General features: G+C 32.6%; 9 protein-coding genes and 2 long non-coding RNA genes across 12 annotated transcripts; 6 read left to right on the plus strand and 5 right to left on the minus strand.

The window, feature by feature from the left end:
• Nucleotides 1-19108: 19108 nt before the first annotated feature.
• On the minus strand, nt 19109-21411 carry LOC139492285 (uncharacterized). Its single transcript, XM_071280502.1, has one exon. The coding sequence runs from the start codon at nt 21409-21411 to the stop codon at nt 19951-19953; it is 1461 nt and encodes a 486-aa protein (XP_071136603.1). The 3' UTR covers nt 19109-19950.
• A 9000-nt stretch (nt 21412-30411) lies between these two features.
• On the plus strand, nt 30412-72093 carry LOC139492286 (coadhesin-like). The gene is made up of 7 exons (XM_071280503.1): nt 30412-30491; nt 31462-31632; nt 32055-32231; nt 69464-69634; nt 69871-70041; nt 71482-71589; nt 71963-72093. Exons 1-7 carry the CDS (start codon nt 30437-30439, stop codon nt 72091-72093), a joined length of 984 nt encoding a protein of 327 aa, XP_071136604.1. The 5' UTR covers nt 30412-30436.
• Nucleotides 72094-78508: 6415 nt separating this feature from the next.
• Nucleotides 78509-110465, plus strand: LOC139493204 (fibropellin-1-like). Its single transcript, XM_071281407.1, has 45 exons — nt 78509-78592; nt 79124-79281; nt 80190-80298; nt 80553-80723; nt 82068-82238; nt 82590-82760; nt 83416-83523; nt 83827-83940; nt 89029-89142; nt 89581-89694; nt 90124-90237; nt 90472-90585; nt 90964-91077; nt 91515-91628; nt 92053-92166; nt 92404-92517; nt 92896-93009; nt 93446-93559; nt 93989-94102; nt 94338-94451; nt 94837-94950; nt 95388-95501; nt 95932-96045; nt 96281-96394; nt 96780-96893; nt 97094-97207; nt 97637-97750; nt 97986-98099; nt 98485-98598; nt 99035-99148; nt 99574-99687; nt 99923-100036; nt 100422-100535; nt 101656-101769; nt 102200-102313; nt 103276-103389; nt 103775-103888; nt 105009-105122; nt 105549-105662; nt 105897-106010; nt 106383-106496; nt 106933-107046; nt 107473-107586; nt 109837-109989; nt 110419-110465. Coding segments are annotated over exons 1-45 (5205 nt in total). The 5' UTR covers nt 78509-78534; the 3' UTR covers nt 110421-110465.
• On the plus strand, nt 110456-121007 carry LOC139493208 (SCO-spondin-like). The gene is made up of 12 exons (XM_071281411.1): nt 110456-110465; nt 110638-110751; nt 111225-111398; nt 114551-114571; nt 115319-115525; nt 116260-116436; nt 116778-116945; nt 117376-117603; nt 118277-118390; nt 119234-119407; nt 119875-120066; nt 120391-121007. The coding sequence occupies exons 5-12, from the start codon at nt 115408-115410 to the stop codon at nt 120483-120485; spliced, it is 1266 nt and encodes a 421-aa protein (XP_071137512.1). The 5' UTR covers nt 110456-110465; nt 110638-110751; nt 111225-111398; nt 114551-114571; nt 115319-115407; the 3' UTR covers nt 120486-121007.
• A 2205-nt stretch (nt 121008-123212) lies between these two features.
• On the minus strand, nt 123213-160298 carry LOC139493205 (sushi, von Willebrand factor type A, EGF and pentraxin domain-containing protein 1-like). Its single transcript, XM_071281408.1, has 27 exons — nt 160212-160298; nt 156157-156361; nt 155590-155700; nt 153826-153958; nt 150112-150233; nt 145165-145350; nt 141907-142092; nt 140517-140774; nt 139830-140027; nt 138910-139110; nt 137547-137728; nt 136684-136963; nt 136234-136395; nt 135871-136032; nt 135319-135520; nt 134662-134819; nt 133308-133478; nt 132510-132740; nt 132065-132235; nt 131098-131307; nt 128906-129175; nt 128068-128250; nt 126527-126682; nt 125547-125570; nt 124708-124795; nt 124172-124245; nt 123213-123360 (listed from the first exon to the last, which is right to left on the minus strand). Exons 1-27 carry the CDS (start codon nt 160281-160283, stop codon nt 123329-123331), a joined length of 4428 nt encoding a protein of 1475 aa, XP_071137509.1. The 5' UTR covers nt 160284-160298; the 3' UTR covers nt 123213-123328.
• Nucleotides 157476-167706, plus strand: LOC139493209 (uncharacterized). The gene is made up of 2 exons (XR_011656945.1): nt 157476-157684; nt 167347-167706. It is a non-coding gene; the product is annotated as an uncharacterized lncRNA (long non-coding RNA).
• Nucleotides 166466-181412, minus strand: LOC139493207 (sushi, von Willebrand factor type A, EGF and pentraxin domain-containing protein 1-like). The gene is made up of 7 exons (XM_071281410.1): nt 181346-181412; nt 180098-180446; nt 169030-169206; nt 168564-168677; nt 167861-168106; nt 167339-167536; nt 166466-166937 (listed from the first exon to the last, which is right to left on the minus strand). Exons 1-7 carry the CDS (start codon nt 181346-181348, stop codon nt 166753-166755), a joined length of 1272 nt encoding a protein of 423 aa, XP_071137511.1. The 5' UTR covers nt 181349-181412; the 3' UTR covers nt 166466-166752.
• Nucleotides 170124-173867, plus strand: LOC139493210 (uncharacterized). The gene is made up of 3 exons (XR_011656946.1): nt 170124-170343; nt 170761-170836; nt 172999-173867. It is a non-coding gene; the product is annotated as an uncharacterized lncRNA (long non-coding RNA).
• A 405-nt stretch (nt 181413-181817) lies between the features above and the next one.
• Nucleotides 181818-202852, plus strand: LOC139492287 (sushi, von Willebrand factor type A, EGF and pentraxin domain-containing protein 1-like). Its single transcript, XM_071280504.1, has 26 exons — nt 181818-181996; nt 182623-182794; nt 183119-183289; nt 184039-184180; nt 185349-185467; nt 186071-186250; nt 186534-186719; nt 187094-187345; nt 187886-188092; nt 188813-189019; nt 190136-190615; nt 190977-191138; nt 191893-192054; nt 192699-192888; nt 193266-193438; nt 195337-195507; nt 196113-196343; nt 196892-197062; nt 197321-197506; nt 198033-198194; nt 199273-199386; nt 199773-199958; nt 200641-200799; nt 201420-201455; nt 201734-201839; nt 202621-202852. Exons 1-26 carry the CDS (start codon nt 181913-181915, stop codon nt 202730-202732), a joined length of 4521 nt encoding a protein of 1506 aa, XP_071136605.1. The 5' UTR covers nt 181818-181912; the 3' UTR covers nt 202733-202852.
• Nucleotides 202853-204501: 1649 nt separating this feature from the next.
• LOC139493206 (protein O-mannosyl-transferase TMTC1-like) lies at nt 204502-229750 on the minus strand. Its single transcript, XM_071281409.1, has 18 exons — nt 229324-229750; nt 226536-226713; nt 222888-222961; nt 220940-221113; nt 220022-220094; nt 219188-219291; nt 215138-215327; nt 214144-214277; nt 211705-211869; nt 210785-210898; nt 210121-210264; nt 209470-209681; nt 208598-208733; nt 208197-208341; nt 207526-207663; nt 207075-207203; nt 205562-205639; nt 204502-204880 (listed from the first exon to the last, which is right to left on the minus strand). The coding sequence occupies exons 1-18, from the start codon at nt 229614-229616 to the stop codon at nt 204758-204760; spliced, it is 2604 nt and encodes an 867-aa protein (XP_071137510.1). The 5' UTR covers nt 229617-229750; the 3' UTR covers nt 204502-204757.
• A 24839-nt stretch (nt 229751-254589) lies between these two features.
• Nucleotides 254590-264116, minus strand: LOC139493211 (calcineurin subunit B-like). 2 transcript variants are annotated; one of them, XM_071281414.1, is made up of 5 exons: nt 264003-264116; nt 261238-261298; nt 259397-259639; nt 255809-255993; nt 254590-254904 (listed from the first exon to the last, which is right to left on the minus strand). In XM_071281414.1, the coding sequence occupies exons 1-5, from the start codon at nt 264003-264005 to the stop codon at nt 254851-254853; spliced, it is 546 nt and encodes a 181-aa protein (XP_071137515.1). In that variant the 5' UTR covers nt 264006-264116; the 3' UTR covers nt 254590-254850. The 2 variants fall into 2 exon arrangements, with proteins under 2 accessions (XP_071137515.1, XP_071137514.1); XM_071281413.1 differs by lacking the exon at nt 264003-264116 and adding an exon at nt 263711-263839 and having other exon boundaries at nt 254724-254904.
• Between the last annotated feature and the right edge of the window lie 24242 nt (nt 264117-288358).

A 288358-nucleotide genomic window follows, 5' to 3' on the forward strand; every position in this document is an offset into this window, starting at 1 on the left:
TCTATAATACAAGTCCTATAGAAAATTTGTAATTCTTTGAACATTTGAATTCGTGGATCACCTGTACCCAAAATTAACGTAATTTGGTGTTCAACGAATAACAATGAATCCATAGTATGTACTTCAGTGTTAGATATACTACAAAAACAAAAATCAATTGCTAAATAATAGAAACGAAAGGAAGAACAAAAAATATGTAACGAAACATAACAAACAAATTTTATTGTAGATATGATATATACCATGTATACCGTAGTGTGCAAGTTGGAAATAGCAAAAGAAAGGAAGTAGAATGTCAAAATTTCATCAGTTGAAAGCATATGTCATGATAATATTAGTACTAGGTGCCATTATGTCTTTACTGGTATTTTCCAGAAGCCATAGGCACATATAACATATAAGACCACTTTCGACCTATGGTTTCACCGAAAAAAGTTCGTCAAATATACGCACCTTTATGACGTTAATTACTAGATGGAGGGGACTGCATGAATTCCTGCGTGACTTATAAAGTTCATCAACCGTCTTCGTGGTTGTCATTAAGCAGGAGAAACTAGAAATAATGCTTGTTCCTTAGGTACTGAATCGCAATTCCATAATGACAGCAGTGTTGATTATTAACCGTAGGAATTTTACTTGCTAAACAATTCGTGCAAGATAGCATCGGATCTTTTTGAACGCTGGTGCAATATGAGAAGGAAGTGATCATGCCACTAAACGCACAAATGATGTTCTCTTAAATCAAATTATTGGACAGAACTGCAACGAACTCGAAGGTTAAAATTGAGAATGGAAATGGGGAATGTGTCAAAGAGACAACAACCCGACCAAATAAAAAACAACAGCAGAGGGTCACCAACAGGTCTTCAATGTAGCGAGAAATTCACGCACCCGAAGGCGTCCTTCAGCTGGCCCCTAAACAAATATATACTAGTCCAGTGCTATACTCGATATTCATATTGTTATGCCCCACCTACGATAGTAGAGGGGCATTATGTTTTTTGGTCTGTGCCTCCGTTCGTCCATCCGTTCGTCCGTCCATCTGTGTGTCCGTTCGTTCGTCTGCTTCAGGTTAAAGTTTTTGGTCAAGGTAGTTTTTGAAGAAAATGCAGTCCAATCAACTTGAAACTTAGTACACATGTTCCCAATGATATTATCTTTCTAATTTTACTGCCAAATTATAGTTTTGACCCCAATTTCATGGTCCACTGAATATAGAAAATGATAGTGCGAAGTTCAAGTTAAAATTTTTGGTCAAGGTAGTTTTTGATGAAGTTAAAGTTACATCAACTTGAAACTTAGTACACATGTTCCCTATGATATAATCTTTCTAATTTTAATTCCAAATTAAAGTTTTGACCCCAATTTCACGGTCCACTGAACATAGAAAATGATAGTGCAAACGGGGCATTCGTGTACTATGGACACATTCTTGTTTTTTATAGACATGATAGTTGTTTTTAATAGCTATTTTTTTTTTAATTACATTGCAAATTTGACCTCAGGGTTTTAATTTTCATATAAATCAAATGAATCATTTATTTCTAAACTATATATAAACAAACGTTTGAAAATGAATTATTCACAATTTTCAGTACATGGTTCGTGGAGCTCATACGGTACATGGAATGACTGTCCAGTATCATGTGGTGGTACTTCCAATAACCAGTACAGATCCAGATACTGTAACAAACCAAAACCAACCTGTGGAGGATCTAGTTGTTCTGGTACCTCAAAACAGTATCAGACATGTAATTCTTCTCCTTGTCCAGGTAATGTATTCTAGAATGAATTTTTAACTGGATTTTTGTGACAAAAATGTCGGTTATTGATTTGGGGATGTACGGCGGTCTGGCGGCCGTGCGATAGGGCGGCCGGGCGATCGAGCGGTCGGGCGAGCGGCAACCAAATGTTGTCCGTGCATTTACTCATGAACCGTTCAACCAAATCTTTTACAATTTTAATATGTTGTTATTGACAACAAAATGAAGGTCAAGTTCAAGAATGATGATTTTGACTTTTACCGTTCAGGAGTTATGGTTCTTGAAAGATAGAAAAATGACGTTTCCAGTCGTGTCCGTGTATTTACTAATGAATCGTTCAACCAAAACGTTTAAAAATTTAATATGTTGTTACTGACAACAAAATAAAGGTAAAGTTCAACAATATAGATTTTGACTTTTACCGTTCAGGAGTTATGGTACTTGAAAGATTGAAAAATGGCGTTGCCAGTCGTGTACGTGCATTTACTCATGAACTGTTCAACCAAAGCTTTTCAAATTTTAATATGCTGTTACTGATGACAAAATGGAGGTCAAGTTCAATAATGTCGATTTTGACTTTTACCGTTCAGGAGTTATGGTTCTTGAAAGATTAAAAAAATGGCGTTTTCATTGATTTTGTTGCATTTACTCATGAACCATTTAACCTAAGCTCTGTCAAACTTTAATATGTTGATACTGATGACAAAATGGAGGTCAAATTTGATATTGACGATTTTCACTTTCACCGTTCATCAGTTATGGTTCTTGTGATATTGCCAGGACACAAATAAATGTTAATAAATACGGTTTGCTGTCGTTGTGACAGCCTCTTGTTAGTAAGTGCCATGAAGTATATTTGATTATATGTAAGTTTAGTTTCCTAAAATGCAATCTGTACAGTTTTGTTTATAGAATTAACCTCCAGTTGTCCTTTGCAATGAATTTGATGAGAGATATCTAACAAATGCATTCACTTTTAAGAGTATGCTGTCACTTATATCGTATCAAAATAGATTTTAAATTAATTTATTTTATCTATATTTAATATTTGTGTTTGGTTTCAAATCCATTTGAATAATTTTAAAAGTCTACATTTGATTATAGAATTGCATTGTTAAAACAAATAGTTATTTTGGGTATTTTCTATTTAACTAATTCAAAATAGAATTTTTGATGCTTTTTAATCAGTTGACTTTACATCGAGAGTACAAATGAAGAACTCATCCACATTAAGTTTGGCTACTTATGCAAATGTCCTTCAAAACAAAATTTGAATATATGTATTTTTTTAATAAAATGAAGGGTAATATAATATATTTCAATATTGATAGTTAACGGCGGATGGAGTGAATGGTCTAAGTTTAGTGCATGTCCAGTGACTTGCGGAGGAAGTACGAGCTCACGGACAAGAGCATGTGACAATCCCACTCCTGATCACGGTGGAAACAATTGCGTGGGCGACAGCAGTGAAAGTGCAGTGTGTAATACTCTAGACTGTCCAGGTATATATTTAAATGAATTTTCTAGAGGTTATAATAATATATTATTGAAATTGGATAGTCACATAGTTTAACACGTGAAAAAAAATTTGAATGCAGTTAAAACATAATAAAGACAAACACACTTATAATTTAGTACGTCAAACGGCTGATACATTGCCTGCGTCTCCAACTAATAAAAATGTCAAATCAATGAAGAAGTTTGCAAAAGCGCAGAAGTTTAGACCAGAAGTGCACCATCTACCGAGGACCATGTATGATTGGCGTATTTAAACCTTGGTTTTAAAACATTTATGAACAAAAGGATAGCAAAAAAAAACATTAATGATCTATTATGGCAGAACAGGATTGCTGACTACTAGGTTGAAAATACCCTGGGTATGAAAGGACCAACAATGACAACGATGCTGTGTTGATATAGCTCGTCAAAGATATCACACTTTTGATTATACGACAGACGCGCATTTCCACATCGTAATATTCTTAAGTGGCAACTCGAATCAAAACAGCCCGAAGTCGAAATCACATTGAACTTGAAGAGCATTTACATATGGATATAACCTTTCCACTTCATGGACTTTGATATCTCATACACATCATAAATCCCTAAAAGACATACAAAATTAACAGCTTTATTGAGTGTTACAGTTTCTTACGTTTACAGAGAAGTTAACCTTTTCACATAATGTAATGCCGTTGTTATCCATAAACATTATAACTGTTATTTTTTTTAAGTTTTGTGAGAGATATTAATATGGAAAAATACATTTGCAATACTTGAGTTCTCCAAAATTCCAAAGTTATCTAAAGAAAAAAAGATAACATAGAGCAACCTCTATAAGTAGAAAAGAAGTCGTATGTATCCTTCTTAAAAATATCTCAATCCCCAACACCATTATTTATACATGTTTTGAATATATATGATCATCCTTTTTTGGTATCATTCTAAAAGGATAAAACTACCGATAAAAGATTTATTTAGCTAAGTGATTTTCAACACCTTTCTTTTCTTCTGTTGTCATATTTTAAATGTACATATCACATATAACCATGTATCAAGTTTAAAACATAAGAAACTGAACTTAAAATTACAGTTTCACAGTTAAAAAGAAGGAGTTTATAATTTTTGGACGTTAACTGAGTTGCATTGTTCAAATTTTACTTACAAAGTTTACGGAATTTCATACTTTTAATTAATAAATTGCAATGTCAGAACGTTTCTCCTTTGGCTTTCATTATACCTTTATATTTCAGATTATTGCGGTTCCAAACCTTGTGAAAACGGGGCGTCATGTGCAAATATTCACTACGGCTACAAATGCACTTGTGTTGAAGGGTTCCAAGGCACCAACTGTGAAATAGGTCAGTTTGATTAATATGTGTATAAAAATGTTTGAAGTATTAAAGTATAAATGAAGGCCTTTCTTTATAGTACTATCCCCTTAAATTCAATTAAGTTGTCATACTGAAATATCATGATGTCTAAGTTTTATCATAAGGAGACGACCATTTGATATTATGTCGTCGTGGGTAGGGGTCGGTGCAAGCAGGCATATATGTTATGGATTTATTAATGTTATGCGTTCGCAATGTAATCACATGCCATTTTAAGATTGATAATCCTTAGAAATACTTTGAAGTCTTTTATACATGAAAGTTACAATTCACTTTTATTTTAGATATCGATGATTGTGTCTCTGTGGATTGCCGACACGGCGGGAGGTGTATAGATAAGGTTAATGATTATAGTTGTGAATGTGTTCCAGGCTACGCTGGTCGTCATTGTGAACAAGGTATAAATTAGGCTAAATTATCTTTTATTTTGATAGTTAAATGAAAAATATATTTAAGCCAATATCAAATATTTCTTTTATAAATCAATGAAAGGCTAAGACCCTCGATAAAACAATTAATATCTGTATATTTATATGATAGACAATCAGACAATCAAGTTCGTTTGTGTACTTTCTAATTTTGTAAATTATTTGTTTCCTCGTTCTATCATTGTAACTTATTTATCAATACAAATACTTCATGTGTGAATAACTCGATCGTTCTGAGAGTAGGTGTGTACATTATAAATGTTTTGAGTACAGTATTCGTATACACATATAGTTTTGAATATAAATATTGTACTCAAATCTGACCGTCTGAGGGCACTGTATACACTTATCATCCAGCGTAAAGGCATGGTTTGGGTATAGATATTGTATACACAAATTATCCAGATTATAGTTATTCTACACGAAAATTGTCTTGTATATGTTACAGTGAATTTGTATAATCAGGGATTATGTAGAATCCCTGATTTTTCAGGGAAAATGTAGAATCACTAAAATCATTAGTAATTATATATAATCCCTGAATATGACCAGTGATTTTACATTATCACTGAAAATTTTAATAATTATTCTACAAATTCCCTAATATAATTTCAGGGATTATGAATAATAAGATGATCCTTTGTTTGATAAAAAGAAATTAATATAGACAAATTATAATTTTTTTCTTTCATATTCCTTGCCAGATGAATTAATTTTGCTTTTAAACACAGAGGATGCTCTAAAAGATATAACCAACACAGGGTTTCGAGATAAAGTTGAAGACTTCAAAATTATCAATATTTTCTTTGATAGCGATAGCTTTACATGTATTGTTAGTTTATAAAAAGACCGTTATTAAAAGCCAGCGTCAAATGGATATTCATGCTCTATTTGTAAATCCACAAAGCATGTTATTTGTGATTACATGGTAAGCAAATGGTGAAGAAGATTATGGAACATCTGTGTTGTGTTTTTTTTAATGTTCAAATGAACAAGAAATTCAAACTGTGAGAACATAGGCATCTTAATGTATAGAAAAACATGCAGTACTTAGGATTGACAAATAGAACAAAATTTTAGAGGAAGCTTGCAATTGATGTAATATTCTCATAGCAATTACACAGGGTAAAAAAGGAAAGGAAAACCCTAATGGCAATTGGTCAAAAAAGGTATGAAAAAGGATATCGCCTCGCCACAAAACATGGAATCTTTCTTGCTGGAACCAGTTCAAGGTTGCAAATTCCCAGTTTTTTTTTAAATATTTGTTTTGGGGGAGGGGGATACCTTCAAATGTTTTTACTGAATTTACTGAATATTTAATTTCTCTTAGGCGTGTCATAAAATTTGATTCGATATGTGCAGAAAAAGTTTTTTTAAAATGTGGATATTGTGGTAAAAACAGATGTGAAGCATATTATTTTAATATATTGTGCTTAATATTTTACAATTTATGTTAATTTATAATGATGTTTTTATGTGTTTTTATAAAATAAATTATTTTACTTTTATTCATTTTCTTTATATATAAAACTATTTCTTCCTTTCAGTTATTATGTAGAAACTCTAACGTTTTTTCTAGTGATTATACATAATCCCTGATAATATTAGTGATTATATATAATTCCTAAACTAGTTAGTGTTTCTACACAATCCCTGGAAATTGCAGGGATTCTACAGAATCACTGATTATACAAATTCACTGAAACATATATAAGGATTGTATACGTTAATCGTCCTGAGTATAAGTGTATGCAAATATCTTTACAGATGTACATGGTAGGTATTGTTTACACAAATCATTCTCAGTAATCATGGTGATGTAATGTTTATATAAAATTAAATTGGGGACATGACTGGTTTATACAAATCGATGTGAGAATATGTTTTGTAAATATCTACCATTTCATGTATTAGTTTTGTTAGCATACACAGTTCTGATTAAACGTATTGTTTAAACAATTTCTTTTGAGTAAAAGCATTGTTTATTGTCATCATATTTTTATTGTCATCATATGTATGAAATTTTATATACAACTTTTCCTCCGTATTTATATTGTATGAACACATAGTTTCGAATTAGATATTGTTTACGCAAGTTATGCTCAGTTTATGCATTGTGTATACAAATCGAACTTTGTAAAGGCATTGTTTACACTCAATTTCTTGAGTATAGTCATTGTTTACTTTTTTGAATGGACTACACCAATGATTTTGAGTCTCTACATTTTATTAACTTCAGGTTTATATACATAAATAGTACTGCGCTTTACTATGCGTCGACAAATCGTTCTGTCTATAGATATAGATTCCACAAATTGCACTTTGTATATGCAGGAATGGAAAAAAAAGTAAACAAATGATTTTTGAGATAGATATTGTATACTAGTACTCTAACCCTTCTAAGTACATTTATTGCATAATTAAGCAGCCTGGATATATTCAATATCTTTACACATATTTTTGAGTATTGGGTTTGTATACACACATCGTGTATCCAGGTTGAGGTTAGGGCTGATAGAATGTGACATATTTGGTAACTGGTTTACTGTACAACAGTACGAAAGGCGGTAGATATTTTTGCAGATGGTCGTTCATGTCTTTGTTCTCATTATAACATACTTTTCCGGTTACAATAAAAACAACTTTATCGGTTATAAGCTTATTAAATATCGGGATTTGTAAGTGATTAAGTGAACATTTTGTATACACTAATTGGTGTTGATGTACATAGTGTTCACAAATAAGTTTGCATGTACACAAATCGTTCTGATATATGCATTGCATAATAAACCTGACTGAGTATAGGTAATATATACACCATCGTTCTGGATATCGGATTTGAATATACACAACATATCGGTGTTGATGGCATACACTGTTTTTAGTAGTGCATTTGCCATTAATCATAATCAATTTAGTAACTGTATGCACAGAACGTCTTACGATTATGTATATTTTTTGTATAATTATTGTCTGCCAGAGTCGTTCTGTGTAGAATAGTTTACAAGAAATCAATTTATGAAAATTTATTGTATTTACAAACTGTTTTGAGCAAATATTTTATATACATACATCGTCCTGAATATATGGATTGTAAATAATATTTGTTTTAATGTAGGTTCTCTTTTTACACAAATCGTTCTGAGTATAGTTGGTCGAGTTGTTATCTCTATGACACATTCCCCATTTGTTAATTTTTAGTGAGTGTGTATTGTTTGCACAAAGTCCAAAAAGGGATGGCATAAAAAGTCGCCCTGAAAATACCTATATACAGATAAATGGTACTGAATTTCGGATTGTGTACACACACGTCCTGAGTATAGGTATATAATGTAGATATCGTTCTGAGTATAGTGTTGAGTGTTTCTGCACCATTTGTACAAATCGGCCTTTGGACAGGCGTTGATCTGACTATAGCCCTATGCACATTTGTAGTTTAGGTATTGAATTCACATATTGTTTTGTTAGAAGGTAGTGTGTTCACTAACCGTATTGAGTATAGGTATGGTTTACACATTTGTTTTGTAGTATAGTTATTGTTATCAGAAATTGTAATGTCAATATGCATCGTTTACAAAATATAAATGAGCTATCGTCATAGTATAGACATAGTACACATACATCTTTTCAATTATGCATTTTGTGTTCACAATTTGAGTAAAGACATCGCCTTCACATATCATCGCCCAAGTATAGGTATTGTATTGTATTGTAACATACATCGGGTAAAGGTATAACATTCAGGTATCATCGCCTCGAGTATGTGTATTGTATTGTAACACAAATTGAACACGAATATTTTATGTATTGTAAGACAAATTGTCCCGCGTTTACGTATTGTATTGTATTATTTCAGAAATTGACCCGCGTATATGTATTGTTTACACTTATATTTGAGTGTATGATCATATATTGTATACACAAATCGTCCTGAGTAAATATATTGAATACCAAAGTAAAAACGAGTATTTGTATTGTATCCACTAATCGTTATGAGTAAAGGTATGTATATATTTATGGTTATAGTTTGCAGTATGTATTATATACACAAATATATGTGAGTATAGGTATTGTATGCAGTTATCTTTGTACACAGCTACTTTTTGCATAGGTACTATTTCTGTACTAAAAATTTGTATAACTGGAAATCTACTTTTAATAATCAGTACTATTTTGTTACTCTAAAATTATTGTAACATTTAGGTACCACATTACAGTACTTTATTTGTACTTGAAATTTAGGTACTACAGATTTTTGGTTACTACCGTAACATTTTCAACATCTTGAAAGTTTTTCTATTTCAAATCTCTTAAAGTTATGATTTTCAAACATGGAATATTGTATTATTTCTGTACCAAAATATTTAGTACAATCAAGTACTGTAAAATGCAAGTACCTAAATATTACAATAGTTTTAAAGTAAAGACATATAACTAAATATTAAAAGTAAATTTCCAGTACTGCATTTTTTAGTACAGAAATAGTACCTATGCAAAAGAAGCTGTGTAGTTTGTGGTATGTATTATATACACAAATATATGTGAGTATAGGTATTGTATGCAGTTTTCTTTGTAGTTTGTAGTATGTATTATATACACAAATATATTTGAGTATAGGTATTGTATGCAGTTATCTTTGTAGCTTGTGGTATGAGTTATATACAAATATATATGTGAGTATAGGTATTGTATGCAGTTATCTTTGAACTTTGTGGTATGTATTATATACAGAAATATATGTGAGTATAGGTATTGTATGCAGTTATCTTTGTACTTTGTGGTATGTATTATATACACAAATATACGTGAGTATAGGTATTGTATGCAGTTTTCTTTGTAGTTTGTAATATGTATTATATACACAAATATATTTGAGTATAGGTATTGTATGCAGTTATCTTTGTACTTTGTGGTATGTATTATATACACAAATATATTTGAGTATAGTTATTGTATACAGTTGTGTGTAACTTGTAGTATGTATTATATACACAAATATATGTTAGTATAGGTATTGTATGCAGTTATCTTTGTAGTTTGTGGTATGTATTATTTACACAAATATATGTGAGTATAGGTATTGTATACAGTTGTTTGTAACTTGCAGTATGTATAATATACACAAATATATGTTAGTATAGGTATTGTATGCAGTTATATTTGTAGTTTGTGGTATGTATTATAAACACAAATATATATGAGTATAGGTATTGTATGCAATTATCTTTGTACTTTGTGGTATGTATTATATACACAAATATATTTGAGTATAGTTATTGTATACAATTGTTCGTTACTTGTTGTATGTATTATATATGCACATTATATGTTAGTATAGGTATTGTATGCAGTTATCTTTGTAGTTTGTGGTATGTATTATAAACACAAATGTATATGAGTATAGTTATTGTATACAGTTGTTTGTAACTTGTAGTATGCATTATATACACAAATAGATGTTAGTGTAGGTATTGTATGCTGTTATCTTTGTAGTTTGTGGTATGTATTATATACACAGATATATTTGCGTATAGCTAGTGTATACAGTTGTTTGTAACTTGTAGTATGTATTATATACACAAATATATGTGAGTGTAGTTATTGTATGCAGTTATCGTTGTAGTTTGTGGTATGTATTATATACACAAATATATTTGAGTATAGTTATTGTATACAGTTGTTTGTAACTTGTAGTATATATTATATACACAAATATATGTGAGTATAGGTATTGTATGCGGTTATCTTTGTACTTTGTGGTATTTATATATACACACATATATGTGAGTATAGGTATTGTATACAGTTGTTTGTAACTTGCAGTATGTATAATATACACAAATATGTTAGTATAGGTATTGTATGCAGTTATCTTTGTAGTTTGTGGTATGTATTATAAACACAAATATATATGAGTATAGGTATTGTATGCAATTATCTTTGTACTTTGTGGTATGTATTATATACACAAATATATTTGAGTATAGTTATTGTATACAGTTGTTTGTAACTTGCAGTATGTATAATATACACAAATATATGTTAGTATAGGTATTGTATGCAGTTATCTTTGTAGTTTGTGGTATGTATTATAAACACAAATAAATATGAGTATAGGTATTGTATGCAATTATCTTTGTACTTTGTGGTATGTATTATATACGCAAATGTATGTTAGTATAGGTATTGTATGCAATTATCTTTGTAGTTTGTTTTATGTACTTTATACACAAATGTATGTGAGGATAGGTATTGTATGCAGTTATCTTTGTACTTTGTGGTATGTATTATATACACAAATATATTTGAATATAGTTATTGTATACAGTTGTTTGTAACTTGTAGTATGCATTATATACACAAATAGATGTTAGTATAGGTATTATATGCAGTTATCTTTGTAGTTTTTGGTATGTATTATATACACAAACATATTTGCGTATAACTAGTGTATACAGTTGTTTGTAACTCGTAGTATGTATTATATACACAAATATATGTAAGTATAGGTATTGTATGCAGTTATCTTTGTACTTTGTGGTATGTATTATATACACAAATATATTTGAGTATAGTTATTGTATACAATTGTTCGTAACTTGTAGTATGTATTATATACAAAAATAGATGTTAGTGTAGGTATTGTATGCAGTTAACTTTGTACTTTGTGGTATTTTTATATACACACATATATTTGAGTATAGTTATTGTATACTGCTCATTGTAACTTGTAGTATGTATTTTATACACAAATATGTGTGAGTACAGATATTGTATGCAGTTATCTTTGTAGTTTGTTGTATCATTAAATACACAAATAGATGTCTACTCTTTGGTGGGGTTAATGTCCTTATGACACATTCCCCATTTCCATTCTCAATTTTATGTGAGTATAGTTGTCTACATTTTGTAGCATGTATTATTTACACACATAAATGCCAGGATAGGTATTGTATACAGTTATCGTTTGTAGTGTGTATATATATACGTAGTATGTATTACACACGCCTCCGGGTGCGGGACATTGCAACATTGAAGACCTGTTGGTGACCTTCTGCTGTTGTTTTTTCTATGGTCGGGTTGTTTTCTCTTTGACACATTCCCCATTTCCATTCTCAATTTTATTTACAAATATATTTGAGTATAGTTATTGTATACAGTTGTTTGTAACTTGTAGTATGTATTATATACACAAATAGATGTAAGTATAGTTATTAATTACATAACTTGTTCTGAATATCAGAACTGGATACACATTCATCCTGATGGTAGGTCTTCTGAATAAATCTACTGTTGTGTATACGTATTATATGAATAAAACGATCTAGGTATAGAAATTGCTGAGACCAATCATTAGTATTTGCATTGTATAAACAATTCCTGAGTATAAACTATATAGTACATGATTCGTTTTCAGGATAGACACTGTTTAACATCTTGAATATTGATGTTGTTTACAAAAATCGTCATGAGTTATATTTGATACATAAATCATACTGAGTATGGGTGTTGTGATGAAAATAATTCTAAGTAAAGGTGTTGTAGAGAAATTAAATCTGAGTTTAGACGTATTGTATACACATATCTTTGTGTATATGTTTTTATACAAACATGGTCACGAGTATATATATTGTAGACATGACTAGTGCAGAGTATTTGCATTGTACCCTTTTATCGGTATAAGAAAATATATTGTATACTTTAATAGTTCTAAGTAGATATATCATATGCAATTATTCTTTTTTTTTAAAATTTTTATACATATATAATTTCACAGATCGTTACGAGTATGACATTATATCCACAAATGTCCTTACGGTAGGTGTTATCAACAAAGATCGTCCTTACAATAGGCAATTTATACACAAATCGTATTGAGTATAGGTTATTGAATACAGTTATCTTTTGTTGTATTTATAATTCACACTTATAGAGTGATGTTAGGTATTGCATGCACAAATTATTAAAGTTATATATATATATATATATGTTTAAATATACTTTTTCACATTTTGGGTCTTTAGGAAAATGTTGTTTGTGCTGTATTTAGACCCTTCTACAACGAAATTTGTTTTACATGCACACGTATAAAAATCGCGGTTTTTATCCAACGCAATCATAGGTTTGAACGTAGTTTTCAATTTAGACTTGTTTATATTTTTTCGTTTGGGCTGGTATCATATTTTCCATCCGGTTTATATGATCCGTTCATCCTACATGTGTCCTATTGACTCAAGAGTCTATCTAAAACGAGGGTAAATTTTATATGGCCTTCCAAATACCGTTTCGATCCCTAACATCACTGAAGAGACATTTATTGTCGAAATCCGGATCTGGTGTACACAATAAATATAAACACCTTATGTTTGTGTCATAACATCTTGGCCACTAGTTAATAATTGTTTTCTGTTTAGTATTAAAGTTATATTAAGATCCATTTTGTTACATCTTGTGATCAATTTTATTTGGCAATCGCCAATGACAGTCAGCAGGGTTAAAGAACATCAGTTGTTCGACCTGTTAGTCAAATGCGTTTTATTTAAATATACTTTTTCACTTTTTTGGTCTTTAGGAAAATGTTGTTTGTGCTGTATTTAGACCCTTCTACAACGAAATTTGTTTTACATGCACACATATAAAAATTGCGGTTTTTATCCAAAGCAATCATAGGTTTGAACGTAGTTTTCAATTTAGACTTGTTTATATATATATACAACTCGTCTAAACATCAACCCAACAATGTTAGATCTGTAAATTTGCTTTCGCAAATTTTTGGTTCTTCCCTCGCCGGGATTCGAACCCATGCTACTGTGATATCGTGACACCAAATCGCCTGCACTGCTGCCGTCCCGCTAGACCACACGACCACCTGGGCTCTAACAAAAAAAAGCTTTCGCTGGCCGTGTGTTACCTTTCCTCGTCAGTTTTAATCTAGCGGCGTACTACAGTACATGATATATAAGGCACGAAGATGTTATTGTTACAGATCAGCTAAATTATCTATAGTAAAGTATACTACAAATTAATGTAATATACAGTCACAGAAAATAATTATATTTATAAGTACGTCTGAGTCAGTGACAACTCTACAACAGATGTATCCATCGGATCGCCACCAATGATGGTGATACATGGTTGTGTACATAATGTATACACAACTCGTCTAAACATCAACCCAACAATGTTAGATCTGTAAATTTGGTTTCGCAAATTTTTGGTTCTTCCCTCGCCGGGATTCGAACCCATGCTACTGTGATATCGTGACACCAAATCGCCTGCACTGCAGCCGTCCCGCTAGACAACACGACCACCTGGGCTCTCAAAAAAAAAAGAGCTTTCGCTGGCCGTGTGTTACATATATATATATATATGTAACTGTATCTTACATTAATTTGTAGGATCCTTTACTATAGATAATTTAGATGATCTGTAACAATAACATCTTCATGCCTTATATATCATGTACTGTAGTACGCCGCTAGATTAAAACTGACGAGGAAAGGTAACACACGGCCAGCGAAAGCTCTTTTTTGAGAGCCCAGGTGGTCGTGTGGTCTAGCGGGACGGCTGCAGTGCAGGCGATTTGGTGTCACGATATCACAGGAGCATGGGTTCGAATCCCGGCGAGGGAAGAACCAAAAATTTGCGAAAGCAAATTTAGAGATCTAACATTGTTGGGTTGATGTTTAGACGAGTTGTATATACATTATGTACACAGCCATGTATCACCATCATTGATGGCGATCCGATGGATACATCTGTTGTAGGGTTGTCACTGACTCAGACGTTCTTATGAATATAATTATTTTCTGTGACTGTATCTTACATTAATTTGTAGGATCCTTTACTATAGATAATTTAGCTGATCTGTAACAATAACATCTTCATGCCTTATATATCATGTACTGTAGTACGCCGCTAGATTAAAACTGACGAGGAAAGGTAACACACGGCCAGCGAAAGCTCTTTTTTGAGAGCCCAGGTGGTCGTGTGGTCTAGCGGGACGGCTGCAGTGCAGGCGATTTGGTGTCACGATATCACAGTAGCATGGATTCGAATCCCGGCGAGGGAAGAACCAAAAATTTGCGACAGCAAATTTACAGATCTAACATTGTTGGGTTGATGTTTAGACGAGTTGTATATACATTATGTACACAGCCATGTATCACCATCATTGATGGCGATCCGATGGATACATCTGTTGTAGGGTTGTCACTGACTCAGACGTACTTATGAATATAATTATTTTCTGTGACTGTATCTTACATTAATTTGTAGGATCCTTTACTATAGATAATTTAGCTGATCTGTAACAATAACATCTTCATGCCTTATATATCATGTTCTGTAGTACGCCGCTAGATTAAAACTGACGAGGAAAGGTAACACACGGCCAGCGAAAGCTCTTTTTTGAGAGCCCAGGTGGTCGTGTGGTCTAGCGGGACGGCTGCAGTGCAGGCGATTTGGTGTCACGATATCACAGTAGCATGGGTTCGAATCCCGGCGAGGGAAGAACCAAAAATTTGCGAAAGCAAATTTACAGATCTAACATTGTTGGGTTGATGTTTAGACGAGTTGTATATATATATATATATATATACAACTCGTCTAAACATATATATATACAACTCGTCTAAACATCAACCCAACAATGTTAGATTGATGTTTAGACGAGTTGTATATATATATATATATATATACAACTCGTCTAAACATCAACCCAACAATGTTAGATCTGTAAATTTTATACAACTCGTCTAAACATCAACCCAACAATGTTAGATCTGTAAATTTGCTTTCGCAAATTTTCGCAAATATATTGTAAACACAAATCATTCTGTGTATAGGGATGGTATCCTGTGATCGCACTAAGTATAGGCATTGTTTACATATATCGTTCTGAATATCAGAACTAAATACACATTTATCTTGATGGTAGGCCTTTTAACAATACAGGTATACTTTTGAGTATATTTTTATACAAGCCATCTAGGTAAAGGAAATACATAGACCAATCAATCTTAGTATTTGCAGTCTTTAAACAATATCTTAGTATAAATTGTGATTCTTTTTCAGGATAGACAATGTTTACACAAATCATCATGAGTTTATTTATTTTATACATAAATCATAATGAAAAAAGATGTTGCGGAGAAAAGTATTTTGAGTTAAGGTTTTGTAGTGAAAATAATTCCAAATTAACTTATTGTAGAGAAAATAATTCTGACTTTAGTTACTGTATATAAATGTCTTCTGTATAATATGTATTGTATACATATTGAATCTTGCATTGTATTCTTTAATAATTTTAAGAAAAAGCATTGTTTATATCAATAGTTCTATGAGAATTTATCACATGAAATCATCGTTCTGAGAATAGGTATATTCGACCCAAATTTATTTGCATATAGGTTTTGTTATAAAAAATGCACCCATGCAACCACGCAACCCATATTGCAAGAAAGGACCCGACACTTCAATTGCGTGTTTCGGCAGTTAAGCTTGGGATGGTCATTTTAAGATGCATTATTTGAATATAATCAAATATGAAAATTATTCATGTTTATATTGATATATTTATATTTTATTTTCTTCTTCAATATATCTAGTTATTATGACAGATCTGCCATCATCAGGGGTCCAACTGTCAATTTTATGTTAAAGTCTTTAACTTTGATCTACTAAGCATATCTCCAATACTTTTATGTTTGCTATATGCAACTATTGGTGCTGTATTGAATATTTGTACACAGTCTTCGTCGAACTGTAATAAATGCCAGTGTTTCATTATGAGTTTCTTTATTTTACGTATATATGGATTATATTTAGTTATTAAAACTAACGGAATACTTTGCTTCTCTTTAAATTTGTTTTGTTGTAATAGGTCAGTACGGTCAATTGATTAAGCATCATTAAGACTATCATCTATTTCCACGTTATCATAACCCCTATCTAATAATTTCACTTCGAAATTAGTTAGATTGTTTATTAATTTGTTATGGTCACTTGTATTTCTAATTTGCCGTATTGCTTCACCTTTGATAAATCCTCTGAATACATGCTGTAAGTGACAGCTATTTCTGTGCAAAAACAGATAAGAATTTGTTTCTTTAAAATGTATTTCGAGGTCAAGGATGCCATATGTTGTAAATCGTTGACCTTTAATTACACCAACATCCAAGAACGACATTTTATCGTTTTTGATTTCATAGGTGAAATCTATAATTTCATCTGATGTTCCATCATATATTATGAATCCATCGTCTCTATATCTGCCATGATAGAATATTTTATCAATAACATAATTTAATCGTCCTAACGATAAGTATGTTTTACACTAAGCGTTTTGAATGTAAATATTGTATACAAATTTCGTTTGTAGTATATATATATTTACACAAATAGAAGTAGTAGATGTAAACCCGTTATGGATGTATACATATATGTATTATTTTTAACTTTAGTTTCTTGTGTATAATTTGGAGTTAGTATGGCTTTGATTATCACTGAACTTGTCTATATAATTATTTAGGGCTAGCTGAATGACGCCTCCGTGTTCGGGAATTTCTTGCTGCATTGAAGACCTTTTGGTGACCCTTTGCTGTTGTCTGTTATCTGGTTGGGTTGTTGTCTCTTGGACACATTCCCCTTTTCCATTCTCAATTTTATATATTGTATACAATAATAGTACTTTGTATTGGTACTGATCTCCCGATCGCCCCAAGTGTAACGCGCGTCTGGCGTATCACATTATAATTCTGGTACCTTTGATAACTATATATAAGCATTGTTTACATAAATCGTCCTAAATATCGAAACTTGATATTCAGTCATCTTTATGGTAGGTCTTCTATACTGTTGAAAATTGATGTAGCTATAGGAATTGTATAGACAGACCATCCTGAGTATTTGAAATAGTAGAAACAGTCTTTTTTAGCATAAATTGTGTACACGATTCGTTTACACAAATAGTCATGGATATAACTATTGTTTACAAAGGACAAGGTACAATAAGGGCCATTTTTGGCCCCCTCTCCAAATGAATTGAATTTTATAATTTTAATAGACGAAATATAGAAGCTTAAAAAAATGACAATTTTTTTTTGTAATTATCATTTGTTGGTTGCCTAGCAACAGATTTAAAATCTGCTATTTATGCGCTTTTTTAACCATATTCATTAAAAATGTGTCTTTTTTTATATGAATAAAAATGTATCATTGTACAATACATATATAGAAATCTCTAACTATAATGTCTCATTTATCTGAATTATTAAATACGAGTATTAATCATATCTTAGCCACCAGAATGACCCTTAGCAACAGCACTGTATACTAACCAACCACAGCCTTTAATTTCTCTTCAAGGTTTATGCAACCCCTCATGTGTTGACCAAAGCTAGGTATCTATTGTTAGGTGGTTACATGATAGTTGTAAATAACTTACATTTTGTTAGCTTTTTAATGCTAAGAAACTACCTAGCAACCGTATCCTTTGCGTAGCAACGACCTTTCTCTATATGATTTACGCTGATATTGTACATTTCTCATGTTAATTTGTCATCTATACGGTTTTGATATTTTGTACATTTATCACTATCCAACTATGGATGGAAGAAGCTTGGTGTTTACTAAACGAAAAAAAAAAATCCAACCCCCCACCCCCCCCCCCCCAAAAAAAAAAAAAAAAAAAAACAACCAACAAATAATAAAGTCTTACGAAAAAGTTAAAAAAAAATTTAAAAAAAATCAAAGTTATTATGACCCTCAAGGCCTTCTCATCATTATATCATAAGTATTATGTTAAGTCCTTGTACAATAGCAGTTAAGTTAAAAAAAAAACAGAATGCATCACTAGAACTATTGATTTATTCAATTATGATCAAACAATTATATAAATAATGAAATAACAGGCAGTTTTCTTTGACAAAATTACACAATGTTCTGTAAATGTTCGTGGAACCAATGAAAATCATCCTTTGTAAAAAATTCCACTGCATATAGATGAAATTGAAATCGGGAATGTGCATGTCAAAGAGACAACAATCTGAATATAGAGTATAAACCGCCAAATAGGTATAACTTACTAGGTTAAGTATATATTACGCAGAAACGTGTAAAAAGCATCTTAAGATATAGTGTTATATGGACAACAAAATGTACGCCATTGGTCTGAATCAAAACTGTCGGATGTCTGTATTAAAAGTGATGGTAATTAGATAAACTTATCATAGTGCATAATCATATATCAACACATTTCTTTTTGTATATATGTACGTAATACCACATAAACAGGTTAATCTCCAAAGTGACCAAAGTCTTGTTTATTAAAGACACATAGCATCACACGTGATTATCACACGTCAATCAGCTCCAAGGAGGAAAAACTTTAACCAGATTTGCTGACAAGGTGTACCAAACTATCTTCTATTTCAGTATAATTGTAGTTCATTATTTAGATTTAAATATTGTTTAATGTAGAGTATGTTCAGTAAGAGCAAAAAGACTGATACCTAAGCTATGACTAAAACTCACGTGGATCTAACCTCATTGGCAATCATAACACATCTTCTTTTTTTATATATCTGACATGTGACTAAAAATGTGTACAAACACATTCTTATTCTTAATTAGTGAGCAGATAATTAACAGTAGAGTATGTACGATCAGCGAGAAAAAAACGTATTCAACATTAAAATCTAAAAGAATTCCGCAAGACAAGAACAATTTTAATCGGATGCTGATCTCCAAAAAAAAAATCCTTTGTTAATACAACAATGAAAAAACCCCACCCCTGTTAAATAAATTCACTTTTTCTATGCATTTACATCTTAACGTCTGTCAATAAATATGAGTGTCAGAGATTCACTCCTCAATGAAACCGTCACTATCAGAATCGGAATCTGTTTCAAGTGGCACATCTTTTGCATTCAAAATTGAGTCTGCATATTTACACGTGCTTGGTGTCTCTAGTTCCCACCTGCTATAACCAAGGTACCACATTGTAGATGCAATATGCGCACAACAACCAACCACCCGGGCGCCAACTTTACAGGTGCAATACCAACCAGTGACTTCATCTCCACTAAATTCAATCCATAGGCTGTACACTCTTGAGGACGAATGTCTGGATGTTAGTTTTACTCGTAATAGATTAGGACGGTCACGGCAAGTCTGGAGCATGTAATTGTCATCAGAGAGATGGCTTTCTGTATATCTTGGGGCTTGCTTCAGTTGATATACTCCCATAGTAATATCTCTGATTTGTTGGAGAGTAAGTTTAGGAAAATCTAAAACGTTTTCCGTGCCATTTACTTCAGAATAAATAGCCTTTTTGCGAATTAAATTATTGTCCTCGACATACTTCTGTACCTGGTTACCAAGCTGTGCTTTATCCAGCATAGTTTGGCCAATCTCTTCATTGCAAAAATCATTAATCAGTGGAGCCCGGAAGCAATTAATAAATGCAGAAACAATTCTGACAAAATCTCCAATATAGGGAACGAAGTGGTTTGAAACGACTTTGTCGAGAAAGCGCCACTGTTTAATGCGTCCATTGGCGCTTTCAACTACCCACCGAACTTTTGTTATAAGTCGTGAAGAATTTGCCTCCTCGGTAGTGTGTTGTTTTTGTCCCTTTTTGATGAAACAAGGCATCTCTACTTTCAAGTTCAAACTCTCAAGGAAAGCTTGAGCATCTCTGAAACCTCTGTCGACTACTAATACGTCATCGTCCTTTATCCATTTCTTTATATCTTCAGCATTGGTTTTAAATAAATGCTTGGTAATTGAGGCATCGTTGTTGTGGCCATTGGCATAATATGGCCCCAAGACACTCAAAATATAGCCATCAGATCCAACTATAATCATGGGCTTGACTAAAGGTCGATTTTTGTGCATACTGTAGGTTTTCTTCTGGAACTTGTGGTATGAACTTTTCTGTATGTATATGTATGTCCCATCTAGGATCAGAACAGCTGTGTCTTCATTGTTTCCTGTAAACAATGTTTTGGCAGTTGGAGTTGTATGACTCTGAGCAAAAACGGAATGACTCATATGGTTGAATCCTAAAAATGATGGAACAAAATTTTTAATTAGAGATTCTCGAGCTGAGTGTACGGCTCGCCGTATATTGTACGACTTAAGGCTGAAAAGAGTTCCCAAGATTGTGTTCGATAATCCAGTGCGTAATTTTACAAGGAGAATAGCAAGACATGTTCTTATTGAGCGTACTTCAGAGTTTCTTAAGTCTGTAACATGTGTGGCGACAACGTCAAACTGTTGTTTGGTGAGTCCAGTGAGATTAACAAAATCGTCATCTGACATAGCTATCTGGACATCAAAATTAAGTTTTCAAACATCTTTTAGCATTGACCTGGTTCTATCCAACAAGTTGTTTACATCCGTACGGTTGAAGAATGTCGACGAAGAAGTATGCTTTAATGCTTTCAGAGCCTCTTGCTTGAAGTATTTACCAACAAGGTGATCAGAACAACACCTACTGTTCGTGGAAATAAAGATACCCTTGTCTATAAATGTTTGTGTCTTGGCTTCATTGGGAACAACAATAAGTTTATGCCTATTTGAATTCTGCTTCTTACAAACAATACACATACGGTGTGATTTTGTGGTAGAACATATTGGAAGTTGTATGGTTTTTGGACTAAGGACGCCTCCAGAGCTTGCTTGTTTTTTTTCATTGCTTTTATTTTTTTCTGCAACAGTCACATTGTTAACTAATTTGTTAGCCTGAATTTCTCGTTGAATTCTTGTTCTACATTTTAAGCAAATTGCGTCATGTTCGTACACATGTCTTTTTAAAATTGACTCTACATAGTTCCGTAATCCAGAATTAAATATTGCTCGTCGGTTTGTCTCTTTTAAATGCGTTTTCATACATATAATGCAACTGAAATTTCGTGGGGTAGGCATCCTCACAGCATTACCTAAAAATGAAAATGAAGGAGAAATTATTTTAATTATCTAATCAAAAATCGTTTACTCTAATTTAACCTTTATTTTTAGTTGTATTATTTATCTTCCTGTGAACCATAATGCAAAAAACAGGAGCAGATTAAGCCAGTTTCAAAAAAGAGGGTGGAAGTTGTTCATACCTCTTTTGACCCGGCTCGGAACAATATTTTCCGTAATATACCCATATCAACAGAAATCAAATGTATCTATACACAAGTACTTAGTATAATGACGAGAACGTTATGCTATTATACAGTCGCGGTAGTTTGAATATTTAACAGATGGACTTAATACTTATGCAATATAGTTCCTCTTTTAGACCGGGTGTGATATGCTGTATAAGACTAATTGTATAGTGTCTAGTATGCCATACGAGATGCATATTCATGCAGCATATATTTAAACATGCAGTAACAGTCTTAGAACATTGGGATGTTTGAATGGTGGCTCTTATTGACATTAACCCAACATTAAGTTTCCCTTATATCATTATTTTTGTTCATCTTTTCAATAGCAGATCACCTTCAATGCCGAATCATTTCAATCCAGCGGACACTTGTGCTTATTGTTTGGTCTTGTGCCGAGAAGACCCTTGCAACCAGTTTTGTTAAATATGTATAAAAAAATAAAAAAAATAGTGTTGTATATATTTACCATTCCTTAATATGTTTCTTCATTCTTATCAATGTAAATACTGTAACCCCTTATGGATGTACCTGAAATAGATATCGAAATATATGTCTAATATATAATGAGCGGCTGCAAAATTATTTATCTTTATTAAACAGCCTTAAAAGGCTACATTATCTTATTTTGTAAAATATATAGTAAGGAGGCATCGGCTACAGACATGTATTTCACATTCTGAATTATAATACAATTGATAAAAAAGTGACCGAAGACTACAACAGTCATGCTGCTGATATCGAATTTATAAGAGCCAAATTGAAATATGAGAGAAATTTTTTTCAAACAAAAGTGATTAAGTATTAAGTCTAATTGTAATTTTTGGGGTCCTTTATAGCTTGCTGTTTGCTGTGAGCCAAGGATCCGTGTCGCAGTCCGTACCTTGATCTATAATGGTTCACTTTTATAAATTGTTACTTGGATGGAGAGTTGTCTCATTCGCACTCATACCTCATCTTCCTATATCTATATATTATACATGTTTAACAAAATAACTATACCATTTTCGAAAACAGGCATACGAACGTCAATGAATTTCATTATGTGGTGTCCATGGTTTACATAATCAGGATGTCAATTCTATATCTGTAATAAGACAGAAAAATATATATTATATGAAACCTTGTGCATCAGGTCGTCAGAGCATTTGTGTAACGTTTAATTATGTTATGATATATGTATATATATTTATTTTTTCATTTTTACTTTAAAAACCAAGGGCCGGAAAATCTATCTTTAAAAACATGTTACTGTTATCTGTTGATAGAAGTTAAACCTTAAAATATTTCGTGTATGTCTGAAACAACTATGTTATATCCACAATTTATATATGAACTCCCTTTATAGCCGATTTCGTTGAGTGTGTAGGCAAAGGTAATATCTTTGGTAAGCTTGCTTGTTAGCTGAACCATTCAGTCATTATTAGGTCAGGTGTACTATCCTCTTTTCAAATGCATTGATCGTCCAAAAACGGGGATTTAAACCCCCAGACCCCCCGCCCTAGCCCCTGGATCCGCCACTGTTACCTTTGGCTACACACTCAATGAAATCGGCTGTAATATTATTTCTTCAAATTACTTCTATTCAACTTCTCTCAGGGACGAAATCAAAAGTTCAATGTAGGATAAAAATTCACATAGTTTTTCCACTGATTCCCCCCCCCCCCCTCCCCAACTCCCTTAACTTAATTTGGGAAAAATGATTGACCAATAGGGATACATGTTAAATCGAAGTCAAAGAAACAAAAATAGCAGCCATTTTATCATTCCCCAAGTTATTTGATATAAGTTTGCTATACTTCATTGATCTTTAGATGTCGTCCCATATTGAAAAAATGATTCCAAGGGCAAAAAAAATTGAATGAGGCTCAAACTTAGAATAAAAATCTGTTGCATACCATTTGAAGTGACTAAAACTTTATGTTTAGAAATCAGACTAAAATGCTGGCTATTATATCATGAACTCGAGCATTTTTCTGCTTTTCTTTCTTTTTTGAAAGAAAATAAAATGATAAAATGATACAAGTAAAAAAAAAAATGAAAAAAAAATAATAATGGTAGTTATGAGATTCGAACGTAGGACGCCCTGACAAAAGGCAACGGTGTTCCCATTAGACTAGGTTGTCATCATAACAAATTCAGTGTAAAACGACATACTTATCACTATTGTTTTTTTTTTATTTGTTATGTTCTCGGTTAATTCTATTTGTAGTCGAATTCATACGGAAATTGGAAATTATTTTACTTGCAAAAATTGTTAAATTTTCATGTTAACTCATTAGAAAAATCTCCGGTTAAGGATAAGCAAAAAATGTTGTTTTCGGCGGTAGTCAATTTCTCAAAGTCGTCTGCAAGCGGACCGATATTTTGTTCCCAATTTTCACATATTTTTTACTTGAAACGAAAAATTATTTAATCATTCAAACTCTTTGTAGCTTTAATTTATATCATGACTCAACCGGTCTCAGATACACATGAAAATGGCTGTTTATTGTGTGTGCCAAATGCCGATGATACGTTTTCACCATTTGTTTGTTGATCCAAATTGGATAAACAAAATCTAGATTGATAAAAAGAAAAAAAATACAATTTGAAGAATGATTGCCAAATCTCAAAACTAAAAACCTCACCTTTGGAAATATTCTTGATGTAGTTGGTGGTGTCTGGTAATCACAGCTGAATGCGGAGTTTTTCAGCCCTTTCTCCGATTTCGCTCCGATTTTACTATTACGGCGAAGTTGTTGTTTTTTTAGGGGATAGTTTTATTCATATTTGAAGGCCTCCGCCAACGTGAGCCAAAAGTTTCTCTTCATTATCTGAAAATTCTGTTTGAATGCTATCCTTATCACCATTCTTTTCTGTGGCTCACGTTGGCGGAGGCCTTTAAAAACGAAGAATTTCAGTCCAAAAATCAACATTTTGCTACCTTTTGGTGTAATTAGGTAACTTTAAGCAACCCAAAATCAGATTTCTGCTTTACCAAAAATTAAAATCCGCATGAGCTTCTAAAGAACAGATATATGCAAATTATTTTCGATTATAATTTCGTTTATTTCATGATGAAAAAAAATTGACAAAAAAGGGGGCCAAATACGGCCCTTAGTGTACCTTGTCCTTTGTTTTGGGTATGAGAGACTGCATACAGATATCAGCCTTAGTATAGAAATTACAAACAATTCGTACTGCGTGTAGGTATTGCATATCGTCATATTCCTGAGTATAGGTATTGTATTCATAATTAGTCAGAATATGGTTATTGTATACATACATCGTCCTGATGAAAAGTGTAGTAAACAGAAATCGCTCTAAATTTTAGTTTTCTTTAGTATAGCTATAATAGACTCAACCAATTCTGCGATTAAGAGTTTGATATACATATCTTTGGTTATTTGTGTTGTATACACAAATTGTCCTGAGTATATAGCAGACAAAAATAGATCTGATAATTTGCATTGTATACTTTAATAAAAAAAAAATGAATTTATTGTATTCATGAATAGGTATCACATGCTATTATCTATATGTGGATATGTATCATATGCGATCATCGTTCAAGAGAATATTCCACCCTAATTTATTTGAGTATAGGTATTGTATATAATAATCGTTCAATGTTTATGTATTTTATACACAAAAAGATGTGAGAATAGGTATTACATGTACAAATGGTTACGGTTATTTATCTTGATATACACTAATCGGTCTGTGTATTTGGATTGTATATATTAATCGACCTGAGTATAGACATTGTTTCATAAAATGATCTGAATATCAGAACTGGATAAACATACATCTTTTTCGTAGGTCTTCTATACAAACATAGTTTATAGTATAGGCACTGTAACACAAATTGTTCTAAATATAGTTATTGCATAATCGCAGGGTGGTGAGTATGTGCATCGTTTAAGAATTCATGACTTAAAATTGTGCACATAATTCGTTTCCATGATAAACCAGGTTAAAACAATTCGTCATGAATACTATTATTGAGTACAAAAGACATTCTGAGTATAAAGAACTGCATACAAAAATTAACCTCTGTATAGGAAATATAGAAAAAAAAATCACCCCGAGTATAGGTTTTGTAATAATAAATCGTTCTAAAATTCGAGTATGCATGTTCAGTCAGGATATAGATATTTTATACAAGGATCGTTCGGTGAATAAGTATTGGATAAAGAAAAGGTTGTTCATCACAGTGTAACCATTGTAACTATAAATTATTGTAATGAGTATATTCATTGTTAAAAACTAAGTTCGCCATGATCATCAGATCATATATTGTGTGCATAGATCTGGGTAAACATATTGCATACACATGTTATCTTGAGTATATGTTGATCAATGAACATAAAACAGTCTTGTAATAAATGCATTATTTTCACTTATCGTACTGAGTGTAAATGATGTGAATATAAATTGCTCTGAATATAGACATTGTATAAAAGGTCGTCACGAGAAAAACTTTATAAAGACATGAACATAGGTTTTGTGTACAAATGCGTTCTGTTTAAAGGTAATGTGAACAAATCTTGCTTTGAGCAAAGGGTTTATGTAATAATTTCTTCCTGTTACCACTTTTGTACAAAATATGTAAGTATATTCGTCATGTGCCTGTCCAAAGTCAGTAGCTTGTTATTTAGTCGTCGTCGCTGGTTGTCTGTCATATTTGCTTCTGGTATATTGATTGTAGCATAAACCATGCAGTGATTTTTCTTTTTTGAATTGTATGACATATAACCATGCTTGTGCTTCTAATAGATTACTGTACGCAATGTTTTTGTTTGCATATTGCTGAAGATCGTACGAATACCTATAGTTGTGAACATCTTAGTTAACAACTGTCGGATATTTGTCATATATGCAAAAGTACCACACCTTTTTAACTGATATCCCCAAGTATATACATCTATAATATATACATAACTTTATCGGCAAAATGTAAACTATTTCGGCCGAATCGCTTCGATTAAACATAAAAGTTTGAATCAGAGGTTGAATTGAAAACAGTTTTAATGTCCATTGACGAGTTCTTCAGACAACCGCGAATCAATAACAGCTTTGTCACCTGCATTTTATTTGTCTTAATTGGTATGTATTTGTAATTTAGTGAAGGCAATACAAATGTAACAGTATCATATATATTGGCTAAATTTTCTTAATTTTTCTATTGAAACATTAAGTACGTAAATTTTAAATGAAGATTTTCCCTTATTAACATATTCAACATAACACATACAATATGTGTTATGCGTCGTTAGGAAATTTATGTTTATCTATGGATTTGCCTTAATTATCTGTGTCAAATTTCAAAATACGGTTCAATGAAATGAACTATACGGAAACATGTGTAATAACCAGGATGGTTTCTAACAATATTTTCAATAGGCAACACATTCTTCTTTTTTTTTTTTTTTTTTTTTTATATTTGTGAGTTATTTATGTATATATCAACATATACAACTTTGTGTTTATTCCAACATTCAGAACCTTGCATCCCATTATTCAGTAAATGAAAGCTATTATATACGTATTAATGTGTGATGAACCCTCTATTCCCATCAACAGGTTGTATATATTCACAACAGATATATGCAAACATTCCTTGACCATTTTCCCCATTGATTTAGAATGACTTGCAGACACTTCAGAAGGCTTTAAAGCTTATGACTTTTTGTCGTCTTTTCATTTGATCATTGACCAAATTACATACTGGTTTCCAGAAAAAAATGGCACATAAATCATAAAAATTTATGATTTATGAATATTGCAAGCATTTCGTTTTATAATATAGGGTTATTGCATGAATATTGGGGAATATTGTTCCGAGTAGAATTTTATATTGCACGAGCTTGCGAGTGCAATATATGTTCTACGAGGGACAATATTGCCCAATATTCATGCAATAACCCTTTTATTGAATAGCAATATAATATTTAAAAGTAAAAATTGGTTTAAACTAAGATTTTGTCGTTAATAACGTCATGAATTTTGAAGATTTATTGCACTAGTGCAATATTGGAATTTATTGCACGCTAACTTTTGGTTACGTTCTGGGGGAAATATTATATTGCTATACAATAATAAAAGATATTTTATAACATTTTTAATCTACATAAGAATAATTGAATGTTAAAACATAGTAAGGACATAGATTACCTTAGCTGTATTTGGCAACACTTTTAGGAATTTTGGATCTCGATGCTCTTCAACTTTGTACTTTATTTGGCTTTTTTCAACTTGTTTGGATTCTAGCGTCACTGATGAGTCTTTTGTAGACGAAACGCGCGTCTAGCGTATATATAGAATTTGGTCCAGGAATCTATGATGAGTTTATTCACAAGCGAGAATTTTGACAGTCTATGCAAGTCATAATTTGATATAATATCTTTTTAACGTTGATAATTTTATATTATTATACTCATGTCAATCGTCTATTACCCTATCATTGACGTTGTACTCCCAAAACTTCAAACTGTTTTACGTACGGGTTGTATCACACAGTATCAGTCAACTTGGGAATTATTTTGGAAAGCAGTCAGAGAACAAATTAAAAACAAATATATAAAATCTAAAAACTATGGACTAACTTATATAAAGAAGCAGCAATTCAACATCTTTCAGGTAATTAATATATTATTGAACTGTGTATTGATAGAAATTTTGGAATGACTGTCCGTGTTTTTTTTTATTGAATATTACCAGTTGATTACCTTCTTTCTTGTGTTGTCTCTTTCGACGTACATGTTCACTTAGTGTTGATAATTTTCCGAAATCTTGCATTTTACTTGCGTAAACAAATATCCAAATTATCTTTGTTCAATAGTGCAAATCTGAGTTAAACGTAAACAAGTCCTTGTAACTTTTGCATGTTAAGAATTAATAAAAGAAAGAACACATGATTATAATGTTATCATCAATAATCTGTTTTGTACCTGCTGTGTTATTGGAATAATACTAATAGAATTTAAATTAACAGAAAGGCTAATACATTAATTAAAAAAAAAACCGTCTGCGTGGCAAAGTCAAAATGAAGTGTTTTCCTGAAGCCACTGATTCAAACTGAAATCTATATTAATATTTATGTTTAAGTTAAGAAATATAATTCAGTCTTTGCATATGAGGAATAGTTTGATCTTGGTTTAACATTCAATATGTACTGTTGAAGGCAGGAAATATTGCCATAATTGCTGGTAAAAAATAAATTTATTTCACCTCACCTGACCTATCCTCTTCATGCCAGTCGGCATTTAAGACGTTAACACTTTTATTCTGCTTAATATAATTTTGAATGATTTTATGTGATGACTGTTTGGAAGTAAACCAGAGAAAGGAAAATTTGTTTTGAGACTTAGATCAATAGAAGGGATACTAAAACATAACTTCAAGAAGTAAACCCTACAAGTATTTACCCATATTTTCATGTGCAACCAATGCGTGCAAATATAACCAATTAGTGCGCAAATACATAATGATTTTTTTTTCGCATAGATAGATTTTGATAATCGCGCAAATGTAATACATCATTAAAATCCAATTTATACTTATTTTAATCTAAAGGCAAAGAATGCGTCATAAATGAATGTTTTTTGCAAGTACGTACACGCTAAAGATGTATTGCGCTATACAAAATGTTAGAATACATGTAATGCAGAGAGAAAATGAAATTATGTACATAATATAAAGTAGTTTACGCTTATGAAAATCAACCAAAAGATCTAGATAAAATGATAAAACATTTCACTTTTTTTTCTAAAATTACAACTGAAAATTTAAGGTTATTTGAAATTTGAGATGGCATGTTAACATAACGAACGTTTCAGAATACAACTGTTATTTATTCAGAACTAATCAATGTTCTAAATTTGGTAAGCATAAAGTAGAATAGTGATTATATAAATATAACGAGTGCAAGGTTCTTTTCAAATATTAGTCCTACAGATACGATCTAAACAGATTTAATTAACTCTCTAAGGGTGATTAGAAAAGAAATATTAAAAAAAAATACATTTGTTTACTCTTGTGAGCTATTCCTGGAACTCTTTATTACCTTAAACTAACAAACAACAGCTAAACTACTTGTATTTTTTTTTCGATCACCTGATAATTGCCAATAGATACACTTGTGCATGTGATTTTATAACATATCTTAAACGAGATTTTTAACTTTAGCACAACCACACGTTTTCAAAATGAAGACACATTTATTTCGCACTACCATTTTACTTGTCTTCTTAGCCGTTGAAGGTGAGTATAAGTAATTCTTATAAGAATTGGTATACTCATTTATCGATATGCACTTAAAGGTATATCTATTACACATTCTGATTACTAATTTTTCTTTTGATACAAGTATAAAACTTACAAAAACAAGTGCTGTTCTATTCTGATATACATAAATCATTTGATATATGCACAAAATTACTAAATAATATGCAAATCATATTCAGCTTTCTAAAAAAAAGTTATTATTCCTGTTACCAAACAAGTTGCAAAGTTCACATTTAGCAAAGTTAACATAAGCGTAAGTGGAGATGATAGAAGACTAAGAAATAGATTTTGAACAATTCTTGGTAAATTCGTACTGTTTTATTCTATAAGTCAACAGTTGTTCTATTTCAATTTCAAATATTAAAATCAAGTTAAAAGAAGAGACACATTTTATTGATACGTTTAGAATGAATTCTTTTATGAAAAAAGATCATTACAAAGAAGTTTCTTTGTAGAACATAATCATATTAATAGGAGATGCTTATGTCCTACTGTAAACGTGTTCTTAACTAATTTTTTAAACCTTCGAGTTTTTGTTATATATCATACTATTAATAGGAACATTGTTTTTATTAAACTACTTTTAAATGCATATACATTGAAATGCGTTTTTTTTCAAAGACTATTACATTTGTATTAACTGTAATCACATATCCTACTGAATGCGTGATCATATTAAAGATACAGACGTCGCCAGTTATTTTAAACGTTTATGTTGTATAGTAAAGTTGTATTTAAATATGCATTTCCAATTCACAATAATGAAATTGTCCAAGTTACATCCTAATAACTAGAAAATAAATTAAAATAGTAATCAATTGCACTTGTTTTAATTACATCAAATAAATTTTTAAACAAAATTTTTGAATTAAACGATTTATATGGAAAAAAATATAAGATCACTTATCACGGTTCGTGTTATGTTTCTTTACATATCTGGTAATAGCTGAAGGATGCACTGAACTATCAGGTTGGACAGTCTGGAGTTCCTGCACGAGATCGTGTGCCACAGGAACAAGGACACGGAGTAGGAAATGCTGCACCGGTTTATGGAGTTGGTGTAGCTCGATAACAATAGAATACAGTTCATCATCTTGTAATACGCAATGTTGTGCAGGTACTTATAATTTGTATCTATTTCAAATATTTCTTTTATTGACTTTCTTAACTTTTGATCTCGAGCGTCATTGATTGAATTTGTTATAATACAAGAAGATAGTGTTGTGAGCATATACATGCTGGATTTTTCTAGCACTGAATCGGTGCCTCTACAGTTCTTGATGGTACCATCAATGTGGTTGTGAGCGCTGTAGTATTGGCATGTTTTAATGGTAAATTCTTGTTTTTTTTATGAAATTGTCAGATGATACTCATTGTAAAATGACATTTGCTGTTTTATTTATGGTCTTTCATGTTTTTGTGTTCTAATACGGTTTCTTCTTTCCAAATATTGATTCGTAGTATACCTAATGAGAGTTATTCCAGCAACACATCAAATGTTTTCTCGTATTATTATTATACTATTTTCACAATTTTCAGTACATGGTTCATGGAGCTCATATGATCCATGGAATAACTGTCCAGTTACCTGTGGTGGTACTTCTAATAACCAGCACAGATCCAGATACTGTAACAAACCACAACCATCGTGTGGAGGTTCTACATGTTCTGGTACCTCAAAGCAGTATCAGATATGTAATTCATCTCCTTGTCCAGGTAATGTGTTTTTAATATTATACATATTTATATTGATCAAGTTTTAATTTCAGTATATAACTTATGAGCATGCTATAAGTGCATGCAGTTATCTTGAATGCTCATTAAAAATAACAGGATTTGAGACAGGAAATGGCCACACCATTTATTAACAGATATGATATATGTACTTTTATATGAAAAGCAATTTATGATATGAGCTAAACATTTGCTGATAAAAACATGAAAAATGCATATGTATCTTTGAAAATGTTATATAATAATCACCAAATATGTTCGAGATGGCAGACGATATATATAAAAAGGGAAAGTTCAAGGTAAGCTATTTACCCTGGAAATTAGAGGCTAATGATATCATACAGTTTAGATAAGTCTGTAAAATGCATATATGTTATCTAAGCGCAGTAAAATCTGCCATAATTCAAGCGACTAACCCTGGATATCAGAAGTTAGTGTTACCAACGATAAATAAAACAAACCGCAACTAGTTACACATTTTTGAATGTAATCAAATTCCTTCCAAGTTTTCCATTAAATATCTATCTACATGTAAGTCCACTTCTTGTCAAAGATTCATCTATGTTTCTTGAATGACAGTCCCGACATTAAAACTTTGGTACCGCTTTTAACATTGAGTGATGATTTAAATTATGTAGACAATACAAAACTGAAATAAACAAACCAAACCAAACAGCAGTTTTTTCTGTGGTAATTATATTCTACTAATTTAAGAGAGGGTGGGCGGGTTTGATGAAGATAAATCTTTGGCTTAAGCGTCTGCTTTTACAAAATTTCGATGTCAAAAGGAGGATTATAGGTAAATGTATCACTTACATAGAACTGTAATGTCAAAGATAAGCTGAAACCTGGGTTTCTATCTTTAATTGCAGACCTCCAGAGAGGGTAAAAAACTGAAAATATACAAAAATGAAATCTAATAAGCACAATGTTCACAATCGACAATGTTCACAAAATAATAGTACAAATAGTATTAACAATATTCTCCATACCTTGAAAAATATGTCAATTTTATGAAACATAAAAAAATGATCAAAAATTACATTAAAGTACGCTGAAATATATGGATCTAATGGCGTTCCATACAAAAAATATCTTGAAAAACTGACGGAGTAAAATCAAAAATCGCGAATCAAGAAGCTTAAATTGACTGAGACTTGTGTATGATAAATGCAGGAATAAAAATAATCATCATATAAACATCGGAATGCTTAATTTAACATGTAAAATACAAAATAAGTGTGACGTAAGATATGACTCCTGAGAATCGTTTGAAATCATAATTAAATTCAAAGGACTGACCTTAGACTTTAAATACGTATATCGGACATACAAATGAAAGTTATAAACTACAGTTTAACAGAAAACGCACCCTGTGGAGGGTTGAAAACCATATAGAAAAGTTTGTTTGGCTTTGCCGCCGTTGCCGTTTGGCAGAAATCAAAATAAAACTCGACCTAATGACGGACAGATACGTTATTTCCGGAGTGTGACGTTACACTTCCCCTCTGATTGCAAACTGAAATAATCTATTCATAAATAAATTTGAAAAAAAACATGAACAAATTATCAATGCAAAATGTAAAAACTGTTATAAAATCTTCTGACAATCATTAGTCTATTTCACTTTCTTTAAGATCCACATGCTCTACCAACATTACTACTTCGTTGATTGGTCTAACATAACTAACTGTTTTTCCATCACGCACAACACGAATTTGAACTTTTCTGACTTTCTGATCACCACTAGGGAATGTTATTTCAACAATTGCAACTAGCCAATAGTTGCGAGCACATTCATGATCTCTTAAGAGTACTAAATCGCCTTCCTTCATATTACTGTTTTCACGAGTCCATTTTTGTCGAGTTTATAGACGGTTTAAATATTCGTTACGCCAGCGGTTCCAAAGCTGTCCTGCTAGAAACTGAGTGTCTTTCCATTGGATTTCAACATGTCTTTATTTCCGAATGTCAGAAAAGAAACATTGTCCTGATTTGTTTTATGCGTGAGAAGCATTGCTGGACAAAGAACGCATAGTGATTCTGGGTCAGTTGACACTGGGACCAAGGGTCTCGCATTTACTATATGAATTGGTCTACTGACGAGGCATCTAAACATAAATGCCCATCTTTTCTGATTAGCTTGAATTCCACGAGTGCGTCTATAAGCTAAGGGCCATGGGCCAAAAGTGTCATTTGCTGCCAACCGAAACAACCACGAAGCTTACGACATATCACACTTGTATGCAGCTCTGAAGAAACTAAACGACGACTGCCTAAAATCCATAAACCAACTGTAAGGATAGCACCATCTGTGAGGCTTCTGCCTTGATGAGCCACTTTTTCATGGAAGTGTCGAACAATAAATAATGATATATGTGGTGTTTTGTTAAGATAATAGGATGTTTTGAGTGATCTGAACAATCTTTGTAGTTTCGTAAGCGACCACCAACTCTTAAGGTATCATCAACATCAAGTATGGTCTAGGTAACAACGGAAATAATATGATAAAAAACTTAATAATACTCCTGACAAAATTCTATATTTACAGAACAAAACTATGTGAAAAAAAGGTAAATTTTACAGGACTTAAAAACTACCTCAAAGAATCTCTGGCACTAGAAAAGAATTTATTTTTTAAAAGAAAACCTTTTCATATGGCCAATATTTACTGGGACCCCTGGCTTCCAATTTTAGAAGACTAGGTTAATTATAAAAAAATTGGCACATCATGTACCGGAATTATTTTTATGTACATTCCTTTCCTTATCCACATCACCACCTATGTTATGATTTGATACTGTTATATGTTGGTTTATATATATGCTTGATGTTTTAGTCTATGTTTATAACTACATGTATGTTCCTCTAAGTTATTGCCTGTACGCAAATATTTGAATAAATAAATCCTGCAAGCTACATTATGAATGCTGTAAGTAAAATATATTTATTATTAGGTCTTTCCACTTTTCCGTGGAAAGACCTATAGGTTTTGTTCTGATTATTAGGTCTTTCCACTTTTCCGTGGAAAGACCTATTGGATTTCTTCTGATTATTAGGTCTTTCCACTTTTCTGTGGAAAGACCTATTGTTTTTCTTCTGATTATTTTTTTTTTCTTCCGCCTAATTTTGTTCTTGCGATAAACATTTGTTTCGCAATATGTCGCTTAGATATTTGGTATATGATATCGAACAGTTTATGCGCTTTTGAAATTTACCCTGCGTAAACGAATACTTTTCTTTGTAGGAGTTATCTCCCCAAACACTGTTTTCCTTGTTATCGCAACTCCTTCGCAACCGTAAAATATTATGACAAATTTATTTTACAAAATTGCTCGTTATATCCTTCGCATGATTTGTCCTATTTTGACCGAAGTGATATGAACGCTCTATATGAGAGTTATTTCCCCTTATGCATTTGATATAAGTGATATGCATTTCTATCTCGTAAACCATAAGTGCTAGAGACCAAGGATCTTTTGATTTGAGGTCCTTGGTCCCAAAAAATAAAAATTAGGTCAAGGTCAAAGGTCAAGGTCATATTCTAATTTTTGAATTTGGCTTATTTCCACTAATTTCCAGAAACCATATAAGATATCGACAAATTATTTTTTCTAAATTGTTAGTTGCGACATGTCGTAACACGTAAATTTTGATTGTAAGGGTACGTCGAACATAAAAGTGAGTTTTCTCCCCTCTTGTATTTAAAAATACCCGTATAGTGATATAACTGATTAACCAAATATAATTAAGACCTATGGTCTTTTGATTTGAGTTCCTTGGTTTATGACCTTGAAATTGATCTCAAGGTCATAGATTAATTTGACGTTCTAGTTTTTGACATTTGCTTTCAGCTCATATGTATACATGATATAGACATGAGACTTTTGGCGAAAGTTATCAAACCATTTAACCTTGAAAAAAAACCCGGAAGTGACCTCGTGTAAACCGGAAGTAGCTTTTTTTTGTTCTAAATAAATGTAAAAGTATATAGAACCATATATTTTGGGAATCAGTGTCAATTAAACTATCAAACTATACCGGAAATTACATCGTTTGAACCGGAAGTAAACAATTATCTCCCTTATCTATATCTTTTTCTATAGAAACCATACATTTTAGGAATCAACGTTCAATAAGCTGTCATTTGATGGTTCAATTGACATTTAAAACCAAATTTTTAATATTTTCATATAAAAAAAGATCCTTACTGGTGGAAAGACCATCAATGGTTCTCTGAACAATTGGTTTTTAATTATTAGGTCTTTCAACCTTTCAGTTGAAAGACCTATAGGTTTTGTTCTGATTATTAGGTCTTTCAACCTTTCGTTGAAAGACCTATAGGTTTTGTTCTGATTATTAGGTCTTTCAACCTTTCAGTTGAAAGACCTATAGGTTTTGTTCTGATTATTATTATTATTATTATTATTTTTTTTTTTCTTCCGCCAACTTTTTTTACCTTCGCTGTTTTTTTGTTTCGCAAGATGTCGTTTAGATATTTGAAATATGATATCGAACAGTTTATACGCTTTTGAAACCAACTCTGCTTAACCGAATACTTTCCCATATAAGAGTTATCTCTCCGAACACTGTTTTTATTGTTATCTCTAAGGCTTCGCAACCGTATAAGAAACCGACAAATTTATTTTTCCAAATTGCTCGTTATATCCTCAGGATGTTCTGTTTCATTTGGACCGAAGCTATCCGGAGACTCCATATGAGAGTTATCCCCCCTTTTATATATGATATAAGTGATTTGCATTTCTAACTGGTAAACCATAAGTGATAGAGACCTAGGGTCTTTTGATTTAAGATCCTTGGTCCAAAAAAATGAAAATTAGGTCAAGGTCAAAGGTCAAGGTCAAATTTTAAATTTTGATTTTGGCTTATTTTCACTTACTTTCATTAACTTTATAAGATTTCGACAAATTATTTTTACTAAATTGTTAGTTGCGACATGTCGTAACTCATAAATTTTCATTGGAAGGGTACGTAGACAATAAATGGGAGTTTTTGCCTCTCTTATATTTAGAATTATGCGTAAAGTGATATTACTCATGAACCATACATATTAAGGAACTAGTGTCTTTTGATTCGAGATGTTAAGTCTATGACCTTGAAATTGAGGTCAAGGTCAAAGGTTAATTGGACGTTCTAGATTTTGACCTTTGCTTTAAATTCCTATATATACATCATAAAGCCATAGGAACTGACATTTTTAACTGAATTTTAATATTTTCATGTCAAAATAGATCTTTATTAGTTGAAAGACCTTCAATTGTTCTTTGAACAATTGGTTTTTAATTATTAGGTCTTTCCACTTTTCCGTGGAAAGACCTATTGCTTTTCTTCTGATTATTATTTTTTTTTTTTTTTTTCTTCCGCCTAATTTTTTTCCTTCGCTGTTTTTTTGTTTTGCAAGATGTCGCTTAGAAATTTGGAATATGATATCGAACAGTTTATACGCTTTTGAAACCAACTCTGTTAAACCGAATACTTTACCATATAAGAGTTATCTCCCCGAACACTGTTTTTCTTGTTATCTCTAAGGCTTCGCAACCGTATAAGAAACCGACAAATTTATTTTTCCAAATTGCTCGTTACATCCTCAGGATGTTCTGTTTTATTTTGACCGAAGCCGTATATAGATTCCATATGAGAGTTTCCCCCCCTTTTATGTTTGATATTAGAATATGCATTTCTAACTGGTAAACCATAAGTGATAGAGGCCTAGGGTCTTTTGATTTGAGGTCCTTGATTCAAAAAAATGAAAATTAGGTCAAGGTCAAAGGTCAAGGTCATGTTCAAAATTTTGAATTTGGCTTGTTATCTCTCATTTTTAGAAATCTTATAAGATATCGACAAAATATTTTCACACAATTGTTAGTCGCGACATGTAGTTACACATAAATTTTAGTCGAAAGGATAAGTAGATGTTTGATGCGAGTTTTCCCCCCTTTTATATCTAATATCAGTTGTATGGTAATATAACTCATAAACAATATAAAGTAAATACCTAGAGTCTTTTGATTTGAGGTCCTTGGTTTATGACCTTGAAATTGAGCTCAAGGTCATATGTTAATTTAACGTTCTAGATTTTGACCTTTGCTTTTACCTCATATGTATTCATGTTAAAGCTATCAGACTTTTTGCATTAGGTTGCAAGCAATATGACGTTGAAAAAGCTAACCGGAAGTGACCTTTTGTAAACCGGAAGTAGCTAATTTTTGTAATAAATTGTTGTAAAAGTATGTAAAACCATATATTTTTGGAATCAGCGTCAAGTAAACTATCAGACAATACCGGAAGTAACATATTTTGAACCGGAAGTAGAAAATTATCTCCCTTATTTATATCTTCTTGTGTAGAAACCTTATATTTTTTGAATCAGCGTACAATAAGTTGTCATTTGACGTTGAAATTGACATTTAAAACCAAATTTAAATATTTTCATATAAAAAAAATCATTACTGGTGGAAAGACCATCAATGGTTCTCTGAACAATTGGTTTTTAATTAAGGTCTTTCCTTTTACAAAAGGGAAAGACCTTACTGTATTTCTTCTGTTTATTATTATTATTATTATTATTATTATTATTATTATTATTATTATTCTTCCGCCAAACTTTGACGAAGTTAGCAGCCTAAACCGTAAGACGTGTCGCTTTCATGTTCACACTTTGTATCGGTGTCATGAATACCTATCTGGAACTCACCCTGTTAGTCGAAATATTTTGTCGGTTCGGAGTAATTCCTCCGAAACCAAAAAACCTTGTTATCGTTCCAACACCGTAACCATAATAGGTAGAAAAAAAACAAAGGGTGAAATTTGTTCAGGACCAGACCCCGGTTCTTCGTTACATTTGGATCGAAAAGATTCAACGACTCATTGGTAGGGTTATGCCCCTATGAAAATTAACCGGTGTCGGTGGACCACCAAAACTCAGAAACCGTAAGTCGTAGAGACCTAGGATCTTCACCATTCATCATCAATTCTTGTATCTTCCAAAAATATCTCAAGGTCAAATTTGTATGTTGACCTTGACCTTTGACCTTACACCTTGTTATGGATTAATCTCAGCAACCATTATACTTACAGAAGTTTTAAATAGTGGAAAATGTTTGGGTCATTACCGCGCAACTTTGTTACATTTTGACCGAAGAGATTTGACCTTTTTTTAAGGGGCATAAAGCCTGTTTTAGGTTTCTGAAAACACAAAATCAGCTTTTTCTATATAACAAAAGGTCCTAGACCCTTGGGGTCTTCAGTAATGGCATTGGGGACTAATGACCTTGCCAAAGGTCAAAAGGTCAAAGGTCAAGGTCATGTCCCAGAATGCGAATTTAGTGTTTTTAACCTTATATAAAGGATTTTTAGTGTGTTTTCGAGCTTTTTATGGTTGACCTTGACCTTTTCAATACATTCTACGTCTGTTGGAACATGTATTTTACATTACAAAAGGAAAGACCTCTCAATTGTTCAAGAACAATTGACAGTTTAATTATTATTATTCTTTTTCCGCCAAACTTTGACAAATTTAGCCGCGTTAACCGTAAGACGTGTCGCTTTCATGTTCACACTTTGTATCGGTGTCATGAATACCTATCTGGAACTCACCCTGTTAGTCGAAATATTTTGTCGGTTCGGAGTTATCCCTCCGAAACCCAAAAACCTTGTTATCGTTCCAACACCGTAACCGTAATAGGTAGAAAAAAAACAAAGGGTGAAATTTGTTCAGGACCAGACCCCGGTTCTTCGTTACATTTGGATCGAAAAGATTCAACGACTCATTGGTAGGGTTATGCCCCTCTGAAAATTAACCGGTGTCGGTTGGCCACCAAAACTCAGAAACCGTAAGTCGTAGACACCTAGGATCTTCACCATTCATCATCAATTCATGTATCTTTGAAAAATACCTCAAGGTCAAATTTGTATGTTGACCTTGACCTTTGACCTAACACCTTGTTATGGGATAATCTCAGAAACCATTATACTTACAGAAGTTTTAAATAGTGGAAAATGTTTGGGTCATTATGGCGCAACTTTGTTACATTTTGACCGAAGAGATTTGACCTTTCTGTAAGGGGCATAACCCCTGATTTAGGTTTCTGAAAAGACAAAATCAGCTTTTACTATATAACCAAAGGTCCTAGACCCGTGGGGTCTTCACCAATGACATTGGGGACTAATGACCTTGACAAAGGTCACAAGGTCAAAGGTCAAGGTCATGTCCCAGATAGCGAATTATGTGTTTTTGACCTTATTTTAAGCATTTTGAGTGTGTTTTAAGTGTTTTTAAGGTTGACCTTGACCTTTGACCTTTCAACTTTTTAGTCGATATCTCAAAAACGGTTAATCTTACAGAAATAGTAAACAGTGAAAAATGTTAAGGTGACTGAGGCACAACTTTTTTACATTTTGACCGAAAGGATTTGACATATTCTTAAGGGGCATAACCGCCGTTAACGGTTTCTGAAAAGGTAAAATTAGCTTTAACTCTTGAACGAAAAGTCCTAGACCCATGGGGTCTTTTACAATGACATTGTGGACCAATGACCTTCACAAAGGTCACAAGGTCAAAAGTCAAGGTCATGTCCAAATTATCGAATTTATTGTTTTTGTCATTTTTTAGCGGTTTTATGTGTGTTTGAGAGCTTTTCAATGCATTCTACGCCTATTGCAACATGTACTTTACATTTCGAAAAGGAAAGACCTCTCAATTGTTCAAGAACAATTGACATTTTAATTATTATTATTATTATTATTTTTTTTTTTCTTCCGCCAACTTTTTTTACCTTCGCTGTTTTTTTGTTTCGCAAGATGTCGCTTAGATTTTTGGAAAAGGATATCGAACAGTTTATACGCTTTTGAAACCAACTCTGCTTAACCGAATACTTTCCCAAATAAGAGTTATCTCCCCAAACACTGTTTTCCTTGTTATCTCTAAGGCTTCGCAACCGTATAAGAAACCGACAAATTTATTTTTCCAAATTGCTCGTTATATCCTCAGGATGTTCTGTTTTATTTTGACCGAAGCTATCCGGAGACTCCATATGAGAGTTATCCCCCCTTTTGTATATGATATAAGTGATATGCATTTCTAACTGGTAAACCATAAGTGATAGAGACCATGGGTCTTTTGATTTAAGATCCTTGGTCCAAAAAAATGAAAATTAGGTCAAGGTCAAAGGTCAAGGTCAAATTCTAAATTTTGATTTTGGCTTATTTTCACTTATTTTCATTAACCTTATAAGATATCGACAAATTATTTTTACTAAATTGTTAGTTGCGACATGTCGTAACTTATAAATTTTGGTTACAAGGGTGCGTCGACAATAAATGGGAGTTTTCGCCCCTCTTATATTTAGAATTATGCGTAAAGTGATATTACTCATGAACCATACATATTAAGGAACTAGTGTCTTTTGATTCGAGATGTTTAGTCTATGACCTTGAATTTGAGGTCAAGGTCATAGGTTAATTGGACGTTCCAGATTTTGACCTTTGCTTTAAATTCATATTTATACATCATAAAGCCATAGGAACTGACATTTTAAACTGAATTTTAATATTTTCATATCAAAATAGATCTTTATTAGTTGAAAGACCTTCAATTGTTCTTTGAACAATTGGTTTTTAATTATTATTAGGTCTTTCAACCTTTCAGTTGAAAGACCTATAGGTTTTGTTCTGATTATTAGGTCTTTCCACTTTTCCGTGGAAAGACCTATTGGATTTCTTCTGATTATTATTATTATTATTATTATTATTATTTTTTTTTTTCTTCCGCCTAATTTGTTTCCTTCGCTGTTTTTTTGTTTCGCAAGATGTCGCTTAGATTTTTGGAATATGATATCGAACAGTTTATACGCTTTTGAAACCAACTCGTTTTAACCGAATACTTTCCCAAATAAGAGTTATCTCCCCGAACACTGTTTTTCTTGTTATCTCTAAGGCTTCGCAACCGTATAAGAAACCGACAAATTTATTTTTCCAAATTGCTCGTTATATCCTCAGGATGTTCTGTTTTATTTTGACCGAAGCCGTATATAGATTCCATATGACAGTTATCCCCCCTTTTATGTTTGATATAAGAATTTGCATTTCTAACTGGTAAACCATAAGTGATAGAGACCTAGGGTCTTTTGATTTAAGATCCTTGGTCCAAAAAAATGACAATAAGGCCAAGGTCAAAGGTCAAGGTCATATTATAAATTTTTATTTTGGCTCATTTTCACTTATTTTCAAAAGCCGTATAACTTATCGACAAATTATTTTTACTAAATTGTTAGTTGCGACATGTCGTAACTTATAAATTTTGGTTGAAAGGGTGCGTAGACAATAAATGGGAGTTTTCGCCCCTCTTATGTTTAGAATTATGCGTAAAGTGATATTACTCATGAACCATACATATTAAGGAACTAGTGTCTTTAGGTTTGAGATCCTTAGTCTATGACCTTGCAATTGAGGTCAAGGTCATAGGTTAATTGGACGTTCTAGATTTTGACCTTTGCTCCAAATTCATATTTAGACATCATAAAGTCATTGGAACTGACATATCAACTGAATTTTTAATATTTTCACATCAAAATATGTTGTAAGTGGTGGAAAGACCATCAATGGTTCTCTGAACAATTGGTTTTTAATTATTATTATTATTATTATTTTTTTTTTTCTTCCGCCACATTTTTTTTCCTTCGCTGTTTTTTTGTTTCGCAAGATGTCGCTTAGATATATGGTATATGATATCGAACAGTTTATACGCTTTTGAAACCAACTCTGCTTAACTGCATACTTTCCCAAATAAGAGTTATCTCCCCGAACACTGTTTTTCTTGTTATCTCTAAGGCTTCGCAACCGTATAACAAACCGACAAATTTATTTTTCCAAATTGCTCGTTATATCCTCAGGATGTTCAGTTTTATTTTGACCGAAGCTATCCGGAGACTCCATATGAGCGTTATCCCCCCTTTTGTATATGATATAAGTGATATGCATTTCTAACTGGTAAACCATAAGTGATAGAGACCTAGGGTCTTTTGATTTAAGATCCTTGGTCTAAAAAAATGAAAATTAGGTCAAGGTCAAAGGTCAAGGTCAAATTTTAAATTTTGATTTTGGCCTATTTTCACTTATTTTCATTAACCTTATAAGATATCGACAAATTATTTGTACTAAATTGTTAGTTGCGACATGTCGTAACTTATAAATTTTGGTTGCAAGGGTGCGTAGACAATAAATGGGAGTGTTCGCCCCTCTTATATTTAGAATTATGTTTAAAGTGATATTACTCATGAACCATACATAATACAGACCAAGGGTCTTTTGATTTGGGATCCTTGGTTTATGACCTTGAAATTGAAGTCAAGGTCATAGGTTAATTGGACGTTCTAGATTTTGACCTTTGCTTGAAATTCATATTTATACATCATTAAGCCATAGGAACTGACATTTTCAACTGAATTTTAATATTTTCATATCAAAATAGATCTTTATTAGTTGAAAGACCTTCAATTGTTCTTTGAACAATTGGTTTTTAATTATTATTATTATTATTATTATTTTTTTTTTTCTTCCGCCAACTTTTTTTACCTTCGCTGTTTTTTTGTTTCGCAAGATGTCGCTTAGATATATGGTATATCATATCGAACAGTTTATACGCTTTTGAAACCAACTCTGCTTAACCAAACACTTTCCCAAATAAGAGTTATCTCCCCGAACACTGTTTTTTTTGTTATCTCTAAGGCTTCGCAACCGTATAAGAAACCGACAAATTTATTTTTCCAAATTGCTCATTATATCCTCAGGATGTTCTGTTTTATTTTGACCGAAGCTATCCGGAGACTCCATATGAGAGGTATCCCCCCTTTTGCATATGATATAAGGGATATGCATTTCTAACTGGTGAACCATAAGTGATAGAGACCTAGGGTCTTTTGATTTAAGATCCTTGGTCCAAAAAAATGAAAATTAGGTCAAGGTCAAAGGTCAAGGTCAAATTCTAAATTTTGATTTTGGCTTATTTTCACTTATTTTCATTAACCTTATAAGATATCGACAAATTATTTTTACTCAATTGTTAGTTGCGACATGTCGTAACTTATAAATTTTGGTTGCAAGGGTGCGTAGACAATAGATGGGAAGTTTCGCCCCTCTTATATTTAGAATTATGCGTAAAGTGATATTACTCATGAACCATACATATTAAGGAACTAGTGTCTTTTGATTCGAGATGTTTAGTCTATGACCTTGAAATTCAGGTCAAGGTCAAAGGTTAATTGGACGTTCTAGATTTTGACCTTTGCTTTAAATTCATATTTATACATCATAAAGCCATAGGAACTGACATTTTCAACTGAATTTTAATATTTTTATATCAAAATAGATCTTTATTAGTTGAAAGACCTTCAATTGTTCTTTGAACAATTGGTTTTTAATTATTATTTTTTTTTTTTTTTTTTCTTCCGCCTAATTTTTTTCCTTCGCTGTTTTTTGTTTCGCAAGATGTCGCTTAGATTTTTGGAATATGAAATCGAACAGTTTATACGCTTTTGAAACCAACTCTGCTTAACCGAATACTTTCCCAAATAAGAGTTATCTCCCCGAACACTGTTTTCCTTGTTATCTCTAAGGCTTCGCAACCGTATAAGAAACCGACAAATTTATTTTTCCAAATTGCTCGTTATATCCTCAGGATGTGCTGTTTTATTTTGACCGAAGCCGTATAGAGATTCCATATGAGAGTTATCCCCCTTTTTATGTTTGATATAAGAATATGCATTTCTAACTGGTAAACCATAAGTGATAGAGACCTAGGGTCTTTTGATTTGAGATCCTTGGTCCAAAAAAATGAAAATAAGGTCAAGGTCAAAGGTCAAGGTCATATTATAAATTTTGATTTTGGCTTATTTTCACTTATTTTCAAAAACCGTATAACGTATCGACAAATTATTTTTACTAAATTATTAGTTGCGACATGTCGTCACTTATAAATTTTGGTTGAAAGGGTGCGAAGACAATAAATGGGAGTTTTCGCCCCTCTTATGTTTAGAATTATGCGTAAAGTAATATTACTCATGAACCATACATATTAAGGAACTAGTGTCTTTAGATTTGAGATCCTTAGTCTATGACCTTAAAATTGAGGTCAAGGTCATAGGTTAATTGGACGTTCTAGATTTTGACCTTTGCTCCAAATTCATATTTAGACATCATAAAGTCATAGGAACTGACATTTCAACTGAATTTTTAATATTTTAACATCAAAATAGGTTGTTAGTGGTGGAAAGACCATCAATGGTTCTCTGAACAATTGGTTTTTAATTAGGTCTTTCCACTTTTCCGTGGAAAGACCTATTGGTTTTCTTCTGATTATTAAGGTCTTTCCTTTTACAAAAGGGAAAGACCTTACTGTATTTCTTCTGTTTATTATTATTCTTTTTCCGCCAAACTTTGACGAAGTTAGCAGCCTAAACCGTAAGACGTGTCGCTTTTATGTTCACACTTTGTATCGGTGTCATGAATACCTATCTGGAACTCACCCTGTTAGTCGAAATATTTTGTCGGTTCGGAGTAATTCCTCCGAAACCAAAAAACCTTGTTATCGTTCCAACACCGTAACCGTAATAGGTAGAAAATAAACGAAGGGTGAAATTTGTTCAGGACCAGACCCCGGTTCTTCGTTACATTTGGATCGAAAAGATTCAACGACTCATTGGTAGGGTTATGCCCCTATGAAAAATAACCGGTGTCGGTGGACAACCAAAACTCAGAAACAGTAAGTCGTAGAGACCTAGGATTTTCACCATTCATCATCAATTCATGTGACTTTGAAAAATACCTTAAGGTCAAATGTGTATGTTGACCTTGACCTTTGACCTAACACCTAGTTATCAGAACAACTCAGAAACCATTATACTTACAGAAGTTTTAAATAGTGGAAAATGTTTGGGTTATTACGGGGCAACTTTGTTACATTTTGACCGAAGAGATTTGACCTTTTTGTAAGGGGCATAACCCCTGTTTTAGGTTTCTGAAAAGACAAAATCAGCTTTTACTATATAACCAAAGGTCCTAGACCCTTGGGTCTTCAGCAATGACATTTGGGACCAATGACCTTGACAAAGGTCAAAAGGTCAAAGGTCAAGGTCATGTACCAGATAGCGAATTTAGTGATTTTAACCTTATTTAAGAGATTTTCAATGTGTTTTAAAGATTTTCAGTGTGTTTTAAAGCTTTTTAAGGTTGACCTTGACCTTTGACCTTAAAACTTTTAAGTCGATATCTGAAAAACGATTGTACTTACAGAAATAGTAAATAGTGAAAAACGCGTTGAGGTGGATGAGGCGCAACTTTTTGACATTTGACCGAAGAGATTTGACCTTTCTATAAGGGGCATAACCCTTGTTTTAGATTTCTGAAAAGGCAAAATCAGCTTTTACTGTATAACCAAAGGTCCTAGACCCATGGGGTCTTCAGCAATGACATTGGGGACTAATGACCTTGACAAAGGTCAAAAGGTGAAAGGTCAAGGTCATGTCCCATATAGCGAATTATGTTTTTTTTACCTTATTTAAAAGATATTCAGTGTGTTTAAAAGCTTTTCAATACATTCTACGTCTATTGGAACATGTATTTTACATTACAAAAGGAAAGACCTCTCAATTGTTCAAGAACAATTGACATTTTAATTATTATTTTTTTTCTTCCGCCTAATTTTCTTTCCTTCGCAGTTTTTTTGTTTCGCAAGATGTCGCTTAGATATATGGTGTATGATATCGAACAATTAATACGCTTTTGAAACTGACAGCTCGTAACCAAAATCTTATCCATGTAAGAGTTATCTCCCCGAACACTGTTTTTCTTGTTATCGCTTAATCTTCGCAACCGTATAAGAAACCGACAAATTTATTTTACCAAATTGCTCGTTATATCCTCAGGATGATTTGATTCATTTTGACCGAAGCTATCCGGAGACTCCATATGAGAGTTATTTCCCCTTTTATATTTGATATAAGTGATATGCATTTTTAACTGGAAAACCATAAGTGGTAGAGGCCTAGGGTCTTTTGATTTGAGGTCCTTGGTCCAAAAAAATTAAAATGAGGTCAAGGTCAAAGGTCAAGGTCATGATTAAAATTTTGATTTTGGCTTGTTATCTCTTATTTTCAGTAATCATACAAGATATCGACAAAATATTTTCACACAATTGTTAGTTACGACATGTCGTAACACATAAATTTTAGTCGAAAGGGTACGTAGACATTTGACGAGAGTTTTCCCCATTTTTATATCTAATATCATACGTATGGTAATATAACTCATTAACAATATAAAGTAGAGGACTAGAGTCTTTTGATTTGAGGTCCTTGGTTTATAACCTTGAAATTAAGCTCAAGGTCATATGCTAATTAAACGTTCTAGATTTTGACCTTTGCTTTTACCTCATATGTACACATGATAAAGCCATGGGACTTTTTGCATTAAGTTGTAAGCAATGTGACCTTAAAAAACACAACCGGAAGTGACCTTTTGTAAACCGGAAGTAGCTTTTTTTTGTACTAAATCAAAGTAAAAGTATATAGAACCATATATTTTTGGAATCAGTGTCAAGTAAACTATCAAACAATACCGGAAGTAAACTTTTTAAACCGGAAGTAAAAGATTATCTCCCTTTTCGATATATTTTTTTTTATAGAAACCATATATTTTTTGAATAAGCGTTCAATAAGCTGTCATTTGGCGCTAAAATTGACATTTTAAACCAAATTTTAATATTTTAAGATAAAAAAGGTCTTAACTGGTGGAAAGACCATCAATGGTTCTTTGAACAATTGGTTTTTAATTATTATTATTATTATTAGGTCTTTCAACCTTTCAGGTGAAAGACCTATTGTATTTGTTCTGATTATTATTATTAGGTCTTTCCACCTTTCCGTGGAAAGACCTATAGGGTTTGTTCTGATTATTATTAGGTCTTTCCACCTTTCCGTGGAAAGACCTATTGAATTTGTTCTGATTATTAGGTCTTTCCACCTTTCCGTGGAAAGACCTATAGGTTTTGTTCTGATTAGGTCTTTCCACTTTTCTGTGGAAAGACCTATTGTTTTTCTTCTGATTATTTTTTTTTTTCTTCCGCCTAATTTTGTTCCTGCGATAAACATTTGTTTCGCAATATGTCGCTTAGATATTTTGTATATGATATCGAACAGTTTATGCGCTTTTGAAATTTACCCTGCGTAAACGAATACTTTTCTTTGTAGGAGTTATCTCCCCAAACACTGTTTTCCTTGTTATGGCATCTCCTTCGCAACCGTTAAAGATTATGACAAATTTATTTTACAAAATTGTTCGTTACATCCTCAGTAATTTTTGGCGTATTTGGATCGAAGCGATTCGAAGAAATTTTATAGGAGTTATCTATCTTTTCGGAATAAATTTGTCGGTATGTTTTTTTAACTCATAAACCGTTAACCGTATAACCCTGGAATGTTTTTATTTGAGTCCCCTGATTCCTAACTTAGAAAATTAGGTCAAGGTCAAAGGTCAAGGTCATATTTTAGATTTTCATATGTCTTTGATTTCCCTATAACTCTTGAACGGTTATAGATACAAAAAAATTAAGCAGTGAAAAATGCTTGGTACTTCAAGGGGCAACTTTTTTTACATTATGACTATATCGATTTTACCATCAAGTAAGGGACATAACTCCCATCGATGGTTTTTAAAAGGCCATTTTTAGGCAAAACTCTGAAACAAAAGGTCCTTGACCCACAGGGTCTTTTGCAATGACCTTGTGGAGCAATGACCTTGACGAAGGTTACAAGGTCAAAGGTCAAGGTCATCAAATTATGTGGTTTTGGCACTATTTAAACAGTTTTATGTGTGTTTGAATTTCAACCAACCAACCAACCAACTAATCAATCAATCAATCAATCAATCAATCAATCAATCAATCATGATCATGATCAATCAACCAATAATGATCATGATCAATCATGTTTCCGTCTCATGTGTTTCTTATAGGGTTCAACCAACCAACCAACCAATCAACCCATCAATCAATCAATCAATCATGATCATGATCAACCAATCATGTTTCCGTCTCATGTGTTTAATATAGGGTCCAAGATCTTCTTTGTGTCTTTTTCCGTGTTTCAATTGACCCTATCCAATGTGTTTAACCAACCAACCAACCAACCAACCAACCAACCAACCAACCAACCAACTAATCAATCAGTCAATCAATCAATCAATCAATCAATCAATCAATCATGATCATAATCAATCAATCATGTTTCCGTCTCATGTGTTTAATATAGGGTCCAAGATCTTCTTTGTGTCTTTTTCCGTGTTTCAATTGACCCTATCCAATGTGTTTAACCAACCAACCAACCAACCAACCAACCAACTAATCAATCAATCAATCAATCAATCAATCAATCAATCAATCAATCAATCAATCAATCAATCAATCAATCAATCAATCAATCAATCATGATCAATCAATCATGTTTCCGTCTCATGTGTTTAATATAGGGTCCAAGATCTTCTTTGTTTCTTTTTCCGTGTTTCAATTGACCCTATCCAACGTGTTTAACCAACCAACCAACCAACCAACTAATCAATTAATCAATCAATCAACCAATCAATCAATCATGATCATGATCAATCAATCATGTTTCCGTCTCATGTGTTTAATATAGGGTCCAAGATCTTCTTTGTTTCTTTTTCCGTGTTTCTATTGACCCTATCCAACGTGTTTAACCAACCAACCAACCAACCAACCAACTAATCAATTAATCAATCAATCAACTAATCAATCAATCATGATCATGATCAATCAATCATGTTTCCGTCTCATGTGTTTAATATAGGGTCCAAGATCTTCTTTGTTTCTTTTTCCGTGTTTCAATTGACCCTATCCAACGTGTTTAACCAACCAACCAACCAACCAACCAACAAACCAACTAATCAATTAATCAATCAATCAATCAATCAATCAATCAATCTGTATGACTGTTTAATCATGACAGTTTATTGAAGGAACAAACTCTCAATTATTCAAGAAAAATTGAAATTTAATATTGTTCTTACGTCACTTCTGAAAAAAAATCCACATGTTCTCTGAAACTACAAGTACAATCGACCTCAAAATTTGCAGTCAGCAGGGCATACATGTACTAAACGTTTATAAAAAAACTTGGTGCAGATATCTCTCAAAGCTTTTCCTAGAGAAAAGAAATGGCAATGCCGTAAAAATAGCTTGCTAGGTCCGTAAATCTCAGTAAAAACCTACAATAAAATGTCCGCTCCGAGTTTGAAATACTAATCTGTGTTACAAACAGGTGCTGAAAAATGTACATTATCAGAAAATAATCAATAAATGTGTTTTAAAGTTACACCGGATCAATTAAATCCAAAACATGCACTACTTGTGAACTGTCATCAAAATGTCAATTTCCTACAATGACAAAAGAAATTACATTGTGTACATTCCATCTCTATAGATGTTGTCTGTTTAACGTCCCCACCTAAAAAGAAATAAAAAGACTATCTTTTCGTTATTATAAACCCGTGTCACGTGATGTGGCGCGCGCGCTGTACCTAAAATAAAAGAAAAACTTTCCAAACTAAACATGAAACTTCTCCGGTAACAATAATATAGACCCCATACAGAAACAAACAAACAAACAAACAAACAAACACCCCCCAATTCAATTAATTTTACAGGGGGAAAGACCCCCTACAATTGCTTTTTTAAAGCAATTGATTTATATTTATTATTAGGTCTTTCCACCTTTCCGTGGAAAGACCTATTGAATTTGTTCTGATTATTATTATTTTTTTTTTTTTTTTTCTTCCGCCTAAATTGTTTTCTTGCGTAGTATTGATGTTTCAAAAGATGTCGCTTAGATATTTGGAATATGATGTCGTATAGTTTATACGCTTTAAAAATTTACAACTGCGTAACAAAATACTTTACGTTGTAAGAGTTATCTTTCCAAACACTGTTTTTCTTGTGGCCACTACTCCTTCGCAACCGTAAAAGATTACGACAAATTTATTTTACCAAATTGCTCGTTACTTCTTCAGGATTAGGATATTCATTTGGACTGAAGCTTTACGGAAACTCCATATGAGAGTTATTCCCCCTTTTCCATTAAATTAAGTGATATGCATTTCTAAATGGTAAACCATAAGTGATAGAGACCTAGGATTTTTGGAATTAAGTTCCTTGGTCCAAAAAAATGAAAATGAGGTCAAGGTCAAAGGTCAAGGTCATATTCTAAATTTTGATTTTGGCTTATTTTCACTTATTTTCAAATACCGTTTGACATTTCGACAAATAATTTTTCATAAATTGCTAGTTGCGACATGTCCTTACTTGTATATTTTGATTGAAAAGGTGCGACGACAATAAATGGGAGTTCTTGCCCATCTTACATTTAGAATTACGCGTAAAGTGATATAACTCATTAACCAAACATATTAAAGACCTTGGGTCTTTTGATTTAAGGTCCTTGGTTTGTGACCTTGAAATAGAGATCAAGGTCATAGGCTAATAGGACGTTCTAGATTTTGACCTTTGCTTTAAATTCATATTAATACATCACAAAGCCATAGGAACTAACATTTTAAACTGATTTTTCATATTTCAATATCAAAATAGATCTTTACTAGTGGAAAGACCTTCAATTGTTCTCTGAACAATTGGTTTTTAATTATTATTATTTTTTTTTTTCTTCCGCCTAATTTTTTTTCTTGCGTAGTATTGTTGTTTAATAACTTGTCGCTTAGAAGTTTGGAATATGATATCGTATAGTTTATACGCTTCAAAAATTTACAACCGCGTAACAAAATACTTTACGTTGTATGAGTTATCTCCCCGAACACTGTTTTTCTTGTGGCCACTACTCCTTCGCAACTGTAAAAGATTACGACAAATTTATTTTACCAAATTGCTCGTTACATCTTTAGGATAAGAATATTCATTTGGACCGAAGCTATACGGAGACTCCATATGAGAGTTATTCCCCCTTTTTTTATTTGATTCAAGTGATATGCATTTTCAACTGGTAAACCATAAGTGATAGAGACCTAGGGTCTTCAGATTTGAGGTCCTTGGTCCAAAAAAAAGAAAATGAGGTCAAGGTCAAAGGTCAAGGTCATATTCTAAATTTTGATTTTGGCTAATTTTCCCTTATTTTCAAAAACCTTAAAAGATATCGACAAATTATTTTTACTAAATTGTTAGTTGCGACATGTTGTAACTTATAAATTTTGGTTGGAAGGGTGCGTAAACAATAAATGAGAGTTTTCGCCCATCTTATATTTAAAATCATGCCTAAAGTGATATAACTCATAACCATACATATTACAGACCTAGGGTCTATTTATTTGAGGTCCTTGGTTGGTGACTTTGAAATTGAGGTCAAGGTCAAAGGTTAATAGGACGTTCTAGATTTTGACCTTTGCTTTAAATTCATATTTATACATTATAAAGTCGTAGGAACTGACATTTTTGATTGATTTTTAATATTTTGATAATAAAATAGATCTTTACTTGTGGAAAGACCTTCAATTGTTCTTTGAACAATTGGTTTTTAATTATTATTATTATTTTTTTTTTTTTTCTTCCGCCTAATTTTTTTCTTGCATAGTATTGATGTTTCAAAAGATGTCGCTTAGATATTTGGAATATGATATCGTAAAGTGTATGCGCTTTTAAAACTGACAACTGCGTAACCAAATACTTTGCGTTGTAAGAGTTATCTCCCCAAACACTATTTTTCTTGTGGCCACTACTCCTTCGCAACCGTAAAAGATTAAGACAAATTGATTTTACCAAATTGCTCGTTACATCTTCAGGATTAGGCAATTCATTTGGACCAAAGCTTTCCAGAGACTCCATATGAGAGTTATTTCCCCTTATGTAAATGATATAAGTAATATGCATTTCTAACTGGTAAACCATAAGTGATAGAGACCTAGGGTCTTCAGATTTGAGGTCCTTGGTCCAAAAAAATGAAAATGAGGTCAAGGTCAAAGGTCAAGGTCATGTTCTAAATTTTGATTTTTGCTTATTTTCACTGATTTTCAAATACCGTATGAAATATCGACAAATAATTTTTCATAAATTGTTATTTGCGACATGTCCTTACTTGTATATTTTGGTTGAAAGGGTGCGCAAATAATAAATGGGAGTTTTTGCACATCTTGTATTTAGGTTTACGCGTAAAGTGATATTACTCTTTAACCAAACATATTAAAGACATTAGGTCTTTTGATTTAAGATCCTTGGTTTGTGACCTTGAAATTGAGGTCAAGGTCATTGGTTAATAGGACGTTCTAGATTTTGACCTTTGCTTTAAATTGATATTAATACATCATAAAGCCATAGGAACTAACATTTTAAACTGATTTTTCATATTTCCATATCAAAATAGATCTTTACTAGTGGAAAGACCTTCAATTGTTCTCTGAACAATTGGTTTTTAATTATTTTTTTTTTTCTTCCGCCTAATTTTTTTCTTGCGTAGTATTGATGTTTCAAAAGATGTCGCTTAGATATTTGGAATATGATATCGTATAGTTTATACGCTTTAAAAATTTACAACCGCGTAACAAAATACTTTACGTTGTAAGAGTTGTCTCCCCAAACACTGTTTTTCTTGTGGCCACTACTCCTTCGCAACCATAAAACATTATGACAAATTTATTTTACCAAATTGCTCGTTACATCTTCAGGATTAGGTTGGCTGTTTATACCGAAGCTATATGGAGACTCCATATGAGAGTTATTCCCCCTTATGTATTTGGTATAAGTGATTTGCATTTCTAACTGGTAAACCATAAGTGATAGAGGCCTAGGGTTTTCGGATTTGAGGTCCTTGGTGCAAAAAAATGAAAATAAGGTCAAGGTCAAAGGTCAAGGTCATATTTTAAATTTTGATTTTGGCTTATTTTCACTAATTTTCAACTACCGTATGACATATCGACAAATAATTTTTCATAAATTGTTAGTTGCGACATGTCCTTACTTGTATATTTTGGTTGAAAGGGTGCGCATACAATAAATGGGAGTTTTTGTCCATCTTACATTTACAATTACGCGTAAAGTGGTATTACTCATTAACCAAACATATTAAAGGCCTAGGGTCTTTTGATTAAAGGTCTTTGGTTTGTGACCTTGAAATTGAGGTCAAGGTCATAGGTTAATAGGACGTTCTATATTTTGACCTTTGCTTTAAATTCATATTAATACATCACAAAGCCATAGGAACTAACATTTTAAACTGATTTTTCATATTTCAATATCAAAATAGATCTTTACTAGTGGAAAGACCTTCAATTGTTCTCTGAACAATTGGTTTTTAATTATTATTATTATTAGGTCTTTCCACCTTTCCGTGGAAAGACCTATAGGTTTTGTTCTGATTATTAGGTCTTTCCACCTTTCCGTGGAAAGACCTATTGAATTTGTTCTGATTATTATTTTTTTTTTTTTTTTTTTCTTCCGCCTAAATTTTTTTCTTGCGTAGTATTGATGTTTCAAAAGATGTCACCTAGATATTTGGAATATGATGTCGTATAGTTCATACGCTTTAAAAATTTACAACTGCGTAACAAAATACTTTACGTTGTAAGAGTTATCTCCCCAAACACTGTTTTTCTTGTGGCCACTACTCCTTCACAACTATAAAAGATTACGACAAATTTATTTTACCAAATTGCTCGTTACTTCTTCAGGATTAGGATATTCATTTGGACTGAAGTTATACGGAGACTCCATATGAGAGTTATTTCCCCTTATGCATTTGATATAAGTGATATGCGTTTCTAACTGGTAAACCATCAGTGATATAGGCCTAGGGTCTTTCGATTTAAGTTCCTTGGTCCAAAAAAATGAAAATAAGGTCAAGGTCAAAGGTCAAGGTCATATTCTAAATTTTGATTTTGGCTTATTTTCTCTTATTTTCAACAACCGTGAAAGATATTGACAAATTATTTTTACTAAATTGTGAGTTGCGACATGTTGTAACTTATAAATTTTGGTTGGAAGGGTGCGTAAATAATAAATGAGAGTTTTCACCCATCTTATATTTAAAATCATGCCTAAAGTGATATAACTCATTAACCATACATATTACAAACCTAGGGTCTTTTTATTTGAGTTCCTTGGTTGGTGACCTTGAAATTGAGGTCAAGGTCAAAGGTTAATAGGACGTTCTAGATTTTGACCTTTGCTTTAAATTCATATTTATACATTATAAAGACATTTTAGATTGATTTTTAATATTTTGATAATAAAATAGATCTTTACTAGTGGAAAGACCTTCAATTGTTCTTTGAACAATTGGTTTTCAATTATTTTTTTTTTCTTCCGCCTAATTTTTTTCTTGCGTAGTATTGATGTTTCAAAAGATGTCGCTTAGATATTTGGAATATCATATCGTATAGTTTATACGCTTTAAAATTTACAACCGCGTAACAAAATACTTTACGTTGTAAGAGTTATCTCCCCAAATACTGTTTTTCTTGTGGCCACTACTCCTTGGCAACCGTTAAAGATTACGACAAATTTATTTTACCAAATTGCTCGTTACATCTTCAGGATTAGGATATTCATTTGGACCGAAGCTTTACGGAGACTCCATATGAGAGTTATTCCCCCTTTTCCATTTAATTAAGTGATATGGATTTCTAAATGGTAAACCATAAGTGATAGAGACATAGGGTCTTTAGATTTGAAGTCCTTGGTCCAAAAAAATAAAAAGTAGGTCAAGGTCAAAGGTCATATTCTAAATTTTGATTTTGACTTATTTTCAAATACCGTATGACATTTCGACAAATATTTTTTCACAAATTGTCAGTTGCGACATGTCCATTACTTGTATATTTTGACTAAAGGGTGCGCAGCCCATAAATTGGAGTTTTTGTCCATCTAACATTTAGAATTACGTGTAAAGTGATATTACTCATTAACCAAACATATTAAAGACCTAGGGTCTTCTGATTTAAGGTCCTTGCTTTGTGACCTTGAAATTGAGGTCAAGGTCATAGGTTAAAACGACGTTCTACATTTTGACCTTTGCTTTAAATTCATATAAATACATCATAAAGCCATAAGAACTAACATTTTAAACTGATTTTTCATATTTCAATATCAAAATAGATCTTTACTAGTGGAAAGACCTACAATTGTTCTCTGAACAATTGGTTTTTAATTAGGTCTTTCCACTTTTCCGTGGAAAGACCTATTGTATTTGTTCTGATTATTATTATTTTTTTTTTTTTTTTCTTCCGCCTAAATTTTTTACTTGCGTAGTATTGATGTTTCAAAAGATGTCGCTTAGATATTTGGAATATGATGTTGTATAGTTTATACGCTTTTAAAATTTACAACTGCGTAACAAAATACTTTACGTTGTAAGAGTTATCTCCCCAAACACTGTTTTTCTTGTGGCCACTACTCCTTCGCAACCGTAAAAGATTACGACAAATTTATTTTACCAAATTGCTCGTTACTTCTTCAGGATTAGGCAATTCATTTGGACCGAAGCTATCTTGAGACTCCATATGAGAGTTATTTCCCCTTATGCATTTGATATAAGTGATATGCGTTTCTAACTGGTAAACCATAAGTGATAGAGACCTAGGGTCTCTTGATTTGAGATCCTTGGTCCAAAAAAATGAAAATAAGGTCAAGGTCAAAGGTCAAGGTCATATTCTAAAATTTGATTTTGGCTTATTTTCACTTATTTTCAAATACTGTATGACATATTGACAAATATTTTTTCCTAAATTGTTAGTTGCGACATGTCCTTACTTGTATATTTTGGTTGAAAGGGTGCGCATACAATAAATTGGAGTTTTTGTCCATCTTACATTTAGAATTACGCGTAAAGTGGTATTACTCATTAACCAAACATATTAAAGACCTAGGGTCTTATGATTTAAGGTCCTTGATTTGTGACCTTGAAATTTAGGTCAAGGTCATAGGTTAAAAGGACGTTCTAGATTTTGACCTTTGCTTTAAATTCATATAAATACATCATAAAGCCATAGGAACTAACATTTTAAACTGATTTTTCATATTTCAATATCAAAATAGACCTTTACTTGTGGAAAGACCTTCAATTGTTCTCTGAACAATTGGTTTTTAATTATTATTATTATTTTTTTTTTTCTTCCGCCTAATTTTTTTTCTTGCGTAGGGTCTTTAGATTTGAAGTCCTTGGTCCAAAAAAATAAAAAGTAGGTCAAGGTCAAAGGTCATATTCTAAATTTTGATTTTGACTTATTTTCAAATACCGTATGACATTTCGACAAATATTTTTTCACAAATTGTTAGTTGCGACATGTCCATTACTTGTATATTTTGACTAAAGGGTGCGCAGCCCATAAATTGGAGTTTTTGTCCATCTAACATTTAGAATTACGTGTAAAGTGATATTACTCATTAACCAAACATATTAAAGACCTAGGGTCTTCTGATTTAAGGTCCTTGCTTTGTGAGCTTGAAATTGAGGTCAAGGTCATAGGTTAAAACGACGTTCTACATTTTGACCTTTGCTTTAAATTCATATAAATACATCATAAAGCCATAAGAACTAACATTTTAAACTGATTTTTCATATTTCAATATCAAAATAGATCTTTACTAGTGGAAAGACCTACAATTGTTCTCTGAACAATTGGTTTTTAATTATTATTATTATTTTTTTTTTTCTTCCGCCTAATTTTTTTTCTTGCGTAGTATTGTTGTTTATTAACTTGTCGCTTAGATGTTTGGAATATGATATTGTATAGTTTATACGCTTCAAAAGTTTACAACCGCGTAACAAAATACTTTACGTTGTATGAGTTATCTCCCTGAACACTGTTTTTCTTGTGGCCACTACTCCTTCGCAACCGTAAAAGATTACGACAAATTTATTTTACCAAATTGCTCGTTACATCTTTAGGATAAGAATATTCATTTGGATCGAAGCTATACAGAGACTCCATATGAGAGTTATTCCCCCTTTTTTATTTGATTCAAGTGATATGCATTTTCAACTGGTAAACCATAAGTTATAGAGACCTAGGGTCTTCAGATTTGAGGTCCTTGGTCCAAAAAAATGAAAATGAGGTCAAGGTCAAAGGTCAAGGTCATATTCTAAATTTTATTTGGCTTATTTTCACTTCTTTTCAAATACCGTATGACATATTGACAAATAATTTTTCATAAATTGTTAGTTGCGACATGTCCTTACTTGTATATTTTGGTTGAAAGGGTGCGCATACAATAAATGGGAGTTTTTGTCCATCTTACATTTACAATTACACGTAAAGTGGTATTACTCATTAACCAAACATATTAAAGACCTAGGGTCTTTTGATTTAAGGTCCTTGGTTTGTGACCTTGAAATTGAGGTCAAGGTCATATGTTAATACGAAGTTCTAGATTTTGACCTTTGCTTTAAATTCATATAATTACATCATAAAGCCATAAGAACTAACATTTTAAACTGATTTTTCATATTTCAATATCAAAATAGATCTTTACTAGTGGAAAGACCTACAATTGTTCTCTGAACAATTGGTTTTTAATTATTATTTTTTTTTTTTTTTTTCTTCCGCCTAAATTTTTTTCTTGCGTAGTATTGATGTTTCAAAAGATGTCGCTTAGATATTTAGAATATGATGTTGTATAGTTTATACGCTTTAAAAATTTACAACTGCGTAACAAAATACTTTACGTTGTAAGAGTTATCTCCCCAAACACTGTTTTTCTTGTGGCCACTACTCCTTCGCAACCGTAAAAGATTACGACAAATTTATTTTACCAAATTGCTCGTTACATCTTAAGGATTAGGATATTCATTTGGACCGAAGCTTTACGGAGACTCCATATGAGAGTTATTCCCCTTTTTCATTTGAATTAAGTGATATGCATGTCTAACTGGTAAACCATAAGTGATAGAGACCAAGGGTCTTTAGATTTGAGGTCCTTAGTAAAAAAAAATGAAAATTAGGTCAAGGTCAAAGGTCAAAGTCATATTCGAAATTTTGATTTTGGCTTATTTTCACTCATTTTCATTCATCTTATTAAATATTGACAAATTATTTTTACAAAATTTATAGTTGGGAAATGTAGTAACTTATAAATTTTGATTGAAAGGGTGCGTAGACAATAAATGGGAGTTGTCACACCTCTTATATTTAGAATTATGTGTAAAGTGATATTACTCATGAACAATACATATTAAGGAACTAGTGTCTTTTGATTTGAGATGTTTAGTCTATGACCTTGAAATTGAGGTCAAGGTCATAGGTTAATTGGACGTTCTAGATTTTGACCTTTGCTTTAAATTCATATTTATACATCATAAAGCTATAGGAACTGACATTTTCAACTGAATTTTATCATTTTCATATCAAAATAGATCCTTATTGGTTGAAAGACCTTCAATTGTTCTCTGAACAATTGGTTTTTAATTATTATTATTATTTTTTTTTTTTCTTCCGCCTAATTTTTTTTCTTGCGTAGTATTGTTGTTTAATAAGTTGTCGCTTAGATATTTAGAATATGATATCGTATAGTTTATACGCTTTAAAAATTTACAACCGCGTAACAAAATACTTTACATTGTATGAGTTAACTCCCCGAACACTGTTTTTCTTGTGGCCACTACTCCTTCGCAACCGTAAAAGATTACGACAAATTTATTTTACCAAATTGCTCGTTACTTCTTCAGGATTAGGATATTCATTTGGACGGAAGCTTTACGGAAACTCCATATGAGAGTTATTCCCCCTTTTCCATTAAATTAAGTGATATGCATTTCTAAATGGTAAACCATAAGTGATAGAGACCTAGGGTTTTTGGAATTAAGTCCCTTGGTCCAAAAAAATGAAAATAAGGTCAAGGTCATATTCTAAATTTTGATTTTGGCTTATTTTCACTTATTTTCAAATACCGTATGACATTTTGACAAATAATTTTTCATAAATTGCTAGTTGCGACATGTCTTTACTTGTATATTTTGATTGAAAGTGTGCGACGACAACAAATGGGAGTTTTTGCCCATATTACATTTAGAATTACGCGTAAAGTGATATTACTCGTTAACCAAACATATTAAAGACCTAGGGTCTTTTGATTTAAGGTCCTTGGTTTGTGAACTTGAAATTGAGGTCAAGGTCATAGGCTAATAGGACGTTCTAGATTTTGACCTTTGCTTTAAATTCATATTAATACATCACAAAGTCATAGGAACTAACATTTTAAACTGATTTTTCATATTTCAATATCAAAATAGATCTTTACTAGTGGAAAGACCTTCAATTGTTCTCTGAACAATTGGTTTTTAATTTTTTAAATTTTTTTTAAATTTTTTTATTTTTGCTTTTTCCAAAATTCCAAATTTCTGTGATTTTTATTTATTTATTCTTTATATATTTTTTTTATCTATTCAGATTTATTGATCATTCTGTATTGATAATGTTTTAGTTGGATATATTATAATTTACAATGATTTATAAATGTATATATTACAGTTAAAAAAACTAACAAATACTAACCAAACTGACTATATGTTACTTACGGTTAACGAGGCCGGGATAAGGTACCGGTATTTGATGTATCCACTAATAAATGTCAAACTATCAATAAAGTATGATGAAATTAAAAAAAAAAATATGGTCGATAGTTGCGAGAGAAAACTGTTGTTATGTAACGATGTTCCATGTATGATACTGTCTATTTCGTCTCTATAATTTTCCATTTGAACCTCACGAATTACGAATTTTTTGGATTGTTTCACAGCATCTGGTTGTTTGTATGTATCTAAATGTTCAGGTTTATCGTTATGTTGTGCTAGATTTCTAACAATTTGTTTCAATAAGGAAATTGCTCTGACTTAAGTTCTCCATTCTGCAAACTTTGAGAATCTATGTGTTCCTAATCTATGTACATTATTTTGATCTACAGTTTGTGTTTTAGCTACTTGCACATCTGGGCGAATCTCTTTGTCACTATCAGCATCAACCAACTGATGTGGACCTTTACCTAAATTTCCAAGGGACATGTTCTAAAGAAAATGCTGGTCCCTTCATCCATATACTATTCGATAACTCAGCAGGGTTAATTTCTCATGTTGCGATATCTGCCGGATCTTAAGAGACTCGAATTCGTCGCACTCGGTTTCCAACGTATACATGAAACCTATTTGACTCATTTGTCAAGTAACCTAACACTATTTTGCTGTCTGAATGAAAGTATATTTCACTTTGATCTATACCTAAATGCTCTTTGACAAGACCAGACAATTCTGCGGCAAGAACAGAGGCGCACAGTTCTAATCGAGGAATAGTATTCCCATGTGAAGGCACAACCTTCGCCTTTCCCAATAAAAAACTTACCGTTACATGGTGTGAGACAATTAATCTCAAATAAGCCACTGCACCTCCTCTTTTGAAGCATCACAAAAGATATGAACTCATTTGTTCGAAGCTTCTGTATAGGAGATTTCACTATACATACGCGGAATACAGCATTGTTTAAGATTAGGTAACGTATTAATCCACTGTTTCCATGGATGTAGGTAAATATCAGGTATTATTATACTTGAAGAGTTTTTTTCCTATATAAAATACATGAAATAGTTGTGCTATTTCCTTCTAAAGACAATTTGCCAGTTAATAGTTTCAAAGACTATTTACCCGGTGAATAGTTTCGTAAGTAGATTTCCCGAACTTTTCTTACTTTCTTTTCATTGGTCAAAAATGACGTCATTTATCATTCGCGATTCTCTGAGTTTTTCCCATAGTCATGTAAAACACTGAAATATCGAAAACAGGAAGACGACATCAGACGATCAAAACATGGCAGAAACAAGCAGATTTGCATCTTTAGAACCTGATGATCTTAGTAAAATATTGAATGACAGAGATTCGAAAAATACTAAAAACGTAATAGGAGTATCAAAAAGGATAATAGGAGATTATTTGCTAGAAAAAGACGGTTTATATCAAACTATACAAGACTTAGACCAGGCCAACACAGAAGACGTCGTCAAAACACTCCGACAATTTTATGTTGAGGTCAGAAAAACAGATGGTACATTATATGCTAAAAAATCTTTGATTACATTAAGATTTGGCTTACAAAAACATTTCGCTGAAACAAGAAAACAAGACATAATCAACAATGAAGAGTATAAAGCTGCAAATGATATGTTCAAAGCTATGATGGTGGCGATGAAAAAAGAAGGGAAGGCCAATGTCAATCACAAAGAGCCTATTTGTCCTGAAGACTTACAGAAATTATATAAACATGAACAATTTTCCCTTAAGACTCCCGAGGCATTACAGAAGAGAGTGTTTTTTGAGTATTTGTATTACTTCTGTAATAGAGGCAGAGAGAATATAAGAGATGTACAAAGGGACGATTTCGAGTTACAAAGAGATGCAAAAGGGCTGCGGTATGTCAGAGTTAAAGTTGTACGGCAAACCAAAAATCATAGAGGGGATGACTTTACAGATGTTGATGATAAAGACGGCAGGATGTATGAAATTCCAGGTAAATTATTTGTTGTTATAAATGTAATAGATAAATAGATTAAATACATGATGCTGAAACCATGTTTAAGAAGTTTACGTTGAATACATTCTATAATGAGTCTTGCACATATGAAGTTCACATACGCGTCGCCAGTAAAACTGCATTTGCGAGCGTTAAATTGGCAATTGACAGTGACACAACTACAGTACTGTTATTCCTTAATTTTACCATTGTTCACTTGACTCACTGATGAGACACATTATTTACAAGCACATATACATGTATCTTTTTCAATGAGTTACACCAGTTGACCAGAGGTCAATCAACTTAACTAACATCCTCAAACATTGGTTTTTACTGTGATTAATAATGTAACATCAGCATTGTGAGAGAGGAAATTATGGGAAATTGTAAGTTGTTTATTTCTTAAAACTGTAATTAAAAAAAATCAAAACTCTTTCAAAAATTGCAGGAACAATGTATAAAAAATCTTATAAACACACCAAAAAAAGAATTTTTCTGGTAAACTTCAATTATGTATTAAAAGTGTCTATCCTTTGTTTTCAGGAAGTGCTAATTGCCCTGTTATATCTTTCACTAAATATTTTAGTAAGCTGCATCCAGACAGGACAGAGTTTTGGCAGCGTCCAAAGCGTGCATCCAAAACTACAGAATCCGCCGATATATGGTATGACAATAGTCCAGTAGGAAAAAATACTCTTGGAAATCTAATGGCTAAAATAAGTGAAGAGTGTGATTTGTCTCATAGGTACACAAATCATTGCATACGCAGTACATGCATAACTGTCTTGGACGAAGGGGGTATTGAAACTCGACACATTATGGGACTTAGCGGCCACAAATCGGAATCAGCAGTAAAGTCCTACTGCAAGCGTCTGAGCAGTACTAAAAAACATGAAATGTCAAACATTCTAAGTGAAACTATTCAAAGTGCAACAAGTTTAAATGGTGAATTATCAGAAAAGAGAGTTAAAACTCAGGATACAACAACATCAATATGTGATAATAGCGTTGACTTACTTTCTAATGATATTGAATTTGATCAAATACTACAGGACATTTCAAGCTATGAGTCAAATCAGACAAACATTCAAAATATTATTCCTCCTTCATGTAGTTCAACAGTAGGTGTCAATAATAACTTCCGTTTCCCATTGTCTGGGTTTTCAATTCAAAACATTAACAATTCCAATATACATTTTCATTTTGAGAAGTGAGTAAATTCAGTTAGTCAGTAATTTTAGTGAGTCAATTAATGTTATTATTCGATATGTTTCTTGTTATATTTTGTTGAAAATACAGTCATTATTAAATCATACAATGCTGTTTACTATTTTATTTAAGATACCATATGAATCAGGAGACTAAATTGGTAAATATTGTCATGAATGGTCCTGGAATACTACTGTGGTTGTACTTGTACAATGTGCAAATAGTATGGTATAGATCTTCTAATTTACATTTGACAGAAGGTGTTTGAAGATTTCTTTGAAAGTTGTGTTGTTCAGTATAATAAAACACCTAATGACTGGGTGTGCGGGTAATAGCAAGTTTGTTGTCCCTTCGCATACCAACTATTGCCCTCGGCTTCGCCTCGAGCAATAGTTGGTATCTCAGGGACAACAAACTTGCTATTACCCTCACACCCAGTCAATAGGTGTATAATGGGTCATCCCATTCAGTGTGTCCTAGTGAAGTCATCATATCACGTAAGAGAGGTTTACCACGAACTGAAACAAGTGCTGTAAAGCCAATCGGATCGAACAGTGAGTTGATCGTTGATAAAACGCCACGCTTGATAAATGGCTTGATGTCATGTGCTACCTGACAGGTAAAACAGTCAGTGTTAATATCCCAAGCCATACCTAGGCTTCTTTGCAAAGGTAAACAGTCATTTTCAAATTTCAGATCTTTTTAGCCAAATCATCAATGGAAAACTTGCTTAACAAATATTTGCTATTTAAGGCTATTTTATGTAACCTAAGATTACCATCACTTGACAATGCGCTTGGTGTTCTCTTAACTAAATCAACAACTGTCTTAACATTTTGACACGACAATAGACCATCGTCCACGTAAAACTTGCGATTTACAAATTCCATCACATCTTGATCAGCAGTCTCAGCAGATTTTTGAAGTCCATAAGTTGCAACTGACGGCAGTCTTCACGATAAACGTTTGAATCCACAAGCCCGAAGCCCAATTTTACAACATTTTTAGGTGAATTCTGTTTGCTTTTAGAGACGAATTTCACAAGCCTGAAGGCAATTTTACAAGCATTGGCCGTAGGACTTGTGGTGAAGCGCGAAGACTGTGACGATGAGGGACTGTTGCCAAATACGTGAACAGTCATACGATATTCAATCAATTGTTTTTCAATGTCATTTTCAGTATGCCAAATAAAACGAAGGTTATTACGATGCTCTTCGCTGACTTTGAAATTATAAAACATCTGTTCGATGTCAGCAGTTACTGCTATAGCCTCTTTTCGAAAACAAAGCAATATCCCTAACAGGCTGTTCGTGAGGTCTGGACCCTTCAACAGAATGTTCTTTAATGAATGACCATTGCTCACTGCGGATGCATGAAATACAACTCTGATACTGCGGGGTTTTCTGGGTGATTTATCCCAAACATACAACATTCAGACAATATAGCCAATGGTGGCGCTATTTCAGCATAACCATTTTCGATGATTTTCTGCATGAATTGTATGACATGTTCTCGTTTTGTAGAATTAATTTTCAAGCTGTAATCGAAAGATTTTGCTATCTTTAAAGGTAAATGTTTGTTGTTTTCATATATTGGATGATGTTCACGGAAGGGCAATAGAGCAACCCAACAACCATCTGAATCTTTAACAAAACCTGAATCCATGATCATGAGGAATGTATCGTCTTCGATTGATGATCTAATTTTTTCATCTTTGTCAGTTGTATGGAAAATGTCGTTTCTATTAGTAATTCATTTTGACAAGGTTTAAGAAAAGTAGCACGGCCATTACTCAAAATAGATGATAGTCCGTCGGAAGGAGACGATAAATGGATGACCTGTGTTAAGAGAGAGCCATATCTCTTGCACGTTAAAGACACCCTTGTAGATTTCGAAAAAGAGTAGGCTAATGGCGCTACAAGGCAGCACTCGCACCCATAAAGTGGAAAGGGATTTATATAAGTTGCAAAACTTGTTTCCCAATCCACTATAAATAAAATATGTTTAAACTAAACTCAAAATAGTAGTTTTGTTCACATTTACTCCATCTAGAATGCCAGGCGGATGAGTTTTCCCGAGACACACTTCACCAATTATTGCCCACCCTAAAGGCAGCTTCTGTGCATATGGGAGGTTACCTTTGCCAAGACGCTGATCGAGTACATGGTGTACTGATATCAAATCTCTTCCTATCAAAAGATCAATATGTGCATGCTCACCGATTTCAGAAATGTAAGGAGCAATGTTTTCAAGATGAGGATACTAATTAGCCACATTAGGGGACGCTATTTCCTGTCTATTGGTCGGAATGTCAATACACTCTATGATAGTTTGTAAGTCAAACGCACATGACCCATCTAAAGCTTCTACCACGTAGTCCCTAGCTAAACATCCAGATGTTTGGAATTTTCCTGCACAAGACGACAATACATATCCAGTTTCAGGTTTATTATCAGAAAACAAATAAAAGAAATTGGAAGTGGCCAATGACCTGTTACTTTGGTCATCTATTAAAAAATACGTCATGCGTGATTGTTCGGGTTTTCCTTTTGGATACACTTTTACTAGCATAAGTTTTGAACATGACTTACTGGTGCCGGATGCTTGACCACATATTTGTGTGCATGCTGTGTTTACTTTTCTTGTTTCATTCTCCCCCTCGTGAGATACTAGGGGTTTGTTCTTTTTAATACTTTCTATCGGTATGTAAAGCAGAAGGGTGTTCCCGACACTGACAGACTGAACATTTAAAGACCTCTTTGCAGTCTCTTCCTACATGGCGCTTAGGCCCACAACAGCGAAAACAATTTCCTTTGCTTTTTAAGAACTCTCTTCGTTCTGAAATCGGTTTCATGCGAACTCCTCTACATTCATTCAGTAAATGACTAGTTCCATGCACAGGACATACCGAGTCTGAACTTTTAACTTTATCATTGAACGGTTTTAACAATGATGTTTGAGTACGTGCACAAGATAACTGATTTCTTGTGTTTCCATAACGATTGTTTGTTGCATTAGTAGTATGTTGTACTTTGACTTCTCGAAAATCCTCGAAGAAAAAACTGGGGTCATTTTTCATTTTTGCCATTCTTTTCAAAAACTTATATTTGGTGGCCTCTGTTGTCCATTTTTCTTGGATATTTTATGGAAGTTTTGCTATAATAATGTTTACACCAGCCGATGAGTCAAAAACACTAAAAATACTTCTATACATGTCATTCTCTTTAACTGCTTCTATTTCTGAAACTATATTAAAAAGCTCAGATAAACGTTTGTTGTCTTTATTGCCTATTTTGGCAAAGTTATTAAGTTTCCTACGCAAAGCACTTTCAACAATTTCAGGACTTCCAAATCTGTCTTGAAGTCTAGCCAAAATCCTGGCTACACCTTGAGATGGGTTTCCTGCATTAGCTGCTCGAATGCTTGTTTGTAACTTTCGGGTCCCAACCATTTAACCAAAAGGTCTATTTCTTCAGTCGGAGTAACGTTTAATTCACGCATTACATTTGTAAAACTCGCTTTCCAAGCTAAGAAATATCCAGGCGTGTAATCATATTTACAGAGCCTTGATAACAACAAGTCCTTTTTAACAATGAATTGTGTAAACTCCCTACAGGCGTCTGTCTGAGTAAACATGGCAGTAGGGATTTGATTTACTACTGCTGGTATAAACGTAGGTGCATCAACATTTAAACTTTGAGTTAGAGGCGTATTGTCATTTTGATCAGTTTGTTTTAGTATTAATTCTGCAGCACGTCTTGGGATGTCTTCTTTATTTGGCTCTGAAATAGCACAATCGTCATCAAATTCTCATTCGAGACTCTGAGTTCATATTCAGCTTTCTCTATATGGCGTTTCACACTGAGAAGTTTCATGTCTGCTTGTATGACTGTTTGTTAACGCATAAGCTCAACTTCTTCTTGTGCAAATTTTGCTCTGGTGTTTTCGGCTTCAACTTTGGCTCTTTGCCGAGAAATATGAGAACTGTTGAACATTTAGATTTTCTATCGGTTCTCTAAATGCGTCTGGTGGTTGAATGATTTCTGTTAATTGTTCAGTTTAAACTGTATTTAGTTCATCCATATCAAAGGTTTGCAAGAGACTTGCTGTTGTATCGAACTGGCAATGATACTATGTGAAGCTCTTTCACGAGAACTTTCATCACACCGTTGAGAAACCAAATAGTCGTCATATTTGCGAAAAATTTCCTCATATTCCTTTACATGTGTCATTAGTTTCTGCTTGTAAGTACAAGCTAATGTTTAAGTCATCTGGGTGTGCTCATGTATAGCTCCCAAAATCATGTCTATATATCTGTGTTGTATTCGTAGTTTTGAAGTAAACTGTCTTACATTCTCCTCGAACACTAATTGTCCTGAAGTAAGTCTCCTTGCCTCACGCAATGTTCTTTCTGAATCCATGTTTATTCTTCCCGATACCGATGTTTTTTTTTACTGTAATGTCAAAGATAAGCTGAAACCTGGGTTTCTATCTTTTATTGCAGACCTCCAGAGAGGGTAAAAAACTAAAAATTATACAAAAATGAAATATAATAAGCACAATGTTCACAATCGACTATGTTCACAAAATAATAGTACAATGATAAAAAGTGTCATAAAATTACATTCTGAATAACAAAATTATAACACGAAAAGAGTTCCATACACATACTGTTTTAAGAAAAAAACGTACGCTGAAATATATGGCTGTAATGGCGTTCCATACAAAAAATATTTTGACAAATTGACGGAGTAAAGAAGCTTAAATTGACTGAGACTTGCGTATAATAAATGCAGGAATAAAAAGAATCATCATATAAACATCGGTATGCTTAATTTAACATGTAAAATACAAAATAAGTGTGACGTGAGATATCACTCCTGAGAATCGTTCGAAATCACAATTAAATTCAAAAGGACTGACCTTAGACTTTAAATACGTATATCTGACATACAAATGAAGGTTATAAACTACAATTTAACAGAAAACTTAACCTGTTGAGGGTTGAATACCATAGAAAAGTGTGTTTGGCTTTGTCGCCGTTGCCGTTTGGCAAACATCAAAATAAAATTCGACCTAATGACGGACAGATCCGTAATTTCCGGAGTGTGACGTAACAAAAAAAACCCAAATACTATTTGACGAAGATCAATCTTTGGATAAAAAAGCAATGATTTTCCCAAATGTCGACGTCAAGAGGAGGATTATGGCTAAATTATCACTGGCGAAGATCGTTAATCCAACTTAAAACCAAATACTATTAACTGACGGAGTAGTACAACGACGAACACGGTGGTATGAGCACAACCGATAACTGATTTAAGATTTAGATTATTAAATCCTAACAATTGAAAATTATTCAAAGGGGCATATTTTTTGCCATTCACATATGGTAAACACACGTTATTTCGTATCTTAATTTTCACAGTTGACGGTCAATGGAGTGAATGGTCCAGTTATGGGTCGTGCCCAGTGACCTGTGGGAGTGGAGCTCATTCCAGATATAGAATATGCAACAATCCCTCTCCTGCCAATGGCGGTGCGTCGTGTAAAGGATTAGACACGGAGTATACTATGTGCTGGAGCGGAGAATGTCCTGGTTAGTTTTAAAAGCATGGATCATTGTTTAGTTTAGTTTCTTTTTTAACAATAATAACAAAATATCTTGAAATTTGTTTAGCGTCTTTTCTGTTGTTTCAGCCTATGGCACTTAAACCAAAATAACAAATAAGAACAAATTTTATTCCTTAAATTAGAAATTCAAATCCTCATTAAAATTTGAAATGTAAAAATAAATAGTTTATAGGGTAATATGTCATCTTTTAATATTGATAGTAAACGGCGGATTGAGTGAATGGTCAAAGTTTACTGCATGTCCAGTGACTTGCGGAGGTGGTACAAACACCCGGACAAGAGCATGTGATAATCCCACTCCTGCACATGGAGGAAATGATTGCGTGGGTGCGAGCAGTGAAAATAGAGATTGCAATACTCAGGCCTGTCCAGGTATTTTCGAAATGAAAGCATGTATTATAAAACAAAATATATACATTTATTAATATAGTATTATTATTAAATATACGAGGTAATAACATATTATTACTAGGACATGACATAAATCTCATACGAGTATTTGGGACTCGTTATTGCTAACATTCTATCACCCTGCACGTCTTTATTGATTATTACACGTTCTAACTGACTTATCTGTCTGAGAGACATTAACTCGGTCAATTTAACGGCCGTTGTTTTACATCTTTAGGTAACGTATTATTTTCATTTTGTGACCAGCTACTTAATTGATGTGAATATTGCGTAAAAGGCGATTGATGTGCACATAGAACACGCTGACGTTCCCAAACATCCCAGTTTCTTTCAGTATGATCTTACCTATCATAATAGCGATGACCTTTAGTCGTTATTTTGTGTTATTTGGTCTGTTGTGGAGGATTGTCTCATTGTCAATCATACTTCATTTTTTGAAATCTTTATTAACCTTGCCTCGTTCTGTGTATGCATGTCCTAAGTCGGGAGCAATTAAGACGTTGCCTGTGGTTGCTGTCGGTTTCTGTTTGTTTTCACTAAATGTTTTAGCATTATTTAGATCTTTTTTTTTCTTTCTCTTAAATGTTTTATAAATGTCATGATGGAACCTTCTATAAATAACTATACGGTAATTACGTTAAATACTCACCTTATTTCGACTCTGTTAGTTAGCTATGTTTGTTTCATTTGCAATAAAAAATTCCGATCTAAAGTATTATCAAGCTAAACATGACCAACGACCGGATTTGGGTGTGCATTGTTTGCGATCCTGTTTCGCATGTATCATTCTGCAAAATATATATGTACTCTTCATCATATATTTATATCATCATCTTATAATTTAGTTTTGTGATATTACAACATACTAAAAATGTTAGATATCAACTTTAAGATAGCAAAATATACTTCTTTAAATAATGTCTGTTATGTTGTATAATGAGGAAAAAAATGCTTAAACATAATAAATCTTTAATTTTTTTTTACTAAAACTGAAAGTGGAAAATAGATTGAAAAAAATTACCATTGCAGCTGTAATGTATTTTGACATATTTACCTGTAAATCAGTCCATCAGTGCCGCTGTAAAATCAACGTTTAATTTCGATAGTTAGAAAAGATTAAACTTTTTGCGCATATACCTATGTGTTCGGTATTTTCGTTAATCCTGTTTCTGTGTGTGTTTTTTTTTCATAATGTCTGATGTTATAGATACAAATATCCTAATCCAAAATTAATAATTTGCAAGTAAGAAACACATAGAAAAGAATTTAGAATTACAGGAATGCAGGCTTCCAAATTAAAAACTGAAAAGTTTGAATTAAAATTAGCTACATACTAATCATTTAAAAATCACGTTGTTCGACAATAGGAACTTTGTCTTTTGGTATATTGCTTTATTTCAGATTATTGCGGATCCATACCTTGTGAAAACGGGGCGTCATGTGAAAATATTCACTACGGCTATAAGTGCACTTGTATTGAAGGATTCCAAGGAAACAACTGTGAAATAGGTGAGTTTTATTTATCTAATTTTAAAGAAATCTGTAGAACAATAATATGAATGGAGACCGTCCTTTATGTTAGCTATTCCACAAATTATTTTAACTTGGAATGAGTTTTGATTTTGAAATGAAGCATTGATCATAATTGTTTTCTTTGTGGATCTAAAAAAAAGTATTTGTGATTTACAGAATTTTAACACGTTTATATTTAAAAGATATGTTTTATGATACGTGAGTTTTGTCATGAGATTTACAAGAGAACTAAACAAAGTATTACTGTCATCTGTTCACCGACATGTAAATGAAATGTCGCCTTAAGATGGCCGCTTAATAATCTTTAAAGTATGTTAATCAAGCAATGCACGATCCACTTTTATTACAGATATTGATGATTGTATCTCTGTTGACTGTCTTCATGGTGGAAACTGTATAGATAAAGTTAATGCTTACAGGTGTGAATGTAATCCAGGATACGCTGGTCACCATTGTGAACTAGGTAAAAAAAATGATTAACCATGATTCTATTTGCTAAATGAAACAATTATTATAAGACTTTTTTTTTCAAATATGTCTGTGGTAAATCAAAGATAAATCAATGAGATATGAACTTCAATAAGATATGTATAAGCTAAATAGTTATAGTGTATCTAGTCAGACAATCAAGTTCACGTTTGCATTTTTTACGAAACCTTCATTTTCCCTCTTTATATTACCAAATTTTCAATTCGTTTTGAGTAGAGTAATTGTATTCATATCTCGTTCTGAGAATAAATGTTCTGTACATACACCTGTTTAAAGACATTATATACACTTATTGTCTTTCGCATAGCCATGTTCCATAAAGTCAAATACTCCCTGAAAGTCCTGAATATGTACATTGCATACTTAGTGTGTGGTCGTTGTCAATGTGGTTTATAAAAGAGGGACGAAAGATACCAAAGGGACAGTCAAACTCATAAATCTAAAATAAACTGACAATACCATGGCTAAAAATGAAAAAGACAAACAGACAAACAATAGTACACATGACACAGAAAACTAAAGAATAAACAACACGAACCCCACCAAAAACTAGGGGTAATCTCAGGTGCTCCGGAAGGGTAAGCAGACCCTGCTCCACATGTGGCACCCGTCGTGTTGCTTATGTGATAACAAATCCGGTAAAAAGTCTAATTCGGTAGGTCACATTTATGAAAGGGAAGGGGATTGTAGTTACGACGTAAGGAACATCTCTGATATCATTTGTGTAACGGTTATTCCATAACGGTCAACCAACTCGTGATGTCGTCCGTAACATTTACGAAGGGATGATTTCAACTTCACCATTTGGAACTCTTGGTTTAATAGCTTCCTCGTTTTCGTAAGTGTTTCTCGTTTTTCGGGTTATTTTTTAAAGATAAAAAGTAAGTTTTTCTGCAAAATTTGTTTTACACCAATAGCTTGATAATACTTTAGATATAAATGATTTATTGCAAATGAAACAAAAATAGCTAACTAACAGAGTCGAAATAAGGTGAATTGTTAACAACATTGGTCAAATCCTATACCGTATAGTAATTTATAGAAGGTTCCAACATGACATTTATAAAACATTTGAGAGAAAAAAAAACTATTAGTGTAAAACAAATTTAACTATAATTTAAACTTTGTACTTTTGTTTTCTTGGCTTTCGAACTTTTTTCATCATAGCGTCACTGTTTAGTCTTGTATGGACGAAACGCGCGCCTGGCTTATTAAATTTAAACTTGGCAACATTTGTTAGCTATTATGCGTGTGTTTCTCTGTCCTTAATGTTCCCCCATATATTTGTATTGTAGTCCTATCATGTAATGTTGTCATTTTAATGTTACATTTAACATTGCCATAATAGCGGGAGGTTTGGCATGCCACACAACCAGATTCAAATTGTCCTGTACCAATCACTGTTAAATTATAGTTCGTCTCTGTGTGTGTTACATTTCAATGTTGTTTTCTGTTGTGTCGTAGTTCTATCATATTTGATGTGTTGCCCTCAGTTTAAGTTTGTAACCCGGATTTTTGTTCTCAATCAATTTATGAATTTCGAACAGCGGTATACTACTGTTTAAATACTACCTTAATTTGGGAAATTTTATCGCTCGCTATTTAGTGTGTGCTAAGGCTGTGTTTTCTTATTGGCACTCATGCCACGACTTTTTATTTATATACAAAAAAATTGTATAATAGGCATTGCATACATATATCGTCATTTGTAGAGTAAATTAAAAATCACATCAAGAATTGGTACTGAATACATTTACTCTCATTCAAATATTGTTTGAATCGAGCTTTTGTGTACACAAGTTGTCATGTATTGTATGCACAAATCGTTCTTAGTATCGGCTTTGTATACACAAATAATGATAACAATACTGCTTGTTTTTAAAATGATTCTACATATATGTTTTACATGGATAAATAAAATCGTCTTGTGTTCTATGCATTGCATACACGATTCATGTAAGTAAATAATGTACATCAAACTTTTTCCGTTTGCCAATTATCATTTTTGCCATTCCTTTCTCCAAAATAATGTCTTTTTCGCCTATAACAATATTTTAACGCCACTGTCAATTTTTGAACCGCCACTGTTTCCTCTCAGGTATTGATATAATCGTCAATAAGATTTTGTGTGTGTATATACGAATTAAAGATCATATTGTTCAGGTCAGTTGATTGTTGTCTACTAAAATTGATACTCGTTTATTGTTATCATGTTCGTTATAATCTTTCAGTTGGTTCGTGTTTTCATGCCGTTGTCTGTCATATATTACTATTCGATATTAGTTTTCCACATTTGAGAAGACTTTTGGTAATTAAATAGAAAAGAAAGAATATGTATTTATATAAATTTACGACACAAATCCGTTGATGAACAGCAAAATCCACAAAACGAAAAAGAATAATGTTTTTTTTTCTCTCTCTCTTAAAGTCTGTGAGGCCTTCAACACGGACCGAAAGACTTTCACCATGCTGACCTCATTGCAAATTTAAGATAACCCCTAGTACCGGTCTTTGGAAACTGACGATATGTGAATTGAAGAATTAAGCAATGCAGAAGTATCTATAAAATAAATCTGGCAAAGAAAACAAACATGTTCTGTCGTGACTATCATAATGAACCGATAAAAATATACAAACATTTAGACAACCACGGGGCGAATCGAGATTAATGTTATATAACTTCGCAGGTTACAAAGCATATAGTGCAATAATGTAGTTTTTTTTAATATTATTGTTTGATGCCCTTATAAATGATAGTCTCATTGACAATCGTATCATATATACTTATATGTATACATTATGTGTATTGTTTACACAAACGCGTTCTGATAATTCGCGTTTTGTTCACTGCTAGTGCCTGAATGCCTTGGACGAACATGGAGGTTGAATCGGTTTTTTCAAGTTTTCATTGTTTATCAACCAGCTCTGAAATATATACGCCAGTCCATTAGAACTTTTGGGGCTTTAATGTAAAAAAGGTATGTATTTATCTATAGAATTCAGAAACTGTCACGGTATCATTAATAGATTTAAAAATTGTATCGGAGAAATTTTCAGTTAAAACATCAAGTATGTAAATTACGCATGAACTCTTGTCCTGTTCATATCCCCCAACAAATGTTCATATAAATAAATATTAATGATATGCAATAGCGAAGTTGTGATTTGTGGTCAGTTAATTTTATACCTATGAGTTAGAATGTTCCTCTGGTATATTTCGCCTCTCTTCCTCAATAAATATCCCGTTCGTTGATTGTTTTTTTTTCAATTTACAAATATTGATTAATGAATTTGCAACAAAACCAAAACATGTTATAATATAAATACACTTGCCTTGATAATTTACATTCGTTTTGTCTTCTGATAAAGTCATGAAAGAAGAACATTTTCTCTGCGTTCAAAATCGTTTTGTTTGAACAAGTCTTTGTTTTCTTACTATAATAAACTTACAGTAAACTCAATTTATCATTTTAAGAAAATTAACCCAAAATATTAGGGGTATTTCAGGTGAAAATAAGCAGACTTGTTCAATAATATACTGTAGTGTAACATAAATATAAACAACTACTGGAGGAATTCCTGGTTCCTCTGTTCTCTTTATAGAGGGGAGATTTACGGGAGGTAACAGGAACCTACAATCGCAAAGCACAGTTGACATATGCTATATACTATAGCGGTATTAGATTCGGCAAGAACTTGTTAGATATTGGTTATATTATTTATATGGTAAATCAAAGAGCCTGGAATATTGTAAATCTAGACATAGAAAATAGCCTACATTATATAAATTATAAATAAAGTTGAGGCTTTATGTCATACAGGCTAACTGTTTTGACTTCGTTATTTTAATAGTATAAATTTGTATCTGTACGACTTAGAAGGTAGTTGTTCAATATTAATGAAATGAATGAATAGATGAGTTATAATTCTGAATGTAAACTTTCCTGTTACTTCCGATTTGGTGTAATGTATTCTCACCATGAATAATTCATTTTGGCTGCTGGAACCCAGTTATGATCAAATAGAATAATATGGTTGTTTAAGGTGGTTACGTGTTAACATGATGGGTCTATAAACAACTGTCAAACAAGCTTTAAAACAAAGTTTAGGCCAGCATTTGTTTAGGGAAATACATGTTCCAGGTCAAGAAAAAAGCATTTGGTTTCGATTCGTTCTGTGGTAGTTACTGTTTGATTTTGTCAATTATTATGGACTTCCTTTTTTTGGAAATAGGTTTGGAGTTTGGTTTTTTATAGTTTTTCTTTACTTTTTATAATTTCTAGTTTTTTATCGTCTTTTGACTTTGTTATAATTAAATACCTCAAATATGTCTTGCTTTAGGTTTGTTTCTCAAAGTAAAGTTGAACTTGAACATCAACAAGGAAACCAGTGAAAGAATACATTTCAATGGCATATTCAACATATCTGACGGTCAACATTTGTTCCCTTTAAGATAAGTAGGCTACTTTAAGTTGCTTAAATCAATACCAACATGTGCTACCTTTTTAGATATTTGCTCAAATTCCTATTAGTGGTCGTATTTTTCCTCCCGACAGAAATGCATATTTTGTTTTGTTTTAAAAGATAAACACAAGCTGTTTTTGTTAAATATTTATAAGTTCTCTTTTATATACGTATCCTATGAATTTATAAAATATTTTGTTTAGAAATAACTAAAATTTATCAAATGTTTATGAATGTAGTTACGTTTTTTGCTACTGTATACATGGCATTTATCAAATTAAAAAAAAATTGCATCATTGACTTTTTCATGAAATTTAGTACAAATGATCTTCTAACGTAATCAAAGCGAATGCCATAGGAGGGGCTCATGAGCTTGCGTTAAAAGTTAAATCAGTTTGAATGATTGAAATCAGTCGAAAGATGCATCTTTTCCCGAAATGTCACATCTTGACGTCTCAAAAATAACATTTTACGTTAGCAACATCATAACCTACCCTGTACCTGTATCATATGCCCTTAAATAAAAAAGATGATTTCAATTCAAATGGTATACACTTTCGAATTTTACAAAAACCCATGATCAACATATGAGGTTTATATCTTATAAGTAACTAATGTATCTCGGACTTGTATACTGATAGTAATGTAAAGATTAAAAGACTGTCTTATGTTTTTTTTGTAAAATTGCCTATTACTTTCCCTTTATCTAACCTTCATATAATAGTGCAAATAGTTGAGCGTACACAAGAACTTGTAAAAATATTGCATGCTTAAAACTAATAAATAAGGGAACACATAATTGCAATCTTTCAATCATTAAGCCCTTTTGTACCTGCTGGAATATTTGATTCATAATGGGTCTTCAAGTAATAGAAAGGGTTATATATATGCATTAATTAAAAAAAAAGAAATTGCCATTTCTTATTAGAAAAAAAGAACAAAAACAACAACAAATTTAAAAAATGCGTCTAATTGTACAAAACAAAACAAAACAAAATAAATAAGTTGACTTGACACTTTAATTTGAGTTATGCTTTTTGCATTAGAATTAGGTCAGTTTACAAAAGGTCTTTTTTTTTGGCTATTCACAAAGTATTTCGAACAATACACATAAGTACAAATGAAAACACCATTTTCGTAAAAAAAAAAACTTCCGATCAATCCACTTGATTTCGTTGACGTAAGTAGTTTGCTTTTACACACTTCTTCCATATTTGATTTTACTTTTTTCATATTCATATTTTATCTGTTAAACATTTCAGAAGATAAAAATATTTCTAAAGTATGTTTTAATATAATGATATTTTTTTTATCAACTATGAAAATTATAGTGTTTGCAAGTTTACTATTCAGAACTGGTACTAACCGTTTACAGTGTGCGAGTCAAACGTTTCATTGTAAGACCTGCTAAACGTTAAACATGAAGAAGAAATGCATGTTTCCATTAGCTGATGTTGTCGCTGCATATATTCTGCTATAAAAATATCGATACATCAATGAAATATACAAACTTTAAAAAAACGTTCTTGATTTTAATATACTGAAAGTGTCAGACAAAATCATCCCAATTCGCGTTGATAAATTGCTAACATATACAATTTTAGTAATAGTTTTAGAAATGAATATTATCACCAGTATCGTTCTGCTTCCTGAATTCAGAACTAACGCAACCATGCTACAATTTTGATGGTTCAAAGCATTTGCATTATTTTAGCACGAGTTGATGGCTACACGGAGGAATGCAAATTGCTGTCTGAACAAAAAAAAAAGAAACAGTTGTTCATTATTAAATAGTGCAAAAAATAAAAACATCATCTTATCGTTGTATCTTTTATGTTTCCTCTGGCAAAATAAAATTGTTTAACAAAAATATATGCAATTTGATTTCATTAGATATGGGACGTTTTTTTTTTTATTGAATAACAAATAATTTTTATAATACCTTAGATGAAAACAGACTGAATTTTGATGGAGTGTCTTACTTATATTCTGGGATTTTCACTTCTGGTGCAAGTTATTGCAAAAGGTAAGCTTATCGGAGTCATAACAAATTAATAAAACGTGTAGGATATGAGCTGCAACGGGTATAAATCGAACTTGTGCAAATAGAAGTCAATACATCTGTTAACCTGTTTCGGATTTTAAAATGTGTAAGGAAAGTGTGTAACTGTTTGTAAATCGAGTTTTTATAATACCACTACCAAACAAACCAAAATTCCTCTTTTATTTGGTAATTAAATGTTCCAAAATAAATCAATGTTGTATACATTTACATGTTTACTAGCGGTTGCATAAGGTCGATTTCTGTGACGAAGCTCATACGATATAAACACTTTATGATATTTTTGCTCTCATATTGATCATTCAATATCAATTTAGATTGTTATCCGTGTATACATCTTGTTACGATAAATTTTGATTTATAAATTAATGATTTAATTGTATACGATAATGGCCTATTTTAACAATTTCAACACTATTGAAATATAAGATAAACTTGTGTTATTTTTTAATACATTTTCTTATTTTGATACGCCAAAACACTCTAATTTTACAGATATTTTTCTTAACGAAGACATTTCCCTTAGTAAAAAGGCAGCCACAAAATTTTTAGTTCGTCGTAAGAGAGGCTGGTGGACGAACGCGGCTGAAGAATGTAGAGAAGGTTGTTCCTGGGAGGAATGTGAGGAGAATTCGTCATCGAGAGAAGGAGGCGTTAGTATATTAAGATGAATAGGATAAATAAAATCCTTAGTATTAAACTTCTGTAAAATGTAAAAGCTTAAAAATGTTTGTAATCTTTGGTCTAGTTTTCAGAGAAAACACATCATAAGATATATCCTACTATAAGACTTTTAATTGGAATAACAAAAGAATGTTAACCAAAAGAATAATAAGTTAGTGCTTCTGCGAGTGGTTTCAGCGCATTTGTATCCAATAAAGTCCTAACTTTAATTTACTGTTATAAAATAATAAATCAAAATCAAAACAAATACCGGTAATGTAAGTTAGTATGTGTTAATTCATTTGCGTTGCTATAAGATTTCACAGTCACAGTCAATTCAAATTTTTAAATCTGTGTGTCTAGTTAACTTTTACAACTGTTTTGTTTCTTGGTTCTTTGCATATATTAACAATTTGCGTATATGTGTGCAAAAAATGTAAAAAATAAGTTGTAAAATGTTATAAGTATTTTGGATCAACAAAACCGCTGAACATTATTTTTTTTGTCATACACAAGTTCGTTCATTGAAATCAAAAACATAAAAAAGATACTTAGGACATTAAAGACACGGGCAATGATATAGGCAATGCACTGTTATATTTTCAGTATTAATATTTTGAATGCAACTGAAAATACTACGATTTAAATAAAAAATGCACTTTAAATTTACCATTTGTTAACGGACGTTCTGAACTTTTCCTTAGAGTTCTGTATATTTTCTTTCTGTTTGCACACATATACGCAAATTGTTAATATGTTCAAAGAACCAAGAAACAAAACAGAAAAAGCGATTATAAAAAGGTATTGTTTGAATTTCATTTTCGTAATTTAACTTGGATGAACAAATATTATACAAAATTCTGTACAATTTATGATCAATACTTTATATTTATTTTAGAGAGAAATCATGAAACAATACAAATGCAGATCGTATACTTGTTCCTCAGGATGTACAAATACCAATTCTAACTACGGACATATCAATTATCTCACTGTTGGATGTATCGGTAAGACACATGGACATATTGTGTGTAGTTGAATTGTTGAGTAGGCATTGCAATTATCTGGATAGAAAATGTCGTAAAAATCATATTTGATTTTTTTTTGACGAAATTGTAAAACATCCTTTAAAATGTCAATGAGTATTTTTTTTTTTAAAACATTTTCAATTTATATTTGGTAATGAATAAATGACAAACTGTTTAATTGAACTAAACATCTATGTGAGAGAAAAAAAATCATGTTAAAATTTTTTTTTCAGTTCACGGAGGATGGTCTTCATGGGGAAGTTGGTCTTCTTGTACAAAATCATGTGGAAGTGGAACTAGGTATCATACACGATCGTGTAGTAATCCTAGTCCGAAAAATGGTGGAAATTACTGCTCTGGTAGCACATCGGCCTACGCCTCCTGCAATACACATGCCTGTCCAAGTAAGTATTTGAGTTACTAGACAGATTTAACTGATTATTTACTGTTAAAGTTGATCATATCAACAGTTGATCGTAATAACATACGTAATCATTCTGACATATATTTATATATAAAGAATAATACATGACAAAATCCGTATCATATGCCGTATCATCCCGAGATACCAATATCAGCCAGAGGGCCTTTAGGCCCGAGGGAAGATATTGGTCGAGGGTGATACGTCACGTGATACGGATTTTGCTATGTTTTATACGCTTTATCATATATTTCAACAGGAGAAAACTGCTTTCTGATCCCTAGCACCTGGTTTACCTTTAGTTCTACTTTTGTCTTGTTTAAAAAGCGTTAAAAGAATTGCCCAATTACCTTTTCTGAAGCACCTGGGTTACCTTACAATTTGCGTATTGTTTTTAAAAAAATGTTTTGTTAATTATATTTTTTTGTGTGTTTTGTATGGTATTTCATTGAGTCCTTTTTTTAGTTGCATTTCTTGTGTCAGAAATATGAAAATTGACTTTTGTGACGTCACATTCCAAACAATGACGGCATTCAATAAATTGCGCCACACCCGAATGACCGTTCATTAAGAACCCATTTTGAGGGGGAAAAATTCTGAAGAAGCTTGGATAAACTAAAACAGAGTTAATGTAAACCCCAAAAAACAACAAAATTAGTAGGGGTGTGATAAAGGGTGCGATAAAGGTGAGGGGTGTGATAAGGGTATGATAAAGGGTGCGCATCAAAGATTTGCGGTATGGATTAAACAGCAGGCCATTTATCAAATATTCAAAACTACTGTATATACTACTAAATGTATGATAAAAAACAATTAAGATCTTTATGAGAGAAAGAGAGTCTTATTAATTATTTTTATTTTTTCTCTTGTTTTTTTATTTATTCTGTTACCATGTTGCATCATAATGTTTTACATAAAGTATCACTCTTTAAGAAATGATTTTGACATAGTATAATAAAGCGTTATTGGTACTTCAATTTTGCTATTTTACCTTTTTCTTCAAAACCAAGTCTTAAAATGAAACATAAACATAAATTGATATTGAGGAGACATACAGAAGGATATAATTTGAAAAGTTGGAATATGTGAATATATAGATTGTATGCAATTTCCAATAACCTTAGACATGGCGGAATTGGAAAATTTGAATAATTATGCAAAATGTTTTGAAAAAAATAAAAAGTCCCTTGGCGACAAAAATAACACGCTAAATATCACTTACTAGTACTCTGTTCTGGTATATGTTTATTAATTGTAGAGTAAAGACGTTTCATTAACAATTATATCATTTGAAAAAAAAATGCATTTTAACTTTTCTATTATGTAGTTAATGGAGGTTGGTCATCATATGGAAGTTATGGATCTTGCTCTAAAAGTTGTGGAACTGGCTATAAATATAGCTACAGATACTGCAATAATCCATCACCAGCTCATGGCGGGAAGTCTTGTTCTGGTAGTTCTGTCACAAGTAGTACCTGTAACACTCAGGCATGTCCAGGTATAATGCTTTGTGTCACATAATAAGAAACAATATGTGATATTATTTTGTAAAGTTTTTTAACAAATTGAAAATTACATAAGTTCTTTAAGTAAAAAGTATTTCAGTTTGTGTAAATTCTTTCTATGAACTACGATAAATTTATTTATATAATATATAAAAATACCTATACGTAACTACATTAAGCAATATAAATGCAAAACACGAAAAAAGCTTTGATAATATTTTCGGTGAAAAACGTGTTGTAAAAGTATATATACATGTTTATCTTATTGTTTGTTGTCATGTTTTTTCGTTGATTTGGATATCTTCATCAATAAGTATCCTTAATGGCTGACATTTTTTTGACAGTCAATGGAATATGGAGCGAATGGTCTAAGTATAGTGCATGTCCAGTGACTTGTGGAGGTGGTACAAATACCCGGACAAGAGCATGCGACAATCCAGCTCCTGCTCACGGAGGAAAAGATTGTGATGGTACCACAAGTGAAAAAGGAGCATGTAATACTCTAGCCTGTCCAAGTATGTATTTCAAATGCCTCCATAAATGTTTCCGATAGTATATCTAAATAGGAACATTATTTTCTTCATTAAAGAAAGTTCGCTGCTCAGTTTCAAAATAAATAGTATACCATAACACAATTATATATTGATAGGGGATTAATTGAGGAACCAAAATAGCAAAACAAAAATGTAGGGGTAAATGTGTTTGTTTTTAAGATATTCGCCATTAGTATAATGTTCTCTCTTGAGTTTACATAGCTTTATAATTGACCAGTTAAAATTCTCAAAATCTATTAAAAAAATTAATTAGATTTAAAATATACATGTGAAAGATTTATAAAAAGAAAAATGGGGCTCCTTTGGAGGGTCCCTGGGCAAATGTTTTAAGGCATTCAAATGGATAAAACGAGATGATTTCGAAAATATGACTTAATTCCGAAACATGACGAGCTAACATCCTTAAGCAATTTACTGTGAGATAATGTAGGAGTCATTTTGATATTAATTTTTGTTTAAACTAGTTTTATTATTAAAAAAAACCCTTTTACAATTAAAAATCATTGATAAAATTCAATCCTGGTATCTATATATAATGATTTTATTTAAACTTTATAAATGATGTTTACAATACATTTTGATCTTGATCGTTTTCAACATAGATATCTGATTGCAGATTACTGCGGGACTGGTCCTTGTCGAAATGGAGCAGCCTGTGCGAATATTCACTATGGTTACCAGTGCACATGTTTGATAGGATTCGAAGGCACTAATTGTGAAACAAGTAAGCTTAAGTTGTCTAGATTAAATTTTGTCATACATAAAATGAGTGGCAGTCAAACGATGTTAAGAATAAAGTAACATACAACTTTGTCTGAAATAGTTGAATCATATAATTTTTTCATAAGAAAAGTATTTTGTAAAACTATATCATTTAAGTAATTTCACCATATGAACTAACAGAGAAACTGCTCTTATCCATTCGTTAAATGTGTTTGAGGTTTTGATTATGCAATTCGATTAGTACTTTCCGTTAAGGAATTTACTATTTTTGTGATTTTACTTTTTTTGTTGATTATCGTTTCAGATATCGATGATTGTGTCTCTGTTGATTGTCAACACGGCGGGAGGTGTATAGATAAAGTGAATGCTTACAGTTGTGAATGTGTTCCAGGATACGCTGGTCGTCATTGTGAACTAGGTATATATATAAACTATATCTTAAACACTTTCAACTAACTATAATTCCATGTGCAACTTATAATTATATAAAAATCAGACAATCAAGTTCTCGGTTTTTCAATTTCGTGTTATTGAAAAGTCAATTTGAAAAGCAGCAATATGACATTGTATTACGATAATATAATGTTTCTGAAGTAAATGTAGACATGCGTATATTATACGCTAAATATTTTAGACCGAATTGTTCTGCGTGATCGATTTTGTTATTACGACTATCGGCATTGTTTTGTTGACGTTGTATTTCATGACGACCAAAGTCTCTAGAAATGTAAGGAGGTACGTATACTTTAGAAATCATTAGTCAAGCTTTCTCATACATCTCTTTCTACTAACTATATTGGAAGTTTGGATGTGTACTTATTGTTATTTTAGTCTTTGACATATGATTTGTTATAGTCGTTATTTACTTTGAAATAACTTTCAGTGACTACTTTGACTATAAGATCAGTTCTCGTTGTTGAAGGCCCTATGATGACTTAAAGTTGTTAACGACTGGTTTAATAAATTATAATCTTGGTACATTTCATAACTGTTAACCTCTATACCACATCTTCCTTTTTCATACTCATGGTTGTTTTAACAACTTTTTAATGTAATGATGCTTTCGTTTTTACAGCATTTTAAATGTGAAGTTATACATATTTAATTCTAATGCAATTATTTTGTTTCAATGGTTCTGATTGGATGACAGTTAGCGTAAAATTCTCTATCTCCTTGCTGTAACTAAGTAAGCCGACAGTTTGAATTGCTGAATATATTGACATGTAATGATAATGATAAGCAAAAAAACTAAAAAAAAAGTTTGCGACAGTAAAACTACCGATGGACGTCCTTAAAGCTTCAAATACAATACATTATATCTTAAATACCACTATCCTTACGTTTCTGCAATAAGCCTATAATGCTACTTCAAGCGAGACATTTATGCAAAAATTGCTTTTACGCGAGAGTTATGAAACTTTTCTTTCATTAATAAATAGACCAACTAAGAGACAAGTTTCACGTACACAAGGACTTATGCACATTGTGCGTGTTAGAATTTAATAAGTATGTAAGATTGTATCTTTTTTTACAATTTTGCGTTCAATTGTGCCATTTTTACCATTTAAATACATTGTACTTGTCAATAGAATGCCTTGGCGAATATCAACAACTAATTTATGAAAAAGGATTGAGTACAGATATGTCAAGAAGATTATATTTTGTATTTTTTTAATGAAAAACAAAGTCAATACTAAATATTCGTCTGTCATAAGTTATAAGTGTTAAATACCAGTAAGTTGGATATTGTAATTATCATTTTAGATTAGAAAGAAGTCAAAATATAATCTTCATGACACATCTGTAAATACCTTGTTTTTAAAACAGGTAATTACTATGTATTGTATCACTATTATATTGATAAGATCCTGTACTTTCGAGTCATAGATTTGAAAGAAGACAAAAAGTAATAAGAAGATTGTACAACGTGTGTAAAAACCTATGTTTCAAAAACATCAACGAAACAAGAGAAAAGTTATAATTTAAAGAATATCAAATATAAATATGTATAGAATGATTATGGTTTATAAACTATACTACATATGGAAATTATTGAATGTTGTCAGTTTACTTTCGATTTATGAGGTTGAATGACCCTCTTGTAATGCATGAGCAACATAAGCAACTCGACGGGTACCTCATGCAAGCAGGATATGTTTACCCTTCCAGACCACCCGCGATCAGTCCAAGTTTTTGGTCGGGTTTGTGTTGCTTAGTTTTTAGTTTTTTGTTTTCTATGTTTTGTCTTCTGTACTACTATTTATCTCTTTGTCTTTTTTTTTAGCCCTGTCGTTGTCAGTTTGTTTTGGATCTATGAGTTTGAATGTCCCTCTGGTATCTTTCCCCTCTCTTTTTTTCTTGTTTTTTCTCTATCGATTTATAGATTTTGAACAGCGGTATATATGAGACTGTCATAAAAGTGAGGGGTTAGCGCTATAAAACCAGGTTTAATCCACCATTTTCTACATTTGAAAATGCCTGTACCAATCAGGAATATGACAGTTCTTGTACATTCGTTTTTGATGTGTTTTGTTATTTGATTTTGCCATGTGATTATGGACTTTCCGAATTGAGTTTCCTCTGAGTGCAGTATTTTATGTGATTTTACTTTCTACTATTTAATGATAAATATATGAACACATGTTTTCAATTTAAAAACTGAATTTCATAATTTAAGTTTTAAAACAGATATATATTGTAAGACTCATTATCGAATTTGAACTAAATAGATAATTGACAAGACAACATAGTAGAGAAACTCTTTAAAATCAGTTTTCAATGTATGATATATTTCACCTAATATATTCAAGAAGTAATCTACAAACATATACAATGTGTAATTATTTTGGTAAATCATTTTCCCTATCAAACGATTATTACCTTAAACTTACTTTAAATTTCACTAGATTTAAACAAATATCAGGTTAAAAAAAGGTTCATGAGGCATACTAATAAAATCGAATACATAGAAACTCTTCATCTATAAATAGAACAAACACATGCATCGACGTTATTGCATATATATATAAGATATTGAATACATGGATCTTGAATCGAATCGTTTTTTTTTTAATTAATATTACCGAAATACAAAGTAATAACATCAATAGATCTACGAAATTGCTGATATTAATGAATGTGACTTATCTGTACGCCAGCTTCATGGTACCTGTCGTGATGGATTCAACTCATACACCTGCAAAATTGCCGCTAGATAACAAACAATAAGTTTTTTTTTACAAAAACTCGAACATCTAAGGTTTCCAGTAGGGTTCTGCATCCCCTTTAGAAAAAAATAAGGAATACTTGAAAATGGTTGAGATGGTATTTGAAAATGTTGACATTGGAAATTGATTGATATAGAGTTCCTATAACAAAAGACTGACTTTTCTGTCAATAATTATGAGTACTTTATATATACGAAGCATGTAATCTCAAGGGGAAGCTTTTCGTGTCAAGTTGTCCCTCATAAATATATACTCATGATTTCATTTGAAAAATAACGCATATTGAACATGATTGTCTGACTAGGTATACATTAATTACATATTTATAAAGGGCACTAATTGTAACAAACAATTTTCAATGTTCTAAATAACATCTTATTGTTTACAGATATTGATGAATGTGCGTCTGCACCCTGTGATAATGGAGGTAGATGTACTGATGAAGTGAATGGATACACCTGTGCATGTGCTCCAGGTTATAATGGAGTTCACTGTGAAATAGGTAAGTCTTTGTCATTCAGCGAGATTTATCAAAATCTATTTTAGTGCTTATTTTTATATTTCAATCAGTGTCACGTAAGAAAGTTAACGAATGGTGATAGTACGGTCTTCAACACGGAGCATTGGCTTATACCGACCATGTACAGCATGCTATAAAGGGCATTAAAAATGCCTAGTTTTAATAACAGTCAAGGTCGTTAAAAACTTCCATTTGTTATTATTTTAATAATTCGAACGAAATATTCAACAGTATAAGCTATAAACACTCAAAAAACGAGAAACACTTATTAACCACATCAACAAAGAACAACTACTGAACATCAGGTTCCAGACTTCGGACAGATACAGACAAAAAGCATTAGGTTATAATGTTTTTATAGTTCCCAAACACTGACTTTATCTGAAACTAAAGTGAAAATCACAACATAAAAAGACACACTATAAAGTATGAATTGAAATGGCCAACAAGTGAACATACACTAAACGAACAAATTTGATCTATGATAATGTCAATTCAAAATCAACAAAATAAGTAGTGAATAATAAGGACAACAGTCTGCTGCAGTGATATGTTACATGATTTCAGAAAGTCAATGATGTACATAGGTAAATTAAAATAATTTTGTTGTGAGGTAAACAGTATTAACTGAGGCACGAAATAATTTTTTTACAAAATTAATAATTTTGTGAATAAATTAGGACAAATGTCTACCGCTGTGATAGGTTAAATGATTACAGAAAGTTAACAATAAACTTGAACAAATAACCGCTAATTAAAATAATGTACAAAGGTAAATAAAAATATTTTTGTTGTTAGGTATACAGTATAAATTGAGGCAGGAATTATTTGTTTTACAAAATTAATAATTATGTGAATAAATTAGGACAACAGTCTACCGCTGTGATAGGTTAAATGATTACAGAAAGTTAACAATAAACTTGAACAAATAACCGCTAATTAAAATAATGTACAAAGGTAAATGAAAATATTTTTGTTGTTAGGTATACAGTATAAATTGAGATTGGCAATATTTTTTACAAAATAAATAATTGTGTTGTTCATAGTTTCAGAAATAGATCTTTTTGGGGATTGCATTTTTCCAATAAACATCTTAGATATTCTGCTATATGTTGTGAGAACACAGCCTTTAGTTCATAGAATTTCGGTTAAGGTTACAAAATATGAAATATGTTGATTCATTGATTTCAGATGTAGAAGGGCAGAACCTTTTGATGCAAAGCATTGCTTATAAAACAACTAACTTTTCTTTTTCAATACAATTCAGATATAGACGAATGTGCTCCAAAGCCATGTCAGAATGGAGGTACCTGTACTGATGGAATAATCGAATACACCTGCACATGTGCCGCTGGATATACAGACAATAACTGTCAAACAAGTAAGACAAATTGGAAACATTTTAGAATTCAACAGTGGTTTTCACCCCTTTGTAAAACAAAAGTAATTAATATTTGAAAATATGTGTGGTACATAACACATTGAAATATAGTGAGTTTGTAGGACAAAAACTCAATATTTCTTCTAATGATAATGTGTATTGTATATGTCGAAAGCACATGAACTCAACGTGAGGCTTCCTCTGTCGAGACGTCAGTCATAAAATATGATTTACTTGCTATAAAAATTTGATGTCATTTTGAATATGTACACATAAGGAACTTGATTGTCTGACTAAGTATAAGTTTTTGTAGGGTACCAATTGGACCACCTTTACTATTTTCTGGTCTGTTTATTCAGATCATCTTTTTGTTGACAGATATTGATGAATGTGCATCTGGACCTTGTGATAATGGAGGTAGCTGTACAGATGAAGTGAATCGATACACCTGCACATGTGCTCCAGGTTATAATGGAGTACACTGTGAAATAGGTAAGATTTTGTCAATCCATGGTATTTGTCAGCTTAAGTCAGAAAAGAAATATCAAAAGACTGATTTTCAAAATCGAATTAAGACCTTGTTGTTATACTGCTTTTGATAGTAATTTTCATTTAAGAAAGTTAAAGAATGAAGGCAGACAGTGTGATGTTCGTAAGGATTAATGAACAAATTCTACGGATTTTTTTATTCCGACAATAGATTACCTCAGCTAAATTCGACAAACCGTTTAGAATTTGGTGTCATCAATGCCCTTCAATTCTGTAACATTTTTTGGCCTTATCAACTTTTTGATTCGAGCGTCACTAATTGGTCTTTTGTAGACGAAACATGCATCTGGCGTACAAAATTTCTATGCTAGCATCTATGATGAGCGTTTGTGGTGATTGCAAGTTCCCATTAAACATCTTTTGTTTTGTATAATTTAACAGATATCAATGAATGTGCATCTGGACCATGTGAATACGGAGGTAGCTGTACTGATGAAGTGAATGGATACACCTGCACATGTGCTCCAGGTTATAATGGAGTTCACTGTGAAAGAGGTAAGTCTTTGTCATTCAGCGGGTTTTGTCAGATCAAGTCAAACTTAAAGTAATGAAAGACTGATTTTCGAAATCTAAATTCAGTCCTTTATTATATTTATCGTTCAGTTTGTTTAACTTAAAAAGTTATAGAATGGTGAGTTATGCGGTGTGACAGGATTTAGTGACTAAATTATCAGGATTTTCTTTCCCAAATTGGATTACATTAGCTGCTTTTGACAAATGTTTCTGATTTTTTGGTCCGCAATGCTCTTCAACTTTGTACTTATTTGGCCATTTTTTTACTTTTTGATTAGCGCGTCACCGATCAGTCTTTTTTAGCCGAAACGCACGTCTGGCGTACACAATTTCTATGCTAGTATAAATGATGAGCTTGTTTGTTGATTGCGTCTTCTCATTAAACATCTTTTGTCTTGTATAATTTAACAGATATCAATGAATGTGCATCTGGACCATGTGAACACGGAGGTAGCTGTACAGATAATGTGAATGGATACACATGTTCGTGTGTTCCCGGATATGACGGAGTTCATTGTGAAATAAGTAAGAAGACAGTTTTCTATTAGTGTCATCTTATTCTATCAATTGTAGTTAAATGAGATATTCTGCTATATGTTGTGAGAACAACACAGATTTGCCTTTAGTTCATAGAATTTCGGTTAAGGTTACAAAATATTAAATATGTTGATTCATTGATTGCAGATGTAAAGGGCAGAACCTTTTGATGCAAAGCATTGCTTATAAAACAACTAACTTTTCTTTTTCAATACAATTCAGATATAGACGAATGTGCTCCAAAGCCATGTCAGAATGGAGGTACCTGTTCTGATGGAATAAACGAATACACCTGCACATGTGCCGCTGGATATACAGACAAAAACTGTCAAACAAGTAAGACAAAATGGAAACATTTTAGAATTCAACAGTGGTTTTTACCCCTTTGTAACACAATAGTAAGTAATATTTGAAAATATGTGTGGTACATAACACATTGAAATATAGTGAGTTTGTAGTACAAAAACTCAATATTTCTTCTAATGATAATGTGTATTGTATATATCGAAAGCATATGAACTCAACGTGAGGCTTCCTCTGTCGAGTTGTCAGTCAGAAAATATGATTTACTTGCTATAAAAATTTGATGTCATTTTGAATATGTACACATAAGGAACTTGATTGTCTGACTAAGTATAAGTTTTTGTAGGGTACCAATTGGACCACCTTTACTATTTTCTGGTCTGTTTATTCGGATCATCTTTTTGTTGACAGATATTGATGAATGTGCATCTGGACCTTGTGATAATGGAGGTAGCTGTACAGATGAAGTGAATGGATACACCTGCACATGTGCTCCAGGGTATAATGGAGTACACTGTGAAATAGGTTAGATTTTGTCAATTCATGGGATTTGTCAGCTCAAGTCAGAAAAGATATATCAAAAGACTGATTTTCAAAATCAAATTAAGACCTTGTTTTCATACTGCTTTTAACATTGCGTTTCATTTTAGGAAATTTAAGAATGAAGACAGACAATGTAATGTTCATAAGGATTAATGAACAAATACTACGAATTGTTTTATTCCAACAATAGAATACCTCAGCTAAATTCGACAAAACGTTTAGAATTTTTGTGTCCTCAATGCCCTTCAATTTTGTATCATTTATTGGCCTTATCAACTTTTGATTCGAGCGCCACTGATTGGTCTTTTGTAGACGAAACATGCATCAGGCGTACAAATTTCTATACTAGTATCTATGATGAGCGTGTGTGTTGATTGCAAGTTCCCATTAAACATCTTTTGTTTTGTATAATTTAACAGATATCAATGAATGTGCATCTGGACCATGTGAACACGGAGGTAGCTGTACTGATGAAGTGAATGGATACACCTGCACATGTGCTCCAGGTTATAATGGAGTTTACTGTGAAAGAGGTAAGTCTGTCATTCAGCGGGTTTTGTCAGCTCAAGTCAAACATCAAATAATAAAAGACTGAATTTCGAAATGTAAATTTGGTCCATTTTTTTTATTTATCGTTGTTTCACTTTAGAAAGTTATAGAATGATGAGTTATGAGGCGTGAAAGGATTTGGTGACCAAATAATCAGGATTTTCTTTCCCAGGAATAGATTACATTTGCTGCTTTTGACAAATGTTTCTGATTTTTTGGTCCGCAATGCTCTTCAACTTTGTACTTATTTGGCCATTTTTTTACTTTTTTATTAGAGCGTCACCGATTAGTCTTTTGTAGCCGAAACGCACGTCTGGCGTACACAATTTCTATGCTAGTATATATGATGAGCTTTTTTGTTGATTGTGTCGTCCCATTAAACATCTTTTGTTTTTTATAATTTAACAGATATCAATGAATGTGCATCTGGACCATGTGAACACGGAGGTAGCTGTACAGATAATGTGAATGGATACACATGTTCGTGTGTCCCCGGATATGACGGAGTTCATTGTGAAATAAGTAAGAAGACAGTTTTTTTTTATTAGTGTCATCTAAATCTATCATTTGTAATTAAATGAGATATTCTGCTATTTGTTGTGAGAACAACACAGATTTGGCTTTAGTTCATAGCATTTCGGTTAAGGTTACAAAATATGAAATATGTTGATTCATTGATTGCAGATGTAAAAGGCAGAACCTTTTGATGCAAAGCATTACTTATAAAACAACTAACTTTTCTTTTTCAATACCATTCAGATATAGACGAATGTGCTCCAAAGCCATGTCAGAATGGAGGTACCTGTACTGATGGAATAAACGAATACACCTGCACATGTGCCGCTGGATATACAGACAATAACTGTCAAACAAGTAAGACAAAATGGAAACATTTTTGAATCCAACAGTGGTTTTCACCCCTTTGTAAAACAATAGTAAGTAATATTTGAAAATATGTGTGGTATATAACACATTGGAATATAGTGAGTTTGTAGGACAAAAACTCAATATTTCTTCTAATGATAATGTGTATTGTATATGTCGAAAGCATATGAACTCAACGTGAGGCTTCCTCTGTCGAAACGTCAGTCAGAAAATATGATTTACTTGCTATAAATATTTGATGTCATTTTGAACATGTACACATAAGGAACTTGATTGTCTGACTAAGTATAAGTTTTTGTAGGGTACGAATAGGACCACCTTTACTAGTTTCTGGTCTGTTTACACAGATCATGTTTTTGTTTACAGATATTAATGAATGTGCGTCTGGACCTTGTGATAATGGAGGTAGCTGTACAGATGAAGTGAATGGATACACCTGCACATGTGCGCCTGGTTATAATGGAGTTCACTGTGAAATAGGTAAGATTTTGTCAATCTATGGGATTTGTCAGTTCAAGTCAGAAAAGACATATCAAAAGACTGATTTTCAAAATCAAATTAAGACCTTGTTTTCATACTGCTTTTAATAGTGCCTTTCATTTTAGGAATTTAAAGAATGAAGACAGACAATGTGATGTTCATAAGGATTAATGAACAAATACTACGGATTTTTTATTCCAACAATAGAATACCTCAGCTAAATTCGACAAAACGTTTAGAATTTTTGTGTCTTCAATGCCCTTCAATTTTGTATCTTTTATTGGCCTTATCAACTTTTGATTCGAGCGCCACTGATGAGTCCTTTGTAGACGAAACATGCATCTTGCGTACAAATTTCTATGCTAGCATCTATGATGAGCGTGTGTGTTGATTGCAACTTCCCATTAAACATCTTTTGTTTTGTATAATTTAACAGATATAAATGAATGTGCATCTGGACCATGTGAACACGGAGGTAGCTGTACTGATGAAGTGAATGGATACACCTGCACATGTGCTCCAGGTTATAATGGAGTTCACTGTGAAAGAGGTAAGTATGTCATTCAGCGGGTTTTGTCAGCTCAAGTCAAACATCAAATAATGAAAGACTGAATTTCGAAATGTAAATTTGGTCCTTTTTTATATTTATCGTTCAGTTTGTTTCACTTTAGAAAGTTATAGAATGGTGAGTTATGAGGTGTGAAAGGATTTGGTGACCAAATAATCAGGATTTTCTTTCCCAGGAATAGATTACATTAGCTGCTTTTGACAAATGGTTATGATTTTTTGGTCCGCAATGCTCTTCAACTTTGTACTTATTTGGCCATTTTTTTACTTTTTTATTAGAGCGTCACCGATTAGTCTTTTGTAGCCGAAACGCACGTCTGGCGTACACAATTTCTATGCTAGTATATATGATGAGCTTTTTTGTTGATTGCGTCGTCCCATTAAACATCTTTTGTTTTATATAATTTAACAGATATCAATGAATGTGCATCTGGACCATGTGAACACGGAGGTAGCTGTACAGATAATGTGAATGGATACACATGTTCATGTGTCCCCGGATATGACGGAGTTCATTGTGAAATAAGTAAGAAGACAGTTTTTTTATTAGTGTTATCTCATTTTATCATTTGTAATTAAATGAGATATTCTGCTATATGTTGTGAGTTCCACACAGATTTGGCTTTAGTTCATAGAATTTCGGTTAAGGTTACAAAATATGAAATATGTTGATTCATTGATTGCAGATGTAAAAGGCAGAACCTTTTGATGCAAAGCATTGCTTATAAAACAACTAATTTTTCTTTTTCAATATCATTCAGATATAGACGAATGTGCTCCAAAGCCATGTCAGAATGGAGGTACCTGTACTGATGGAATAAACGAATACACCTGCACATGTGCCGCTGGATATACAGACAATAACTGTCAAACAAGTAAGACAAAATGGAAACATTTTTGAATCCAACAGTGGTTTTCACCCCTTTGTAAAACAATAGTAAGTAATATTTGAAAATATGTGGGGTATATAACACATTGGAATATAGTGAGTTTGTAGGACGAAAACTCAATATTTCTTCTATCTTCTAATGATAATGTGTATTGTATATGTCGAAAGCATATGAACTCAACGTGAGGCTTCCTCTGTCGAAACGTCAGTCAGAAAATATGATTTACTTGCTATAAAAATTTGATGTCATTTTGAATATGTACACATAAGGAACTTGATTGTCTGACTAAGTATAAGTTTTTGTAGGATACCAATTGGAGCACCTTTACTAGTTTCTGGTCTATTTACACAGATCATCTTTTTGTTTACAGATATTGATGAATGTGCGTCTGGACCTTGTGATAATGGAGGTAGCTGTACAGATGAAGTGAATCGATACACCTGCACATGTGCGCCAGGTTATAATGGAGTTCACTGTAAAATAGGTAAGATTTTGTCAATCCATGGGATTTGTCAGCTCAAGTTAGAAAAGACATATCAAAAGACTGATTTTCAAAATCAAATTAAGACCTTGTTTTCATACTGCTTTTAATAGTAAGTTTCATTTTATGAATCTAAAGAATGAAGACAGACAATGTGATGTTCATAAGAATTAATGAACAAATACTACGGATGTTTTATTCCAACAATAGAATACCTCAGCTAAATTCGACAAAACGTTTAGAATTGTTGTGTCCAAAATGCCCTTCAATTTCGTATCTTTTATTGGCCTTATCAACTTTTTGATTCGAGCGCCACTGATGGGTCCTTCGTAGACAAAACATGCATCTTGCGTACAAATGTCTATGCTAGCATCTATGATGAGCGTGTGTGTTGATTGCAAGTTCCCATTAAACATCTTTTGTTTTGTATAATTTAACAGATATAAATGAATGTGCATCTGGACCATGTGAACACGGGGGTAGCTGTACTGATGAAGTGAATGGATACACCTGCACATGTGCTCCAGGTTATAATGGAGTTCACTGTGAAAGAGGTAAGTATGTCATTCATCGGGTTTTGTCAGCTCAAGTCAAACATCAAATAATGAAAGACTGAATTTCGAAATGTAAATTTGGTCCTTTTTTATATTTATCGTTCAGTTTGTTTCACTTTAGAAAGTTATAGAATGGTGAGTTATGAGGTGTGAAAGGATTTGGTGACCAAATAATCAAGATTTTCTTTCCCAGGAATAGATTACATTAGCTGCTTTTGACAAATGTTTATGATTTTTTGGTCCGCAATACTCTTCAACTTTTGTACTTATTTGGTCATTTTTTTACTTTTTTATTAGAGCGTCACCGATTAGTCTTTTGTAGCCGAAACGCACGTCTGGCGTACACAATTTCTATGCTAGTATATATGATGAGCTTTTTTGTTGATTGCGTCGTCCCATTAAACATCTTTTGTTTTATATAATTTAACAGATATCAATGAATGTGCATCTGGACCATGTGAACACGGAGGTAGCTGTACAGATAATGTGAATGGATACACATGTTCATGTGTCCCCGGATATGACGGAGTTCATTGTGAAATAAGTAAGAAGACAGTTTTTTTATTAGTGTTATCTCATTTTATCATTTGTAATTAAATGAGATATTCTGCTATATGTTGTGAGTTCCACACAGATTTGGCTTTAGTTCATAGAATTTCGGTTAAGGATACAAAATATGAAATATGTTGATTCATTGATTGCAGATGTAAAAGGCAGAACCTTTTGATTCAAAGCATTGCTTATAAAACAACTAATTTTTCTTTTTCAATATCATTCAGATATAGACGAATGTGCTCCAAAGCCATGTCAGAATGGAGGTACCTGTACTGATGGAATAAACGAATACACCTGCACATGTGCCGCTGGATATACAGACAATAACTGTCAAACAAGTAAGACAAAATGGAAACATTTTTGAATCCAACAGTGGTTTTCACCCCTTTGTAAAACAATAGTAAGTAATATTTGAAAATATGTGGGGTATATAACACATTGGAATATAGTGAGTTTGTAGGACGAAAACTCAATATTTCTTCTATCTTCTAATGATAATGTGTATTGCATATGTAGAAAGCATATGAACTCAACGTGAGGCTTCCTCTGTCGAAACGTCAGTCAGAAAATATGATTTACTTGCTATAAAAATTTGATGTCATTTTGAATATGTACACATAAGGAACTTGATTGTCTGACTAAGTATAAGTTTTTGTAGGATACCTATTGGACCACCTTTACTAGTTTCTGGTCTATTTACACAGATCATCTTTTTGTTTACAGATATTGATGAATGTGCGTCTGGACCTTGTGATAATGGAGGTAGCTGTACAGATGAAGTGAATGGATACACCTGCACATGTGCGCCAGGTTATAATGGAGTTCACTGTGAAATAGGTAAGATTTTGTCAATCCATGGGATTTGTCAGCTCAAGTTAGAAAAGACATATCAAAAGACTGATTTTCAAAATCAAATTAAGACCTTTGTAGACGAAACATGCATCTTGCGTACAAATTTCTATGCTAGCATCTATGATGAGCGTGTGTGTTGATTGCAACTTCCCATTAAACATCTTTTGTTTTGTATAATTTAACAGATATAAATGAATGTGCATCTGGACCATGTGAACACGGAGGTAGCTGTACTGATGAAGTGAATGGATACACCTGCACATGTGCTCCAGGTTATAATGGAGTTCACTGTGAAAGAGGTAAGTATGTCATTCAGCGGGTTTTGTCAGCTCAAGTCAAACATCAAATAATGAAAGACTGAATTTCGAAATGTAAATTTGGTCCTTTTTTATATTTATCGTTCAGTTTGTTTCACTTTAGAAAGTTATAGAATGGTGAGTTATGAGGTGTGAAAGGATTTGGTGACCAAATAATCAGGATTCTCTTTCCCAGGAATAGATTACATTAGCTGCTTTTGACAAATGGTTATGATTTTTTGGTCCGCAATGCTCTTCAACTTTGTACTTATTTGGCCATTTTTTTACTTTTTTATTAGAGCGTCACCGATTAGTCTTTTGTAGCCGAAACGCACGTCTAGCGTACACAATTTATATGCTAGTATATATGATGAGCTTTTTTGTTGATTGCGTCGTCCCATTAAACATCTTTTGTTTTATATAATTTAACAGATATCAATGAATGTGCATCTGGACCATGTGAACACGGAGGTAGCTGTACAGATAATGTGAATGGATACACATGTTCATGTGTCCCCGGATATGACGGAGTTCATTGTGAAATAAGTAAGAAGACAGTTTTTTTATTAGTGTTATCTCATTTTATCATTTGTAATTAAATGAGATATTCTGCTATATGTTGTGAGTTCCACACAGATTTGGCTTTAGTTCATAGAATTTCGGTTAAGGTTACAAATTATGAAATATGTTGATTCATTGATTGCAGATGTAAAAGGCAGAACCTTTTGATGCAAAGCATTGCTTATAAAACAACTAATTTTTCTTTTTCAATATCATTCAGATATAGACGAATGTGCTCCAAAGCCATGTCAGAATGGAGGTACCTGTACTGATGGAATAAACGAATACACCTGCACATGTGCCGCTGGATATACAGACAATAACTGTCAAACAAGTAAGACAAAATGGAAACATTTTTGAATCCAACAGTGGTTTTCACCCCTTTGTAAAACAATAGTAAGTAACATTTGAAAATATGTGGGGTATATAACACATTGGAATATAGTGAGTTTGTAGGACGAAAACTCAATATTTCTTCTATCTTCTAATGATAATGTGTATTGCATATGTAGAAAGCATATGAACTCAACGTGAGGCTTCCTCTGTCGAAACGTCAGTCAGAAAATATGATTTACTTGCTATAAAAATTTGATGTCATTTTGAATATGTACACATAAGGAACTTGATTGTCTGACTAAGTATAAGTTTTTGTAGGATACCAATTGGACCACCTTTACTAGTTTCTGGTCTATTTACACAGATCATCTTTTTGTTTACAGATATTGATGAATGTGCGTCTGGACCTTGTGATAATGGAGGTAGCTGTACAGATGAAGTGAATGGATACACCTGCACATGTGCGCCAGGTTATAATGGAGTTCACTGTGAAATAGGTAAGATTTTGTCAATCCATGGGATTTGTCAGCTCAAGTTAGAAAAGACATATCAAAAGACTGATTTTCAAAATCAAATTAAGACCTTGTTTTCATACTGCTTTTAATAGTGCGTTTCATTTTATGAATTTAAAGAATGAAGACAGACAATGTGATGTTCATAAGGATTAATGAACAAATACTACGGATTTTTTATTCCAACAATAGAATACCTCAGCTAAATTCGACAAAACGTTTAGAATTTTTGTGTCTTCAATGCCCTTCAATTTTGTATCTTTTATTGGCCTTATCAACTTTTGATTCGAGCGCCACTGATGGGTCCTTTGTAGACGAAACATGCATCTTGCGTACAAATTTCTATGCGAGCATCTATGATGAGCGTGTGTGTTGATTGCAACTTCCCATTAAACATCTTTTGTTTTGTATAATTTAACAGATATAAATGAATGTGCATCTGGACCATGTGAACACGGAGGTAGCTGTACTGATGAAGTGAATGGATACACCTGCACATGTGCTCCAGGTTATAATGGAGTTCACTGTGAAAGAGGTAAGTATGTCATTCAGCGGGTTTTGTCAGCTCAAGTCAAACATCAAATAATGAAAGACTGAATTTCGAAATGTAAATTTGGTCCTTTTTTATATTTATCGTTCAGTTTGTTTTAGAAAGTTATAGAATGGTGAGTTATGAGGTGTGAAAGCATTTGGTGACCAAATAATCAGGATTTCCTTTCCCAGGAATAGATTACATTAGCTGCTTTTGACAAATGGTTATGATTTTTTGGTCCGCAATGCTCTTCAACTTTTGTACTTATTTGGTCATTTTTTTACTTTTTTATTAGAGCGTCACCGATTAGTCTTTTGTAGCCGAAACGCACGTCTGGCGTACACAATTTCTATGCTAGTATATATGATGAGCTTTTTTGTTGATTGCGTCGTCCCATTAAACATCTTTTGTTTTATATAATTTAACAGATATCAATGAATGTGCATCTGGACCATGTGAACACGGAGGTAGCTGTACAGATAATGTGAATGGATACACATGTTCATGTGTCCCCGGATATGACGGAGTTCATTGTGAAATAAGTAAGAAGACAGTTTTTTTATTAGTGTTATCTCATTTTATCATTTGTACTTAAATGAGATATTCTGCTATATGTTGTGAGTTCCACACAGATTTGGCTTTAGTTCATAGAATTTCGGTTAAGGTTACAAAATATGAAATATGTTGATTCATTGATTGCAGATGTAAAAGGCAGAACCTTTTGATTCAAAGCACTGCTTATAAAACAACTAATTTTTCTTTTTCAATATCATTCAGATATAGACGAATGTGCTCCAAAGCCATGTCAGAATGGAGGTACCTGTACTGATGGAATAAACGAATACACCTGCACATGTGCCGCTGGATATACAGACAATAACTGTCAAACAAGTAAGACAAAATGGAAACATTTTTGAATCCAACAGTGGTTTTCACCCCTTTGTAAAACAATAGTAAGTAATATTTGAAAATATGTGGGGTATATAACACATTGGAATATAGTGAGTTTGTAGGACGAAAACTCAATATTTCTTCTATCTTCTAATGATAATGTGTATTGCATATGTAGAAAGCATATGAACTCAACGTGAGGCTTCCTCTGTCGAAACGTCAGTCAGAAAATATGATTTACTTGCTATAAAAATTTGATGTCATTTTGAATATGTACACATAAGGAACTTGATTGTCTGACTAAGTATAAGTTTTTGTAGGATACCAATTGGACCACCTTTACTAGTTTCTGGTCTATTTACACGGATCATCTTTTTGTTTACAGATATTGATGAATGTGCGTCGGGACCTTGTGATAATGGAGGTCGCTGTACAGATGAAGTGAATGGATACACCTGCACATGTGCGCCAGGTTATAATGGAGTTCACTGTGAAATAGGTAAGATTTTGTCAATCCATGGGATTTGTCAGCTCAAGTTAGAAAAGACATATCAATAGACTGATTTTTAAAATCAAATTAAGACCTTGTTTTCATACTGCTTTTAATAGTAAGTTTCATTTTATGAATTTAAAGAATGAAGACAGACAATGTGATGTTCATAAGGATTAATGAACAAATACTACGGATGTTTTATTCCAACAATAGAATACCTCAGCTAAATTCAACAAAACGTTTAGAATTGTTGTGTCCAAAATGCCCTTCAATTTCGTATCTTTTATTGGCCTTATCAACTTTTTGATTCGAGCGCCACTGATGGGTCCTTCGTAGACAAAACATGCATCTTGCGTACAAATGTCTATGCTAGCATCTATGATGAGCGTGTGTGTTGATTGCAACTTCCCATTAAACATCTTTTGTTTTGTATAATTTACTGTGCTTATCCAGTGACCTTTGGGGTATCACAATAGCAATGGCCAAAACAGTTTACCAAATTGCAGTTAGATTTATTCTCCAACTAACTGATCAACTGGTAAAATGTTTTAGCAGATTGTTCAAGTGAAATGTTGTTAGTATGAAGTGAGTGCTGTGAAATCAAAAGTAATACTTACCATCCAGATCCAGTTAGTTGATATCTTTGTCAATTGTTTCAAACACAAAAATGACTTACTATAGTATGAGTCACTGAATAAGAAGGTCTAATTTTGACATGGAAACTTCTATCATAAATAGATTTTATAAATAAATAGTTCAAACCATTGTTTTGTAGATGTATATTTTATAGCTTTGTCTTCTAAGACAAAGCTATTGTGTAATTATGACTCGTATAATATTTTCTATACAAATTACTGATCTGCTGGCATTAAAGGGAAATAATTTTTATTGAGTTATTGTAGACTAAAAAATTCGACAAAACGTTTAGAATTGTTGTGTCCAAAATGCCCTTCAATTTCGTATCTTTTATTGGCCTTATCAACTTTTTGATTCGAGCGCCACTGATGGGTCCTTCGTAGACAAAACATGCATCTTGCGTACAAATGTCTATGCTATCATCTATGATGAGCGTGTGTGTTGATTGCAACTTCCCATTAAACATCTTTTGTTTTGTATAATTTAACAGATATAAATGAATGTGCATCTGGACCATGTGAACACGGAGGTAGCTGTACTGATGAAGTGAATGGATACACCTGCACATGTGCTCCAGGTTATAATGGAGTTCACTGTGAAAGAGGTAAGTATGTCATTCAGCGGGTTTTGTCAGCTCAAGTCAAACATCAAATAATGAAAGACTGAATTTCGAAATGTAAATTTGGTCCTTTTTTATATTTATCGTTCAGTTTGTTTCACTTTAGAAAGTTATAGAATGGTGAGTTATGAGGTGTGAAAGGATTTGGTGACCAAATAATCAGGATTTTCTTTCCCAGGAATAGATTACATTAGCTGCTTTTGACAAATGTTTATGATTTTTTGGTCCGCAATACTCTTCAACTTTTGTACTTATTTGGTCATTTTTTTACTTTTTTATTAGAGCGTCACCGATTAGTCTTTTGTAGCCGAAACGCACGTCTGGCGTACACAATTTCTATGCTAGTATATATGATGAGCTTTTTTGTTGATTGCGTCGTCCCATTAAACATCTTTTGTTTTATATAATTTAACAGATATCAATGAATGTGCATCTGGACCATGTGAACACGGAGGTAGCTGTACAGATAATGTGAATGGATACACATGTTCATGTGTCCCCGGATATGACGGAGTTCATTGTGAAATAAGTAAGAAGACAGTTTTTTTATTAGTGTTATCTCATTTTATCATTTGTACTTAAGGTAGCACAATACAAAGATTTTATAACTCCAACTCCCAAGTTTTAAAATGCTGTAACTTTCTTAATAAAGCTTGAAAATTTATAAAAGTGGTAGTTTTGGATAGCTAACAGATTACTCTTTCAAATAAATGCAATGTTAGTATTATGCTTTAATTATGTAACCAATTATAATGTTAACTGTGTCTAAAATATTTTTCACCAAATTTTCACTTTCAAATGAAATTAGCTTCTGCATAGGTATCCCTAGAGGGTTGATTTTATTATATGTTGTTCCTATGGCCATTATCTACAAAAGGGTGTCTCAGATTTTAGATAGAATGTATAGAACAAATTTTACACCTAATTAATCATTATCTTCTTTTATGTGGTTAGGATGTTTACACTAATTAGAGATTTGTGAGAGAATGGAATACCATAGAGACAATCTGAGACACCCTTTTGAAGCCCAAAATGTGTTGATTAAGATTTCGTTAAAATTTTTAGTATAGTTAAAGAGATGATAGAGCTAAATTCATTCAAGTGAACGTACCCAGATTTTGCCACTAATTACATAATAATTGATTACATAATGATTGCATAATAAAAATATTGCATTCATTTAAAAGATAAATCTTTTATCTATCTATATATACCTCTTTTATTATTTTCTATGCATTCATAAGAAAGTTACATCATTTCAAAGGTTAGTGATTGGAAGTAAAAAAATCTTTGTATTGTGCTACCTTAAATGAGATATTCTGCTATATGTTGTGAGTTCCACACAGATTTGGCTTTAGTTCATAGAATTTCGGATAAGGTTACAAAATATGAAATATGTTGATTCATTGATTGCAGATGTAAAAGGCAGAACCTTTTGATTCAAAGCATTGCTTATAAAACAACTAATTTTTCTTTTTCAATATCATTCAGATATAGACGAATGTGCTCCAAAGCCATGTCAGAATGGAGGTACCTGTACTGATGGAATAAACGAATACACCTGCACATGTGCCGCTGGATATACAGACAATAACTGTCAAACAAGTAAGACAAAATGGAAACATTTTTGAATCCAACAGTGGTTTTCACCCCTTTGTAAAACAATAGTAAGTAATATTTGAAAATATGTGGGGTATATAACACATTGGAATATAGTGAGTTTGTAGGACGAAAACTCAATATTTCTTCTATCTTCTAATGATAATGTGTATTGCATATGTAGAAAGCATATGAACTTAACGTGAGGCTTCCTCTGTCGAAACGTCAGTCAGAAAATATGATTTACTTGCTATAAAAATTTGATGTCATTTTGAATATGTACACATAAGGAACTTGATTGTCTGACTAAGTATAAGTTTTTGTAGGATACCAATTGGACCACCTTTACTAGTTTCTGGTCTATTTACACGGATCATCTTTTTGTTTACAGATATTGATGAATGTGCGTCTGGACCTTGTGATAATGGAGGTAGCTGTACAGATGAAGTGAATGGATACACCTGCACATGTGCGCCAGGTTATAATGGAGTTCACTGTGAAATAGGTAAGATTTTGTCAATCCATGGGATTTGTCAGCTCAAGTTAGAAAAGACATATCAATAGACTGATTTTTAAAATCAAATTAAGACCTTGTTTTCATACTGCTTTTAATAGTAAGTTTCATTTTATGAATTTAAAGAATGAAGACAGACAATGTGATGTTCATAAGGATTAATGAACAAATACTACGGATGTTTTATTCCAACAATAGAATACCTCAGCTAAATTCGACAAAACGTGTAGAATTGTTGTGTCCAAAATGCCCTTCAATTTCGTATCTTTTATTGGCCTTATCAACTTTTTGATTCGAGCGCCACTGATGGGTCCTTCGTAGACAAAACATGCATCTTGCGTACAAATGTCTATGCTAGCATCTATGATGAGCGTGTGTGTTGATTGCAACTTCCCATTAAACATCTTTTGTTTTGTATAATTTACTGTGCTTATCCAGTGACCTTTGGGGTATCACAATAGCAATGGCCAAAACAGTTTACCAAATTGCAGTTAGATTTATTCTCCAACTAACTGATCAACTGGTAAAATGTTTTAGCAGATTGTTCAAGTGAAATGTTGTTAGTATGAAGTGAGTGCTGTGAAATCAAAAGTAATACTTACCATCCAGATCCAGTTAGTTGATATCTTTGTCAATTGTTTCAAACATAAAAATGACTTACTATAGTATGAGTCACTGAATAAGAAGGTCTAATTTTGACATGGAAACTTCTATCATAAATAGATTTTATAAATAAATAGTTCAAACCATTGTTTTGTAGATGTATATTTTATAGCTTTGTCTTCTAAGACAAAGTTATTGTGTAATTATGACTCGTATAATATTTTCTATACAAATTACTGATCTGCTGGCATTAAAGGGAAATAATTTTTATTGAGTTATTGTAGACTAAAAAATTCGACAAAACGTTTAGAATTGTTGTGTCCAAAATGCCCTTCAATTTCGTATCTTTTATTGGCCTTATCAACTTTTTGATTCGAGCGCCACTGATGGGTCCTTCGTAGACAAAACATGCATCTTGCGTACAAATGTCTATGCTAGCATCTATGATGAGCGTGTGTGTTGATTGCAACTTCCCATTAAACATCTTTTGTTTTGTATAATTTAACAGATATAAATGAATGTGCATCTGGACCATGTGAACACGGAGGTAGCTGTACTGATGAAGTGAATGGATACACCTGCACATGTGCTCCAGGTTATAATGGAGTTCACTGTGAAAGAGGTAAGTATGTCATTCAGCGGGTTTTGTCAGCTCAAGTCAAACATCAAATAATGAAAGACTGAATTTCGAAATGTAAATTTGGTCCTTTTTTATATTTATCGTTCAGTTTGTTTCACTTTAGAAAGTTATAGAATGATGAGTTATGAGGTGTGAAAGGATTTGGTGACCAAATAATCAGGATTTTCTTTCCCAGGAATAGATTACATTAGCTGCTTTTGACAAATGTTTATGATTTTTTGGTCCGCAATGCTCTTCAACTTTTGTACTTATTTGGTCATGTTTTTACTTTTTTATTAGAGCGTCACCGATTAGTCTTTTGTAGCCGAAACGCACGTCTGTCGTACACAATTTCTTTGCTAGTATATATTATGAGCTTTTTTGTTAATTGATTCTTCCCATAAAAGATATTTTTTTAAAATTTAACAGATATCAATGAATGTGCATCTGGACCATGTGAACACGGAGGTAGCTGTACAGATAATGTGAATGGATACACATGTTCATGTGTCCCCGGATATGACGGAGTTCATTGTGAAATAAGTAAGAAGACAGTTTTTTATTAGTGTTATATCATTTTATCATTTGTAATTAAATGAGATATTCTGCTATATGTTGTGAGTTCCACACAGATTTGGCTTTAGTTCATAGAATTTCGGTTAAGGTTACAAAATATGAAATATGTTGATTCATTGATTGCAGATGTAAAAGGCAGAACCTTTTGATGCAAAGCATTGCTTATAAAACAACTAACTTTTCTTTTTCAATATCATTCAGATATAGACGAATGTGCTCCAAAGCCATGTCAGAATGGAGGTACCTGTACTGATGGAATAAACGAATACACCTGCACATGTGCCGCTGGATATACAGACAATAACTGTCAAACAAGTAAGACAAAATGGAAACATTTTTGAATCCAACAGTGGTTTGCACCCCTTTGTAAAACAATAGTAAGTAATATTTGAAAAAATGTGTGGTATATAACACATTGGGATATAGTGAGTTTGTAGGACAAAAACTCAATATTTCTTCTATCTTCTAATGATAATGTGTATTGTATATGTCGAAAGCATATAAACTCAACGTGAGGCTTCCTCTGTCGAAACGTCAGTCAGAAAATATGATTTACTTGCTATAAAAATTTGATGTCATTTTGAATATGTACACATGTCTGACTAAGTATAAGTTTTTGTAGGGTACCAATTGGACCACCTTTACTAGTTTCTGGTCTATTTACACAGATCATTTTTTTGTTTACAGATATTGATGAATGTGCGTCTGGACCTTGTGATAATGGAGGTAGCTGTACAGATGAAGTGAATGGATACACCTGCACATGTGCGCCAGGTTATAATGGAGTTCACTGTGAAATAGGTAAGATTTTGTCAATCCATGGGATTTGTCAGCTCAAGTCAGAAAAGACATATCAAAAGACTGATTTTCAAAATCAAATTAAGACCTTGTTTTCATACTGCTTTTAATAGTAAGTTTTATTTTATTAATTTAAAGAATGAAGACAGACAATGTGATGTTCATAAGGATTAATGAACAAAACTACAGATGTTTTATTCCAACAATAGAATACCTCAGCTAAATTCGACAAAACGTGTAGAATTGTTGTGTCCAAAATGCCCTTCAATTTCGTATCTTTTATTGGCCTTATCAACTTTTTGATTCGAGCGCCACTGATAGGTCCTTCGTAGACAAAACATGCATCTTGCGTACAAATGTCTATGCTAGCATCTATGATGAGCGTGTGTGTTGATTGCAACTTCCCTTTAAACATCTTTTGTTTTGTATAATTTAACAGATATAAATGAATGTGCATCTGGACCATGTGAACACGGAGGTAGCTGTACTGATGAAGTGAATGGATACACCTGCACGTGTGCTCCAGGTTATAATGGAGTTCACTGTGAAAGAGGTAAGTCTGTCATTCAGCGGGTTTCGTCAGCTCAAGTCAAACATTAAATAATGAAAGACTGAATTTCGAAATGTAAATTCGGTCCTTTTTTATATTTATCGTTCAGTTTGTTTCACTTTAGAAAGTTATAGAATGGTGAGTTATGAGGTGTGAAAGGATTTGGTGACCAAATAATCAGGATTTTCTTTCCCAGGAATAGATTACAATAGCTGCTTTTGACAAATGTTTATGATTTTTTGGTCCGCAATGCTCTTCAACTTTGTACTTATTTGGCCTTTTTTTTACTTTTTTATTAGAGCGTCACCGATTAGTCTTTTGTAGCCGAAACGCACGTCTGTCGTACACAATTTTTTTGCTAGTATATATTTTGAGCTTTTTTGTTGATTGAATCTTCCCATTAAAGATATTTTTTTTTTAATTTAACAGATATCAATGAATGTGCATCTGGACCATGTGAACACGGAGGTAGCTGTACAGATAATGTGAATGGATACACATGTTCATGTGTCCACGGATATGACGGAGTTCATTGTGAAATAAGTAAGAAGACAGTTTTTTTATTAGTGTCATCTCATTTTATCATTTGTAATGAAATGAGATATTCTGCTATATATTGTGAAAACAACACAGATTTGCCTTTAGTTCATAGAATTTCGGTTAAGGTTACAAAATATGAAATATGTTGATACATTGATTGCAGATGTAAAAGGCAGAACCGTTTGATGCAAAGCATTGCTTATAAAACAACTAACTTTTCTTTTTCAATACCATTCAGATATAGACGAATGTGCTCCAAAGCCATGTCAGAATGGAGGTACCTGTACTGATGGAATAAACGAATACACCTGCACATGTGCCGCTGGATATACAGACAATAACTGTCAAACAAGTAAGACAAAGCGGGAACATTTAAGATTCCAACAGGGTTCCTCCCCTCCCAATGTAAAACGAAATTAAGTAGTATTTGAAAATATTTGTGTAAAATAACACATTGTGAGTTTCTTTAACAAAAGACTCAATATTGCTGCTAATTATGTGTATATGATATAACGAAAGCATACAAACTAAACGTGAGGCTTCTACGTCGAACTGTCAGTTAAACATTATGATTTATTGATGTGGAAACTTATTGTCATGTTGAATATGTACACATAATGAACTTGGTTGTCTGACTGAGTTCAAGTTTTCAAAGGTACATATCGAAACACCTTTAATAATTTCAATGGTCTGTTAACATACATTATATTGTTGTTTACAGATATTGATGAATGTGCGTCTGGACCCTGTAATAATGGAGGTAGCTGTACTGATGAAGTGAATGGATACACCTGCACATGTGCTCCAGGTTATAATGGAGTTCACTGTGAAATAGGTTAGATTTTGCTAATCCATGGGATTTGTCAGCTCAAGTCAAAAATGACAATTTTTAAAGACTGATTTTCCAAATCTAGTTCAGTCCTCATTCAATAAGTTTCACTTCATGATGTTAAATAATGGTAATAACCAACGTTCAAGAGGATTTAGTGACCAACTACTAATGATTTGCTATTCCATGAATATAGATTTCTTTTGTTCTAGATGGCAAATCTTTTTTTTAAATATTGGATCATCAATGCTCCTCAACTGTGAGCTTTTTTCCTCCTTGTCCCCTTTTTGATTTGAGTGTGATTGATAAGTGTTTGCTATCAATAACGCGCGTCTGGTGTTCAACATGTCAATTCTTTTATATATGATGAGCCTATTTTTGATTGCTTCTTCCCATTAAACATTTTTCGTTGTGTATAATCTAACAGATATAAATGAATGTGCATCTGGACCATGTGAACACGGAGGTAGCTGTACAGATAATGTGAATGGATACACATGTTCATGTGTCCCTGGATATGACGGAGTTCGTTGTGAAATAAGTAAGAAGACAGATGTCTATTAGTGTCATCTTATCTTATCACTTGTAATGAAAGAAGATATTCTGCTATATGTTCTGAGTTCATCACAGATTTGCCATTAGGTCATAGAAGTTCAGTTAAAGTTAAAAAATCTGACATATACTGATTCATTGATTGCGGTAGAAAAGGGCAAAACGGTCACATTTAAATTTCAACAGGTTTTTTTTACTCAGTTTGAAACAAAATGGTGTAATATTTAGGAATTAGTTCACTGTGAGATATGTAAGACAGTGTCCCTAATTTTGATTTTTAACCTTACATTAAATCTGAAAATGTGTTTGGAAAATTATGTTTTAGTGCTCATATTTGCATTGTGTTTTTTGCCGTTTCAACACATTTTTGCAAACGTCGGTGATTGAATGACTATATTATGTAAACTAATAGATAACAAATTTTGAAATATCTTGTTTGGTGATTATGAGTTTTAACATGAAAACGTCACACTAGTTTTGAGGATATTAAATGTCACACTTTTGGGTTTAAAATACAATAAGTGCTATTTGTTTTTCTTTCAATTATGATAAAATAAACCACATCAAACCTTGGACGATTTAGTGTAGTCGAAATTTTCAATATTCGGATGACCCTATTTTTACCCAGATGTTTTTTTTATTATACACGTTTGTATGTTTTATATGTCCTCTGTTAATAGGTGGTAATGCTAATATACGTGTTTTATGTATCTTTCAATTTTGTATATTACATTGTTACATTGGAAGACATTCAAATGATAATTAGTAAACATTTAAAAAAAAAAAAAAAAAGACGGTACTTTGTTACTCGCCACAACCTTAAACAACGTAACTTGCCACTTGTAAATGAACGTTTTTCAATCAATGTTCAGACATTGACGAGTGTGCACTCATTCCCTGTAAAAATGGAGGGAGTTGTACAGATGGAATAAATGAATATAGTTGCGCATGTGTTCCCGGGTATACTGGGAGTGACTGTGAAATAAGGGAAAAACACTTTAAGATAATTCAAGAAAGTCAAATTTGTGTAGTCCATATTTATCAGCAAATAGTTTTTATTTGTGTATTAATGACAAACATGCTTTAGAATATAGATAGAACGTGCATATTGACAATAAGAAGAAAAAACCTAAAATAATTAAGTAAGAGATAGAGATCAATATATATTTCGGGAAGAAGGTCAGAAAACGGTCTTTGTGAAATGCTTAAGTTCATATGCCAATCAATAGGCTACTTTCTACACATTTTTTACAATGCTAAGAACGTTCCACAGAAGTTAACATTGTTTGCAATAGAGTTTTAATGACGGTTTTAAAATCTTGTTTATCAATTTTCACCTTTAACATCAATCATGTTGCTTAAAATTAATGATCAATGGTAAGCGGTGTCTGGCATAGTGTCTAGCTACAACTATCGAAACTAAGTGTTTGACTGGGGAAAAGACCAACAATCAGAGTATAATACTGTGCTCCAGGATATACGGACGACACCTGCCAAACAGGTAACACTACATTTAAATGTTACACCGTTATCCGATCATTTGTCACATATATTTGATGTTGTCTCATTGTTAAAAAAATAACGTGAACGGTCTATTTTGAATTTCCATTTTGCATTTGAAATATTCCCAAAGATCTACCAAATAAATATTAAAACAAACTTGATATTTATAGATATTGACGAATGTGCACCGTTACCATGTGAGAATGATGGAAGCTGTGAAGACAGAGTAAATGGATACCATTGTTCATGTGTTGGTCAATTTTATGGAGAAAACTGTCAAAACCGTAAATAAACTTTAGAATTAAAGTAACTCTGCAAAATCAGGCAGCTAGCCAATAACAATTCAAGACAAACACAGTTGTGTCACATTATCAGTTTAACAGTACTTGAAGATATTCCTGTTAGATATTTATAAACATTGTTTTAAATAAAACGACACGCTGAATTCCAAATGTTTCATGTTATTAACAGGCTAAAATATTAATTCAGCATCACGATATGGTACCCTTTATTTACCCTAACACGTCATTGCCACTTGGAATCGACCTGTCTTTAATCTTAATCCTCAATACTGTATGCCTTGGGCAAATCAGCAGCAACTCTTTAAAAATAATTTGTTTGATATACTCAAGTGAAACGTGCTACCTCGAGAACGTAAGTCCAGTAGTCTATATAAAAAATTGCGCGTAAACGTTATGAGTAACCTATCAAAAAGGTGAATCAAGAATACAGAGTTTTGATTTAATGTTTACTGTAGATGATGGTGGATGGTCTATATGGAGTGAGTTTTCGGTATGTTCGACAACATGTGGTAGTGGTGTACAGATTGCAACGAAAGATTGTTCCAGTCCAGAACCAATTGGTGGTGGTAAAAACTGTGAAGGAGAACAATACAAGACTCAAACATGTTCAAATGAAGCAGAGTGTGCAGGTTTGAAAATACTCTATTTTTCAAGTTTAATCGTTTATCAAATGAAGGAAATTGTAAATACACAATTTCATTGGGCCAGTTAATTTCTGACAGGTGGGGACAGATGGGGAGATTTTTTTATACGTATCAGAAAAAGCATCATGAAAAATGCCTTTCAGATTAAAGATTTAGACCTATCAGATGCATTGTTTATTTTCATATTGGGTGGTTGGGCTTTCATCGGAAAAATTGACCTATCAGATATTTTTACTGCGAGGGGTGTATACATCAGAATTTCGTTGATACTTAAACACAATAAAAGATAATGTATGATACAAAACTGTCTAGATACCAAAGCACCCCAAGTCTGAAATAGGCATTTGTTATGCCCGCGTCACACTGTCCCGATTTTTACGCCGATGACAACACGATTATGGAAATTTTCAAAATCGGGACTGATCGTATCCAGATCGGGCTATTCGTAGTGCCATCTTTAACCATCGTAGAACCATCGGCCACTTTTTCTAGCCTTCGGGGACAACTTCGGGAAGGGTTCTAAATTTTTTAACATGTTAAAAAATCCCCGAAGGTGCATCCGATGTTGAGGGTTCGTATTGAGTTCGTATCACCATCCTCACCATCGTAATGTCACCGGGAATGCATCTTTGAACATCGTATTGCATTCGTGTTTCCATCGTTTCCATCGGGCAGTTTTGACATTACGATGTCTACACGAATGAATCACGAAGCTACCCGAAGGTCTTACGATGGCAACACGACTTCGTGAAGACCTCGTAATCCCGTCGTGTTGCCATCGAATAAAAGTACGAAGGCGACAAGATGGAACTACGACGGCAATAAATCCAGCTAAATGTAAGTTAATTTTTGCGCTAAAATACATTTAAATTGCCATGCGCGATATGCACTGGTCAGTCTAATACGACAGTTAAGGAAGACGTTAACAAAACATGGAGCTCATATCATATGATACTATGAGAACAAGAAAGTCGACAGCGGCGTTGTTTCTATTAATTCAAACGGAACAAGAAGAGCAACTGTTTATACAGGCTCAGGATTTACAAGTAAAATATTATTTTTTGTCAATTTTTCATATCAAGTAACATAATGAAATTCATAAATGCGCCTCGTACACCAACACTGCAAGTACACGTATATAGGGAAACCAACTTTTTCTTCATTATTCTGATTTTTTATGTATCGACTAAGTTGTTGTCACACGAATGTTTACTCCATAACCATTATGTTTCTATATGTCATATTTTGCCGCATTTGTTGCTTTCCCCACATCCTCCCTTTTGTCTATATTATTATGATATTCTCCTGCAAAGAGCTATTTTTGAATAAAAGGGATCAACGAACCCATTACCTTACCTTTAAGATAGATCAGTAAACATGGGCATAATTATGGGTGATTATTCAGACTAGTGCACACATTTTGCAGTTCAAACAAGGCAATGCCGAGCGTGGCATCCCCTCGTATGTAACATATTGGGGACAAATATGGACACTATATTTGTATATTACACATACAGAAAATGGTAAATTGAATATGTATATTTATATATTCAATATTGATCAAACAATTTAAAACGCGTGATGCCGTAAACGCATTGTAAGCTGTACACGACGTCTTTTAGACATCGTATGGCCATCGCGCCATCATCGTAATCCATCGTGTAGCCTTCGTAATCCATCGTGTAGCCTTCGTGATCCATCGTGTAGGCTTCGGCTGAGATATGAAGCTTAAATACCCGTCTTCGGTTAACCTTCGTATGTCCATCTTTTGCTATCGTATATAATTTCGGCACCATCGTACAGACTTCGTTATTCATCGTACTTGCTTCGGTCACTTTTTGGTATTTTAACGAGATCGGGACCAACTTCGTACGAACTTACAATTTTCGCATTCGGGTGTCCATCGTATATAAAAATCGGGACAGTGTGACGCGGGCATTAACCCCTAAGATGTTATTATTTTGACCCTTGGAAACTATTAGGACCATCAATACTCCTTTAGCAGACATTAACTGGAATGGCCCATTGTAAATCAACTCATCGTAGATACCAGGATTAACATTTTATATTAACGCCAGACGTGCGTTTCGTCTACAAAAGACTACCAAGTGACGTTCGAATCGAAATATGTTTAAAAGACCAAATAAAGTACGAAATTGAAGAGCATTGATAACTAAAAATTCGGAAAGGTAGAAAAAGCTTTAGAATTTCAAAAATTAAAGTTAATTTATAGTTATCAACATATCAATAATATGTCGATAACAACAAAACTTAATTATGCTCTTCAACTTCGTACTAGTACTTGTTTAGGCTTTCGAAGTTTTTTCATCTGAGCGTCACTGGTTAGTCTTGTGTGGACGAAACGCGCGTCTGGCGTATTACATTCTAAACCTGGTACCTGTTGTAAGCTATTACTCGTGTGTTTCTTTGTTCAATATGTTCTCCCATTTATTTATATTGTAGTCCTGTCATGTAATGTCATTTAAATGTTATATTTAACATTGCCATAAAAGCGGGAGGTTTGGCATGCCACAAAACGATGTTCAACCCACCATATTTTGTTCTTAAAATGTCCTGTACCAAGTCAGGGAAATGGCCATTGTTATATTATAGTTTGTTTTTCTGTGTGTTACAATTTAATGTTGTGTTTCTGTTGTGTCGTAGTTCTTCTCTTATGTTTGGTGTTTTTCCCTCAGTCTTAGTTTGTAACCCGATTTTTTTTTCTCAATCGATTTATGAATTTTGAACAGCGGTATACTACTATTGCCTTTATTTTTAACTCTCAACAAATTCATTAAAATCACATTAACGTAATATTAGCTACATATTAAATATACCAACAATATTGTACAGAAGAAAAAAACATGTTCAAATAAAAGAAACAATTTCGACTTATGCTGTAAACTTTCTTTTTTAAAATGACCATTCCTTTCCAATCGGAACTCAATTTCAATGAAGGTTATATATAGGACTGGTGCAAACAAATGCAGAGGGTTAAAATGTTTTAACAAACGCTAATATGAACTAATACTTAATAGTCATTATTATTTGACTACACTATCGAATGATATATATTTTTAAAGGACGTTTTGGTATGTCAACATTTTGAATAACTTTAAAACAAAATTATGTTTCAGAGTCTCCATTCGTCAACTCAGGTAAAGTACTCTTTCTCAATCATTTCTGTGTTTTTAAAAATGATATTCCTGATAGGAGGTGAAAGTCAGACACAAATGTCTTCATTGAAAGTTGTACCACTTCTGATCTCAAAGAATTAATAAAACATTCACTAGGAAAACTATAATTCATCCTACAATATAATCATAGCAAACAGTTTACACTGATAGATAAGGGCGGTATACGTAGAGAGAATCAACGACCTTCCGCCGAAATTATTACGAAGTATTAAAGAGGAAGATAATGGAATTACATGGCTTTTGCAACAAAAACACTTGAAGTTAGACATCTGATACATGTTGGGTATTGGCTGCTTTTCCTTATTAGTGTATAATATTTGGTTTTGTTTCGTCAAGTCTAATAGCAATAATACATGCTCGCAATAATTTCTTGATTTATAGTATTCGTGTGGTATATATGTAAGAAGCGTCGATGAAACAGCAACCTATTATAATAAGTTAGCGGAAATAAAGATTGATTAACGGCGAAATTTTTAACAAAGTTATACTTTTTACATTTTAATCTGTAATTAATTGTAGGACATCTGCATTTATTCGATCATACTATATATATATAGCTAGTTTATATAACAAAATTCACCATTGTTTAGAGATAGTGAATACTATTGCTAACAGCTTTATCACGTGATTCACAAATAGATTGTTATTGGAAGTGTTCCTGAATAATCTCATTTGTAGTAGACAATTTGTTTTGTTCTTTACATGTAGACTTCTGCAGTGGTAAAGCTGACGGCTTCTATTCCAACCAATTGACATGTGATGCGTATTATGTTTGCCACAATGGTATTACATCTCCAATGTTCTGTGATCATGGTTTACACTGGGACCAGACAAACAAAGTATGCAACCACCCAGATAACGCTGGTTGTACTGTAAATGAACAAAGTGATGACACAAGATCTGGATATACATCTGGTCAGTTCACAATAATAGTTTATAATGTAATATCATCCCAGTGTATTTTCTAGATTTGATCAAGCATATATTTTTAATATTTGTTTAATTATTCTATAGTTTTATATAGCGTTTGAAAGAATTCAATTTTAATTTACAAACTGTCCATGAAAAGTGTTATATTGCGGATATACCCAATAGGAACAATTTTGTACTCGAAACACAAGAACATTAACTTTATCAATGTTATTGCACCAGTTGCGCATTTCATAATAAAGGTCTATTCAGAGTACTCGATGTCAAATCGTTTGAATATTAAAAACCTTATACTAAAGGGTAAAAAGCTGTTAAAACCAGACACGAAAAAAGTCGAACCCTGGCGAGGATTCAGAGATTTACATATGAGATATGTATGACGTTACGTTATCTTTAGCAGTCACGGTTACAAAAGTTTTATCAAGCCCCAATGTGTAATTCGTCATGTGTCATAAAAAATAAGTTCGTTAACATGTATAAAATATAGTGTAAATGATATGTTTTTTCAATTTCTCACACCAAATTAAGCAATTAACCAATTGTATATTTCCCGTGATGATAATTGTGTCTCGAGGTATGATTTTGAAAACGCCATACGATGTTCTCCTTTAATCATTAATTAAATCTGTAACTGAACATAATTAGTTTTCCCCCAGATCACTGCAATAAACATTATATAATGTTATGTCAATAGAACGTTGCATTATTTGTTCTTACAGACATGTGCATTTCAAAGAACGAAGGTGATTTTGTTGCGGATCCATACGACTGCTCAATATATTATCGCTGTGTTCATGGAGCCGCCGTGCAGATGAATTGTGTTGAAGGACTTCATTGGTCTGTTACTCTTTCAACATGTACTTACCCAGCAGACGCTAATTGTACTCCGATGTCAGGTATGTTTACAGAGAGATAAAATCCTTGGTATGGGCTTTCATTATACTAGTCCATTGCAAATATTGGAATATCCTTGATTTTCATTTTTCTGAAGCACCATTGGCAACTAAAACTAGTGTCAGCATGGTCAGGTAGCTAACTACCTATCCGAGTATTTGTATAAAAAGACCAAGTCGGAAAGCCAGACTTGTAACTTTATTATCGAATACAATACAGATGATTTTTATAATGAGTAGCTTGCAAATATTTGGCGACTAGTACTAAATAAACAAAATTGCCATAGTCTGTGAGTCACTTTTGTTTTTATAAGTGTAATTTATAATCTGAATATATTTGACAGTTAATGGTGGATGGACTGATTGGAGTTGGAGTAAATGTTCAGTGTCATGTGGAAGTGGGACACAAACAGGGAGCAGATCTTGTACAAACCCAGCACCACTGCATGGGGGAAATGCATGTGTTGGGGAAACGACAAAAGTTCAGGAGTGTAATTCTTACCTCTGCCAAGGTTGGTAAAGGCTTTAATTAATTAAATAATAAAATGTCAGATAGCCTCTGTATTCATGCTAATTCATTTCCGCAATAATATGTAGGTGTTCTCATTTTTATGGAACCACACACATACTGTACGTTATGAAAATTACGCAATACACACCGGTACCAACATGGCAAAGGTTTTAAGAAGCAATGTCAAATCTTGAATCATGTTTATTTTGGTTCGATCATGGTAAAATCAAAAACATGAATTGTACTATGCTGTCTGTCTACACTTTATGTTAAAAAAAAGAGCAAAACTGAGTAGATCAGTTCAAAGGTAAACAGTTTTTCAATACTAAAAAGCCCTACAATTTGCCTTTCTGATTTAGGTCAAATGTGGATTTCCTCCTTTAACCGCCATGCAGACAATTCCAATCAAGTTTTGCTTTTTTGTTTTACAGATGGCCAATGTTTGACTGTGAGATGTGATAGCTGGCAGTATGCTAGACATGAATGCGAAGTTACAGGCCTGACATCTAATAGCTTGTTGTACAGTATGACACTCTTAAAACAATACTCTCCTATTTCGGACGGTGAATGCACAGATGGTTATTCGTTTGGATATAATACAACAGGAGTGTGGGTAGATGACGGATGTCGGGCAGATTTCAGTGTTTGTTTTATACCAGGTAATTGTGAATTTCTGCGTCGCCAATAGCACTAGTAGAGTAAGTAACGTAAATATATGCCCGTCCGATTGTCAGAAATACCAATCGTCGAAATTGTCGTTGCATAGTTATGTCTGCTTCATTATCCATGTAACATGAATTGCTTGCATGAATGCAGTTCCAGATACGGTATTGATATTGTTCAGTAACAATTTTCCCTAACATTTTTGAGTCGAATACACATTTCTAGAAAGTGAGGGCCTCAGGGAAGATTAGTTTATTGTAACTAACTGAGTTTACCCTCTTTAAATAAAGAATTTATTATTATTATTATTATTATTATTATTATTATTATTATTATTATTATTATTATTATTATTATTATTATGATTATGATTATTATTATTATAACAAAACTAAGATTGTAGTTGAAAATCAGTTTCAAAATTAAACAGACAAAACAATTTTAAACAAATGTACAATGTAGTATACCAGAAATGTATGTAGTTTCATTTGCAACTTTGACATCCCGTTGTGTTACCTATGTCATGCAAAATTGTGGTGAAATTAAAGATACAGTAAAAAGGGCACGATAAGTAGCGACATACATATCACATGAGTTCCTTCCATTTAGGAGATATTTTCTATAGCAACTTTAAAATAAAGATTAACTAGACCCTGATTTATATTGTAGAGTATAATGACTGTGGTTCCGATCCATGCCAGAATGGTGCCTCTTGTGAGGATGGACCTGGAACATATACATGTACATGTGAGGGATACTTTAGTGGAATCAATTGTGAACATCGTAAGTAATAGGTCTGTTGAAATTGTAATGGTCAGCATCGCTATAGGTTTGACCGCCTTTGTGTATTTGATTCATTGATTAAAAAACAAGAAAGGGAAGTAGACAATACAAATTTCGGCAAAATGCGGAGGAGTTGTTCAAAACAATTCTACGAACAGAAAAAAAGTACATGACATGAAGATAACAGATCTACAAATATAACAATGAAAACTACGTATGCGTTTTATGGTTACAGAAAGGGGCTTCATATATCTAAAGGTTTGTTAAGCTTACCTTTGGATTACGTGTGTAGTCCTTACATATTATATTTCGCTTAAACGCTTTTTATTTGAGCGTCACTGACGAGTCTTATGTAGACGAAACACTCGTCTGGCGTATTAAATTATAATCCTGGTACCTTTGGTAAATATTAAAGATCATTTTGTTTATTCGTACATTGCATATAGGGCATTACAGTTGAATTAAAAGATAATTGTTGATATTCACAGTTTTAAACATATCAAACGTAAACATAAGAGACCGGAGATTCTTTGGGGTAACACAAACTCATTATTAAGTCGAATCAAGCTAACAATACGATGGTAAAAAATCCCAAAAAGTTACAATAAAAAAGACAAAAGAGACAATATACTAGTATACAGATAAATATGAAAAATGATGGCTGATTTAAACGAGGCACAACAAAACAAGGCTGTGATTGGGTGGTAAAATGAGGTTATCCGATAGGATACGAAGATCATGTTAAATGTGTGACAACTTAGTAAGGATTTTTGTATAAATCGAAGATTTTGTGGTATGATTCTATGATTTTTGTATAATTCTAAGATTTTGGTATAATTCTAGGAATTGAATGTCCTGAACCAGAAGATGTCGGAAATGCTACAATGAACATGACTGGAATTTCTCCAACTGATACCGTTAGTTATGCCTGTGATGAGTATTACAAACGTAAAGACGGTGATATGTACAGGGTTTGTCAAATTAATGGAGGATGGAATGGAACACTTCCATCATGTGGTACGTTAGGGCGTTTTTGATTATATTTTGACCATAATAATATCAATACCTTTAACTAATTTGTTCGTATGACATCTACATTAATTTTTTCTTTTGTGGCCTTTTATTACAAAATGCATTTTGACGCTATATACCAAGACAATAACAATCAAAACCAAGGAGTAAACAAAAACTAGACAAACTAAAAGACTTTTAGATCAATAGTTATAAATGATATTTCTTTGGTCAGTTTGGTAATGATGAAAGGTTATTATAACTGAAGAAGAATATCAGATAAGATTTCTGACAAACTTTTGTCATAATGGCCAAGTATGAACTAAGAAGCGTAGCGCAGATGCCTGAAGTATTTGTTTATTCAAAGGACAAATATACGAGTTTTACTCATCTATAGGCAGAATTTTTACCACTCTTCACGTAAAAAAGAAAGATATTTATATATTGTCTTTTTTTTTTTGTAATTATAACAGAACTGATTGATTGCGGCAGACCCGAAGAACATTCCACCACGCAATTGCAATTGTTTGAAACAGGTCCAGGACAGATCGCCACCTACGTCTGCAAAGAAGAGTCACCGGTCCTCGCTGCAGGCAATCTGACAAGAACATGTCTAATGATTGGTGAATGGGACGGCCAGACACCTGAATGTATGATGCATCCAGGTATATATCAAAATAATAGAATGCTTATTGATTTAGAAAATAATATTGGAACAGTAAACGGAACCATTGCAATGCACAACAAACAAAGTTTCCTTAAACACTTTTATCTCAGTTTAATAGATATCGATACCATAAAATGCTCTTTTTGTTCGAAAGTCTTCATGGATATCATCAAGTTAAGCATGCCAGCTAAGTATTGTTATAATGTAAATTACACACTTACAAGCAGCAAATACTGCAAAATAAGACTTATCACGACGTTTTGCATATGATATAAAACAAAGATTGATTATTTGGTGTTAAAAAATTGATTTTTCTCCACAGGTGCACTTCAGTCAAAGGCTTCCAGTTTTAATTTCTCCTGGATAATGCTGAACACTATCATATTAATAGGAGTGGCTATGCAAATTGCAAATTAACAGGACGGTGATATTATATACAGTATTAACTATGACAAAATGATACAACAATTGAGTGTTTGTACATTGTATTTTATACTATTATTTTCTATTAACAAATTTAAAATTTATCATTCATGTACGTCCTACTAACTATTAAAATATTATCTCATTCCTTTTAATCACATGTTTTACAGTTTTATTTGTTTTATTGTTTTTACATTGATTTGACGTTTTAAATTTAAATCATTGTTAACTGTATGTTCATATATATATATTGATTAACTTATATGGTAAATGGTTGTATTGTGTTTAGCACATCATATTTTTAACATAGGATTCTTGTTCTTGTATATATATGAATATTTGCATATTAGTACGATTATGATTCCCTTTATTTTTAGAGGGATAATTAACCAGGTTTGTTTCTCTTGCTGAAAATCATGGAAGATCCACTTATTCTGTTATCCTGTATTTTTGTCTGTGATAAATACATCTTAGATTTTGTTATATTTATAGACTAATAAAATATGTGTACTCACAGTTTTACTGGTCTGATTAAAAATTCAATCAATTGTCCTAGACTTTTGTCAGGAAGGGAGATTGACACACCAATCATAAACTTGTCAAAATCTGGACATGATCTACTACACCACACTTTCGTTATAAAACGACGTTCGAACCATCTATTGAAATGAAAAATGATTTGTTCCCAGAATAAACGCGGGACAGGATAAATCTTTACTCCTGCCAAGTATTTCTTTATTTGAAACATAAATTCTGCACTATGTTTGGAAAGTGCAAATTCAACAAAGACTAATAGGGGAAAATTCATTGTGATAGTACAACTAATATAGGAAGCTGTACAGGCACCTCTCACCGTGTGCGTACTCTCATGTGTTAACATTTCTTGCTATTCAGGTGAAAAAATACATAAAAAATTAAAAAAATTATTCTGAGTGGATTGAGTCTCCAAAACACATTTTATGAGAACATTTCCTTTGCAATAGGACTCAACCATGAATATTCAGTTGACAGAACAAGCCATACTTAGTCTTTTCTGAGCTTTTTCTCCTTATTTCTTATACTCTGCTATGATTGAACATTTTCCTAGGAAAGACTTTGATAAATATATACCAACTCGTGATGGCGTCCGTAAAATTCCTGGAAGGATGATTTCAACTTCACAGTTTTGAACTCTTGGTTCAATAGCTTCCTCGTGAGCAGCAACCCTCTAGCAAGAAAATCATAATAGGAAATGCAAGCACGGGAATATCGTTTCAATTAAGAGATATATACCCCGTATTGAGGTGCTGCTGGATTGTTGCTACTTAGAAATGGAAAGTTAACGATAAGAAAGCTAAAATCATATTTTTCAGTAAACTTTTGTTTTTAACCGACTTCACTGTCAATCTTTATGAAGTCAGCTTCTGAATAATAAAGAAACAAATCGGTAAGAAGAAGGACATAATTTGTTCCCATGGGAATGCCGACAGTCTGTAGACAAACACGTCCTCCGAACGTAAAAAATAGATTGTCAATAAAGAAATCAAGCATCTTGACAATGCCAGTTTCAGATAATTTTTTGTCTGAATCAGTGATCCTTTACAAAGTAGAATTTATCACTCCCTAAGACAAGATACTTGTGTCTACGTTGGCCATTCTTTTTATGAAACAAAGCAATACCAAGTCTTTCAATTTGTCTTTTAGTTTGGTTTGCTATAGTATATTTTATGTTTGCGAAAAATACAATTCCATGTTAGCGATATAGTATTCCTATCAATACATAGCTTCAATTATTTTAAATTTATCAATAAAATTATCAGAATGATAGCAATCTTGAAACAAACAAAGAACTTTAATTAAGTACAACCAATAAACATCTAAATGTTTTTATAGTTCATTTTCTGATATATGTAAAAGAAACTCGACGACTGGATACATGATTATTAGAAACTGGAAAATCTTTTGTTAGAGTTGATGTATATATATACTACTTGACGGCTAGTGGGGTGTTTTATAAAAATAAATTATTACAGATTAATAGGTATTAATCCCTAACGGAAGGGATCTGAAGCTGGTATGACAGTTTACTGCTAGTAGTCTGTTGTTATTTATGTATTATTGTCATTTTATTTATTTTCTTTTGTTACATCTTCTGACATCGGACTCGGACTTCTCTTGAACTGAATTTTAATGTGCGTATCGTTATGCATTTAATTTTCTACATTGGCTAGAGGCATAGGGGGAGGGTTGAGATCTCATAAACATGTTTAGCCCCGCCGTAATTTTGCGCCTGTCCCAAGTCAGGAGACTCTGGCCTTTGTTAGTCTTGTATGATTTTAAATTTTATTTGTTTGTGTATAATTCGGAGTTCAGTATGACTTCCATTATCACTGTATACATATTTTTAAGGGATCAGCTGGAGGACACCTACGGTTGCGTTTTTTTCCCGCTACATTCCCGCTGCCTGTTCTATGGTCGGCTTGTTGTTGCTTTGACACATTCCCCTTTTCCTTTCTCAATTTTATTACCTGTTTGTTATTTGGATTATAAATGTATTGAAACTACTTTCACACGATGGATGCACTTCAAGTTGAACTGCTAGTTACCGAGTGAATTAAATGCGCAGTGGAGTCAACGAAAGGCGACAGAGAACAATAACAAAATGGAATTAGTCATTGCATATGTGTAATTTAGTGAACTATGATCTGTGAGACTGGTTTTTATATTTAAGAGAAGTCTATGCGATTTTGGTTCAATTTATTTTAAAACCAATTTACTAACAAACACGTTTTACTCCTAACATATTGTTTATAATTATCTCATTAATATAATGCTATATATCAACAATGGATATTTCTTTAAAAGTTCCTTGTTCTGAAGGATGTCAACTCTGAAATAAACAAAAATATATCACTCAATTGAATGTTGATACTGCTCTTTCATCTCTGTAGATGTTTGAAAAAAATAATGAATCTTAAATGTATTGCTTACAATTGTCAACAGTTCATATTACACATAAATTATCTAAGAGGAAATCTATATTGGTTTCTATTTCTGAAACTAATATGAACATACTTTTGATTTGTTATCCCTGTGAGCCAACATGCCCCATGTGAAATTGTAAAATTGTTGTGTGTTAAATTGAAAGACAAAATTTCTTTCAAAAATTCGAAAATTTATACGTCAGACAAGCAAAGCAATGAATGTGTTTTTGCAATAATATTTGCTTTTGAGCTTTTTTGTTAATGTTTTTGTTTGAAGATTGTAGAACAATGATGACTGTTGTACCCATATTTTAACTATTTTGTTTATTATATCTATTTTGTTCACGCATCGTAGTAAATGCAACGGAATTTGATGACACTGTCGTAAATGTGAGAGGTTTAGCACTATAAAACCATGTTCCAACCACCATTTTCTACATTTGAAAATGCCTGTACCTATTCAGGAATATGACAGTTGTTGTCCATTCGTTTGATGTGTTTTTTGTCATTTGATTTTGCCATGAAATAACGGATTTTTCGATTGAATTTTCCTCGGAGTGCAGTTTTTTTGTGATTTTACTTTTTTCTATACATGAGTATTAACCCCAACATGAATTGTTATATACATTCAAATGAAACACATATCATTGACACATCGCTCTTCCGCATTCTAAATCATATATAAAACATTGATGTGATATAACGTGTCGTGCTCACCTGTATTTTGATACGTTGTTTTCGCATTAAAGTCTTTTCTGACGTTATAATCAACGATTTTTGGATTTTTTCTCCTAAAATAAAAATGCACTGCTTTCGAAATATCAATAACCAAATACAAATGTTAAGTCATAGACGCGTGTACATGTCGTATTTTGTAACAAAATGCTCCTTTCTGTAGCTTCATCTGCTGTATAAAATTACCCATGAAATATAAAGTTTCACGTAATATTTGAATCTAGCTATGTATATTTGTAACTTACCTTGCACTCTAAAAATTCTACATTTTATAATGAACTTGCCAACCACACGTTTACATAATACAAGCTTAATGTAATGTATAACAGAGTTCTCTAGATTGACCAATACAAAATTCGCAAAACAATTTATAAATCTAGAATAAGTGTTAAATTTTACGTTCATTCATAACAGACAGCCTATAGTAATTGTTTACAAATGAAGATCAAATTTTAAATAATGATAAATATGACAATTACCAACAAAAAAAAAACATGAAAAGAAATATTAATACTTACAGATTTCTCCTCAGTAACAAAATCAGAACAATTAGTGACGCTACACTAAGTGCACCGACCACGCCGATAACCGTACCATTAACAATATCTAAAACAACAAACATGGACATGTTATTAGAGAACAAACAGAATAAAAAGCAAAAGAGAATGAAAATATGAAGCTAGGTTTTTGATTTAAGATTTTGTTGTAACACCATGAAATGTGTGACATAAGTGAGAACCGCTAGATTTAAGATCACATCCAGGTTGGTCTTGCTCAGCCATGGTGTCGTCAGTTAAGTATAGACTCATTAGTTTAAATGTCCCTCTGGTATCGGTCTCCTCTTTTTTAAGGAAGTTTTTTCTTGACGTTTCATTCTCGTTAAAATCTCGTTGAAAACTCGTTATGAAATTACTTCTAAAAGAGGTGATACAAATGATTAATATCAAGGAAAGGTCGGGCACCCTAAAACACGTTTAACGCCACCATATTCTTAATGTGTATCTCCCAAGTTCGGGGACTGTAATTCAAAGGTTTTTCTTTGTTGATCTGTTACATATTTGTATTTGGTTCTGTGTTTGTACATTATTTAGGCCGTTAGTTTTCTCTTTTCAAGCGCTGTCTCAATAGCAATTATAGCACATCTTCTTTTATATATAATCATAGGATGTGTCACACAACTTAATTAATGAAAAACTTCAGATTAAAAAAAACCAACATTCATCTTAAAATTTTGAAGCCAGGAAGAATGGAATCAATTCCTTGAAGGGCGATTCATAGAATTAGATTAATAAACTATGTCGAAAAACATAAGTACAGTCGACAAGATGCAGCGATAATATGAAAAATAAACAGTTACCTTCCATGTGATTGTTCACTTTAACTGAAATAAAAAATACTTTGTAAGTTAATCAAATTATTGAAAAAATAAATATTAACTGCAGATTTTTGTCACACGCAAATCATATATAGTTAAAGTATGACGCAACCGACAAGAAACACATCTCCCTCACAAATATATCCAACAAGGTATTGCACGTAGTAGCGATTGAAATAATAATAAGTAAAAAGGTTATTTAACGGTATTTAACTCACATATGATTAATACGATACATAAATTATTCTTAGAGTTATGAAATTAAACTTACAAATATGTCAGAAACCGACCAAAAAACAAAAGTCTTTATGTGACCTGGAACCTTTGATAGCTATTAACTTGTCAAAATGTCCTATTCTAAAGTTTATTTGTGTATTTCTCTGTCCTGAACGTGTTTGCATTTATTTGTCATGTCATGTGATGTGGTAATTTTAGTGTTATATTTGACATTGCCATAAACGAGCGAGGTTTACTATGCACATAACCAGGTTCAACTCACTACTTTTCTTCAAAGGTCCTGTACAAAGTCAGAAAATGGCAGTTGTTAACTGTGTGTGTTGTATTGTCGTGTTGGTGATTTGTTGCACTTCGGTGTTTTTATTGTTTCGTTGCTGTCCATATCATGATGTGTTCACCTCAGTTTTAGTTTGTGAACCCAGATTTGATTTCTCTCAATCGATTTATGAATTTCGCAAAGAAGTATACTACTGTTGCCTTCATTTCCATCAGTTAACATTCAACTCCATTTATTGAAAAGAATTAGCCTTTAAAGCACATAAAGCCAGGTTTTGGGTCAGTTATTTTTATAAGAACGAGAAAGAACTATTATAGACACAAAGTTTGAAATTTGTATTCCGATGCATTCGATCAAACATTAAATAGACATTTTGCAACGTGATATAGAATCAATAAGAACGTTAAAAAAAGTAATTATATGATAGCAACTCTAAAATTACAAATACCTGAGCAATCGTTAATGTTGGTAGAACCTTTTCCTAAAGTTGTTTTGCCATCTGGACACGTTTTACAATATGTTCTACCAATTTCGTACTGATAATAGCCAACACTACAAAGCTCACAATTCCCTTTACTTTCAAATCTACCCTTGCTGCAGGACACTGCGGAAGAAAATACATATTTAAAAAAAAGTATCCAAGTACAATATGTACCAAAATAAAAAAAAAACTACTAAGTTATTGATGTTGCATATTGATAAATTTCCTATATATTTTGATTTGGGTTTTGAAAATTGTACAATGCTAGCTGATATTGCTCTTCGAAATAAAAGAGGCAGCCTCTAAATAAGCAAAACATGTTATATAATTTGTAATCATATGTTAATTTGTTTTTATTGTAACATTATGTGCAAGTTTGAAGTGTTTTGAACGAAGGCGCTCGGGTGAACAACGAGTAAATCTGTTATGTAGTTCTTTTATACTCTATTTCAATCTGCCTTGATTCTTGTATAACTATCCGCATATACTCCAATATAAAAAGAAAACCCGGTTGAACGGGATCTCAATTTTTCCAAAAAACTTCGATGTTTCAGTTTTGCACTTTAAGCATTTTTCATATTTAATTGATCGAAGACATTGGATTTTGACGAACTGTATGTCACCGGATATATTTATCCATTTTGGTTCATTATTATGCATTTCATATTAATTGTGTTTTCCGTGTTATATGTTTTCCATTCATATCATATTCATATTTCATATCATCATGTTTCTTGACGATTGACGACAATAGTTTTGCGCTGCATATTTTGAAATAGACTATAGCTTTATACGCTATGCTTTGCTTTACGTACTCAATATTTAAATTAGTACAATAGAAAGTTAAAGCGATTCTTATTATTTAAATGATATATATTTATATTTAAATAGCATGAGTTTTGCATGAGCTCAAAGCGCGGCAATACTAACCATATATATATTAATACAATTTCACTTTTAAAGTTAGTCACTGGTCATTATTACAATCGGGGAGGCGGCAGACTAATGTCTACGCTGCAGGTACTTGTAAATTTATTTATTCTTTTAGCAATGTTTAAAATGTTTCAATTAAAGTAAAGTTATTTTAGTATTTCATATATAGAATTCAGTATGGCTTGAAAGCCGCATTTTGGTATATAAGTTAAGGTCAGAATAAAGCTCCGTTGCATGCAAATATTTCAGTATAGATATTGTTCATATTTATTGGAACATAATTGTAAACTTGGGTTACAATTTGTATACTTGCAGATTATATAATAAAGTATTTATATATTGGACGACTCATTAAATGCAGAAATGGCCCACACGCATTACAACGACAAGTTTATGGGTTTATGGTGATTTATCCCTCATCCCAAGTCGATTTTATATGGTGTTTCATTCTTCCTGCGACATGTATATTTGAATAAATTCATAAACAATCAGGGTATCTTATCAAGTGTTAGTGTTATCTACATAAGATGGTCGATGTTGTTGTAACAATATTACCAAACAAATCTAGGAATTACCACATCTAAAATCTATAGACACCATTCCACTTTCACAAATAACCTTGCTATCTACGTTCAAAGATTGTGGGTCTATAGGATAAATAGTATTGTCAACTTCACTATCAAGTCGTCTTTCTCGTGTCTGATTCACCATGGAATTAAATGCATCTAATAGCATAGTGTAGCATTCGTCTGAACCATCTGAAAATATTCAAATTAAATATTGTCTTCATTCTGAATTAAATGATGCTTATAGTTAAGTATGTTTGCATGCATTTTTGATTCGTATTTCAAATAATAATATATATATAATATATAGTATTTGAGTAAGTAACATTATGAAATCTGTTTGAATGATTTTTGCGATTACCAAAATGTGATATATGACTTTTGTAATTGGGAGATGCTACGGGTTGCCTACTCATAGTCAATCTGAAGCATCGGTTGGTATTCGTAAATAACTCTACCAACTCGTTAGCACTCAAAATAATATGTGAAACATACCATAATATACTCGGTAAAATGCCATTGCGTATCCATTTCACCTCGTAACAAACTGTTGCATTTAACAAAACCAAATAGTATTTATTTGCAATTATCCGTAAAAAATTTAAAATAGATCGTTATAACTTGATTCAACTCTTTAATTAGCCGTTAAACTGGCCACTGCGTAAGGATTTAAGAAATTGTGCGATCTGTTAGAAAGTCGGTGTATGTGATTCGAACATAAACTACTCTTGAGTGACGAGTTTGCCAAATACAGATTAAACAACAGATAATATAAGGAATAATAAAAACGAATTTTAATAAACAATGTGTACATCTTGTTTTGTGTTAAAAACAATTAGTATCTTACATGAATGAGAATCGCACCAAAATGAGATATTAAATGCAGCTTTGTCGGACAACGTATCTTTCTTTCCAAGACGATAATCAGTACAGTTGATAACCTCCAGTCGAACAATTTTACAAAGTCCATTGCCTATGCAATCTATTTTATCGGATGCTACACGGAGAACTTCTTTTATTTTTTTTTCTGCAGCGTCAGCTTTTACATAAAGATCACATATAAGATCTGCATATCTAGCTGTATAGTCAATAATAAGTTGTGATGCGTTGTTAATTTCTGAAAAGGACAAATCTTGTGATAAGCTAAATATTGTCTTTTGATATAAATGATATCAAATATACAACATGTATATTTGCGTCACATTGTTATTTTTTGTTTATGATGGCGTGTATAAAAAGTTGCTCAAAATTCCAAAAAGGAATAAATACAAAAGAAAAAGATTAGTTACATAAGAAGTAATTTGTCATTTTGAAATGAAACATGACAATTATTTGTATTTTCTTCGAACGCTGGTTTTTCGAACATTATCTTGAAAGTTAGAAAAGAGGGACGAAAGACAGTCAAATTCATAAATCGAAAATAAACTGACAACGCCATAGTTAAAAATGAAAAGGACAAACAGACAAAAAATAGTACACATAACACAACATAGAAAACTAAAGAGTAAACAACACGAACTCCACCAAAAACCAGGGGTGATCTCAGGTGCTCCGGAAGGGTAAGCAGATCCTGCTCCACATGTGTCACCCGTCGTGTTGGTTATGAGATTTCAAATCCGGTAAACAGTCTAATTTGGTAGGTCACATTTATGATAGGGAAGGGGATTGTAGTTACGACGTAAGGAATACATTCGATTTCATTTGTGAAACGGTTATACCATAACGGCCAACCAACTCGTGATGGCGTCCGTAAACTTTACGAAGAGATTTCAACTGCACCATTTGAAACTCTTGAATTATTGGCTTCCTTGTGAGCAATAACTCGCTATTAAGATAATCGTGATGGAAAATGCAAGCACAGGAATATCGTATCAATTGGGAGATATATACACCGTATGCAGGTGCTACTGAAATGTTGCTTCTTATAAATGGCAAGTTCACACTTGGATAGCTGACATCATCTCTTTTTTCGTAAAGTTTTGTTTTCAATCGAACCTCATTGATAATTTCTAGATGTAAGTCAATATATGAGGCCAAATTAACTGTATCTGTTGTATACTTTATCTCTAGTTAAGTGGGATAGTTGCATTCGACATTGTTACCAATTTTTGAATTATTTAGTGAAAGAACATCATTTATATAGCGGAAAGTAGAGTTAAAGGATATTGCTAATTTCTAATCTTTCTTCCTAAGAATTTCCTTTAAAAGGTCAGCCTCATAATAATAAAGAAACAAGTCCGCAAAAAGAGGTTCACAATTCGTTCCCATTGAAATGCAAATAGTTTGTTGAAAACACGTCCCCCGATCGATACAAATATGTTGCTAATCAAAAAATCAAGGATCTTGATAATGTCATTTTCAGAGAATTTTTTGTTTTAATCAGAGTGATCCTTTACAAAGAAAGATTTATCCCTTCCCAGGACAAGCTACTTGTATCTTCGTTGGTCATTCTTTTTTATGAAACAAAGCAATACCAACTCTTTCAATTTGTCGTTTAGTATGGAATACGGAATACTGGTATAAAGTGAAAAAAGTAAAGTGTTTTAATACTATTACAGTGTGTTTCTTACAACACAAAATCGATAATTAGAACCTTACTTTAAGATACAACTTTCTTTAGTTGCTATTAATTAAGCATAGTAACACGTCATGTTTATGATTTGATTAAAACACCAGAATGAAATCATGAGTTATATAAAACTATTTCAAAGATGCACTTAAACATTACATAATGCTTTACATAAGTTAAATAATTCAACACTTTCTATCTGAAAAGAAAATGTGATATTATTCAGTTATTCGCAAACCCGTGCTAATCCTCCTGTGTTTTTTTTATATAACCAATTTAGCTTCTTTATCGGTAAGAATATCAATTTAAAAAAAATGTTGTTAGCAAATTTAAACAAAATAAAAATATAACCAAAAAATATATCGTCTTCCTTTAAGTTCAATTACCTATAGTTAAAATATGTAAAGTTAAATGCAAAATGATACGATTACCACATGGAAAAGTACTTACAAAAGTTATATAACTCATACCTGTACAGGATGGTAGTCGGGCTAGTGGGTTTTCATTTGTTTGAAAATCCCATTCATGAAGCGTATCTGGTCCACAAAAATAATAATCCTTTGGATCGTGATCAAACGCGAATCCTGGTTGACAGTTAAGAGTACAATTTATGGTATCTGTTGCTGTGTTATCATGACAGGAAAGTACTGTGTTGTCTTGTTCAACAAGTTGCTTGCAGACTGCAATATAACAGAAACAGAATCTAAGCACGTATCTTTATATTGCGGATTGCCGTTAGGTATTAAGATGTTGATATGTCATGTTTGTTTTAATCAATTTCCATGTTTCAGATCTCTGATTATTTGGAATTTGGTATAAAATAAAATACTTGTCTTTGTTTAGAATGAAATCTTATGTTTGTATGGTCGAGATGTTTCTCAAGCAGTTAATACCCAACGTATAATAATGATGCTTCGTGCTAATGTTCATGCTTGTATCATCATTTGCACAATTCCCTTGATTTTGCTTGCTTATATCTTCCACTTACACATTCTGTCTTGTACATGTATTGTGTTACTTTGATGTCATCGATGTGAAAATGTGAATAACTGCACCATGAATTGTAACAGCAAATACAGGAACACAAACGGAATTTCATAACTTATCATAAACGTTAACACAATCATATATTGATATATCTAATATTGAGTGTTGCATGTGATATCATCAGACTAACTTAATATAATACGTAAATAAAATGTAAATCATTATAGTCTAGCAAAAAATATTATTTGAAATATCAGACGTCGAATCAGTTTAAAAAAGGAAACTAAAATTATAGAAGTGTATATGATCAAAATATGTATAAATAAAACAGTGACATTAACGATTGAGATTTGTTTGATTTTTTTGTTGTTGTAATTGTTGATTATTCCATTAATTAACCTTTTTTAATAAATATGAAACAATTATCTTGAGAATCATCGATTAACGTACCTCGACATTTTTCTTCTTCGCATATATCATATTCGGTACTGTTACCCAAACATGTTTTTCCACCATGATCAGGAGTTGGACTATTGCAGAGTCTAGTCCTCGTCATAGTTCCATTATCACATGATACCGAACAGGTCGACCAATTTCCCCACTCACTCCATTCACCGTCAACTTGATATAAATAAAACAACACAAATGTTTTAACCGAGGTTTAGAAGCAAATGTGAAAGACATACATAGCACAATCAATATAAAAAACAGAAAATATAAAAAAATTCAGAGGCTGAGGTGAGAACTCTTAACCAGCAACCGAATCATGTATGATTTTGTAGATAGTTTTAAATCTGAAATTCTCAAGTTAATCACGTTCCCATATGGCAAAATAAATTAAATGAGGTAAAACATTTTTATTTTGAACCACAATTTCCTTTTAAACCTTTCATACCTATCATTACTTCACATAAACGTCCAGTATAACCGACTGGACATTGACAGGTATATGATGCTGAACCATCTAAACATGTTCCATTGTTGTCACAGGCATTATATCCACAATCGTCGATGTTATGTTCACAGTTGTCTCCATAAAACCCATAGAAACATTGACAGGAATATCCATTCAGTTCATCAGTGCAGTCGCCATTTAAACATGGATTGCTATCACACTCGTTAGTATCTGAAACATATATTACAGACTTTTGTAATATATCTGTACATAATTTAGGCTAAATATGACATCAGTTTTATCTTAAACCCAAGTGGTCATGCATTGTTCAAATCCAATTATCCATTAAAACTACAGAAGTTAGAATAGCATACACTGCGCGAATACCCAATCGTATCCTAAATTTGATGGTCTTTTGTTGTGCAAAGTAAAAGTTTTCTAGTATTATTTCATGGATGATTTGTTTTTGTGTGTTCAGTTTTTAGTTTTTCGCTCGAAGTATAAACTTTATAAACATTCTAAAACGTAACTATAAACATTATATAGCAAAACAATTATCATTATAGAACGGAACTATAAACAGTATTTAACCGAACTATAGACAACTGTCATTCAAGCTATAAAACAAGGTATTTTAAAAAACCTGTACCAATTCTGAAATATAACAGAAATTTTGTAATTTGATGTTTGATTTTTGTCAATATTTTCAAACTTCCCTCTCTTTAAAGTTTCTCTGGAGTTCGGTAATAAAGTGAATACTTTTCCCCATCATAAAAATTATTACGACATAAACCTTACCATCACAGTCACTAGGGATATGAACATAAATGTCGTCTTGTAAAACGTCTTCAAACTCTTTCCAACTTAAGATATCACCAGTCATACTTCCAAAACACTTGTGTGCCTTAACAGATTTAACGGGCTTGCTATATATATTCAATTGAGATATTCTTCCTTCAATCCCTCCGCCTGAAAAGAGCAATTATAACCAAATAACTACTAGTAACATAACAATACTCTAGTCATGTTATTCAAACTGTTGTCAAAATATCAAGTATCTCTTCATATCTATGATGAGTTTATTTACAACCACTGGGTCGATGCCACTGCTGGTGGAGATTTATTTCCCCGAGGGTATCACAAGCTCAGTAGTCAGCACTTTTTGTGCTGACATGAATTATCATTGATATTGTTAAATTTATAAATTAACTGTTTACAAAATTTTGATTTTTTAAAATACGAAGGCGTTTCTACATCAGGCATAGATTACCATAGCTTTATTTGACTACACTTTTAGGAAAAAATATCTCAATGCTCTTCAACTTCGTACTTTATTTTGCTTTTTTAACCTTTTTGGATTCGAGCGTCACTGATGAGTCTTTTGTAGACGAAACGCGCGTCTGGCGTATATATAAAATTTAGTCCTGGTATCTGTGATGAGTTTATTCATACGTATGAAGCAGAAAATTTGACAAAATTCTATATGAATTCTTAAGGTATTGTATATTCATAGCAAAATTTTCATTTTAATTTAGGATCAACATTTTCACGATAGTCTTGTTTGTTGCAACGACGATTTTTTTTATATACGCGATCAGTTCTTGTCTTTAATTTCCACATTTATATGGTGTATCGTGATAAAACATCAATGTTCAACTATTTGTCTATACAGTAGAATATCCTTTCAATAACGAGGACTTTTCCCTAGCTTATTGCAGAAACGGTTAACTCCATTTTGAAAGATACATACAAGGGAAAAGACCTACCGTAAGGGAAATTCGAATTTATAAGTCGAAAATAAAACTGACAGCGGCATGGCTAAAAAAGTAAAGACGAACAACCGTACACAAAACACCATATTGAGGACTGAGTTTATGAACTGTTAATTGACTACAAATTGGCGATAATATATTCAGTTTTTACAATGCCGATAAAGCCTTGAACATGTTGAACCTTTAATTAAATTAATAAAATAATTTTATTTATAAAGTCATAATTTTTAAGCATTGATTCTGCAGTTATAAATTCTAAAATCAAATAAAACATGCTATAAATAAACATCATTGATACCAGGATTGAAATGTTATATTAGCACCAAACTCGTGTATTTCACTTTATTTGTTAACATAGATATACCAGAGTTAACACTTACCAAGTTGAATATTTCCTGTTTGTTGGTTTAACAGAGATGAGTGGTTCAGCTCAAGACTTTCTTCATCAAATGTAAGTACTGTATGTTTATCAGACATCATAATCGTAAGGAAATACCACTTGGATGGGGAGAGTTTATGTGAAGCTGACAGTTCAAATCTTAATCAAAACAACATTAAATATATTTAAAATATGCTTGTACAGAACTGATATTTATCTTAAGAGGAAGATGTAGTATGCTTGCCATTGAGACAACTTTCAAATGAGACCAAATCAAACAAAAATGAACATCTATAGGTCACCGTACAACCTTTAACAATGATCAAAGTTCAAACCAAATAGTCAGGTATAAATGTCCACAAAAAGACAAATGACGAGAAAAAATAGTCTTCATAACTGCTGTCAAATTCATTTGAAGATAAATAGTAGAGAATTCATTATCGTCGGCCAAGTCTCACTTTAGCTATCTAACAACAGTTACAAATAGACGTGACATCGGGGACAACTTTTATAGTTTAAAGATGTTTGAATCTCGTTAATTGATTAATAATTACGTCAAAGGTCAACTTTAACTATATCATTGGCCAAGTAGCCTGTGTTAAAAATTTTGTTTGGTTAATTTCTTTTCTTAAAATGCTACAGATTTAATAGTATTTACCCATTATGGCTTATTTGAACAGTATCACCCCTCACAAATATATTTGTTTGATTGTATCCATCGACATGAATCGCCAAGATGCAGTTTTCATGTTGGTATTTCTCAATTCTCATCCAGGTACTAACAAACACAGGGGAACTAGATACTGCTTGAAACATTCTCTCAACAGATACGTTGGGGGAGTTGAAATGGATATCGAATTCTATTCAAAATAAATCACCAAAGTATATTTCATTATTTTCTCTATGTACTATTGCAAAGACATGATAAATAGAAAATTGAAAAACAAACATTGCTTTCAGGTGAAAATAAGTATTAAGTACATTATTGAAAGGTTTGTCTTGAATAACTACATTCCCAACATATCTTCTTCTTTCTTTCCTTTTCCTTATATTATTTTAACATTAAGATATGAAATTAAAGATTGTAAATGCAAACAATATCTTTTGTCATTTGGAGAGTGATAAAATCTGAAAAGTGTTAATATTGAATGATGAAATTTCTTCAATCAAGTTTGTAGTGCATAATATTGCTTTTTGTTAATTGTTGTACCTTGACAATGCTGGAAACTTTCAGCGCCGTCTAAATCAGTGGTCAAAGATCGTGGACAGATTTTACAGTCGATTCCTCCATCGGAGTTCTGGTATGTTCCTTTGGGACAGTAGGAGCATGGTGGGATACCATCCATTGACCAGGAACCAGGCAGACAGGCGTCTGAAGCATAAAAAAGCAAACTATTATGACGATCACTTGGTAGAATGTGTTTATCTATAACAGGTACATAAGGAAAAAATGTATCATTACAGATCTTGTTGATACTTATCTCTATTAGAAACGCAACTGTCTTTGTTTATAAAAGTTAGGGAATAATAAATCAAATAACAATAAGAACATTGTATATTTCTAAACGATTACCTTCGCATGTAGCTCTGCTAGTTGAACCTTCTGTCGGTGTAGTTTTTCCAGTAGGACACTTTATACACGATGGCTGGCCTTCCATTGGTTGAAAAGTTCCACGTGGGCATTTATCACATGATTTGGTATTCCTCTTGAAATATGTACCAGGAGGACATTTAGCTAAAAAATATATATAACAAAATCATATAAGCCTGTTTACAAAACCAATTTTATATTAACTGAGTAAAACAGCATATTTGATTGTTGGCAATACAGTTATTTGTTAGGAGAACATTAATGTTAAAAGAAAAAGTGTACCATACACTCGTTAGGTAAATCAAACTTTTTTTCTTTTTTATATTGTTCAGTGGGAATTGTAAATGCAACCCAACGAAAAGGAAAGTATTCAAACTTCATAACAATTAATTAGCACGTTCGGAATTATGGTATATAAAATTGACAACTCACCACAATTATTATGATTATTTGTTTGGACCGTATTGTCAGGACAGTCTACTTCTAGAAGTGTGTAGGTAAAGTCAGTGGCGTTCACCGTACTGTTGTTGTCTAATGCAAAATTGAATTCTGCATTATGAATAGCCTTCTTTATCTTCTGAATTACTGAATATTGGTGGTAGGATATGTTTGTAAACTGTTGACTGTCAATATCAGATAAAGATTCCATTTGTACATCAAAACTAATCGTTAGTCGTGTTGATCTCTTCCCAGTCAAACTACCACACAAAACCTGTGTAAAACAAAAACCTTTAGATTATTATTGAAGTCAAGCGATGAGTTGGAAGTTCATTCTTTAAGTTCATTTTATAATGGTGATGTAAATGATATTATAATTCGAGCCATTTTTACATCGTTTTGAATATAACGGCATTTGATGAGACTGTCGTTAAAGTGTGAGGTCTAGCGCTATAAACCAGGTTCAATCCACCATTTTCTACATTTAAAGTTCCTGTACCAATTCAGGAATGTGACAGTCGTTGCCCTTCGTTTGATGCATTCTGTCGCTTGATTTTGTCATGTGATTAGGACATTCCGTTTTTATTTTCCTCGGAGTTCAGTAATTTTGTGATTTTACTTTTTACAGATACGGCCGCTAACAACCTAAATTAGTATTTATTTGTGTTTAGGTAACGTATAATGTACTGTTTGTTTCATCAACTACCTTGTCTAATGAATTGATTAGAGCAATAATTCTGTGATATAAATGACGATATGTACACTATTATTTTCCATTTTAATTTTTATTGTCATAAGGTATTAAAGAACGAAACAAAAGAACATTGAGAAAATCCAACCAATAACAAACTAATTACCTGAATATTTGAAGGTATGCATTTATCAATGTCATTGAGGCATCCCTCCTTGTGGACATCTGTTTTCCAGTGTTCTATGAACGTCTGCTGTATCTTCAACACTACATCTTGATCATGACAGTTCCCAGTATAATGAAAATCAATGTTTAGTCTATATTTGGAACTTCTGGATCCAATTACCCCTAGAAATCATTAATATAATTAACTAAAGATACAAAGACCGCTTTTTCTAAATATGTATACAAAAGTACTAGACATTAAGTAATGATGATATTATACTTTGAGTCATTTTACTGAATTTAATTTCTCAGTGTTATCTTCCAAGTGTTTTCTTCTATTTTTCATTCTAGTGACAAAAAAGCTAAGTTATCACTGCATTACTATAGAGCATAATCGTAAATATGTTGAATATAAAAAAGAAGATGTGGTATGATGACTAATGAGATAGTTGTCCACAAGAGACCAACATGACACAGACATTAACAAATATAGGTCACCGTACGGCCTTCAACCATGAGCAAAGCCTATACCACATAGTAAGCTATTAAAGGCCCCGATATGACAATGTAAAACAATTCAAACAAGAAATTAACAGCGAATGGCCATTTAATCTCCTAATTTGTTAAAAATGTAGCCATATAAGGGAGGATAATACAAATAGTCGAGCTGATATAAAGGACTGTGTACTCTGACTTTATTTTGTAGCAAGAGAACGAAGTTCCGTCACTATAATTTTTCTTTGCATTGTCTAAAAGCTCATTAGGAGACATATCTTCGAAAAGATTATGTCTGTCACAAACAATTATTATGTAACTAAATTTTGGCAAATTGTTTTGAAAATATGTCGATTATCTAGATCTTCATCAGTTATTAATTAATCACAGTCTTTTATGTTTTTTTAACTTGAATTATAAAAAAAAATAACGTTTTGTTTGAACAACAACAGCTTTTTTGTTTAACGATGTACAACATCTGACTCTGTAAAGATTTATCAGTATACAGGATTTTTTTTAAATTATTCATTAGAACAAATGCATATATCAGCAGATTTTTTTTTTCAACTTCCGCATTTCTTAATCTGAAAATTCTAGCAAAAAGTAAAATCACAAAAATACTGAACTTAGAGGAAAATCAATTCGGAAAGTCCATAATCACATGGCAAAATCTAATAACAAAACGCATCAAAAACGAATGGACAAGAACTGTCATATTCCTGACTTGGAACAGGCATTTTTGAATGTAGAAAATGGTGGATTAAACCTGGTTCTATAGCGCTAACCCTCTCACTTTAATGACAGCAAGTAAACTTTTAGTTATTTTAGAAAAGCATGATTATTAGAAAGACTAATATAAAAATGCATACTTGCACAGTTTGGTACGGACGATGATGGCATCCATTTTCCTGATTGTCCACATACGAACATTTCATTTCCATCTATGTGTCCTACAGGTACATCATATCTTGAACGGCAAAACATATGACAAAACTTCCCTCCAAGCCAATAATCACATGCTAATGCGCCGTTCTCTGGGGCCTTCAAATCATCTCTACACCGCTTTGCATCTACATACAAAAACGAACATTTCCCGAGTTTAACAATATCATCATGTGTAAAAGCAAGTTAATTAATGAATGACTGAAATATTTTTTCTGTCTATGAAGAAATAACATAAAAAAGAAGGTGCACACTGTATAACGCGAGTAGCGGGTTATTTAACAGTATGCACCATTTTTTTAATGTTATTTCGAATAGACAAAAATAAATTACAGTCATTTCTTATAATTTAATTCTAAATTCCATTTTAAACCATAAAAAACCATGTATATTTAATATATATATATGAGACGAAGTATATATAGTTACGTACATTTTTGAGAAATATTTACGATTTAAAACATTTGTTCTACATGTCATATGGGAAAAATCATCTGCATTGGATATAACGTTCCTCAATGAGCAAGATAACTGGTCCAAGTTAAATACTTAAACTTCATTAGGACATGACTCCCAATCCACTATCAATAAATAGGTATACAGTAATGGGATTTCAATGATTTGATTTCTGTGGGATTTGAGTTGCAGTCTTCAATTTCTGTGTATTATTGTTTGCAGATTGTTGTTGTGATTTTCTGCCGTTTTTCGTTTAGAGTCGGTTAATTCTTCTACATTTGAATTTTAATTGTCCCTATGGTTCTTCAGTCTCCTCTTGACAATATCGACACATACAATAAATAGAATATTTCCAAGCAAAACAGAACCATTTATTATTTTGTTTTCTTACCCACACAATACGGTTGTTTATCGTCCCATGACCAATGTCCAAACGATTTGGCGTTTTGTCGTTGACAAGTAACAGGGTCCGTTTGATTTAAAGTAGCTGCATTTTCACAAGAAAAGTTACAATTTGAACCAAAACGAGATCCTGAATCACATGTAACTAATGTGTCTGCTGTTGGGTAGATACGTGGACAAGTTATCACTAAAAAAATAATTAATTAAAAATAATATATTCTTATTGGGCAGAAACATCTTAACAAGATTATAATGTAATACTTATAGTATTTAAATTATTGCAATATGAACACTTGCTTACATAAGTCTTAAAGATAATAAGTTCATAAGTCAGAGTTGAACAAAAGTATGAAACTTGACGATTTTTCCAACATAAGTCTGAAAAGTAATAACTTTCAAGAGTAAAAGAATATGACCTTTTGATACGTGCGAATTTGGAACTGAAAAATGTCAACTTTGAAATAGAATTTCAATGATAATTTTTCAAATAGAATGTTCCTACCAGTCTTGAGTAGAAAATTGTCAGGTATATGTAAAAGTATTAATATTTTCTTACATCAACTCTTATATGTTTATTTCTTAAATACGATAGAATAACTCGGAACAGAAAAAAATAGCATTCTTCGCTTTATACCGCAATGTTGGACCTCTCGACTGATTGGTTTTATCTGTTTACCTTTCATCACAACTTTGATCCTACAATTAACTGCCTTGTTCCCCGCCCTATCCTCTGCAGAATATAATATATCATACACGCCTGCTTTCAGTCTTTTAGAAGGGTCGGTTCTTGACAACATTTTCAATATTGGATTTTGATCGATGTTATCCTTTACTGTAGGTAGCTGGAAGTTTATCATCACCCCATAATCTGATCCACGTTTAGCGAAACCTATCTGATAACCGTTACACATTGTAAATGATGGAGGTACAGCATCTGCCATGAACATTCAAAAGTACAACTTTACAAAAAGCACAGTACAGCATGCCATGAAGCGTGCAATAAAAAATGTAACAAGGTACATTCAACAGTACAACATTACAAGGAGCAGTTATCAGAGCAACACTACAAGGAGATTTCAGCAGTACAACATAACAAGGACTCACTTGAAAGGCGAACATCAAAAGTGCAACCTAATAACATGTAGCATTTAACACAGTATAGCATAACATGTAGCGTGCAGCAGTACAACATAATAAAAGAAACGTTGGTGATGGAATCAAGTGATAATTACAAAGTCGGTACATCATAGTGATGTGATAGCAGATAACTCAACATTATTATTGATGAGATAATAGTCATCAAAGGTACCACGATTATAATTTAATACGCCATACGCGTGTTTCGGCTACATAAGATACATTGGTGACGTTCACATAAAAAAAGTCATAAATCCAAACAAGTCTTGACAACATGTATTGGTATAATGCGTATCAAAGATGGGTAAACAAATATTTAGTTATGCGAGATAGATATTTTTGTATAATTCCGAAACTACGATCTTTCATTGCAATCAGAGTAATATATAGTCAGGCACAATGACTGCGGTATACTATGTTTGCCTTTATTATATGTAACAAATCTCCGTTAATGTAAGTAAATGATGCATAGTGCACATATTACTTTGTTGGTGATCGGGTATGTAAAGTTGTCTTTCACACTTTGTTGTTGTTTTATCAAATAGCACAATTGTCTTCAGTGTAATGTTTTAGGCAATATATGTTCCATCTAACAATATTTTGAACTACATGTGTAATAAACATAATGCTAATTTATGTACTGACTGTTTTAACATACTATACTAATATGTTAGTTCAGTCATAAGACAGATATGATGTCCCCGGTTTGCGCTTTACTGCTTGAACAACAAGATATTTTAAAATCCTTTCTCCGTCGTCGAAAATGCTATATATTATATTCATAACCAAACAAAAAGGGGGAAAATAACCCCTTTATTGTTAAATGCTTCGTATTTTAACATATAATTATTGATTGAAAATTTATCCTTCGTAAGTGACCTGTAATTTAGAAGTTTTTCAATAAATACATGACAATGATTTAAGTTTACCTTTACATACGGGTTGTGAGCCTCTCCAAGTCCCATCTTCAGTGCACAACATTACCCTTGTTTGTCCAGGTGTAATGTCGTAACCTGGTTCACAACTGAATGTACAAATACTTCGATAATAATTGTCATCTGTACAATTAAAATGGAGAGGTCTTGCTACAGCTCCTATGCTTTGACATTGTAGCCCTGAGAGAGAAAACGATAATTATTGCATCTTAGTAAAACACTTTACGTATATAATAAAGAATAATACTGAAAATCATTTCATTCCTTGTTATTTTTAGTAGTATTCCTTATTATATTGTATTTTGTTTTTTCACTTGTAGTATGTATAACATGCATCCCTTCTGTGTTTTTCGTCATTATATAATGTATACTTTGTGTATAGGGAGAGGACGTCAATAATTTTTTTATGGCTTGTGTCCACATCCTTTTACTACTTTTGCAAATAAAATATGTTTAAACTAAACTCCACGTACTCATTAATCGGAATCATACAGATATGTTTTTATGAGTATGTATCTCGTTAAAAGTGATTGTTCGTTTTTTTACCATGACACTGAATATAAAGAAACAAACTAGAAAGATGGCGCTTCTTTCAGATAGTCTAGTGTTAATTTTGAAAATTTTGGATACAATGTGAGCAATCGCCGAGCAAATGCCTCATTTATATAATGGGTTATTATAACAAACTAGAGGCTCTAAAAAGCCTGTGTCGCTCACCTTTGTCTATGTTAATATTAAAAAAAGGAAGCGGATTGAAAATTGACTATAGGGCAAAAACTCCTAAAGGGGTCAATTGACCATTTAGGTCATGTTGACTTATTTGTAAATCTTACTTTGCTGAACATTATTGTTGTTTACAGTTTACCTCTATCAATAATAATATTCAAGATAATAACCCAAAACAGCAAAATTTCCTTAAAATTACAAACTTAGGGGCAGCAACCCAACATCAGGTTCTCCGATTCATCTGAAAATTTCAGGGCAGATAGATCTTGACCTGATAAACAATTTTACCTGTGTGAGATTTGCTCTAAAGGCTTTGGTTTTTTGAGTTATAAGCCAAAAACTGCATTTTACCCTTATGTTCTATTCTTAGCTGTGGCGGCCATCTTGGTTAGTTGGCCTGGTCATCGGACACATTTTTAAACTAGATACCCAAAAGATGATTGTGGCCAAGTTTGGATTAATTTAGCCCAGTTGTTTTAGAGGAGAACATTTTTGTAAAAGATAACTCAGATTTACGAACTAGAGGCTCTAAAGAGCCTGTGTCGCTCACCTTGGTCTTTGTGAATATTAAACAAAGCAAGAGGATGGAGTCATGAGGTGATGGTGATGTGTTTGTACATCTTATTTCACTGAACATTCTTGCTGCTTAAAATTATCTCTATTTATAATGAACTTTGCCCAGTAGTTTCAGTGGAAAATGTTAGTAAAAATTTACAAATTTTATGAAAATTGTTAAAAATTTACTATAAAGGACAATAACTCCTTAGGGGGTCAATTGACCAATTCAGTCATGTTGACTTATTTGTAAATCTTACTTTGATGAAAATTATGGATGTTTACAGTTTATCTCTATCTATAAAAATTTGTAGGGGTTCCACGGAACCCAGTGTCTCGCCTACTTTTGCTGTAAATCGCAGGCTCGACTAAAATGAGGAAAAAAATCAATAAAAATATTCCTCTTGATACTATCTTTTGATTGTAAGAAGCTTCTGTCCAAATTTGGTAAAAATCTAGGATAGTTAATGAATCTAATAATTGTTTTGAAAACTTTAACTGCAGGCTGTATGTAATGTTAAGTGGAAGAAAATCTAAGTCCATTTAAAAGTAAAATATAGAAAAAATTAAGTTATCTTTTTACAAAATTTACTTCTGGATACTATCTTATGATCATAAATAAGCTTCTGTCCAAGTTTGGTACAAACCCAGGATAGTTTAAGAAAGTTATTAAAATTTTAAAAACTTTAACCACAGAGTGAATGTAATGTTTCCCTGCAGAAAAACTAAGTCCTTTTAAAAGTAAAATATGGAAAAAATAGATTTATTTTTTTACAAAATTTACTTCTGGATACTATATCTTATGATCTTAAACAACCTTCCGTCCAAGTTTGGTACAAACCAAGGACAGTTTAAGAAAGTTATTAAAATTCTAAAAACTTTAACCACAGAGTGAAGGTAATGTTTCCCTGCAGAAAAAAACTAAGTCCATTTATAAGTAAAATACGGAAAAAATTTACGGATTTATTTTTTACAAAATTTACTTCTGGATACTGTCTTATTATCATAAACAAGCTTTTGTCCAAGTTTGGTATAAATCCAGTATAGTTTTAGAAAGTTATTAAAATTTCACAAACTTTAACCACAGAGTGAATATTTGTGGACGCCGCCGCCGACGACGACGATGGAATGTAGGATCGCTTAGTCTCGCTTTTTTGACTAAAGTCGAAGGCTCGACAATAATATTCGCGATAATAACCAACAAGAATGTGTCCTCAGTACACGAATGCCCCACTCGCACTATCATTTTCCATGTTCAGTGGACCGTGAAAATGGGGTAAAAACTCTAATTTGGCATTGAAATGAGAAAGATCATATTATAGGGAACATGTGTACTAAGTTTGAAGTCGATTGGACATCAACTTCATCAAATACTACCTTGACCAAAAACTTTAACCTGAAGCGGGACAGACGGACGAACGGACGGACGAAAGGAGGCACAGACCAGAAAACATAATGCCCCTCTACTATCGTAGGTGGGCATAAACACAGCAAAATTTCCTTAAAATTGCTAAATCAGGGGCAGCAACCAAACAACGGGTTATCCGATTTATCTGAAAATTTCAGTGAAGATAGAGTTTGACATGTTGAACAATTTTACTCCATGTCAGATTGGCTCTACACGCTTTGGTTTTTGAGTTAAAAGCCAAAAACTGCATTTTACCCCTACGTTCTATTTTTAGCCATGGCGGCCACATTTTTATAACTAGATACTCCAATGATGATTGTGGCCAGGTTTGGTTTAATTTGGCCCAGTAGTTTCAGAGGAGAAGATTTTTGTAAAAGTTAACGACGCAGGACGACGACGGACGTTTGATCACAAATAGTTATGCAATTACATTTTGAAATTTTGTTTTGTATCTAAAATTGAGAATGGAAATGGGGAAAGTGTCAAACAGACCACAATCCTACCATAACAACAGAAGGTCGTCAATCTTACTAGTTTTTATCATGAATATAAATTGTACTAACTGTCACATTTAGGTTGTTGTGGATACCATGTTCTTGTTTTTCCGTCGCATTCTATAGAGCTGTTACCAACTAGATAATGACCTCTGTAACATCCAAACTGGCATTGTGTACCCTGTACCATATCATTACTAGGATGACACATGTAATATCCATCACTGACCGGCGACAAAAGAGGGCATCTTACAACTAAAACAAATATATGTACTTAATTAAAATCACTGATCGGCAATAGCAGAGGGCATATAAAAACTAAAACATAGTAAGTTACCATCACTGGCCAGCGAAAAAAGGGCATCTAACAATTAAAACAAAGAGCTACTGTAAACCAACTTTTTTGCGGGATCAGGGACAACAGAGAGCATCTTACAACTAAAACAAAGTTACCATCACTGATTGGGGACACCATACGGCATCTAACAACTAAAACATATTTAGTTACCATCGGTGACAACAGAGGGCATCTAACAGTTGTCGTCCCTGTTAGACTAGTCTACTTCCCCCCATAGGCGTAACGTTAAAGCCGCCATTTCGTTTGGGAGAGGGAATTTTTGAGAAGGGCCAAATAGTCAATATAAGTAATAAACAGTTGCAGGCGATATCTATTCTGTCAGCTAATTAATTATAATTCCAAAACCAAGAATGTGACGTTTTTAATTGATTTGGGTATGTCATTAAGTTATTATCTTATTAATTAATTTCAGAATATTACACAATAATTATCCAGGTAGATAGTTTTGATGGGTGCAATTTTAACAATTAGATTAACTTAAACAGTTAAAGGTGCACTAGCTACGAAATATATAAAAAATCTACTTGATTATTTTATTTTGCTCAACAATTAATGAAATGAAAATAGTGAAATAATAAATCGCTTTTAGCAGCCAGTATGGTTTTTAATCTGTCAAAATAAGCTAAAAATCTTGCAAGTGAATAATTCGACCTCATTGAATACATAATCATGCGAACTTCAATTTAATCCCTTAGATTGATATGGATAACAAGTGAATTGTATGTGTAAAGTTATTTAAAGGAAAGGAATGTCAAAATTGAAAGTGAAACAAAGGTGAATCATTTGATTGACTGATTCGACTCACCAAGTAAACTTTCTCATGAGGCAAAAACGATGATAAACAATTATTTTTCATCGATAATATAGAATTAAATAGACCTAGAAAAAAACATCTGCACGGGTTTTATATCTATATTTATGTTTACATCGCTTATATAGCCATCGAATGACTTGAGAGGTCAACTCGATGGTTAATTAGATGGCGTCTAGACTAAAATATACACGAAACGTATTTTCATACTAGTGACCTATTAATTGTTTATATTAGACTTTTGATAGTTTGGATAAATGTTTTACATTGTTATAAATCAAATATAAGAATTAAAAAAAACTAGAGGCTCTAAAGAGCCTGTGTCGCTCACCTTGGTCTATGTGCATATTAAACAAAGGAGTCACAAATGGATTCATGACAAAACTGTATTTTGGTGATGGTGATGTGTTTGAAGTTCTTACTTTACTGAACATTCTTGCTTCTTACAATTATATCTATAATGAACTTTGCCCATTAGTAACAGAGAAAAATATTTGGTAAAAATTTACATAAATTTACCAAATTAATGAAAATTGTTAAAAATTTACTATAAAGGGCAATAACTCCTTAAGGGGTCAATTGACCATTTAGGTCATGTGGACTTATTTGTAGATCTTACTTTGATGAACATTATCGCTGTTTACAGTTTATCGCTATCTATAATAGTATTCAAGATAATAACCAAAAACAGCAAAATTTCTTTAAAAATTACCAATTGGAGGGCAGCAACCCAACAACCGGTTGTCCAATTCATTTGAATATTTCAGGGCAGATATATATTGACTTGATTAACAATTTAATTCCTTGTCAGATTTCCTCTAAATGATTTGGTTTCAGAGTTATAAGCAAAAAACTACATTTTACCCCTGTTCTATTTTTAGCCGTGGTGGCCATCTTGGTTGGATGGCCAGGTCATCAACACATTTTTCAAACAAGGTACCTCAAAGATAATTGTGGTTAAGTTTGAATTAATTTGGCCTAGTAGTTTCAGAGGAGAAGATTTTTGTAAAAGATAACTAAGATTTACGAAAAATGGTTAAAAATTGACTATAAAGGGCAATAACTCCTAAAGGGGTCAACTGACCATTTCAGTAATGTTGACTTATTTGTAAATCTAACTTTGCTGAACATTATTGCTGTTTACAGTTTATCTCTATCTATAATAATATTCAAGATAATAACCAAAAACGGCAAAATTTCCTCAAAATTACCAATTCAGGGGCAGCAACCCAACAACAGGTTGACCGATTCATCTGAAAATTTCAGGGCAGATAGATCTTGACCTGATAAACATTTTTACCGCCATCAGATTTCCTCTAAATGCTTTGGTTTTTGAGTTATAAGCCAAAAACTGCATTTTACCCCTATGTTCTATTTTTAGCCGTGGTGGCCATCTTGGTTGGTTGACCGGGTCACGCCACACATTTTTTAAACTAGATACCCCAAAGATGATTGTGGCCAAGTTTGGATTAATTTGGCCCAGTAGTTTCAGAGGAGAAGATTTTTGTAAAAGATTACTTAGATTTATGAAAAATGGTTAAAAATTGACTATAAAGGGCAATAACTCCTATAGGGGTCAACTGACCATTTCGATCATGTTGACTTATTTGTAAATCTAACTTTGCCGAACATTATTGCTGTTTACAGTTTATCTCTATCTATAATAATATTCAAGATAATAACCAAAAACAGCAAAATTTCCTCAAAATGACCAATTCAGGGGCAGGAACCCAACAACGGGTTGACCGATTCATCTGAAAATTTCAAGGCAGATAGATCTTGACCTGATAAACATATTTACCCCATGTCAGATTTCCTCTAAATGCTTTGGTTTTTTAGTTTTAAGCCAAAAACTGCATTTTACCCCTATGTTCTATTTTTAGCCGTGGCGGCCATCTTGGTTGGTTGACCGGGTCACGCCACACATTTTTTAAACTAGATAGCCCAATGATGATTGTGGCCAAGTTTGGTTCAATTTGGCCCAGTAGTTTCAGAGGAGAAGATTTTTGTAAAAGTAAACGACGACAGACGACGACGGACGACAGACGACGGACGACGACGACGACGCCGGACGCCGGACGCAAAGTGATGGGAAAAGCTCACTTGGCCCTTCGGGCCAGGTGAGCTAAAAATCGGTGATTATGAATTAGACAGCAAGTGCCCCTGAAATCGTTCACTTGTTTGAACGTTTTTTCCTCTTTATATGTATATCTCTGATAGATTTCTGTTTACAGCGGATTCCATTGAGTGTATAGCCAAATGTAATATCTTTGTTTAGCTTGCTTGCTAGCTGAACCGTGAAGTCATTGTTAGGTTAGGTAAACTATCCTACTAGTCCGTCGCCGCGATATAGCCTTTTGTGCTAATGCGGCGTACAGCAACCAACAATCAATCCTACTAGTCCGACAGAAAAACAATCGATCTGTCTGTTGGACTATTTTACTTCGAAAGGAGGGTACTATACCTGCTAATAATGACTTCATGGTTCAGCTAACAAAAGGTATTACATTACGCTACACACTCAATGGAATCTGCTGTAACTCAATTATTTATAGTGCTTCACCATGTTGTCTAAATAATCGGGATTAAGTGAGAAAAGTTTCGAATAATTTTGGCGGGAACAAGCTTGCGAGGGTTACAAAAGAATATCCACAACTGCAAATACCACGACAAAGAGGGGAAGTTAATGCAAATTCAACGGCAGTGGTGCAAAAAATGCACATTCGTTGGAAATGAGGGGGAAAATTTGGAATATGTAAAAAGATATACTGACTAACAACCAATCAAAATCCGCCATCTTATACATTGTGTAATTAGATACAATATTCTTACTTTTTCATTTCATTTTGGGCATTAAACAATATGCTTATTTATCTAGTTACACACAATAGTGTTTGGCGATGTCTGTACGAGCGCATTGCATTTGCGCCAATTTTTGAAAATTAACCTTTCATTTGCGCCACAAGGTTATATTTCATTTGCGCCTACAAATAAAAACTTCATTTGCGCCTATAAATAAAAACTTCATTTGCGCCATTTTACAGGTAATTCAGGTAAACAATAAAGGAAGCGTAAAATATTCATAGCTCTAAAAAGTTTGTCTCTATAGTATTTCTCTGGATAATGGGATGAGTTCAATGCCACATTCATTTCTGAAGCTGAGAGTCACGAAGTTTTATAACTATATAAATAGTGTGCACATGTTCGAGGTGTCTAGATGGACATTTTCAGTTTAGACATACAACAGGAGAATTAAGTGTGTAATATTTTGATGACCACACTTGTAGTTTATTGTCTGTCAGATCCTACGTTCTGAAAAATGGAGACCAAGTCGTTTATTGGTACCCCAAATAAATAAATATAACCTTGCAAAGCCATTATGTTTTTTTAAACATTACTTGTGTGGTCGACATTGATGTCGGCTGATTTCTGAAGAATATATTTAATTTTGCAAAGAAAAACTTTTATTGTCAAATTTTATTTTAAATATAGATCAATATACATGTATGTTTTATACTATTTACCTTATTTACCTGTAATGTTGGCGCAAATGAAAGTTTTTTTTATTTTGGCGCAAATGAAATATTGTTTGTGGAGCAAATGAAGGATTTTTTTGGCGCAAATGAAATGCCAATTGGCGCAAAAGCGAAGCACCGGTCTGTACGTTATTTCAGTTATACTCTCCATTTTCCCGATAGTCATTCCTTAATTATGTTGGCTTAAAGTTAATGTGATTCATTTGAAAGTTAGTTTCGTAACCTCACTAACTGAACCCTGTCCCATATCTTATGAATAAACTCATAAAAATCAGCTCGTTAGTTCTTTGAAGAGTATTCAAATAACTCACCATTAACTACAACTTCAACAGAGCAAGTTCCAGTGTTTCCAGCTCTATCTCTTGCAATATATTTTACCATAGTTGGCTTTTCGCCAAATAGGGAGTTAGGTTCAGGACCTGCTCTGCGAGGTCTAAAATATAAAGGAGGTAGGATTATCTTTATTTCGGTTAAATCGTGTATTATATTGCACAGAATAAACATTAAATTATTAGACAATCAGTGTTATGATGAATATATATATAAAATATATATCATTCTGTAAAAAAAAAAATTGAGCCGCAATCTTAGCGAATTGTCGATTATAAGATAATTATTCACAACGTATTTATCGGAATCTTTGAGTTTATCTATTGAAAAAAAAAAGTTCATCCATTCATGCATTCATGTTTTCTTCTAAACATGTACTCATTCATGTGATATCTTCTATTTACTACAGCCGATTGCATTGAATGTGTAGGTAAAGGCAATATCTGTGGTTAGCTTGTTTGCTAGATGAATCACGAAGTCATTATTATGTGAGGTATACTACGTACCTTCTCCTTAGGTATAATCTTGGTGTACAGAGTTTTTGATATCAATGTAAAATATTTCTTTCAACATTTTGTCAAATTGGTTTCCCTTAAAAAAAAAACGTGCAATTCAATTGATATAAAGTGTTACTTTACATATTGTCGTTTGATTAAATTGTATATGTTACAGTAAATAGGCAAGACAAGACAAGACAATATTTTATTTAAGTCTCACCTCTTCATTATATAAAACATACAAACAGTTGATAAAACAACATCATAAAACATACAAGAGCCACTCTAAAAAGAGTTATGAGAGACTATCTAAAATGTATATACAATATTTACACTAAAATTAGCTATATAAAATACATTTTCTTTTCAATAAAATGTCATTACAGGTAATCCCCGATGCACTTAGTTAATACAAGTAATTCCTGAAACGGCCCAGTTATTACCAGTAATAACTAATTTTAAAAATAATTTTTACACCTATTTACTGACTGCTAAAACATTGTTGTATTATGGTCAGTTGATCAAAAGTTATGGTAATACTAACTAAAAGATCAGTTAGTACAGTACAGTAAAATTTTGAATGGTTGATTTCTTTAAAAAGATATCTTGAATAAATATAGACTTTCAAATGTTTGGTTAAATCAGAGTAACTTTAGTTTTAATCCAAAATGGTTCAAGTTGAGCATTATACAGATAATTTTTGACCAATTTCAGCAGACATGGAAAACAGAAATGGAAAATTCTCCTAAAGCATTATGTTTTGATTTTTCAAGGAAAACTTTGAATTTTAAGAATATTTAGACTAACTACCTTATACAGATAAGATAAATAAAGGCAACAGTAGTATACCGCTGTTCAAAACTCATAAATCCATGGACAAAAAACAAAATCGGGGTAACAAACTAAAACCGAGGGAAACGCATTAAATATAAGAGGAGAACAACGACACAACACCGAAACGCAACACACACAGAAACTGACCAAGCATCAGACAAAACACCACGAGAATGACAAATATAACATGAAAAACAAATACATGAATTTGGGAAAGACAAGTACCGTGCCACGTCTTATCTTAATATCTCTAAAATAAGAGAAAACACAAACGACTCAACGTTAAAATGCAACACACACAGAAACGAACAATAATATAACAATGGCCATCTTCCTGACTTGGTACAGGACACTTTTGGAGGGGAATAAAAGTGGTGGGTTGAACCTGGTTTTGTGGCATGCCAAACCTCGCACTTTAATGGCAAAGTTAAATATAACATTGAAATGGCAACACAATTTTACAGGACTACAATACAAATAAATAGGAAAACATATTAGACAAAGAAAAACATGATTAATAGATAACAAAAAGCATCAGGTTTAGATAACGTTATGTAGGTTAAGAACTGGAATGAACTGTTATGTGCATTAGCTTCGAGATATGAAAAAAAAAAAATTTTTTTGTTGTTGTTAAATCATTAATAAAAATGATATAGTGAAATTAGAATTCACTGTTAGCAGCCAATCTGGTTATATTTTGTTAAAATAGCAGAGAAACAAGGTTGATGAGTTGTGCACTTGCGAGTGAATATTTGGACCTAATGGAATACGTATTCATGTGACCTTCAATTCAAGGGAGACTCGTCCATAATCCTTCCTGTTCGAACAAGAACAGCCCTGTATTCAAATTATTTTTTTACCGGCAACTGTACGTTCATGGAATCTCCTCCCTGAGAATACTAAGACCAGTATTTCGGTGGGGGCATTCAGGAATTGTGTCCAGTCTCGGGCGATTAAACCTCCAAATTATTTTTACATTGGTAAGCGATTAGGTCAAATTTATCACTCAAGACTTCGTATGCAATGCAGTTCTCTAAATCATCATCTTTTTGTTTATGTGGTGCTATAGAAACGACAGCGCACTACTTGTTGCACTGCCCCCGTTTTCACATTATGCGTGAACAGCATTTTTATAACATCAATATAATACATTTTTTGTCGGAAGAAATCTTGCTACAGGGTTCAACAGACTTCAGCTACGAGCAAAACATTGAAATATTCTTGGCAGTTCAAACATTTATACTCAGTAGCAAAAGATTTGTCATATAATAGCACAAATCTTGTTCAACAATTAATACTTATATCTAAAATAATTGTGTCCGTTCAGAAACATACACTTTAATATTGAATTTTTGATGTATATATTTTTTTTCCTTTTTGTGTGTGTCACAAACCTTATTATATGTTTTTTTCTTCTTTCCATCGTGTGTAACATTGTTATTTTTTATAACATTTTACTCCTTGAGTATTAAAATATGAAATGTTCTTATTAGGAAACGGATTAATATAAGCTAAGAGCTTGTTTTGGGATCCTATTAATTATTTCAAATGTATCATTATGTAAATGCCTATGTAAGTACCTGAATATAATTAATAAAATATGTTAACACTAAGGGAGAGATCCGTTTGCGCCAAAAATGCGTCCTTTTGCGCCACAACTTTTTTTCTCAAATGCTACGTTTGCGCCATATGTTTTAAAATTAGAGGGTATCATTTGCGCCAAAAATCAAACATACGATTGCGCCAGTTAAAAAAAATACTTCTTTACTCCTTTCAACCTCTAGCTGGAGATGGGTTATCGATGTATTAAGCTATTAAAGTTGTAAGGGTTTTGCAGAACAAATAGTCTCGCCTACTTTTGCTGTTAATCGCAGGTTCAACAAAATGAGGAAAAATATTAAAATTTTCCTCTAGATACTATCTTTTGACTAGTACTGTAAGAAGCTTCTGTCAAAATTGGGGGAAAATCCAAATTATGAAAATCAATTTTAGATAGATATCATTGTCTTGCATGCATATATTTACAGAGTTTCAAAACCTATATAAAACAACCATTTACCAGTTTCAATTCACAAACACTCAAGAGTATTCACTTTTGATGTGCCTTATATTCCCACATCCTTAAGTAAGCTCCCTTAAAATCCCTATCCCTTTACTTACTTATTTGGTATCTTGAATTATGTTTTAAATTTTAAAACAAAAACATCAAGTTAGTAAATAGCTGTAAAAATGACCAAAAAAATCAGTGATTACCAGTAATCACTGAAACAACTAGTAAATACATGTAATTACTAAATTGGCTAGTAATTACAAGTACTTACTGAAACGTTAGAACATATATATTAACGATATATAAAGACATACGTGATAGTACCATCTTTGTTGTCGTGAGCTACAGGCTCTGTCCATGTCATTATTGTGGTTGTCTGCATAGGATCGGCAATTTTTGGTTCAACAAAAGGACAGTCAATATGAGGTTTTGTTCTATCTCTTGACCCTGAGAATATAGTATTACGATAATCTTATAGCTTGACAGTTTTTTTCTAAAAAAAATCTATTTCAAAATTTCAATTTACATTCTTTATTTAATCTGTATCATAACAGAGGTTATATCAACAGATTTTGATATCAGATGCACGGTAGGTCATTATGTTATGTTACAACTTATTACAGAAGTGTAAACTATCAAAGATAGGTTACTGCGACAACACGAAAAAACAGTGACAAATGTTCTAAAAGATAGATTACTGCGACAACACAAAAAAAACCAGTGACAAATGACATAAAAGAATGATTACGCCAACAACACAAAACCATCAGTAACAAAGGACACAGAATATAGTTTACTGCGTCAATACATATTAGCAGAGACAAATGGTAAAACGATAGGTTAATGCGACAATACAAAACAGTGAAACAGAAACTGTTATTGTTAGAAGTGCAAGTTATGTCTGACGTAAGATATTTTAAACATATTTAAACAGTCGACAAATATTACGAAATAATTCTTATATCATTTGCATATCTATAAATACTTGAATTGGATTGGTCAAGTAGAATTTTTCTCTTGGTTTACACTTCGATAAACCATGTTTCCGAAACTACTTTTGTAATCTATTCATGCGCGATACACATTATTGCAGGGATACTCGGATTTTCAGCAAGTTGAGATTATAAAACAATTGCATAACAGTTTTTTCTGTTCTAATGCATATATAACCAAAAAAAAAATGAAATAAAATAAATGCACTAAAGCTTCGAAAATGTATAAAAATAAAATTTAAATAAAATTCCGGGAAATTTCACGAATGATTTGGCGAATTTACGTCATGGCAAAACACGACGTCATACGATTTAAAAATTTTAGACGGTAGATTATTTCGTTACTTGTACGCTTCAAATTCGGAAAATATCTAATTAAGATGAAGTTTTTGAGGTAGGTGCTAGTTCATTTTAGATTCTGTTACATTTATCGAACATTTAAGTTTTTTAGAAAGTCAAGATGGCGGCGTACTCCTTAGTTACGACATGTCATTTAGGAGATAACTGTATTGTATTTTAAGCTCCGACGGCATCAATTGGGGATTTGATGGTCGCAAATTAAGTTTACTGGCGACGCGTTAGCGGAGACAGTAAACGGGTATTTGCGACCATCAAATCCCCAATTGATGCCGTCGGAGCTTAAAATACAATATTGTTATCTCCATTCTAATGAAACTGACAGAAAAAAACGTTAAAACATGTATTTAAAATCTGTCATATGCCGTCTGCGCTTGCGCGTACGTCCCATAGCATCAATTGTCAATTGATGCCATGTAAGAAAGTGACGTTATCCAATCAAAATGAACGTTACAAATGTTGTTGCATTAGAATGTGCTTCTGATGGTACATATAGTAGCCATCATAGTAATAATGTAAATTAATAATCGCGTATGTTTGGCTGAAGAATTATAAGGATTAAACACATTTTTTCTAGAGGTTATTGATGTGTAAACCTGGTCTCTAACTCACAAACTTGACATAAAAGTCCTTCGGACTTTTATTCAGTTTGTGAGTTAACCGCCCCGGTTTACACATCAATAACCTCTAGAAAAAATGTGTTTAATCCTATAATGAATTTATACTTACTGTGAGGACAAAAAGCCCAACAAGCAAGAGCTGCCAAGCCAAAAATGATTCCCCAAAATCTCTTAACTCGACCTCCATGAGAATACAAGATTGAATCATTGGATAACTGCACTACAAAATAAATTTAAAATGTAAAATGGACTACAAAATAAATGTAAAATGGCACCAAATGTACATAGAATAACCTACGTTATTCTACAACCGGATCTTAAACTATGAACATTCGTAGACATTCCGATATCTAACGCGTCTAAATAGCTGTACGATATATTGACTACTTTTTCTACTTCTTTTTTTGCAATATTTCAGAGAAAAAAAATTAAAATAGAAAAGGCCATGTGATAGGACAAAATCATTAGTTTCCAATGTACTTTTAATGAAGGTGTGGGTCTGAACACAATTTATCTCTTCATCAGAACATGACAGATTATTTTATAAAAATACATGTATCAAATTTTTCGCAGCAGATATAACAATTACAGTTTACTTTTATTCCTGATTAAAGAATTGGTTAGTGCTCCATATACATATTATTTGTTATTTTTATAAGTTACAACGTCAAATTACCAGCATTGTAAGTATCTGTGTCGTGCCAACCATGGATATTACACTGTTTGGTTACTATGACTGTTGAATTCTGGTTCCGAAAAACACATATAGTACCAGGTTGCACGGTAGACTGCAGCTCTTGTTTAGAGGAATCTTGTTCATGTCCAATAACTTCACAATAATCAACCGTTAATGCCGGTACATCTCTTACATCACAGCCAACCTACACGTTACAAATAAGGATTTTATTCAATTATGTATTAAGTTCATTTTTATTAATAAGCTGAACATTTTAAAATATTATTTTTTTCATTTCAAAACAGAAAGGACGAGAAACGGTTTAAAATAAACAAAGAGAGTTATGTATAGTGCATTTTTTTTTTGCAGTTATCTTGTTAACATATATTTGCCATTGGACTTTCATAAATTACAATTAATTAATGATGAACATTTACTACGTTAAGTGATACAATATATTTGTACAGTGTATGTAAAGTGCGGATCCTAAAATATCATTTTTACTGTATATGCCATAAATGTCTAATGTAGAATGATAAATAATTCTTATATCATTTGCATATCTATAAATACTTGAATTGGATTGGTCAATTGGGAATTTTTCTCTTGGTTTACACTTCGATAAACCATGTTTCCGAAACTACTTCCGTAATCTATTCATGCGCGATACACATTCTTGCAGGGATACTGTGATTTTCATCAAATTGAGACTATAAAACAATTGCATAACAGTTGTTTCTATTCAAATGCATATTTAACAAAAAAAGAAACAAAATAAATGCACAAAAGCTTCGAAAATGTATAAAAATAAAATTTGAATAAAATTCCGCGAAATTTCATGAAGGATTTAGCGAATTTACGTCATGGAAAAACACGACGTCATACGGTACGAATGAAAATATTCAAGGGAGAGATTATTTCGTTACGTGTACGCTTCAAATTCGGATATTATTTAATTAAAATGAAGTTTTTGAGGTATGTGCTATTTCATTTTAGATTCTGTTTCATTTATCGGACATTTATGGTTTTCAGAAAGTCAAAATGGCGGCCACTGCTTAGTTACGACATGCCATTGTGCTTTTGATGGTAAATATAGCAGCCATCAATCAAATAATGTGAATTAATAATTGCGTATGTTTGGATGCAGAATTATAAGAATTAAACACATTTTTTCTAGAGGTTATTGATGTGTAAACCGGGTCTCTTACTCACAAACTTGACATAAAAGTCCTTCGGACTTTTATTCAGTTTGTGAGTTAATCGCCCCGGTTTACACATCAATAACCTCTAGAAAAAATGTGTTTAATTCTATAATAAACAGACGAACTTTTTTTAATTTTTGAAGAAAATCAAGAAAATTAGTTAAAATGTATATGTTCAGAAATACATAATACTAATAAAACAAAGTAAGAGATGCGAGCGGGGTTTTATCGCGCCTAAAGCCATCCAGCTGTGAAATATATATCAAAATAGGTGAATATTTAGGACATTTCACGAACAGATCGTGCAGGTGCTTTATAACTAACAGGTTAGATTTTGTTGCAGTAAAAAATATTCATTTTAATACAATTTTTAAATTTGTATAACGTAGAATATGTTTTGTCATTCAGTTTCTTCATATTTAACTAAATTCCACTATGATTATTTCGTAATGCTAGTCATGTTTACTGTCGAATAATGATACTATTCTTTCATTTTCACTGTGGAGCGAATCATTATTATTGTATATGCGGTGAATTTTCACTGTATAATTTTCTTTTTTTATCTATTACAGCTCATTTCTTTAAGCATGTAGAGCAAGACTTTAGTTGATTTGCTTGCTTTTTTTTTTATTGGATAATCATTATGATAACACCCAATTTAATGCAAATATTAAAAATACAGGTTAAGCTATGCCTATTCATATTGTTTAAAAATGTCAATCTTATTTACAAAGTTTGTATAAACAATTATACAAACAAAGCAAGCAAGCCAACCAAAGTTTTGCTTTACATGCATTAGGAAATTAGCTGTAAAACCTTAATTTAGCCGACTTGCTCAAACAATAGATAAAGTAAGAGAAAGATTTGATAAAATTTAACTTACGGAGGAAAGTTTGGTTTTAAAACACTCTAATAAATTCAATAGAAATAACATTTATTTCAAATGTATTCCATTTAGTTTCTTATAAAGCGTATAGGGATCTTTATCCTTATTTTTTTTATCCATTTCCATGACACTTCACCACTAATTACGTACATCTTGATATAGATTGCACCTTTGTTTTCCCGTTTGAAAGGTTTTACACTGGAGCCCTTTATAACTTGCTGTTCGGTGTGAGCCAAGACTCCATGTTGAAGACCGAATTTTGACGTATAATGGTCTACTTTTATAAATTGTGACTCGGATGGAGAGTTGTCTCATTGTCACATACGACATCTTTAATATTAATAAATGATTTTTTTAATATTAATAAATAGGGAATAAATTCCACAACGGCTTGCCATACATCTATATATGGCTCAAAAACGAAACGAGACGGAATAAAAAGGGATAAAAAAAATCTACGCTACTTTTTTAATATATTTATAATGGGCTTAATATGAATCAAAATAGAGTAAAATAGTGAGTCGCATTTGGGTATAAGCGTCACGCCGGATTGCCGATTTTTTGCAAGCGTGACAAGTGAAAGTCAAATGATTGTGTAGTGAAAAACGGGAAATGCAGTCTAGCGGGACACGGATAAAAATTAGAACTGCATAGTATAAGCGGGATACGGGAATCTGACAAAACAATAAGCTGAATAAGGGAATCTGACAAAACAGTAAGCGGGATCCGAGATCAGAACCCCCCAATGAGACCAAAGAATAAGATATTTTTGTATATTCATCCTATTGTTGCAGTCATGCCTTCAATAACAAATGTATCCGATGCATGCATTTTTTTTTATATTTTTGGTCCCTTTTTCAATTTTGTGGGGTCCAAATTTATAGACAAAAGTCCTTTAATATAGATATTTGGAATTCGTTGACATGCTGAATCTTACCGTGTATCTAGTTTGGGGATTTTTTGCCTAGTAGCTGAAATAGCCCACATAGAGTTCCAAAGGGTGTAAAATCAACAAAAATGAATTGTAGCATGCATTTCGTTTACAATAACCCAAATGTGCATGGTTTTACCTCTGCGGTAGTATCCATTTGCGGATCTAGAATTTTTCATAAGTAGGGGCCCACTGACTGCCTAAGAGGGCCCGCTGCTGTCACCTTCCAGTGATTCCCTATATAAGTTAAAATCAAGGAGAAATTAATCTGAAGAATACAATATGACATTTTGAGAATCGCTTTTGTTACAAGTTTGAAAAGCTATATATTTGATGAAGAATGAATGAGGAGTTTGTATTTCAATGTGAAAATACATGTATCATAAATCCTAAAGTCATCAACTAAGTTTTTTTTCATTTGTTGCAAGTGCATTTATCACATAATTCTACAATAAAAATTCCTCGCATCTTTGAAAATTCTATATTAATAATGACTGCACTGACAGTGATAATTCATCGCATCTATAGTTAAAATGGATCGCTTTCAATAATCGATATGCTATATTATGATGCTTTTATAACACTTATTTGAACTTTAATGCTATGTTTGTATATTATAAAGACATATCACAATGAAAATATGTTATAACTTAACTTAAAATCCTTTAACTTGATATTTTCAAAACGTAAACAAATACAGTTTTCCCATGATCCTTTATTCTACAATAGACATACCCGCATATAACAGTAAAAATGAACTAGCTGGATTCGCACTTTATATACACTGTTTGTATGTGTCAATTGAATACAACTGTTTGTCAGCTTAAATCCTACAGCATTAGTGACACAACTCTGTTTGGATTTTTTAAAACATATAGTCCAATAATATTCCCAATCAAGAAATCAAAACATTATGATGATATTATATTATTCATAAAGCTGTAATTATATAAATCTGAGTTTTTTGTCAAATGATAATTTGAATTCGTTTCATAGTTAATATTTTATAGAGTTAAAGCTTTTAGATAATATTCACCTGGTCTGTCTTTCCGTCAGCTACCACTAAGGCAATCTGTATTAAGCAATACACTATCATCAACGATCTCATTCTGTCGCAAGGCAAAACTCAAACTAGTTGGAAAGTAAGTATACAAGTGAAATTAAAGGCCAATGAAATATACTGATAAGATTAAAGAAGAAGTATGAATTAAACGATTATCTCCCTTCAGCAGTTAGCTTAACAATATATTCAATGAAGTTTTTACTTTTGCGAATGAGTAGCATATTTTTAAAGAAAATAAAGTATTGTTCATTAAGGTACTGCGATGTACTAACAACAAAATAATTTTAGTCATGCTTAATTGAATTGTTTTAGGGTGTTCTTTAAAAAATGTAAAATAAAAAGCACAAGTCGTATGCTTTTGTTGGGAATAAACAAAACATTCTGTTGGGAAAATGCTTTACTATGTGAAAAGAAGGAAAACATAATGGTTTTTTTAAACATGAAATTTCTACTCTCAACATTTGTACATTTGATCAAAGATCTAGACTAATTTTTACCTGCTAATATCTACTATTAAGTCAACGATTGAGGAAGTCAACCCAGGCACACAATGAACCAACCGTAAGAGAGCTTTATAGCCAGGTTAAAACCTCATAAGTAATCCATCAATCCACCTTAATATCTTATTTCAACAACGTTTTCCTGGATTTACCTTCTTCAGCAACGTCCAAAGCTGCAAATAGTTGAATGCCAAGAAAGTATAAAAACAGAAGCAGTTAAAGAACTTAATGAAAACAACCTTTAAAAATAGCCATGATAGAACTTTGCCTGAAGGAGTTGAAACCTAATCTTTTGCAATTTCAAAATTTGTAAACGGAGCATTTTAGATTTGTTGTAAATCATGTCCGTACCGAAGTCCTGACTACTGTAAACGAACAACGTGGTAAATGTTATGAGCATTCAAATTCAATGACAAAAACATCAATCCAAAACTTTTTAAATCTTAACCTATACGGAGCAAAATTGTTTCTAATCTTAATTTTCGTTTTTTTTTTAAATATCAAATTGGACCACATGAAGTTAAAATTAAACCAATTGAAATTATTTTAAAATAAAAACAATTAACATAACAGAATATTATAATGTTTATAAAAATGAAATTATAAGATTGCTTTTACTTGTGCTGTCTCTGGGCATCACCGTTTCGAAAGAGTGAAATTGACCGATTTAGAAAATACTTATAATACGGTAGCATATATAAGTAAGCAGAGCATCACTAAAACGAGATCGTTATTAAAGAATATTTTATTCATAAGTCTGGAAACCCTTAACACAATAAGGCCGAAACAAATCATTTTGAATTCGTAGATATCATCATAACAACTGGAACAGAGCGAGTGTATGCAATAAGTAATATCGTACTGAGGTCAAATAAAAGGTTTAACTTTGTATATTAATTAGTTTGACCATTTGTATTCATAATGTAAATATAATGTACGTGGTAGATATTAAATAAATTCTTTGTTCAGTTTATCAATATGTCAGCGGTTGCTAACAATTTCATACATTTACTTCCTTCTTCAAAACTGTAGAATTTAATTTTGGCAGCCAATGAAGTTATCGATAAACATATGTCTTTATATAAGTATGATTTACTGTACAGTATAATGTAATTTGTCATCTGTGTTGTTTTTGCGTTATCACAATTTCAGTCCAATTGGAAAATTGTCCTGATTTCATGTGAATAGTTCAAGTTTACGACACGTCAAACTTTAGTACCTTTACATTAAAATAAATCACGTATTTAACCTCTAACCAGGAAGTTAGCCATGGTTAAAGACTTTTAATATCATTTGACGCAAAATCTGTAATCAACTAGGATTATAATGATTCATTATCTATCTGAAATAACATATGCATTGACACTTACAAGCAATAAAACATTTTTCGTGAAAGAAAACAGTATAGCAAAACTAAAATGCAAACATACACTTACTCGCTGAATAACAAATTAATTTTAAAATAAGATAAATATGTAGGTCTAGAAAAATAATATTTGTTTTAGTTTGGTTTTCATCGATTATAGCGGTTGTTTGTTCATTAAGTTGCTACAAAACTAGAACTACAAAAAAATGTATGAACTCTAACATGTCTGTCATATTTCCCCCCTGGACGCTGAAAAGTAGATTTTCAACTCGCCAGCTTTTTTTTTTTACTATTAAACTGCAACAAATTATATCAGTAGTTTTTTTTTATCGACAGTTGAAACCGCGTAGATGTTCTCGCTTGAATAAACACAAATAGTTTTTTTTCGTCGAAATATTATAAAAAATATCTACATATCATTTTTATATACTAAACAGTATGCTGTAATATCTTTTATTGGCTTATCCTTGTCAAATATTGTATGACATATTCATTTTCAATGTGTCAGGTTTTTTTTATAGTTTTTTTTAATTGCACTTTATACATTGTACGTATTAATGAAAAGTGTTTAATTCTAAATGCTAATTTCCTTGAAAAATCTGTGCAGCAAAATATTATAGGATTAAACACATTTTTTCTAGAGGTTATTGATGTGTAAACCGGGGCGGTTAACTCACAAACTGAATAAAAGTCCGTATGTCAAGTTTGTGAGTTAGAGACCAGGTTTACACATCAATAACCTCTAGAAAAAATGTGTTTAATCCTTATAATTCTTCAGCCAAACATACGCGATTATTAATTTACATTATTACTATGATGGCTACTATATGTACCATCAGAAGCACAATGACATGTCGTAACTAAGGAGTACGCCGCCATCTTGACTTTCTAAAAAACTTAAATGTTCGATAAATGTAACAGAATCTAAAATGAACTAGCACCTACCTCAAAAACTTCATTTTAATTAGATATTTTCCGAATTTGAAGCGTACAAGTAACGAAATAATCTACCGTCTAAAAGTTTTAAATCGTATGACGTCGTGTTTTGCCATGACGTAAATTCGCCAAATCATTCGTGAAATTTCCCGGAATTTTATTTAAATTTTATTTTTATACATTTTCGAAGCTTTAGTGCATTTATTTTATTTCATTTTTTTTTTTTGGTTATATATGCATTAGAACAGAAAAAACTTATGCAATTGTTTTATAATCTCAACTTGCTGAAAATCCGAGTATCCCTGCAATAATGTGTATCGCGCATGAATAGATTACAAAAGTAGTTTCGGAAACATGGTTTATCGAAGTGTAAACCAAGAGAAAAATTCTACTTGACCAATCCAATTCAAGTATTTATAGATATGCAAATGATATAAGAATTATTTAATATTTAAAAAAAAAAAAAATGCATATGTTTTCTTCGAAAAAACAAATTTGTATACAATCTGTACGTGTAAACGAAAAACAATGATCATAAACAGATATATGACTTATATATGCAACACAAAGATCAATTTGCTTTAAATTTTATTCTACTGTATATATATGTATTTTATTTAGAATACCCCTTTACATCGGGGGCACCAGTCATCAGGGTAGAAGTGATGGTGCGTCTATACTATATTATTTACAATTATATACATTATAGTTAATGGTTTCATTATAGAATGTCTTTGAAACAATAAAATACATGGCACATTAATAAGACAAAAATAGAGATTTCTAAAATACATAATAATAATAAAAGAAGACAATTTATAGAATGTTAAAATATACATGTAATTAAAACACTCATAGACAAATATGACCAAGCAGCATGTATAAAGCATATACACTAAGATCAATTAATATATAATAGTACATACGAGTAAGTTAACTCAAAGGTTATTTTAGTTCAACCATAGTTTGACGTAATCTAAATAATTGTAAGAGATACATTCTTCCATAAACATCATAAAATGAACCAATTTCATCGTTAAAAGCATAACCAATATCGCCAACTAAAAATAATACTTGTACACGTTTCGACAGTTCCAGAAAACTTACATTTCTATTATTAAAAGAGGCAAATAAGGTGTAAAATTTAGACCTGGTTTGTTCAAGAGATGCACACCCGAGCAGAAAATGTTCTTAATCTTCTGACTCCCCTGAATCACAAATGGGACATAGGTTGTCCTCGGACATATGCATTCTAAAAAGAAACTGCTTTAATGGCAAATAATTTGTTCTTGCGAGTAGTTTAAGACGAGATGAATTAAAATCGCTTATGTCCTCTAAGAATAACTGGCTACCTGTCTTAATATAGCAGTGCTGATACAAATCAAGGCTACTTTTAGTAGTTACATCAATAATCAAACTTTCCCTTATGGCATTACCATATTGCCAGTTGAAATTATCAGACCCAATACTTTCCGTGTAGGTGTTCATTTCTTGAACATATTTCCAGACACTTTCGTTTAAATGAACCATTTCATTAAAGACTCGTTTGCACAGTCTATCGTCTGGTAGGTTATAAATCCTTTTAAAGTACGCAACTTTTTGGCGAGTGATAACTGTATGATTATAAATGTGATGTTTAACTTTTTCAATATGTTCTCGTTACATTAAAGACCTGTTGGTGACCTTCTGCTGTTGGTCGGGTTGTTGTCTCTTTGATACATTCCTCATTTCCATTCTCAATTTTATTTTATTAAAGTTTAAAAAAAATGAACTTTTGAACAACAGAACTGCTACAATAACAAACGCCAACATACACAGAAACAAACTTTTTGATAACAACGGCCATATTCTTGACATTTTAAGAACAAATGGTAAGTTGAACCTGGTTGAATGGCTACCCAAACATCACGCTGATCGGTCAATGTAAAAATGCTAAAAAATAACGCCTAAAGGACAAAACTACGTGATAGGAATAAAGTACAAAAACACTATGCACAGGGAAACGCACAAATTAATAACATAATAGTACATTTAAAAAATTTAAAAACACAATAATTTATCCGCGAAAAATGAAAATTGATTCCACTATACTGACATATAAGGCATATGTGAAATGAACCAAAAATGCAGAATTCAAACGACACAACACAATATCATACCGAACCCAATAAGGAAACATAACTGAATACAAGAATGTTGGATGTTTAAATACCTTGACACGTCGTATAGCAATGCAATTATCACTAGACAAAATAGTCATATTCGGGCATGGTCACATTCGGTACTTAGCAGACCGACGCGGTACGACATAGATGTTAAACCACTATCTAAGCCGTGGTCAAAGTTTAAAGTTGACAACAATTAAATGAATTTACGAATTAATAATGGAAAAAATTTGGGCGAAAAATGCTTTGGGCTTCAAACTAGGAAAACAAATTACATTAAGGAATAGTTTCTTTAACCTTTCATTCTTTTTTTTTGTCTTTCAATCACAGAAACTGAATCATTTACCAAGAGGAGATTTACTGAAAATGTTTGAATACTTAAACTTACCTATTAAAAAATAGTTCTCCACACATGGATAAAGATAAAGCTGCATATTTATAATGTTTATATATATAATAACGGACTTGTCAAAGCATGAAAACTGGAACCACTAGCCTGTTTTCTATTTATTTGTCTTTGCTTCTGATGTGATAAGACATGGGAACCTAGAGGCACTATCAGATACCGGTAATACACGTCCTTCTCCAGAATAGAGGTCATTCTTTCGATATAAAGTATGATGAAGGAATTTTAAATGAAATTTACATTAACTGTATAACCGGATTTCCATTTGAATGAGCAATTCGGCGGGTACCGCATATTGATTAGTACCTTCTCGCAATGCCGAATGACTGGAGTTCAACCCCGTCATTTAGCTATATGTAGGCTAGTTTTGCTCAATCTTTGGTTCTCTATGTAAATTATGTGTATGTAGTGTGTTATTGTTGTTTGTCTTTTCGATTTATAATTGACCATGGTGCTGTTTGTTTTTTTCGGACCCATGTTTTTTGTTACTCTTTTGATATCTTTTTATTCTTGTAACACATCTTCATAGTGTGATATGATACCAATATCATTTAATTCACTGTCTTATATGGGTCGTTTAATATTACTTAAATCCATAACAGCTGATCCCGAATAAAATAAGAGAAGACTTCATATTCATGTTAAACACAATTCATTAGGTCCGCCTTTTTGAGTTATTCGTTCTTGGTTGACGACACTATTTTTTAATTTTATATTCTTTTCAGAGTGGAATCAAACATGCTTTTTGTCTGACACAGTTTAAAAACTATCTGAACAAAACTGGCCTTTAATAGGTTCTAAATCCTTCATTACGAAAACGCATTTTTAGAACTAAGACAAAAGAAAAACAAATATCAAATATACACATTTTAATAAGCTAGCCATAAAATGAAGTTTGCTTATAAACAAGTTAACATAGTATATGTTTGATAGCACAATATGTAAGTGAATGTTGTAATTGAATCACTTTTTCAATTTTGTGAAGCAACATGGTATGAAAGAATAAAAGGAGCTGTACAGTAATTGACATTTTGACAGAATTCGCCTCCAAAAAATATTTAAAAAGGTTTTCACTAAATAATGACTTAAACCACTCTTACATATGACACACACTAATAAAGAAAATAATAACTGTCCTGTTCTAACAGATAACGGAAACATTGTCCTTTGAACACTCCTTTCCATACTTTCTACAAAAATAGGAGAATTCTGACAAATTAAATCGTTTCATGAATATGTCCTTCATCTGGTTGTTGCTGGATAAGTCGTTGCACTGACTGAAGTGATACTGCTTTCGTGTATTGACAACAGATTGGCTAATTTGTTCTGAAAATAAAACCCAGAATTAGTAAGTACTCTACATATAATTCACACACAAAATGGTACACATGCAATAAATATATAATATGTACAGGTAAACTACATGATAATGAAATTGTCTTCGGAAGCGTTTAAAAAAGAAAAAAAAAAACAGAAAACAGAATATAAGATAAGATAAAGACGTTTATTGCAGAAAATAACAAAAAAAAAAAAAAGAAGAAAATTATCATATCGTTTTATTTCATCTTCTCCGTATATTTTCTTTATCTTATCTAAGAAACGTTGCACAAAATCTAGATCTTATATTACTTTTGTTATTTTCCTGTTGGTGCGGCAGCGTGTTCTCAGACGATCTTGTTGTTGATATACATGTATATATTTTTAGTTCTTTCTACTAATGTACTTACGTTGACAGTTTGGAAGTTGCGGAGATGGAATCCATTTACCACTGGCACCACAGACGTACCACTGATCGTAGTCGTTCTCATTAGCAAGGGTGTAGGAACTATCACAAAACACCATACAGTATAGTCCGAAGTCAGTTTTCCAGTTTGTACAAACCTTGGCTGAATGGTTTCCTACTGATAGCTCAGGACAGGACATGGCTGTAGATATTTAACAAATGATGATGTATTATACATGTAACATTGCAAGATAATATTATACAACATAATAAGGATAATGAATTATATATTTTAACAAGTTTAAGTGTACGATATATGTCATAGACTGCATTTCCGGTCTGAAATTGTAATAAAAATCTACTTTCCTTGAAGTGGGGGTTTCAAAAGATATTTTCTCTACCTAAAACGATATTAAATACGTTATTTTCTACGATATTTCATGGGAATGCAAAACAGCAGAGCAATCTATAATTATATCTAATAACTTAAGTTGAATATTGTTTACCCTAAAGTATTATTGCTTACGTCTAATCTTTACTGTAAAAGTACATTCCGAGCGTAATCCGTTCTTTGGTTTTGTAGCCACATACTGTACTTGAAAGTCTCCCCAGTGAAATTCCCAATAGTCCTGTGGATAATTCTGAGTTATCTCCAGGGATGTGTTCATTGGATCGTAGAAAGAAGGCGCTGTCCAGTTCACTACCACAGTTGGACTAGAAATGTGTCTGACCGTATCATTTGGGCATCCTATTTGGATTGGCGGTTGTACATCTTGAAAATATATATGTAAAATGATTAAGGGCTGTTACATACTTATTGCTAAATATGCATTAACACTTGAAGTTGATTAAACCATGATTTGTATTGTGTCTTATCTTATTATAATGGTATATACTACTGTTTCAGGTTAGGGTGAAGGTAGTATCGATGTTTAAACGTTGTAAGCCGCTGAATTTGTTTGCCCCAGTCGTTCAGTGGTTGTCGTTTGCTGATTGGGTTTACAAGTTATTCTCGTTTCTCATTTTTTAATATAGATAAAACCGAATTGTTTTACACTAGCCATGTATGGGCCCTTTAAAGGTTGCTGTTCGAAGGTTCCGTGTTGAAGACAATGCTTTGAATTATAATGGTTTACTTTTTACACATTGTGAAATGGATGTAGAGTTGTCTCATTGGCACTCATACGGCACATCTTCGTATATTTTATTCATAAGTCATCAATACTCACCCTGTTCGCAATTTACTCCACTCCAGCCTGGTAGACATTGACAATCGTACCGCTCAAGACCATCAACACATGTACCACCATTTTGACACGGGTTACTAAGACAAGTATGGGCATCTGAAAATTACAGAAATATGTATGTGGTTATACCGTTTCGATAATTAGGTTTTGCTGGTGGACTATGCATTTCCGAGGATATCATTAATTTTGTAGTCATTACTTACATTTGTGTAGGTAATGTTATGGTTTATAACAAAATTGTCGTAATAAAATGTCTTGAAATTATTGAGCAACTAAGGTTCCAACTCTCTATCATGTTTTCATAATATTTTAAAAAGGGTTACAGGCATATCAGATAGGAACTATTTTATTTTATGTTTTTTAATCGACATCTTATATTATGCATACCAATAACGAAAATGTTTCGTTACTTGATTTTATTTTATTTTACAAACTAATTATAACTCACATAGACACAATGGTTTCTTGTCACTCCATGTTGCATCAGATTTACACGTTTGATGGGAACTTCCTCTTGTTAAATTGAAGTCATTATTACACTCAAAAGTAATTGTTGATCCATAGAAAAATTGACTTCCTAAAACATTTCCATTTGTCACAGGTCCCGGATTACCGCAGTTTATTTCTAAATATGAATTACAAGAAATATCACTTTCAAATACAATTGTCAGTGTATTATTTATCATGTAGTTAAGGCTATTTGATATTCTGAAATCAAGTTTCCGTGAATTAATTAAACTTAATGTAAAACGAGTGTGTCAAGGTTTGAAGAACTTTTTCAATTGGATGCATATATCTTATATTATAAAAAAACATATTTTTACTATACTATATATAAAAATATTAATTTTCGCGAACCATTTAGGTCACGGAAATTCCAAAATATGGCATCAGTAAGGAGAGTTGTGCAAATAATGTGAATACACAGAACCCCCATCCAAATTATCTCCAGCTAAAAGTATTCATCTTTTTCTATTTTATATGTACTAACAATGTTCCATTTTTCTATAATTTCGATTAAAATATTCCAAAATCTGAGTAAAATTAGATAGAATGCCCCAAATAAACATTGTCTGATTGGTTGAAGTACTGTGGCGTCGATGCTTAGCATAATAAGCCTCGATGTAAAGCACACGCTTCACAGGAAGAAGGAGAGTTTTACAAATAATGTGAATACACAGATCCTCCATCCTATTTTTATTTTGATGGAAATGTTGCAGTGTTCATCATTTCTGTTTTGATTCTGCTCACAAAATTCAATTTTTTCTATAATTCCGATTTAGATATGTGGAACCCGCAATAAAAATAGATGGCCTCAATCACGTGGTTTCAATGATTTAATAGCAACGGAAAAAATTCCATTCATCATGTTGTACTTTGTTACCAATCGGAACTACTCGGCCTTTCTGGTTGCACGAAGTGAATAGCCGAGTAGTTCCGATTGACGATTGTTACATAAGCCAAATCACACATACGATCTTTGCGCTCAAATGTAGTTCCTGGTGAAGTATACAGGTAACTTCGTTTACGAAAATTTATACACACTTTTTCATTAACATATTATCAGACTTTTGCATATTCACGTTTTTTTTATGCTGAACTGTAGTCGAATTCAATTCTATACATTTTTTTTTACGTGAAGCAGTAGGAGTAAGAATATTTTTTCGCGCCAATTTAAGCAGTTTCATCACGAAGAACAAAATTATTTATTGTTATTTTCGTGAAATTTTAGTCATATAGTTTATCAATTAGAGAATTTTTTGTAAGTATTACTTATTCATGTTAAGGTTCTACTGATGTGCTTCTCTAGACCTTTTTGACGGTCCGTTTTATCCCATTTATCTCAATACTATCTCCGATGACAGAAATGTCAACTCGACCTATTCGTGTCGAAAGTGAAAATCCATCTATTTGATGAAATAATTTTTTCTTCAACGGTTCATGCATTATTTTTGTATTATTTGATAACCAATCACATTCACGTTGCATGTTTGCATGAAAATGGTTATGTATTGGTGAATTGTAAGGGCGATGCAACATGCGAGGTAAGTGCGCGATCACGTGACATTATTATTTGTAAACAAACATGCTCCCCGTGTAACACGTGTCTGGATTATCCTTTCAAAGTGTTGTGAATTTTTCAATCACTATTTTATGATATATTTCTTTTTGTTTTTAGGTTTGCATATTAGTAGTCCAAGTGAATTAGACATAGTTCTGAGTCGTGTGTGTTTTTTTTTTTATTGAATTAGAAGGTAAGTCTACATAAGTTATATTTAACTTAAGTTTAAAAAGATGACTCCACTTTCACTCTATATTTAAAACCCGCATACTAATTTAAACAGCATTTGCTCTGCTTGAATGTTAATTTGCCCCTTCCCCGTCATTTCCCAGTGACGGATCCAGGAATTTTCATATGTGGGGGCCCACTGACTGACCTAAGAGGGGGCCCGCTCCAGTCACGCTTCAGTGATTCCTTATATAAGCAACCAAATTTTTTCCCAAAAAGGGGGGGCCGGGCCCCCATCTAAATCCGCCTCTGTTTCCCTTTTAAATTTGGCAAAAGTCATACTTTCAGTCCATTTCGTTAACGGCTGATTTGTGATTTTACCATCTTAACTGCAATTTTCATATTGAACACATTTGACCATTCAGTATGAGTTCCCAAGTTTTTGACTTATATGAAGGAGGCTTTAGGTCATGTTTTCCTAAACACCTTATTGCTATTTGTCTGTCTGGATTGTTATACCCATAAAATCAGATAGTGATGAATATGGAAGTTTTCAACAATCCCAGAAAATACACCTTATTGCTATTTAGTCCAATCTGGCAAAACCAGTCACATGTAAAACTTCCTGTTTGGGTCATGCGGCTGAAAATAGAGGTTTTTCAGTAGAGAGCTGAGGGAGGAAAAACTTTAGAAAGCGATTATCAAGAAACTTTAATATAGTATGATCCACTTTTTTCGAAATTAAATTGAAGTAAAAATTATTTTGTTTTAAGTATTTACGGTAAGTTAAAAGGGTTTTCATTAAAAAGTATTGTGCATGGTGAATTGTTTCAACGGCCCCCAGATAGCTTCAACTGGATGAAAAAGTTGTGTAATGTTAGAACTTATCCGGTATGGAATAAATAGCGATTAGGTGTATTGACATCCACGGAAAAAATAAGAAGTAAGGTGCATGTACACATGTATCTCCCCTTTAGGTTTTGATAAATATTGGATATGACATTAAGAAGTTATAAAACTGTATTCTTTGAATATGTTTGTAGCGTAACATGCACGCTTAGTACTGCTTTTTATCAGATATTTTATAACTTATGTCTTAAAATTCGGGTTTTATCCATTCCAATAGGTGGATTTAAGTTAATGAGAAAAATGCTCTGTTCACTAACTCAGCAATGCTTTAACTGTTGTGAATGTGAGCTCCCTTTTGCTATTATTAGAATCTAGATTTACATCATTCATTTTCAACTTATGAGTTCTCCTTTCATTCAAAAGGTAGATTTCAATGTCTGCTGGTCACTTGACAAGAAAATGCACTCAATGATATTATTTGCCTCAATTTACACCTGGAATGCAGATTTTTCACTAAAATAAATGTCGTTTACTTAGTAATAAATAGTTTTGTATATTACTATCATATTCATGTTTTCATTTGACATTACAAAAGTGCTTTTGAGATCCAGGATTCTGACTTGAATAAACAGTGTTTGTAACACACATGGTTTCAACCGTTTCTTTCCCTTCCCTTAAAAGTATCTTTCAGTTTTAAAACTACCTGATAATAATACAGAGTTCACACCTAATTTGAATAGGATTGACATTAACTAATTTGAATTAGTTTAATTCACATTTGAAAAGGTTTACATCCTACCATCAATTGTAATTTGAATTGCAATGCGCCTCAAATTAGCTTAGCTGTCTGAATGACGTTTACTTTTAATTTGTATTAACAAAAACATAGTTCAAATGCGAATGTAAGTGAATTGTTTGTCTATCTATGGTCAATTTTTAGCCACATTGTTGAATTTTATTTATGGAGCTTACTTTTCATTTACATAAATTTAAGATTAATATTTCTGAGTGGTACATTACTTATAAAGGGGGTGGATTCCCAGATATTTAATGAAATTGTATTCAGTTTATGGTTTGTGGGCCTCTTATTTGGGGTTATTGATATCAATTGAGGTGTAAGAGGGAAACCAAAATAGTGAAAGATCATTGAAAACCTGATCTATTAAAGTTCATTGATACATGTGTATGTTTAATCAGCCAGTCAATTTAGGTATTTAGAAATCCAAGATTCAATAAAAAATGAATTCTTGGGAATATGTAGAATTATTCACTCAAGGTGCAATCAAACTTATTTATTTCACTTTTTGATTTCTCTTTATTTCTAGCTTGGTCTCTTAGTAGGTGTTGCAGATTAGAAGTATTTTCGTACCATAGTATTGTTAGTGTTCCGGATCCTGTTCAGTAGTTAATAGTGAAAATTTAGGTAAGTTTACATTATGTTTATAAATAAACTAAGCCCATGCTAAACTAACTCTAATCTTGCTGTATTTTCCTCAAAATTTTTGAAATACACTTGCATAATATAATAAGAGATTGGCATAAGCTTTCTTCTTCACACTGCCCTCAAAACTCAGTGGCAAAATGACTAGTCTTAGGCAAAAAAATAGTATATGTTTGTTTACCGTTACCTGATGACCTACCCTAATTTTAGCGCTAACCCTAAGTCATTTATTTTCCTCTTAAAAGTGAAAAATAAATAGAACTTGTGTCACGAGGGTAATAAGGGTTGCCAATAAATAATATAATAAGAGATTGGCATATATAATTATAATAAGCTTGCTTCTTCACACCACCCTCAAAACTCATTTTAGAATTGATAGCAATACAGTTTTTGTGTCTTTTATTAAACTTAACATTTATACGTTATTCGCACACTTTAACAGTGCTTATTGAAAATTGTACCAAAAAAAACGTTAAGTAGGCGGTACTAAGACTGGAAGAAAATTAAGACGCTTAACATTTTTTTATATGACCAGAACAATTTCTTTGCGTTGTATATAATGCTATCATGTTGTCTGCGTCTTCGTACTGAGACTTATTTAGTTTGCTGCAGTAACTTTAGTTCTGGTGAATGGATCTCTGAAAATTTTATACTTGGAGGTTGAATACCACCATAGGAAGGTGGGGATAGAACTTGGGGGTTATAGTCTCAATAGTTTTGGAATTGGGGGCTACAAAAAAAAGCCGAAATGAGCATTTTTCTTGGTTTCCGCATATTTACTTTAGTATAAGTAAATAGAAATCTGTGAAATTTAAACACAAGATAATAATGAATATAATGGAAAGGTACATCAATGGATTGTTTTTATACGCTCGTCAAAATTTTGACAGGACATATTATGGTACAGAAATGTCTGGTGTCCGGCTGTCTGGCGTAAACATGTCTCACCATAACTTGAGAACGACTTATCCAAATGCCATGAAATTTAATATAGTTGTTTCTTATGATGGTCAAATGATCTGTTTTTGGTGAAAATAAAATTGTTGAGTAACTGCACTTTATAACTAAACAGGGGGGGGGGGGGGGGGTGTCTTTATCACACTGTATCTCAAAAACCATTCTTGATTATGACTTAAAACTTTAAACACTTCTTAGTTATATTAATCTCAATATCTGTGTACTTTTTGGTGATGATTCAAAATTTCATTTTTGAATTGTTGGGTATTTTGTAAAAAAGGGGGAGGTTTTTTTCCATGTCGGCCATATCTCAAAAACAAATTATGATTTTTGCTTCAAACTTTACACATGTCTTTGTTATATTATCCTAAAGATCTGTATACTTTTTGGTGATGATTCAAATTTTGAGTTATTAGTATTTTAAAATAAAAATTTATAGCATTCAGTATGCAAAAAAAAAAATATCAAAATAAAAATTTAAAGGAAACACAAATATGTTGTTTATAATAAAAAAATCATTTGAAAATTGTATGTTTTTCGAATATCATAAAAACAGTTGTGAAAATGAATAATCAGTCCCTTGCTTTAATGAAAAATCTTGCTTCACTAGTGCAGAAAATGAATAATTTGTCCTCTTAGATTACAAAAATAAATAACCGATCAAAAACAAATCCACCTGCCCCTCCCCCAGAATATCAAATGGTCGACCCCTAAGTCTATAGGATTTTTTTCTGCGACAAGTGCCTCAAACCATGTATTAAGATTTTTGGATAAAGGACCACAATAGGTAAAAGTCCAATTTAATATTAAATGTTTTAAGTTCTTAGACTACATTCATTCTGTGTCAGAAACCTATTCTGTTTTGACTATTTGATCACAATCCAAATTCAGAGCTGTATCAGGCTTTAATGTTGTGTCCATACTTGCCCCAACTGTTCAGGGTTCGGCCTCTGCTGTAGTATCAAGCTGCGCCCTGTGGAGCATCTGGTTTATTTGAAGGGAAGATGTTCCCGACCTGTTTATTAGTGGAATTGTGAATCAGGCCATTTCTCTTCTCAATTGTATTAATGTATACTTTTCATGTTGGGACAGTTTCCCTCATTTTTGAAGGCTGTATGGTTGCCTATAATTGCTTTGTCATTTGAACATTTGTAGGTAGTTGTCTTATTGGCAATCTTATTACATATTTTAATTTTTATACGTATCCATCCTTCAGAAAAGTTGTTCCAAATGTAATGAATCCCCTCCAGGCTTGCCTTTATCTTCATTGGAACAATTTTTGGGATACGATTGCTTTCAAGCAATCTGTAGACTTATACTGGTGGCTCAGAGCATTGCCCTCACGTCAATCGTTTTATTCTAAACATTAAGGAACATCTCAGATTCTTATGATTGTCTTGCTTTAAAGTTAAAACAAACAAAGGGATTGAACTTTAACAACTTTCCTATAATGTTCTTTTCATAATCTTCATGTTTGATAATTCCCTTGACTTATATGCGTGTTTTTAACAACACGGAAAATCAGAATTACGCAGTATTTATATTTAGTGTTTTTCTAAATTTAGAAACACGTTAGAGGGAATTCCCAGTTTGATAAAATGCGAGAGTTCTCTGAATTCCGATAAATCTATTTCTGTCATATAAGAACTGAAGTGGAGTTTTTCTTATATTTTACCTTTATGAAACTGATATTTGAGATTGTACTTCCATAAAGAAATAGAGAACTATCTAGGTCGCTTAATAAACATTTAATATACGTTCTTGCTCCAGGTTTTTTTTGGAAATTATGCGCATGCGTATAGTTTTCTTGACTTTGAGGGGTTTTCGATTGAATGGTTGCTCTGGATTCCCCACTCAATTAATTAATTTTAAACTCATGGGATCTTTTCTATGTATGTCTGCTATTGAAGGTTATTATTGTTGCATAATTTTAAATCATATGCATCATTTAAATGAAAATAAATATAGTCCACATCGTAGAACACCCCTTCAGGCAAAATGGAGTCTTCCATATTATTGTTTCCAATTGTCTCCCTTCTGGAAGTAACTTCCGTGAATTCTGAATTAAAACAATACGTCGAGTATTAGCTCGTTCTGTCAATAAAGTGTATTATATTAAAAATGATCGAAATTTAAACCGATAAATGTGTACGGAAAGGAGTCATGATCACTGACCGAAAGGAAATTAAATATTTAAAGAGTTAGGAATGGGGTTCCTCCTAGAATTAACGTAGGAAAATAGGTGATAAGATACGAAGTGAAATACCTTCTCTCACTCTGAGTCTCAGTGACTGCTGTGGAAAGTAAACTTGGAATTGATAGTACAAAAATAAAACACAATAGGCCTAATCGCATTGTTCATACACTTTTATCCGGGATTGGCTATTTTATAACTATTTTACATGTGCAGTTGAATTAGTTTTGAAAATAATATTATCCAGCTACATGTATACATGTACATGTGTCAACGAAACAACAGCAATCGTATCCGTCAGAGCAATCTGCTCTTTGTTTTTTTTCGGGGGGCGGGTTCCAAACCTGTTGTTTATAAGTTGCAAATCAGGCCATTACATTAATTGTTGCTTACTTAACATGTCTAGACTGTTTTTTTCTCACTTATTAAGGCTGTATGGTTGCCTATAATTACTTTGTTATTTTAACCTCTGGAAAGCTGTCTCATTGGAAATTATACCACATATATACAGATTTTTATATGGATTGTAGACCTGAAAAAGATTTTCAAAGTTGAATATGCTGCAAACTTCAAACAACCTACTACTTATTTACCATGCATGTCTATCATGAAACTTTTGATCAGAACTACATATAAGTGATTTCACCATTTCTTCATATGTGTACCACTATCAATCAACAGAACAAATGTTTTAGGTTCCACCTAGCTACCATATTAGAAAACTGGGATTTAAATGCTAGTCTATTAGAGGGATATTTCCAGTGGCGAATCCAGAAATTTTCATAAGTGCGGGCCCACTGACTGCCTAAGAGAGGGCCCACTCTGATCATGCTCCAGTGGTCCTCTAAATAATCAACCATATTTTTCCAGACAGAAGGGGGGGGGCTCTTAATTCGCCTTTGATTTCATTGGTTGTAATTTTATTTTATCATGAATTAGATTTGAACAGGACTTGGGGAATGAAGGTAAAGACTGAATGTCAGTTTTAGTCTTATATATGTACTTTAATTTTAGTCTTACATGTATTTATGTGTACATATATCACTGATTCAGTGGCGATGGTGAATAGCTATATATAGACACTGACAAGTCTTGGATAACATTTTATAGTTTTGAATGTTTCTTCATCAGTTTACTAAAATTAGGTGGAGGTATGTTTTTATTTCCAACAGAGGGCACTCATGCTCAACCTATATCAGTTTGTGCATGAAGCGATTGATAGTTGCCAGACACTGAATGATTATACCTCAAATTTGTGAAAGTTTTAACCTATGCATATATACTTTAAATACGATAAAAAAAAAAAAATCATGTCTTTTTCAGGACTTCTGATCCAACCATGTAGAATGGCATGTTATTGAGATATGGTTCTGGTTGATGGATGTTCACGAAGGACCTGTAGTACAAAGTATATCACTGGATTGAGCTCTCTGTCTAAGTGTATTATTAAAGTGCTTTGCTTTGAGCTCGGTTCATTGTTATGCAATTCATTCTTTGTGAAGTAAAGATTTTACAGACAACTCTCATGTACAAGGATGTCTCCATGTATTATCATTTCTATGTACAATGTAAGTAACAGGGAGATAAAAGCATTTTATTTTTTGTTTGAACCAAACATTATTTGTCCATATTGACCAAATTTGTTTTGCTTTCACCAGCTTTGAAGGAGATATTATCAAAGAATTGATAGAAAACAGCACAGAAGCTTACTTTCTAGCTCATCAGGCCCAAACATCATGTTAGGCATTGTCATTACTAAAATCCAATAAATTTCTTCTAATCTGAGGATCAATTCAACATTTTAAAGTGTTTTACTAATGATACTGACAAGCCACCACAAAGATATACTGAGTGCCAATGAAAACGCAACACTTTTGTTTTTCAAAAAAGTCTAATAATTTTTATTTATTTTATATTAGAACTTTGTGAAGTTGGTTGAAAATGACTTTAAAGACAATTGTCGACAACTTTACGGTTGGGTGATTTTTGGAACAAATGCGAAGTAAGGGTTATTTTGAACGGACATAAACCGAGTTCACCGCTTTTCAATATACGCACCATTTTCACGATTTTGTCATTTAAAGCTTGGCTAATGTCATGAATTTTCCTGCCCTTATTGTAAGGAAACTGCAATAAACATCTGAGTAAATGGCAGGACTTTCTGACAACCAGCGACATGTAGTTTCCGGCATGATCCAATGAAGCCTTTCACAGCATACAATTTCGAGAAGACTGTAGCCTCTACAATATCAAAAATCATCCACAAATTCAACAAAAATGGATCAGTTAATGATAAGCCACATCCCGGGGTTCAAAAAGCAAGAAACGCTCAGCAAAACCGATACATTTGGTCTTTAACATATCCGATATCGACTCTGATGGATGTCCAAAGGTCACGAGAGTTCAATGGTAGTCAAGGTAGATCCTCTGAAGCAATTTCAGTAAAGCACCATTTGCGCAGAAATTCAACAGTTAAAGAACACCACAGCCGAAATCTTAATGGCCGTCTGGCGTAAACATCGAATTCTGTAGACCAAAAATCATTCATTATGTACCAAAAATCGTCAGTGGTGGTTACATAGACGTTTGGCACCCGCCTTGGCCAAAAGTCATGCGTTTCGCCAGATTTAGGTCTGATAGAGCAAATTTTGCATCAGATTTGACATGGTTTAGACGATGAAAACCACCACCAATATCAAAAAGTCAGCTTGAGTTTGCTTTGCGGGACAAGTGGAATAACATTCCTCGAGATCACATTAAACGTCCGGGATGATCAATTCCGCGGCGCTGTCGAGATTGCGCTGCACAACAGGGTTGTAACATTTTTTGTTAGGACTGTGATTTGATGATTCGACATTTGATGTTTCGTTTATCTATTGCGCCCGAAAGATGACAATGAAACATTTTTGTTTGATATCGATCTATTGTTAGAATTGTTAATTTTCAAGAACAATTCATTTTGAAAGATCATGATTTCTAATATAAATTTTATTTTTGAAAAACCAAGTGTTGCGTTTTCATTGGCACTCAGTATATATAAATAGAACCATACAAATAGTTAGCAAATACATATAAAAAAAGATGTGATATGATTGCCAATGAGACAATTCTCCACAACAGACCAAAATGACATAGAAATTAACAATTACAGGTCGCCACACACCCTTCAACAATGAGCAAAGCTAATGCAGCATAGTCGGCTATAAAAGGTCTCAAAATGACAATGTGAAACAATTCAAAGGAGAAAAATAACGCTTATTTATGTTCAAAAAATAAAGAAAAAACGAATATGTAACGCATAAACAAACGACAACCACTGAATTACAGGCTCCTTATATCATGTTCTCAGATATCATCTCCCAATTTAAAAAAAATCACGAAAAATTGAACCTATTATGTGTTGCTCTCCTAGCTATAAAATGTATCCAAAATCAAAGATGTGGGACATATTCTATCATAATCATTTGGTAACTAATGCAATTAGTGTCTCTTCCATGCCTGTCTTGAACATAAAAACTAAACTACATATAAAATAAACAATACTCCTAATGCTCCGGTTGGTTGTCATCGTGCAACACAGTTAATAACACATATAGGAAAATCATAGAACTACATTTATCATAAAACACTGTCAAACATTCAAACATACTATCCACACTCATCTGTGTCCACACTTGTTTTATTAATAAATAAATAATTTGTTAATTAAAGTATCAATATATAAACCACACACTTACTGTCACATTCACATTCCTACCTTCATAAACAACGAAAAATAATAAAATAGAAATAGAAGAATTCGGAATAAATGGTAGAAAGAAAGTAAACCTCACACTTATTTTTACCTTCATCACAACATGACCCCCGCCATCTTTTTGGACATTGACAATAGGAGAAAATTGCACTCCCTAGGTCCTTGTAAGTTCCTCCATTATAACATATCGTATTACAATCCCGGTGTTGAAATGCTGTGTCACTTGTCGCGCAGTCAGTATACTCAGTACAGGCTGGAATCTCATGCATCTTAACCTGTCTTTCTCGTCTCTGTCTACCACCGGCACAGTCTAAACTACATTTAGACCACGACTGCCAATCTTGAAATACACATCCACATTGATCCCATTTACTTGTTCGTCCTGACAAAACTGATGTCACAACACAGCACTGAACCAACAGTACTAACCTCAATATACCCTTTAAACAAAATAACAAGACAGAAATCACACAAAGTACATGCATTAAAGGATGTCTTTTTTATAACTTAAAGACAAAAATAAAGTCATCAATTGTTTTTTTTTGTATTTGCGTGGTGTCTCGTTAACGTTTTACCCAGAATTCCTTATACATATTTAATCAATCAAACAACCTTCAGTTGTACATTAATAAAAGAGGAGATAAACAAAGGCAACAGTAGTATACCGCTGTTCAAAAATCATAAATCCATGGACAAAAAACAAAATCGGGGTAACAAACTAAAACGGAGAGAAACGCATTAAATATAAGAGGAGAACAACGACACAACACTAAAATGTAACACACACAGAAACGGAGATAAGCAGCTGCAGGTAATGGCGATTTCAAACAGAAAACTAAGACAAATAATGGAGTTTTTTTCTTGGATGGGTGATTAATAAAATGTAGTTATAAAAGAAGATGTCTATGGAAATTGACTATTTCATAACTGTACAGGAAGTCCAACTCTCGCTCAGTACAAGAGGTTTTGTATCAACCCCTGTTTGTGTTTTCAACATCGACGTCATTGCGTATTTAACCGATATTATAACAAAATAAGCGCAACTATATAGAATTTAAGAGAATTGTTATCTATAAATTTATCTTTGGGTTGCGTTTTTTTCTCTCGTGAACAATTTTTATCTACTTTTTGCGACCCATTGAAACCAAATGAAAGAATAAAATAATTTATTTAGAAATATTGATATAGTTTAAATGGAAAATTTCTTGAAAGCATAAATGTTTAAGTTATTGAAATGAAATTATGGAAAATGAAAAAGAGTACATATGAAATAGAATTAAGAAATAAAGTTTTGAAATCATAATCAAAATATTAAGTACAAAGTACAGAGACTTCTTACCATGATAACTTCCTGTTATAGAAACAACGGCCAAGAAAAATGTTTAAACTTTCATATCTTCCGAAACTTAAACCCATTGGTAGTTGCTATATTTTGGACAACTGAGGGGTATTTAAACACACGTTATCTGACCGTTTCAATTTATAGCTTTAAAAACTTGACAGGTAAGCTGATACTTTAACTATTTCTTATATTTAAGTGTTTTGAATAGTATGGAGATGCAAAGAAGAAATAGCAAAATACCATTTTTATTATTCTAGTTCAATGTTGCTTGTGGTAGTTAAAAATTTAGTTTCGTAACAATTGGTTAGTTTAAAAATGAAAATGACATCTCTGTTCAATGCGCGTTTCCTCATTAACCTTCATCAGGAACGTTCAGAACCAAACATTTTAGAAAACCATTTATGAACATGAAATAAAAAAAGAAATATTTTATTCTAAATCATGGTAGTTTAGAACAATAAAAGAGCCAAGCATATTTTAGGAATACATTTATATTTTAACATATAATGGTTTGGTACTTCAGGTAACCATGCTCACTTATTGAGCAAGAAAAAAAATAAAAAAATGACGACGTGGAGTTATTTACTAACTTTTGTACTGCTGGGTCTCTTAGAAAGTGGCAGATCAACCAAGTTATCATTTAAAAAGGTAAAATTAATTCTATGTTATTACGATAATTCCAAAGTAGCAATAAGTCATGTTTTAATAGTATTTTATTTACCATTCAATGCTGTTTTGCATATAATGAAGTATGTGCTATATGTGAAAGAAATTGTTGTACAATTGGTTATATGGGTGTATCTATTGATATTTTAAGAACCGTAGTGACAAATTTCTCATATGTTTTCCATAGATTGACTGTTTTAAGACACTATTTCAGTACCTAACCTACATAATACACTCAGTCAAGTTTGCAGTTCACACTTTGCATTTCAGTGGACTCACCTTGCAGAACCTTCCCTTTGTATTAACTGTATTGATTATTAATTTGTTCTCTTCCTGGATTTGCGTAAAAGAGATATATGGCACATTGTATTCTATTTTAATAAAATTAAATCATTCAAATGAATTGATTTCAGTCTCCAATTTTGCACATGCCATCAACGATCAAATTATCTGATAATTAACAATCATAGACGGTCGGATTACATATTAAAGCTACAGTTTTAAATAAATTCATCTAAACCATCAATTGTCTTCATAACGTATCATCAAGTTTCAAGTTATTGTATTTCGGAAAGATTCAAACATGTTTTAAAACCTTTGCATTCTAGGCAACGTACGTGCCCAATGAGAGATGCCTAGTTACAAGTTACATTAAGGCTAAATGTGGTTTCAACTCTACGAACGTCCCGAATGGTAAATCTTGTCGACTTTCCGAAACAAACCCTGCCTTCATGACTGAGCACAAGTGTCATAATGGGAAATGGATACAAGAAATATATGGTATGAAATTATGAAATGTAAACTTCACACTGAGTAAAATGTCACTTAAGTTGAATCATTGTTTTCGCTGAGTGTCAAATATTAGTATGCAATTGTGAAGCCATGTACTACTGTTATGTAATGTTGAAAACAAAAATTGACAAGTTTGTACGTACAGTTTAAGCATCAAACTTTTGACAATTTTTTTGCAATATTGAATACTTTTTGTGAACTATAGCTGTTTTGTCTGCATATTTATGCAGGTATTTACTTACGCAAATGGACTCTAACGATATTTCAAAATCTTAACTGCTAACTATTTAAACGCATTTAATAACGTTTTAGGTAACTTTTCTATACGAGAAAAACGACAAGCAATGGATATGATGAATAAAGGAACTGAACTTGGAGCAGAAATAGGAATGCTTGTCGATGGTCCTTTAGGGGCAGCTGTAGGTGGAGCTGTTGGCTTCGTCGTCAGCGGTTTCCTTTGCATATTTATTTGCAAAGATGAAGGTATGATATTCAATTGAAATGATAAAACTTTTGGTGTTCAAATAACTAAAATATCTAGCGTACATTGTATTTCCTTATTACTTTTAACTTAATTTGTTTAATGACAAATGTATGTCCAAAAAAACGTTTTCTACCAAAGTCTTTTGGACAGAGGAACACAATGTTTTCTGAACTTCTTGAGACGAGACAACGGAGGACTGACATAAACTAGCAACAACGTTATTTCTGATAGTATACACCTATTGGCTGTGTTTGAGGGTAATAGTTCGTTTGTTGTCCCTAAGATACCAACTATTGCTTGAGGCAAAGTCGATGGCAGTAGTTGGTATGCGAGGGGATAACAAACTTTCTATAACCCTCACAACCGATCATTAGGTGTTTTATTATATTGAATAACACAATCATTTGTAGTGTTTATTAAACCAAGCTAATTAACTTTCTACATATCTATCATTTGAAGGAAAAGAAAAATTTCACATAACTTGACATGCGCAAGATAACTATACGGTTGTTTTTATAGTCCGTGTTGTAGTTGTATATATTTCATTAATTAAAATCTAGACTAGGAATTCTTGTCTTAAACTTTCCGTGCATATAAACAATTCTAGCTTAAGTTCCCTAAACAGGTCTAGAAGACGACGACAGACCCAGACGAGTTAACACATTACAATTACAAAATCATTGTAGTTTTTGTTTTGATTAGTTTATTTTTAAGAAAAAATACCTGAATTCAAAATTTTCTTCTTTAGGTCCACCTCCTAATCAGCCCCCATCTATAGACTGTAGCAGTTTTAAAATTGATGCAAATATCATTGCATCACCAGGGAAAACAACAAAAGTCATCACGTTTGGACAGTTTCAAGGGGAAGATGCCGAAGACGGAAAAACAAAGCAAGTATCATTAACATATGGGGTTCAAACATATATATTTAACAAACAACATTCAAATGTTCCAGCACAGCTGCGAGATGTTGTATATAAATCATCAGATATGCTTTTGATCAAAGTATAAAGACCAAGGCTCACATTAGACATTGAAAGCCACATAGAAAACTGTTCGTTTTTACATCAGACGACCGTGAGGGCATTCCGGTGTATTGCTAGATTTGCATTACGTAACTTTCGTGTTGGGATTGTAACCGATCTATAAACATCATAAATACTCGGACATTATCGAGTGCAAACTAACATTACTTGTCGCTTGTTATAAATTTATTTTTTCAGTTGACACTCCTAAATTTAAATTTTTGAGAACAAAAATTAATAATATGAAAATGTTTTGTCGTTAGAAATATATATATACAAGTAAACATCTTTAATATCTATGAACAAATATAATTATATCTGTACATTAATCTCACTATCAGGTATACAGATGTGATTTTTTTCTGAAACAAGTGCTTGTAACATTACGTATATGTTTTGTCATTTGATTTGAGCCAGAGTTAAAGCTATCCCTAAAAGCCCAGTTACATTACGTATGAGTTTTGTCATTTCCTTTGATACGAGTTAAGACTATTCCTGAAAGCCCAGTTACATTTCACATGTGTTCTTTTTTTATTTCTTATGATACAGAGTAAAATATATATCCGAAAGCGCAGTTAAATTACGTATGTGTTTTTGTAATTTCTTTTGATACTGAGGAAAAACTACCCCGGTAAGCCCAGTTAAATAAAATTGAGAAAGGAAATGGTGAATATGTCAAAGCGACAACCACCCGACCATAGAGCAAACAACAGCCGAAGGCAACCAATGGGTCTTCAATGTAGCGAGAATTCCCGCACCCGTAGGTGTCCTTCAGCTGGCCCCTAAAATATGCATAATAGTACAGTGATAATGGACGTCATACTAAACTCCGAATTATACACAAGAAACTAAAATTTAAAATCATACAAGAGTTTTTGGTTTGTCATTTTCCTTTTGATACAGAGTAAAATATACGGACAGCCTAGTTACATAACATATGTGTTTTGTCATTTCTAATGATACAGAGTAAAACTTATTCCCGAAATCCCATGCAGTTAATTCATATGTGTTTTTGTCATTTCTTTTGATACAGAGTTATATCTACTCCTGAAAGCCCAGTTAAGTTACATAGAGGAACAAACCTTATAATGTTCACAACCAAAGATAAAGAAGGCTTCCAAGCATCATGTGCAAAAACGGTGGAAGTACAAGGTAAAGACAACGTTTACAATATTCATACTTTTCTTTTATTGTATCATAATGTAACAAGCATTTTTTTATAGAATATATAGGCATATTGGATTGGCATACATAGCAGGACAAGGGTTTCGCCTCACTCCGTCGTATGGTCATGTAACATCATGCTACTGCTTCAGTGTAAACAAAAGATATGGTATTATCGACAAATATATCCTTCAGAAAGCATGTAAATGACGGCTTTAGCGTAAGGACAGACATATAAAATAAAGCACTCTTCCCCAATAATCAGAAATAAAAAAACCACCCCAAAACAGCATGCAAAAAAGAGGTACAAAAGCACAATGTGAGACAAAATTGTAAACATCAGTTAGAAATTACATAACTAATCAGATCGGTAAGAAACACAAAAAGACAAAAGACGCACAGTACCGATCTGGAATTAACGAATGAGTGCAAAGAAACTACTTTGACGTTTATTTTCCTACAACAACCTTCGACATTCTTTTATTTGAAGCTTCGTAGTCTTATATACGGTTTATAAACAAATATCGTTTAGGAATTATAGGAAATGTCTTAATGTTTTTGTTAATTTTGTGATTATACATTTCGTATCAGTAACAACATGTCAGCAGCCATCATGGCCTGTGCATGGCTTCGCGAGATGTGAAAATCATGAAGTATTGATGGGAACAACATGCACATTCACATGTCAAGAGGGGTACCAACTTAACGGACAACCCAAAATAAAATGTATTGCAGAGAAAAAGTTCGACCACCCAGTCCCAACATGTTCAGGTAGGTTCTTGTTTAGATATATTTTTAGGAATAAAACCTTATGACTGACATTCTACAAATTCTCAATTAATTGCGACATATTTTAAATGACATCTAACAGTACGTTTACATATACCTTATAAAACAAATTCAGAGACAAAGATGAGTTTTAAAAAATAAGTAAGTCAGACTATAGTTAACTTTCTTTAAACAAAGACTTTTATCAACAAGTACAAAAACATAGATATTAAATACTGAAATGTTATTTACCATTACACCACAATTAATAAATATTTCCTTTCAGTAATACACTGCACAAATGATACTAACATTCGACCTTTCCATGGACACGCACATTGTGATAACAATGCCTTCCCTTTTGGAACTGTATGTGTGTCTGAGTGTGACAAGGGATATGGTTCACAATCAGCAATGTTTAGTAAATGTACAAAAGATAGAAAATGGTCCACTTCATTACCATTGTGTGAAGGTACTTAATTAAACATGAACATTTATAACATAGTTTAGTGTGTCAGAAATGAAAACTGTTATCCTGCAGATGCCGTTTTGTTCCCTCAGTGTTTTGATCTAGACTATACATGCTACAGTTATAGTATTAAGAATGAATCATCGTATCTATATCACATTTATTTGTTACTTTCCTGTAACAATGCTGGTCAAGAGATGATATTTGCATCTAAATAATTAATTCTTCTTGCATTATGGTTCCTCTATACATCGTACATGTTTAACTTGTTTCTTTACCACAGTGTGCCATGTATGCAGTGTTATTAAATCTTTAAATCGTTTTTAACAGAACACTTTCTCTAAATGTCTTTAAACATGTAATAATAATTTCCTCAGATAAAACACCTCCAGAATTCATTACTTGCCCATCTACAATACATGCATTTGCTGATAGCGGAAGTAGCAAGGCGACAGTATCATGGATAACACCATCAGCTAAAGATAACTCAGGACTGTTACCTACCGTGAGACAAACAAAAGGGCCAAGGTCTGGACAGATGTTTGAAAGTATAACGGAAATAGCCTATGTCGCAGAGGATGGTAGCAGTAATACATCTCCGCCATGTACATTTTTCGTTGTCGTAGAAAGTAAGTTAAGTTATGGTATATTAGTATATCGATAAAGTGATTCTTCTCTGCTACTACATGTTACACAGTTTACGTTATTTCATGTGGATTAGTCCAGAATAGTAAATAAATATGGTTAACTAATTAAAAAGTAGAAGTATACGTTTAATTTCAATGCAAAAAGAAAAGATGCAAAAAAACCAAACACAACCTGACATGAGGACTTGTAATGTTTCAATCATGGTTCGAATGACTTATAGAAAAACTTATTGAAGAATTAGAATAAAGAGAAAATATTCAACGAGTTATCGAACTACACATTAATATACCCTTCATATTTGTCAACAATCCTCAAACAATGTGTTTTTAAAATTTAATACAATCACATTAAAAGAATTGGAAGATTGTTTTTTCGTTGGTTTTTTACATTTTGAAATCTAGACTAGACAATATTCAAACTTTAACAGTTTTGATAAATTGGTTCGTGTGTATATTTTCAATGACCTGAGATTGTCGTGTTTAATTTACAAACATCAAATGTTTTGTGTCTTTTCTTTTTAGGACAGTTTTGTGGTCCTCCAGTTTTTAATGGGGATCTCTATCTTCAGTACACGTGCAAAAATAAATTTCAGTATGGATCTGAATGTGATATAAAATGCAAAGGGAGTTATCCTTTAGTTGGAAATGCAAAGATGACTTGTAGAAAGAACGTGACATCTGGTGAACTTTATTGGGATTGGGGAAACCTAGGGAAACCGTATTGTAAACGTAAGTATATAATATGCATACTCTGTTACGAATGACCGCATATACTGGTTACTTACCGTCTATATATCTTGGACTATTATACTAATCCCAGGATATATCCACTTTTCTGTCCGTCCGCCCATTCATGTGATATTGGTCACATTATCAAGCTGAATATCAGATCTGAGGCTTCTTAGAATTTGACATTATTTTCAGATAGATCGCTATTTTACTTTTTGCTTACCTTATTCTAACAGGGGGTTATCATAAGTTGGCAATATCTCCAAGTGCAACTAGTTAATCAAATCATAACATCGACGCGATTTATTTATTTAGTCTTTTGCGCCTTTACGCTGATGCAGCAAGAAGCAACCACTAATCAATTCATCAATCATCTAATATCGATTAAAAGTTGGTTTTCCCGTTTAAATTAGTTTACAACAGTTATTTTGAGGGCCCTTTATTAGCTTGATGTTTTGTCCGTGTTAAAGACTGTACTTTATACTTACTGTGACCTCTAATGATTTACTTTTACAATTTGGGACATGGATGGTGAGTGGTCTCATTGGCACATATACCACATCTTATATCTATATGTAAGCTTAAAACTTTCTTTTCAATATAATTTAATGGCAATATGCAGTAGAATTATGAAACGTCATATGTCATTTGCTGACATGACCATTCACATTCTATTTGGATTTACCTATTATAAATCAGTTTAAAATTTCTACTTTATAGAAAATAAATGTCCAGTACTCCAGCCACCAAAGAATGGAGCTTTAACGTGTGATAAGTGGATGTATGGTACACAGTGTGCTATGCAGTGTAATGGTAGATATGATATACCACTTGGTGTAGGGGGTATAGCAACATTTACAGGATTATTTACATGTTCTACCGTGGCTGGGAAATGGAGTCCATTACTGACAGTTCCCGGATGTACTTGTAAGTACAATATTCCGAAGGTTAAACTATCAATTAGATGTTGGATGTGTGCAGATTGACACTTTGAGACTTATAAACATTTTTTTTTATTATTAGTTATTAGATTTATACTATCAGTCAGTTCTTGCGAGAACCCTTAGATATGTACTTAGAGTTTATCTTGTTGTGAGGGATGATTAATTCCCTGCCACGTACGGTCTGTGTTTATGTTACTTGTTTTTTGTACTTTGTACCGATCTAATGAGTTATTTTTTTATAATTTGTTCATTTGTTGTACTGTTACACCACTTTTCAAAGTTAGGTGAGGGTAAGGCGCCCGCTAACATGTTTAACCCCGCCACATTGTGTATATATGTGATAGTCCGATATTCGGAGCCTGTAATTTAGTGGTTGTTGATGTATATCATATTTGCATTTCGTTAATTGTTTATTTAAACATAAATCGGCCAGCCTGTGTTCTTGTTTGATTTCTTTTACGTTTGTCATTTTGGGGCCTCATGTATATAGTTAACGACGACATGGGTTTTGCTCATTGCTGCAGGTCTTGCAGTAACGTTATTGATTTCTATGGTAGTGTGGTCTCAGGTGGAGAGTTGTCTCATTGGCAATTATACGACTTTTTATATTTGTATTTATGATAGTTGGTTAAAAAAACAGAATATCGCATGCATACATGATTCTGAACTTGCTCTATCATTATTGTATAATACATCTAAACAACAGTTTGCTCTTTTATTGGAATTAAGAAAATGCCGTTAGTATGAAGTTTTAGACTTTTCATTCACTACTGTAATTTCTTTACGAATGTGGTAAAACAAATTCATACACGTTCCTGATTGTTTACCATTTATATATACCGAATTACAAAACATGATGGTCTTTGTACAAAATACCCATTTACAAGAAAGAGAATATTACATATTCAAACTGATTTTTTTTATATAGCTGGGCGTTGAGTAACAAGAATAATTATGATGAAACATGACACATTTCTGGAATTCATATGAATTATTTTGTATGTTCCAATTAATCAAATTAAAAAGAAGTAAAAGCTTTTTTTGTTAATAAATCATTGAAAATAGTGTTAAATCTTTTTTCTTTTTTTCTCTCTTTCAGCACGAAGAATTGGTAGACACCATCGTATACCTGGAGAACTGGTTTATAAAGGAGATTGTAACGATAAAGCAACACAAGATCAGATTAAACAAAACTTTGTCAATCTCATGCAAAAACTGGAATCTGACCCTGGTTTCAAAAGTGTTTGTCCGGACAAGATAACATGCAATGTCGAAAACGTAGAGGTGACATGTGGGACAACTAGAAAACGAAGACGAGCCAGAAGAGCATCGAATGATGAAATTTTTCTGACTTTTGCGTTCATTAGAAAATATGAACCATTTGGTAACGGTACAGTCAGTGCAATGAAACATGCAAACGAAAAATTTCAACTGGTCATTAATATAACTAGGAACATGATGAATCAAGGCGTGATGGATGTACCAAATGCTCAAATAGATAGGACATCCTATCAGTTCGGCGATGTGGATATCGATTGTGGCCCAGGAAGATTTCCTAAATATTCTACACTTACATGTGGTAAATGTGTTATCATTTTTACTTTTTGAATATGTTGTTCCTTTTCTAACTCAAATTCTGCACATTATAGCTACATGTTCCTAATTTCCTTAGATATTAAATATGCCCGTACTAGAATTTGTATATCTGTGAGTCATTCAATTGATAGTGTGTGTCAACCAAATTTTAAAATGAGTAACATTTGTATCTTTAATACTTATTTGTTTATGTTTAAAACAAGTATCATTAGGCTTTGAATATGTATACTGCTACTTTTAAAGTTTGTTTACTGTATTGAATGCTAGTAATCACTATGCGCTAAACCAAATAGTACAAATTATAGTACAATCTAGAAAACAATCATTTTTGATTTAATTTTAAGCCGCATGTGCTGGAGGATCCTATCTCGATCCAGACGTAGGGGCGTGTCATAAGTGTCCAAGAGGGTTCTACAAAAGTGACATTGAAGCCGTTAATTGTACAGCATGTCCTCGTGGTATGTCTACAGAAGAGGAAGGCACAGAAATGGAGACAGAATGCAAAGGTTGGTACAACTAATTTTGATTATTAGATGAAACTAATGAAGAAAAGTTTTGTAATCGTGTGTTTTAAATGATAGAAAGCCATATTAGAAATTACGTAAACACCACTTGCTGATTGTGTTGGTAAAAAGAAAGACGAAAACAAAATGAGAACACCGTGGCAAAAAACCGAAAAAAGGCAAATCACAATAAAGCAATAGGTTAAGCCCCTTAAATTTAGTTGCACTTGTATTTTGAATGTTATCCATAATGCATGTTTTTGTCTTAATGCAGACGGAAACCAAAAAGTATAACTATATATTTAAAAGCTTTATAATTAAGATTACTGTTATAAGCATCAAGAAGGGCACTGACAACAAAAATGTGCTAAAAATAGGAAATGATTATGTTCTGTTTTGAAAGTAGAATAACGAAGCATCAACATTCATTTTGAAATTAACTGACGTCAGCCTTTTAAAAAGAGCTTTATATAACGGACAATATACATGACTGAACAAGTTCTGGCAGATCTTATATTTTGTGGGGTTCAATGGCTATGCATAGAGTATAGACAAGAGATAAGTGTATATACACCAGCCTAATTGAAGAGGTTATTATGCATTCAGATGTTTTACAGTTAGGTTTGTCGAAATAATAATGTCACTTCTCTTCTAATTCATTCTTCTCTATCTAGTGTCGTATTGTGTACATACATATACATTGATTTATCTTACTTTCCGGTTTTAACACAGGTATTTGAACATTTGTATATTACAGATATATGTCCGTCTGGTTTCAATTCTGCTAACGGACTCGAACCATGCACACCATGTCTAGTAGGTTTTTATTCATCTACAAAAATGTCAACAAGTTGTGACAGCTGCGATGAACACCAACTGACGAAAAGTTCAGGCAGCTCGCATGCATCAGATTGTATTGGTAAGTAAAAAATAGAACGTAAATTATATTCATATATACATGCAGATTAAAACAGACCAATACATGGTCTTTTCCATATCGGCGTGTGTATCATCCCGTTACGTTAGTGAAGGGCTGCTATTGGTCGAGGTATGATAATCGATCCAATACGGAAAACGAAATTCAAAAATCTTTGTATCATATACTTCCCGACCACGTGACGACACGCAGAGCTGATATGTTTCCTCAGTTTGAATGTGAATTAATAATTTTCGATCTTTACATCTATAATGATAAAACTATCATATTAATGCTCAAATATGATGAATAAAAATACACTCTACAGTTTTAATAAAAAAAAAATTCTTTTAAAGATTATGTGTTGTAGAGAAAGCTTAGAAACTCCCTAATTCAAAGTGGATCATATTTTTTTTACTATCGTTTTGCACCGCTTTTGTCGTGAATCCTATTCCAGTTACTATTTCTGTATGTCTTTAAACGTTTGGACACGGGTGTTATCCTTATACACAGGTTGTGTATACGGTAATTATACTATATATATATATTTTCACGATTTTAAAGAACGAAAAGTATATGTGAATATTCTTAATAACTCAACTTAGGAACAGTATCAAATGTCTGTAAAACTTTGATCTCGTTTTTAGATTACGATTTGCTACTCGAAGATGTTGATGTGTCTCTTAGTCTTAAAGGAAATATTATGACCATGCAGACGTTATCCGTGTCGCTGTGGTGTAAACTTATACATGATCATAGCAGATTGGAAATTGACATAGGCGGAAATGGTGGATTGCGTTTGATCATAGAGTCAAAAGTTGGCCTGATATATGCAGGGTGAGTTGATAACTCACGCACTAACACACCTTTAATGTTTATGTCTGTTATGTATCAATGTTTTTTTCGCATTGAATATTCACATGAGACCTGATTCACTTTATAGCGTGATTGAAACATTGATATTGCTTTAAACAAAAAACAGCTATAAAAGAGAACAGATCAATTATTTGATGTATTAATGCACCAACACAAAATTTCCATATCTAGATTAAACTCCGATCTGATACTAATGATGTAATCCAATTTTTCTCTGTAAAACGATGAACATTCTTTATTTGATTTGTTTTATTTGAATGCTCCCATGGGAAATCTTAAGTGTTTTTCTCTGGAATCGTTAATTGCTCATTATAGATACTAGTATTTGATATTTTTAGACAAACCGTGTCAACTGGTGTTAGCATAGAAACAGAGACATGGGTACACATTGCTGTAGTAATTGAATCTGCTGGGAACATAATTTTGTATAAAGATGGAAGTAACAAGCTTACCAGACATGTTTCACCAATACAAATAACTAAACCAGCAGTTCATATCAAAAGCAGGGCAGGTATGTATACTTGCTTGTAATGTGTATACATATAGTATAAATTAAAAAGTAAATTTAATTTAAACGTTTTTATAAATACAGTATAAACAACGGTATATTGATGGGTCTTCCAAGTGCTCAACGAAACCCCTTTCTAAATTATTAACATCTATTTTATCAGCAATCAAAAACGGGCTTCAAAGTTATTGTGAAACTGCCTATTCTAGAGGAGGCGTGAATCAGATGTGGATACTTAAAACTTCCAAAGATCTTTTAAAGTACATACAATTTAACTCTCTTCCATCTTGTAACAATATTAAAACATTTGACTTTTCTACTCTTTACACAAGTATTCCACATTCCAAACTAAAAGACAAATTAAAAGAGTTGGTATTACTTTGCTTCATAAAAAAGAATGGCCAACGTAGATACAAGTATCTTGTCTTAGGGAGTGATAAATCCTACTTTGCAAAGAAGCACTCCGATTCAAACAAAAAATTCTCTGAAACCGATATTATCAAGATGCTTGATTTCTTGATTGACAACATATTTGTTACGTTCGGAGGACGTGTTTTTCAACAGACTGTCGGCATCCCAATGGGAACAAACTGTGCCCTCTACTTGCTGACTTGTTTCTTTATTATCATGAGGCTGACTTCATGCAGGAACTTCTTAGGAAGAAGGATAAGAAGTTAGCAATATCCTTTAACTCTACTTTCCGCTTTTAGATGACGTTCTTTCACTAAACAATTCAAAATTTGGTGACTATGTGGAACGCATCTATCCCATCGAATTGGAGATAAGGGATACTACAGATACAGTTAAGTCTGCTTCATATCTTGACTTACATCTAGAAATTGACAATGAGGGTCGGTTGAAGACAAAACTTTACGACAAAAGAGATGATTTCAGCTTTCCAATTGTGAACTTTCCATTTCTAAGTAGCAACATTACAGCAGCACCTGCATACGGGGTACATATCTCCCAATTGATACGATATTCCCGTGCTTGCATTTCCTATCACGATTTTCTTGATAGAGGGTTACTGCTCACAAGGAAGCTATTAAACCAATAGTTCCAAATGGTGAAGTTGAAATCATCCCTTCGGAAATTTTACGTACGTCATCACGAGTTGGTTGACAGTTATCATGGTTATGGAATAACCGTTTCACAAATGATATCGGATATGTTCATTACGTCGTAACTACAATCCCCTTCCCTTTCATGAATTTGACCTACCGAATTAGACTATTTACCGGATTTGAAATCACATAAGCAACACGACGGGTGCTGCATGTGGAGCAGGATCTGCTTACCCTTCCGGAGCACCTGAGATCCCCCCTGGTTTTTGGTGGGGTTCGTGTTGTTTATTCTTGGTTTTCTGTGTTGTGTCATGTGTACTATTGTTTTTCTGTTTGTCGTTTTCATTTTTTTTAGCCATGGCGTTGTCAGTTTGTTTTAGATTTATGAGTTTGACTGTCCCTTTGGTATCATTCGTCCCTCTTTTATATGTACTTATGACATTGACAGAAAACAGTCACCCAGAGGTAAGATATTTCTCACAGTCATCGTTTAAGAGAAGACAACAAAACCATGGCCATGCAAAAGTTTGTTTTAAAATTTCATAGTTTATAAGAAAAATAGTCCTATTGCACTTGTTTTAGAATTAAACATGGAAAAAGCATTTGTTCTTCACTTTTAACGCAGATTGATAATACAGACAAGCTTTAAACATATATTACACCTTTTGACGTTTAAATACATGATATACTAGGGAATTGAATACTCCCCCCTCAAAACTTCTTTATATAGTCTTTTATTATCAATAACATACTACTAGTACACCGTTTTACGCCCCAACCTTAGATTGACAGAGAGCGGTAAACATTTCCTCAATACAATATTTTTGTTGTTTGTAGATATACTGGTATCAAGTTTAACTGTCATTGAAAAGGCGTTAGCATTAAATGAAGTAAAGCAGCTATCACAATCTTGTTCCACCACTGCGTCAAATAGTCTTCTAACAAGTAATGATTTATGGAAAAAAGATCAAAAGGCGTTTCAGATGATTATTCCAAGTGTCTGCGACGGTAGGTTTTAAAAATACTCCTCAGATAATATATTACTAAACTGCAAAATTTCAATAATTATACTTTATATATTAGTTATAAATCCTGCTGTTTCTATTAACTTTTAGCTTACATAGTGTAGTGACACAATTTATTACAACGTAGATTTCCAAATGTAGAAGTCCTGAATATTTATGTTAAATATTTCGCTGGATATTAGGGATGATAATAAATCAATGTTTAAATAGGCTAGAGACACCAAAATAAAAAAAAGTAAGGTGTTATTAAAACAAAGGCAAATGTTTAAGGTGCAATATTTGACGTAAATATTTTAACATGAATTTCAAAGTGCATGGAATATATCTTTATTTATGAATTGAAAAGTGGTTAACAACGAAGAGGATAATGCATGTTCAATCTCCTTTTTGACCTATAATGATATCATAGCTGAAACCTTTCGTACCGCATGTGGCGATGTGGTATCCGTTATTTTGAAAGGTAAAGAAAAAATATCACACTTGCTATTGCAGAATATAATTTTAAGCTAACAATATTCAATACTCATAGTAATAACTATCATAATAAACACTATAATTACATATATATATATAAATATTTATTTCTAGCTGTTGATGAATGTGCAGCCAATCCTTGTCATGGTCATATATGTCAAAACAAGATAAACGGATATACGTGTATATGTTCTGGTGGTTATACAGGACAAACATGCCAAACTCAACCAGATTTCTGTAAAGGACATGAATGTGAAAATGGGGCAACATGTAGGAATGGTGCTTCTAACTACACTTGTGTTTGTCCGTCTCGATTCAACGGAACGTTTTGTGAGATAGCACCAGGTTTGTATACATTATAACAAACATGTTGATTAGTTAGGAAGCTATTTACTGATCGTAAAAGCTGTATTGATAACTTATACAGTTTAATATTTGTATGCTGCCGACGTCACTATAGGGGGCAGTAAGTGCTGCCCTCATCCGCCCATTCTTACGTCAAATTGTACACCTTAAAATTGGTTTCCGTTCTCTAACTCATCCAAATGTTATGAAACATTTACATACTTTTAGATCAAGTTCAAATTTAAGTGACGTCAGTCACATTTAAAGTTCGTGAGTTATGCATCAGTATGACGTTATATAAGTGGGAACATCATTTGTGTCCCAATGACACATTTGCTTCTCCTCTTACTGATTCATTCTTTTATCGATTATGCTACAAATATAACCATGTAGTACAAATCATACACCGCATACTTTTTTTGAACACATCACATTTAAATACGCTAAAATTTGATAGTTTTTGTTCCATGGAAAATAATTCACCAGCATATTAAAAATTGTGTTTAAATGAACGAAATCATGCATGTTCAAGAGTTTTGTAATTACAGTAAATGGAGGTTGGACTGATTGGAGTGAATGGTTACCCTGTTCAACGTCTTGTGGAGGCGGAGATCAGAACAGATATCGGTACTGTTCGAATCCAGTTCCAGGGCTAGGTGGTCATATATGTGTTGGAAAATCTATGGAAAAGAAAGTTTGTAATACGATGACTTGTCCAAGTAAGATATCTGTACTGATACTTTGTTTACTTAATTTGGCATTTGACGTTATTACTTTGCCTTTCAATATATCCTAAATATTGTATGTCTTTCAAAACTAAGCGTGTTTTTTGTTATCATTATTAGACTCTTAATATATATCGCAGTTTCAATTTGCGTATGTTGTGTTGTGAATTTAGTTTCAAAGAGTTAATTTGAAGTTCAGCAATGTTCGAACTGCATTATCTAAATCAATAAAATATACGTACCTTTTTACAGAATGTCCAAATAAACCATCCGCCTATGGTGTTCATATGTCTTGTAATACCACTGGTGATACGACTACATGTTCAGCGGCTTGTAGACCAGGACTTGCATTTGTACCTGGCAGAACAACACTGAAACAATACAAATGTGGACAATCAACTAATTATATATGGAATGGGCAGCCTCCATCTTGCTCAAGTAATAGCTTTACAACGATTTATATAATATTCTACTCATACAAAAAGTACAGGTGACCATCTTAATTTTTAAACAAAAAGTCATGTAAATACTTGAAAAGACTATCACTAACCTTACTACTACCGTCTCAATGCAATGAATTACAAACCTTTTTTTCCATCATAAATTGAAATATTTGTCATAATTAATGTCTCATAATTATATGTTCCAATTTACCAGAAAACACAAGATAGTTTAACATCAAAACAATCGAGTAATGTAGTATTTGAAACAAATCATAATCTTTTATTTTGTTGCGTTTTATTTCCCAAATCGACATTCTTCTGTGGTTCTCTGGTTTTGCCACTATGACAAGAAGAAATGTTCGAAGCGACCATACATGAAAACTTTAAACAAGAGCAGATTTGAAGAAAAGACTGTAGTTCAATGGAATGGGACATATCTGGACTAAGTCGTAGTACATTAGATAATAAAAACTAATCATACCTTTTATAATAGGAACTATGTGTGTCTTTCTGTCCTATAGAATTACATGGACCAAGTACAATTATAACTCATTCAGCAATGACATACACAAACTTTCCATGCCACAAGGTTGAAGATGCTAAGACAGAAATATTGAAGAATGCAAAATCTGGACTTCAGTGTGTCATTAATAAAACATGTGAAATAAACGTTGAAATCAATGGTAAGTTTGTCTTTCAGAAAAATCTTCTCTATCCTCAACATACCAACAGTTAGTATAAATATAGCAGAAAACAAGAGATTAACATGATTTACAAGAGTCGATTCGTATCCGCAAACATGGTATTGCAATACATTAAACAACTTTGGAAAAATAGCCTTAAACAATTGGAAATAGCATATGGAGAAACACATGGTATTTAGATGTTCTAGATGAGGAACAAATTAAAAAAAATGTCATTTGGATGTTCTAAATGAGGAACTGATTAGAAACAAATAAACAAGGATTTATCAACACACAAAAACATACAAGTTTATACAGACAGCACATATATGTTGAAACATATTTATCTGTTATCAGGATGCAAAAGTACCAGTTTTTCTTAAGAGGCGAAGAATTTACCAAATGTTTACCAAATGTTTTATTTGAATCTAATAAAAATACACATGATTGAACGAAACAATTAGTTTATATATAAAAGTGTAGGGAGTTTACTATAATAATGTTTAGCTCAAGGTAAATCGATCACTGTTCCCTTATTTTGGAAAATAATAATATGCTTATTTTTCATACATTTGCATAAAGTGGGAGAATGGATGTGGCGATATACAAGGGAACAAATTACTCGAATATCAAATGTCTTAAAACCGTTATTAGAAATCCACTTAATAGTCCCTTGACAAAAAGCAAAAACTGGTTTTGTTCCTTTCTGCAATGATTAGACGATTAACGTAAAAGGAAAAAGAAAACGAGCATAATGTCAAACATACAATCAATGCTGACTGCTGTACCCAGTTTTGACATTTGTACCTTTTATGTCTGTTCGTTTTTTCAGTTATCAGTATAATGGAATTTTATGATACTGTCAAACCAGTGAGAGTTTCAGCTAGCTATAAAACCAAGTTAATTCCACCATTTTCTACTTAGGAAAATGCCTGTACCAAGTCAGGAAAATGACAGTTGTTGTCCATTCGTTTGATGTGCTTGAGCTTTTATTTTTTTGCCACTTGATAAGGGACTTTTGTTTTAATTTGTCTCGGATTTCAGTATTTTTGTGATATCACTTTTCAATATTTTGAAGGGTGCAACTCAAAACGTAAACGTAGTACAGGAGTGGATGCAGTAATTACTCTTACAATACCATTAGACAATGGAGACAATTTAGATTTGGAGAACTATACCTCTACAAAGAAACGTCAGTATTTTATAATGTGTTCATAAATATGCAAGTAGGTCATCAAGATGACTTCAAAAATATAGACAATGCATCCCTCTTTCATTTACGAGTGTTAAACAACAATGTAATGGGTTTACAGGGGCAATATATTAATCCGAAAATAAAACATAAGAAAAGATAAAGTAAATATTTTACTGTATTCCTCTTTAGACTGTACTCTAACAGCGTGTTTATGTAATTATAAACAAAAAAGTGGGTTATGCTATTGAAACCAAACCATTATTTGTAAAAAAAAAAACCAACATTCGATCATATAATCTAACTTAATACGCTTACGTCCAAGTATAAAACTTAACATTTCCTTAAAGCTTGATATATAACATTGAAAATTGTAATTTTCACAGTCAGTCCAGCCCTCCTAAATCTTGTAAAGGCCATAGCGGAATTGGAAAAATCTGCACAGGAAATCAACAAGACTGGCAAAGTTTTTGAACTCTCTGGTGTAAAAGTACAGTTTGATAAAGTGAAAGTTCAAACTTCAAGCGAGGTCGTTTGTTTACCAGGCAGAATACGAATTGAAGCATTTTGCAGTAAGTGTTATCAGTGATCTTGGTAAGGAAATACAAATATCATAATACTAAATAAATAGATCTTTGGCATATAACAACATTACGCGTTCTTAGTTTACCGTCCAAATCTCATAGATTAATTCAAAAGACACAAATCAAGGTGACAAACAAGCACTGAGAGAATAAAATGACCCCCTGCTATGCATTCACAATGCGAATTCCAACTCAGTCAAATGAAAATCCGGAACTAGGACACTCTCGGTTATATTACGACCAGACAACTTCATTAGTGTCCAAAGATCTAAGACCGCGAAATTATGGTAACACAATAAGTAAAGAAGTATACAATTACGTAACACATAAAGGAGCAGATGTAAGAACAGTAACAAACAAAGAATTGTCAATATATGTTTTACCATAAGGTAGACAAAACAAGTTTATTATTTCCCTTTGAATTCATTGGAATTCAGAAACATGAGTCATTATACGATTTGACACTTAAGACATTTTAAAAAATATATACAGGGCATGTCGGAAAATAGAATAGAATTGATAGTTTCAAAAGCAAGTCTTGAGAATAAATTGACTAGACAAGAATGTGTAGAATGCTTTTTCGTATAACTACAAGAAATATAAAATTTCCGCCGAAAAAAAATTATTATTTTGTAAACTGTCTTAAATTTTATTGTCGTTATCATTGCAGTTGAGTGTCCGACAGGAACATTCTACAACAAACAATCGAAATGTGAGCCCTGCCACTTAGGAATGTACCAAGATCTTACAGGCCAAACAGTTTGTAAGCCGTGCCCAGATGGATATACAACAAATATAATAGGGGCTCAACAGGATGACCTTTGTATAGGTATTGGTATATTCATATTTGTTAATAAGAATCGGATGTTATAATTGTTTTAGAATTTGAAACCGAAATGTCTGAAAATACTTTATATTTACAATATTTGCTTTGTTTTTCACCGTTTTGACAGAATGTCACCATAAATGATATTGACTTGCGGTTTTTGTAACAGTCTTTGTTAATCTTGTATCGGATACAGCAACGAAATAAAGGTTGATATAAACGAATCTTTAATTTATGTGTGTACGCCAACAAATATTGACTTGCAATAACAGAATAATTATATCCTCTTGGCCTATTTGACACAGTTGATTTAAATCTTTTGTAAATAACTACACGATGAAAATTGTTGAAAACTCGTAGTTTTGTCTACAATCGATGATCACATTATATGAATCAAACACTGATTGCAATATTTCACCAAGGATTGCCATCTTTTGCTAAATGTTTTTTTTTTGTTAAATGGTAGGACAAATTAAGCCTTGTATACATATTTCATTTTGTAAAGTATACTGTTTACTGATGTTTTCCACTTTCTAAAAGAACCATGCACATTTTTCACTTGATTTAAAGAATGCACTGACATTTTTCTGTATTGCATACAATATATATTTTTATATTCGAAGTTGCTAAACCAGTTGACAGCAAGGAAGATTCAACAGGTAAGGGTTAGTTCTTATGCAAGAAGAATTAATTTTCGAAACATATAAGCACAGAAAGAAAAATTATATAATAATAATAAGGCAGAAAGACCAGAAAAGAGAAAAAAAAGTATTTCTTAAAACATTCTATTGGTGTCAAGTTCTCAAAGTCAGCGCTATAATACAATTTTTATTATTTATTTACCACGATCAACATCAAAATCAATAATAATTAAAGGACATAAAATATTTTTATATATATTTTCACAAGAAACAGTAGATTATTATTCTATTTACAGAAGCGTCTGAATCCTCAAAGCTGATAATTATAACAAGTTCTGTTGTTGCATCAGTTGTGATTATAATAGGAATAATTGGAGCATTACTTTTACGACAGAAATTAAGGTGAATAAATATTTAAGAAGTTTTCGATAATTATATTTTTATGATAATCAGATAGAAAATATAAAAACCCTAAATTGAATACCGATAGTTGTAAATACGTTATTGAACGATAACCAGAAATCTGCATCACAATGGCTCGACTTGTTTATTTCTCATGGCACCGTAAATAAAGTACAGCGGCGTGATATCTCTCTCAGTTGATACAAGGTTGAAGAGTGGAAGGAAGTGGCAAAACCGAGAGCATCATAAGTTAGTTGACTGATATGTAATATTGATTCATATATACTATGGAAATGTTTAGTTTGTCCTAACAACATGAACAACTATCGAGTCGTTATTCGGTTTCTGCAACCGAAATCATTTCATGTGAACCTGCCAGAGCCGCCAATGCAAAGTTCAAAGGATGAATTCTTGCATTAAAACATCCAGAAAGTATGGTAATGGATCTTCGACTATCTTATTGTTTTCCCCAGCACATGTCATAAATTCATCGATTTTATTTACACAATTTAATGAATAACATAGAATTGCGTTACGGTTTGAAAACAAATAATATCCTTAGTACTAGTATATCATTTTGAGATCGAAATAAATGATATGTGCGATTTATTTCTGCTTACAATGTTTTTTAAGACTACAGGAAATATTTTAATCCAAATGGTAGAAGGGTATTAGAAGCACACATTAGGATATGTTAGATAGTTAAACTACCAATTTGAGAAAAAAATGCATTGATTAAACATTTGTTTGTATACTTTCAATCTATGGTTTAATATTACAGGTCGAAGTACAGGAAAAAAGACATGGGCAGTAATATGAGCTTTAATATGGTAAAACCGTCAAAGAATGTGCCAGGAAAATCCACACAACTATTTATTAGAACTAGACATTGAGTTTATCATGAAATACATTGAATGAAAAGGAATTAGCTGTTTGGTTGTTATTGAAAAGTTATAAACGTAGATATTTTGTTATGTTTGATTGTAGAAAACTATATAAAATTTAAAATAGAAGATATTATCTTTAGTTTTAAAAGTTATGTTTGTACAGGTTAAAATAAATAAAGATGTATATTTTTTTCAAGGTACGACATCCGTTAAATGATTAAATTACTTTCTTCACAATTTCAATAATAATTCGACTGTACTTTTGAACATGGATGTGCGCTCCTAACCGTGTAATTGTTTTCAATGTTTACATAGAAGTATGTGAATATGCTTACTATATTACTTTCAAAAGAATAATTATTTTCTGAATATCTAGCTGCATACAGATTATTGGAATGCCAATGAATGATAAAAAGCCAGCCAAAACATATACTTTTTATCTACTTCATGATACATTCAGACAGTTCATTATATACTTATCCAGTATTTCAAGGAAGATATAGACGTATGAGACTGTTCAAAATGTCGATTCACGCTGGTAAAATATGTAGAATATGATCTGCAAACCCTTTAGAAGAACCTGCAATTAACCCAGATATTGTTTTTGCTTTGGTGGCTTAGTCTTGAATGTTTGGTAACAGTAGATAGTCATTTGTCGATGTTTGTTTGGGATAAGGTAATGTGTGATTTTCGCGTCCTTGTGTGTTGTAACAAGAGTTGAATGAATGTCTATCATCATTCTAATATTCAACAAGCGCAATTAATTTGAATAGTTTGACATACATCATCCCTGTCAAATGTTTTTGAAACTATCCAAATTATGTGAAGGATTATGGGGACATCTTAATTTTCCATAACCTTCACTGAAAGTTTTAAAACATTTGCCTTCGAGATAAAATAAACAGAAATATTTTCAATCAGAATCAAATTGCCTCCAATTGTCGTCCAATTGTAATCAATGGCAAGTGAAGGCAGATTTGAGAAAACGTTTCATACAACAATATAGCTGCGGAACCCTAACCCTTAAATTCTTATGATCTTTTCGACTATGGCGGACCAGCTAATAACAATCCTGACAAGTGTGGTTAAAAGGGTCGATTGACCAATAAAATTGATAATGGAAATGGGGAAGCCCATATACAATAGAACGCTCATGAAGACGGACATTTAGTTATGACAATTGCTAACGGGCATGTGTCCTGTCAGGTGCGAATACATTGCATAGAAGCTTGCAAAACCCGACTATAGATTTAGGAACTGACTTTAGACAAGCATGTACAAATGCACATTTTCATATCTCAACCTTCATGAATTTGAAATCTAAATTATGTTGGAGTCAGTTTCAAGTAATTTACCTTGATATCAGCAGGCTTTTCCCCAATCGCCTCATAAGATTTTCCCTGTGACTTAGATAAACTGTGATTGAAAATTCCATTAAATGTTTAATATTTGAAGTTAACATATATCAACGCAACTAAATAAAGTACATTACATTTTTTTTGTCAAATAAGGTCGTAATACCAGCAATTTTTGTTTAGAGGTAATAGACATGTTACGATCGTCCGAAAGGTACAGACTGAAGATGTAAGCATTATCAAATTGAAGATTCTTCCATAGGCGGTTTGTTTACAAATATGTCGCGAAAGCAGAAATCCATTTATTTTAAGTTCAAAATTTAATTTAAAAAAAGCAGCACCAGACACCCAAAAAGTTATTTAGAGCCTCATACTCATACCTGAATATATTGTTCGACTAAGAAAAACTGACAATTAATGCTGTATTTAACAAAATTTAATCAGTAAAGCACCATTTATATAAAATTTATAAAACAACAATAACAATAAAATAGAAATCTGTCAATAAAATGTTAATAATAATAAATAAACAATAAAGCCCTAGTAAGTAAAATAACCTCTTCAAAATGCTGTAGTTGATAAATAGTAGATTGGAAGGAAGGAACCATTTGTTTTCTCTAGCCTCATTAATAATAAAATTGCGAGATACTGATGATATAATGCATTTTTTCTTCTATCATGTAACTTGGCTATTTTTCCCAATATTCTGCAATTTTTCCATATTTTTTAATGCAATTTTATTGTTTGGTTCAATTCGTATTACTTCTTCATAATATCTGACTGCCAGTTGAAAATCACCCTACAAGTAGAAAGAAATTATTCATAGTTATCCTACCTCTTACACACTTCTAGGAATATCACTGTTTAAAATCGAACATATGCGAACCGTGCATATTCCTATCGTGATTTGCTTGATAGGTTGTTGCTGCTCACATTGAAGCTATTAAACCAAGGGTTCGAAGTGGTGATGTTGAAATAATTTCTTCGTAGATTAAACTGATGGTATCACGTGCTGGACGGCAAATAATATACAGATGACGACGGATATGTTTCATATTTTCGTTACCTAAATCCCGTCTTTTTTACTACGAATGTGACATACTGAATTAGACTTATCAGCGGGTTTGTAATTGTATGAGCGGGTACAACAGGTGGGGCAGGATATTTTGACGATCTTGATGATCTGTTTACCCTTCCCGAGTATCTGAAATCTCTCCTTTTTTTGTTATTATGTCAATATAACGGAACTATAAGTATCTGCCTGTACCAAGTACGGAAGCTGTTTTTCACTTGTAAGCGTTTGATTTCGTCAGGTTTACAGAATTTGCATGGAAATTCAGATTTTTTTCAAACAATTTTACGGTATTGTATGAATTTTGTTCACAACTCAAAAGAAAACGATGCATTTTTTAAAAGTAGGCCCAATTCCATCTGCATTTGTCTCTCTTTACACTTTGAAACTGCATACTTAATTTCTTACCTTTAAATGAAATATAGCACCTAAATTTAAAAGAGCCTTTGTTTTTTTCGGATTGAGCTTGATTGTTTTCTGGTAACTCTGAAAAACAAACATACTTTTGCGTTATATGAAATATATTTATTATATTGCGTTAAACTCTCAGAAGTGACTGCAAAATTTGAAATTAAGTCGACTAAATATGATATTCAATTGAATTGGAAGCTGCAAGATATGATTTCTATAAAGCAAATGAAACCCTCACATTCACTCTGTCCATAGGTACGGCTTCGATTCAGCGGTGGTAACACGAAAAAAAACGAGAGGTATCGATTGGAACTATAATTTCAACACAAACATTACATTTAAACTCCAATTGTGAGGTATACGTACTAAAGGACATTTCCCGCTCCACAATATCGATTATCTTCCCATATGACAGTAAACAAATTTCATTGTGCACATCCTCGGGTATATTAATCGACATACAGAGAGACAAACAGATAGACTGATAGGGATACTGTGAATTAAATATTCTTCCAAAGAACCTTATTTTCGGTTGAAAACGTGTTTGCGTAAGTGGTATTTAAAACAAACATATAAATATTATAGCATTAATCTTCAATACTAACAACTGAAAAAAATTACGCAAGACTAGCTAACGAAACCTGTGTTTCGGAAGACATGTTTATAATTCTGTTGTAAAGTGGAGTTTCATCATTTATCAATAGCAAATTATCATTACTTCTAAGGTTAACTGTTCTTGCATAATTATGTCATAAATGTCCACGTGCACATAGATGATTTGATTGTCGTACCTCGTCTACTTATCCTTGATAATGAAACCAACAACTGAATTTTATCACAAGATTTATATCTTAATATGCACCAAAACGGACACCCCGTGTTAAACAAGAAACTTCATAAGATTGGAAATACCTGAGTTTACAATCAGGTCTTTTGGTGTGATTTGTATCGCTAAATCTTTAGTTTTCTGTGTATGGTTTTAAAAACTTTGTATTTTCGTCGTTTTTATTGGTATGACGTTGTCAGTGTTTTCTTTTGAGTGTTAAACTAACCTTTGGATTCGTCCACCTTGAAATTGTTTTCGTTGGAATCCCTGCCCAATAAAGATCTTTGTACAAACAATTGTTATTGTTACACAAAAACTTAGTAACCAGTGAAATAGAGGTGGACAATTACCAATAGACATTCAAAGTCACAATTAAAAACAAAAGCTGACAATCGATGGAAAAATACAAATAACAAAGTGAAAAAAAAGAAAAACAGCACAAAATTACAAAAAAGATAATCAGATACAGAGCAACACGAACGACTCAGATAAACCGTGTGGGGTCTCAGCTTATCTGCAAAAGTAAGCAGATCATACTCGCAATGTGTTACACGTCTTGGTGAATTGTTTTTATACGATATTTAAATGTTGCAATCAGTTAAGTCACTTTTGACTTATATTACAACACAGAATAGCCGACGGAATACAAGATTGACAAATATTTTAAATATCTATTTTACTCACAATAAGTGCTTCGTCATATTGCTTTAAATCTTTCAGGTGATTACCATGCTGGAAATACATGTTTTCCAGTTCACCGTTGTCCCCTGAATGTTCTTGTAAGGTAATGGCTTGCTCCAAATACACAAGTGCCTTAAAGATTTAATACATTCAGCTTCGAAATAACTTGTAATTTCATTTATAATTTCAAAACCGATCAGAGTATCTGCCTTCCTACTTTATTGTCATTAACTACTGAGATACAGATCTATGTAAGAAAAAGATCTGATGCAAATAGTATAAATATGTTCATAAATCATGTTATCTGCACTGATAAGTACTTACCAATTCAATTACGCTTTTAGGTCATATTTTTCTGTTCTTTAGTTTCAGTAAATATTTTTCTGTTCTTTAATTTCAGTAAATATCTTTTTAGTTTTTAATATATCTTTCTGGTAATAGGGAATATAATTACCTCTTGGTGTCGCTGCAATTGCCCAAGAACGTTTGCCAGAAAGTGTAAAGCTTCTGTATGATTAGGACTGCGATGTAAAACGTCGTGTAGTATATGCTCAGCCTTTATGACGTCACCATTGTTTGCTACAACTTGTGCCTGTGTAACATATAGATCTATACTTTGAAAAATATGTCGGTCATATATCAAAGTTCGACAGAAACAGATTCGTTTATTTGATGTTCAAATATAATTTAAAAATAAATGTGTAATATGTTAACTACTTATTTGGGGATCTGCAGATGAGATATGAGAATGATGTGAAATAAATGGAAAACTGGTTATACAAACCGATTACTAATGCTTACTTTTATTGTAATCAACTGTACTTAACAAAAGGGACGATTTCACTACATCTTACTTCATAAAAGTTAGGCAATTGCCTTACATCCAATGATGCAATCAATGTAGTTTTTGTAGGAACTTTTGTTTTCCAAGATCAGACCGTACATAATGAATGTTCATTCAGGAACACATGTTGTGCACATAAAAATCATGATATGTATTATATAAATAGATGAAAATAGTTGGTTACCAAATGTAAATGTTCCAATCTTAAAATGAACATAGCACCAAACTTCTAAATCCTACACGAATGTACAATTACTATAGACAGAATGGACATAGCTTACATAATGAGTCATTACATCTGTATTGTTTGGATTGTCTCCAAGGATTTCCTCAAATAAACGGACAGATTCTGAGTACCTTCCCATCTGATAGTAAACTAGTCCTAACATATCAAGTGCTTCGGAACTTCTACCCAACAACAATGCCCTGTAAAATAACAAAAGCGTCGATGAGTTACTACTGTCAATAATTATAGTGTTGTTATTATCATTAACAGATACATTTCATACAACAAAAGTAATATACTGCAAATGATGCAGTTCTGCTAGATAATAATAATGTTAACAGTGAGATCAGTTCCTGTTTTAATATAATGATATAAGGGTGAAAATTCTAGTCGTCTATCATCGATGTGGTTCACTTATGTAATCTTTTTTCTGTATGTTTGACATCATACACTTACCGATCAAGAATTGACACTGCCTCATTTAACCTTCCTATCTGACGTAAACCTCTTGCTGCATTCACCATAGAAACAGAAAATTGAGAGTCCAGTGAATAAGCTAGTTGGTAGTAATGGACTGCCTCTTCAATATCACCTACAAATGTATCAATTTAAATACTTTATAATTATTAAGCGAAATATGATGTCATGGTATATTTATTATGTTCTAAAAAAAATAGTTTGCACTTATGTCTTATGGATATTTTAGTCGATAATCATATCTTCCTCGTTCTTATAATGCAGACCTCATACAAATGTTCCACAAGAAAACATTAAAAAAAAAAACTGACATTCACCTTTAACTTCACGTTCCGCTATATAGACGATGTTTTTCACTGAATAATTCAAAGTTAAGTGACACTGTTGGCTTGATGAAAAAAGTGTATCCCAGATTACTCTAGATCATATCTTGACTTGCATCTATAAATTGACGACGAGGTTTGAGAACGTTATTTCTAAAAAGAAGACTTCAACTATCTAATTGTTCATCTCTATGCAGCAACATTCCAGTATCGATTGTTTGTGGTGTAGGAATCTTCTATTGTTGTTAACATATTTTTAAGGTTTTTTTTCGTTTTTTTTGTACTCATACTCCAAAATTAACCGATCAAAATGCTGGATTTCATGTTTCGAGAATAACGTTTGTGCTTCGAGCTGTGAGCAAAGTTTTATTACTTCAACCCCTGACCTCACTCCTTCCTTATAGTGTGTTTCGTTTCAATTTATTATACATGAAAAGCTTTATGACATTAAGGTCCTTCGTTTCATCAAAAGCTTTCTGTGTTTATTTTACCTCTTTCCTCGTGGATTTAAATTTCAAATTTGTGTACCTTTCAAATGTAAATACGTTCCATAATTATGATAAACTTCAGCAAAATCTGGCTTTTCTGTAATGGCTCTACTATAGAGATGTTCTGCTTCTTTCCATCTGTTCAGTTCAGCCATCATACTACCTAATGTCATTAAAGCCTCTACATTATGTGGGTCTATTTCAACAGCCTTTTGTAACATCCTTACACTGTCTTCTTGATTCCCAAGTTTACTATAACATCATGAGATATTCAAGTATTGTGAAACAAAACAAATTACTATAAGTCAGAGTGTATACATTAAGAATAAAAATATCAATAAAATACCGAAATATATATATATTATGTTCCTATAATAACAATAAAAGTATCCAACAGTATGACACAAAGAAAGCAGACAACGTCATAATCATCATCATTATAAGCAAAACATATAATATCTGTTAAAGCTTTTTCCTTTTTTTTTTTTATTCAAAAACATTATATAAAACGCATTCTGTGTATAAAATCAAGTAAATGGTATACGTCATGCAATCACTACAGAGATATCAAATTCTGAAATCTTCATTTTCTGTCTTAATTTGAATGAGTTATGTCTTATTGACTCGTTGATGTATGCCCCACATTTCCTAAAATACATATCTAAACGAAGGACAGAATTGGCTTACTTACAATTTTCGTGCTCCGAGGTTAATAAGTGCTCCCTTGTGATGAGGGAGAATCTCCAAAGCTTTCTCAAAATGATATATGGCTTCAGTTGTATTGTTAAGTATTGTACCGAGGTTGTTATGGGAACTGGCATGATCTGGATATAATCTGTAAATATTTAAACACTTATTGGAGTATAATTACAACATTTAAATGATTAGACTAAAGAATCAGTTTCCATTTCCCCCCCTATTTTATGAAATTAAGTAATACGAAAATAGTAACAAATGATTTTGTTTCGAACCACTACTACTTTATAAATGCATGAACAAAAAGAAGCTTTTATAAAAATAAAAGCACCTCAAAAATACTAGGATTATAACGTTGTACTTATGACGGGTGTTTCGTCTTCAAGATATCACCAGTCTAATGAAAATGAAAATAGTCACATTAGTACAAAGTTGAACATACAAGACTTCTATAGGTAATACCAAAGTACAGGTGGGGTAATATAATCATGGAGTATAAAAAAATCCTATTTCGGACAATTTTAAGTTTATTAAACATTTGCAAATTCATAAATGTGACATAATCAATACTAACTCGTGTCATCTAAGAAGTGCTGACTGCTGGATTTGTAATACCTTCGTGGTACCAAACCGACTAAATTGAAAGCATATATAGATACCTAATAGCCAACCGATATTCATGGACGGCGTCTTCTATGTGTCCTTTATCTTTCAACAAATTTGCGTAATTGTAATGAACTTTGGCATTATTTGGCAGTTTCCTAACGCCTGATCTACAAATAAAATATTGATATTGTATATTGTTTATATTTATGTGGTACACTTTGATTATAAGACAGAATGATACACTTGAAATTCTCACAGAAACGCCAGCAGTTATCTGTAGATTTTAAGAATGGAACACAAAACATACATTAAAGTAGATCTACGTTTTAATGAGGCAAACAGTATCAATTGATACCCTATATGCAATTTCTGATATAAATGCATTAATTTTGCTTTACTTTTGTTTTGAAAGTAAATGTTTTATTGGAATCATGGAGCGTTCTTTCTTTAATATCCTTACTCGGATATACTACAAAAGACAAAGCCTGTACCAAGTCAAGAATATGACAATTGTTATCCATTCGTTTGATATATTTGACCTTTTGATTTTGCCATTTGATTAGAGACTATCCGTGTTTAATTTTCTTCGGAGTTCAGTATTTTTGTGATTTAACTCTTTAGCGAAATAAACAAAACGTGGTTATTTAAGTCAAACTTCTCCATATAAGTTACTGTTTGTGGACTAGTCAAACCTTGGCAAATAGATAAAAAGTGTATGTTTTTTAAAGACCACTATACAGTTTTTAAAGAATTATTTCCTTTCTTCCATTTCTTTTCGATTTAAAAAAAACAAGAACGGTGAGTTTTTCTGGTTTTGTTCTCGATTTTTGGCTTAAAACGTACATAATTATGTCCACTGGATTGCAATGCAGTATAACAGTGGTCAATCGCCGATGAATTTTCTGTCGTTTATGTTTAACATACAGGTAAGCAATTATAAAGTAGTCACAAAATATTTATAACAAAAACTTACTTAAAAAGAGTTTCTCTGGAATTCCAGACTTTGTTCTGTGTCCATGTTTTGCATAATAACAATATCAGAAGAAATAATATTACTGCTACGATGAAATGTCGATATTTAATAAATCTTTCAACTAACAAACATATCCCATGAGCTACCAGAATACAATAACCAGTACTGAAATTATAAACAACAGACATGCAACAAAATTAACCTTATAATGTGATTAAATGGAATGAGTTTTCTTAGAAGAGAATTAAAAATTATGGCAAGATAAGTTATCAAAGGTACCAGAATTATAATTTTATACGCCAGACGAGCGTTTCGTCTACATAAGACTCACCAGTGACGCTCAGATCAAAATAGTTATTATTAGCCAAACAAGTACAAAGTTGTGGAGCATTGAGGACCCAAAATTCCCAAAAAGTTGTGTCAAATACGGATAAGTTAAGAAAACGAATTAGACCACAAAAAAGCTAATAATAAAAATACAAATTTCGTGACTATGAATGAATTGAATAAAACATTTCACGACGAATTCAAAAATTGTGAATGTTTAAGTATTTTTGTAATAAGTATAAAGTGAGATAGGACAAAGCAAGTGCTATTGTAATTTTCAACCATGAAAAGGTCACAAACTTTTCACATTCATTTTCCATTAATCAAGTGATACCTGATTCTGTGTAATTTTCTCCTGACAGCGTAGATAATATCATATTCAATAAGGTTACAATGTATCATTCAGATATCTAATAACGACAATACAGGAGGAAAATTACCATTTCAAATGAATACTACCTGATGGTATTAATCAATTTAGGTGTTTACAAAAGCTCAGTTATATGTTATACACTATGAAATTAACAACGCTATGGGTATCTTTTATCATCGACGTTTAGGAAATAATTCATTTTTACCAGACCATACGGAAATTTCATCATAAGAAAGTAGACGAACTTTTATGAACAAGTGTCTTAATATACTGAAATCAATCTAATTTTTATCAAATATCTGTAGGGTTGCCAAGACAACGGCATATACCCAGACATCTCATGATCATTTTATTGGTATTGAAAAGTTTGGTTAGTATCTGATTTCTTGCTTAACACAGTACTATATCAGGATCGAACTTTATTTATGATGCTCAAATTTCAACTTATCTCTTGTTTGGTGTCTTTCACATAGTGACTTTAACCGCCAGGTTAATACTGAATTAATATTAAGAAAATGGCTGATTAAATTTGTTTTTATAACTGAAAAATATTGTTCAGAACATAAATGTTGGCTTGTGAACGACCACGAGCATTCTATTTATAAAGCAAAAATAAAAAAAAAAAAGACGACGTGGTTAATTGTAAATAATATAACTTGTCACAAGAGACCAAATAACGTAAAAGATAGCAACTATAGGGCATATACGACATTCCATATTCAGAAAGAAAACATGCCAAATACTAATACTAAAATTACCGCAAAATGACAAATACAGAAGAATTCAAACAAGAACTAACGGTCTGATTTATGTACAAAATAATAAACTAGCTCATTTACATAGTATATAGTTTCTCCTGACCACTAACATTACTTAATCAACTGTGTCTGCACATTTTTCTTTTCCATTTACCCCTTGTTTTCAAATCAATTCAAACTAACTGAATGTAATTAAGTTATCTCATACATGTATCAAGGAAGAAATTAAGTTGTCTGATACCACGGACTGAAATCAAGCTATCTATCATTACGGAAGTAAATACTTATACTTTAAGTACAAGATGATTTTTCGCTTACAAATTTGTATTCCGGCAACCTTGCAAACAAATCTCTACACTGAAAATCATCTTAACTTTAATTTGTAGGACTTTAAATTTAACTAAATTATGTTGGTTTTTTTTATTTAAAGAGTAGTATATATTGTATCATTTACAAAAGTAATGAACAAAATGTTTAGAATATCTGGTATTCTTAAAACAGTATTCAAAATTGTATCCTATATAAATAAAAATATTTTAAGGTTTTTCTAATCATTTACTAAACAAAATATAAAAGGTAATACGAATATCGTCACAAGAACAATTTATTCTGATTATGTATTAACCTTTTAGGATACATTAAGAGAAAAACATACTAAGGGTACATCCGTTAATAAAGACAACGGTGGTTTACCACTGTTCAATAGTCATAAATCGATTTCGCGACAACAAATCTGGGTCACAAACCAAAAACCGAGGGATACACACCAACTATAGTTATCGTAAATCATAATCCAGGTAATTACAGTTAACACTATTGACAAAAATGAAAACGACAAAATGAACTGTAATACAAGACATTGCATTGGAAACTGAAGACAGCAATACGAACCTACAAAAAACCGTTAGTAACTTCTTCAATAATATTTAATGATCCACATACTGGATAACCAACCGCCATTAATTAATATATATCCCTTACCTTGGTATATATAAAGTTCTCTCTGCTATAACAAACCCTACTCTAAATATAAGGTTAGAGGCTGGTACAAAAGACAAGATGGAGAAAAGGAATACAATAAAAATTACATCAGGATGATGGCAAGTGTTAGATTTCTGAAAAAGAACAAAAAAGATGGTTGCACTCAAAGGTTAACTATAATATAATTCTTGATCCTTTATTCTACATTTTGTGTATATATCAAAATACTATGCATTCATTGAATTCACATTAAGCATTTCTTAAATACACCGAAAGATAATCATCTTAAAATGTTTGAGTAAATATTAAACATCAGTAAATTAAAGAATTGTTACAACATAAATATGTATCAAATGTGGCTGTCATAACAGGGGTACATTACATACATTGAGGGATAAATAAATCAACAAAGTACAACAACTGCTAACGTATTAAAATAGGACAAGGTTTAGTAATTTGGGTCCATTTGAACACCAACTACTTAGTTCTGCACTTAGTCCTGTGTTCCGTTATGTTGATAACAATATGTAAACAACATGTTAAATGCAATGATAGAAACTGTTATCTAGAATTACAAACGAAAGCCATCTGTAGTCAATTGAAACGATGTTATTCATGAAAGTTGAATAATTCTCAACAAACGCCAACATCCTACTTCCATTTACTATTACGATCGTTAACAACAAGCTAATACATATATATGTTGCAATATGAATATAAATGATGCCGATATACATTGACTATGCGGTATTGGTTTTGCTCATTGTTGAAGGCTGTACGGTGACCTATAATTATTAACGTCTGTTTCATTTTGGTCTTTTGTGGATAGTTGTCTCATTGACAATCATACCACATCTTCTTTTTTATATTGTAGCTTACTCATTTCATACGTGATATTAGAATTATTCCAAATAGATTTGTCATTTGAATTAGGACAAAACACTTATAACGGCAAAAATGGTTTCCGATTAGAATCAAATAGTTATATCTTTACCTTAAAACTAGAGATCCATTTTAAAGCAAAAAGAGTCGTAACCATTAACAGAAACAATGTTGCTAAGTTACGAGGGTCAAAAATAGTTTCGACCAATGGAATGCTTCCTACTTGCCAATCGTAGCAAAGCGTAGATGGAAACAGCAAAATGAAAATGTTGTAAAACCATATATATGGATAACTGAGACATCTGAAAATAGATTTGTAAATAAATAGCAATTCACAACAAAATGCATCAGATTTGATATGGAGATTTTGTGATGTCAAGAAAGCAAGATACAAAATAGAAAATGACAACACTCCATTATTCTAATTTCATGAGTTAATTAAAAATATAAATACGCTTTACATATATAATTCAACTTGCATGCAACTGCATGGTGACATTTCCATTATTGAAGCATTATTAAATACTAAATTTGAGAGACGGGTGCCATATGTTGGGTCAGTATCTTGGATAACCCTGGATGTTGTGGGCTTTGTATTGCTCGGTCATTACTTCTCTATGGTGTGTTTTGTAGGGGGTGCTTGTCTTTTGTAAGTAATCTTTGCTTTACCAAGGCGTTATCATTTTTTTTTTTCGATTTGTGACTTTGTAAATCACTCTGTAACCAATCGTAAAGATCAAACCGGATATGATATGCAGCAACAACACGTTTAAAACATGGCGTATATGCATGATTAGATCGAATATAAGAAGAGAGAAAACGGGTTTTTAAAGAGTGTGACACTGTTACATTCATAACATCTCTGTGAACGTACCCTTATATAAAATATTTATCTCTTGTGAAAAGTGTCGTTGTGTTGTTATATTATTCCAAGGCTGTATTCAAATGAAATGTAGTAATTGTGGTATAAAAACATAATTAAAAGAAAATTAAATACAATATAATTGTTAACGATCAATAAAAACTCAATTTACTTTACAAATGAAACAATTTGCAGAAACATAACTTGTCTTATTTTTCAAAAGGAAAATAAAAGATTTAAATAATTAACACCAATCCTTGAAAATAGTGAATTTTAAACACAGGATAATTTGTGGTTTTATTGTTTTGTATTATTGTTCAATGTTCTCTCCCTATAAACAAGTATTACTCATCACCAGTCTTTAAATACCCAAGATGTTAGATGCTATCGTTAGGAGACGCTATTTGTGGGATGTTAAAAGTATTATGGCAGTCCATTAACAGTTCGTTTACTTTTATTAAGTGGGGAAACTGTAATAGCCTCGGGATATTGTTTATAGTTCGACAGATAAGGTCACTTTTATTATTGGATTTGTAGCCAATATTTAAATACAGACAGTTAAAATTTGTAACAGTTTTCAATGACTGAATAGCCCTCGGACATAGATGAAACATTGTGCTCTGAATTGTCATAAACTCGGGAGCCTGTTATTCGTTGGTTGTCGTTTGTTGATGTGTTACATATTTGTTTTTCGTTCATTTTTTGTACATAAATTAGGCCGTTAGTTTTTCTCGTTTGAATATTGTTTTACATTTGTCATCTCGGACCGTTTTATAGCTGACTATGCGGTATGGGCTTTGCTTATTGTTGAAGGACGTATGGTGACCTACAGTTGTTAATTTCTGTATCATTTGGTCTCTTTTAAAGAGTTATCTCATTGGCAATCATATCACATTTTTTTTATATTACGTAATGAATGCTCAAATATCTATCAGAAAATCAAATTAGTAAAACTTTGGCCCATTAATGTTCATGTTTTACTGCAACTCTTTTACCCCTGGGAGTAAATCACAAGATACACATACATGATGTCTTGTAATTCTAGATAGTCTTTAGAACAACCATCTTGATTAAATAGTGACATCCAAATAGAATTGCAAATAAATGCAATGCAGGCGGTACCATAAATTTTATGACCCTACTTAAAAAAGTAATAAAATATGAATTTTATCTATATTAAAATTCTAATGTATGGATAATATATATAAAAATGGCATTAATTATTGAAATATGAGCGGTTAGATGCAAAGGGAATTTGAAGTTTATTTGAATTGGAATAAAAAAGAGTTCCACACTTTCTGAATTTGAATAATAACATTAGTAGTATGATAATACCTGTTGTGTTAGTGATAAAAACCTCAAAATTCGTCAAAAAAAAGTCAAATTCTCTACATAAATAAATTCAAGGAAAATACTTCAATATTTCATTGTGAATAAATCTCTGAATACATTTTTGCCGGTGATATTACGGCAATGCATATCTCTTATCTAGCTTCTGACTTGCTTTACTCTGGGTTTGAGCATTAGAGCATTACTTGCATAAAATGTAGAAACGTATTTATTTTAATCGAATGAAGAAAACGCAATAAAAAATACAACGTTTACATATATAAAGTTTACAAAAGTACTGTTAATGTTAGGTTGGTTTTTTTTTAAATTCCAAATCGAAAATATCCTAGTGATTATCTGAAACTAGCATATGAAATAAGGATATGAATTTAGATTTCAAATGAGACTATTATTCATCAGTCCGAATATAATTTAAGTACTTGTAGTCCATTTATACACAAAATACATGTTGCATCTATTATAAATTGCTCGAGCAAAATAACAAATTTGTTAAAAAGTAATAGGCTTATGTAATATTAATCTTTAATATTGTTTCTTTTCATATTTTCTTTTTAATATAGAGTGCAGTTTATTATTTTCGTTTTAAATACACGCAAAGATAATTTGCTATTCACGCAGTTTATAGACTCAAAATGTAATTTTATAATCCCGAACAAAAGAGAAGGTGTATAGTTGTGAAGAAAGCATTAACTGTACAGCCTATGTCATAAACGCAACCTTACTTAATAAAAATATCATATATCATAAAAGTGAATAAATGTCATCTAAATAAAAAAAAGTATGGTAAAATACAGTAAAGTATTATATTGCTATATGCACTATGTCACACCATCTAATACATTTACGTTTTAAGACAATTCTCATTTCTTATAGATACTGAGTGTGTCATCAACTCAAACCAAATTGAAAATAAAATCTTTTAAATAAAGAAAAATGTAATTTACATTTTTAAATTTCATCATTAAGAGTATTCATTTGAATAGAATGCAGGGAACAAATATAACAAAAGGTCTCAGACATTTAAAGATGTAAAAACAAAAAATGGACGAATAGAAAAGTTAAAGTAAATGGAAAAAAAATAATTATCATCATTTTATATACATGTATGTAGGCCACTTGATACAATTTGTTTCTGATTAGTCTACATATCGTAAGATTACCTTTGTGATATATGAACTATTTTCCATAGCTGATATAAAAATAAAAATCGTTAAATTACCAATAAAACAAATTCATCAAAAGTATATAAAACACTAAATTAAATTTGATATACTTGATGCTCGTCCAATTAACCTTGAAGTTCTTTAAATGGTACAACAACTTTATTTGTCAATGTTTCTTTTGGGGTTATAAATATATGCAAAGCATAAACTATCATGGGTATTCGCCTTGTACTTAAGAAATACAGAATAGACAACTTTCGAGTTTGAGCGTCACTTAAAAAAACTCGTCAATTATGCGCACCTTAGTGACGTCATTTTCAAGGTAGAGGGAATCGCTTGTATCCCTACACTATTAACTTTCATCAAGCACCTTAGTGATCATCATTGTGCAAGATAACCTAGAAATAATATTTGTTCAGTAGGTACTTAATCACTATTCCCTAATGACAGCTGTGCTGATTGTCAATTGTGAGAATTAAATTTGCCGAATAATTCGTGCATTATAGCATCATCGTTTTCCAACCACTCGCTCAACATTGGAACAGAAATGACGATGCCCCCAAACGCACGAATAATGTTCACTAAAACCAATGTTTTGACGGAAATACATCGAACTCGAAAATTGTCTATTGCGATGTGATTCCAAGTAAAGGACATATTTTGAACAACTTCAAGTAAACATATCAGTGTGGCTTTAAACTTGAAAAATGAATTAAAATGTGATATGATTTGTATAATTGCCAACTTGGTAGTATCTTTAACAAACGATAAAGACGATGATGATTACCTTGTGACTAGATAAGGTGAAAATGAGGCTGGATTATCTTGATGTTGAAATAATGGTAGCTGCCCATTCATAATCCACCATCTAAACAATAACAAGCAAAATATCTACAACAGAAAACAGTTGACGATATATTGTGAATATGTTTGTGAATGGGTTTTGGTTGTTAAAAATGGGGGTTATGTTCTGAACCTTTTAATCCAGAAGGCAGATAAAGATTACAACGCATCACAGGACAAAAGAACTGAAACAAAAACCCTTGGGATACATCACATGTTTTAGAAGGCCACTGGTCAGGTTATTAAATATTTTACAGTAAAACATAATTCAAAATAAGTTCAAATTCGGGATATAAAGTCAATAAACTATTTAGATGGTCGTCATCATTTCTTTATAACAATGCTCGAAGTCTAACTGCCGGGCATACAAAATGCGGCGAAAGGGCCGAATTTTAGTATCCTAATGAATAAGTCATGTCTGTTGAGAAAATACTAAAATGTTATCAAATTGAATGTAAGACTCAAACTTGTAAGTTTCTTGTTCTGCCTATTTTCTCTGTTTTGTATTTCTATTGCTCTTTTTTCTTCATTTTTTGCCTATTATTCTGTATTCTGTAAACCTCATACAGATTCTAGCGTTCGCTTTTGATGTAGAAGTTTGAGAGTAAAATATAATACCATCTTTGAGCATTACAATATAACAATCACAGGGCAAAATCCGTTAATATCAAATAATTTGTTTAGCATCACGTGCCATACACTACCGGAGGACCATTTTAAACGTCAGTCTCTTCCGCATTTACCATAAAAAGTAAAATCATAATTTTCATATACTTACAATTAATGTAGTGACTAACAAACGCTTTACTAATGAAAGACAACCTTTAGAGAGATTCTTATCTCTGAGACATCTGTAAAAGTAAACATATTCTTCAAAGTAAGAAGCATTTTATATTATGATACTTCTGGCATTTTGATTGGTTAACACAAGAGAAATAATCTACTCTTTTCAATTGCAAGTACTGTACGTATTTCCTTTCACTGTGACGCTTTATTCAAGTGTACATATTTGAGAGGGTGGCAGGGCAGATTGTTGCCCCTCGAAACTTGGCTTCGCCACGTTTGACAATGTTTTCTCTGAGTAATAATCTGCTCTATAACTCTTTCAGCTACAATGTATGTGTTATCAGTACAAGAATAGTTTTTTGCTCTGTTGTGCAATGGTGCTGTTGATTCTGTTGTGTAATAAAACATCTCGCTGTGAGTTAATTAAAACTGTACCGTCTAATTTTAACAGTTCAATATGTTCCGGAATCATACAAAAGAAATTAACTTGACTAAGATCTCTAAATATTGATGATCGTATACATGTATCAGTAATAAGCATAATATTGAACACACAAAAGAAAAACTATAAAGTATGTCTGAAATATTAATAAGCTTTTCGGCGGGATGCCTCTTTATATATATATATATATATGTATATATTAAACTGAAAAACTATTCAACCAGACAGATAAGTAATACGCTAAATATGTATTGCTCAGTACCCTGGAAGCCGACATGTTTCCATCTCGTTTAGGTGAAAACTAAAATCTTCGACGAGCATTATAATATTCGCATTTAATCTGGCACCAAATGCAACACGTTAAAATCAATATAAACATCTCTAAGCACGACAGCAAAATTACAACTGTAAAAATGGCAATATGATAAAGAATACACAAGTATCCATCATATATACATTTGTACTTACTGTATTACTCCTGGTTTACAACAAATAAATACATCATACAACATGCAAACAGGTAGAACCATTATACCCTGTTCTTTGCACAACATGGCCAGGATACCACATACTATGCTGACCAGAAAAATAGGAACACTTTCTACATGGGCAAAGTGATCAAACTTACGAATGCGTAGATTTCTGAAATGACATGTACATGCAGACGTTATAGAAATTCAGAAAACATATATATTCAAGATTGTTTTCACGTTTGAATTGTAACAAACACGAATGTTATTACATTTCCCATAGCACGGCATGCTTTAGAAAAGTGCTGATTTTAAAGAGTGGGAATAGAGTGTATCAGCATACAGGAGTCAATAGTAAATTGGCAACATTTAGCATCTTCTCTTGGAGGGAAACATTTTCTGTAATTTGATGTTCGGGAAGTTGATTGATGAATATAAAAACAAGATGTAGATATCAGGGTGCTCTGTGAAAATTCGATACATATTTCATTAATTTCTATAAGGTGATAGTATATTTATTTGAGTGGAAATGGACGTTGACGAAGGATGAATGTCAAAACTAATCACAAGTGATACATGCAACTAGGAATTGCGCACATGTAGCTTGTTATCCAATCCAATGAAGCTCTTGATTCGTAGTTCTCATAAACAATATAATGTAATAATTGTAGACGAACGGACGGACTTGACACTCAGAATAGACGGGCGGAAGAACAGACGAAGTAAAGCAGAATCCCTCATTTTGAGCGAGTACATAATTAGTATACTTCAATTATATATAAGATCTCTATCAAAATCAAAGATAACAATGAGCTAAATGTATTCGTAAAATCTGATTTGATTTTTTAATAAGATAACATTCATAATAAGGATGTTTTTGTAATCATATTACCGCTGATAGATAGATTATATAATTACATCTCGCACTGACATCACCTTGAAGGCTATTGTTAAACTAGTCAATTCAGTTTTCATTCTGATAATTAACTTTTACGTTTGTCATTATATTAAACAGCTACTTCTGTTTATTATATTAACTTTAATACAGATCTAGTGACATTTCTGTATTTACAAGTCACATAAAATATCTCGCATTTTTTATAATTCGGTGATTCAATTGATCGAATACAAATATAGTCTGAATTTTAAAGAAAAAAACAAATATATAGCTTAAGATGACATTTTCACAATAGATATGACATTTTTTACCAAGTGTCATTTTTTATATTTATTATGTCAACAGATTAAAAAATGTCACAGAACAATGCATTCTTTTTTAGATAAATAATGATGCCTGTTATTTGATGCATAAAATATGTACAAATACTATTTCAATATAGTATGAACCAAAATGATTGACTGGAGTGTAAAACTAGAGGCTCTTACGAGTCTGTGTCGCTCACCTTGAGTCTTTGTGCATATTCAACAAAGGACACAGATAAATTCATGACAAAATTGTGTTTTGGTGATTGTGAGGTGTTTGTAGATCTTACTTTACTAAACATCCTTGCTGCTTACAATTATCTCTATCTATAATGATTGGCCCAGTAGTTTCAGTGGAAAATGTTACCCTAATAATGATTTTGACCATGTTTGGTTAAATTTGGCCCAGTAGTTTTAGAGGAGAAGATTTTTTGTTAACGACGACGGACGACGCAGGACGCCGGACGCCAAGTGATTAGAAAAGCTCACTTGGCCCTTCGGGCCAGGTGAGCTAAAAAGGGTCATCCTTGGATTTCCCCGATCCAGCAATAAGAACTTGGGATAAAGTAGGGCTTCGTCTGGGTACATGTGATGTGTAAACATGCAGCAACGTCTGAAATAATTGTGGACTATTCATACAATGTCTCGTGAAGTGCCAAAAATACAAAACACATCTGCATTGACCAAAAACCGTAACATACTTATTATAGATGTAAATATCTTTTGCAATAATATGAACTTACTTGGCATACAATATAAAACTAAACATAAACAATAAAGCTGATAGTACTTCTGCTCTGCCAACTAATCCTGTCACCTAAATAAATATAAATATTCATAATGTATACATTTAAGGTTATGTATATGTTTTAAACGTATTTGTTTTTAAAATATAATTGTATAACTTGATATACAGAATAAAAAAAGATATTATAGAATATCTGGACGAGATTACTGATTAAAAAAAAGACAGAATAGCAACTACTGCTGAAGTTTTGACTTGGGATAGAGTGACTGAACTACCATTGACAAGTCCAGATTCCAGACAAAGTACAGGAAGTTTCATAAAAAAAACTGCTATGACTAACATGGCCTCAAATTAAACTGCAACAAAGACCAAAGCACCTTACACCAGACACAGAGATAAAAACAACACACAAAGGACCTGACTCAACGACAAAGAGATACCAATATCGACTTACGAAACAGACTCTGAAAAATACTTTGTAAGAATTATCAAAGCACCTGACTCCGGACAGAGAGAAAACAACAAAGACTAATGAACCAGACTCCGGAAAAAAACACTGCATCAAATAGACCAAATAACCTAACAACAGACAAAGAGAAAACAACAACGACCAAAATACATGACTTCAGACAAAGAGACATCAACAACTACCAACCAATACCTGACACCGAACAAAATGACAACAATAACAACCAAAACACCTAGTCCTGACAAAAAACAATAACAGCAAATAAAGCACTTGACTCCGGACGAAGAGACAATAACAACCTAAATATCACATGAATCTTGACAAAGTGACAAAGTCATGACTAAAGGACCTGACCTCGAGCAAAGACACAACAACCAAGGCACCTGAATCCGGACACAGAGACAACAACAAAAACAATCAAAGCACCAAAGCACCTGACTTCGAACAACGATGGATCATGAGCAAATTGGATAGTTTTCGGACGTGTGGTAAACACATAAAGAACTACAAGTGAGTTGTGCAATATTAATCGAAAGTCAACCAATAGGTTTAGTTGTACTTTCTACATACATGCATTTGTTATATGAAAAGTGCATTCACGAGGAAGAATTTTTAAGATGCACATAATCCCTCGTCAGCTGCAGACTTATAAATTTAATCGTCTTATCCATACGTCTATTTCTCGACCCTATACGTTTATAAATTTAGTAAGATTCTGAACTTAAATAGTACAACCTGGTGATGTTTACCTACAGATCAAAATTAAAGTTTAGTTTCTACCTCTACAAGTATCTATATATTCTTATCTGTATGACATCTTCTATAAGCCCATGCGTGTCACGTACAAGAATTATTAATATCACATAAATTTTTACAACCTTTTAACCTATAAATGAAATATATGAATATTAAATTTAAAGCCAAGCTGAGTTTATCAATGAAATTGCAAGCAAGGTTTAAATTTATTTCTTGACAAGCATTAAAGTATACATTTAGTATTCTATACATAATATAGCGATTTGAATTTTAAATTTAAGTACGTAAATGAACGATGAAGATATATCTCGTAATCTATATAATAGGAAAAAATCTATTAGTTAATTTCACTGATCAACTTCAAAGCTAGTCTAATAAAGCTGAAACTTTAATCTTCAATAGTTAATAGTAACACAAAAGAAGCACATAAGGACAATTACAAAGAAAACCGATTAAGCAAGCTCTAGTTCTTTCCATCGCTTCCTTTTTGCTCGTGTATCCAGAACTAAACACGTTTAATATCATGTTTTGTTACTAGTTAAACTCAGAACACTGAGAAAATCATTATCTCTAAATCACGTGACATAAGAATAGTAAGAATACGGAAAGGTATTAATTGTCAAATAATTGTCTATATATATATGAACAACACTTTCCGAAGATCCAGGAACTTTCCATGGTCTGTTTATAAACTTTTTAATTGTTTGTATGTTTATCATTTGTAGTCATAATCATCTTTTAATAGGGAAGTAAGTTTGTACACTTTTGTCAAATTTATATTGCAGATTTAAATAGAAGTGTTTAAGTTTTTGTCAGAAAGTGCCGAAAACTATCTTCCTGTATTTTAGATTGAGAAATAAAGGTAAGTTAAAAGGAATGGTAAATGTTTACGTCCTGGTTTCATTTGGTATAAAATAAGTTAACAAGAGAAAGAGGGCTCCAGATTATCCGCGGATATACCTTGTAATTCTACTATAAACTATATATGTTCGATATATCTGGATATCCTTGACCATTTCCATGATAAAAGTCAGCATTTATTCTTACTAACTAGATAACACAGAAACACCAACACATTTTAAGTAAAAAGGAACTACTATTAGATCACTTTTTACGTTTAAAACCAGCTTTCAATAGTTTATATATACTTTCACAAAATCAAATATGGTTATTTACAAAGTGCAAATATTGCGCACAGGAAAACCTGTATTTACTTTAATTTTCTGTAATTGATATCTTAGTGTTATACTCTATCTGAAATCGTTAACGCATTTCACAAGTAACATCTTAAAATGTAATGATGTTTATGAAATGAGTTTTTAACACGGATAAAGCTTTCAAGTGGAGCTATTGAAGGATAAAAGTTCAATATTACACTCTATTATATTTACAAGTGTATTCATGAGCATTTAATTTAATCTAGGTCTATTTGATGATTTATTCTGAATGGCTAATCAGCATAAAACAGCATTCAGACTGATAACTTTCAAATGAATTTATATTTGCTCATTTAACTGCAAATGTAAAAGGTGAATAGCAATGGCGAGTGTCGTCAAAAACCAGTTTTCATTTTAGATAAGAAAAAAGGAAAAGGAAAAATTAACATAAAGATTAAAATCACCAGCGTTAAATATTCAAATGTATTCATCCTATACATGGATCAGTGGATTAAATTTTAGGTCAAATATGTACAATGACTTTTTGGACAAATAACTTATCATTTTCCAGTCAAGATTCACTTTAAAGAATATAAAACCAATTTGTCTACTATTCATTAGAAAGAGAGGATTACAAAAAAAGAATTCATCAGTTGAATGACATTACGTAGAGAAAGTCTCATTCAATGTATCAAATTAAGAACTTCACAAGTAGTCCGTATCATACAGGATAATAGTTTCAAGTGTTTTTAAACGTATACAAACATGTCAACAGATGTTCAACGAACATATAAAGAGGGGTCTCTGAATACTATGTGATGATGTATGGACTACTAACAGTTAGGTTATAATATTTGAGAGAAAAGAAAAAAAACAAACAAAAACTATTCCCTACCCCCTCCCTCCAAAAACAGGGTTGTTAACGATATATTTCCAAAGAATTATTGTTGTGGATATAATATTGTAGTTTTTTGTGTCTGTTTTTGTCTTTTTAGATAAGTTGAACCATTGGACATTCATATCATATTATACCATATGTTAACTCCTTTTAACGTTTCGTGTTACCGGAGTTAATCGCCATCCAACAGATATCATTATTTTGACAACACTATATTGAATTCTGAAATAACTTCGCCTTTAGCTTTTACATCTATTTTAACATTAATTTTGATACCAACTTGAATATGATTATACAAAAATCTGTATTTGATAACGGTCATTTCGAAGCAGATTTATTCATAAAATTGATTTTGTCACTTACTGCTTCTACATGTACAGGATGAACAGCAAACAACAGTCCTGCAAGCAGTGAACACTGAGGAGACAGGTACAACACATACTGACATGTCCATGTTAATACACTGGTAACTAACGCATGGAGAACTACGTTTACTAGATGGAAATATAATGGTTCATGACCACTCACAAAGTAGTTCAATCTGAAATAAAAACAGCAATAATTTGGTGAGCCACCCAAAATAAATTAATATTAAAACGCCTATACTATTTTCATAATATTGTTTTTGTTACAGAAATATAATGATTGCATTAATATGTTGTATTTTTTTTTAAACTGCCTTTTTAAAATTTAGAACACTTCTGTTCACTCCTAGTTCCTGCAAGGTTCAGTTAAACAAAACAATTATAAATGATACGATGACAATTGTTCTCATTTTTTTTTAGAACCAGCTGAGACCCATCTCCGGATGTGGGATGTTTTCGCTGCGTGGAAAACCCTTTGGCGGCCTTCAGCTGTTATCTGCTCTTTGTCATATTTCCCATTTACAGTCTCAATTTTATTTTAAATTTATAATTGGTAAAGACTAACTGAACATTTTAGTTTCATGTTATCCCATTGTATGTGATATTTAAGATGAAATGAGGTCTAGGTACTTATAACATGATAAATGAGTTATATAATTATTACTTTGACATCCTTGAAAAGTACTTTTCCTTATATTATGTGTTATTGAAAACCAATTTCCTATCATTTAAACAACTTTTAATTTACAAATAATAACTTGAAACTAATTTACACTTACTTGTAACCAAACGCAAATTAACAAATGAAATTTGACACAGAATTTTGTTCATGCATAAAGCTGACACTGTAATTTGGATGATAAATTTGAGAATTCCGTTGACACTCGGTCACAAATGAAGAAAGTTCACACAACGAGTTACGGTTTTGTTTTAAAACCTTTTGTAATACAAAAATACCCCAGAAGTATGCATCAAACAACTTGAGTACCCAATCTTAGTACTAATTTATCGTAGGAAATGTTGAAAAAAACGTCCATTCAGAATAAATCTTAACTTAATATAAAAAAGAAGGTGTGGTATTATTACCAATGAGACAACTCTCCATTAAAGACCAAAATGACACAGAAATAAAACATTAACAAAACATAAACAAACGAAAACCACTAAATAACAGGCTCCTGACTAAGAACAGGCACATTCATACAGAATATGGCGGGTTTAAACATTTTAGTGGGATCCCAACCCTCCCCTAACCTGGGACAGTGGTTTTCATATACATATTTTGTATTATATTGGTATAAATGTTAAATGGAGAAGACTTCATTTGTCTGTTTGACTTGTGTCTTATCCAATTTGTACTTGAACAAATGAAATATGTTTAAACAAAAGACAGTGGTGTAACAGTACAACACAAGAACGAACTATAAAAATCAGTGGAAAAATGTTTTACTAAAATAGAAATAATTAAGTAGCTTTATGGATATTGGCCCAGACGAATAACGGGTGGATGAGTATGAACCTCTAGCATGGCTTTTTATATTTCGTTAATTCTATATACATAAAAATTATGTTTGTTGTTTTTACGTTTTATTTGCAGGCTATCTACGACGTTTCTGTATGAGATAAGACCCCTAGCAGTCCTTACAGACATTACTATTATGCATTGGGTATACATTGTTCGTGATACGGGCACCTGTAGACATGTTGACAAAATATAATTTTATTTGAGTTATTAAACCAAAACATACAAGGAAAGTTTTTTAAAACAGTAATCGGATTACGTTTAAATTTGAATTTCAAATGTAAATATTTACGATCCAAATTAACAGAGAGCATGTAGATTTTTATACAGACATTAATCTCTCAAATATTAGTATGCGAATACATATCATAAGTACACAATTGAAGAAAAACATCATAGTACTGCAGGGGTTTACAAGTACACCACAATCCGTATAGGCTCTAGACATGAACAAAATGTACTTAACTGATTGGTCACTCACTACTAGACACAGAATTATAACGAGCTTTTCAACTGCTATATTTTGAAGTAATGTATAAAAATGACAATCTTACTATAGCAATAAATTAAAATAATGATGCTGCGGTTTTCAGTTTTTAAGTGCGTCACTGAAGAAAACAAACCATTAATGTTCACTCGCCTTTAAATGGTCCTAGTGTAAAAGATGAGGTTATCTATAATAATTCCTTGACATTGACTTGATTGATGTAGTTAAATTAGCAAGTAAATGTTAAAACATTAAAAATATAAAGCTTTAAATGTCACAAGTTAATTATTTGTCTTTGTTGTTGTACAATGCTTATTATTTGTATTGAAAAATAACAAAAAAGTTATCTACATAATGCAATGGTAAAGATTTCGAATCATCACATGGTACAGATGTATGTTGCTGAAGCTGAGAGACTCTTATATATGTTAAATATAGTTATATTAGAGCGTCAGCTTGTTTGGGTGCATTGAGACTTCAACAATGTAATGGAAGAACAGATGTGAATCTCACAAGTTATCCTAATTGTAGACAGTAAATAAGATTTTATCGACTTTGGTTTATTTGATGCACCAGAAATTGCATTTCGCAACAATGTTTCAACTTTCAACAAAACACTGATTGTGACAATGTTATAAAGACAAAGTCAAAATCAAAGATTTTATTAATTGAAAATCCAAAATCTGGATTGTTATATTAATAATACCAATGTCATATCAAAACATTGACTTTGTTATTTTAATTATAACAATGTAATATTAAAACAAAGTTACTTACCTGAATGATAAGATGGTTAAGGGTCTGTATGATTTATGGCTGGTATTATCCGACATTGATTTACCCCAGAAATCATTGCAGAATGTTTTAAAAATTGGATTGTGTCCTGTCACATCAGCATTATTTTTTATTGCAAATATATCATCATGTAAAAAATCTCCATGAAGACCATTTATAAAAGATACACACGCCACAAGTAACGTAATAACTTCATTCATATATTTCTTACTTTGATCCAATCCGATAAATCTATAATTTACATGAGTTTTAATGTAATTATTGTTAACTTCCATTATACTTGAACAAGGAAATATTAAAAAGACAAGATGTCGTTATCCTTCAAATCTGTCATAATATCCTTTTACCTGTGAAATGAACAAATTAAAATTCTACCGCTACTTATGTTGATGTTCTTTAAACGTCACATGATCGCAATGTGATTTCTCTCGTGCGTGTCAAGAAAGTAGAAGATGAATAGGCAGGAAAGTCATAATGGTAATACAAAATGAACATTTCTTAATTTTCTAGAATTTTTCAAAATAAAAAAACAACCAGACAGACAGCAATAGGTGTTGCCGTTCATGTCTTTACTACTTTACCACTATTATTTTATATTTGCAAGTGGCATGCGCAGATTCAGGATCTTGAAAAAGAGGGGCCATTGACTAGTAAACGTTTTAATTAGATATTTGTAGTGATACCTATAAAAAGCCCATACATTTATAATAGATGAAGCTCTATAAGAAGGAAGGGGCTAGCACCTATACACTTGTATACGCCCCTTAGTACAAAAAAATAGTTTTAACATGACAAAACCACTAATGATACTGATAAATATGTTAATATTAAAACAAGGAGAAGTGGTATGATTGCCAATGGGACAGCTATTCATCAAAGTTCCAACGAAGTGGATGCAACCAATTATAATAGGCAACAATATGACCTTCAACAATGAGGAAATCACATACCGTACAGTCGGCTAAAATGCTCCGTCACGGAAAATGTGAACAAATTCGATTGGGAAAATACTGAAAACTACCGTTTTATAAATGTATATAGGACGCGGAAAACATATTGAATAGACCATTTTAGATTTACGGTAGTTTATTTTAGGTTGGATGGATGCATATTGAATTAAATGTTGTTTTTCAACTGCATAATTCTTAAAAGATGATTAATTGTCACTAGATGTCATCTTTTAAATTGACTTCTGTGGTTGACTTCAATTATATTTATTTTTTTCTATCCTTGTTTGTTTTCAAAGACGACCACACAAGTTGCTGCTAAATATGCCCAAAGTACTTTTTTATTTGATAAAGAAAGCGTAAAGTATTTGCAAACAAATTAGTTGATGAGAACTTAAAGATAATGGAGGTTAATAGATTTTTTTTAGAAATATGCAAACAAACAAATTTTATCTTTTTACGTTATGATATGGTGCTTTAGTTGTGCGACATATAAATTTTCTAGTATAAGTATATGAAACCGTAAAAAACACAAGTTCGTTTACCAATTAAGAGATAACATGAAAAATTATGTTTGACCGTCATTGCGCATGTTAATCTATTTAACTTCGTGTTCATAAATTTTGAAAGAGGATTATCTTTTTAAAGCGTCCTATGATATAAATTAAAAAGCCCCGTGTGATAATCTGGAATAATAAAACTCATTAACATTCGTTGGTTGATAAGTTGTTCTACCTCAACTGTTGTGTGTCAGGTAATTGGTATGACATGTTTATTCAAGACTCTTCGGGTTCTTACTGCATGACTAATACCCCATGCATAACATTCTGTCTAATAGGGTTTATAATAAAATTTCATTGTTCATTTGTCTGGTTTTTGTCCGTTTCAAACTGACTAAGTCGTGTTTTCCAGTATATCTTATTTATATTAATATTGTAAAGAAAGTTTTTCTGTCTTTTCAACACATGTTATAGTGAAAATCTTTAAGAATGTGAAAAATTCTCCCCACTCAACAAAGTCGTGACTTGAATTATCCATACAGCCAATAGAATCCATCTTGGCAACACCTTTTGTTATGGTTCTACATCCTGTGCTGCCAATAAAAAATAGTATTTTTATTAATTCATATAAAATTCGCCACAGATAATGCGTTCGCTATATATAATGATTTTAAACCTTTTTTAGGAGTAACCTTGGAATGTAGACTTTTAACAATTGTTAATAAAACGTTTGAATGCGGAAATATTATGTTTAGATTTCCCATAGATAATTTGTTACTTTAGCAGACCAGTCTCTTAAAGATTTTTCATTTAAACAGTTGTCACCCATTTAACATTTGAGGTATAATTAAGATACATTTCCCGATAATATAACAAATACAAAATAATCTAATATTACAGACCTCTTTGAGTTTCTATGGTTGAGAAAATAAAAATGTTAAATATATTTTGCTCTAAGATATTAGAAATTATACAGAAACACACAAGAATTTATAACATTGAAATAAACTTGGATCACTGAGTCTACGCTCAAAGCACATATTAATAGAATACTTATTGCACTTAGCTTCAGACAAACACATCCAATATAATCATTCATAGTAATCGAAGTCTAAGAGGCAAAATAAGAAAGCTGTAATACTAAAATATCGAATCCCGTAATATAAAATAATGGCAATATTGCAATTGACTTGTTGCTGAGAAAAGTTTTCCGATCACATGCTAGCGCAGAGAGCTTGTGGTTCCCCAAATGTATGATTTAAGTTTACATCCACGAATGAACAAAGAGACAAAACCCCGACAAAAGAGCAAATTACAGCCGAACCCAACCAATAGCTCTTCAACAAAACGAGAAAATCCCTCACCCGGTGGCGGTCCACAGCTGGCCTTAAATAAAACTTGTACTAGTTCAGTGAAAACAGACGTCATAATTAAACATCCAAATAAAATTAACAAATATGTATACTAGTTCAGTAATAATGGACGTCATGCACAAATAACTAAAATTAAAAAGCATACGAGACTTACAAAGGCCAGAGGCTTCTGACTTGAGACAGACACACAAATGCGGCGGGCTTAAACATGTTTTGTTAGATCTCAACCCTCCTCCTATACCTCTAGAAAATATAGAATAAGAATGTAGAACACATCAAAACAAAAAGAAAAGCGCACAGTAGAACTCAGTTTAAAAGAAGTCAGAGTCCGATGTCAGAATAGATAACAAAAGAAACTAAGCAAAATGACAATGCTACATAAATTAACAAAGGAATACTAGCAGTTACTGACTTGCCAGCTCTAGACACATACTTAGACATATAATATGTATGAAATTCCCTTATACACGGTAATGGCACTCGCCCTTTTTAGCTCACCGGGCCCGAAGGGCCAAGTGAGCTTTTCCCATCACTTGGCGTCCGTCGTCGTCCGTCGTCGTCCGTCGTCCGTCGTCGTCCGTCGTCGTCGTCCGTCGTCGTCCGTCGTCGTCCGTCGTCATCGTCCGTCGTCGTCGTCCGTCGTCGTCCGTCGTCATCGTCCGTCGTCGTCGTCCGTCGTCGTCGTCTTCGTCGTCGTCCGTCGTCGTCGTCCGTCGTCGTCCTGCGTTAACTTTTACAAAAATCTTCTCCTCTGAAACTACTGGACCAAATTAAACCGAACTTAGCCACAATCATCATTGGGGTATCTAGTTTAAAAATGTGTCCGGTGACCCGGCCAACCAACCAAAATGGCCGCCATGGCTAAAAATAGAACATAGGGGTAAAATGCAGTTTTTGGCTTATAACTCAAAAACCAAAGCATTTAGAGCAAATCTGACATGGATAAAATTGTTTATCAGGTCAAGATCTATCTGCCTTGAGATTTTCAGATGAATCGGATAATTCGTTGTTGGGTTCCTGCCCCTGAATTGGTAATTTTAAGGAAATTTTACAGTTTTTGGTTATTATCTTGAAAATTATTATAGATAGAAATAAACTGTAAACAGCAATAATGTTGAGCAAAGTAAGATTTACAAATAAGTCAACATGACCGAAATGATCAGTTGACCCATATAGGAGTTATTGCCCTTTATAGTAAATTTTTAACCATTTTTCGTAAATCTTAGTAATCTTTTACAAAAATCTTCTCCTCTGAAACTACTGGGCCAAATTAATCCAAACTTAGCCACAATTATCTTTGGGGTATCTAGTTTAAAAAATGGGTCCGGTGACCCGGCCAACCAACCAAGATGGCCGCAACGGCTAAAAATAGAACATAGGGGTGAAATGCAGTTTTTGGCTTATTACTTAAAAACCAAAGCATTTAGAGCAAATCTGACAGACCTTAAATTGTTTATCAGGTCAAGATCTATCTACCCTGAAATTTTCAGATGAATCTGACAACCTGTTGTTGGGTTTCTGTCCCTGAATTTGTAATTTTAAGGAAATTTTGCTGTTTTTGGTTATTATCTTGTATATTATTATAGATAGAGATAAACTGTAAACAGCCATTATGTTCAGCAAAGTAAGATTTACAAATAAGTCAACATGACTGAAATGGTCAGTTAAACCCCTTTAGGAGTTATTGCCCTTTATAGTCAATTTTTAACCATTTTTCGTAAATCTTAGTAATCTTTTACAAAAATCTTCTCCTCTGAAACTACTGGGCCAAATTAATCCAAACTTATCCACAATCATCTTTGGGGTATCTAGTTTAAAAAAATGTGTCCGATGACCCGGCCATCCAACCAAGATGGCCGCCATGGCTAAAAATAGAACATAGGGGTAAAATGCAGTTTTTGGCTTATAACTCATCTGACATGGGGGTAAATTGTTTATCAGGTCAAGATCTATCTACCCTGAAATTTTCAGATGAATCTGACAACCTGTTGTTGGGTTTCTGTCCCTGAATTTGTAATTTTAAGGAAATTTTGCTGTTTTTGGTTATTATCTTGTATATTATTATAGATAGAGATAAACTGTAAACAGCCATTATGTTCAGCAAAGTAAGATTTACAAATAAGTCAACATGACTGAAATGGTCAGTTAAACCCCTTTAGGAGTTATTGCCCTTTATAGTCAATTTTTAACCATTTTTCGTAAATCTTAGTAATCTTTTACAAAAATCTTCTCCTCTGAAACTACTGGGCCAAATTAATCCAAACTTATCCACAATCATCTTTGGGGTATCTAGTTTAAAAAAATGTGTCCGATGACCCGGCCATCCAACCAAGATGGCCGCCATGGCTAAAAATAGAACATAGGGGTAAAATGCAGTTTTTGGCTTATAACTCATCTGACATGGGGGTAAATTGTTTATCAGGTCAAGATCTATCTACCCTGAAATTTTCAGATGAATCTGACAACCTGTTGTTGGGTTTCTGCCCCTGAATTTGTAATTTTAAGGAAATTTTGCTGTTTTTGGTTATTATCTTGTATATTATTATAGATAGAGATAAACTGTAAACAGCCATTATGTTCAGCAAAGTAAGATTTACAAATAAGTCAACATGACTGAAATGGTCAGTTGACCCCTTTAGGAGTTATTGCCCTTTATAGTCAATTTTTAACCATTTTTCGTAAATCTTAGTAATCTTTTACAAAAATCTTCTCCTCTGAAACTACTGGGCCAAATTAATCCAAACTTATCCACAATCATCTTTGGGGTATCTAGTTTAAAAAAATGTGTCCGATGACCCGGCCATCCAACCAAGATGGCCGCCATGGCTAAAAATAGAACATAGGGGTAAAATGCAGTTTTTGGCTTATAACTCATCTGACATGGGGGTAAATTGTTTATCAGGTCAAGATCTATCTGCCCCGAAATTTTCAGATGAATCGGACAACCCGTTGTTGGGTTGCTGCCCCTGAATTGGTAATTTTAAGGAAATTTTGCTGTTTTTGGTTATTGTCTTGAATATTATTTTAGATAGAGATAAACTGTAAACAGCAATAATGTTCAGCAAAGTAAGATTTACAAATAAGTCAACATGACCGAAATGGTCAATTGACCCCCTTAGGAGTTATTGTCCTTTATAGTCAATTTTCAACAATTTTTATAAAATTTGTAAATTTTTACTAACATTTTCCACTGAAACTACTGGGCAAAGTGTATTACAGATAGAGATAATTGTAAGCAGCAAGGATGTTCAGTTAAGTAAGATGTACAAACACATCACCATCACCAAAATACAATTTTGTCATGAATCCATCTGCTTCCTTTGTTTAATAGTCACATAGACCAAGGTGATCGACACAGGCTCTTTAGAGCCTCTAGTTTAGTTATATCAGTTTTGTATTTAAGGAATGACTGTAATATTTTTTCTGTCTATTAAGAAATAACATCAAACATGTGGTCCACACTGAATTTAATTCTTAATTCCATTTCAGACCGGAGTAAACCATGGAAAAACGTTGATGACGTCACTGTCACATGACAAAATTATGTCTATGAGCTGATAAACAAAACAACGTCAGCCAATTAGAAAACGCGTTACTGCACAATTAAATTATTAGGTTATGCCCTTTTCAAATATTGTTTATTATATCTTATAAAATATGGTTAAAAAAAAGTTCTCAATGTCACAGTGTTTCTTTTACTGACACGAAAAAAAACATTTTTATGGTTAAGATTTATTTTTGATATCGTATTTTTGTACGTGACGCATAATAAATTAGCGAAAGTGTATATTTTTACGTTTACTTCCCGAAATATTAATGGCATACATATATGGATGCGTTTAAAAAAGGTAAAAAAGATACCATCTACAATGGCTCAGAGTACAATGCGTTCTGTTGATGAGCACTTTAAGTCTCTACTTAGAATAATGTTATAAATACTGTCGACGTAGTGACGTTATAAAAATAGAGATATTTATCTTTCGATGATAAAAATGATATATAATCTTCTTTTTCATGAAAATTACAAGTTAACTATCATTTTCGTTCTTTAAATTATTGCTGAATGTTTTATTTTTGAAATTTTTCCTGACTTACTGAACATATGATGGTATATTAGAATCGGTGGCCTTTCATTTCTGCTTACTTAAATGTGCTTTGTCAATATGCCTCTTTGTGTTTATTTGTGTTCATGGTGATTAAGTTTATAACACAATGATGACTGCCGTACCCATATTTTTATCATTTTTACCTATTAGGCCTGTTTGATTTGTTCACACATTTTTGTCAATATAATGGGATTTAATGCGACTGTCATACAAGTGGGAAGTTTAGATAGCTATAAAACCAGGTTTAATCCACCATTTTCTACATATGGAAATGCCTGTACTTAGTCATGAATATGACAGTTGGTATCCATTCGTGTTTGCGCTTTTGATTTTGACATTTGATTATGGACTTTTCGTTTCGAAATTTCCACGGAGTTCAGTATTTTGTTATTTTTCCGTTTACAATGCAAATGACTAAGCGTAAACAAAATAATCCTTTTCGCTTTTTCACATAATTCCTAAGGCGAACACACAAAGTTGCTTGCATCTGGCAAATATCTAATTGGGTATTAATGGGAATGTCAATACGCTACTAAACGAATGAAAAGTGTCAGTTCTGCGTGTTTTTTTTTTATATTATGAATAGAGTGATGCTTTCATAAATGTATCCATACAACTTGCTAAATATGACAAAATAGAGACGAAAGATATCAACAAGACATTCAAATTATTAATTCTAAAACAAGAAAACAATGCCATGTCAATAGACGAAAAAAGACGAAAAAGCGAACAACAGTACACAAAATACAACATTGAAAACTAAACATTAAGCAACACCACGAATACCCCAAAATAAATAACCTTGATTCTAATATGACGTGCTTCTTTCGCTTTGTAAACAACACCGTGATAAAATTCTCGATATATCTATACTTAGCGCAGACTCCAAGATGTACACAAATGGCTGTTTAAATATGCCTCCCACGTAAATCCACATGTATCGTAACCTATGTGTAAACGGTTGTGGATTTCGCTGTGTTAACAATTACAATTGAATAAAACCCTACAGAACATTTATTCTGATTTTGATGCATAACAAAAAGAATTTACACATTAGAGAACGGAAAAATGGACAAAAACAAAACAAATTAAAATTCCGCGAAATTCCAGTAATGATTTTTGCGCATGAACGTCATCTCAAAACATGACGTCATACGAATGAAAACGTCAAAGCTGAAGGTTTTTCTATTGCGTTTACCTTCTAAACTCGGATACAATTGCATTAAAATAAAGTATTGAGGTAGGTGTTGTTAGTTTTCTGGTCTATTGCAATATTCGCACATTTACTGATTTCAGCAAGTCAACATGGCGGCTCCTTGGTTACAACATGTCAACAGTGAATTTGACGGTAACTTACGATAAAAAATGCAAATCTAAAATCGCAAATGTTGGGTTTACTGAGAAGTAAAAAAAGTAATCACGCGGTTAGTTAAGAAATCATTCATGCAGGTTTATTAGATTTGTTTTACATTTATCGAACAGTGGGTAAAATAGAACAGCCACACACACGGTATACCCATCATCGCTTCAGTTTTTTAATGATCGTATTTGTCCTATTAGAATCGAAATAATTCATGGAAGCCATAGATTTGTTGTAAATTTACACATGGCCTGGGCCGTGATATTCGTTAATTTTATCCCTCGCTAACGCTCAGGATAAAATTCGAATATCACGGCCCAGGCCATGTGTAAATTTCCAACAAATCTATGGCTTCCATGAATTATTTCTTAAATCCTGTCAGGTCCTGAGGAAGGGTATTAGGTAAGGATCGGTCACATTGAAAGAAAAGAAACCGTGATTGTAGTTACATCAATGGTTAAATATTCGTCATCATCGATGAACCAGATAGTCAAAAACGATCAACCAAATGGGGATGACGTCAATAAAATTAAAGAAAGGATGATATACTAGTAATCATAACCATTTGAAATTCGTTGTTAATTCGCTTCATTGTATGCTGCAACCCCTCCCCAATCAAGGAAATAATGATAAAAAATGGACGCTATGGAATAAATTATAATAATTCTATGGTTTATGATACCAATGTTCTTAAGCAGATGTGCATTTCGTTGGTGCGTGTCTCCATGGATGCTCGAGGTTATCATATATGAGAAATGGAAGCTTAAAAATATAAGCTACTTTGAAGATATTCTTATTTGTATATTGAATGAATAGCACGGAACCTGCAATAGACTCTGAATTATCATACATGTATATATAGACATTGCAATTTTACGATTACATGTAAATTGTATACATTTTAACAAACAATTAAAGTAGTATATTTATATTTATTTGAATTGCATGCATTCACATTTAATTTAAGATCCTTTAAAATCCTAAATACGCTAACGGAAACATCTAAGTCAAAGAGTCAACAAAATGAGTCAATCTCTTTGTTAGGAACATAATCATACACCTAAAAAGTAATCTTGTATAATTTAGTAAGTTTAAAAGATCAACTGAAATTGTAAACCATAATTATTTATTTGATTCGTAATCGTGGCTTTTATTTCATTTTAAATCAATTAAAAAATTACTAAAAGTCAAATAATTTCATATTTCATCTGTCTTTATTCATACGATTTTGAAATTAAGACCTAGGGTTCATGCCAGAAATAGACATTTGTCAAAATGTCACTATCAAAAATAGAACAAAATCAGAAAAAAATACAGAATAGACGACTATTCTGTTATCTTAGGATCAAAAACTGCGAAAACACGTGGAAAGTAATCATGAGTTTATGGAGAGTCGATTTTAGTATTTCTTCTTCATATCTCTGTTTGGTCAGTTCTTTATGTAAGGTTTGCATCGTTAATTAATTTTTCATTGTGTGAACACAAACGAGTATAACGAAGTTAACCAAGAGTCAAACTTAACAATAGATTAATTAGGTTTTTTCTATATCATTTGACTCAAATTCAATAAAAATACAACCGAAACTCTAATATACGATCGCATGCATATGGCGAAATGTAAACAAGATAACGCGAATCAGAAACTCTTACGACTGTACACATTTCCCTAAAAGCAGAATCGCAAATTACATTCATCCACCATTTGAATGCGTATTTATGTAAGTATCGGTACGCCATTAAACGAAATAAAAAGTTTCAGTCCTGTGTAGATTGTAGTACGATGGATACTGTAATGCTCTTATTAATGTATCCACTTAACTTAAATATAATGAAAGAGAGGTAAACTATCCTTAAGAGACTTCCAAAATGTCTTGGTAATGAAGACAAATAACGACGAAAAGACAAACCAGAGTTCACAAAGACACAATCTAGATAACTAACGACTGGGTAACATGAACCCCCAAACAGGTGCTCCGGAAGAGCAAGCTGATCCAGTTCTACTTTTGACACACATTTCTTGATTCAGTAGATCACATTCGAGGAAAAATAAAAAGGATAGTGGTTACAACAATTGGAACTATCCGTCGTCGCTGTGACAAAGATAATTAGTAAGTCAACCAACTTATGATAGCCTTCTAAAAAAATTGGAAACATTATTTGATGAAATGTTAGTGGTATATATTCTATCAAACCATAGCTATAATATATTTAAAATCCTAAACACGCGAAATGAAATATTTTAAGTCAAAGAGTCAACAAATTTATATAAGCTCTTTGTTACCAAAATAATTACACATTATCAAAATAATGTTGAATAATTAAGGAAGATTAAAAGATCAACTGAAATTGTAAACCATAATTATTTGCTTGATCTTATATTTTGGTTTTAATGTCCTTTTAAATCAGTAACAAACATTCCAATAATCACTAATTTAATCTGTTTTCATTCATAAGGTTTAAAATTAACACCTAGGGTTCATGCAATTAACAGACATTTGTTTTTAAAAGAATTTGTTAAATGTCTGAATTGAAAAGAGAATGGTACAATTTTTTCCCACAACGACACCAAAACAATCATCTTCCTTCGAAGTGGTATAAATTTACTGCACTTTTAAACTTGGTTAATTGCTCAAGATAACTTGATTTTAATTTCTATCTAAACTTTTTATATGTGGTAGATCATTAAACATATTTACACCCATGAAAGGAGAAAATAGGAAATTGACAACCAGAAAAATACAGATTTTGTCAATAAAACAGTTTAGGTGGACTTAATTGCTTTATTGTTAAATTCTGTAGATATATATATATTTAACTTGAATTCGTTTGTCGGTAAACGATTTGATTCCATACAACAGGTTAAAAATGCAGTCTTGAAGGTTTACTGACTGTATTCTCATAACAGAATCATGCCTGTATGTAATAATAATTGGACACCAAAGAATACCTGATATGAAAATATGTGATTGGTAAATAGTACAGTTGTTCTTTACTTCTACGTTTATTAGGAAATAATTTTCAAAACACCACAACATTTATTTCGATAACTGACTTGCTTATCTAGATTTTAAAACCGTCGTTAGAATTGCAGTTTTGGCTACATTAACCAACATCTACGTTAGAATATATTTATATGACACAGTTAAAGATATGACAATCTTCAATCCCTACGTAGTTTCTTTCTTTTTTTGTAACTTGGCTTTGGTTGAAATATAAAATCATGAAATTCAAAAAAAACTACACACATAGATAATACATTCATATAAGTCGTGCCATATTAATACCACCAGTTTTGTTCCTTTATGAGTTCATGCGATGACATTGGTTTTTGTTCACTTCTGTATCTACTAATGAATGAGATTTGAACACTGTTAAACCAATGTTGCCTCTAATATATAACTCCAGTTATTGTGTACGTAGTTACAAAGATACTCAACAATTACAGTCTTTCGGGATACAAGTAATTGCACTGTTATAAAGTAGTGATACGGATGAGACAGTTGTCTCCTATCTATACAGAAGGTTTAATGCAATGATCTTCCCGAATTGACTGGACGTACACAGAAATATTTGCCACTGGTTTTTACTCAAACATCGATTCACTCATAAATGCATTACTAAAAAAATGTGTGGGCTAAAATTGTATGTTTGTCTAGTATCTCAGATCCGTTATAATACACTTAGAAATATAAATTAAAAAAAAAAAAACCCTCCTTTTGCCAAATACTCCTTCGAGAAAAAAAACCAACAAAAGAAAAAGAAACAAACAGAACAGATAGAAATGTAGTGATCCTTAACATCTCAATCCTTTTTCTTCGTCTGTAAGCAAACTGATGCAACCTATGTTTTCTAATGCGTACTCGAGACATCTTTAGTATCTTTGAAATAATGCAAATCATCAAAATGGCTTTCATAAAGGAGCAACAACTGAACTTCAAAAAAAAGGGGGCGGGGGTCTGAGTCTGATTTGTTTTCTCTCGCGCGAACGTTTTTATTCATTTTTTTTTCGATGCTAGCACTCAAATGTTTTTTTCAATATTTAACACTACAATGTGTGGGAAAGCTCTGGATTCAGAATTGTTTTTTTTTATCAAATTGGGGATCAGAATATTCGTTTCCCTCTCTTTTTGAAGTCAAATGGTCGTTTCTTAACTGCTAGAAAAGTTGTCCGAAAATTTTGCATTCGGTTTTACGTAATGAACATTTAAATGACATATAGTTTACAAGTGTGAACAAATCTTATGTACAGGTAATTAAACAAGGTGTAAAATTGTGAACAAATTTAATGTGAAACCATTGTACATTACATTAAACTAGTTCTAAACATATTTACTGTACATGGCGTTTGGTGTGAACACGGCCTTAGTCATGAATATGACAGTTGTTATCCATTCATGTTTGAGCTTTTGATTGTGAAATTTGATTATGGATTTTCCGTTTCGAAATTTCCACGGAGTTCAGTATTTTGTTATTTTTCCGTTTACAATGCAAATGACGAAGCATAAACAAAATTAACCGTCTCATTTTTTCACATTATTCCTAAGGCGAACACACAAAGTTGCTTGCATCTAGCAAATATCTAATTGGGTATTTATGGGAATATCATTACGGTACTAAACGGATGAAAAGTGTCAGTTCTGTGGTTTTTTTTTATATTATGAATAGAGTTATGCTTTCATAAATGTATTCATATAACTTGCTAAATATGACAAAATAGAGACGAAAGATATCAACAAGACATTCAAATTATTAATTCTAAAACAAGAAAACAATGCCATGTCAATAGACGAAAAAAGACGAAAAAGCGAACAACAGTACACAAAATACAACATTGAAAACTAAACATTAAGCAACACCACGAATACCCCAAAATAAATAACCGTGTATCCTCTCAGGTCCTGAGGAAGGGTATTAGGTAAGGATCAATCACATTCAAAGAAAAGAAACCGTGATTGTAGTTACATCTATGGAATAAATTATAATAATTCTATGGTTTATGATACCAGTGTTCTTGAGCAGATGTGCATTTCGTTGGTACGTGTCTCCATGGATGCTGGAGGTCATCATATATGAGAAATGGAAGCTTAAAAATATACGCTACTTTGAAGATATTCTTATTTGTATACTGACTGAATAGCACGGAACCTGCAACAGACTCTGAATTATTATACATGTATATATAAACATTAAAATTCTACGATTACATGTAAATTGTATACATTTTAACAAACAATTAAAGTAGTATATGTATATTTATTTGAATTGCATACATTCACATTTAATTTAAGATCCTTTAAAATCCTAAATACGCTAACGGAAACATCTAAGTCAAAGAGTCAACAAAATGAGTCAAGCTCTTTGTTAGGAACATAATCATACACCTAAAACGTAATCTTGTATAATTTATTAAGTTTAAAAGATCAACTGAAATTGTAAACCATAATTATTTATTTGATTCGTAATCGTGGCTTTTATTTCATTTTAAATCAATTCAAAAATTACTAAAAGTCAAATAATTTCATATTTCATCTGTCTTCATTCATACGATTTTGAAATTAAGACCTAGGGTTCATGCCAGAAATAGACATTTGTCAAAATGTCACTATCAAAAATAGAACAAAATCAGAAAAAATACAGAATAGACGACTATTCTGTTATCTTAGGATCTAAAACTGCGAAAACACGTGGAAAGTAATCATGAGTTTATGGAGAGTCGATTTTAGTATTTCTCCTTCATATCTCTGTTTGGTCAGTTCTTTATGTAAGGTTTGCATTGTTAATTAATTTTTCATTGTGTGAACACAAACGAGTATAACGAAGTTAACCAAGAGTCAAACTTAACAATAGATTAATTAGGTTTTTTCTATATCATTTGACTCAAATTCAATAAAAATACAACCGAAACTCTAATATACGATCGCATGCAAATGGCGAAATGTAAACAAGATAACGCGAATCAGAAACTCTTACGACTGTACACATTTCCCTAAATGCAGAATCGCAAATTACATTCATCCACCATTTGAATGCGTATTTATGTAAGTATCGGTACGCCATTAAACGAAATAAAAAGTTTCAGTCCTGTGTTAATTGTAGTACGATGGATACTGTAATGCTCTTATTAGTGTATCCACTCAACTTAAATATAATGAAAGAGAGGTAAACTATCCTTAAGAGACTTCCAAACTCTTTATTAGAAAACAAACTGACAATGTCTTGGTAATAAAAACGAATAACGACGAAAAGACAAACCACAGTACACAAAGACACAATCTATGTAACTAACGACTTGGTAACATGAACCCCCCAAACAGGTGCTCCGGAAGAGCAAGCTGATCCAATCTACGTTTGACACACATCATGTCGCCCATGTAAGTACACATTTCTTGATTCAGTAGATCACATTCGAGGAAAAATAAAAAGGATAGTGGTTACAACAATTGGAACTATCCGTCGTCGCTGTGACAAAGATAATTAGTAAGTCAACAAACTTATGATAGCCTTCTAAAAAAAATTGGAAACATTATATGATTAAATGTTAGTTGTATATATTCTATCAAATCATAGCTATATCTATAATATATTTAAAATCCTAAACACGCCAAATGAAATATTTTAAGTCAAAGAGTCAACAAATTCATATAAGCTCTTTCTTACCAAAATAATTACATATTATCAAAATAAGGTTGTATAATTAAGAAAGATAAAAAGATCAACTGAAATTGTAAACCATAATTATTTGCTTGATCTTATATTTTGGTTTTAATGTCCTTTAAATCAGTTTCAAAAATTCCAATAATCACTAATTTAATCTGTTTTCATTCATAAGGTTTAAAATAAACACCTAGGGTTCATGCAATTAACAGACATTTGTTTTTATAAGAATTTGTGAAATGTCTGAATTGAAAAGAGAATGGTACAATTTTTTCCCACAACGACACCAAAACAATTATCTTCCTTCGAAGTGGTATAAATTTATTGCACTTTTAAACTTGGTTAAGTGCTCAAGATAACTTGATTTTTATTTCTATCTAAACTTTTTATATGAGGTAGATCATAAACATATTTACACTCATGAAAGGAGAAAATAGAAAATTGACAAACAGAAAAATACAGATTTTGTCAGTAAAACAGTTTAGGTGGACTTAATTGCTTTATTGTCTAATTCTTTAGATATATATATATTTAACTTAAATTCGTTTGTCGGTAAACGATTTGATTCCATACAACAGGTTAAAAATGCGAAGTCTTAAAAGTTCACGGACTGTATTCACATAGCAGAATCATGCCTGTATGTAATAATGATTGGACACCAAAGAATACCTGATATTTAAATATGTGATTGGTAAATGGTACAGATGTTCTTTACTTCTACGTTTATTAGGAAATAATTTTCAAAACACCACAACATTTATTTCGAAAACTGACTTGCTGATCTGGATTTTACAACCGTCGTTAGAATTGCAGTTTTGGCTACATTAACCAACATCTACGTTAGAATATATTTATATGACACAGTTAAAGATATGACAATCGTCAATCCCTACGTATTTTCTTTCTTTTTTTGTGTAACTTGGCTTTGGTTGAAATATAAAATCATGAAATTCAAAAAAAACTACACACATAGATAATACATTCATATAAGTCGTGCCCTATTAATACCACCAGTTTTGTTCCTTTAAGAGTTCATGCGATGACATTGGTTTTTGTTCACTTTTGTATCTACTGATGAATTTATGAGACGTGCCCTATTAATACCACCAGTTTTGTTCCTTTAAGAGTTCATGCGATGACATTGGTTTTTGTTCACTTTTGTATCTACTGATGAATTTATGAGACGTGCCCTATTAATACCACCAGTTTTGTTCCTTTAAGAGTTCACGCGATGACATTGGTTTTTGTTCACTTCTGTATCTACTAATGAATGAGATTTGAACACTGTTAAACCAATGTTGCCTCTAATACATAACTCCAGTTATTGTGTACGTAGTTACAAAGATACTCAACAATTACAGTCTTTCGGGATACAAGTCATTGCACTGTTATATAGTAGTGATAAGGATGACACAGTTATCTCCTATCTATACAGAAGGTTTAATGCAATGATCCCCGACAAATGATTGAAATGAATCATATCAACGGAGAGATTTGTAATTTTATCACAACCATTATGAAGATGATGATGATGTTTGCTATGTCTGTCATGGTCAAGAAGAAGTGATCGTTCTCTGCATTCTACATTATTTATATCTGTGAACCATGTTGCTTCCGACGCCATACTCAGGCTTTAGTACAGGATTTTCACATTATTTAAGGAATTTATTCATCCTACCAAACATCAATATTGAACAAAAATACCAGTGCATTAATTATTTGTATAATATTTAAAATTATAATTTAGTTCAACAACCACATGACAAGATGAGAGTCATTTGACATCCAACTGAGGAAGGATATTACTTATCCGAAATATTTAATATTTGTTAATGATTTTACTATTTTTCGATGATGCTGTACCCTTTTAGATTTGCTTATTATATATCATATTTTATAGTGTACTGTATCATATTAATATAATCCATAGCCTCGTTAGATTTATCGTTGGCTATTATTCAGACATTTAATTTATATGCATAGTTGCACTTGTGCTAGTTCCCAATTCACATATAATCCTGCTGGCCACGTTATTACCGGTGACCTTAACATTGTTAATAACACTTCTCTACGAAATATTTATCGAAAGGTCCGAAATATCGTGAGCCTAAATCCATCAATTGGAAATACAACTTTAAAATTTTGATGGATTCAGTCGAGGATTATGCCAGGCAATGGACCAAACGTGAAAAGGAAGACGTAGACACTCTATCCGAATGGATTAAGGCAGTGAGGTCGTTAATACAAATCAGAATTAAGAAATTGAATGGGTCCATCAATGCCCATGCTACGTCAATCTTTAAAGACCCAAATGTTGCTTAACACTTTCCGACCTCCACGATAAATATGTTGTTGTCCCCGCAGACAAAGCCCCAAATAACATCGTTTTTGTCTGTAAAAGTCACTACATTAATTGCTTGATAAACGAATTAGGTATAGACAATTCACTTGGAAACTCAACATATACCCTCACGACACTTACCAAAGAGGAAATCCTGGATAATCATAGGTCTGTTCTTTGTTCCTTTGGTATTTCAACCAAAGATGAAGAACTGGATCTTCCATCACTGTATTGGATACCTAAACTACATAAGTGTTCTTACAAACAACGGTATATTGCTGGGTCTTCCAAGTGCTCCACGAAACCTTTTTCTAAATTATTAACATCTATTTTATCAGCAATCAAAGACGGGCTTCATAGTTATTGTGAAACTGCCTATTCTAGAGGTAGCGTGAATCAGATGTGGATACTTAAAAATTCCAAAGATCTTTTAGAGTACATACAATCTAACTCTCTTTCATCTTGTAACAGTATTAAAACATTTGACTTTTCTAATCTTTACACAAGTATTCCACATTCCAAACTAAAAAACAAATTGAAAGAGTTGGTATTACTTTGCTTCATAAAAAAGAATGGCCAACGTAGATACAAGTATCTTGTCTTAGGGAGGAATAAATCATACTTTGTAAAGAATCACTCTGATTCAAACAAAAAATTCTCTGAAACCGATATTATCAAGATGCTTGATTTCTTGATTGACAACATATTTGTAACGCTCGGAGGACGTGTTTTTCAACAGACTGTCGGCATCCTAATGGGACCAAATTGTGCCCCTCTACTTGCCGACGTGTTTCTTTATTATTATAAGGCTGATTTCATGCAGGAACTTCTTAGGAAGAAAGATAAGAAGTTAGCAATATCCTTTAACTCTACTTTCTGCTATAAAGATGACGTTCTTTCACTAAACAATTCAAAATTTGGTGACTATGTGGAACGCATCTATCCCATCGAATTGGAGATAAAGGATACTAGAGATACAGTTAAGTCGGCTTCATATCTTGACTTACATCTAGAAATTGACAATGAGGGTCGGTTGAAAACAAAACTTTATGACAAAAGAGATGATTTCAGCTTTCCAATTGTGAACTTTCCATTTCTAAGTAGCAACATTCCAGCAGCACCTTCATACGGGGTATATATCTCCTAATTGATACGATATTCCCGTGCTTGCATTTCCTATCATTATTTTCTTGATAGAGGGTTACTGCTCACAAGGAAGCTATTAAACCAAGAGTTCCAAATGGTGAAGTTGAAATCATCCCTTCGTAAATTTTACGGACGCCATCACGAGTTGGTTGACCGTTATGGAATAACCGTTTCACAAATGATATCGGATATGTTCCTTACGTCGTAACTACAATCCCCTTCCCTTTCATGAATGTGACCTACCGAATTAGACTATTTACCGGATTTGTAATCACATAAGCAACACGACGAGTGCCACATGTGGAGCAGGATCTGCTTACCCTTCCGGAGCACCTGAGATCAGCCCTAGTTTTTGGCGGGGTTCGTGTTGTTTATTCTTTAGTTTTTATGTTGTGTCATGTGTACTGTTGTTTTTCTGTTTGTCTTTTTCATTTTTAGCCATGGCGTTGTCAGTTTGTTTTAGATTTATGAGTTTGACTATCCCTTTGGTATCTTTCGTCCCTCTTTTATTGTGTAATTACAAAACTTGTTTGTTGCTTGTCTTTCATTTTTGCTATGTGTTTTGTCTACAGGTCTTTTTATGTTTCTTTGTTATATATATGACGTGGCTCTGTATTTATAAATCCTTGAATTGTGTTATTGTAGTATGGTTTTGTGTATTCTTGTCTTTAATTTTTGCTAATGAGCTCGGTCTATACGCCATTTTGTGCTTCATTGATACATATTTGTTTGTGTGTTTTTAGTGACTAAGATTATAACACAATGTTGACTGCTGTAGTTATAAAAATTTTGCTTGTTGTGTCTGTTTGCTTTGTTCACACATCGTTGTCAATAAAACGGAATTTGAAGCGTCTGTCATACAAGTGAGGTTTGGGTAGCTATGAAACCAGGTGCAATTCAACATTTTCTACATAGGAAAATGCCTGTACCAGGTCAGGAATATGACAGTTGGTATCCATTCGTTTTATGTGTTTGAGCTTTTAATTTTACCATTTGATTAGGGACATTCCGTTTTCAGTTTTCCTCGGAGTTTAGTATTTTTGTGATTTTTAATTTTTACTCAAAATATCAGTACAATGTTAAACATGACAACAAAGTTGAGAGGTTTTTTTTTTTACCTCACCGACTTTCGAACTGATCGAACTTATGAGACAACACGATTGAACAAAACATTGAGATATCGAGACAACATCGCCTGTACTGTGTCCAACGCTCCAGACCTCTCGACCACCTAGACTGACATGCTATTTGAATATCGAGACACCACCTGCTGCAATGTGTCAAGCGCTCTCGACCACATAGTTCAGTCTAGTTCGGTTGAGTATTCTAGAAAGCTTAACACAATGCAGGCGGTGTTGTTTCGATATCTCAAGGTTCTGTTCCAACACAAGGATTTTTATGCGGTTAATAAAATCAAGTTTGTGACCCGACTGTCTCGAATGTTGACTTACTGTGAGAAGTTGCTTCTTAAAGATATCAATGAGGCGTTTGTTGAAGGGCTACTTTGATTGACCAGCATATTGGAGGGCACGAACATAATATTCTAGAATGTAAAATCATTCATACTTTTGCGGGTCACATTGCAAAAAGTAAAATAACAAAAATACCGAACTCCAGGAAAATTTTAAACGGAAAGTTCCTTATCAAATGTCCAAAAATATTCGGTTGCCTTCCTGTTAAAAGTTGATGAGTGATGCCTCTGTATGCGTTTTTTTCCTTTTTATTCATCCTTCGATTTATTGTTATACTCCCTCCCCCCATTTTAACAGAGTTTATCAGATGTATTATGTATTTGTAAGAAGATATGTACCAACCCGACAAAAGACCCCAAAACATATGAAATGTCTGGCCTCTTTTTTCTGGTCATTATGTAAATGATATTGAGTCTTTAAATGATTTTTTACTAAAAATATCACGTAAAATAAACATTATTAATTATCCATGAAAAGTAATGAAGTTCAGATAAACATGAATTACAGTCACATTAAATGCATGTCTTACAGAAACAGACCTAACCAACAAATAAACTTAATAACGTTGACCAACGAATAATGAAAATGAGGTCAGATGAATCTCCAGACTATATATAGTTTCTTAAAATAGTCACTGAACCATGAAATAAGATCAAGGACAGATGGACATATGAAACGGAGGGGGAGTCGAGCACATTTTAGTTTTTAAAAAAATGGAATAAAATAACGAAATAACATACATGTATATTCATGTCTGTTACAATGAAACTCGGTATGACAAAGGGAATGTCGTAAAGATTTGATTTTTTAATACTTTATTAAATAAACTGCTTCGCCGAGCGCAGCTGGATACGACCGCAGAATGGACACAATACTCGCACTCGTATTTGTATTGTAATTAAATACATAATAGGTTTCTGACACAGAATAACTGTAGTCAAAGAACTTGAATTGGTTATGTGATTCGAATTTATATTAATTTATTGTGCTTTTGTGCAATACACTATGCATTTGCGAATGCCCCCCCCCCCCCCCCCCCAACTACCCTGAAAAAAAATTCCCCTCCCCACCTTTTTTTGGGGCAAAATAACAAATATTTGAAGAAATTTTCTTTTTAATTTCTGAAATCATGAGAACAAATTATTCCCACCCCCTTATATTTTTTACCCCCCCCCCCTTTCCAAAATAAAATTCTTTACCTCAAAATATGGTCATAATCTCAATTTAAATTTCGAATGGAGTTTGAAACCATAAACACCCATTTAAATACATCATAAAAGTCTTTTAAAAAATATATAAAAAATTAAAGTTCTCATCTTATGCATATATAAAAGTTATTTCTAGTTTTTGGAGACCTTCCAGAAAAACTAACATGTACATCATTATCTTCAAACGACATTGAGTCAAGGTTTGGAATACCTCCTCTACATGTCCGACATATTCCTAAATGAAAAAAAAAATCAAATGCAATTGTAAATTTTAGATTAATATTAATGTGTGTAGGTCTTTTCAATATATGTTAAAATCCCAGAGGTAGGGGGCATTTGTGGAAAAATTTGGTTGATTATATTGGGAAGCATTGAAACATGACTGGAGCCGGGCCCCCCTCTTTTGTAGTCATTTGGACCCCCTTATAAAAATTATGGTTCAACCACTTATTACCCCTATCAACATCAAGAGGTAATCGTAGCTTTAGGCTGACATTAAGGATGATACATGTAACTGACCCACCCACCATTAAAAAGGCATATTCAATTTACATGTAGTATAATCTTTCGAAATGGCAATATTTTTGTTATAAATAGGGGGTGCAAATTTCTGAAAAATTTCAATAATAACAAACATAATTCTACATTGAACATCTTTAAACCTGAGAAACACCATCTGAATATCTTTTTATTATCAAAATCCCCAGTATGATTTTTTACATGAATTTTCCCAGAAGTGAAAAAAAGCAAATTCTACTTTTTCTTTTATTTTTTCTTGATTGATTATAAAAATGTGAACAAATTGATTATATAATAATTATAGAAAAAGTTTGAACAGGTACAACAGGGAGTTATATTGTATATAAAGTTCTTACCTGAACCAACTGGCACAAGTTGTCCTGTTGAGATCAACAGATGTCGGCTGACAATTGGGGTGACACCTCTGTCTGGCTTGGTTTTCCCTTTATGGTTGGGATGACTGCATGCAACACTCCTTCTCCATCTTATTCCAAGTGTGGCCCGATGGTGTTGACATATTGTATAATCACAAAACAAAGTGAAAATACCAAGACGGAAAAAAATTAAATGGCCTTCTGATGGAATGCAGGTTTTTGAGAGTTGTAGTGATTGTAAATGGCTGTTAATATTAATGTTGCAGCTGCTTATTGTAATAAGATTATGTTCTGATGGAAAATAGTTGGAAAAACCACATCTACTGTTAGAAAAAATTGAAATGCTGCAGTTTCTTTCTGTCCATGGAGCGTCTGCCATTGTTTACATTTCCCTCCAATGTAGTATACCTATTTTCTTTTGCTGAAGATTTCCGTCAGGGGAGATAATAACATGGCAATTTTAAATTTTTTTTCAAACGGTTTTTTATTATCAATTCAAAAAATCCCAAGATTTTTTTGGTTTTATTTGATAGATATAACAATTGTCTTTCTATCTATATATAACTTATCATATATTTTTTCTAGCCTTAAGAAAAAATTAATGAAAAATATGTGTAATTTTACATAGGACAAATAGGCAAAAATCCTGAAAATGAAACCTCTAGTAAAAAGCAGCAGTTTGAATGATGAATATAAAAATTGTGAATGATGCATTATTTTGACCTTTTTGAAGTATTTAATGCAGTTTTGGGTCATTTGATAAGATAAGGTATATCACATTTTAGTTAATTTGTCAGGTTCTTACATGGACTGCTACTTAAAATATAAAATGTCAGACATAATCATGGATAAATTGCCTTTATCAGCATTTTTAAAATAGTAACTTCTAAAAATAAATTGACTATACAACATTACTTAATACATATTTTAAAAGCAGTGTATGGGATGTAATGGTCATTTGTCAATGTTGTGTTTTAATTACCTCCCTTACACTGCTTTTAAAACATGTTTTGTACTTAAATTATGTACATTAACGAGGACACTCTTGTTTTCCCTCTAATTCCTACACGGTTTAAGCCATTACCACCCAAAGCCAATTCTAACCATCCCTTTGTGGTATGGAAACTTGTGATCTAATTTGAAAAAGAGATCCATAAACCATTCCACAAGTTAATGTCTGGAAACTAGAAAATTGCTTATTTGGGCCCCTTTTTGGCCCTTAATTCCTAAACTGTATGTTCAATTTAGGAAGGTACATGCATTGTATTAGATATATTAGGCGAACAGATTGTGTATTACGTCAGTTGAACCTGAATAAAGCATCCAGCCATCGTATCGTGAGCTTGAATGCTTTTATTGATACACAGGGAGCCTTCATTTATTCATTTATTTCTTATTTTCTGATATTAGAAAAGGATTTTTTGATATCAGGAATTCGAATTTTGGATATAAAAAAATATGCTTTATTTCCTGATATCAAAAAATCGGTTTCCTGATATAAAAAAAGAACTTTTGATATCAGAAAATCATTTTTCGATATCAGAAAATAAGAAATAAATAGTAAAACGGTGCCTCATATTCGGACGACGACGACGACGACAACGTGATATCATATACGACCGCAAAATAGTGTGCGGTTATATAAAAAAGTTGTTCTTTCTTTTCAATGTATATCAGCAACAAAAGTTAAAAACAATGTGCTGATCGAGTCATCCAATAGATCTGTATATACTCAACGATACATATTATAAACTAATACACACTGTGTGTGAAAATATGAAATAAATGAAGAAAAGTATAACATTTGGTGAAAACTTGCGTTTTGAAATGTAATGCATGCAAAACATTCCTAAACAGTCTATGAAAAGTAAAATCACAAAAATACTGATTTCCGATGAAAATTCAAAACGGAAAGTCCCTCAAAATCAAAAGCTCAAACACCATAAACAAAAGGATAACAACTGTAATATTCCTGACTTGGCATTTTTTTATGTAGGAAATGGTGGATTGAACCTGGTTTTATAGCTAGCTAAACTTCTCACTTGTATGACATGAAATGAATACAAGATAAGGGTATCATACAAGTTTATATCATTGCTATTGATATCAAACTTTTTTTACTGATAAAATTAATAAATGGTACTTTTCTTTACTTGTATCTAATCATGCTAATGGAAAGGATCCCATATGGTATTCACTATTGCACACAGAAAAGATTCATAGGCATTCAATATTGAAAAACACCTCATTTTTGTGTTATATTGACCAGCTGTTGACAAATAGTCTACATTTCCTGATATTTTATTTTTACTTTTCATTTACTTTACTGGCAATCCGTATGCAATCAGCATAACATAAACCAGAGAAAACTATGTATATATTATATATCTACATAAAAATAAACATACAAAAACATAATCAGCTGCATATTGATGTACAACTGTGTTATAGTTCTTGCATATTTCTGATTCGACCACTAAAACTAACATAAAATACCATGTAACTTCAGCGCTGGTTTTATAATAGTTTTTAATTTTAAGTTTTTATGTAAACTATTTATTGTCTATTCTATTTATCATTCCTCTTGCAAATGAATTTTCAATTCAAGAATATAAGTTGAACTTCTTGATTACCGATTCTTTTCATCAATTTCTGTATGGGGGGATACAGTGAAGGATATACTATGGTAGGCAAATTCATCAACAACAAATAATTGATGTAGGCCAAGTCGAAATGTAGTTTAACTTTGACTAGATTACATAGAATAATAGTCCTAACTGATGGATCCACAAGAGGCAACCTGAAAAGAACCATAAAATAATTTAACAAAACACAAAAAAACTATACAGAGGGGATCCCGGTAGAGTTATCAGATGAATTGCAATGTTTGTTGCATTAAGTCTGGAGGCAAAAAATTTACACACACCCAAGGAGAGATCAAATACAAATAAAAGGCAGACTCTGCAAAGTAAGTGGACCAGGATGAAGGACAGGAAATATAGATTGCTACAAAAAAAGAAGACATTTTGAATAGTAGGGATTTACCTAGGAGAATACCAACTAAAGTAAAGCAAAAAGTGGTTACAGTGTTTCTTTTACAAGCACAAATTTAAGTTTTAACATATGATTTTACTGGACGAGAATGCATTATTTAAACATCCTACACAGCACCCCTCCCCATTTTGAACATAGATTTAACTGATAGATGAATGATGTCCTGAAGACCAATTGGGTATATTGATAAACTATTAGTATTACACACATTTATATATAATTTTCAATACATTACACGTCATTTGTTTTATGTTTACAACAATCTTTCTAAATGACAATTTGACATGTCCTCATAGTTTTTATCAGGTCACACAAAATATTCTTTCTATGATGTAATTGAAATTGATGGGTATCTACACTTCCATCACATGCACATCTTTTGATACTGTTGAATGTCTGTAAAAACCCATTCATTTATGATACAATCATTCTCTGGTAATGCAGCCACATTTTCCTTATAACCTGAAGTTAATTGTCATTCTGTTCATTATTTCATGGTCAGGAATCATCTAAAAAACACAATAGACATTTTATTATCTAATGATATATTTAAATGTGCTTTTTCTATCTAAACCCTTTACAGGTGATATTCCTGCAGCTCAGTAAAATGTTTAACCCTTTCACATTAAGTATGTGCCTAGCTTAAGTATTAAGATCTCTGGTAGATAGTTGTCTAATTGGCAATCACACAACATTTTCAATTTTTTATATTGTTGAGGTCAGCAGCTACTAACTTTTATAGGTTCATTCCTTAGAAAATTATAATAATTGGTTATCCAGAAAAGGTGTTTTATAAATTTGATATCTTTTCTTGGAAAAATGAAGTTTTTAATGTTATCACTGTTATCCACAATTTTTATTGGTACTTGATATCCAATTAAAGTATCATATCTCAAATTTGTCACATGTATTGGGTAATTGGGTCCAACCTGCCAAGGAATTAAAACAATTATAAAATGCAGTGTGAAAACAATAGCCTGGCATCCTGACCCAATCTAATACTTTGTCTACAATCGAGCAATGAGCTATGATCCCAGGCTAGAAAATAAAAGCAATATACTTAATACTTTTTATACTTAGTAAATAAAACCAAAATCATTCTTTTTTCATTCAGATATATCATATACATACTATGTATGTAATCCGATCAAAGAGGGATAACTCAATATTTCAACATAAAAGAAACCAAACAAGTTCAATTTAAACCTGATCAAGCACTGGATAAAAAGATCCAGGGATGTATATTTGAGAGAAAAATATGTTTTTCAAATCAAAAGCTAAATATAAGGACAAGTGACAAATATCTTGCTATCATGGCTTTTGTGCTCCTTTTAAACTCTGTGATTCCTTTTTTTCATCAGCAGCATTGAATGCTTTAAAAAGGTTTTGTATATTTCTCAGAAACATAGTTACCTTGAAAAATTCTTGCTTAGTAAGTTGTCCTTTGTTTTGTAGTGTTGGATGGTTGAGAGCTTTAAACGTCATTGCTAGGATATGATCATCAGATATGGTGTGAGAAAATAGTAGTTTATACATTCTATATATCTCATCATGTGTCAACAGTCCTGTTCCATAGATGTTCAATAACTCAAACAAATCTGGAAATATAATGACTTTTGTATTAAATTGATTCAGAATTGTCAGTCAAACAAACAATTGTATCATTCTTGGAAAAAATGAAAAGGGGATGGCAGATAACAAATTGGGGTGGATCCAGCCATTTTTAACCAGGTGCTCCGCAGGGCGCAGCTTTATACGACCGCAGAGGTCGAACCCTGAACAGTTGGGGCAAGTATGGACAAAACATTCAAGCGTGATACAGCTCTGAATTTGGATTGTGATCAAATTTTTGACATTACATGTTTTTTTTTACACAAAACAAATGTCAAGATTTTACAAATCAATTAAAGATTTCTTCTTCAAACTTATTTAAATCTAAAATTAAATAATTGACACAGCATAGGTTTCTGATACAGAATGAATGTGGTCTAATGAACTTAAAATTATTTTTTTTGCCTTTGAGCAATTCAATATGCTGTTGAATATTAATCCTCTCAAAAAAATGTTTGAAGAAATTTTCTTCTTATTTATGAAATCTGAAATGAGAAAAATTTAACCCCCCCCCCTTTTTTTCACATCCCCGTTTCCCTTTTTCCAAAACTGATATCAATTCAAATTTCTAATGGAGTTTGCAACAATAACTACTCTTTTAAATACATCATAAAATATTAAAATGTAAAATAAAGTGCTTGTTATCACTGAATGGTAAAGATTGGTTGGTAGTAAAAGTGAATATAAATTGTTTATTGTATAAAACAATAAAAAAAACTTCATCAGAAACATTTTATATTGGCAAATTTCCAATGAAGTTATTTACATAAAGTTATTGGCAAATAAAAATAGAAAATGACATCATAGTCATGTCTGGCAAATGTCCAACATACATTATCTAAAAACATTTTAGATAAGATAAGGGAAAAAAGCTTCATCAGCAACATTTTATGTTGGCAAATTTCCAATGAAGTTATTTACATAAAGTTATTGGCAAATAAAAATAGAAAATGACATCATAGTCATGTCTGGCAAATTTCCAACATATATTATCAACTACTATTCTATACAAAGAAAGATAACTCCAATTGAAAATTAATTGCTATTGCACAATATTGTGCAATTAGATATTTCTTGCTATTGTGCAATACTGTGCAATTGAAAATTGTTTGCTATTGCACAATACTTGATATGGAATCCTGATTTGGACCAACTTGAAAACTGGGCCCATAATCAAAAATCAAAGTACATGTTTAGATAAAGCATATCAAATAAGCCCAAGAATTTAATTTTTGTTAAAATCAAACTTAGTTTAATTTTGGACCCTTTGGACCTTAATGTAGACCAATTTGAAAACTGGACCAAAAATTAGGAATCTACATACACAGTTAGATTTGGCATATCAAAGAACCCATTCATTCAATTTTTGATGAAATCAAACAAAGTTTAATTTTGGACCCCCATTTGGACCAACTTGAAAACTAGGCCAATAATTAAAAATCTAAGTACATTTTTAAATTCAGCATATCAAAGAACCCCAAGGATTCAATTTTTGTTAAAATCAAACTAAGTTTAATTTTGGACCCTTTGGACCTTAATGTAGACCAATTTGAAAACGGGACCAAAAATTAAGATTCTACATAAATAGTTAGATTCGGCATATCAAAGAACCCCAATTATTCAATTTTTGATGAAATCACACAAAGTTCAATTTTGGACCCTTTGGGCCCCTTATTCCTAAACTGTTGGGACCAAAAATCCCAAAATCAAACCCAACCTTCCTTTTATGGTCATAAACCTTGTGTTTAAATTTCATAGATTTCTATTTACTTATACTAAAGTTATGGTGCAAAAACCAAAAATAATGCTTATTTGGGTCCCTTTTTGGCCCCTAATTCCTAAACTGTTGTGACCTCAACTCCAAAAATCAATCCCAACCTTCCATTTGTGGTCATAAACCTTGTGTTGAAATTTCATTGATTTCTATTTACTTATACTAAAGTTATTGTTCTAAAACCAAGAATAATGCTTATTTGGGCCCTTTTTTGGCCCTTAATTCCTAAACTGTTTGAACCAAACCTCCCAAAATCAATCCCAACTGTCCTTTTGTGGTCATAAACCTTGTGTCAAAATTTCATAGATTTCTATTCACTTAAACTAAAGTTATAGTGGGAAAACCAAGAAAATGCTTATTTGGGCCCTTTTTGGCCCCTTATTCCTAAAATAATGGGACCAAAACTCCCAAAATCAATCCCAACCTTCCTTTTGTGGTCATAAACCTTGTGTTAAAATTTCATTGATTTCTATTCACTTTTACTAAAGTTAGAGTGCGAAAACTAAAAGTATTCGGACGACGACGCAGACGACGACGCCAACGTGACAGCAATATACGACCAAAAAATTAAAATTTTTGCGGTCGTATAAAAAGAAGGTTCCCTACCAAGGAGAAAGGGGGGTTCCAACTTTATGTCCCCATTCAAATGCATTGATCATCCCCAAAAAAAAGGGGTTCCAACTCCCAGAACCTCCTCTGGATCTGCCTCTGGACAGACATCTGTTACTTTATCCTAAATGTCCCACCATGACAAATATTTCAAACAATCATGCCCTATTTTTTCAAGTAGATTCTCGAAATAAACCTCAACCCATATAGTTGATTAAGAAATGCCTATTTTTTTCCTAAAAATAAAGCTGATTTACTAATTTTACTATTATAAAGTGAAATGAATGGATAAAAAATATGCATATAAATTGAAAAGGCTTCAATAGAACAGATACATATTCTGTATTCTTAATTGGCTTCAATAGACCAGATACATATTCTGTATTCTTAATTGGTTGATTGTTGTGTTTTAAATGTTCAGTGGCAAATATTTTCAGGACTTTCAATTTTGAAATGAAATCTTTATCTCAGACAAAACTTACATTAATTTTAAGATTTTAAACAACAATTTCTATCATACCATTTATCTCAGAGTCTATATATATACTTCAAGATTTTGAAATAAATGTATGTTCAGTTTAAAAATGATAATATTATTCAAACAATGCTAATTTTCTTTTTATCTAAAATGTTGTTTGGATGAAGAACATGACAAAAAGCATTTCTTTCCACATGTGCGTTTGGATTGAATTTTTGCCTTAAATTGACTCACCACATCCTAGAATTATGCTTTTCAAACCAAAATGAATATTCCTATATCAGGGCCGGATCCAGCCATTTTCTAAAGGGGGTCCGAACCCAGAATAAAGAGGAGGGTCCAACTCATACAAGTATAGTAACATATTGTAGTAGTTGGAATTTATATAGTATTTGTCCACCTAGAAAACTTAGTAATGTGAAAGCTTGATTTTTAAATATATACATTTTGTCGTTTGATTTCAAGGTTATATATTATATCAGATTTAATTTGTGGCTCCACAACATCAGGATGAAAACAAACTACTTACATTTCTTTTTCTCTTCAGCTTTGATCTGTGTACTTAATGTGGAACATATTTTTATAAACTGTCTGGCATAAATACGTTTTGTTTTGGTATCCACATTAGCTGCTATAACAAGTGGGGCAAACACACTTCCTATAAATTCTGGCATATATAGAACGTCATCGTAGCTGAGTCCTTTTGAGTTGTTTTCTGAGATGTCCACCTCGTCATATCTGTTAAGCAATGATTTCACTTCAGCATCAGTAACTATAAAACAAGATGAGATATAAACACCACTTCAATTCTAAATGTATTTGACAAAATATGAGCTTCATCCAATAGAAATTGACCTTATGCAGTGGCGGATCTAGAAATTTTCATAAGTGCGGGCCAACTGACTGCCTAAGAGGGGTCCCACTTTAGTCACGCTTCAGTGATTCCCTATATAAGCAACCCCCCTAAATCCACCTCTTTTATGCAAGTGGGAGTATACATGTACATGTATAAGTGTTTGATTGATTCTGGAATATTCAAATACTAAATAAAAGATGAATTTTGGTCTTTTTTGTAGGGTTGTTATATCAACTCAATTTACATATACATTTATGTAGTTACAGACTTTGCAAGGATATTTTTTTAACCGAAAATATGAGTGAACAAATGTATTGATATTAATTTGCATATGGTCATTTTCTATCTGATGCAGCATATATGTATACTACATGTATAACAGGATAATGGAGGGTCTTAGTGAGAGTTCCTTCATTTCTGTATTCTTTATTAGAGTTCCTTCATTTCTGTATTCTTTGATATTTTAAGAAATTTTCTTTATTTTGTTTTATTTTAGTAGGGTAATTACTATCTACTTTATGTTTAGCACCATATTACTTTCAACTCTTAATGCCTATGCCCCTAAGTAGATGGAGGGGTCATTAATTGCTACCCATGTCTCTTTGTAGTTTGTACATCTCAAAATTAGTTTCCATTCTGTAACTTTAGTTTGCCTACATTGTACATCATCATCATCATCATCATCATCATCATCACAGAACACCAAATGTTATGAAGCTTATAACCATTAAACACAGATCAAGTTTGAATTTGGGTGGCGGAACTTTTATTTCTCTAATTATGTCCCTTTTTAAAGTTATATGCAAGCAGGGACATCCTCCATTCATTTCCCTAATTTTCTTTATTTTTTGCCCACTATTTTCTATTTTGTGAACCCATTCCAGTCCTAATAATGGAATTTCAGAAATACTATTAAATGATGCCATAGATTAGTGGTTATACATGACAACAAATCTTTAATTTCCCTTGTTATTGCTATTTTGTGCTTTTTTCCTTTGATCTTTATTTGTGATTATTTTTCAAATCATGCTTCTGGCTTGAGATGGAAAATTATTGCTTGAAACTAAGGAGACATGTGACGTTGCTAATGAAATTGATATGAAGTTGACAACGTCGTCATAGGTAAAATAGTGATAAACAGATTATCATTGGTCATCTCAACTTGATTGCTTTTCTCAGTTTCGCCTAACGGCCTCAAGCGAGAAAATCAATCTCGTCGAGATGATCAGCAATAATCTATAATTATATATAAAAAAAAACAATATAATGACTTTAATAAGCATGATAAGGGCATCACAACAGTTATGTATTAAATGAATAATTGTAAAATTGGTAAAATTTCAGTGGTTGTTTATCTTGTTATTTTTTTATTTCTTTAAATTTTTTTTAATAATTAATTGGATTAATGAATGAACAAACGGATGAACAGACTTACAGGCTGAAAAACATAATGATCATTGGGGCATAAAAATTGATAATCCTCTATTAGTACTATCAAATGTAAAAATACTAACATGGTGTTTCATCTCTTATTTCTTGAATTTCTTTTTCTGTTAGGATGGCCTGACCATTTCCCTAAAAAGATAAGAAACTTATAACATGTTTTTTTTTGTATCATACAAGAAGACTTTTTTATAATCTGATATGTGTTGCCTTCAAGACTTTCAGTTTAGGAAAGACAAAAACATGGGAGCCACTTATATATTCATTACTATTATGTAATGTGTGGCTACATGTAAGTTCAAAATATATATGAAGCTGTCAAGTAATTAAAAGATACAGTTTCTTGTGTATAATTCGGAGTTTAGTATGACGTCCATTATCACTGTACTATTATGCATATTTTAGGGGCCAGCTGAAGGACACTTACGGGTGCGGGAATTCTCGCTACATTGAAGACCCATTGGTTGCCTTCGGCTGTTGTTTGCTCTATGGTCGGGTGGTTGTCGCTTTGACATATTCACCATTTCCTTTCTCAATTTTATGTTAAATATATGACAAGGTTGCTGATTAAATCATTAGTACATCTATCTATATCATAATTTAATAATTCAATTTTGGATGAGCTGAAAGTTTTTTTACCATCAGCTCATAGCAATAATTTTTAACGTTTATTTCATGATTTCCTCCTTAAAAATGGATTTTCAAATTAGATTCTAAGGAATGACTATTTATTTTTCTGTCTATTTTAAATAACCTCAAAAATGTGGTGCACACTTTTCAATAACCACAGTTATATATTCAGTGTGCACCACATTTATGATGTTATTTCTTCATTGACAGAAAACATGTTAGTCATTCCTTAATCTAATGTTATTTTTTATTTACAGATACTTAAAACCACTGTCATATGACTGTTGTAAATATATCAGATATTTTCAAATCTATTTATTTCTCCATAAAATAAAATTATCAGGATACATTTCCATTCTCAATTTTATGTAGCTTTAAATACATTTGTACTTGTACAATCACAATGTATATATTTAAAAAAAAAAAAATCTGATTATTACATTGCATTTTTCATATTAGATGTTTCATCTGACCAAGAGCCAATGGCTCGAGGGCTGATATTCTTCTGATGACATGTTATAATTTTTGTATTCATACATGTATATTTTGCATAAGGAACAGTGGAGAAAAATTAAAGTTTTATATCAAAGTAATCTTTTTAAGTCTGAGGTTCAAATTTGTTTATTATTTAATACTCCATGCGGATACATTACAAATGTGATAATTACCAGATGCAGTTGATAAAATTTTCTTAAGCCTCCTAAGCATCCTTTCCTATTTGTGAATTTATGCAAATTTAATATTATGCTATCATCATACTGTAAATATTATGTTATTTGCTTTAAGTATATGATAATATAGGGTTATTGCATGAATATTATTAGTTACATAGTGTGCTAGTGACCTAATACGGTATATGGGGTAAGTAAATTCCATATGGGGTAAGAGCGAATTTATCTTACCGACTATCTCAACGTGTGAAATTTAGACCTATCAAAATGAGCAAGTCTTCAATATTATACTGTTAGCATTAAGAAACTACTTCCATTGATCTTAAAAAAACAGATACCAACAATAATAACTTATTAGGTTTAGATATGTAAAAACTTTTATGAATTTATTTCAATCTGAATCATCAATTTCTTTGTCTGTTGAAACCTTTATGTTTTTTTCTCAGTACCGTTTTGTTTTTATAAAGGGACGTAACACAACTACTAACTGTGTATGAAATAAGCCCTGTCTCCCTACTACCTTATATGGAATATAAAGGGACGTAACTCCACTACTAACCGTGTATGAAATAAGCCCCGCCTCCCTACTAACTTATATCAAATTTACACGGTCTCCAGGAGGGCGCTTTTAACCAATCACATTCCTAGAAATGTATAGGAGATAAGATAATGGTGAATATTGTCCAGAGTGGAATTTTATATTACATGCGCTTGCGAGTGCAATATATGTTCTACAAGGGACAGTATTCCCCAATATTCATGCAATAACACTTAATTGTATAGCAATATAATATTTGAAAGTAAAAATTGGTTTAAACTAAGATTTTGTCGTTGATGACATCATGAATTTTCAAGATTTATTGCACTAGTGCAATATTGGAATTTATTGCACGTTAACTTTTGGTTACTTTCTGTGGGAAATATTATATTGCTATGCAATAAAATTGGTTATGACACCTCAGGTAATTATAATTAATGATGTAGTGATTGGTTAAACTCCATCACTTGGTAACCCCCTAGTCCTATTGATCATTAGGGGGGTCAGTAGATTTCATAGGGGTATCAAGACATCATGTCTTTATAAACATCTATTTCCTCTATTACTGCTATTGAATTTCATTGATTATTGTTATACAAAACTTGGTATAACAAAATTTCTCAAAAGAAATAAACTATGTCCCAAGTAGGAAAAAAAGGGGGGTTGAATGGTTCAAAATGAATATCCTGGCCTTGTTATTCTGACCTTGTGAGAGCTGACTATATTTTCAAAAAAAAAAAATCTGCAACAGGAAACAGTTGTGAAGGCAAGTGAATATAATTTTCCGAGGATAATAAACTTGTAAAGTTTAGCACGCATATTGTCATTGACACATGATTGACCTGTTGACCATGTTGACAAATGAATATTTACTTCTAAATCTTTCGCACCAAATGGTCGTGTCCTAAGAGTAAATGTTCTTTATAACCCTTTTTTAATGGTTTAAATCAAGGATTTGTATGATAAAATCTTAATTTACACATCATACGAATCTTACCATGTTCTTCGTACTTTTGTTTACATATTTGTCAAGGAAGTTTAAACTTCCAACACAAAAGATTAAACCAAGGGGAAACAATCCTTCGTGGTTTTAATAATTCGCTGTAATAATTTTGCAGCCTATAAAATAAATGAAAATTAAACTGATTAATTGAAATAAAAGATCTAATTACATAAAACTTTAAAAAAAAAAATAACAGTCATGGAACACCACTGAGCAGCCAAGTAAAGATTGGGTATTTGAGATACCAAATCGGTTAGTTATTAGGCACTGGCTACGGTTACATGGAAATGTAACAATAATAAAAATATTATTGTTACATTGGAGACTAAATGCCGGAATGCATGGTTGGGTAAAGACCTGTTTAATTACGAATGTAACAATAATTATTGAGGCTACGGTTACATTGCGTTATTGTTACATGAAAAAAAGCAATGTACGATGGGACTAGTAATATATATATGTACGAAATAATAAAAGTCGAGGACATTTATTACATACATTTATAACATACAATTTATTTACTGTATTTTTTTTATTTACAATGACAATTTCTACAAATCCAGTAAGTTGTTTTTAAAGTCCGACACATTTTTGATGAACGAAATTACGTCCTCCACGGATACGTGTATACGTACATACATAATTTCTTAGTATTTAAGTAACAGTTAGCAAACTTTGCTTTTGATTATCAATTTGCGTCAAGTTATAATCCTGTATGAAATGTATGTCTTGATATTGTTTCAGTTTCGTTTAAAACGCATCCCAAGTTTCATTTTTATTTTCACCAGAAACAAAATTGGTCCAAAGTATAATGGCAGTAATAAGAGTAGGTGTGCAGTTAAATACTTTAAAAAAGTGAAACCATTGAACTATATTTTTCGCCTTTGACAGTCACACTCCTAATCTTGAGTAGTATCTTTAAGAACATCAAAACCATTAATACGTAGTTAAACTATTCAATTTGTACACCATTGGTTGAATAATAATATTTTATTATTTATCAGTATTGAATTACAAGTATTGTTTAGTACATATGAAAGAATGAAGCAATACAACTATAGAAGATTTAAGTTTAATCAATCTAGCGTACATTGCTGTTTTTCATGTAACAATAACGTAATGTAACCGTAGCCTCAGTAATTATTGTTACATTTGTAATTAATCGGTTCCTCACCCAACTTTGCATTCCGGCAATTAGTCTCCAATGTAACAATAATATTTTTATTATTGTTACATTTCCATGTAACCGTAGCCAGTGCCTAGTTATTATATTTAAGTACTGTGTGTTTATGGAGGGGGAATAGGAGGGGTCTTGATCCCGAAATCCCGGACTTGAAAAAACGAAATCCCGAGGTCCCGAATTTAAATAAAGCAAATCCCGACATCCCGAAATCCGAAAAAAAAGGATTCCCGGATCCCGAAAGGGTCAATCCCGAAATCCCGAGCTTAAAAACACCCGATCCCGGAGTCCCGATAAAGGTCTTATCCCCCTCTTTATGTGAATTTAGTTGCCAATAGATTTTCTATAAACCCAAATAGGCCTAATGTGTATAAAAAACTAGAACACACCCGTGATATCGCGGGTCCGTGACTGAATTAAAGTATATAACTGTGACGAAAAAGTTTAAGTATTCTTGTAATTGTGCTTTGTTGTTTGGTGTCTACGTTTCACACGTCCACGGACGACAAATGCCAAGTATACTCTTTAACAGGGTAACCCTAAAAATCTCTGGTAGCGTGATTAAAGGAATCCTGGTCACATAAATAAATAAATGGATCCTGGTGTAGTCTGAACGAAGTCTTGCAAGTTAATAAACACAAAGTCGATTTAAAGTTCAATACTGTAATATTCAAAATCCAAAGTACATGTTACAGTAATACAAGTTTACAACATCTAAACTGCAGGCTCAACAATACGGTGGTATAATCTTAAATCTCCTACCGTACGTACTCACCTCTCGTACACAAAATCGTGTCTCCTCTCGTATAATAATATCGTATCTCGTCTATCTTCTCACTATCTATTTCTCTCTTTTATACTACTCTAGTAACCTGATTACAATATGGTTAAATGACTCTGAACAAAGAAATATTCTACAGGAGCTATATTACAGGAGCCCGGAGCCCGGAGCTAAGGTCAACCGAAACTGAGGTCAACCGAGGCACCTGTATAAACAAAGCAACGGGGCACCAGCTGATTAACATGATTGATTTGACATTTAACAAGTACAATCTGATTGAAGGCGATAAAAATAGATTGTAAGGAATTACTTTATAACGGTTAATGAGAATAAGTAATCTAATTATATCATGATAATAAAATCCAATGATGCATGTAATAAACGAAAAACGTCACACAGCCCCCCTCTTAGACCTGAACTTCCACTGTTCAGTTATGCACTAGTGTCAAGCTATCCAGCAATTCTCATCCTGCAATTCTCTTTATGAAAAGCTATCCTGCAATTCGTCATCCTGCAATTGCGTTTGGAAAACTACTTGAGCGACAATTTTGTTTTTCTTTAAAATCATAGTTATTGACTTTATTTGTTCGAAAACAAGATTTATATAGAAAATCAAAGATTTTTATATCCCATTAACAAATTCTAACTATAATTTGTAGATATCTAACTCATATTTACGATTTTGTAATTAACATTTACAATTAAAAAAATAATGACAACGATTCAAATAAAGTATTATCTATGTAAGTCCAGGAAGTAATTTGTAGTAACGCATGTTTAACCCACATTTGCGATTTTTAAAACTCTTATCAACGACTAAAAATATAGAATTTTGATGTAAAATAAATTTGTTCATGGTATATCGACAATACAACTTCATAACTCACATTTCCAAACCATTGCCTTGGCTGTTCTGTATGACTAGGAATTATAGACTCTGCTCTAATAAATAGCTATTGGATAGTACTACAACGAGAGGGCAAAGAATTTCTGGGGTAAGCATTCCTAAAGGTCGAAAATTTCGTCCGAAACATGGAAATAAGCCCTAATTCGATAAAATACGCATTGGGGGCACCCATTTTCCGACCCATTGTCTCGGTAGTTCTTTATGGCTAGGGTTTATAGACGCTGCCTTAATGAATAGCTATGAGATAATACTACAACGTGAGGGTAAAGAATTTCTGGGGTAAGCATTCTTAAATACCAAAAATTTCGTCCGTAACACGGAAAAATGGTCAAATTTGATAAATAGGCATTGGGGTCACCCACTTGTTCAAACCCATTGCTTCGGATGTTCTGTATGGCTAGGAATTATAGACTCTGTTCTAATAAATAGCTATTGGATAGTACTACAAACGAGGAGGCAAAGAATTTCTGGGGTAAGCATTCCTTAAGGTCAAAAATGTCGTCCGAAACATGGAAATAAAGTCAAATTCGATCAAATACGCATTGAGGGCACCCACTTTCCTACCCATTGTCTCGGTAGTTCTTTATGGCTAGGGTTTATAGACGCTGCCTAAATGAATAGCTATTAGATAGTACTACAACGCGAGGACAAAGAATTTCTGGGGTAAGCATGCTTAAAGACCGAAAAATTCGTCCGTAACACGGAAAAATGGTCAAATTTGATAAATACGCATTGGGGTCACCCACTTGTTCAAACCCATTGCCTCGGCTGTTCTGTATGGCTAGGAATTATAGACTCTGCTCTAATAAATAGCTATTGGATAGTACTACAATGAGAAGACAAAGATTCTTGGGTAAGCATTCCTAAAGGTCGAAAATGTCGTCCGAAACATGGAAATATAGCCAAATTCGATCAAATACGCATTGAGGGCACCCACTTTCCGACCCATTGTCTCGGTAGTTCTTTATGGCTAGGGTTTATAGACGCTGCCTTAATGAATAGCTATCAGATAGTACTACAACGTGAGGACAAAGAATTTCTGGGGTAAGCATGCTTAAAGGCCGAAAAATTCATCCGTAACACGTAAAAATGGTCAAATTTGATAAATACGCATTGGGGTCACCCACTTGTTCAAACCCATTGCCTCGGCTGTTCTGTATGGCTAGGAATTATAGACTCTGCTCTTATGAATAGCTATTGGATAGTACTACAATGAGAATACAAAGATTCTGGGGTAAGCATTCCTAAAGGTCGAAAATGTCGTCCGAAACATGGAAATATAGCCAAATTCGATCAAATACGCATTGAGGGCACCCACTTTCCGACCCATTGTCTCGGTAGTTCCTTATGGCTAGGGTTTATAGACGCTGCCTTAATGAATAGCTATTAGATAGTACTACAACGTGAGGACAAAGAATTTCTGGGGTAAGCATGCTTAAAGGCCGAAAAATTCATCCGTAACACGTAAAAATGGTCAAATTTGATAAATACGCATTGGGGTCACCCACTTGTTCAAACCCATTGCCTCGGCTGTTCTGTATGGCTAGGAATTATAGACTCTGCTCTAATAAATAGCTATTATACAATACAATATACAATACAATATTTTTATTTTCCAAATTAAAGGGCCCATTAAGAGCATAACATTAATTACAACATGACATAAACATTACAGAGTGATTAAAGAAACATAAAATAATAATTGAAATTCAAATGCATGAAGAAAGGATCAGTGGTCAAGGGGAGATAATTTTGATATATTTTAGAGTATCTAACTAATTTTCTGATTTTCTTAGTTGCAGGCCTTTATCCAGGTATGCACATAAAATAGATAGAAATCTGCTATCTTCATTAATCATGATCCATGAAAAAAGATCATTTATATTTAAACTATCTAAACTGGGGTATTTTTTTATATAATCAGTGATATCTCTTCTGAGGTTATTGTAAATAGGGCATTCCAGAAGAAAGTGCATTTCATTTTCAATACAATTTGTATTACAATATAAACATATCCTCTCATGTCGAGGTAATATTTCATATTTACCACATACATTGGTAATTCGTTCATGTCTGCCAGTTTCTATTCTTAAACAGTGATTGCTAAGTCTGTATTTTGTTAATAAATGTTTTTGTGGGTGCTTTAAATCTAAATAATTTTCATAGTCAAATGACTTTTTGAATGAAAAATAAGTGTCCAATTTGCCTTGATTCTGTAAATAAAAATCTCGCATTTTCTCCCAATCATTTTGAAAATTTGATTTGAGCTGTTTTTTCAATAAGTTTTTAAATTTATTTTTTCCTAGATTTTTACATATATTTAGGTCAATACCCAATTTTTCACTGTAGAAAATGATATTAGAGAGCCATGAATTATTGGAACTGGTTTGACCTTTACTTTCTATCATTTTTAACTCAGCATAAGCATTTTTCAATAAATCAGATGGAGAATTCTCTAGTCTATGCCAATACATAAACATATGTGTTAGCAAATTTATATAAAGAGGATATCTACCCAATTCAGACAGGACTGCTACATTTGTGCACATCTTTGTAACACCAATAATATACTTACAAAATTTTAAATTTAGCTTTTCAAACTCCCAATCTTTAAATATGTCATAAAGGGACAAATTTTTCCTTTTAGAAGTAATGTTAATAACACCCCAATTTTCACAACCATAAGTTACAATTGGCTGTATACAGTGATCAAATAAATGCAAAAGAGTTTTAATAGGAGGATTAGATGATTTCAAATCTTTATAAAGTTTAAAACTGGCCTTTTGACCTTTTTGGAATAATTGTTTCCTGGCTTCATTAAAGTTTCCAGTATTTTGGATGACTATGCCAAGATATTTGTATTGTTTAACACATTCAATAGAATTATTTCCTACATTAAAATTTTCATTAAGGAGTCTACCACTCCTATTGAATATTATAATCTTGGTTTTCTTCACATTTATTTCCATACACCAATCTTTGCAGAATGTGCACAAAGTATCAAGTCTCTTCTGAAGCCCTTCTTTTGAGTCAGATATTAATACAAGATCATCAGCATAAAGTAGACATGGTATCTTTTCATCATTTAAATTGACATCATCATAATTGTTAGATAATATATCTGGCAAATCATTAATAAACAGTTTAAACAATGTGGGACTCAAAACGTCACCTTGTCGTACACCAACATTATATCTAAAAAAATCAGTTATTTTGTCTTCTACTTTAACACACACTTTGTCGTTACTATACATAGATTTCAAAATGTTATAAAAAATACCATTATTTGCATGCTGTAATAATTTGTATAATATACCAATATGAATAACCTTGTCAAAGGCCTTGCGAAAATCTACAAAACATACATACAATTTACCTTTGCCTCTTTTAACATATTTTTCTATGAGACATTTTAGTACAAAAATGCGATCCGAAGTGCGAGCTTTCTTAGAAAAACCAATTTGAGTTTTGTTTATGATATTATTATCAGATAAAAATTTATCAAGTCTGTTATACAGAATGGTATTGAAAAGTTTGCCAAGACTATTATTGATGGCAATACCTCTGTAATTTTCAGGGTTCTGCGGGTTATCAGATTTGAATATAGGAGTAATGTAGCTCTCAGACCAATTACTGGGATAAATGCCAGATAGAAGAATGGCATTAAAAAGTTTTAGTAAGCAATCTTGCATATAACTCTGTGAAACTTTTAACATTTCATTTGTAATAGTGTCTAGACCTGGACTTTTCCCAGATTTTAATTGCCTCAGGGCTTTTTGGAGTTCACCAGGGGTGATTTTAAAGTCAATCTCACTGAATCCAAAGTTTTTCTTTTCTAATAGTTCAAGTTTACTCTTTATCTCTTTTATCTTGGACTTTATGTGTTCATTTTCAGGAATGGATGACAAGTCAGAGAAATATTTATACCAAATGTCACCATCTATGTTGTTTTTAGTTTCTGAATTATTTTCAAGACGGAGTTGATTGACAAGGTTCCAATAATCCTTTGGATTTTCTGATTCTAGATTGCTTAAACGGTCCAAAATATTTTCTCTAAATTCTCTTTTCTTTTTCCTCCTTAGTTTGGCAAATTGTTTATTAAGTTTAAAAAAAGAGCCACGCACTATCGGATCTTTCGGAAATTTTGACATTAATATAGCTTTATCATTAACATGTTTTTTCAAACTTTTTAAATCTTGGTCAAACCATTTTTTATGATTACATGTTTTTACCCTTTTCTTCTTCTTTTTTAGTGATACTTTGCACACTTTTTCGTATATTGAATGAATACTATACATGCTATATGTGGCATCATTCACATTCTTTTTGTCTAAGATAATTTTGTTATTTAAAAAATATTTTAGCTCATTTTGTATGACAGGATGTGTAAATGATTCCTGGAAATTTTGAATACTTTCTGTGTCCCATTTATACCTCAAAGGAAAGTCTTTCATATGACTTTTATTTTTCTCCAATTGGAAAGATGCTAAAATCTTAAAAGTGATTTTGCAATGGCAATCAGAAAAATTTGCCTTAAAATCTGATACATTAAAATATAAAATTTGCTGGAGTAGGCTTTGAGAAACTAAAGCATAATCAACTACACTGCATCCATTAGGTTTGAAACATGTAAATTTACCCGTGCTATCACCACACATACGCCCATTCAAGATACGTAACTGATTACCTATACAAAATTCTAGCAAGTTTTTCCCTCTGGAATCAGTTATTAAATCTTTACTGACCCTTTCCTCTGTGAAACAGTCTACATCATAATTTTCATCAAATAAAGGAACATGGGAGGTGCTGTCACCATCAATATAGTCTTTTTCTGACCCAGTTCTGGCATTAAGATCCCCTACTAACAGGATGTCCCCCATAGACCCATAACTATCAGTTATATCCTTTTCTATTATCTCCAGTAGGTCTGTTTGGCTTTTGGGAGCATAGTATATCAAGCACAAATATATATCTTTGTTTAAATTGAAAAATTCTCTCTTCAATTTTAGCCATTGGTATTCTGAGGTCCCGTTATTCAAAAAATTTACACCTTTACAAATTTCTTTACGTATGAGAATCCCTAGACCACCAAAATATCTGTTATTTTTAGATTTTGGTCTGCAGAATGGATAGTACAAAAAGTTATCAAATTTCAAATGATTTTCATAACCAACATGGGTCTCAGTTAATAAAACTAAATCATTTTGTGCTAATTCTGATAGAAAATTCTTATCATTTGACTTATCATGATGTTCTGACAGCAACCCCCCAACATTCCAGCTGCATATATTTAGACTAGTTTTCATATTGTATCTTATAATAACGTATATATGTATTTGTATATTTATGTGTACACACTACACTAGCCTTTTTTTTTTTTAAATCTCTTATATCTGTATTTGGTTATACAATATATTTGAATATCTATTACGTTGTATATCTAGATCTATTTTTAGTTGTACACAAAAAATTGAATTTACTCGATGTGTTATATAAAAAAAAAAAATAGTACTAAAAAATGTTTATTGAAATAATCTCTCTACCTGAGGATTATTTAGCTGATATAATATTCAAAATAACAACACAGCTCAGTACAATTTGTTTAAAAAGAAGATATCAATGAGGTTTATACTATAGGTAATTTTAACAGTCTATCGGTATCCTCTACGGCCACGTCCATAGCCACGTCTGCCGCCTCTGCCTCCTCTACCTCTATAGGGTCGTCCTCTTCCATATCCAGTTCTTCCCTGTGTACTGCGTGGAGGCAAATTAAGGGCTTTATCGATACAGTCACGGATATTTGCAGCTAGTACAGCAGTTCCATCAGGAGTAAGATGAAATTGGTCCTGAGCTATATATCTATTCATCACTTGTCCTTTGTATGCCAAGTTGCTATTGTCGCATAGGATAACAGAGTCATCTCCCCTGAACTTGGTTTTCATTAGAATTGTTATAAGTTGTCCATCTGAGTTATAATCTTCACAATCGCTCCTCGGTGTTGGCAAGGAGATCACGATCTTGATATTATTGAAACGTGAACGTATATCATCGCATATCCTAGTCATTCTGTCAACACAGTCATTTGGAGTTTTGTTCATTAACTCGTTCGTTAAGGAGTGTAACACAATAACGTTTGGTTCACTCTCAAGCTTTTGGAGTTCTTTTTCTGTTTCGTCAAGGGTATATGCTGTAACTTTGTGCACATTGTAGTCTGGTGAGATTCTAGGGTCTATGTTTTCAGTATTTGAGGTGCCCATGAGAATAACTGATGGTTTTGATGGTCTAGATATTGGCACAGTTTGGAATTCTCCGTCGCCACTACTGGCATGTATTTTTAAACTAAGAATCTCTTTTTCCTTGTCTTCAATGTCTTTGCGAAAAGCAGTAAATGATGATTCTAATGATTCTATTTTGTTTTTCCTTACCTGCATCTCCTTGTTAATTTCACCAAGTTCCAGGTCTAGTTTATTAATTTTGTCACTTTGTGATTTATTTTTCTGTGTAAGCATCTCACATTTAGTTTCCATTTTGGTTTTCAGTAGTTCTTTTTCAAGTGTAGTTTCATGATTTATATGCTGAATTTTGCATTTTAGTTCTCCATTTTCTCTTTCTAAATTAGCCTTTTTGTTAATCACAGATTCTACTTTGTCCATCATTAAAGTAAACCTTTCTTCATTTTGTTGAATGGTATGTTTATATGCAATGTCCATTGAAGTCATTTTCGAAACCAGCATGTCAGTTTGTTGTTGACATATTTTATCAAGAGCGTTGGTAAAATGTTTTTCCATACATGTCATAAATTTTTCCATGTTATTATTTTGATCCACTGTCTGAGACACTACATTTTTTTCGTGTTGTTCCATTGTTTGGTTCTCATTGTTTTTGTTGGATATTTCTTTAGTGCCTGATGGGCTCTTTACGAAGGTGTTATGGTTAATATCTAAGGTAGCCGTATCCGTGATATCTGATTGTAATGTTTGTTTGGCATTTTTAATCTTTGTTGAGTCTTTGTCTTCACTAGTTGACAAATTATGGGCAACAACTTTCTCAACAATTTGGAGTAAGACGGGGAAGTCAATTGTAACGAATGTATCTTTGTGATTTCCTTGTATTTGAATCAGGCCAGTGTTTATGTGTAGCTGTATTTTATACAATAATGGATTTGGCTGATCTGTCTTTGTTGATAGTTCAATACAGACTGTTTTATTTCCTGTTTTCTCTGACCAGTTGTCAGGTTCATCAAACCAGCTCACTGCATACTGGGTCGATTTACCATAGTGTTCATAATATACGAGATGTAACGCTTTGATCCAAGGGTACAGTTTATCATGGGGAATGCGAAAGGCGACCATGTGAGCAGCTTCCGCGTATAGATTTTGGTCTATGGTTTCAATTAATGTTTGTTTCCCCTTATCAGTTGTTGGCAATTTAAATTTATTTGGCATATGTTCATAAGGATAATCATCATAGATACTTGTCAGGTCTAATGAATGTTCTCTGATAATATTGTCTGTGTTCAAAAATTTTCCGCTGTCCGCCATTTTGTTTATTTTAGTTTTACACGTGGAGTGAAATCACTGCAATTTAATGTATCTGCTGCATTTTTTTAGGCGTGATGTTTCTGTTTTGATAGAAAATCATTATTTCATAATCTGTAACATGTTTAAGAATGATCGGCTGGCAATAACCACAGCTATGGATGTGTTTTCTTCTCTTACATAGACGCTGCCATCTTAATCAAAGGGAGGTAAACGAAGCTATTGAATAGTACTACAACGAGTTGTAGTCGCACCCAATAGCTATTCATTAGAGCAGGTTCTATAATCCCTAGCCATACAGAACTGCCGGGGCAACGAGTTTGAAGTGGGTGACCCCAGTGCATATTTCAGCAAATATGACTTTTTTCCGTGTTACGGACGAAATTTTCGGCCCCTCAGAATGCTTACCCCAGAAATTCTTTAGCCTCACGTTGTAGTCCTATCCAATAGCTATTCATTAAGGCAGCGTCTATAAACCCTAGCCATAAGGAACTACTGAGACAGTGGGTCGGAAAGTGGGTGCCCCCAATGCGTATTATATCAAATTTGGTTGGATTTCCATGTTTCGGACGCAATTTCCGTCCACTAGTAATGCTTACCCCAGAAATTCTTTGCCCCCTCGTTGTAGTCGCACCCAATAGCTATTCATTAGAGCAGGTTCTATAATCCCTAGCCATACAGAACTGCCGGGGCAACGAGTTTGAACAAGTGGGTGACCCCAGTGCATATTTCAGCAAATATGACTTTTTTTCCGTGTTACGGACGAAATTTTCGGCCCCTCAGAATGCTTACCCCTGAAATTCTTTAGCCTCACGTTGTATTCCTATCCAATAGCTATTCCTCAGGGCAGTGTCTATAATGCCTAGCCATAAGGAACTACTGAGACAGTGGGTCGGAAAGTGGGTGCCCCCAATGCGTATTATATCAAATTTGGTTGGATTACCATGTTTCGGACGCAATTTCCGTCCACTAGTAATACTTACCCCAGAAATTCTTTGACCCCTCGTTGTAGTCACACCCAATAGCTATTCATTAGAGCAGGTTCTATAATCCCTAGCCATACAGAACTGCCGGGGCAACGAGTTTGAACAAGTGGGTGACCCCAGTGCATATTTCAGCAAATATGACTTTTTTTCCGTGTTACGGACGAAATGTTACCCCAGAAATTCTTTAAACTCACGTTGTATTCCTATCCAATAGCTATTCCTCAGGGCAGCGTCTATAATGCCTAGCCATAAGGAACTACTGAGACAGTGGGTCGGAAAGTGGGTGCCCCCAATGCGTATTATATCAAATGGTTGGATTTCCATGTTTCGGACGCAATTTCCGTCCACTAGTAATGCTTACCCCAGAAATTCTTTACCCCCTCGTTGTAGTCGCACCCAATAGCTATTCATTAGAGCAGGTTCTATAATCCCTAGCCATACAGAACTGCCGGGGCAACGAGTTTGAACAAGTGGGTGACCCCAGTGCATATTTCAGCAAATATGACTTTTTTTTCGAGTTACGGACGAAATTTTCGGCCCCTCAGAATGCTTACCCCAGAAATTCTTTAGCCTCACGTTGTAGTCCTATCCAATAGCTATTCCTCAGGGCAGCGTCTAAAATGCCTAGCCATAAGGAACTACTGAGACAGTGGGTCGGAAAGTGGGTGCCCCCAATGCGTATTATATCAAATTTGGTTGGATTTCCATGTTTCGGACGCAATTTGCGTCCACTAGTAATGCTTACCCCAGAAATTATTTGCCCCATGTTGTAGTCGCACCCAATAGCTATTCATTAGAGCAGGTTCTATAATCCCTAGCCATACAGAAATGCCGGGGCAACGAGTTTGAACAAGGGGGTGACCCCAGTGCATATTTCAGCAAATATGACTTTTTTTTCGTGTTACGGACGAAATTTTCGGCCCCTCAGAATGCTTACCCCAGAAGTTCTTTAGCCTCACGTTGTATTCTATCCAATAGCTATTCCTCAGGGCAGCGTCTATAATGCCTAGCCATAAGGAACTACTGGGACATAGGGTCGGAAAGTGGGTGCCCCCAATGCGTATTATATCAAATTTGGTTGGATTACCATGTTTCGGACGCAATTTCCGTCCACTAGTAATCCTTACCCTAGAAATTCTTTGCCACCTCGTTGTAGTCGCACCCAATAGCTATTCATTAGAGCAGGTTCTATAATCCCTAGCCATACAGAAATGCCGGGGCAACGAGTTTGAACAAGGGGGTGACCCCAGTGCATTTTTCAGCAAATATGACTTTTTCCGTGTTACGGACGAAATTTTCGGCCCCTCAGAATGCTTACCCCAGAAATTCTTTAGCCTCACGTTGTAGTCCTATCCAATAGCTATTCCTCAGGGCAGCGTCTATAATGCCTAGCCATAAGGAACTACTGAGACAGTGGGTCGGAAAGTGCCCACAATGCGTATTTTATCGAATTTGGCTTTATTTCTATGTTTCGGACGAAATTTTCGACCTTTAGGAATGCTTACCCCAGAAATTCTTTACCCTCACGTTGTAGTACTATCTCATAGCTATTTATTAAGGTAGCGTCTATAAACCCTAGCCATCAAGAACAGCCGAGGCAATGGGTTTGAACAAGTGGGTGACCCAAATGCGTATTTATCAAATTTGACCATTTTTCCGTGTTACGAACGAAATTTTCGGCCTTTAAGAATGCTTACCCCAGAAATTCTTGACCTGCACGTTGTAGTACTATCTAATAGCTATTCATTAAGGCAACGTCTATAAACCCTAGCCATAAAGAACTACCGAGACAATGGGTCGGAAAGTGGGTGCCCTTAATGCGTATTTTATCGAATTTGGCTTTAAGTATTTCCATGTTTCGGACGAAATTTTCGGCCTTTCAGAATACTTACCCCAGAAATTCTTTACCCTCACGTTGAAGAACTATCTAATAGCTATTCATTAATGCAGCGTCTATAAACGCTAGCCATAAAGAACTACCAAGACAATGGGTCGGAAAGTGGGTGTCCCCAATGCGTATTTTATCGAATTTGGCTTTATTTCTATGTTTCGGACGAAATTTTCGACCTTTAGGAATGCTTACCCCAGAAATTCTTTCCCCTCACGTTGTAGTACTATCTCATAGCTATTTATTAAGGTAGCTTCTATAAACTCTAGCCATCAAGAGCCGAGGCAGTGGGTTTGAACAAGTGGGTGACCCAAATGCGTATTTATCAAATTTGACCATTTTCCCGTGTTACGGATGAACTTTTCGGCCTTTAAGAATGCTTATCCCAGAAATTTTTTACCTTCAAGTTGTAGTACTATCTAATAGCTATTCATTAAGGCAGCGTCTATAAACCCTAGCCATAAAGAACTACCGAGACAATGGGTCGGAAAGTGGGTGCCTATGTTTCGGACGAAATTTTCGACCTTTAGGAATGCTTACCCCAGAATTTCTTTACCCTCACGTTGTAGTACTATCCAATAGCTATTTATTAAGGCAGCGTCTATAAACCCTAGTCATAAAGAACAGCCGAGGCAATGGGTTTGAACAAGTGGGTGACCCCAATGCGTATTTATCAAATTTGACCATTTTTCCGTGTTACGGACGAAATTTTCGGCCTTTAAGAATGCTTACCCAAGAAATTCTTTCCCCTCACGTTGTCGTACTATCTAATAGCTATTTATTAAGGCAGCGTCTATAAACCTTAGCCATAAAGAACTACCGAGACAATGGGTCGGAAAGTGGGTGCCCCCAATGCGTATTTTATCGAATTTGGCTTTATTTCCATGTTTTGGACGAAATTTTCGACTTTTAGGAATGCCTACCCAGAAATTCTTTGCCCTCTCGTTGTAGTACTATCCAATAGCTATTTATTAGAGCAAAGTCTATAATTCCTAGCCATACAGAACAGCCAAGGCAATGGGTTGGAAATGTGAGTTATGAAGTTGTATTGTCGATATACCATGAACAAATTTATTTTACATCAAAATTCTATATTTTTAGTCGTTGATATGAGTTTTGAAAATCGCAAATGTGGGTTAAACATGCGTTAATACGAATCACTTCCTGGACTTAATAAATAATACTTTATTTGAATCATCGTCATGATTTTTTTATTGTAAATGTTAATTACAAAATCTTAAATATGAGTTAGAAATCTACAAACTATAGTTAGAATTTTGTTAATGGGATATAAAAATCTTTGATTTTCTATATAAATCTTGTTTTCGAACAAATAATGTCAATAACTATGATTTTAAAGAAAAACAAAATTGTCGCTCAAGTAGTTTTCCAAACGCAATTGCAGGATGACGAATTGCAGGATAGCTTTTCATAAAGAGAATTACAGGATGAGAATTGCTGGATAGCTTGACACTAGTCAGTTATGCAGCATAAAAAATATAATAAAACTATAAAAATTACTCATCTCATAATGATATTGTAACTATTCCTTGAACACCAAAAAAACTTGGGATCCAAGAGTAACTTAAAAGACAAAATAAAATTTGTTCCGATTGACACCAATCAAAAAGTTAGGGTCACAGGTTCCAAATTTTCATATAAACTTTAAAATAGTTTTGCGAACAAAATTAAAGTCTATGTAAAAATAAAAATAAGCACCTATCAAAACAAAAAAATATCAAAAAAATATATATATTTGCTAACTAGTGCTTTCAATGACATATTTTAAGTCTACAATTTTTTTTAAGATTTAAAACTTTTAAAACAATAGAATTTACTGTTCTTTAAAAAAAATGTAGTTAATCATTGTTTAAAGGATTCCGTGACACCATAACAATATGTTTAGGGTCTCGTGCACCAATTTGTACTTTTAAAGGGCTCCGTGACACCAAAACAAAATGTTTAGGGTCTCGTGCACCAAATAAAGTTTAAATTTCGACTATAAACAGTCACAGAAAAACTTCTGCATAAAACAACATAGTTTACACAATAAATAAACAATTCTTCATAAAGTCACTTGGTTTATTCACTCTCTTCTTCCGTCGTTTCATTGTGGTTTTTTTCCTTTTCATTAGGCCGTCCATGCCCGGATGACCGACACCTGACCTCTGGTGTCGATTTCCTCTACGTAAATCTGTCTCTCGAGAATCGCTACGGTCCCCTTCTTGGTTCCGGAAATTCTGGTGGACGATTTTTAAACATCGGGGATCTGCCTCTTCCACGCCATTTATGACGGTTATAAAATCGCACTCGGGACTCTATACCGTTATTCCGTGGGTAATTATCAGGAACATTATTTCTGTCGACATTTTCTCTTCGTGTTCCTTCTGCTTCTGTAGTTAGATCTTCATCACTATCCCAGTCTTCAACTTCAAATATCGGCCGCTGAACTGGTTTGAAATGCTTGCTAACGAGATCCTTCTCTCCAATTCTTAAGCATTCTTCCTGCATTGAATTAATTACCGCCTCTTGCAGGGTATTAGGTCTGGTTCGCTTGACAGCAAACCGAAAATCTTCTGATTGTCCGCACTTGTCAAGGAACGCTTTTTATAGAGTTCTCCTCTACAATCTCAGGATTGCCCGGATATGCTCTACGGTAAAAATCCTCTATGGCTTGACCGAAATCTCTCAAAGATTCTCCCGGTTTTCTCTTCCTCAGTGTTGCCTCTGTCTCATACCTTTCTTTCATCGCCGTATGTCCAAATCTCTCTTCCATCTTCCGTTTAAGGCGATTATAATCTCTCTGTATTATAACTGGCATCCCGTATACATACGTCTCAGCTTGTCCCCTCAGAGTGCTAAGTAGGACCCTACGTGACTTTTCATTGTTCCATACATTTAACTCGGATATATTCTCAAAGTATTGTATAAATTCATTCCAAATGTCATCACTAACTCCGGAAAACGTTCTACGTACAGGGTATTCGATTGCTGGTCGAATATTTTTCACACGAAAACACCTGGTTTTCGGCATATCCGTAGTTAATTCATTGAAAATCTGGCGATTGAATTTGTTTTGTCGATGCGCCCATGTTTTCCGATTCGTGCCCGGATAACTCCATTTCCGTGTTCCTTTGCCCGAAAAACAGGGCTATTAGGACTAGGACAGGAGTAAGAGGGCACTTCATCTGAGTCATAGGGCGTATCGCTTTCATCTATGGTACGAGCTGGAGTCCTATAAATATACTTTTTACGACTGTCATCAGACCTTCGTCTCCTCTCGGACCATGTTTGTGGAGCGTCGTCTGTTTCCTGACCATTAAGAACGAAATTCCATATTAATTTCAGAACAATTGTAAAAATTAATAGTCCTATTATAACTATTAGTCCAGTCATAACATATTCCTGAGACTTCTGTACAACCCGGTTGTTAGGAAAATAAATCCATGATAATGCCACGAGGCCGCTACTGAGTGTAAGCAAAATAACCCATATTTGCCAAAATTTCTTCCTACCATTTCCTCCGTCTTTTTCCGTATTGTTCATCTCCTGGATAACTCTATAATGATTTTTTCTTGGGTAACAGTGCCCGATGTTCCGGCGATACCGGACCTCTGGCATAGTCTCCGTATGAATATCATTAAGAGTACATCCAGTGGTAGGCGAACTACCTAACCCAGAATCCGCTGGGGAAATTACTTGATTTCTAAAGCAATTCTGCCTTACCTGAGAGAGCTTTGTCCTTGTTGTTCTTCTTGGTGTTTCCATTATGTTATTACAAGTTCGTTGAAGTCACACACAGTGAATCCCACCGCTGCCACCAATGTGACGAAAAGTTTTAAGTTAAGGGGACTTAAACTAAAGTGTGTATTCTTGTGTTTGTGCTTTGTTGTTTGGTGTCTACGTTTCACACGTCCACGGACGACAAATGTCAAGTATACTCTTTAACAGGGTAACCCTGGTAGCGTGATTAAAGGAATCCTGGTCACATAAATAAATAAATGGATCCTGGTGTAGTCTGAACGAAGTCTTACAAGTTAATAAACACAAAGTCGATTTAAAGTTCAATACTGTAATATTCAAAATCCAAAGTACATGTTACAGTAATACAAGTTTACAACATCTAAACTGCAGGCTCAACAATACGGTGGCATAATCTTAAATCTCTTACGTACGCACCTCTCGTACACAAAATCGTCTCTCGTATATCGTATCTCCTATATGACGTCTCACTATCTATTTCTCTCTTTTATACTACTCTAGTAACCAGATTACAATATGGTTAAATGACTCTGAACAAAGAAATATTCTACAGGAGCTATATTACAGGAGGCGGAGCCCGGAACCCGGAGCCCGGAGCTAAGGTCAACCGAAACTGGGGTCAACCGAGGCACCTGTATAAACAAAGCAACGGAGCACCAGCTGATTACCATGATTGATTTGACATTTAACAATGTAACAAGTGCAATCTGATCGAAGGCGATAAAAATAGATTGTAAAGAATTACTATATAACGGTTAATGAGAATAAGTAATCTAATTATACCATGATAATAAAACCCAAATGATGCATATAATAAACGAAAAACGTTACAATAACTATGCGCATGCCTTATCTTAGTATTAGCTACTGTCATCTGATAAAGCCGGTCATGCCGATTATAAGATACCCAATTTTCTCTGCTTTCAAATCTTTCTGTTTGAACCCGTTGAACTGGAACTTATCAATTATTGGTAATATTAATTATTTGGAAAACAAAAGGTCCTCAAATGTAGTATTTTTTAATCAACAGCATTGTTCTATATTAGTTATAAATAAAGTTGAATTCATTGATTCGCTGTTTTACGTCATGCCCGCTAACAAATTGAAACTTATTTTCAGTCCAGATTTTTAGTATTCGTATTGTTATCTTAGAAAGTCTTACGGGTTAAAATACTACAATAGGTAACAATTTGACAATTTAGTAGTGTCAACCCTGTGATTATGACCCGTGTATATAGCATATTAATCCTGAATACACCGTTTGGTGGTGCGCCTGTCAGATGCGGAACGTACAGATAAGGTAATAGGTAACAGGTGATTATACTATTGGTATCGGTATCGGACTCGACCCGGAACTTCCTAATTATTGGCATTATTAATTACGTGGAAAACAAAAGGGCCTGGAGTGGTGTAATTTTTAATCTACACCTTTGTACTATATTAGTTGTATATAAAGTTGAATTCTTTGATTCGTCGTTTTTACGTGATGACGGCTGACAAATTGGACCTCGTAATTTTAGTATTATAAGATAATAAGTATAAGCCACGTATTCTATCGGACTGTACAAAAAAAGGAAGGGAAAGGAAATAAAAGAAAAGAAAACTAAAGTGTGTATTGTGTATGTATAGTTTTGACTAGTTTTAGCTAGCCTAATGTTATTGCAGGACAGTAAAGTGATAACTAGAACACCGGAACGCTGTCTTAACTGATACCCATCCCCTTCCCAGCTTTAAAGAATAATATATTGGATTTCAGAGGTAGATTTAGGGGGGCAGGGGGCCCGCCCCCCCTTTTTGGGGAAAATATTTAGTTGCTTATATAGGGAATCACTGAAGCGTGACTGGAGCCCCCCCCCCCCCCTTTAGGCAGTCAGTGGGCCCCCACTTATAAAAAATTCTAGATCCGCCAGTGGACATTTTTTAGCAAATTCTAAAAAAAAAAACTGTATTATTTATCCCCCAAACAGTAATTCCCTATTCCTTATATCATTTGACCCGCGTCCGTTTATTGTTTATTTGTAATCTTCTTGGTATGTTTGTCTCCGTTCTTTTTATTGTCTATTCTGTAATTCCACTCAGAACCTCATTTAAGTGACAAAGTTTTTAGCATCACGACGCCGGGTGCCACATGTTGAGCAGGATCTGCTTGCCGTCCGGAACACCACCAGTTTTAGGTGGGGTTTTCGTGTTGCTTAGTCTTTAGTTTTCTATGTTTTGTCTTGTGTACTATTATTTTTCTGTTTGTCTTATTCTTTTTTAGCCATGGCGTTGTCAGTTTATTTTCGATCTATGACGGTTTGACTGTCCCTCTGTGATATTTCGCGCTTTTACACGAATAACCAGTTATAATGATATTTTATACGATTTCATTCTGAATCTTATCATAAATGATCCAATAAAAATAAATATATATTGAACATGTTCTGTCCACATCAGTATCCTTTTGTACCAGATTAATTATAGACATGCGCACCTGTTTACTAATTTCTAAAAGATTGTACTGTTACACCGCTGTCCCAGGTTAGAGGAGGGTTGGTACCTTCATACATGTTTAATTCTGTAACGTTTTTTATGTGCCTGTCCTAATAAAGCCTGCAATCATTGGTTGACGTTTGTTTATGTGGTAAATATTGTTTTTCTTTCATTATTGAATTAAGCCGTTTGATCATGAATTGTTGATCATCTGTCATTTCGGAGCACACAGAAATTAACAATTATAGGTACAACATAAGAACGAACTATAAAAATCATCAGATGGATACAAATATAAATACTACACAGAGTGGACGTGGACGGGTAAGTGCTGCTAGCTGGTGTGTTTTAATGGCGCGAATATGGGGATTTCTTTGTTTCAGTCTGCTTGCTAATATGTTATTGACTTGGGACAGTCACATACAGTATGTTGTATTTCAGCTTTGTATCGATCTGATGAGCTGAGCCCTTCCTGGCGAAAAAGATTTACGTACCAGTTTTGATTCGTGTTAAACAAGCGTTCGTGTTAAACAAGCGTTCGTGTTAAACAAGCGTTCAGTGTCTGCGAGTACTCGTATATCGATACTTTGTGTGTATAATTGTTTAAATGTTGCGGTATTTTTTTTTTTGTGTATAATTGTTTAAATGTTGCGGTATTATTTTTGTGCAAGCTCTGTTACGATCTTTTTTATTTTAAGTTAAGCCATCTGCAACTGACTATTAAGTATGTTTTTATATTGTGCTGTTGAATGACTGCCTAAGATTGTAGACATGGTTGACACCTCACCAACATCTAGAATGTTACATTTTGAAGTGCACGTCCTAAGTTAAGCGCCTGTAATTCAGTAGTTGGTGTTGGTTCATGTCTCTCTTATCTGTTTTTTCGTATGAATCAAGTTGTACGTTTGAACGGTTTCACAATTTTCATGTCTGGGCCTTAAACAACTTGATATATAGTATTGTTTTAGTTCTCATTGTTTAAGGCCGTACGCAGGCCTATAATTTCGTATATCAACGTAGTTAAAACAATATTAGTCTAAAAGGCAGTCATACCAGATCTCCTTATATCTATTTAATTGAAAAGGAACTGAAAACTAATATTTTTAAGTATATTTTCAATGCCATATACTTTCAAACACATGCACACAAAACACCGCTCCACTAGAACGATATTTAAAGTGATAGTGCCTTGTTTTAATGCTTTCTCACAAGCAGGGGCATCTGATAATGTTGATATATACGTAGTGCACAACCAACAATGTTTCCAAAAACTTGAAGAAGAACAATAAACTTAAAACAGCATTTTTATTTTTAACAATAGTAAAATGTAAAATGAATGCATACATGTATGTATATATATATATTTCATATTTCAAATAAACAATGAATCTTGCAAAAATAATCACAACAATTAAATGCCCTTATTTTTCAAAATGTATTACTGGCTGTAATATAAAAATATGTAAATAAAATTCCAAACATAATAAATGAACTGTTTAACTGAATCTGACTAGCTTATATAAAACTACAATGGTTAATATCACAATTTTATGGTAGAAACACTGTGTCTTGAAAAACTCAAAAGTTCATTTAGCACCATCAAAGTGATGCAACTAAACGACATAATCATTCCACGACCATGTAAATATTTCCTCCTGTTATTTTTGGTTTCAAATCCAAGAAGTTCTAGCACAGCAGTGTTGTCAGGACGTAGAAATACTCCGCCGACTACAGATGAAACGACAGCAATTATCCCCATTGCATACAAAGTCACTGTTCCATAGTATGTGTACTCAATTACAAATTTGGCACAATAAATAATGTAAATCGGTCCTAATTTACTCCGCAGTCCTTGTAGTTTGACTTTCAGCTGTGTGGGCCTCCTTAAAAACTGGGGAATGACAACTATCATGATTCTTACAAAGTTCATGTAACACGTACCATTTTGTGCGCCGACGCCGTAAGGTATCCCAAATAAACGTTCAATTGTTATAGAAATATCAAATTTGTAGTCATATGCTGTCAGTAGCATTGCCAGAAAGAAGTCTAATCGTACAGTGTTCATCCATTTCAGATGTTTAACAGTGTTGTATACAACAGAACAACACAAGATAAATGTAATAACACACGCTAATCGAGAACTACTCTCTACAGAACGATTTAACGATGTACTTAACAGGATGAGGAAGAACACTAACGGAAGTTTATCGCTCCGGAAATTTCTTTTATAATACACTGTCACAGCTCCAGCAAAACATGTGCAGGATAGTAAACACGGTATCTGTTCCAAGAAAAAATCTGTTCCTCCCATTGTTAACGTGTTATGTTAGAATATATATTGTGTAATACTAAGAACGATACATTTCATTTATATATACTGCTTTAAAGCTGTAAACTGCATGCACTTTGTGCATTGATTGGCTATGACAGAAAATTTTCAATCAGTCGGACTTTTCGAAAGTAAACTTCTGGAAACATTGGAAAATGAAAGTACAAAAAACCCATAAACTATAAATAGATCAACATAATTATGTATTGGCATGCTCGCACAGCCAAAATATATGATAAACATTATATAGCGTACATAGAATACATCTAATTAACAGTATACATAATTATCTTTTTTTTTATTAACTTTTTTAAAAAATTATTTATTTTGATAGATCGATATATAGATAGTTTAATTAATATGGAGGTTGTTGAATTTATCCTATAATTTATAAATCATTTAATATACATACACGAAGAACATCCTTTGTTCGACCTGTTAGCATTGTGTTAGACAAATGCGTTTTTTAGAATATACTATTTCACTTCGTTTGGTCTTTTGGAAAATGTTGTTTGTGCTGCATTTAGAACTCTCTACCAAGACATTTATTTTGCATGTACACATGTACACATGGTACACGTATAAAAATTATTGCTGTTTTTATCCAACGCAATCAATATAGGTTTGAACGTTGTTTTCAATTTAGACTTGTTTATATATTTTGTTTGGGCTTGTATTATATTTTCCTTCGGATTTATATGATCCGATTATCCTATTTCGACTCTCTAAAATTCAAGAGTCTATCCTAAATAAAGGTAACCAAATACCTTTCGATCCCTAACGTCAATGAAGAGACATTATTTGACGAAATCCGGATATGGTGTACTAATTGCACCTTTTGTTTGCGGTATATCATCTTTTCCGTAAGTTTATTGTTTTCATTTGTTACATTTGGTGATCTGTTTATTTTGCAATCGCCAATGGCAATGATCGAGGTTTAAGAACATTGCTCGATCTGCTGTTCAAATGCGTTTTGTTAAAATATATACTTTTTCACTGTTTTTTGGTCTTTTGAAAAATGTTATGCTGTATTTACACCCCTCTACCAAGAAATTTGTTTTGCACCCGTATAGAAATTGCGGCTTCTATACAACGCATTCATAGGTTTAAACGTTGTTTTCAATTCAGACTTGTATACCCTTCTTTCTTTATTTCTTCATGTTTTATGCCTCAAATAACAAGTTGGGGATGAAATTAAACTGTTAAAAAATTTTGGTCATCAGTTTTTAAGTAAAGTAGTGATTTGGTCCAGCTGAAAAAGGTTAAAAATTAGCATTTCGGAAGCTGTCAAAAGATTTCAAGACTCCCTTAACATAAAATTGTCCATACTCAAACAAAAAAAAATTTAAAAAAAATAACGAATTGTCACACCTGGTCATTTTTATGGAAAACATTATGATATAAGGATATGTACAGTTTACATCGATAACAAATCGACAACATATACATGTAACAAAACAAAACGCAGAGGTAAACAAACAATCTACACAATATCATAGTCCACACTGCTGGATTGAGGCTGGATTAATAATTAACAAATAGTTTCTTGTTTATTTTTGTCATCGCGCCGAACTAAGCATGATGCAGCGATGAATTTTTTTACTCATCTGATTAACCGTGTTAACGTTTTGTTCTGATGATGAGCTGTTATACATGTATTAAAAATGTTCTATGTTACAAAAAGGGTTGAGCGCTCATAAAAGTGTTGAATGCCGCCAAACTATCCTTCTTGTAATTCGAAGGTTGTCGTTGTATGCTGTCTGCCATCTTTTTTCGATTATTGTTTTGAGCATACATTAGACGTTAGTTTTCTCTTTTGAACTGCTTGATTTACGTTTTATCATGTCGGCGTGTCTTATTGTCTACTATATAGTACATAGTTTGCCCATTGTTGAAGGCCGTATGGTGACACATAAATATTTTTTTTTCGTACTTTTGTGTGCGGTTATTAATTTCTCAATGCCATTGATACCACATGTTATTTCGTCATTTGATATTCAATATAGTCATCTACCATGTCTACACAATATGTGAAGCTGCAAATCGTCCCCAATCTAAAACTTTAATGATGTGAATAAAGTAAATAAAAATAACCATAAATCTGCAATCAACACGTAATAATCTTCAAATAATAATAAAATTATTTAAAAATGTGACAAAAGACCAGCATTGGCGCAAATTGTTCTTATATTGAAACACGCGCATGCATATAGGATAGACTTGGATGCAATTGTGGTAGACTTGGGGTTCGGTTTTTTATATCTTCCTCCTGGCTCTCCTTCTGAATCTCAATCAACAGAATAACATAAGGTATTTCAACTCTAAAACTTACGATACAATAAGATAACAAAAAATAAAAGTACAAACAACACAATAATAAACAAAGATAACAATACACTACAGTATCCAAGACCGTTCGAAGTTCATGGTATTTATATTTAAACATTTATTGACTTTTTATGAAATTGATACAATGATTTATCATCCAACAGAGATATATTATATTA

This window comes from Mytilus edulis, chromosome 10, assembly GCF_963676685.1.
Source record: "Mytilus edulis chromosome 10, xbMytEdul2.2, whole genome shotgun sequence".
Lineage (NCBI taxonomy): Eukaryota > Metazoa > Mollusca > Bivalvia > Mytilida > Mytilidae > Mytilus > Mytilus edulis.

Excerpts from the sequence above, each read along its gene's own strand:
- LOC139493208 (XM_071281411.1), top strand. The coding sequence starts at position 115,408 with ATGTTCTGTGATCATGGTTTACACTGGGACCAGACAAACAAAGTATGC. Across the intron at positions 116,946-117,375 it reads TAATTCTTACCTCTGCCAAG|ATGGCCAATGTTTGACTGTG; the intron begins GTTGGTAAAGGC and ends TTTGTTTTACAG. Across the intron at positions 119,408-119,874 it reads TGGAACACTTCCATCATGTG|AACTGATTGATTGCGGCAGA; the intron begins GTACGTTAGGGC and ends TAATTATAACAG.
- LOC139493211 (XM_071281413.1), bottom strand. The coding sequence starts at position 263,824 with ATGCGTGCTAAACTTTACAAGTTTATTATCCTCGGAAAATTATATTCA. Across the intron at positions 259,640-261,237 it reads AATAAGAGATGAAACACCAT|TTACTGATGCTGAAGTGAAA; the intron begins GTTAGTATTTTT and ends CTTGTTTTATAG. Across the intron at positions 254,905-255,808 it reads CTAAGCAAGAATTTTTCAAG|ATGATTCCTGACCATGAAAT; the intron begins GTAACTATGTTT and ends TGTGTTTTTTAG.
- LOC139493204 (XM_071281407.1), top strand. The coding sequence starts at position 78,535 with ATGGAGTGTCTTACTTATATTCTGGGATTTTCACTTCTGGTGCAAGTT. Across the intron at positions 96,894-97,093 it reads TGGAGTTCACTGTGAAATAG|ATATAAATGAATGTGCATCT; the intron begins GTAAGATTTTGT and ends ATAATTTAACAG. Across the intron at positions 99,149-99,573 it reads TGGAGTTCACTGTGAAAGAG|ATATCAATGAATGTGCATCT; the intron begins GTAAGTATGTCA and ends ATAATTTAACAG.
- LOC139493205 (XM_071281408.1), bottom strand. The coding sequence starts at position 160,283 with ATGAGATCGTTGATGATAGTGTATTGCTTAATACAGATTGCCTTAGTG. Across the intron at positions 137,729-138,909 it reads GTCCGTACCAAACTGTGCAA|GGGTAATTGGATCCAGAAGT; the intron begins GTATGCATTTTT and ends AATGATTTCTAG. Across the intron at positions 128,251-128,905 it reads TTGGTGCGATTCTCATTCAT|ATGGTTCAGACGAATGCTAC; the intron begins GTAAGATACTAA and ends GAATATTTTCAG.
- LOC139492285 (XM_071280502.1), bottom strand. The coding sequence starts at position 21,411 with ATGTCAGATGACGATTTTGTTAATCTCACTGGACTCACCAAACAACAG.
- LOC139492286 (XM_071280503.1), top strand. The coding sequence starts at position 30,437 with ATGAAGACACATTTATTTCGCACTACCATTTTACTTGTCTTCTTAGCC. Across the intron at positions 32,232-69,463 it reads TAATTCATCTCCTTGTCCAG|TTGACGGTCAATGGAGTGAA; the intron begins GTAATGTGTTTT and ends TAATTTTCACAG. Across the intron at positions 69,635-69,870 it reads CTGGAGCGGAGAATGTCCTG|TAAACGGCGGATTGAGTGAA; the intron begins GTTAGTTTTAAA and ends TAATATTGATAG.
- LOC139492287 (XM_071280504.1), top strand. The coding sequence starts at position 181,913 with ATGACGACGTGGAGTTATTTACTAACTTTTGTACTGCTGGGTCTCTTA. Across the intron at positions 183,290-184,038 it reads ATTTATTTGCAAAGATGAAG|GTCCACCTCCTAATCAGCCC; the intron begins GTATGATATTCA and ends TTTCTTCTTTAG. Across the intron at positions 184,181-185,348 it reads GCCGAAGACGGAAAAACAAA|AGTTATATCTACTCCTGAAA; the intron begins GCAAGTATCATT and ends CTTTTGATACAG.
- LOC139493206 (XM_071281409.1), bottom strand. The coding sequence starts at position 229,616 with ATGGAAGTTAACAATAATTACATTAAAACTCATGTAAATTATAGATTT. Across the intron at positions 215,328-219,187 it reads TCACCTTATCTAGTCACAAG|ATGTCTCAGTTATCCATATA; the intron begins GTAATCATCATC and ends ATCTATTTTCAG. Across the intron at positions 210,265-210,784 it reads GAATATCGGTTGGCTATTAG|ATTATATCCAGATCATGCCA; the intron begins GTATCTATATAT and ends AAATATTTACAG.
- LOC139493207 (XM_071281410.1), bottom strand. Across the intron at positions 168,678-169,029 it reads CAAGAAACCATTGTGTCTAT|ATGCCCATACTTGTCTTAGT; the intron begins GTGAGTTATAAT and ends TGTAATTTTCAG. Across the intron at positions 168,107-168,563 it reads TGGAGTAAATTGCGAACAGG|ATGTACAACCGCCAATCCAA; the intron begins GTGAGTATTGAT and ends TATATTTTCAAG.